The sequence below is a fragment of the Archocentrus centrarchus genome, chromosome 20 (assembly GCF_007364275.1).
Source record: "Archocentrus centrarchus isolate MPI-CPG fArcCen1 chromosome 20, fArcCen1, whole genome shotgun sequence".
In the NCBI taxonomy this organism is placed as follows: Eukaryota; Metazoa; Chordata; class Actinopteri; order Cichliformes; family Cichlidae; genus Archocentrus; species Archocentrus centrarchus.
Window position 1 is genome coordinate 31,763,359 of NC_044365.1, and position 283,277 is coordinate 32,046,635.

At 43.8% G+C, this 283,277-nt stretch overlaps 16 protein-coding genes and 1 long non-coding RNA gene across 33 annotated transcripts in view; 6 read left to right on the forward strand and 11 right to left on the reverse strand.

Annotated features, from left to right (window-relative positions):
- Positions 1-730: 730 nt before the first annotated feature.
- Positions 731-5,356, forward strand: LOC115799296 (zinc finger protein 26-like). Its single transcript, XM_030756383.1, has 2 exons — positions 731-802; positions 2,167-5,356. The coding sequence occupies exon 2, from the start codon at positions 2,230-2,232 to the stop codon at positions 3,274-3,276; it is 1,047 nt and encodes a 348-aa protein (XP_030612243.1). The 5' UTR covers positions 731-802; positions 2,167-2,229; the 3' UTR covers positions 3,277-5,356.
- A 910-nt stretch (positions 5,357-6,266) lies between these two features.
- On the reverse strand, positions 6,267-24,386 carry LOC115799270 (NACHT, LRR and PYD domains-containing protein 5-like). Of its 5 annotated transcripts, none has more exons than XM_030756335.1 (12): positions 24,246-24,386; positions 23,982-24,099; positions 18,064-18,180; positions 16,994-17,098; positions 13,743-13,847; positions 12,153-12,277; positions 10,273-12,055; positions 9,732-9,905; positions 9,147-9,320; positions 8,884-9,060; positions 8,328-8,501; positions 6,267-7,544 (listed from the first exon to the last, which is right to left on the reverse strand). In XM_030756335.1, the coding sequence occupies exons 2-12, from the start codon at positions 24,086-24,088 to the stop codon at positions 7,520-7,522; spliced, it is 3,066 nt and encodes a 1,021-aa protein (XP_030612195.1). In that variant the 5' UTR covers positions 24,089-24,099; positions 24,246-24,386; the 3' UTR covers positions 6,267-7,519. The 5 variants fall into 5 exon arrangements, 4 of the variants coding, with proteins under 4 accessions (XP_030612195.1, XP_030612194.1, XP_030612196.1 ...); XM_030756334.1 differs by having other exon boundaries at positions 18,064-18,183; XM_030756336.1 differs by lacking the exon at positions 13,743-13,847 and having other exon boundaries at positions 12,153-12,298; positions 18,064-18,183.
- A 1,101-nt stretch (positions 24,387-25,487) lies between these two features.
- Positions 25,488-90,085, reverse strand: rps6ka3b (ribosomal protein S6 kinase, polypeptide 3b). Of its 2 annotated transcripts, none has more exons than XM_030756342.1 (22): positions 89,656-90,085; positions 74,138-74,197; positions 45,875-45,991; positions 45,336-45,417; positions 43,783-43,863; positions 43,583-43,662; positions 42,987-43,093; positions 40,227-40,264; positions 39,948-40,090; positions 38,128-38,198; positions 37,574-37,662; positions 36,397-36,461; positions 36,146-36,248; positions 35,916-36,025; positions 35,315-35,440; positions 33,529-33,618; positions 32,237-32,395; positions 31,868-32,029; positions 30,522-30,598; positions 30,175-30,292; positions 29,940-30,080; positions 25,488-29,547 (listed from the first exon to the last, which is right to left on the reverse strand). In XM_030756342.1, the coding sequence occupies exons 1-22, from the start codon at positions 89,716-89,718 to the stop codon at positions 29,425-29,427; spliced, it is 2,205 nt and encodes a 734-aa protein (XP_030612202.1). In that variant the 5' UTR covers positions 89,719-90,085; the 3' UTR covers positions 25,488-29,424. The 2 variants fall into 2 exon arrangements, with proteins under 2 accessions (XP_030612202.1, XP_030612201.1); XM_030756341.1 differs by lacking the exons at positions 74,138-74,197; positions 89,656-90,085 and adding an exon at positions 50,328-50,485 and having other exon boundaries at positions 25,488-29,237; positions 29,436-29,547.
- Positions 90,086-92,496: 2,411 nt separating this feature from the next.
- Positions 92,497-101,259, reverse strand: LOC115799292 (pyruvate dehydrogenase E1 component subunit alpha, mitochondrial-like). Of its 3 annotated transcripts, XM_030756375.1 has the most exons (13): positions 101,130-101,250; positions 99,918-99,938; positions 97,387-97,558; positions 96,157-96,218; positions 95,423-95,596; positions 94,926-95,052; positions 94,744-94,835; positions 94,536-94,628; positions 94,288-94,443; positions 93,908-93,979; positions 93,588-93,655; positions 93,396-93,504; positions 92,497-93,286 (listed from the first exon to the last, which is right to left on the reverse strand). In XM_030756375.1, the coding sequence occupies exons 1-13, from the start codon at positions 101,187-101,189 to the stop codon at positions 93,122-93,124; spliced, it is 1,371 nt and encodes a 456-aa protein (XP_030612235.1). In that variant the 5' UTR covers positions 101,190-101,250; the 3' UTR covers positions 92,497-93,121. The 3 variants fall into 3 exon arrangements, with proteins under 3 accessions (XP_030612235.1, XP_030612233.1, XP_030612234.1); XM_030756373.1 differs by lacking the exon at positions 97,387-97,558 and having other exon boundaries at positions 96,157-96,222; positions 101,130-101,257; XM_030756374.1 differs by lacking the exons at positions 97,387-97,558; positions 99,918-99,938 and having other exon boundaries at positions 96,157-96,222; positions 101,130-101,259.
- Positions 101,260-105,114: 3,855 nt separating this feature from the next.
- On the reverse strand, positions 105,115-114,408 carry acot9.1 (acyl-CoA thioesterase 9, tandem duplicate 1). Of its 2 annotated transcripts, XM_030756365.1 has the most exons (16): positions 114,233-114,408; positions 113,002-113,105; positions 112,323-112,349; positions 111,826-111,871; positions 110,200-110,370; positions 109,812-109,849; positions 109,645-109,728; positions 109,425-109,528; positions 109,225-109,298; positions 108,628-108,695; positions 108,438-108,549; positions 108,254-108,344; positions 106,980-107,065; positions 106,815-106,902; positions 106,206-106,356; positions 105,115-105,674 (listed from the first exon to the last, which is right to left on the reverse strand). In XM_030756365.1, the coding sequence occupies exons 1-16, from the start codon at positions 114,244-114,246 to the stop codon at positions 105,619-105,621; spliced, it is 1,314 nt and encodes a 437-aa protein (XP_030612225.1). In that variant the 5' UTR covers positions 114,247-114,408; the 3' UTR covers positions 105,115-105,618. The 2 variants fall into 2 exon arrangements, with proteins under 2 accessions (XP_030612225.1, XP_030612226.1); XM_030756366.1 differs by lacking the exon at positions 112,323-112,349.
- Positions 114,409-114,995: 587 nt separating this feature from the next.
- LOC115799302 (uncharacterized) lies at positions 114,996-116,529 on the forward strand. Its single transcript, XM_030756397.1, has 3 exons — positions 114,996-115,418; positions 115,912-116,016; positions 116,232-116,529. The coding sequence occupies exons 1-3, from the start codon at positions 115,031-115,033 to the stop codon at positions 116,423-116,425; spliced, it is 687 nt and encodes a 228-aa protein (XP_030612257.1). The 5' UTR covers positions 114,996-115,030; the 3' UTR covers positions 116,426-116,529.
- On the reverse strand, positions 116,432-118,219 carry LOC115799288 (protein ANTAGONIST OF LIKE HETEROCHROMATIN PROTEIN 1). Its single transcript, XM_030756368.1, has 2 exons — positions 118,055-118,219; positions 116,432-117,724 (listed from the first exon to the last, which is right to left on the reverse strand). Exons 1-2 carry the CDS (start codon positions 118,190-118,192, stop codon positions 116,630-116,632), a joined length of 1,233 nt encoding a protein of 410 aa, XP_030612228.1. The 5' UTR covers positions 118,193-118,219; the 3' UTR covers positions 116,432-116,629.
- Positions 118,220-131,123: 12,904 nt separating this feature from the next.
- LOC115799305 (diamine acetyltransferase 1-like) lies at positions 131,124-134,629 on the forward strand. Its single transcript, XM_030756400.1, has 6 exons — positions 131,124-131,380; positions 132,371-132,422; positions 132,505-132,585; positions 133,681-133,782; positions 133,872-133,912; positions 134,227-134,629. Exons 1-6 carry the CDS (start codon positions 131,318-131,320, stop codon positions 134,401-134,403), a joined length of 516 nt encoding a protein of 171 aa, XP_030612260.1. The 5' UTR covers positions 131,124-131,317; the 3' UTR covers positions 134,404-134,629.
- Positions 134,630-139,412: 4,783 nt separating this feature from the next.
- On the reverse strand, positions 139,413-149,646 carry apoob (apolipoprotein O, b). Of its 3 annotated transcripts, none has more exons than XM_030756394.1 (9): positions 149,553-149,646; positions 146,592-146,702; positions 146,286-146,411; positions 145,593-145,625; positions 144,929-144,983; positions 144,660-144,755; positions 143,899-143,990; positions 140,204-140,293; positions 139,413-140,122 (listed from the first exon to the last, which is right to left on the reverse strand). In XM_030756394.1, exons 1-9 carry the CDS (start codon positions 149,643-149,645, stop codon positions 140,078-140,080), a joined length of 741 nt encoding a protein of 246 aa, XP_030612254.1. In that variant the 5' UTR covers position 149,646; the 3' UTR covers positions 139,413-140,077. The 3 variants fall into 3 exon arrangements, with proteins under 3 accessions (XP_030612254.1, XP_030612256.1, XP_030612255.1); XM_030756396.1 differs by lacking the exon at positions 149,553-149,646 and adding an exon at positions 147,061-147,116; XM_030756395.1 differs by lacking the exons at positions 139,413-140,122; positions 140,204-140,293; positions 143,899-143,990; ... (2 more) ...; positions 145,593-145,625; positions 149,553-149,646 and adding an exon at positions 147,061-147,116 and having other exon boundaries at positions 145,742-146,411.
- On the reverse strand, positions 148,048-165,153 carry klhl15 (kelch-like family member 15). Of its 4 annotated transcripts, none has more exons than XM_030756348.1 (10): positions 164,912-164,966; positions 163,325-163,412; positions 160,548-160,714; positions 160,029-160,167; positions 159,550-159,738; positions 159,232-159,456; positions 155,728-155,889; positions 155,293-155,502; positions 153,807-153,997; positions 148,048-153,684 (listed from the first exon to the last, which is right to left on the reverse strand). In XM_030756348.1, exons 3-10 carry the CDS (start codon positions 160,565-160,567, stop codon positions 152,925-152,927), a joined length of 1,896 nt encoding a protein of 631 aa, XP_030612208.1. In that variant the 5' UTR covers positions 160,568-160,714; positions 163,325-163,412; positions 164,912-164,966; the 3' UTR covers positions 148,048-152,924. The 4 variants fall into 4 exon arrangements, with proteins under 4 accessions (XP_030612208.1, XP_030612207.1, XP_030612209.1 ...); XM_030756347.1 differs by having other exon boundaries at positions 160,548-160,656; positions 164,912-164,962; XM_030756349.1 differs by having other exon boundaries at positions 160,548-160,701; positions 164,912-164,941.
- Positions 165,154-169,512: 4,359 nt separating this feature from the next.
- Positions 169,513-175,502, forward strand: eif2s3 (eukaryotic translation initiation factor 2, subunit 3 gamma). The gene is made up of 12 exons (XM_030756358.1): positions 169,513-169,615; positions 170,652-170,715; positions 170,796-170,923; positions 172,360-172,481; positions 172,711-172,805; positions 173,082-173,240; positions 173,496-173,630; positions 173,706-173,800; positions 173,900-174,044; positions 174,465-174,634; positions 174,722-174,894; positions 174,983-175,502. The coding sequence occupies exons 1-12, from the start codon at positions 169,547-169,549 to the stop codon at positions 175,044-175,046; spliced, it is 1,419 nt and encodes a 472-aa protein (XP_030612218.1). The 5' UTR covers positions 169,513-169,546; the 3' UTR covers positions 175,047-175,502.
- A 1,246-nt stretch (positions 175,503-176,748) lies between these two features.
- lrrc31 (leucine rich repeat containing 31) lies at positions 176,749-185,011 on the forward strand. 2 transcript variants are annotated; one of them, XM_030756354.1, is made up of 11 exons: positions 176,752-176,901; positions 177,643-177,703; positions 178,080-178,277; positions 181,052-181,195; positions 181,616-181,783; positions 181,984-182,148; positions 182,537-182,719; positions 182,796-182,963; positions 183,040-183,204; positions 183,868-184,023; positions 184,230-185,011. In XM_030756354.1, the coding sequence occupies exons 2-11, from the start codon at positions 177,679-177,681 to the stop codon at positions 184,586-184,588; spliced, it is 1,731 nt and encodes a 576-aa protein (XP_030612214.1). In that variant the 5' UTR covers positions 176,752-176,901; positions 177,643-177,678; the 3' UTR covers positions 184,589-185,011. The 2 variants fall into 2 exon arrangements, with proteins under 2 accessions (XP_030612215.1, XP_030612214.1); XM_030756355.1 differs by lacking the exon at positions 177,643-177,703 and having other exon boundaries at positions 176,749-176,901.
- Positions 185,012-185,260: 249 nt separating this feature from the next.
- On the reverse strand, positions 185,261-190,579 carry LOC115799298 (zinc finger protein 239-like). The gene is made up of 3 exons (XM_030756384.1): positions 190,460-190,579; positions 188,772-188,845; positions 185,261-187,650 (listed from the first exon to the last, which is right to left on the reverse strand). The coding sequence occupies exons 2-3, from the start codon at positions 188,802-188,804 to the stop codon at positions 186,736-186,738; spliced, it is 948 nt and encodes a 315-aa protein (XP_030612244.1). The 5' UTR covers positions 188,805-188,845; positions 190,460-190,579; the 3' UTR covers positions 185,261-186,735.
- Positions 190,580-196,813: 6,234 nt separating this feature from the next.
- On the reverse strand, positions 196,814-200,607 carry lrrc34 (leucine rich repeat containing 34). Of its 3 annotated transcripts, none has more exons than XM_030756370.1 (10): positions 200,471-200,607; positions 199,984-200,096; positions 199,310-199,374; positions 199,144-199,230; positions 198,493-198,621; positions 198,321-198,416; positions 198,076-198,230; positions 197,833-197,988; positions 197,144-197,270; positions 196,814-197,073 (listed from the first exon to the last, which is right to left on the reverse strand). In XM_030756370.1, the coding sequence occupies exons 1-10, from the start codon at positions 200,581-200,583 to the stop codon at positions 196,897-196,899; spliced, it is 1,218 nt and encodes a 405-aa protein (XP_030612230.1). In that variant the 5' UTR covers positions 200,584-200,607; the 3' UTR covers positions 196,814-196,896. The 3 variants fall into 3 exon arrangements, with proteins under 3 accessions (XP_030612230.1, XP_030612229.1, XP_030612231.1); XM_030756369.1 differs by having other exon boundaries at positions 199,984-200,105; XM_030756371.1 differs by lacking the exon at positions 198,493-198,621 and having other exon boundaries at positions 199,984-200,105.
- A 1,515-nt stretch (positions 200,608-202,122) lies between these two features.
- Positions 202,123-212,791, reverse strand: mynn (myoneurin). The gene is given in 12 exon segments (XM_030756343.1): positions 202,123-204,913; positions 205,909-206,034; positions 206,260-206,352; positions 206,467-206,545; positions 206,547-206,646; positions 206,903-207,062; positions 207,970-208,178; positions 208,180-208,932; positions 209,449-209,603; positions 209,605-209,723; positions 212,073-212,145; positions 212,738-212,791. Coding segments are annotated over 10 exon segments (2,220 nt in total). The 5' UTR covers positions 209,716-209,723; positions 212,073-212,145; positions 212,738-212,791; the 3' UTR covers positions 202,123-204,479.
- A 28,963-nt stretch (positions 212,792-241,754) lies between these two features.
- On the forward strand, positions 241,755-271,449 carry LOC115799268 (phospholipase D1-like). The gene is made up of 26 exons (XM_030756333.1): positions 241,755-241,948; positions 251,732-251,902; positions 251,990-252,153; positions 253,017-253,156; positions 253,314-253,419; positions 253,515-253,580; positions 254,113-254,171; positions 254,417-254,509; positions 254,751-254,903; positions 254,985-255,134; positions 257,215-257,298; positions 257,692-257,773; positions 257,898-258,008; positions 258,098-258,280; positions 258,848-259,067; positions 263,184-263,312; positions 263,393-263,511; positions 263,624-263,737; positions 266,431-266,541; positions 266,800-266,888; positions 267,937-268,050; positions 268,251-268,300; positions 268,696-268,830; positions 269,983-270,136; positions 270,984-271,101; positions 271,225-271,449. The coding sequence occupies exons 2-26, from the start codon at positions 251,764-251,766 to the stop codon at positions 271,447-271,449; spliced, it is 3,108 nt and encodes a 1,035-aa protein (XP_030612193.1). The 5' UTR covers positions 241,755-241,948; positions 251,732-251,763.
- An 11,450-nt stretch (positions 271,450-282,899) lies between these two features.
- The window catches only part of LOC115799309 (uncharacterized), a 5,783-nt gene continuing 5,405 nt past the window's right edge, over positions 282,900-283,277 (reverse strand). The window contains exon 4 of the long non-coding RNA XR_004021548.1: positions 282,900-283,277. This exon is cut by the window's right edge and continues 123 nt beyond it. This is a non-coding gene — a long non-coding RNA (uncharacterized LOC115799309).

The following is a 283,277-nucleotide window of genomic DNA, read 5'->3' on the forward strand; positions in this document are numbered from 1 at the left end:
TTATTATATTTAACTTTTTGAGTTTCTTACTGGATTGCATTCTGCTTTCACTTTTATTATTGTTATATTTACGTTTTTTACTCATTTTTATGTTATTTAATGTTATTTAAGTGTTTGCGTTTTGTTTTTGTATTTTTTTTTTTCAATTTTAAATCTTTTAGTTTTCTAATGCAGCATTTTGGTTAAAAAATACATTTTATTATATATTTTATTTTTGCTTATTTTTACTGTATTGTATTTCACAATTTTTAAGCTTTTTTAGTTTTCTCATACAGTATTTTATGAAAAAAAAATTTGTTGCTTTTTGTTAAATGTGTTTCTTATAATGTTTAAATTTAACTCTCTGAGCTCCTTACTGAATTTCATTCTGCTTTTTACAGCTTTTATTATTTTAAGTATACTTACTTTTGTTTTATTAAGATTTGAACTAACTGAGCTCTTCGCTGTGTTGCATTCAGCTTTTTACATACCTACTGTGCTACTGTATTTTACTTAGCTTTTTAACTTATCAAACTCCTTATTTATTTATTTATTCGTTTGTTTATTTATTCTAATTGAGGTCCTTCTGGGGTAATCCTTATCTTCTCGTGATGTATTTTCCTGAGCTCTTCTGTTCTGTTTCAGCGGTTTTGTTGCAGGTTGTTTTTAATATTTTGGCTGCTGAAAAATTAAAGTACATCCGAGGCTGCAGAGGGCGCTCTGCCCGCCCGACGAGCTGTTTCCATTTCGCTATTTTGTCCTGGAAGAAAACACAGCTCAGCTAGTTTTCTGCACGAAATCTGCCCACCTGCATCGACTAAAGGTGAATGATTACCTGTTTCTGAACACCTGTGCGTGCAGTTCGGCTCTTTGCCTTTACTGTTAAATAGCCAACTGGTGCACAGTGGAAAAACGTTGTCGGCTGGACCTCAGAGTTGCTCCTGTTTGCTGATTAGCTGCTTCGTTGCTAAGCTAACGGTAGCTGTCATGGCTGACTTCGACAGCCGAGTGTTGACTCGATTCTTGCGTTTGTTTGAAGGGATAAAGAGAAAACAGCTGAGCAGAAAAACAGGTAGTGACGGTTTCTTTGTCAGAGAACAAAGTGTTTGTTTAAAAAGTGAAGGATCGCTGCTCACGTCTCACTTCTGCTTAAAACAGAACATTTTGAATGGAAGTCTTGTTAGAGCAGGAATCATCAAAATAAACACTTAAAAAGTGCCTTTAAAAAAATTTAATTCAAATAAATGAATAAATAAAATTAAGAAAAATGTAATTATAGTTATGTAATATCTCTCTCTATGTATTTGTGGAAAATAAAATGTACAAAAATAAAAGATCTTTGTGGTGAATTATGGACAGCAGCTCTGCTGTTATATATAAATAAAAAGTAACATACTTACAGTTACAGCATGCATTACATTCACGAGTTATTATTTGACATAATAAACATTTATAATCAAATATATAATAAAACAATAGTTATTAGACATGTATATAATATATTATTTGCATGTATTATAACTATCGTATGAAAATAACCTTTTTTAATAGTTGCCTGTTTATGTAAAAATGCATAACTGAATGCATAAAGTGCATCAATGATTTCATTAAATATAAACATTTATGGATACAAATTATGACCAAATACAATTACATATTAATGAATCTGAACTAACTCGTTTCCTGTTGCGTCTGAGTGGGACTGTTTTTACTGAGACTTGAACACCATCACAGTGCAGACCTGCAGCCATCAGCTGCTGCTGCTTCAGGGGTCTGCAGAGGATCATCTGCCTCCATCCCTAGCATCCTCTTCTGTCACACCAACCCTCTGCACGTCTCTGTGGGTTGCCTCTTTCCTCCTGTCTGGCAGCTCCATATTGCCTCTCTTTGTGAACACATTTGGTATTTATGCAGTGTTTCTCACATACAGACTTGGTTGGGCTGCCCCGAGGGGTGCACTAAAGCAGGTTTAACACAGCCAGACTTTCTGTGAGCTGCCTCAACAAAATGGAGGTAATGAGTATCAGGACGGTGGTTATCCACCTTTTACATAAAAAGGGGCTTTTGACATATATGACTATTCTTCCACACAAAATAATCCTTAATGAGTGCAGCCTACTCCGAGCTACAACCCTTTGTCTCATCCATTTCAGGGTACTATCACACAGTATATTTTTCTCTTTTCAGACATCTTCCGCAAAGCTGGCGGTTCAAAGCGGAGCTGCAGAAAAAGCGTCGTCATCCTTGGTCATGGCCGGAAACGGAAACTGGGACGGCGCTGGCGGGATGGACCAGATAACGGTGGTGAGAATAGATGACACTCACATTGCGGAAGAGCAGTCGCACGTTGGTGGGAAGGTGTTCTACGAGGTGGAGTACTCGGTGCCTGTGGAGGAGGAGGTTGTGGGAGAGGACGATGATGACGGCGTCTACGTCATCGAGTATTCGAACCCTGAAGAGGAGGGAGAAAGTTACCAGTTCACGATGTCCGTAGACCGGTCGCTTCCAGCAAAAAAGCAGAGTGCTAAAAACACAGCCGTTAGCGAGAACCCCATAGCCCCTCTGCCATCCAGACCGCAGAGGTTGCGACCCCAGGTGAGCCAGAAGAGGAGGGTGGCAGCAGAGGAAGAAGAGGTCAAAAGCGAGGAGTTGGTGGTGAGCAATAAGAGCGTGCTGGCACTGGGGGAGGATTACAGCGATGTGATGAAGATGAACTCAGGCTCAGGTAAAAAACTGGTGTGTACGATGTGCCCGCCACCCGGCAAGTTCTTCAAGAGGGCGTCCGGGCTGGCTGTGCATTTAAAGCAGATGCACCACATGGAGGGGAAGAAGACGTTCTTCTGCACCTCCTGCCAGCAGTCGGTCCGCACTCAGATCGAGCTGGACGCCCACACGAGACGCCACGCCAACCAGGACGCCGTGTTCGTTTGCCGCCTCTGCGCGGCCGAGACGGAAACCGGCACAGAGGAGAAGAAAGGGTTCAAAGGGTCGAGGTGGGGTCTGAAGAAGCACCTGGAGAAGGAGCACCCGGGTGTCATCCCACGCTGCGACATCTGCAACAAAGGATTCAAGTCGCTCGTGTCGTACCTTGCCGACCAGTTCAGGCACGTCGGGGTGTCGCCGTACTACTGCGCCAAGTGTCAGATCTACGAAATGACTGAGCGAGGGCTGAGCGTGCACATCAAAAACCACAACAAGAAGAAGAAGAGTGAGCAGGAGGCGAGCGAAAGCCTCCCGCAGACTTTTGGAGTCTCCGCCGCTGCCGATAACTCGGCCACAGACGACTCCGACTTCTGACCCTCCAGACTCACCGTTTAGCTCCGTGCTCGAGTGAATTGGCACCAGCTCACGGACCTCGTCTGTGTCAGGGTCAGAGCCCACATTTTATGCATCCGAACTGAACTTTGGACAACAAAACAGTTTTAACAGTTTTCGTTGATGTTGTTGTACAGTTTATGACCAAATATGTTATTGCTAAAGTAGAAGTGTATAGGAATTATCTGAATTCCCTCTCACTGGTTCCTTTTTTTCAGTAATTGATGAAATGGGAGAAAAAAATCAGACCAGTCTCAAAGAAAACCGTCTGGTAACGGTCAAAATTGAGCACAAGCCAAACCCCGTCCATATAAATACTGTGTGTGTATTTAAGAGCCATTTTACACTTATAAATGTTGTATTCAGTGACCACATCTTTTTTTTAATGTCACTGAAATGTGTGGCACGCACACCCAAAGTCAGTTTAGTCTTCTTTCCTTGCAGGTTAATCCTGGATGATCACGACTGCGAGTCCATCAGAAGCGTCTTCCAGCTTCAGCTCGCTTGTAATAGCCTCGGGTCTATTTTTCCTTAAAGGAAGTCCTTTTAAGCAGCACAGAGCAGTAAGTCAGACACAGGAAACATATAAACAGCGTAAAGAATATGAATTTTCAAAATAAAATACTGTGCAGACTAAACTCTCTGTTTCTGAACCGCTCCCGGCCCGTGTGTTTCAGAGTTATGTTTACAGGCCTGTGCAGAGAACGGGGTTACACATCGCTGTGGTCAAGTTTACTCTGAAACGTCAGCATAGAAGCTCATTTTCTTCAGTAAAGGTGCTTCCCTGTGCTATTTTAGCCGAGCTGTAGTTCAGCTTACGATGAGGCGCTGCTGCTGCTGCCGTGGCTGGTGGTGTCAACACCTTAGAACTAACAGCTAAATACCACTATGCATTTATAGAATGAGTATATTTAGACTAGAATGCCTCCTGGGTGCCTCCTAACATGACATGATGGAGAAATCGTGTCTCTGGGAAGGCGTGGGAACACTGCAGTGGAAAAGTGAATTTTTGCTGCAGTAGTGCTCAGAGTCCTCGGGGCAGAAGTTTCAGTAATTTGATGGCTTTCTTGTTGTAGCCCCTCCCACAGCCACCTGACATCAGTGTTTCTAATACTGAGGCCAATACTTCTGGCGGCACCCTGACCCCGCCAGGTTTTTGGTACCAGCAGCAGTTTTTCTTTTCTTTTTTTTTTTTTGGGCTGAAAACCCTCAGATCTGATTCTAGATCAGGTTCCAGCACAGATTTGGTGAAAAAGTGGTAAACGTGTCCCAGAAAACATTTTTAAACCTGCATTTTAAACATTTGTTGGTTCCTAAATTTGATGCTTTTCAGTCACATCACCTGTTCTTCCTTTATGGCATTTTAAGGGTCTGAGGAGAAAGCCAGAAAGCTGCTAAATAAAATCCTTATGTTCTGTTGAAGCAGAGCTCAAAACACTAATACTTTAATAAGTGTTCATTAGGAAAAAAACAGGAAACTACATTTCCAGGAAGTTACTGACAGATGACTGATTTTTTTGGTCGTGCTACCTTCTCTGAGGGCATTCACCAAGGTGGAAAAAGTGTCAAATACTCAACAGAAAAAAAAGCCAAAAAATAGAGAAATGTCATAAAAAATACAAATAATTTAGTGTAACAGAAATGCAGATCTCTCTTTATTGTTACACGGCCACTTTAGACTCATCGTAGGACCCTTTTAGTGGTCTCTGGCCACAGATTGGGAACTGCTGAAGTATTACAGTCATGTTTGTCTTTGTGATTTTTTTTTACTGAAATCTGCATCAACACTATGAAACATAAACTCAGTTCAAGGCCAAATTGTGGATTTTAAGGAAACGATCATGTGAGCCGAGTCATTTTATGAGCCGAAACAGTTTATTTTATTTTAAACTCATCGAATCATGACTAATGAACTGAGTTTGGAGCGTAAACACTGAAAATGGAGCATTTTTTTCATGGTTTTCTAATTGAAATGCAGTGTTTGGAGTTTTGCTGTTTTTATGTTCTGGGATGTTTTTATTCTTTGCTGTGGTGCTTCAATTTGTCTCTGCAACATGCATTAAAGGGAAATGCCACTGATTATTGATGCTGCCGTTTCCTGTGTTCAGATTTTTACACCGTCCATTTGATTTTTTTAATACAGTCTGAAGAGTTTTCTAAGACGGGAAAATCATCAAACATTCAACTGAAAAAGCAAAAATATAGAGAAATATCTGAAAAAGAATGCTTGTGTTGCTCCATGTCGTAGATTCAAAGAGTTGCTGGAAATATTCCTCAGAGGTTTTGGTCCGTGTTGACATAACGTCACACAGTTGCTGCAGATTTGTGGGCTGCATCCATGATGTGAACCTCCTGTTTCACCACATCCCAGAGGTGCTGCAGTGGACTGAGATCTGGGGACTGCGGAGGCCGTTTCAGTGCACTGAACTCACCATGTTCAAGAAACCAGCTTTAGATTATTTGAGCTTTGTGATGTGGTGTGTTATTCAAACTGAGGTTCACCCTCTGTGAAGTCCACGTCCTTTACAAAGTTAAAAGAAAAAATAAAACCTTCCCTTTTTTGGATATTAATCCAAATAATTTTTTTTTTAATGCAGGAGTCTCCCCACTCCACCAGCTTAGACCTCCATCACCTTATCAGACGAACATGTCTGGCTGCCTCTGGTACACATTAGGCACTTTTCTGATGCATGACACGTTTCTAAGTTTCTTTGGCTTTCGAGATGTCTCTTTATTTGGTGCATTGAGGCCGAGAGCTGCTGGCAGGCCCGGTCCAGGTGAAGCCGAAGCAGCTGCATGAGTGGGCTGCAGTGTTTAAACAGCAAATGCAGGTCTTAAAACAGTAAATGAATCACTCGTGACTTTTTGTGTTGCAATAATGATGCGTGTCAAAAAAAATCCCACAGCACACCCAGTCAAATAGACTAAAGTAATGGAAACAGAGAAACTCAACTACAGCAAACCAGATGTTCTTTCTTCACTGATAGTGTGTTTATTTTTCTATGATTTGTGATTTTGAACATGGCCGCGCACGCTCGCCTTTCTGCTGTTCTGTAGTCCCGTTGAGAGCGCTGCTAATCTGAAATTGTAGTCTAGAAAAGTTTGTGTCTGGATCAGGATGATTCAGGCTGAGGCTGCATTAAAAATCATGACTTTTTTTTTTATATATAATTTAGTTTTAAAGAAGCAAACAGGCATTAAACAGAAATACCAAACCTGTCGCTGGGGCTCATACAAATAAGTCAGTCAGCAGAGAGAACGGGTATTAGTTAACATTAATCCAAGAAAAAAAAACAAACTTGAATTTAGGGTTAGTTTTAAACTTATTAACTCAAAATACTGAGAAAATACCTCCAAACACATTTTTTCTGTCCAACCCAGAAACGTGTGGACAATCACCAAAATAAAAATAAACCGGAGTCCAAACGAGTCCATCGGGTCCACAGAGGAAGCCGGAGTCCTTGTTAGCATTTAGCACACACACATTAAAATGAACAGTCCCACCAACAGCAGCTTTAAAGGCGTTGGTGCTGACACACAGCGGCAGATATTTGTGTGGACTTTGTGTTGAACCTCATGTTACAACTAACAAAGGTCCAGCAAAGATGTTTCTTCTTCTTCTTTCTGTCACTGTCTCTTTTTTATAGAAGTTTCATGGAATTAGATTTGACCTTTTCCATTACTGCTTCATCCGGGAACATAAATCTGTCCAATAACAAAAAAGGTTCCTTAGACTTTAAGGTCCTGAGTGAAGATGCCTGAAAGACGGTGCCGAAGGGAAGAAGAGGATGAGATTTCCAGGCCTGGAGGGAATAAATTGACCTCTTATCAGTTTTCTTTGCGTCAAAAAGATGGCGCTCTACACCGACGTCTGTCTGCTGAGACCTGCAGCTGCTCATAGATGTGCTTTGAATACTGGAACTGATCAGGAAACGAGTCAATATTCTTCTGAAGAAATGTAAAAAAAGACGGGCTCGTTCCTGGACTGGATTTTTTTTAAAAAGAGCTAAAGGAAGGCCGAGGCAGTTCAGATTCAGGGATGATGCTCAGTCAGATCCAGCAGGCACACACAGAGCTTAAAGGAAACTGGATGATGTTTCTGAAAGTGAAGCAGTCACTCTGCAGTACTGAAAATCATCTGCACTCCTCAATCTTTCAATTTATCTTCCCAGTGATACGGCCGCAGTCAGAGCATCTCTATACACAAAGACGTTCTCCTGTATGCTCACTTGCGCATCGGTGACTCCCATCTGAAAAGAAAAACAATAGAGGTGATAAATTAGTGTTTACAGAGATTCACACAGTCAGCTGTCAGTCAGTGATGCAGCTCATAAAGCACATTATAAATAGGAGCTGTGAGGTGCAGCAGCTTCCTCTCCTCTGCTGAGCTCAGAGACTTTTAGCATCAAAGCTGCAGATTTTACTCAAGTCCACGTTGACTTTATTCTCAAGACAAATTTCAAACACCACATTCATTCATGTCCCCACACTCGTAACACTGACAGATGCCCCTCAACATGCAGAAATACAAAAGAGTCACAGCACTCTGCCCTCAATTCTCCAGCTTTGGAAAAACTGAGGACTCACTTCAGCTGGCGTCACCCTCTCGTCACCTCACGAAGCTCCTAATTCTGCTCTGTAGTGAAATATGTTCTGAAATATCACTTTAATATAGACTGTAAAGATGCTGACACCAATCAACTGACAGAAGGACAAATACACAAATCTGGATCGTAGCAGAGGTTCTGGTTTATATAAAGACCACATGGTTACTAACTGTAATGATGGTTCTCTGAAATGAGAGCCAGCGATTTGCAGGCTTCAGTCAGACTGATCCCAGCACTGCGACACAGATGAAACTGATCAGATGTTCAGATTTGTTGCTCTGCTGCTGAGTGAAGCCCACTTGCTCCATCTTTTAGATCCTGAAGTCTGTCACCCTTCTCCTCTCACAGCTTCCCAGCAGCCACTGAAAACACTGCAGTTCATTGTTTTTATGCTGCATTAAGTAAAACAGAACCAAATTAACAGACCTGAACGTCTCCAGTCTGTAGTTTGGATCCGCCTGAAGACCAATGAGCTGCGTCACAGTTTTCTCCTTCAAGTTGTTGTAGCTTATGTCCAGCTCCCTCAGGTGGGACGGGTTCAACTTCAAAGCTGAGAGCAGATCACGACAGCTGGACCCTGTCAGTCTGCACTCCCACAATCTGAATAAAAAATATAAGAAGTAAGTTTCAAAAACAAAATTCCTGATTGACATAATTTAGTGATTAATAATCCAAAATCTACAAGTTTATACAGGAGACCCGCCGGCCTGCAGAGCACCGCTGTCAGATGTTTTACTCGTACAATATGTGAGATACTAATGTGGCTGCAGGTCGGCCATCTTTGAGCCAATATTTACTTTTCTATTGTTTACAAATGTCGAAAATTTGGTTTGCCAAATGAACAACTAACAAGTTTCAAAGGATTCAGCCAATGAGGTGGAAAATCCATCTCTGTGTTCTGGTGGAGCTAAAACTGACAACTTAAAAAATGCAGCGCTAAGCGGCTGCAGGTTAGGAGGAAAGAAAGGAAATGATGACTGACTTTAGACTCTCCAGTCTACAGTCTGGACTCTCCAGAAAAGCACACAGCTCCTGCACTCCCAAATCTTTCAGCTTGTTGTTTCCAGAAAGGTCCAGCTCCCTCAGGCAGGAGGAGTCAGACATCAGAGCCAAGGCCAGAAAACCACAACCGGTTGACGACAAGCCCCAGGACCGCAATCTGAATGACAAAAAAAAAAAAAAGCATCTAAATAACATAATTAAAACACACGTAAGAGCTGCAGTAGTAACAGATGGTAAGCTGACCTCAGAACCTCCAGTCTGCAAAGTGGACTCTCCAGAAAACCACAAAGCTGCTCCACACCTGAATCCTGCAGCTTGTTGTTACTCAGGTCCAGCTCCCTCAGATGGATGGGGTTGGACTTCAGAGCTGAGACCAGAGAAGCAAAGCTGGCCTCTGAGAGCCTGCACAAACTCAAACTGAAAACAGTTTTAAAGTCAAAGGTCATACCTGAGAATATTTGGTGTTCATAATCTGACAGCTGAAACCTGGTTCCTTGAGAGAAGCACAAAAACCTGTTATTAACAGGTCACAGAGCGAAATTATAGTCCTTCTAACATTTTTTTTTTGGTCTGCTGTGTGTCTACAAAACACTTTATCCCATTAGTTTTAGTAGTATTACACCTCCATTACTGAAAGATCTCTAAAATAAAGCTAAAACAACTGAACTTAAAGGATAAACAATTTAAAATATTCCCCTCTTCCGCTCTGCTGTCCCTCCAGTGCATCTTATCTGCTGGAGCCTCCAAGTAGTTTAATGATCAGCTTAATAAATCATTTAACTAAAAACCAAAAACTTTTAATTGAGTTTTCTTAAACCGTGAACTGACCTCAGAACCTCCAGTCTACAGTTGGGACTTTTGAGTCCACCCGCCAGCAGCTTCATCCCTGAATCCCTCAGGTTGTTTTCACTCAGGTCCAGATGGGTAAGATTGGAGGATCTGGACTTCAGAGCTGAGGCCAGAACTTCACAGTGAGTATCTGAGAGTTCACAGCCGGGAAGTCTGTCGTGCACACAGAAAGATTTTTACTCTTCATATCAGTAAATCTTATCTGGGTTTGACATAAAAGTAGAATTCTGTCTCAGGCCTACAGATTTAAAATCTTGGATTTTCTTTAATCTTGCTGAGAAAGGCAGAAAGGAGATGAATTTAGGCCACCATACAGTCCACAGTCTGTCAGTCTGTTACAATCGGACTACACAAAGCAATCATGAGGACATCTTATTTAGAAACATTTTAATATCCATTGTATTTAATGTGACTTTTGATACTTTTTATGGAGCTGAACTTATTGAACATACTGCTGTCAGCTTCATATCCAGAGCCCTCCAGAATATTCCAGAGACACAACATCTCCACCCGGACTCACCGAGCCTTTCTGAAGTTCCTCACAGCTGGGATCAGTCTCAATCGACCCTCCAACGATGTGTTGTACTTCTTCAAGTCCAGTTCCTCCAGAACCTCCTCCGACATCTGCAGCATGTAGGCCAGACCTGAGCAGTGGATCTCAGAGAGCTCTTTCTTTGATCTGTTCTCTGACTTCAGGAACTCTTGGATCTCCTGATAGACTGAGAGTTCATTCATTTCCATCAGGCAGTGGAAGATGTTGATGCTTCTGTCAGGGGCAGTTTTTGCTTTCTTCTCCTTCAGGTTGTTGATGACTCTCTGGATGATTTCCGGGCTGTTCTCTGCCTGACCCAGCAGACCTCCTAAGAGTCTCTGGTTGGACTCCAGAGTGAGGCCATGAAGGAAGCGGACAAACAGATCCAGGTGGCCATTTTTACTTTTGAGGGACTTATCCATGACTTTGCTCAGAAAAACAGCCAGAGATGTGTCACTGTTTGTCCCCTGGAATTGCTTCAGCACCTCCATCTTCCTGCTGGTGAAACAGTGGAACATGTAGACTGCAGCCAGAAACTCCTGAATGCTCAGATGAACAAAGCAGTAGACTGGTTTCTGGAAGATCACACACTCTCTTCTGAAGATCTCTGTACAAACTCCAGAGTACACCAAGGCGTCAGCGGCATCCAGACCACACTGCTCCAGGTCTTCTTGGTAGAACATGATGTTTCCTTTCTCCAGATGTTCAAACGCCAGCCTCCCCAGCTTCAGAAGAATTTCCCTGTCAGCCTCCGTCAGCTCCTGTGGACTCGTCTCATGTCCCTCATGGTACTTGTTCTTCTTCCTCTTTGTCTGAACCAACAGGAAGTGTGAGTACATGTCAGTCAGGGTCTTGGGCAGCTCTCCTCTCTCCTCTGTGGTCAACATGTGCTCCAGAACTGTAGCAGTGATCCAGCAGAAGACTGGGATTCTGCACATGATGTGGAGGCTCCTGGAGGCCTTGATGTGGGAGATGACTCTGCTGGAAAGCTCTTCCTCACTCAGCCTCCTCCTGAAGTACTCCTCCTTCTGGGCATCAGTGAAGCCTCGTACTTCTGTCAGCCTGTCCACAAATATAGGAGGTATCTGATTGGCTGCTGCAGGTCGGGAAGTCATCCAGACGAGAGCCGAGGGAAGCAGCTCCCCCTCGATGAGGTTTGTCAGCAGCTCGCTGACTGATGACTTCTGTGTGACATCAGACACGAGCTTCCTGTTGGTGAAATCCAATGAAAGTCTGCTTTCATCCAGGCCGTCAAAGATGAACAGAAGCTTCCAGACAGCGAGCTTCTCTGCTGGGACCTTCTGTAATGTTGGATGGAAAACATGGAGCAGCTCCAGAAGACTGTACTGCTGATCTCTGATCAGGTTCAGCTCCCTGAATGAAAGCAGAACCACCGCACTGATGTCTTGGTTCTCCAAGTTCTCTGCCCAGTCCAGACTGAACTTCTGCACTGAGAAGGTTTTTCCAACGCCAGCGATGCCCGTGGTCAGAACCACTCTGATGTGTGTCGGTTGGTCAGGTAAGGCTTTAAAGATATCATGGCACTTGATTGGAGTGTCCTGGAGAGTGATCTTGGAAGGTGTCTCCAGCTGCCTCACCTCATGCTGTGTATTAACATCTTCAGGCTGTCCCTCTGTGATGTAGAGCTCAGTGTAGATGCTGTTGAGGAGGATTTTACTTTCTCTTTCATCACTTCCTTCAGTCACATGTTTGCATTTCTTCCTCAGACTGATCTTATGTTCATCTAAAACCTTCTGCAGACCAGCATCCACTGAAAGGCACGAAAACAAAGTACAAGAAAACCCTCAAATGTCTGAAAGTACAGTTTTCAGAAATGAAACCACCAGCAAATCCATGTTCAGTCTTACTTGGTTCATAGCTGCTCTGATTGGCTGTCTGGACTCCAGCTTTGATTCCTGAGCTTTGTCCATACTGGTGACAGTGGGAGGCCTCTGACGAAGCAGACTGGTCCTCATATGAGGTGACGTGCTGTCTGCAGAAATGCTGTTCAGTTCTGATCAGTACAATATCATGAATTTTAAAGCTTAATACCGTACTAGCTATCTTTTTGTTTTTGCAGAGCCCGATATTAATTTGAAATTCTTGTAAAAAACAAACAAAAAACATGACACCATATCCTCTGAGCCAAAGAGCAGAGGAACCCACTGGCTTTTTATTAGTGCAAAATTCAAAAGCCAGTATCTGCAGGAGTGCATCTGTGCACTTTGCATGGGTAACTTGCACATCTGTGAAGGCACCATTAATGCTGAATGACAGCGCTCAGAGCAACATGCTGCAACCTGTTTTTTAAAAAGGCCAAACTATGTTCAGCATGGGTCTATAGTGAAAGAGTCCAGGTGCTAAACTTTCCTGCCTGCATTCCAAATAAAAATAAAAATATTTGAATTTATAAGGAGACTTTAAGGGAGTTGTATATAAATGAAAGCTGTATATATCTGAATGCCACCAAATGTGCCAAAATTCCTCAACAACAATGTGAGAGACCAGTAAAGTCATAGAGAAAATTTTTATTTCTAGTTATTGCTGCTAAAGGTGGGTCTATGAGCTAAAGGATCAGACTGTAGTTAGCTTGTCAGAGGAATGCATACAGTCCTGTGAAAACTCTGTTTCCCATGGCTGCAGATGTAGCTGGTATCATCTGCATATACACCAATCAAACATAACATTATGACCATCTGCCTAATATTGTGTTGGTCTCCTTCTGCTGCTAGGAGAACCCTGACCCATCGAGGCATGGACTCCATTAGACCCCTGAAGGTGCGCTGTGGTATCTGCATCAAGATCTTAGAAACAGGTCCTTTAATTCCTGGAATCTGTGAGGTGGGGCCTCCATGGATCAGACTTGTTTGTCCTGCACATCCCACAGATGCTCCATTGGATTGAGATCTGGATCTGGATTCAGGAGACAGACACCCTCTCTATTTTTAAGATTAGGCTTAAACCTTTCCTTTATGATCAAGCTTATAGTTAGGGCTGGATCAGGTGACCCTGAACCCTCCCTTAGTTATGCTGCTATAGGCCTAGGCTGCTGGGGGGTTCACATAATGCACTGTTTCTTTTCATTCACCTTATTTACTTTGTTTATACTCCACTCTTCATTTAATCATTAGTTATTATTAATCTCTGTCTCTCTTCCACAGCATGTCCCCTCAGCCCCCCCTCAGCAGATGACCCCCCCTCCCTGAGCCTGGTTCTGATGGAGGTTTCTTCCTGTTAAAGGGAGTTTTTTCTTCCCACTGTCACCAAGTGCTGCTCATAAGGGGTCGTTTTGACTGTTGGGTTTTCTTTACCTTACAACATAAAGCGCCTTGAGATGGCTGTTTGTTGTGATTTGGCGCTATATAAATAATTGAATTGAAATTTCTGGAGTAGACAAATATATGTGAATTGTCATATCTTATAACTTTGTTCCTCCTGCTGACCATCAGGTCTCTTACTTTGTGTCTGAGGGTCTGGGGTCATTGCTGAAGTATGGAGGGTCGTCTCTGGAGAAGTCGCTCTTCATGGACAGACAGCTGGAGACTGGAGGCTCTGCTCTGTGTCTGTGCACAAACATATAATAAATCACACATTATTATTATCCTGTCAGAATCAGGCAAACAGGGCTAAAGTTCAGGATTAATATTTAGTAAAATTTTCCATGCATCACGATACTAAAACCTGATCACCGCTCCATAATGTGTTTTATATGGAATGGAGTCAAAGTGTATTCATTATCAGGAACCTGGGCTCAGTTACACTGACTCTAGAACTGCCTCTGTTGTCCTGTTCTAGTGTTGTAGTCAAGACCACCTAACCCGAGACCGAGACAAGACCAAGACTTTTAGGGTGCAAGACCAGTCGAGACCAAGACCGAGGGGGGGCGAGACCGAGTCAAGACCAAGACCGGTGCCTGACGCTACATGACCCAATAAAATGTGAAACATGATCAAAATCACTTTTCAAATTGATCTGAAAGATCCACATTCCCATAAAATCATCCTGATATTAAAAACTCACAGCTCAAATAAATATAACCATCTTCATTTAATCCTCCTGGGTGACTTCCATCATTTATCACAGAATGTAAAACAATTATTCATAGTTCATCACAATAGTGTTAACTTTTCTCTGCCTTTCATAAACAATGCAATGTTTTTAAACCAACAACCTTTGTAAAAATGGATGCTTTTTCAAAACCACATAGCTAAATGTGTAAAACTGAAAAAATGGCAAACACTCATCCACAGTAAGAACTAAAGCCTTTAATCTTATACAGATTAAAGCTGCAGGATGTAACTTTTATAAAAAATCTGGTTTTTACATATTTGTTAAAACTGTCACCATGTCAGACAGTATGAGACCGATAATCTGCGAAAAAAATGGAGCTCCTCCACCTCCTCCCTGAACCGCTCCCAGTCAAAAACAACCAGTCAGAGCCAGGAGGAGGGTCTTAGCACTGTCAATCACTCCTGGTGTATGCTGCTCAATGTAGTTGTGTGCAATACTTCAAGATTTGGTATCGATCCTATGTAAAGTAAACACAGGGCCATTATCACCGATACTGATACCAATACTTTTTTAATAATTATGAAGAATTTCCATGAAGTTTAACTGGTTTGAGATTTTTTTCCTTTGGATCATTAATTAGTTAAAACCCAGGATAGAACTGCGCAAAGTTTATATGTAAGTAGAAAATACTTTATCAAAATAAAAGTTATTGTTCTGAAACAATAGAACATTAACAAAACAATTTTCCCCACACATTGATGTCTGGAATTTTTTTTTCTTTTTCATAAATTGTCATGATCCTGGGCCGGTGGCCCAGCGTTTTGAGTTATTTTGTGTAGCTTTCTTTTGTTGTACTTTTCAGGTTGTTTTCTTAGTGTTGCTTTTAGTTTCTCTGTTTGTTATTTGAGTGTGCGGTTTGGTTTCCTTTGTTGTTTCGTTTTGTAATGTTGCATTAAGTTTTCTGTGTTTAGGTTAGTATCTGTTATGTTTAGTCAGTTCCTGTTTTATTGTGACAGTCTCGTGTTCCTTGTGCTTTGTGTTTAGTTTTGCTTCCCCTTTGTCATTAGTCTCATTTATTTCACCTGTTGTTCCCAGTTGTTTCCCCTCACCCCTCGTTTCCTTTGTGTATTTAAGTCTCAGTGTTGTTTGGTTCAGTGTTCAGGTCCTCGTCAGTTTTGCCTGTGTGTGTTGTCCTTCGAGTTTTTCCTGCTTTCGAGTTTCAAGTTTCAAGTGTACTGTTTGGTAATTATTTGAGTTTTCAAATAAACTTCCCTCCGAACCTACTCTCGCCGTGTCCTGCACTGGGGTCCTCCCTGCCTTGCCCGCACACAGCTGTGACATAAATGAAGTGTACAAAATCATCACTCAGGAACAAATGCAAACTTTTTTCCAGGTAGATCGTTCAGAAAGTATTATAAAAAATGTTCCTTCATTCACTAATTTTCTACAAATTCAAATTTAAATTTGATTTAAATGTTTCATAGCAAAATCCTTTTTTTTTTCCCAAATAAAATATGTTATGCATCACATGACAGTATAATAAAACACTGTGGGGAGGGGAGGAGCAAAGTGCTCTGTGCTGTGACAGGAGCGACACTTAGACAGTCAGCTCGCATCTTTGATGAAACCGCAGCACTGCATACAGGAGAGAAACTGAAGCCAAAGTATCGATCTCATTACACTGATATTGATCAATACCAATACAACGTTGGCATCCATATTATGGATATTAGGATCCATCTGCCCACCACTAGCTCAATGTACTAATGGCGGAGAAACAACTTACTTACTTCTCTGCCGTTACCATTGGTGGTGGCCATGGTAACTTCAGGGTTCTAGCAAGAAATATTTCTCACGCCAGCGGTAACGCTAATGCTAATTAGTAAGCTAATGCTAACCACTAAATGCTGCTCCCACTTGTTAGTTGAGTGATGGGGCCTAAGATGTAACTGGAAAGCAGTAATCAGTGTTTTTGGATGTGTAGTTACATTTCTCGAGGTGCATGTCAGGTTTGGTTCAGAGAGGATTTTCAGTTATGCACAAACAATCAATGCAGAACTCTAAATCAGGCCTTATTAGATCAATAGAATGATAATTTTTACATATAATACAGAAAAGTTACATTTATATATCAAGCATTTAATGTGTCCCAGAGTGCCGTTTCCTTCCACTGTGTTTGCAGAAATCACATAAAAAAATACACAACAAAAACATAATCCAGATTCCTCAGCTGCTAAAAGCATTTCCTACATTTGAATATCAGCCACCATGTTGTGAGCATAACTATCACGTTTTTAAATGCAACAACAGGAAGTGACATCATCTTGCTGGGAACTATAGTTATTTTATTCTTGAAGGCTCTCACAGCTCTGCTGGTGCTGAAAACTAATGTTTGACTATGGCTTTCTGAATACAAGCAGGGCTGCAACTATCAATTATTTTAGTAATCAAATATTCAATTGATTACTCCGTCAATTAATCAAGTAATTGGATAAGAAATAATTTTTAATTTTAACAATTCATCAGCATATTTTAACTTCCGTACTGCAGATGTTTCTCTGTGTGAAACAAACAGGGTGGATGGAGCAGCTACAAAAGCTACAAAGGTCTGCGCCTTGAAATTTCTGGAGTAGACAAATATATGTGAATTGTCATATCTTATAACTTTGTTCCTCCTGCTGACCATCAGGTCTCTTACTTTGTGTCTGAGGGTCCGGGGTCATTGCTGAAGTATGGAGGGTCGTCTCTGGAGAAGTCGCTCTTCATGGACAGACAGCTGGAGACTGGAGGCTCTGCTCTGTGTCTGTGCACAAACATATAATAAATCACACATTATTATTATCCTGTCAGAATCAGGCAAACAGGGCCAAAGTTCAGGATTAATATTTAGTAAAATTTTCCATGCATCACGATACTAAAACCTGATCACTGCTCCATAATGTGTTTTATATGGAATGGAGTCAAAGTGTATTCATTATCAGGAACCTGGGCTCAGTTACACTGACTCTAGAACTGCCTCTGTTGTCCTGTTCCAGTGTATTCCTAGAGCTTTGTAAATGATAACAAAATGCGTCTTGTCATTAATCACGTAGAACCTATATTTCATTGAAAATAGCACAAGACAACAAAAAGAACCAAAAGAACTCCTCATTTTGAATTTTACGCCAGAGTCTGAGCGCTAACCACGCCTGCATGTATCCCAAATGACAAGAAAAAGAGGAAAAAGTAGTCCCTTATCAAGAGTAAGTATCTGCTTAGACACCATTTTTCTGAGATCTTTATGTTCATGTTTGGTGAATTAGTTTTCTCTGAATTTAAAATCAAAAAATTTAAGCCTGTTAAAATATTGTCTTTGAGACAAAAATGGTTTGTGTTGTCAGGCTTCATAGACGGATACAGCTGATATCCATGGCAAACAGAAATGTAAAAATATGTAATATTTTATAATAATATTGACTAGATGAAGGATTTATATGGTGAAAAGTAGCAGCTCTAGTACAGAACCCTGTGGAGCTCCATGAGTAACGTTCGTGTGAGGAAATTGTAATCTGTCAAACAAATATGACTCGAATGGTTGCATCCTGCTAATTTCTGTAATAAAAGTTATAAATGTGATCATATTTTGATTTAAGAATTTATGAATAATCAATAAACACTTTGCTGGAATGCAGCAACATACGTGGACTAATAGCTTTGTGTCAGAGTAACTTTGTTCCTCCTGCTGAATGCTGACCATCAGGTCTGTGTACACAGGAAACGGTCTCTCACTTTTTGTTTGAGGGTCCGGGGTCATTGCTGAAGTATGGAGGGTCGTCTCTGGAGAAGTCGCTCTTCATGGACAGACAGCTGGAGACTGGAGGCTCTGCTCTGTGTCTGTGCTGCTCACTGCTGAAACACAGAGATAAGAAGTTTAAGGACTCCTGGCACTGATCACAGCTACACAGGAACTCAAGTGTTTTAACTGGAAACGTTATACTGTGATATTTCATATTTAATAATGAACATATTCAGCATTCTAGTGTGTTTTATGTGACGGTCAGTTACACCAGGGGCAATAACAGTCCAAAATCTAAATCTTTATTGCCAAACTTGAGGTCATACAGAGAAGCAAAGAATACAGACGTGAAGCTACAAGCCAAGACTGCATACAAACACAACCATCTTTCTATAAACTGACACAAAAAGTTTCTGTAGACTGAGTTCATCGTACTGCTGCCATCATGGTGACATCATCAGTGAAGATCAATGAGCCCCTCCCAGAAGAAGCCACGACATCACCTCCACCGTGCTTCACAGGTGAGCTCGTATGTTTGGGATCATGAGCAGATCCTTTCTGTCTCCAAACTTTAGCCTTTCCATCACCATGGCAACAGTTCATCTTTGTCTCATCAGTCCATCAAACCTTGTTACAAAGTTTCTGAGGCTCGTTCTTCAGTGTTATCAGTGGTTTGCATCTATCAGGTGAAGCTTCTGTACTTTTGCTCATGAAGTCTTCTGTGAACAGCAGATTGTGATACCTTCACTCCTGCCCTCTGGAGATTTTGCAGCTCTCTGGTTTCATGTTGGTTCCTCCTCTAACTGTAAATGCACAGTCTGCACAGGCAGAACCCCAATCTGAGCCTGAGTGCAGAAATTCACTATTTACTGTTTAAATAATCAGTGTAATAAAACACACCTGTCAGTGACATGTTCCAGTACCTTTGGAGGGGAGTGCACGCTCCTATCGGACGACATGTTTTTAACGGTAGGTGTTGCATATTTCAGAGAGACAATGATAAGCTACTGCAGCTCTCACAGCAGCAGGGCTTCACAGTAGACAAGTGTGGGTGCTGAACTGGCATGCCTGCAGACCTCTGCCGTGTCTGCGCATCAGGAAATGAAAAATTCTAAGATTGTGAGATTTGCCAATCAATGCATTCTCTTTTTTTGTAAATGGTTGTACAACAAACTAGCTCACATTAGTAATTTATGATAAATATATAACCTGGGCGTGAGCAGGTTATTTTGAGAGTTTTGGTGTGTGCCTAAAGTATGATAGCGACTCTGCTGGGAGAAAAAAGTTTTATCTGTGCAAACTGCTGATTTGGTTCTCACCAACATCACCAAAGGAAGCTCAGCTGTAAAGTCACAGCAGCAGAAACTAAACTGCATTTTCATATTTGCTCTTAAACTGGATAATTTACTCTGCTGGAACTGAAGCTGAGCTCTAATGTGCTGCAGCACTGAGCGCACCGAGCTTTCATTTTTACTACGCACTTAATGAATTCAGCAGTAAAAAAAAATACATGTTTTTCTGCAGCATTATTTTGTTGCCTTATTGTTGTGAACAGTTAGAGACAGTTATTAGAGAGAGCACAGCACAGTATAATTAATATATCAACTCATGATTAATGGTTTTTCTGATGATTTCCAGCATCAGTGTTGGTCTGCTGTTATATTTTAATGTTCTTTATCATTCAGCTGCTCCTCTGATGATGTCTCTGACTGATGTAGGCAGGACTCAATCGATCTACTTTGTGTAAAAGAGTCAGATAACAAATGCCTCCTTTTATGCACAGAGAGCCTGAATACAGAGTTGATAACCTGCTCATACCTATGGAGGCTTGTTTCTGCCAACAGAAAAAAAAAAGAGACCTCCACAACTCAAAATTTCAAGTTAACATCAAACACAAGTGGTCAACAATTGGGCCCAGTACTGTAAATGTTATTACGCTGCTATACCACAAAATGGCATGGTGGAAGTACGCTAAGAGCAAAAATGGGGCATAAAAGTGAGGTCCACTAGTCTATCTATGCAACCTGACCACAGTGTGAAAACAACAAAACGTTGTCACCACAGGAACAGTGAGTAAACCAGTGGGATTAAACCACCACAGCTCACAAATGCAGTTATGTCTGAACATGCATTAATAAAGCTAAGATATACAAAGCTAGCATGTCCTGTCCACTGAACCTTGTACAGTAAATTGTGATGGGACTCTGGACACATGCAGAGGGGAACAGGCAGAAGCAGATTATGTTGAGAATTTCACGTCAACTTCCAGCGCTGATTTTTTTGGAATTTTTCAATGTATTTTTCATACTGTTACCTTTGGTGAATATGAGTATATTACACCTTCAATTTCTGTGTAATCCTACAGTAAATTGTGATGAGACTCTGCACACATACAGAGGATGTCAGCTAGATTCATAATCAGCTGGGAATTTCACGTCAACTTCCAGTGCTGATTTTTTAGGAATTTTTCCATGTTTTTCTTTCACATCTACTTAATTTGTCCCTTTATTTCTGTGGAATCCTGCAGTACTTTGTGATGGAACTTCACAGCCAGGGATATTTTTTAATGATTTTTTTTAAATATCATATGAGCATCCTGGATTGAGTTTATTCAATATGTTCTGAACTGTCGATTTATAATTACAATTGTACAGAACTATAACATATGCATGTGTTTATTTATTCTAATTTTCTGCATGCATACCAGCCACATATAAAAAAAAAGGTAATCAGCTAGAATTTATTGCAGGTCATGGTGAAGATCTGCATGAATTTCTAATGCAAGCTGATTACCAGAAAAATTCACACGATTAAAGGAACACATCTTGACTGAGGAAAACGACAGGACAGGTTGTTTTTGGTCTGGTGAATGGAAATCAGCAGCGAAGGAGGCGCACTACCATAAACCCTAGGGTAGATGTGCAAGAAAATTTAAGCGGCGGATGAGCTGCGGCTGGCTTGACTGCGGCTCAGAATTGACAGCTCACTTGTCCGCGGTAAGACGCTGACAGGGGCGCAGCTATATACTTTCTGAGGTGTATGCGGACACATTTTTAGGCGCCCCCCCCCAGGGGCGGTGGTGGTAATGCTAATTAGCAAGCTAATACTAACCGCTAAAAGCTGCTCCCGATTGTTAATTGAGTGAAGGGGCCTACACATGTAACCAGAAAGCACATCTAAAGCCTAATCACAGTCTTCGTGAACCTGTAGTTACATTTCTCGAGGTGCAGGTCATTTTTCTTGAAGGCCTTTCACAGCTCCACTGGTGCTGAAAACTAATGTTTGACTATGGCTTTCTGAATACAGCTATCGATTATTTTCAGAATCGAGTATTGTATCGATTATTCCATCAATTATTCAAGTAATTGGATAAGAAATAATTTTTCGTACTAACAATTCATCTGCCCATTTTAACGTACTGCAGTTTTTCTCTATGTCACATGTGTCAGACTCAAGGTCTAAGGGCCACTTCCGGCCCACGATCTAATTTTATACGGCCAGCAAGATGATTTCATATAGTTATTATTAATAGGCCGCGGGTAAATGTGCTCCCACCACTTATACTACAAATTCCACGCACTGCAGCAGCTGCCGGCAGGCCAAGAACTGTGCGCTAACCCGTTTTCCCTATTGCCGATTGATCAGTGATCAGCGGAGAAAACATCGGTCAGCACTTTTTACAGTGACATTTAAGCTGCCTGACTCCCCCAAAAATGACCAAACGAAAAGTGGAAAACAGGGATTTTCCAAACAGGTGGGAGGCAAAAGACCTGAACGCTGACATCGGAGGTAAACCATCTGTCTCTTTTCCTCACTTGCGCTGCGGGGAAAAGAGCGGATTGGTGGGACAGATACGGAAAAGATGAAGAGGAGACCTGCACAGGTGAGCTGACAGTGCATCACTGCGTCACACAGCAGGAAACGCTGCGCAGCAAAGTCCTGAAGACAGAACGCGTCATAAACACCGAAACACAGACAGGGAACTTTGTAAGAGGCAGTTTCAGTCTTTTCTGGAGTAAATAGTTTCTGAATTTGGTGACGCGCCTTATTACACAGGTGCGATGAGCTGCCTGAGGAAATCTGTCAGTTCATAGAAAGTGAAGGAAAAGCCTCAGCAGGGCTCCGGGATGAAAGGTGGCTGAGAGTCGACTTTTCTCATGAAGCATCATAATGCGTCCCTGCAGCTTTGGGGACTGGACCGCGTGATAACTTGTCTCCACCGCTGTTTGCAGCTGCGCTATTTGCTGATAAACTGGACACACTGCGCAGTTTATGCAGCGTTTTTCCAACTGTGAAGCGCAGAAATTCACATTACAGTTTTTACCTGAAAAATTTGCAACTTTTCATCAGTTTCATTCATTTTTCCTAATGTGATTTTTGAAGGATAATATAATTTTATATTTTATTTAATGTGTTGAGGAAAAAAGCTGCTGTATTCTGGCCATTGAAATTTATTTTACTGATTTAAATAAATCCTGTTTGCTAAATGCAGAGACAGCAGAGCTCCGAAAGTGAAGCGTCTCAGCCTGGCGCGGCGCCTTGCGATCAACCGCTAGCTAGAACACCACACACACACACACACACACACACACACACACACACACACACACACACACACACACACACACACACACTAAACGCACCATCCGCATCCTCTCAACATTTACTGTGTTCATGTGTGCAGATCACTTATTCATGGACTTATAAAATACAAGACTTCTATGACATAATTTACCGACTGTCTTTAAATGGGACAGGAGGAGGGGAGGTGAAGGAGCGCAGGGGCGCCTAATCAGCGCAGCGCCTCTGTTATTGATCATGTCATATGCACAGCTGTTAAATACAGAAAATGCAACTAGAGAAATATTTTCCCACATCGTTTTGGCGCCCCCCTCTTGTGCGGCGCCCCTATGCATTGCATATAGTGCATAGGGGCGCCACTGGACACTGACACAGGCTGACGGGTGGTAGGTAACTACGTGTGGAGCAGGTTACAATCTAAACGTGTTGTAATTGCTCATGGAAACATAACTTTGTCTTTTTTCTTCCTCTAATCTTCTCCTTTCCCCCCTCTCTGCCTCACAGGGACAGCTCCTTTCTGACACATTTCTGTTTCATAGCTTCATCCACAAATGACCGAAACTGACGGACCATCAGGTCACCTGGAGCACTGCCTACGCACATGCCTGCCCAAACTACCTGAATTCACGCAGTCAGTCAGCAAGTGGCCTACTCTTTCTTCTTTCTTTTAGGACGCTGGCATGTTAAAAAAGAACAGTTTCATCACAAATGTAGGTGAGCTTGGGGGCCCCCTGGTGGTCAGGGGTCCCTATGCACCCGCATATGTCGCCTATGCCTTGATATTTGATATTTATTGTGATGGAGACAACAAGGTGACGTTAACAGGTGGGCAGGCTTGAACAGGTGAGGTAAGATTGAAACAATCTTTGAGTAATTGATAAAATAATTAACACATTAGTCAACTACCAAAATAATCTTTAGTTGCAGCAGCAGAAACAAACTTCCACATGTACGGAAGCTTGTTTCATTTTTTTTTTTTTTTACTTTTTGCGTCTATAACTCAAAAATTCAAGTTGTTTTTCAAAGTTTGAATTATTAGCTCGAATTTTTTCAGATACCTAACTTGAAATTTTGAGTTATGGATTATCTTGTTTTAGTGGCGGGAACAAGCTTCCATACTTGGATTCCCGCCATCTCTGCCTGAAGTTTTGGGTTTTGTTGAACTTCATACTGAAACCCCTCTGGTCTCTAACAGGGGATCAAACTGCTCTCCCTCCTCCACTGGTGCACCCTGAACTCACTCACAGCGCATGCGCACAGATGGTGAGTTTAATGCTGCAGCCATAAAGATTTTGCCCTTCCTGATCCAGCTGCAGAAACAGCCTCTTACTTTAAATCCAGGGCTCCGAGTTCATTCCTGAGTGCTGGGGGAGGATGTTTGTGGGGGGCGCTCCTCAGAGGCGTTGTTCCGTCCTCCTCTTCCTCCAAATTCTTCATCTTCTCTCAGTCTGAGAAACACCCACAGAAAGAAAGACGCGTCAGTTTCAAGAGTCGCAGGAAGTAAAACGTCATGAACTGACCCCTGTTTATTCTCCTTGTTCAGTCCGCAGAGTCTCTGAGAGCAGAATAATAGTTATTAATATGCTGAACTCACCTTTTGTCGCTCCTTCTGCTCTGCAGGCTCCAAAATGGAGTCCGACACTTTCAGTTTCATTTCTCGCTGTTCTGCACGGCGGCTCCTCCCCCTCCAACTTCCAGGAAATTACATCTGTCAGTTTAATACCACAAACATGAATATTTAATAAAACACTGGAGCTGATCTCCATTTTCTCGCAGACACGCCGAGAATCCGTCAAACTCCGCCAAACAGTTTGGCGATGCTCGAGGAGCACGCAGGAGACTGGGGGGCGTGGCTGAGCCCGATCCCAGGTGCCACACCTTAGTTCAGGTGTTTTCTAACTGTTAGTCTGCAGAACGATCAGTGCAGTTAGCAGATACAAGCACAGGATTTATGAAGTTATCTAAATTAATGACAACATGATGAGGAGCCATTTGGCAGTTCTGGCTCTGTGAGGAGCTGCTGCGTCCTGCAGGAAGAGGAAAGCAGCATCTCCATAAAGCCTGTGAGCAGAGGGAACCATGAAGGGCTCTAAAGTCTCCTGGTAGATCGTAGCATTGACTCTGGACTTGATAAATCACAGTGGACCAACAGCAGCAGGTGACACGACAGCTCAGATCATCACAGGCTGCAGAGACCTCACACCTCGGCTTCTCTCCCTCCACACTCCGGGACTGAGATTTCCAAACGAAACGCTGGAAACAGGACTTTGGAGCACTGAGCTACAGTCGAGGTCTGTTTCCTGGATCTGGAATGGTTTGATATCAGGACCTGGACAGCTGCAGCTGCTTTCCTCAGGACGTCTGTGGGTGGTGGCTCAGTCCACTCCTGAAGCTCTCCCACGTCCATCCTCTCCAGCTTGCTTTTCCTCCCAGTCTGCTTTGCATTAATTAGCTCTGACACCACCCTCTGCAAACACTTCCAGCAATGACCTTCTGTGTCCACGATCTTCATCTGTCGAGCATGATTGTGGTCATATGTACCATTAAATATGTTTCCATGTTTAATGTGAGCATCCATCACTGGAACAGGAGAAACAGAAAAGCAGAATGTGCCTTAAAATCTGTGTGAATCCACAAAAAATCTTATTTCTGGACAGTTTTAGACTTTTGGAACATTAAAAACACAACATTAGCTTTAAGATCCGGCATTTCTGACACCTTTCATTTATTTCCATTCAAACTATCCATAAAATATACACAATTAAAGAAATATATAATTATCAACAGAAGAGGCGTCTAACTGGAAGATCAGACTGCTGAATAAAAAGCACAAAGCTGGTTTGATTATGGTTTTTATTGTTTTTCATAGAAAGTCCAGCTCTCGCTGCAGGTACAAAAACAGAGAGCTGGAGTAGCAGCAGGGCTGAACGCGTCTCCCACAGGAGCAAAGAAAAGAGGAAGAGGAGGAGGCGTGAGGATGAAGACAGACAGAGAAAGCATACCTCTGGTCACAATTAAAGAAAAAAAAAAATCAGCATTTTCATTATCCCAGAGCTGTACATGGAGAGCTGAGGCAGAGATCAACACTTATATATATATATATATATATATATATTCAATAATTATATATAAAACATAAAGAAAATCTGCATTTCATCCCTTTATTTTGACATTCTACCGACCACAGACAGGAAGCAGTTTCTACTCATTAACCTGCGGGAGGGAGGAGCTCAGTGACGTCATGCTGCGAGGAGGAAGATCATCTCCACCAGGAAGAGAAAAATTAGCCGTGATTTCAAAAATGTGAATGAAACAGTCAAAAGTTCGTCTCACTGAGATCAAAGGATCAGAAATTATGAGATAAAAGTCAAAAACAAGCAAACTAATGACTTTTAAAAATACTTTTTAATCTAAAAAATAAATACATCTAATTTTTCCTCACATCTTACACTTTTGTATTTGAAAATCAGAGTAAATATTAAATAAATAAACGTTTTTTTAATCTTCTTTCTGCCTTTGGCCAAAAATCTGAATTAAATATCCCATAATATTGATTTTTAAACAAAAGAGTTTAATATTTGAAGCTTTAGACTTTTTACATCACTGAAACATCGTCTCAGAATTTCTTCTCCTAATATCACACTTTGTTTTTTCCTCAAAGAAATCTATTTTAATCTAAATTTCTTTATCTTTATCTCAACATGTTTCCATTTTAAAGATTTGACTTTTTGTCTTATATTTTAGTGTTTCTATTTTAAAAAAAATCTGATCTAAGTTTTAAATTTTGATGTGAAAATTTTGACTTTTTAATTCAAAATGTAACTTTGTATTTTAGAAATGTGACTAAAGACTTCAAAACACTTTTAATAACAAATTGACTTAACATTTATTTCATAATTTCCAGTTTTTATTATAAAATTTGACTTTTTCCAGAAATTCAAAATTACAAGCCAAAATAATGTAAAAAATTTTTTTATAGTAATCTCAAAATGGTTACTTTGTATTTCAGAAGTCACATTTTTTGATCTAATAATTTAAACTTGTGCCTGAACATTAAACTTTAACATCATTAAGCTAACAGGATGTTTTTCTTTCTCCTCCTGGGGGAGAAGGAGCTCACACAGTTCACGGGTCCGTGTTTGGCAGCGGAGGCGCGCAGAAGGCCCTCAGTGCTGAACCCGCGGCGGATTTAACCGCGTCGGGCAGCCAGAGTGCGGACCGGATTTTTGCTTTGAGTCTTTTGGAGTCTCTTCCGTTTGTGACCATTTACCAAATGGGTAAAAATCGTTTCGTGCGGAGCGCCCAATCACCCGAAACTCCAGCGCGCGGCTTTAAAGCAGCAGTTCGCCTGTTTTTCTCCATTTTTGGTGAACTAACCCTTTAACGTCTCCAGTGGCGCTCACGCAGCTGGAATGTTTTAAGTGTTTTTTTCTCAGATTTTTAAAGGGTTCGATTTTAAAGGTTCAAACGCAGGAAACACGTCACGCGCGGACTCACCTGGCGGCGCCACAGAGAGAGAGAGAGAGAGAGAGACCTTTAAGACTGGAAATCACAAAGACAAAATCGGGATTTGGTTTTTTGAGCTTGAGCTCTTCTTCGCGTCACGTGTGATAAACACCTGTCTGTGTCCCGCTGGCCTCCCCACACCTGTGCTTTGTGTTAAAAATACGTTTATGTACACCTCCCTCCTCGTGGACGTATAAAAATGCATCGTCTTGATTCGCAGAAACCTGAGTTGCTCGACGTGTTCTGTATTTACAGATCTGCTGCGCATACAGACGTCACGTGACCGTGGGCGGAAGCAGGAAGCGCCTTTTACACCTGTCGGCCTGTTTCCAGGTGGGCGACACGTCCCTTTAGTTTGTTTTTGTGACCGAAAAAGGAGGAAATTTGGCATTAATGCTGCTCCTGTGGCTGCTCAGCCCTGCAGCAGCTGTTCTTACTCTACAATCACCTGGTTTCATTTATCTTTAAATATTAGCAGTAAAGGGTGTGGTCATATTCAGGCACTCAGCACCAATTCTTCTGTTTTTTAAAGCAAAATAAATTAATTTGATACTTTACATTTTTATTTAAGCTTTAAATTTTAAATCCCAGCTGCTGATAAACGTGTAGTTTTGTTTCTAATCTCTCCAGGAGGAGGAGGAGTGAGCACCTCCCTGCTCTTCATCACATGAAGTTTAAACTAAAAAGTAAATTAAGAGTGAAATAGTGTTAAATAAAAGAGGAGAGTATCCAGAAGTTATCCTACTAATAAAAACCATTCTGGGAGGAGTGTTTCAGAAGCCTCCCTGTGGCCACCAGGGGGCGCCACAAGCTCAACGTTTGCAGCTTTAAACTGCTGCTGGACCAAAAGCCAAAGAAAGTCCTGCTAATGAGACAGAATGGCTGCTTTGATTTCCATTGTGATCTCCTGGATTTTTTTGTTTAGCTGTTCAAACCATAAATCTGATGTTTTTCCTGCTGTCAACAGAGCCCAACAAACACTGAGTGCATCCTCCTCAACAAGTGCTGTCACACAACTCAGTGAGTCACACACAGACTATTAGTTTCGAGTCGCACTGAATAAAACACGATGCTTATTAATTATGGTTTGGTGGTTATGGTCTGAGCCAGAAAGAATGGAGGAAGATTAAAAATCATGTACTCATCAGTTATTATATGCAGGGATGTTTGTTATTTTATGTATCTAATGTATTACTTGGACTACAAATGGAAACCAAACATCTTGTGCTTTGCCTACAGACTCTGTATATACTCTGTTTACAGTGATTAAATGTGGATTCATCCGCTGCTGAAAGTAGTTCCCAAGTTGTGCACCGTTTCCTCCTTTTTCTTTCCAAAAACCACAGCTGCACGCAGACCTCAGTGACTGAATTAATTAGTGGACCTATTCAGGGCTCAGCTCAGAGCCGCAGAGGCCGAGGATATGATGTCACACACTGATGGTTTAATCCTTATCACGGGATTGGGCGACAGGAAGAAAACTAGAGAAAATATCGGGACGTGTCCGTCGACTTTATGCCAAATCTTTAGTTTATTCCTAAAATCACGGCGTAGATGTTTGCTTTGTTTTTGCACATTAAAGAGAAAATACTGGATCCCAGGACTCTAAACTAATGCTCAAAATGAAATCAGGCTCATTTTGAGGCTGAGGCTCGTCGGGGTGAACGTTAACGTTGGGCGATTCCCACCATCCGGACTTTTCTGCAGACGCCGCGTCTCTCAGGCTACTTGAGGTTTAAATGCAGGATCTACAGCTACGCAGAACCATGACAACAGCATGATAACAAAGATCCTAGCTCTTTAAATGCATACCTTACATTACTTTGTTCCTATGATTTCCTCCATCTGGAGAAAATAAATACAGTACTTTTATTTTCCTGACACGGACTCGCTCTCAGAGTCTGCGAGCCAGCGCTGATTGTCCAAAGCAAGGAAAAAAAAACAAAACAAAAGGGCTCGCCCTGTAGGTTTCCTTTACAGCGGAGTCCGGCTGTTGAACAGTGATGCTAAAGCTGAGACTCTACGGTAAGACAGCAGACGAGATCCAATCAGAAGAGCCCACAAAGGTGAAGGAGAGCAGGAGGAGGGAGGGGGGTCGGCCTCTGTGCTCCTATTTGGCGTTAGCAGTTCCCAGGTCCATCAGTAGTCTGTCCCGCCGGACGGGACTGGAGGGAAAGGGAGAGGGTGGGTCCGGCGGAGGTCAGATCGAGGTCAGAGTTGAAGGGAGGAGGAAAAAAGGAAGGAGGAGAAGGAGGAGAAAGAGGAGGTCACAGAGCAGTGGAAGTGATCTTCTTTATCCCCCGCCGCTGGGCCAGAGTGGAGCAGCCCACCGGCTCCAGGACTGGCGGGACGTTCCTGTTGAGGGCAGAGTAGGTGGCCGCCATCGCACCCTGTGGGTGGAGCCAGGATACAAATCAATTAATCAATCAGCCACTGTTAAAAAATGATGGATGGATGGATGATTGTTTGGATGGATGGATGGATGATTGTTTGGATGGATGGATGGATGATTGTTTGGATGGATGGATGGATGGTAGTTTGGATGGATGGATGGATGGATGGATGGATGGATGATTGTTTGGATGGATGGATGGATGGATGATTGCATGGATGGATGGATGGATGATTGTTTGGATGGATGGATGGATGGATGATTGTTTGGATGGATGGATGGATGGATGATTGCATGGATGGATGGATGGATGATTGTTTGGATGGATGGATGATTGTTTGGATGGATGGATGGATGATTGGATGGATGGATGATTGTTTGGATGGATACCTTAACCAGGTGTGGTGCGTCCTGTCTGTTGAGGGTGTATTTGGGCAGCTGGTCTCGGTGCGTCACCCATGGGTGTCTGAGGACCTGCCCTGCTGTAAGTCGCTGATGGGGGTCAACATGTAGCATCTTAGACACCAGGTCCTGAGGGGTCAGAGGTCACAAATAAACTCTGGGTCACTGTGAAATCACTGAGAAAAGGTGACTGGTTTACTTCAGTAGGAGCCATTGTCCACACCTTAGCTTCAGGTGAGACAGAGTTCCAGTATCCTCCGCTCAGTGAGAACTTCCCGCTGCCGATTCGAGCCAAGATTTCCTCTGGGGTGTCCTCTGGACCGTTAGCAAATGGAGTGAAACTGGAAGCAGAGAGCGAAGAACATGAGGATATGAAAAAAGTCTTCATAAGTGCATGCAGGACCAAAGATCTGGAAACATCTGTCATCCGGTCCTAAAGGCATCAAAACTATGATGACACCCACTAACACAAAGAGAACTTTCAAGCTTCAAAGTGTCAGCGTCTTTAAATAAAGAAACACCTTTGACAAACCCTCTGCAGGTGTGCTGATGGTGAGCTGCATCTCTTACCCTGTCAGCATGGTGTAGAGCAGGACTCCCAGACTCCAGATGTCACAGGCTGCATCGTAACCCTGCTTCTTTAACACCTGCCGTCAACACAAAAACAGCAGGTTCAGGGTCAGTGTGGCTTCACTTCTCTGCAACAAAAAGAGTGTCAGTACCTTTAAATCATCAAGATTACACCTTTCACACATATTTATACTTCATATACTTGGCAGCTGTATAATTAGGGCTGTCTGAGCATAGTTTGTCTTTGAGGGGGTGTTTGGTTCAGGGTTAGTTACACAGTGATGACACACAGGTGCAAACAGGTGCAGACAGCAAAAAAAAAGAACAACTTCTGAAGGGTTTAGATGGAGACTGATGAAAAAAGCCATGAACATCACTTTGACCTCATGGAAAAGCAAATTTTTGGATCTTGGATACCAAAAAAAAAAAAAGCATCTAGAACCACAACGGAAGTCCAACATTTTGAATTCAATGCCTGATTTTGATACATTTGTTGCCATTTAACAAAATCCTTCTAGAGAATTCGTCAGATTGACTTCGTCTTCAGTCTGTGTGACCCTGAAGACCTTGTTGATGCTAAATTATGATGTTTATGTTTGTGGGTGAGTCAGTGCTGACTTAAAGAGCTTAAACATGACCACAGGAAACACTTCAGCTGCACTTTGACCTCAGCGCGCCTCAATGTGCACCCCCACACTCGCAATTTAAGTGCAATTAATAATTTGGGCCACATTAATGGTGTAGAAAACTCTGATACTGTGACAGCTGTGAGTGAAATATTACTATTTACTTATTATTGTTGAATAAACACATCAGGGTTAGTTTGTGTTTATCAGACACGTTGATACATTTTTAAGTAAACAGAAAACACTGCAGCAGTGAAATGAGGAGATGGACTTCCTCCGATGAGTGTCAGTAGAAACAGTGGCTGTTTCTGAACACTTTGTTGTTCAGTTGTTAAAGCACAGATGCTGCGATGAAGACTCCGCAGCGACAAAACGTTAGTCTGTTCGCACAATCACAAAGCTGTGAATCAATCAGCGGTTCCTTCTGTCCTCGAGCTGATGGCAGTCCTGAACCCAGATTTTATTCACTGCTTTTCTTCAAAGTTGGTATTAAATGCAAACGTAAGCAGTCAAAATATGGAAATTAATTCTGAACCTACCCTTCTTATTTTTGTGTCTGTTTTTTTTTTTTTAAATGGCCAATAAAGGCTGCATCTAAACTCTCCACCACGATCCGTGAATATTCAAGCAAACAGGAGCACCTCCATGATGGCGCACCTCCATGATGGCGCACCTGTGGTGTAACATAATGTGCCACATGTGACCCAAACCCTGACACACCTCGGGGGCGACAAAGTTGGCCGTGTAACACGGCGTCATGAGCAGGCCGTTCTCCGCTCTCAGCTGCTTGGCAAAGCCAAAGTCGCAGATCCGGATGGACTCGGCGTTCCCGCTCTCATCCACATACAGGATGTTACTGGGCTTCAGGTCTCTGTGCACCACCTGCAAACACAACAGGATGACAAAGTCTCAAAAGGTGACTTTTCTTTCTCACATTATTTTAAGACTCTCTGTCTCCAGTGTCCTGGGTCGGCGATATTACAGGTTGTGTAAAGTTTGAGAAAATGTGCTGAAGGCTCGGACAGTTCTGGCTCTGAACACCAGCACATTCTTTGTTTTGCTTTTCTCTCAGAGACCTGGAGCACGTACCCCTTGCACGTGCAGGTACTCCACAGTCTTGGTGATGGTGTAGAGAACGGCGCTGGCTTCCCGCTCGGAGAAAAATTTCTGCCGGAGGATTTTATCCAGCAGCTCGCCTCCCTTCATCAGCTCCGTCACCAGGAACACCGACCGGCCGTCGTCATACACCTACGACAGGAACACCAGCCCACACGTCAGTCAGTGAATCGGCCTGTGACTCCATTTATTCAGGCAGTTTCTACTCTGTCAGACCCAAAATTATGAGCAAAAAATATGAAATTAAAAATCTATAAGTGCTTCTAAAATCTCCTAAAAACAGTCCAGTTTTAACTCAGCTATAATTACCAATATGCAGCTATTTAGTGTGGCCTCTAACATTTTTACCCAGCAGCAGCATCATCATCTTCATCAGGATGATATTTTTAACTCTAATTAGCAGTGAGTCACAGATTAAAATGAAATCATCAGCATCAAAATGAGAAAATTATTTTTATTTGTGGAAAAGCTCGCCAGATATTTAGGTCGAGTCCAGAGGTGGTAAAGTGACGCTGGACGGGTCACAGAGCAGCTCAGCTCCATATTATTGCATCCTGAGGGAGATTTTCAGAATAAGAGTAATGCTTCACTTTAAAAGGAACATTTTGGAATTTACCTGTGCAAATGTAACCAAACCCTTCACCAGCAGGGGGCAGCGTTTTGAGATGTTTTGAACTGTTTAGCATTTTAGCAGCATTTCTTCCACTGTAAATAAAAATACGCTCTTAACGATTTACCTGGTTATGTAAAAGGTTACAGGTGAGTTACAGGTGACTCGCTGCACCTGCGTCTGGTACAAACTGGCATTAAGCTAAATTATAGCCCAGGTCTGAAACTGTCTGGACACACTGAGCACCTTTAAAGCCTTCATGGGATCAAGAGGTCCCTCCTGGTTACACAGTTACGGACGACACCAGAACTGATACTCAGGATACTTCATCCAGATCCACTCAAAGAGGTGAATGAAGTATTTTCTTACGTTATCCTGAAACACACCTGAACTGCTGGAGCAACTTTGTTCTGGCTAAACTAATGTAACTACCATCATCGCTCACAGTAACATTAGCAGGCTCCTCTACAGCCACCCTAACATTTCAGTTCAAATATAATGTTAACATTTTCTGTTTTGCACAGCTTTTAAATAAAGTTTCTCTCATTTTAAACTGAATTAAGACATTTAAACCACATAAACAAGAGAACCAAGACCTTCGTGAACTTTAGGAGCATATTTAGAGCGATTAAAAAGTCTGTTTGGAGTGACTCACGTCTTTGAGGGTGATGATGTTGGGGTGCTGCCCGTATCTCAGCAGGATCTCCACCTCCTCCGTCGGGTCCCTCTTGGCCTTGTTGATAATCTGCAACAGAGACGAGCAGTGCTTTGAATCTGCAGTGTTTCAATTATTTTAGCTTTTCAGACCTTTTTAATTCCTCATACAGTCATATTAAAAAGAAAACCAGGTGCACTCTGACTGCTTCCATGAACATCAGAGGATGAGGAGCAGCCAGGTGCACCTGATTCACTGATCATCAGCGAGTGTGAGCGCCTCTATAAAAGCAGAGTTTTCAGTAGTGCCGCGTGGAGCGTCGAGGTGTGTGTGTTAACACAACAGCGGTCCCAGGAGTGGGTGTCCCTGCAAACTGACTCTGAGGTCAGACTGTGAAACACTCAGAGACACGAGCTCCATCTGAGACTCCACAGGCCTCAGTCGGCATGTTAAAGGTCAAAGTTCAACAGCACAATTAGACAAAGAATGAACAAGTGTGGCTTATTTGGAAGAGTTGGCAGGAGAAAGCCTCTTCTCTCTAAGAAGAACAGCTTAGATTTACAAAGCTGCATCTGAACAAACCACAAGACCAAACTGAGCAGATCAGCACCAACGCCTCAGCTGTCAGCAGGGTGGTGGAGGGGGGCGGCCTGGGCTTGTTTTGCAGCCACAGGACCTGCAAACCATGAACCATGAGATTGCTTACATGTTTTGGGCGCTCTTATTGGCTACCAGTGATGTCATCAATGGTAGCCAATAAGAGCTCATTTTCATTTTGCTCTCCCTTGTTGCTAAGATCCCCTGAACCTGGAAATACAGCGTGCTGATTCAGATGTTTTTGGCCTAAGAGTTAGCCCCACGCCCGACCAGATCAGGTCACACATGTGACCCCTTCACGGGGCACCCTGCAGTCACTGAGTCTCCTCTGCATACCGAAGTATCCCAGAGTCAAATGTGAGGCCGTGTGTCTGACAGCTACAGCTTAGAGCTCTAAACTGAGTCATCAGCAGGACGACGACCTTAAACACATCAGCAAAGCTCCAACAGAGCAGCTGAAAAAGGAAAGAGTCAAAGTCCAGACCTGAACCTGACTGAGACTCTGCCGTGGGACCTTCAGAGATCCACACCTGAAACACGAGTGCGACAAAATCCCACCACAGCCATGTGAGAGTGATGGAGTCAGTGCTTCTACAAACTACTGAGTCACAGGGTGTGCTTAGTTTTCCACAGGAATGCAGAACAATGACTTCTACTTAGATAATATTTTAATAATGTGGCACTGAACCAGATAAACAGTGTAAATTATGATAATTTATTCATGTTTTTGAAAATCACCAGCAGTGACTGTGGTTACTGAATACCCACAGAGAGGCGTTCAAACCAGCAGCACCAAACAAACCAGAGCCCAACTCTGAGCTTGGAGCTGAGCTTCATCATATCCTTTCACAACAAATGAGCATCACTTGTGTAACTACTGCACATTTACAGCTGTGCTTTCAAACAAATTAACACTCAAAGTTACCGACGCAGTAACACAACAAGCTGCCCGACTGCAGGAAAGCTGTGACGTGACGAGGACGTGGCACACGGAGCTCAGTCTGAGCGGCGACACTAACAGGCCGACTGAGCCCAGCGTGACCGGACGCGCTCGCTCCCGATAAACAAGTTTAATGTCTCGTGCTGCAGATCTCTGCCTGTCTGTGGTAGAAATCACATCCAAGAACTTTTCACTACTTTCGGGCAGGTTTCCACACCTGCAGACAGCCTGGACGTGTTCGTGTTTTACCTTGACTGCGTACTCCATGCCGGTTCCTTTGTGTATGCAGCGCTTGCAGATGGAGTAGGAGCCGACACCGATGTCCTCTTTGATCTCGTAGGCTTCGGAGAAAATGGACGTGCTTCTGTGAAGTTGCTGCACACAAAGAAACAAATGTAAAAAGCTGCAACTCATAATCACAAAGAGCTCATGAGGAGGTTTAAAGGACTGTATTTCTGTAGTAATCTGCATAAAAATGTACTGAAAATAAGAATTTCTGTTTCTTACAGATGATTTAATTTAATAATGGACAGAAAGAAAACCACATCATCTGCTTTGGGAAGAAGAAATTAGACTCTGGATGAGTTTCACTTTGTCCTGGGATCAACTTCTCCGCTGTGCAGAAAGGAAGTGCTCTGAAAGCGAGCTGCCTGCTGCAGCTGGAGCCAACATGAGGCAAGTGACTGACTTTTCTTTTATGCCAGAGAGGAGGGCGGTGCACAAGAAACAAATGCGTGAATGAAATTTTCCAGGGTGGAGTGTGAAGAAAGCTCCCCCTGTGCTGCGTCCGCTGAGGGTCAGCCCAGTTAATTGGATCATTTCTGCCTGTGAGGTGCACGTTTGTGCGTACCTGTACAATAGCATTGGGTAGTGGTTGCGTCTCCTCCTCCGTTATGGCCACAAAGCTGAACCCTCTGAACAGCTGATGGGCGTTGGCGCTCGGCGGGACCCCCGGAGAGTCTGGTTCACACACACAAACAGCTGTTAATGCTCAGTGGAGTCAGACTGTGATGGTTCAGTTCTGCACAGTGTGAAGGGCAGGAGGAGGAGGAGGAGGTGAGGCAGAGTGACAGTCTGTACCTCTGGGTGTTTTTGCTGTGAACTCTGGATCAAAATAGAAAGTGTCGTCAGGTCGTCCTGCTGCTGGCTTGAAAGGAGGGTGAATTTCTCTGCGATACAGTTTCTGCAGGGAGAGGAAATATTAGGAATGTCAGCCAGAAACCAACGAAACCCGCTCAAAGACAGAAACATAACAAAGAAGAATCTGTCACTGTTAAAGTAGCTTATTCAATTCTGGGTCTAATATTGTTAATAATAAAGGAGAAACTGACATTCCAGTCAATGGTGCTGAAGAAATGATGCCTCTTAATTTCCTCCACTCCGTCCGGTCCAGCTCCTGCAAAAGCACCAACAGTGAGCACGCTCCTACTGAAGGTCTCTACTGTAATCGCATTTTCCCAGCATGCACGGAGACCTCCTGAGCTGAAGCAATACTTGGTATGTCTTTATTTGGAGATAATCTCCACAGAAACACAATCAGCACAAACACAAAGGTCTGAATGTTGCAAATTACATAACTGTGTTACTCACAGTAAAGGTGGATACACCTGCGGTTTTACAGCTCATGTTTGGCGCCTGCAGCAGTTTAAATTCTGTAACACCTTTAGCGTGGCATGTCGAGAGCCTGTGACCTCAAAGTCTGAACTACATATACGCACACTGGCCACTTCATTAGGTACACTTGTTTGACCGCTCATTAACACATGAAATCAGCAAGTCACGCAGCAACAACAGGTGCATGTGGGCACACAGACATGTTCGAGGACACCTGCTGAAGCTCAAACTGAGCCTCAGAATGAGCCTCTGATGGATGGTTTGGAGACGGTGGCACTAACAAAAACCAGGAGAGCTGAAAATGTTCCGATTTTCACTGGGAGAGAGCAGGATGGACAAGATTAGAAAGGAGGCCACCAGAGGGACAGCTCAGGATTAGACTAGTTTAAAGACAGAGTTAGAGAGGCTGAGGAGGGAGGGCGGATATACTGGACAAAGGATGATGAAGATGGAGCTGCCAGGCAGGAAAAAAGGAGGAAGACCACAGAGAAAAGCCCTGGATATAGTGAAGGAGGACATGAAGAGGGTTGGTGTGACAGAGGAGGATGCTGGGAGAGGGTGAGGTGGAGGCAGATGAGCCACTGTGGCGCAGCCGGAAGCAGAAAGAGAAGAAGAACAGTGACAAAGAAAGGTGATTTAAGTGACTCTGAACATGGAAACTGCTGATCTGCTGGGATTTTCCCACACTGGCATCTCTCAGGTTTACAGAGAACAGTCCGAAACAGAGAAAATATCCACTGAGCTCCTGTTCGTGTCATTTTATCTCACTGACCGTGACTCTGATAAACACAAATATGCCTTCTTTGCATGTCAATCTTTATTTTTTTTCCTTGCGTTGCTTAACTACAAATCCATTTAAACCTTCTCAACATGCCTCATGCGTGCAGGTTTTACCTAATCTGTTGCCGGGGTTTCGTTTGAAAAGGTTCCTGAGGAGACTCTGAGCCTCGGAGCTGAGGAACTGCGGCATTCCCAGTTTGGCCCTGTGGCAGACAAAGAGAAAGGCAGCAGGGAGGATAAAACACTGGGGAAAAACATATCGAATGTTCTGTATTGTGTATCCAGCATCTGAAAGACTAGACAGAAACATGTCGATGTCACACAGGAAGCACGCTCAGCACTCTGCAAAGTCTGCTCAGCAGTTTTTTACAGGCAGATATCGAGAGAGAGAGAGAGGAAGGAGGAGGGGTTAATGTTTCCTTTAATTCTCACTGACTGCACCATGATTGTTTTCTTTCTTTCCTAAATTGCTATCAGCACATTTGGAGCTCCTCTCTCTGCTCTGTCCATCCAGTCTTCATCCTCTTCCTCCTGAGTGCTGCACTTTGTCTCCTCTAATAAAAATCCTCCCCTGGGCTGACTCTGCCCCCCCGTCTCTTCTCAGATGTACAGTGAGCTGGAATAAAAGCTGCAGGGTGGGGAGTGGATAGGAGTGTAGAGTATCTTACTTGAGGATCATGGTCATCGTCTCTTTCCGGTCTTTTCCTTGAAACGGCAGCGTTCCCGTCAGCATCTCAAACTGAGAGAAAGAACAGATCAGAGGAGCATTAAGTCTCAGTGCCTTTCTGTACTGAGTCTTTTACACTCGATAACTCATGTAAGCAACAGAGTCTCAGTATGAAGCAGATCATGTGTTTGTGGACTGTTAATGCTCCATGTTTACTCCTCTGCTGGTAAAATATCCAGCCAAGAAACCACAGACCAGCTGCCCTCAGTAGTGTACTGTGACACGTATTAGAACAGATTCTTCTGGAAAGGCTTCAGAAATATAGAATAACCACAGAATATGAATTTCTGTCTAATCCCCAATCAGCATTCAGTGTATTTAAAATCCCGCCCTTCTCTTTGCCTCATTGTTCCTGTGAATGCAGCTCCTGTGTTATTCCGAGCCTGGTGTGTTTCTGGATATTATACTGTAAATAGTCCGGCCTGTTAAGGTTCAACACACAGGCACATCATGTACATTGTATATAGTGTTATTATTATTATTAGTAGTATTAAGGTTAATATTGTTTGTTGATTTTATATATATTCTTTTCTTAATAGTGTGAATTATTATATCTTTATTTATATTTATAATAACTGCGGCTGCTGTTACACCCAAATTTCCCCTCTGTGGGACAATAAAGGCTGTTTCTTCTTCTTCTTCTTCTTCTATTGTTGTCTCACCTCCGTGGGTTTAATATCAGCAATAAAACTCACTTTCAACGTCCTGCACTCTGGATCCTACCCTACAGCCGACTGATACTTCAGGATCAGCATTTTTAACGGCCGATAAACGAAAAATAAAGACGTAAAGAAGAGATGGGAGAAACACCCTTCAGCCATGGTACGAGTGTTGGTGTTGCATAGTTTGTCCACCAGAGGGCACTCTGCAACTTCACTGCTGGCAATCCATGTTTACAACCAGCTGATCTGAGCAGAGTCGAGCAGACGAGTGATCCACGACTTCTTGTGATAATTAAGTTATAAATGATCTAAGTAAGGACTCACAAATAACTACATGTTAACAGCTATCAGGGAATCAGTTTGTTTTGTGTGTGAAAGCTATTTTTGGTTGCTTGGTACACAGCAGGTAGGTCCCACTTTGATTTGGCAGATTTTCGCCCCGGATGCCCTTCCTGATGCAGGGATCTGTGTCTTCTCCCAGGACTGAACTGGGCTTTCGCTTGTTAGGCAACTGTGTAAAATACCAAATACCGCTATCAGTATCAGTTTTATCAGTCAGGCTTCTGTCCTACACTCCAAATTCACCTTATTTTATACTGAATCTGTGGGCAGTGACCAAACAAATAAGAAAGAAAAGGAGAAGCAGAAATTAGTTTCTGCTGAAGGGCTCAGCTTTAGAGACCAGGTAAAGAAGGCGTGCAGAGGGAGGGAGCTGCTCCTTCATGCCAAAAGGACCCAGTTGATGTGGTCGAGCATCCGATACGATGGCTTCCTTTGGAGGCTTTCAAGCACCCCCAACTGAGAGGAGATCCCAGGACTGACCCAAGACACACCAGAAAGATCACATCCCTCAGTTGGCTTAGAAACACCTCGGTGCCCCCCCCCCCCAGAAGAGCTGGAGAAGGTGGCCAGGCAGAGGGAGGCCTGGGCTTCTCTGCTTAGACTGCTGCTCCACAACTCAGACCCAGATTAAAATCTCAGCAGCTTGTAAACAGATCCAACATTACAGCTCAGCCCCGCAGCTCACCTGAGACCGGAGGACTGCTGATATAACTCAGTGACTTATTGTACTTCATTTTGCACTAATCAGATTATTTACCATGAGCACGCCGTACGACCACCAGTCGGCGCTGTGCGTGTGTCCTCGCCTGTTCACCACCTCAGGAGCCATGTACTCCACCGTGCCGCAGAAGGAATAGGCCTTGTTCTCGTGGTCTATCGACTCCTTGCTGAGGCCGAAGTCTGAGCGCGCACACAGATTAAAAAGATTAGTGTCAGCTTTAAATGTTAAAAACTGCACAGAGCAGCAGGCGTACACACGAGGAAACGCAGGGACGGAAGCACCACAAAAACAGAAAGAAGGTGTGAAGTTACGCACCGGTCAGCTTGATGTGTCCCTCTTCATCGAGCAGGATGCTGAAACAACAGAGAAGATTTCTGTATTCACAGGAAACTGATGAAAATGCTGCGTTACTTCAATCCTTCGTGAGTTTTCACAGTCTGAATCAGTTTGGGGCCAAACAGCAACTCCCCGTAGCAAAATTATAGCATGGAGGCTTGGTGTAAAGCTGGGATTTCAAACATGCAGCCCAGTGAAACTCCCCTTTCTGCCAGTGTAAAGAACTTTAACTACACATTTAATCCCTCGGGTATCTCAATTTAAGACAAATGAGAGCAATTTCAACAGTACATTTCAGTTTTTCTACATGCTACAGAAATGCTGCTGTAGTCTATGAAAGAAAACTGTTTTTTACTGTGGACTCACTGTAAAAAACAGAAACTTCTATAGTAGATGGTGAAAAACGAAATTTCTTGTCATTTGATTGTTTATCTATTAGTTAATTACTGTGGTAGTATGAATGGTGCTGGGGGAGGGCTGTTAAACTCATGAAAATACAGGCACAAGTCCAACATTTATGCCTTCTTTCACATTTTCTAAAGTCGTCCAGTGGGCCGACTTAGAGCTTTTTTTGGGCCGATTCTTGCCCCCCAGGCCTTATGTTTGACACCCCTGGTTTAAAAGATTATTCCTGGTAACTTTGCACTCTCCACCTGGTCTCTGCTGTGCTGCTTCAAGGAAAAAAGGAACCACACAAAACAGGACTTTAACTCTTTGCTTTCACTCCATCAGGCCTTCATCTGTAACTCTGCATTATTAAGACTGTACAGTTACACTGTCTGCTGCAGCTGGGTCAGACCTCAGCTGCTTGACTTCTAACAAATACAAAAAAAAGACAACACATCCTCCTGCTTTAGCTCAGCCGCACTGGCACTTTAAAGCCCTGCATTAAGGATCTCTTAACTCCGTATTTTGCCTCCGTGTCTCTGAGGTCACCATCCCAGCAGCCTCGTCTCACCTGGAGACCATCAGTGACCGGCTTTTCTCTGACATTTTTTTTTTTTAAAGACCTATTTTTCCGCTCGCTTTTAGTCAAATCTGTGAACAAGTTCATCCTGCTGTTTTAATAACAGATTATTTTATTTATTTCTATTTTTTTAACTGTCTCTGCTGAAGGGCTGACTCCAGTTCTTTTAAATGTGCTTTAGAACTAAAACTGACGTGAAGGTAAACACAGAGATTAGCGGCCTGGAAAAGCCATTTTGCTAACTGCATTAGGGATCTCCATGAGGGGAAACCTGGCAGCTGACATAAGCATCCTGCCGGGCTGCACGCTGCTTTGTTTACATGCACAAGGCTCTGTGTGTTTGTGTGTGTGTGTGTTGTTGATGGAGAGGCTATAGCTGTCCAGGTAAAAAATCTGCAAGGTTCCAGTCTGCATGAATAAAAGGTGCAAACAGATCCTCAGCTCTAAAATTTTATCCTAAAACAAGAGTCCAATAAAAAGAATAGAAACTATCAGAGTGAATGTTCAGGACTTTTCTGCTGCTTCATTCTTGATTTTCAAAGCTGAATATGCTAAAAGTTTCAGTTAAGATCTCATCAGGGCACAAGTTACACACCCTGCAGCACTTTTAGGTCACGTATTTACTTTACTGCACAGGTCTGTCGTGGTGAAGAGTGAGCTGAGCATGAAAGCAAAAGCTGTCGATTTACCGGTCGATCTCCGTCCCTGCCCTCACCTATGGTCATGATCTTTGGGCAGTGACCAGAAGAACAAGATCACGGATACAAGCAGCAGAAATGAGCTTCCTCTGAAGGGTGGCTGGCCTCACCCTTAGAGATAGGGTGAGGAGTGCAGCCATTTGGGAGGGGCTCAAAGTAGAGCTGCTGCTCCTCCACATCGAAAGGAGCCAGTTGAGGTGGTTCAGCATCTGACTAGGATGCTTTGGGCGTCTCTTGGGTGAGATGTTCCGGGCATGTCCTACTGGGAGAAGGCCCCAGGGCAGAACCAGGACATGCTGGATTATATCTCTCGACTGGCCTGGGAACACTTTGGGGTCCCCCTGGATGAACTGGTGGAGGTGGCTGGGGAGAGGGAGGTCTTGGCTGCTCTGCTTAGGCTGTTGCCCCTGCAATCTGGCCCCGGATAAGCGGAAGAATGGGTGGATGGATGGATGGATGGATGGGTATTTACTTAAAGGCCTGTACTTTCAGTGTGTCTCCTGTGATGTTTGATACAGTTTGTGTCTTTTGATGCAGCAGCTGCCTGATTCTCATCTATTTATTGGCCTTTTAGACACGTCAATGGACCAGAAGTGCAACAAGAGGTAAGACTCCAATCAACTTCTTTCCTGGGAACTATAAATCACAATACAATTAGACTGACAATCATTATAACTGCCATACTGATATGCTGGAAAAGCTAACAGCAGAAGAAAGAAGTTAATTTTGCTGTAATGTTGGTCTTTGAGTTCTCCTTCTTGATTCTTTTTACTAATTAAATCTAATTACTAAGTAAAGCTGCAGGGTCTTGCTCTAGTTGCTTCCACAGAGGTGGATGAAGCCACAACAGACAGATTAACAGGAAATAGAGGTTTAAATATAGGTTTCGACTGCTGCACAGCCCGGAGGACAGAAACCCTGCAGCAGAACAGGTGATCGGGTCCACGCTATTTCATTTCCCATATTTTATATTGTTATACTATTTTTCATTGTTCACACAACAGTGACAATAAAGATGATAAATAAAGGTGTGTGTGTGTGTGTGTGTGTGTATCTTTGTGCGTGTGTGCATACTTCTCAGGTTTGAGGTCTCTGTAAATGATGCCGAGGCCGTGGAGGTGGTCGAGGGCCAGAGCGAGCTCCGCCAGGTAGAACTTCACGTCTTCCTCTGTGAACATTACCTGAAACACAGGTGTGTTGTTGGATCACTGCAGGTTTACATTTTACATTTACACTGAACACCTGCACCTGTTTAATGATTAGTGCTTTTATATTTATGTAGCTTCCTAATATGGTCATTTCAGGCACAGAATCCCCACCCACATGCTGTTCAAACCTTCTATTTATGGGGGGCAGCCAATCAGAAGGAAGTTGGCTTTAAGAGGGGAGGAGTTAAGGAGCTGCATCGAGGCCCAATATAAGATAAAGAAGGATTATTTTGAACTGTGACTCATGCAAAGCTCCTCCAGTAGAGTCCAAGAATAAAAACAGGGAGCTAGAAATGAGCATGAAGGGTGATTACACACATGGGACAGTGATGAATGTCCTGTAACGAGGTGTCTGTTTTACTGATGTTTTTACACTTCGCTGCACACAGTCTACTTCTTGTAAGAGGCTCAGACTCCTGATAACGCTGGGCCCTTCCTATACCTGCTGATTGCGTTTGTTACCTCCTTAGAGAGACGAGTGAAGAGGTCGCCTCCTCGGAGAAAATCCAGGATCAGGTAGAGCTTCCCCTCCGTCTGAAATGCTGGAAGAAAAAAGAAAGTGAACTGAGCTCAGATCTGAAAAGCTCCGCTGCGGGGCTCAGCGGGGACCACTGATTGGCCGGTGACCGCTCCTCACGGAGCTCTGCTATTGGCTGACTCACCGTAGTGCAGTTTGACGATGAAGGGATGGTTGACCTCCACCAGGATGTCTCTCTCCATCTTTGTCCTGACCCGGTCACGCACTGGAAACGCACAGAGTGGAAAACACATAAATCACCAGATTAATCACAGCTTTCCTCGTTCGGTTTCTATTTTGGCCGCAGATGAGGAACCGGATCACGGAGGAGAGCGGAAGAAAATGAGCAGCAAGAAAGAGAAAAATAAGAGAAGGCAAAAGAGAAATGAGTAAGGAGTAAGAGAAGCTACAAAGAGGACATGAAATAAAGGAGCATGATGTGTTTGGGTCCACCAGCAGGGGGCGTTTGACTTGAGTTAAAGCTCATTTAAGAAACGTATTATTACTCTCCCTGCACATCATCTCTTTAACTATTTCATGTCAAAATTTCTGCTCAATTTGTTCTGCACATGAGAAAAAGGGGTTCTTCCTGTCCTGGACTTTCACAATAAAAGCCATTCACATCGCTGAATTCTTGCAGGAAACTTCAACAGCTGAATAAAATTACTTTAAAAAGTACAACAAAGCAAATTTATGACAGATTAAACTGATTATTTTCTCCTCTGTGAAGCATTAGTTGCATAGAGAAACTTTAGAACTAAATTTGCTTAAAGCTTCTCAGGTTTTGTTGAGTACACATTAAATTTTTCAGTGACGTGTTAATGTAATGAATTGCTGACCAAAGGTCTCAGTCACACAGGCTGAGAGACCAGCTGGTGCACGGTGAGCCACTCCAAAAACCTCCTTGTGATTGCTTTGGTTGCTAGCAGATTGCCCCAGTTGCCTGTAACATGTATGGATACCAACTACTCGCTGAGTGGCAGTGACCCTGCAGGGAACGTTTGCCTTGAAATATCTTAGTTTGAGCAGTAATGGACGACTCTGAGGGTGAGCGTTCTCTGAGTGTTTGCAGACAAGTCTGCATCTTCCATGCAAAACACAGGCGGCCGCATCAATCTGCATACAACCAAAGCACCTCTGTGCAACCAATTCCACGTTAGTGGCTGCCAACAATCTCCAGCAACTGGGGGTTGCCAGGCGGTCACTGACTGGTCTATAGGTCCGTGTAACTTGGACCTAACCTCAGCAATGACTTTACAGTTACCAGAAACTGCAGTTCCTCTAATGACCACTCGAGGCAGACTCCAAAAGTGCGTCAGTCCCCACAGACGCTCACGTTAAAATGTCCAAATTTAGAGCAGAAATAAACGTGTTTACAGTCTGAAACCAAACTTATTCTATGGTTTATATAATCTCCCCCCTTCATAAATCATAAATTAATTAAATTGTATTAATGCTTAAAGTTTTCTTTAAGCATTAATTTAAGATTTCTGATCATGTTTGTGCTGCATTTTTTTAGTCTGCTAATTTACACTAATTAGAACTAACGTCTATGGATGCAGCTCGCTGGGACCAGCTCCTAATAACCCCACATGGCAGTGACCAAAATGTTAACACGAGGACCAGAAACAGGTGAGGCCACGCCCACCTCTTATACAAAGTCTGTGGTGTCTGTGGATCTGCTGTCGAGTTTTCTACCTTTCAGTGTGGCTTTTTTCAGCACCTTCATGGCGTACAGCTGACCAGCGTCCGGTCCTGTGACCTTCCTCACCAGAAACACCTGCACACGCGCACACACACACACCCACACACACACACACACACACACACACACACACACACACACACACACACACAGAGTGGAAAAAAAAATCTTTACTGATTAAAGGTAAGTGCTGCATGTTGTCGTTATGCACACTGTGAGTAATCTGTGCCGTTTCTCTGTGTGTGTGTGAAGAGTTTGTTTGGGTTGCTCCCATTTTTCTAGGTCACACTTATGAAGATTAACATAAACACACATACATGCACACACACACAGCCCAAGCAGGAGGCTAATTGCTCATTCATAAAGACGATGATACTGAGCGCGAGTGTGAAGGGCCCTCAGCCTGCCGTTGCCATAGCAACACGCAGTCAAACGCCGGCACGAGGGAGAAATGAGTGGAAGTGAAACCCACACTTTAGTCCCGCTCACTCACACAGACACACGACAGGGATACACAAACACACACACGCACCTTTCCAAACGAGCCCTGTCCCAGGACTTTGCGCAGCTCGAACTGCCGGGGGTCGGCCTTTTCTGACCCCTCCTTCACGTGGTGAGTGATGCTGATCTCCTTGATCGGCACGTCATCCTGCAACACACAAACGGGATAAAGCTCGTTATCGAGGTGTGAGCGGGACCCCAGTGAGCCTGTTTTATTTTTAATGGCCAGGTAATTGTTGGCTGCAGCTCTAAAAATACTTCGTTAGCAGCCATGAAGCTGCAAAATGAAAACTGCAGTTCCTCCAGTGGCCACTTGAGGCAGATGCCAAAAGCTAGTCAGTCTCCATAGACTCCTGTGTTGAAATGTCCAACTTTCCAGCAGAATTAAGCATGTTTACAGCCTGATACAGAGATTGTTTGGGTCTCTGTGGATAGTTTCATGCTTCATAACAACTATGCAGGGGGGCAATTTATTTATATTCAACCACCTGGACTCTGGATTGGGGATGAGGCTCATCGCAGAGGCAGCTTTAGCTCATGGCTGTCACAGCTGATCTGGGCCTTTCAACTGTTTGGTGCCTTTTGGAGTATTTTTAATGGATCATCTCGTTAATATATGGATTACTGAGCTCTACAGACCATCTGAGAAGTTTGTGCTCCTGTGAGTGAAATTCTGCTATTTTAATAGCCTGTTACTAAGCACCAGAGGTGGGAAGTAACGAAGTACAAATACTTCGTTACTGTACTTAAGTAGATTTTTCAGGTATCTGTACTTTACTTAAGTATTTATTTTTCTGACTACTTTTTACTTTTACTCCCTACATTTTTACACAAGTATCGGTACTTTCTACTTCTTACATTTTCAAACAGACTCGTTACTTTTTAACGTCAGAGAGAAGTTTGCATTTCCGGTCAGTGCGCCGTCAAACATAAAACGATCTGAGCCTAAATGGAGGAATAATAACCCATAAGAGACAATCGTACTGGCCTATCCTCCATGACCGGGGCTTATCTCGTACAAAGGGATTAAATACGCAAACCCATATAATTAATGTATCATTTATAGCGCTATAATCGGGCCGGACCGAGTCCGTAAGTTGCGCTGCGGCACATAAACAGCTTAGCTAGCGCTACTGAAGAGGAGCGAGCATGAAGGGAGTAACGTGTGGCAGGTAAATGCAACGTTTCTAAATGCTCAACAAATATCAGCAAACACACAAAGTGTTTGCAGTTTGTCACACAGTGTATCTGCGAGCTAAAAGAAGAGCTGCTGTATTTCAGGGAGAGCAAAGAGAGAGAAGTTCACTCAGAGATGGAGAAAGAGGACAGGAGAGGAAGAAGAGAGGTTAGAATTAAAGGTAAGGACTGGAAAATAAACTGAAGTATGCTGACTTTGTGTAATTCAAAGATTGTATGAAAATACTGCAGTTTAGTGTTTAATAAATAGGTTAGTTTGTTGTACTGTATTTACAGTAAAGCTCTGTGTTGGACTGGAGCACAGTGTTTGTGTTCATGGTCAGAGTTACAGGTTACATCAGTGCAGCAGAGATGAGTTTGAATCTGCTGATGCTGAGATTCATTCACTGAATCCAACATTTCTACAGCCTGTATGCTGTCAGTGTAGGGGATGGAGATCAGCTCAGAGAGCTGTGAAATACTGGGTTACATCTTTGTGAGTTCAGTTCATCCACACAGAGCAGTAAACCTCAGAGCAGCAGCAGCAGCAGGTCAGCTGATCACAGCCTGCACACCAGCATCATTTACTGCAGCTCACAATAGAAAGTTGTGATTCTTCTCCCCATGCAGAGCCACTACAGCTGATCTTAGGGTTCCTCCACCTTCTGAATCCCACTGTAACCCCTGAGTATCCTCATGTTTGTGTTTAGGTGGAGGCACAGTCACCCTCTACTATGGAGGACACAGAGAATAGAGCTGGGTTTAAATTCCCTTTCACAGTTTGTGTCCTACATAACAGATTCAAGCTGAGAGCATTCATTAGAATTTAAATTTAGATTGGAATAACATTTGTATTCTCATGTACTATTTTATATTATTACAATAATATATAATGAGGTTCGGTTTGTTTTACACAAAAATAGCAGGTAGAAACATCCTCCAAAAAACTACTTTTACTTTCTTACTTTGAGTACATTTCAGAGCGTGTACTTTTTTACTTTTACTTAAGTAGAGGAGTTGAACCAGTACTTCGACTTTTACTAAAGTATTTTTTAACATAAGTACTTGTACTTCTACTTAAGTACAGAATGTCAGTACTTTTGCCACCTCTGCTAAGCACACACTTCAGTTTATGGATTTGCAGGCGGATGTCCGTAAACTTTTTTGACAAGATTAAAAAGTACTAAAGTAAACATCCATTAATACACGGAGGTAACTTTGCATTTATCCTCCACTCAAAATTCAGCCATTATAGAAGGCAGGAGATCAATTTCTGCACTCACTTTAGCTTTAATAGACCATGATGCTTTGCAGCTACTGTTATACAACACAGTGTGCATCCTCAGTAAGTTTGTTCATGTGTGAAAAGGCTGATTCTTGTTTGTAGCTTTCACAATAAAAGCCTCAGGCATGTAAATTGTGTCACAGCTGTGGGTCTTGGAGATAAGGACCTGAATATAAAAGCTTAGCGAAATCTGTGAAAGCACTTTACAACAGATTTTAAGATTTAAATGAAATCTTGGTTTTGTTTTTACTACTAATAGAACAGAAGATTAGTAAGTGAACCTCTCTCAGTTCTAAGGCTTTAATTAGAATATAAAAATCATCTGGTCCTTCACAGGTCCTAAATTAGCTAAATACAACCACATTATATTTTAAACAAAATACAGAAGCACTGTGTGAAAAGCCAAGTCCATCCTGACTGCTTCCACATGAATTAAGAGTCAGTAGCAGCCAGGTGCTACTGCAGGTGTGAGCGCCTCTATGAAAGCAGAGGTTGTGGCAGTTTGCTGCTCTGCAGCGTTCAGGTGTGTTTTAACACAATGCCAAGAAGAAAAGCCATCAGCCAGGATGTTAAAGGAACAAACGCTGCTGCCCGTCAAACCGGGAATGATGAGAAGATCATTTCCAAACAATCTGAAGTCTACACTGGAAAAGATTCTTCAGGGGAAAACATTCAAGACAGCTGGCAATCTTCCCAGGAGGAGAAGGTCAGACCGTGCAGAGAAACTCCAACAAACCCACGAGCTCCATCTGAGACTCCACGGGCCTCAGTTAGCATGTTAAAGGTCAAAGTTCATGACAGCACGATTAGAAAAAGACTCACCAAGTGTAGCTTATTTAGAAGAGTTGGCAGGAGAAAGCCTGAACACAGCAGCTTAACTTTGGTTTGCAAAGTTGCATCTGAACAAACCACAAAAACAAGAGACCAAACTCAGCACAAACACCTCCGACCAGCTGTCATGGAGGGGGGAGACTTTGGCACCTTGCAGTCACTGAGTCGACCATGAAGTCCTCTGCATACCACAGTATCCTAGACTCAAACGTGAGGCCGTCTGTCTGACAGATCCAGCTTGGCTGAAACTGGGTCAACAGAACAGTGATCCGAAGCAAGGCAGCAAAGCTCCAACAGAACAAATGAAGGTGCTGCGAGTCCAGACCTCAGCCCGACTGAAATCTGTGGGAGAGCAGTGCACAAACGCTCGCAAAATGAATGAACTGAAGCAACGCTGTAAAGAGTCAGAGAGGAAATCAGTACTTCAAGCAGCTGAAGGTTTTTCTGCAACCTGCTGAATCCTAGTTTTCCACAGGACAGCATATGCAAAGTCAAACCTCCACAAAAGCCTCTATTAAACGCTCTCTGTGACAATTTTCCACACTTTATTTACTTTCTGATCAAATATTCTGATAGCCCGAGGGCCCCGCTGCCTCGTTCTTGGTATCCTGCATTTAAAAGCACTCCTGTGCGGTCGGGCAGAGACAGATCCCGTGCTTCTCCTGTGCTGCAAGCATCGGTGGAACAAGTCCTGACATGTTTTTCTTTTTAGTTTTATTGTGAAAGGATTTCTGGGAAAAGAATTTGGGGGTGGGGGGTGGGGGGCGGGCACCCAAAAGTAAACAACACAACTGCACCCATCAGCGTGAGCTCGACTCAAAGTGGAGTTTCTTCCTTTCGTCCAGACTCCTTCACATCTCAGTGAGTCACAGAACAGGTTGAGCAGGCTTCCCGAACATTCGTCATCCTCACAGCAGGACATCACAACACACACACACACACACACACACACACACACACACTGAGTTGTCATGGAGCCACCCCCGATACCTGATTCCTGCTGTAGCTGGCTGACTAATGTTGCCACACTGTCTGTTTGGACTCAGCCTTCATCCCTCCGTGACGAGCTAATAAACCGGACAACAGGTAAATAAGCCCACACCACATTCCCAAGCTCTTTCCACTTTCCAATCGTCCTCTCCGCTCTGTACTCCATCCTCTTATATTCATCCACCCCTCCCTCGCCTCATACCTGCAGCTCCCAGGTGGGTGACCTGCTTGCTGCTGGGTGCCCCAGTGCATTATGGGTCCTGTAGTCCCGGCTGCGGATCAGGTTCTGCGGCGCTAACATGCTCCCGAGCATCAAATGTAAGGCGGCAGGACGGAGCCGGCTCCGGCTTCTGCTCGTCCCTGACGCTTCCTCTGTCTCTCCCTCTCTGCGCCTACCTCTCTCTCCCTCTGAGAAATCCTTGCCTCTCCCCCTCCCTCCTTTCCTCCCTTGTTCCCTCCTATTCTCTCGCCTTTTCTATCTTTATTTGAACCGTTCTCACCTCTCCTTCCCAGATCGCGCCTCTCTCTTTCTCTGCCTCTTTCTGTGTGTGTGTGTGTGTGTGTGTGTATAACAGATGTGCCGCGCTGGATGAAGTAATCAGATAGTTTACTCGAGTAAAAATACCAATACCTCATTACAAGGAGAAGTACACAGATGTTATACTCTCTGAGCCTCTGTTTGGATATCTGTATGAATAAAATCTGTTTCCTTCCAAGAGATCAAAGCTTTAATCCTTAAACAGGACAGGACCCTGGACAGCGCACATACAGGTACAGACTGACTCCTTAAATGAAATATAAACTCATAAATTATCTTTGGGTTTTCTCAGCGACCTTCACACTCGCTGTCAGTCGTGAGTCACGTAAACATGGCGCTGCGTGGATAATCCTCGTTACTCAGACGCTCTTGCCGTCTGGTTTTGGACACACGGTTGTGTAAACAGTGGATGTTTTTGTGGACGGCCAGTCAGATTTGTCCTGTACGCAGAAGCTGCTGCAGCCGCTCAGAGCTGCTGCTGCTCTCGGATCCCTTCTTTAAGAACTCAGGAAGTCGTTATAAAAAAGTTGTTTAACTTGGGTTTTGATTTTTCTAAATTTTATTTTTTAATTTCTTTTTTTAAGCATTCAGTTTTAACTTTTACTTTAGTTTTATTCAACTATAAAAACTTTTGACCAGGTTTTATTCTCTGCCCACAGGAAAAATCATCAAGACTGCAATAAAAATATTTTTCCGTAAACTGGGATTTTATTTATTCACACATGAAATATCCTGTGATTTATAAAATGGACAAAAAATATCTTTAACTCTGAGGGTCAGTTGTGCTTATATGAACATAATCGAGCCCCGGAGGTTCATTTCGAACCCAGGAAAAAAAGGGGAACCTGGAGTATAACCACGGTTACCGGAGTCCACAGTAAAATATTATCCAGCTCTACGTGTGAACGTCACAGCGCTGTATGTAAATGAGATTTCCCATCCAGACTGAGCCGGGTGCAGAATGACGCCGCGAGCTGCAAACAGCTGATAAACGCACAAAAACTGACTGATGAAAATAGACGTAGAAATGTTTGCGAAACTGACGAGTTTAGGATTGTTGACATTTCAGATATTAGTGTGTGTGTGTGTGTGTGTGTGTGTGTGTGTGTGTGTGTGTGAGTCAGAACACAGATGGATGGCGGATCAGAGCTGAAGCGACAGGATGCTCATGTAGCACCTCTTAATCACAGGATTAAAACTGCAAACCCTGCACCTGTGCACCGAGCGTGCACACACACACACACACACACACACACACACACACACACACACACACACACACACACACACACACACACTCTAATATAAATAACACAGGTATACACACCTGCATGCCCACACACACACACACACACTTTACACGTCTCTTTTACCTGTTATTATCCTCATTTTCCCATATTTACATCTTTCATATAAAAACACACTGACACAGTTTCCAGCTTCACTCCGCTGACTCCTGCAGCTCATTTCTGTCCACACAGACAAGCAGCTAAACAGAAAACTAATTGAAGCTGACTCTATTTGGACTCTACTAGAGTAGCTTTGCATGATTTCATATTTCAAGTAATCCTTATTTATCTGACAATGAGCCTCTCAGTTCATTCTGTCTGAAACAAGCTCCTCTCCTTTAAGCTAAATTCCTTCTGATTGGCTGCCCTTCACAAACAGAAGGTCTGAACAGCAGGTGGGTGGGTCTTCTGATGACATCTGACCTCCACGGACGTCAAACTGGCACAAAAACCAAGTATTAAAGGTACTTTTTGTAAAGGCCCTCTAAACAATTTAACTGCAACATCCACCACCAGGGGGCAGCGTTTCACCTGTTGGGTGTGTCCTGCTGTATCCCTTCTGGACCTCCCTGAAAGCTCAAACTCATTTGCTGTTTAGTTCAGCTCGAGCCAAGATGACTAAACGGGATCTTCAGTCTACAGGATCCATCCAGAGGAAGAAAAGCTCTCAGTTATCCCACGATCCACTTCCTGTTTGTGCCCATATGACCACCAACTAAAGAAACACCAGGAACTCGTCCCTGAGGACCAGACCATCAGTGCGGACCTCTACTGTAACGTCCTGAGGCGTGTGAGGAAGAAGGTTTAGAGGAAGCGACTTTAACAGCGCCATCTGGTGTTGGAGTGCAGCTACAAACAAAATCAGCACTCACAACCTGGATGACCCAACAGTTTGGGCTCTCTGCGACCCGGAGGGGTCATCAGGGCAGAACGGGACTACCAGCGACAGGAAGTTAAATCAGGTGAGGTTTTTGATTTTTATGGGCTCCTCCTCATCAGCAAATGTGAGTCTCCATTAGGATTCCTTTAAAGTACATTAAAGGGAAAATCTGTGCTTTGCAAAGACAAATAAAAAATAAAAATAAAATGTTAAACCTGGCTGAGCAGAGAGGAGACATCCTGACTTTCTGCCCTGAGTAAATGCCACTCGGTGCAGCTCTGTGATTTACAGCTCTTTCCTCGGCCACAGCAGCCCTTATAAAACCATTTTTACAGGCGTGTTAATTGGCGGTGTGACATTTTAACTTTAAAGTCAACAGACTCACAAGCACAACAAACCAAGTAAGCCACTCTGCTGTTACAGTCAAAAAATCTGAGTCACTTTTGCCACTTTGTCCTTTCTTTATATTCACTGGGAAGCTTTTAAGCTAATGTTGGGTGTCCTTCTTGACCTCTGACCTCCTTTTTGTCTGTTTTTGGGAACACAAACTGTGGAAAACAGCGTGCAATGAACCTCAGCATGAGAACCAGAGCGCCATCTGAAGAAGCCTTTTCTAAAATCTTTTAGAATAAATTCAGAATGAACATATTCTCCTAAAAACGTGGCTGTCTTCCAGAAATATCTGCTGTGATATGTTTACTGACACGCTGGAGTACTGGAAGAAGCAAGCGGAAGCTCCTGTAAGCAGATGTGAGAAGCACAGCTGGGCAGGATGCAGTTTCACATCATCCGCCTGCCGTCAGGTCTCCTGGAGAGGTCGGAGAGTCTGAGTGATGCTGTTACAAACTCCTGCAGCAGCAGACCTCGCCGGAGGACACGTTACAGCCGCCGGATTAGATTAACATAAACTGCACGCACACATTTCCACCTCCACTCCGACTGGGAAATCAACACGAGCCAGACGTGCGTCCGGCTGCAGGGAGATTTCCTCGCTATGCATTATGAATTCCAGCGTGCAACACTCGCCGATGCTCCAGATCATCAGGGTCATGCATGACAGATCCAGGCGGCGTGTTCAGGTTAAATTAAGCAGGTTTGTAATAAACTCACACAGGAGACGTGGACTTTATTGTATGTGTTTCTTTCTCCATGAGAGAAAGATTTTCCAGAGAAGGAAAACTGGGGAGTGCCAGTCCATCCGTCTGTTATTGATCTACACTACACAGACAAAAGCACTGGGCCACACCTCTTATTCTGCTCTGAATATTCTTCTATTCTATGAATTTGTTTGCAGTCCCATTGCCACAGGTGCATAAAGTCAAACATCATCATCCAGTCTGCGTTACAAACACTGGTGAAAGAACGAGTTGTTCGAAAGAGCTCGCTGGATTCGAGCGTGGCACTGTAACAGGATGTCACTGTTGCAGAAAATCAGTTTGTGGCATTTCTTCCTTCCACAATCAACCGAACTGCTGTTACTGAAAGGGGAAGCATTTAGGAGCTGCCGCAACTCAGCCGTGAAAGGAGAAGAGCGGGGACGCCGAGTGCTGAGGCAAAGACAATAAAGGCTTTCTACTCTGTGCATTCATTTTCTGACTTCCTTGCTCATTTACTCACTGAGGCGTTTACCAGCCAAAAACTGCAGTTCCTCTAATGTCCACTTGAGGCAGACTCCAAGAACAAAGGCTAAAATGTCCGACTTCACAGCAGAAATAATGAGCCTCCTACCAAAGCTGTGAGTGAATTTCTACTATTTCTAGGCCTAATTAACATTAGCTGGTAGCAACACGATCCTCTGTGACGGCTGTAAAGCTGAACCTGAAGCTGCAAAACAGGACGCCATCTTTTATATACAGTCTTTGATCATTCCTGCCTCACGTCTGTTTCATTGTTCTTCTTGATTACATAACAGACACAAATGTGACTCCACACCAACGGTCAGCCATGCACGAAACAGAAATACATTAAATTGACAGACTGTATAAAAATAGCACCGTAGTTGACCTTTGCAGGCGCCGCTGAGCGGAGCAAACCTGCTTTATAGGAATATATTCATTGGACTGAGAACAATGACTGACATGTTGTTCTGGAACAAAAGCTCTTTGAAGCTGATGTTAGGACACGTCAGAGTTAGAGAGGATGACGGTGAGGGTAACCCGACTCCCCCTGCAGGCTTAACGCCCCCCAGCACGCACACAGTCAGTGTATTCTTGTCCATATACACCCTGATGACCCTGCAGAGTTTTGATTTTAAACTGATTAAATGAGCACTTTCTTCAGAATAAACAGAAAAAAATGTTAAATTTCTGCCTGTGTGCCATCTGGTTTCTGAATATCACCACCCCATCAGCTGATTGCACAAACACACACACCTACGCCGAGCTGAGATCCAGTCCTCTTTGGTACCTATATGGGCTGATCTCAGAGAAGCAGGAAAACTGGAGCTAAACCATCAGTTTTAGAGCCAAAGCAGAGCTGTCAGGGCTGTGAAAACCCTTCAAAAGTGCAGCCAGCTCCAACTGCAATATTTACTTCCTTATGCCTTAATTATCACCTGCTGATGAGCATCTTTTTACTGCCAAGAGGATGTAAGATGACTGCTTCATGCCTCAAAGTAACTCACAGCCAAACTGAGGAGTGCCGGTCCACAGCAGTCTAAAACCGTCCCCCCAGGTTTCTCCCAGCGGCCAGAGCTGCAGTTCTGGTTCGGCCTCAGGAGGCGTCGGAGCGACTTCAGCCGACTCCTCAGGGCTCTCACGAGGCCGGTGAGGGCACGCACACACGGCGGCTTGGCCTCGGTGGAGCAGCGTGTCATCACGAGCTGCTGCAGCGATAACTCTGGACTCGACGGACAAACTGTGTCTGTGAGTCAGTGTGAGGGGATACCCAGAGGAAGAGGAGGGAAAAGGAGAGGAGGGGGAGACAGATCCAAATTGGGAAGGGAAGGGAACTGGGATCCCCCCCACCCCACCCCACCCCACCCACCTCCCACTCCTCCACCAACGCGCAGCTGTAACCTTCCACCCAGTGTTTCCACCAGGTGTCCCGGAGATCCCCGCTCTCATAACTCTCCTGCTAAATACCACGAGGAAGAAAACTCCCACTTCTATTTTCACACTCTGGCTTTCAGGGAAACATCCCACATGCAGATTTCACTTAAAAACATCAATGAGTCCGAGCTTTAACGTGTCAGACAGATTCACTCATCTATGGATTTATTCCCTCTCACTCCGACTCCTCCAAACCAGGAAGCCTGTTCTAAAAACACAAGAAGAAGAAATCTAGAAAGAAATTATGTTCAGGGGGGTTTCCTGCATTCAGAGCCAGGAAAAACCCTGAAGCTGTTCATGTGCATCCTGGTGATGTTAGTCATGTTAAACGATTAAATCTAATTATAACTGGACTATAATAGAAATGTGCTTAATTTTATTTATCAGCCATTTAATAAGGCAGACTGGTTGCTGAGCACCAGGGCCACGTTTAAGCCTGAAACCTGTGGGGAAAGCGTTTCCATGAAAAGTTGTGTAACTGCCTTTGAGCGATGACATGTCAGGACTGATTCGCTGTCAGCAGCTTTGTAGGCTCAATATTTTTAATGTCTCTGTTTGTATTTAGCATGCCTATACGATCGGCTTCATCTATGACAGATATAAAGTGCTCTAATGTCATTAATTGCGGCTCATCTGTCAGTAAAGATCTGCCTCGAGGCGTCTGCGGCAGTAAATCTTCCCGCTGTGGTTTGCTCCCGAACATCACGAGGAAGTGACTACAAGTGGGAAACTATAATACAATCAGAGTAAAAACCTGCCTGTAAAAAACTGTAAATATAGAAATACGGAGCCACTGTGTGAAGGCTGCACAGCTTAAGCTGCTCCGGTACGCTTCGGTAACACAGCATCAGCGTTTTGTTGCTCCTGCTCTAAATCCTGTGCTGAACTTTGACCTTGGGGCTCATCACTGACGATGAGAGCCGGGTAACGAGCTCCGACTCAGAGAGAGAGAGAGCGATCGGCGGCGTGCTCGTCTCTGCTGTGTGCCATGAATTTTACCCTCCGGGGTCAGGTGAAAGAGGCAGAACACGCAACACAAATGACCTTAACCGCAGTGCTGGTGGTACTTTTTGGTCACAACAACACACCAGTGCTGCCCCTCAGCCTCCAGGTGTCTTTAGGTGGCACGAATCCCCCGGAAGCACAAGACCACATAACTAATGGGTGCATATGAGCCTTAGTGACCTTAAGCAAGAAGAACCAGGAATAAGAAATGTTAATCACAATAAATATAAACCACTTGGATGTTTTCTGACTGACATTATTACAGTCAGAACTGAGTCATCTGAGAGTTTTAGTAGCTGCAGCTATGGCATCAATTTGAACATCATAGGTGACGTTTGTGTTCACAAAGTTACAAGCTGGCCGCCCGGTGGGGTGATGACAAAATCCATTCAATTCAATTTTATTCATATAGCACCAAATAACAACAACAGTCACCTCAAGGTAAAATAATTACAGAGAAAACCACAACAATCAAACGACCCCCTATGAGCAGCATTTGGTGACAGTGGGAAGGAAAAACTCCAGCAGAAGCAGGCTCAGGGAGGGGGGGTCATCTGCTGAGGGGGGAGAGACAGGAGCAAAGACACACTGAGGAAGAGAGACAGAGATTAATAATAACTAATGATTAAATACAGACTGGCGTATAAACAGACTGAAAGAGGTGAATGAAAAGAAACAGTGCATCATGGGAGCCCCCCATCAGCCTAGGCCTATGGCAGCATAACTAAGGGAGGGTTCAGGGTCACCTGATCCAGCCCTAACTATAAGCTTGATCATAAAGGAAAGTTTTCAGCCTAATCTTAAAAATAGAGAGGGTGTCTGTCTCCTGAATCCAAGCTGGGAGCTGGTTCCACAAATCATGGCTCACCACCCTGTGACCTCATCCTCTTCCCAAATATGAAATTTAAGTTGAAGGGCTGCAGTTATGACACACATGCTTGATTTATAGTGCTGCAATTAATCTACACCACAGCCTACACCGTGGCCTGAGGTGCACCCAGAAATGTGACAACATGTAGCAGCAATGCAGACCAGCTGTGAATGTGCTGGAAGGACACACACAAAAAAAAAACAGGCTGTAAATGTGTCCAGCAGGTTCATTATGCTAACGCAACAGCTATTATTGAGCCAGCGTAGACAAACGCTTCTGTCTCATTTCATCGCTCTCAGTCGTTCTGACGTTTTCTCTCTTTAAAAGAAACTCCAGCTCTGAGCTCCGCCTCCGTGTGTGGAGAACACAGAACATAGAAAATACACATTTTAGGAGTTTTCTAAAGTTTTGTCGAGATTAATCAGTCAATCATCACACTCACACTCCATCAGCTGCATCCCAGGTATTCTGCTGCCCAAACAGATAAACAGAGTGCTCCTCCTCTTGCTTCTGAAACCACCACACTGTGACACAGACGTACAGACGCTGACGCACAGGTGACAGTGACGCAAACCCCACAGCCCACCAGGTTCCAGCACAGACACAATGTGGACACGCACACTTCCCACCAAACATCCTCCACCTGTCACAAACACCCCGGCCCCACTCGCACAAACACAATGTGCACAATGTGAGCGGTACCCACTGAAAGGACGGGTGACATTTCTTCGATTACCTCCACCTGTTGTCGCCTCTCAGGGCTGCGCTCCTGTTTCCACACGGATTTAAACGAGCGAGGTAAAATTCGCAGCAGAGCGGGCTGAAGCTAAAGAGTACCTGCACGTTCTAATGAGCACCGAACGCTACGGCAAGGATGCAAAAGCTATTAAATCTGCAGACACAGACACTAATCCTGATTCTGGCAGCAGCAGCAGCAGCAGTGAGGTCTGAGACACCAACCAACCTGAGCTTGAAGGACAGTGAATACGTATCTGTATCAGAAAAAGTAGCAACAAAGCCTTTAAATGAATCAGGTGGAGTAAATGATGTGCACTCCACCCTGCAGGTATCTCTGCAGGGACGGGAGCGGGTGGCTGCTGTCAGCGACGTTTACAAGACGTGTGAAAGATTTAAAGCTGCATGCAGACAGATTTCATCTGTGCCGTCACTGTGGAACTCAAAGCATCACCGGATGGGAAAACATCGCCTTCATTTTATGTAAATGATGGTTTGACGTGTGCATTTAAAGGTGAAAATAGTGCTCATCAGTGATGGCTCATTTCAGCCAATCAATTGCTCGCTGGTCCGAACGGGTCGGCGGCTCGCTGGCTCCAGGCCGTCACGCCATCATTTATGCTGCGTGAGCCACAATAACCAGGAACAACACAACATCCGAGATCTCACTTTTTATGGCACTGGAAGTATTAGAGGAGCTGTAGGTGCTGCTAAAATGTGGCACAGCTTCATTTGATAAAATCAGATGATCCCGAGAAGAAACTTTTCCAGGTTTAGTTGATTTTAAATAGAAAAACTTCACCAATGACCTGTTTATAATTGTTCAGGATTTACCTTAACATCAGTTTCAGACATATGTGGGTTACTTTAGGAGACTTTTAATTTACATGCACGGCAGAGTTTGGCCTGGAAAGGAGCTCTTGGCTGCGTCTGAGTTTACTTTAACAGCAAGTGTCAGACAGCAAGAGGAAATGAGGGGAAACATTTCCAGCGTCACATGCATATCCCTTATTAACTGTGCTAATAAAAATAGATGCAAGTGGGACTCGAGCAATAATGCCAACCAGGCTGTTGTTATGTATTCCTTATGTGCGTGCGTGCGTGTGTGTGTGTGTGTGTGTGTGGCTGCTGGTTGCGTTAAATTCCTGTTGAACTAAAGCTTTTTCCACTGTTGCTCTCAGCGTGAGCAGCAGTGGGTAAAAGCATCAGCTAAATGCCTCAAATGTCAGTGTGTGTGTCTGTGTGTGTGTGTGTGTCTGTGTGTGTCTCTCCATGGTAGCAGCTATCATGGATTCAGCAAGCGGGATTCCATTCCAGACAATCTGCACCCTCTAAGCCCGTTACGCAATCAAATTAACAGGCCGGATGGCCACCGCGCACACACACACACAAACACACAAAGAGACACACATGTTGGGGATTTGTCAGGTTAGAGGCATCAGGCGCATTTCCGCCGGCCTTGCTTCAAATGACACACACAAAGGCTCAGATCTGAGAGGCACCTGTCAGAGAGATCAGAGAGCAGGTTCAGCAGTAAGGCAGAAAAGTTTAATGCAGTCAGCCGCTGCCTTTTAAAGCTCCGTCTCCACCCGAGAGCTGAATATGACAGTTTGAGCTTTGCAGTCAGTTTGGAGGCGGCTGCTCGAGGACAGCGACCCGCAGAAGAAGCAGATCTGAAAGAAAAAGAGCTCCACCTACAGAAACTCACACAGAAACTCCAGAGCAGGAGGAGGCCACGGTGAGGGAATGATGAGCTTCCTGCATGAGCTGCACGATCAGACACTTTGTTAGGCTTTAATCTGTCTGTTTACTTATGAGGGCAATTTATACAGAAAGAATAAGACCTGAAACATCAAAGGACTCAAATCTGTTAGAAGTGAGCAGGATGGACATCATTAGACAGCTCAGGTTAAGCAGTTTGGAGACAAAGTCAGAGAGGGTTTGGACATGTGCAGAGGAGGGAGAGTGGACACTGGATGATGAAGATGGAGCTGCCAGGCAGGAGGAAAAGAGGAAGACCTCAGAGGAGGTTCATGGATGCAGTGAAGGTGGACATGCAGAGGGTTGGTGTGACAGAGGATGCTGGGAGAGGGTTGAGATGGAGGCAGATGATCTGCTGTAGCGCCCCCTAAAGGGAGCAGCTGAAAGAAGAAGAAACTGAGCATTTCTGACTCTAAGTTTACCATCAGTGTAAGATTCATTTCTCCTATTTAAAGAGGGCCTCTTATTCTTGGACTCCACTACAGCAGCTTCGCCTGATTCACAGTTCAAAATAATCCTTATTTATTATCTACCTGCAGCCCCTCACTGCATTCTGCCTGAAACAAGCTGGTTTAGCTCCTCTCCTTAACTCCTGTTCTTACCATGTGAGGACGGAGCTTCTCACCAACACCACATGGAGCCAACAGGCTGAAACCAAACATTTAGAGCTATAGGTGCATGGGAACAGGTTCAACTGCTCATTAACGCAAACATCTAAACAGCCAATCACACGGCAGCAATTCAGTGCAGGTAGACGCGGTTCAGAGCTACTGAAGTTCAAACTGAGCATCAGCAGAAAGGTGACTGAAGTCATTTTGGACCATGGCCTGGTTGTTGGTGCCAGACAAGCTGATCCGAGTATCTCAGAAACTGCTGACCTGCAGCCACCTCTATGGTTTACAGAGCAAATATCCAGTGAGGTCAGAGGTCAGAGGATAATGGGCAGACTGAGCTGATAGGAAGGCAACAGTAACTCAAATATCCACTCGATACAACCGAGGTGTGCAGAGCATCTCTGACTGTGCAACATGTCAGACCCTGATGCAGGTGTTTCAGTTACAGTATTTTCACATATTTACAGTAAAATTATTTGAAGGGCACCTGCTGCATTAAAGGCAAACTGGCTACATCTGCATGTATTAAAACTACAGTAGTCTCATCCATACACACACCCATATGCACCTACATATACACACATACACACACACAAGTTTATTGTTTGTAGTAATGTGTGTGTATGCGCCTTTGTCATGCAATGTATTCGATAATGAGGGCGAGAAACTGCAACCATGCCCCCCGCGATCCAGAGGCAGATAGGGAAGGACCCAGGGGACCCAGGCCATCCACAGCACAGGAGCTCAGAAGTGTGTGTGTGTGTGTGTGTGTGTGTGTGTGTGTGTGTGTGAGTATATCAACCCCTTTTATTTATTTATTTTTTTTTTTTCTCTCTATCTCCTCCCCCCCCCCCCCCCCCCCCCCCTTTTCTCCCCCCCTTTTCTCCCCCCCACCTCTTGTTCTTGCCCCTTCCTTGTTGCCTGTCAGACTTGGCATGAATAACTAAATAAAAGATAAATAAATAAAAATAAAATTGCAAACATTAACAAGAAGAGCCTATAGGAAACATATAGAGCTGTTCTTGTCAAAGCAAATATGTTTGGTACATCAGTGCATTCGGATCATCATTCCGATTGTGAAAGATGCCAGACATGACAGGCTAAAAAAAAAAAAAAAAAGAAAAGAAGAAAAAAAAAAAAAAAAAAAAACTACAGTAGTCTGCTGTAAATATATTTTCTTCATTTACAGTATATATACACCTGTATACAAACAGCGTATCACCAGTAAACACACCGTTTCTAAAGCAGTGTGTCACAGAGCACAGACACAGGGACATCTACTGTGGTTATTTTTCATTTAACTGAAAAAGTTTCACACACATTTATTTCAACAAGAACTGATCTCATTGTTATGGTGCCAGCGTGGGCGGAAAGGGACAAATCTGAATGCAGAGCGAAACAAGAAGAGACATAAATGCTTAATCAGAGAAGGCAGATCAAAAAAAAAAAGATGGAGGAAGAAATGAGATGAAGAGGGTAAAAGATGGAGGAGAGAGGCGGATATGATCTGCAGAGGCTGAACTTTATAGTAGAGCTGCATTAAGAATAGATGAGGAGGAGCTGAGGGAGGACATCATCATTAATTCAAGAGCTGGCAAGACAAGATCCTCAATCAGGGCTCAGCACGTCAGACACTCAGCCTGGGATTTTCGTTCTGTCGGTAACTGATCTGCCGAGAAGCACGCGGAGACGAGCGGGAGGATGTGATTCAGGAGGTGATGCAGGGCAGAGACTCTCCTCATGGTCTCATCAGTCAAAGGTAATGAAAGAGAAAAGTCCAGCACACCTCCCGAGGTGCATGTCTGTTATCACACATGCAGCCCTGCTGGACATTACTCAGAACAGACTACAGGAAGGCTCTGGGTAAAATCCACAGTTGCTTGTTTAATGATTTGTGATGCCACAGTGAGACTAAAACAAACACACAGAGAAATCCGGCCTTCCGTCGTCTCGAGGTGTCTCTGTTTTGTTTTGGTTGTGGTGAGCTTCGTCCTGCAGGAGCTGATTGGAGGGTGATTATCTGGCTGAGCTCAGTCCTTCCTGCAGTCTTTGCCTGTCTGACAGGCCCCGCCCCTTCCTCCTGTTCTCCACGTACGCTGCCAGCTGACCGCCCGCCCGGTAACTGCACGTTCTCTTCACTTAATTATGTTTTTGTAACAAATTCCTGTTTTCTGAGTTGCCTCCACGCGTTCAGTCAGACTCTGACAGAAACTCGGCTGAAGCTAAACTGAATAACAAAAACAAACATTTTAAAAAATAAAACTTTTATAACTCTGACGTGAGGAATGACTGGTTATCTTATCAGACAGATATCGATGCATGAACCTATAAATTCTGACCGCTCGTTAAACAAAAATCAATTAGACGAAACCCTAATGAACAAAACTCATTAGCAGCCGGGCGAGAGGCGTTAACGGACCGTGAGACAGACGGAGAGAGCGAGACGTGGACAGAGGACAGCTCTCAGACAGAAAACTTTGTCACCATGCCAACCATGTTACCATGGTGATATGTCCATAAGAGAGAGACACACACACACACACACACACACACACACACACACACACACACACACACAGAGCTGTGATCTGTTGGACAGTAGACCCACTGTCTGCTCACTCGTCCGTTCTCCTTTCATTCTGTCTGTCGCTCTCCCCTCTCATTAGAGGAAATCAAAGCGCTTCATCTGATGCCAACACACACACACACACACACACACACACACACACACACACACACACACACACACACACACACACACACACACACACACACACACACACGGTCCTGCAGTCAGAGATAAATGTTCATCAATAATCAATCAAAGGAGCGAGGTGAGGGGGGAAAAACCATCAAGGCATCGAACACAAATCTGCTCATAATCCTTCCTTTATGGATGCTGTGGGACTACAGGCCTGAAGAAACAGGTCAAAAGAAGCGGGCGAGCGTCCTGACTCCGTTTCAGCTCAGCCATCCACTCACAGTCACTAATATCAGAAGACTACACCACTCATTGTTGGTGCAGTTGGCCTCACAGTCCAGCATTGTTCAGGTTCTAAAGCTGAGAGTGAGACCATCAGGATGAATATGCGAGAAACCACAACTGCTCAGTTTCTGCTTTTCAGCTCCTGTGTGCATCCTGTACTAGCAGCATCAGGAGGTGGGGGCCTCAGCCTTTTATGCTGGCCTGATACAGCGCCGTTGTGCCGCTCCCCTCCTACATCCACCTGTTCACACTGCCTTTATCTTATGCGCTTTGAGGCGCAGCCTCGAGGAGCCGGGATCAAACCGCAGACCTTCAGATGACAGAGCAACCCGCTCCACCTCCTGAGCCACGTGTGCCTCAAACGGATCACTCAGTTCTCAGTAAGTTTCCTCATATCTGAGTAAAAATATGCAGAGTTCAGATGTGTCATGAAAGGAAACAGCAAAAATAGCTGACGCTTCGTTACAGCGAAAATATTTTATTCTGCTGCCAAAGCAAAGCTGCACGTTAGCTCGCAACCCCCTACTGATACACACACACACACACACACACACACACACACACACACACACACACACACTTCAAAAACAATGCAAACACACAGAGACTACGAGGATGCCAAAGAGTCTGTGTGAATCATGAGAAATGAAACAATTGCAGACAGCCAGCTAACAACAATCTGTACCAACAGTCTGCATCTCTGCATGGAGTGTGTGTGTGTGTGTGTGTGTGTGTGTGTACCTGGTGCTGCTCCCTGCTTCTACTGTTAAATAAAAGTGTCTTCATTGCGCTCGTCTCCTGTGACCACACCGCCTCTCCAACTGACTATCTGAACAAACTTGTTACAGCACACACACACACACACACACACACACACACACACACACACACACACACACACACACACACACACACACACACAGAGTAAGGCCCTCCAGCTGTTCGTCCTGGTGATTAAAGCATGTCCTGTCATTGTTTCCCTGGCAACATCTGTACAGGAAGGCACACATCTGTCCTTGGAGCACCCCGCCCCAACAAACTTTACATCACCGCCGTCACAGTCTCCACTCGTCTGTGATATGATGCACTCTGTGATTCACCACAGGTCACTGAACGCATCATCCGATTAATCAGCACAACACACTTCTAACGTGACAAGGATGAAAACGTCTGCAGAGGAACCAGAATATTAGGAAAGGAAAGGAAAGGAAAGGAAAGGAAAGGAAAGGAAAGGAAAGGAAAGGAAAGGAAAGGAAAGGAAAGGAAAGGAAAGGAAAGGAAAGGAAAGGAAAAGAAGGGGGTGGCATGTGTGAGTATGAGACCAGGAAGCGTCTGACATGAAATTCCACAGGAAGAGGAGGAGGATGAAGACAAGGAGGGGGAGGAAGACGAGGCGGTTAGCTTCGAGTCTCTGTGTCAAATTCCAGCAAGGGTCAGCCAGACATTTGAGAGCATCCTCCACCTCCTCCTCCCCACCTCCTCCTCTCCCTCTCAGTAATATTAATAAAAACCATGAATGAATAAAAACTCCCTCCTCTTCCTCGCTCATCATCCTCAATTCTCAGATATTTCAGGGATGTTTTTACTCATTTAAATGATCCAAATCCAGATTACAAGAGGCGACTGATTTATCTTAGAAATCAGAAACAGTAACTATATAACAGTATTTCTGTAACAGTGCAGACGTGTTTGCTGACTGTATAAATGAAGGTTTTCTGGGTGAAGCCTTTAATCAGGACCCTGCAGACTGAACAGTGATGGCTGCATCCTCGTCACCAACAACAGGAAGCTGAGTTTAAATTAAAGAAAGCAATCAGCACGCGGACCTGTCGCTCCCTCGTCACTCCATCTTCATCATCCTTTGTCCAGGATATCCTCTATCCCTCCTCTTCACACGTCCAAACCCTCTCAGCCTTGCTTCTCCAACTTTGTCTCCAAACTGCTCAGCCTGAGCCGTCCCTCTGATGGACTTCATCCCCCCATGAAGATCTGAGCATCTCCAGCTCAGCCTCCTGTCTTAGAGGACCAACTGAAACAGCTCGTTTCAAGCTGCAGGTCAACGAGATAAAGGAGGATCGTTTTGAACTGTGGGTCATGCAAAGCTACTTTAGTAGAGTCCAAGAATAAAATATCACTTTAGGAGTTTAAAGAGCTCGGACGGACATTTATCACACTTTACCTGTGACTAATTAGTTAATCAATAAACTGACTGAAAGATTAATAAAAATGATCTTTGGCTGCAGCCCTACAGGATTTTTAAAATTATTTATAAGAATAAATTGGAAGCAGAGTAATTTATAAACTGTTACTCTATGCTAAGAGTGAAGGTCAAAGGTCAGGAGGTGTGTGCGTGTGCGCTTTGTTTGTGTGTAGTTGCTCTGTTTGTGTGTAGTTTGTTCTGTTCCTGGAGAGAGCGAGTGAGCGCTGCGATCAGGAAAAGCGGCGCCGGGTTACACAGATTACATCACCACCCCATGACCTCACAATGGCAATACCCACAATGCCTTGTTCACAAAAACAGACACACACACACACACACACACAGTGACCCTGCCTATTGCCACAAAGGAATTCACTGAGTGATCCTGACAGAAACTAAACAGAGAAAAAGCTTCCCCTCTTCTTCCTTATTATCCGCCTCTTCACTCTAATACAGACACACACACACACACACACACACACACAGATTCCCTCCCTCGCTTTATGCCTCTTCCTATCAATCAATAACCGCTCTCTCTCGCACTTTCTGTATCCATCAATATCCACTTTAGCCAGCGTGGGAGGGGTGGAGGTTTCCATTTTAGGTGTTCAGACCCATGCACACACACACACACACACACACACACACACACACACACACACACACACACACACACACACACACACTTACTGCCTCACTCCCAAACACACACACACACACACACACACACACAGACACACACACACACACACACACACTTACTGCCTCACTCCCAAACACACACACACACATTTAAAAATACACACACTTACAGGGATGACCACAGATGTGAACAAATAGCCACTAAGTGCCAAAGACAAACACAAAAATAGATTTCAGAGAAGTAGAACAAAGAATGGCCCAAATCTGCGGACAACTCATTCTGTTTTCCAGTCTAGACACACACACACACACACACACACACACACACACAAACTCAGTGTCTGTTGTTGTGTTGTTGCTTGTTGCAGGTCTAAGTGACCGTCTAAACTATAATTGGATGAGCCATTTCCAAGGAATGTTGTCTATTTCATCCCCCTCACACACACACACACACACACACACACACACACACACACACACACACACACACACACACACACACACACACACACACACACTCACCTGAGCGTGCTCAGTAAGAATGCCTTGTGTTTGTGTATGAGGGGGTGTTTAAAAGACGCCAGAGAAAGTCAGTCCAGATGGCCAGAGAAGATTAAACACCATCTGCCAGCGAGCACACACACACACACACACACACACACACACACACACACACACACACACACACACACACACACACACACACACACACACAGGGTGTTTTATGGAATCTGAAAAATGACTCCTCTAATAAGGAGCTTCATCACATTTTTAACATTTGTGGTAAAGTCCTCGTTCTCGGGGCGTACTGAATAATTTACTCTTCCTTTACTGATCAGTCAGGAGGAAATGAGGGTCCACATGTGTCAGGATTCATTAGCTGCAGCGTTCAGTGACATTAGACTACGTTAGTCTGCACATAAGAAAGCACAGACTGTATACAAAAGATGGACACAGCCAGGGTGCCGTCACCCATCGGCCATCTTTCTGTTTTGAAACTGTGCTTTGGGACTATTATAAGGACCCAGTGGATTTTCTTTATTTCTACTAGGAGTGTTTCTATGACCTTGAAAGCAGCTAATGCAGCTCCGGTTCTGCGAGCGGGAATTCGTGGCATGAATGTCGCCGTGTAAACCAGCCTTTACTTTCCAGCCCGCTTCCCTTCACTTCTAAAATCCCCATTTCATAACAACAAAGTCACTCGACTACACAAACCTCTTTCACATGAGCTAAAACTGGTTATTACGACTATTTTCACATGTAAAATGACCGCAGAAGAAGACAGATGTGGTTAAAGCTTCCTGTACGTAGCTACAATGATGCTTCACAGTCCACTGCTCTTGTACATTGTATATAGTGTTATTATTAGTAGTATTAAGGTTAATCTTGTTTGTTGATTTTATATATATTTATATTCTTTTCTTAATAGTGTGAATTATTATATTTTTACTTATATTTATAATAACTGCGGCTGCTGTTACACCCAAATTTCCCCTCTGTGGGACAATAAAGGCTGTTTCTTCTTCTTCTTCTTCTTCTTCTCTTTATGCCGGTTACAGATTCAACTTATATTGCCTCATGGCTGGACTGTCAACTTCCTAAAAAGCAGAGTTTCACATGGAGGGTGACAGGATGTCAAAAAAACATGCATTTTTCACATTAACTTTTGTGTTGAGTGTCACAGCAGCAGCTCTGACTCATGTTAACAAAGCGGTCAGCAGCACATGTCGCAGAGTAGCATCACCGCTTCAGTTTGCATCATCTACCCTTCAGTATAACTCTAACGTAACATTTGTTACATACATATAAAATCTAAGATTTCCTGCAATGCTGTGGCATCGCCTGCAATAACTTTTGGAAATTAATATCAATATGGGACTCAAATAGGCGGATTCATCGAGCGGCGGTTTACGCATTTGAGTAACAAGCGAAAGATCCCCGGTTTGATCCCGCTTTGTGTTTTTAACCTTGGAAACCTTCAGAGGTGCTCACTAAACATTAAAGATGAACCGGCTATCAAGAGAACAGGCTGAGTAACCAATGAGGTCGCACTGAAAAGAGTGAGACGGAGACCGCCTGGGGATATCCGGGCAGCGTTGCACTCTTGTCTTTCAGTACACGCTGTGCACTACGACCAGGGTGCAGGCGGAAAGGTAGAGCATGCATTAGAAACAGAAGGTGAGTGTATGAGCTGTATGAGCAACCTCAATAAGAAACTGTACAAAAACAACCTTTTTACTCTCCACCAGGAGGTGGTCCACTTAGCTCAGTTACACATTTATTTATTTTGTCAATTAAATCATTACTGAAACTTTCTCACCGTGTTTAATAATCATGATATTGACCAAATTATGGCTCAGTCCCCAAAACTGAGTTTTGCTCATGCAGTAATTGAAAAAGCCAAAAAAAATAAATAAAGGAGCAAGATCCTGATGAACGTTGAACCTGCCCACACCTGAGACCTACACCTGACTGGCCCACACCTGTAAAAACCTGTAAAAATTGTGACTGCCGAGCCCTAACCAGTGTCAGGTGTCAGTGCTCAGCAGGTACCTGACATCTTATTTTGTTGCCTGTACAAACACCTGGTTAAACATCAGCTGACTGCTCAGCTGTTAGCCCCTACACATCCACAGGGGGCGCTCTTTAAGAGGATTTAGCCTTCCCACAGGTGCTACAAATCGGCAAGCTACTTTGAAACCCACCTCCTCGCTCTAGCCTCCCATTTTAAACTAAACGTCTGTAGATTTTAAACAGCTGATCGTATAAAAATTAAGCAACTTAAAGACTTTTTTATTGGACTTTTCTCATAAATAATCACACATTAGTTTTAAAATCAGTTTCAGTTCTAATTTGTCACCAAATGGAGACGATACACCTCATCTGCAACATTAACTTTTACTAGCTGTTCTCTGCTTTGTGTTTTTAACCTCGGAAGCTTCACATGTGCTCAGTAAACCTTATCAGTCCCTCAGCTAATCAGTAACAGAGTGTTCCTCCAGGAAACCTAATATTCCCGTCATTATACTGTGAGTGATAAAAGCTCTCAAAACTCAAGTAATCCCTGAGAAATGAATAACAGCTCAGACGTTTATCGGGCAGAGTTTCACCTCCTGCATTTTAAGGACCTTTGATTGGGCGTCTCTAATATTTATATTTATCTGTGATTCTCTTGTAAAGTATTTGCATTTTTTTGCCATTCTTTTGCACCTATTTGGGGTCAGTTTGTGTCTTATGTTACTCATTTTGCACCTTTCTAATAATCATCTCTTTCTAATCCTTTTGCATGCCTTGCTGGTAGTTTTCCACCTCTTTGTGGTGACTTTGCATCTCTCTGGGGCTTTCTCTGAGTCTCTTTCAGATTAAATCGCAGCTCTCTGCAGATCTTTTGTGTCTTCTAGCTCAGCTGGGATGCCTTGGGCCGTCTAGCGTGGGCCACAGGAAGAAGAAGGTGGAGTCTCCTGAAGAGTTTGGGGGCATTTAGGAACCTGCTGTGTGGCCATTTTTTGTGTTTTTGTGGTGGATTTTTTTGTTGCTCTTTTTTGGGGTGATTTTAAAAAAACAGCTCACAGGTTGGAACATCTGCTCTGCTCTCAACTGATTCTCAGAGGATGATGGAACAAATCTCTGCCAGGCTGCACACTTGTGCATCTAAAATATTAAAAAGTACCATTTAGAGCGACACCGTCAGCCAACAGCAGGTCACACAAACCAAGGAGCTGCTGCGTGTGTGTGTTTGACATAGTGCTCCCATAGCGAACAAATGACCTCATCCTGATGAGACATGATACTGTGTCCAGCACACACACACACACACACACACACACACACACACACACACACACACACACACACACACACACACACACACAGAGCGCAGAGCAGCAGATGGCAGCAGATGTTAGCTGGTCCCTCAGAGAGCAGCGATGTTTCTGCTGCTGTCTGGAAACCATTTTCTGCCTCGCTGGGGGCCTCAGCAAGTGTGTGTGCGTGTGTTTATGTGTGAGTCTGTGTGCGCTACTGACTCAACAATGAGCAATGATGTCAGTGTGTCAAGTGAATGTGTGCTTCTTGCAGTGATCATGTGTGCGTGTTATCGACTCAATGAGTGTAACAGCGCTGTGATGGAGGTGTTTCAGGATCTGCTAATCACAGAGTGAGTGTGTCTGTGAATGAGAGCTGAGCTGTGTGTGTGTGTGTGTGTGTGTGTGTGTGTGTGTGTGTGTCTTTATGAGGACTAGAGAAAGCTGTAAACCTTCAGAGTGGAACATTGTAGGGGTCCAGAGTGCTTCCTTTGAATCTGTTTGTTTGATTGTTGTGAAGCAGGTCTAAACTGGCTCACAGGTGCTAATCTTCAGAGGTGGACAGTAACGAAGTACAAATATTTCGTTACTGTACTTAAGTAGATTTTTCAGGTATCTGTACTTTACTTGAGTATTTATTTTTCTGACAACTTTTTACTTTTACTCCCTACATTTTTACACAAGTATCTGTACTTTCTACTTCTTACATTTTCAAAACAAGCTTGTTACTTTATTTTTAATGCATCTGAGAAACGTTTGCATTTCCGGTCAGTGTGGAGCCGGCTTCTGATTGCGAGCGTTTTTTTTCTTGGAAGTCGCAACAACAGAGTGGGTGGGAGGGACCAGACACCCCACACGGTAGAGGGAGGGGCTCCTGCAACGCTCGCTCGGAGACCGGAAAGAGCCAGAGGAAGTTGCGCTTTACATAGAGGCTGCACGCCGGAACGGTAAGGAAAATAAATGACAGAAAACGTAAAGGACAAAAAAAGTGTGTGCAGTTTGTCACACAGTGTGTCTGCTCGCTAAAAGAACAGCTGCTGTATTTTAAGGGACAGCAAAGAATGAGATAACTTCACTCAGACGGAGAAAGATGGAAGAAAGAGGTAGAAACGTCCTCCAAGGAGATACTTTTACTTTCTTACTTTGAGTAGATTTCAGAGCCTGTACTTTTTTACTTTTACTTGAGTACAGAAGTTGAACCAGTACTTCAACTTTTACCAGAATTGTTTTTAACACAAGTACTTGTACTTCTACTTAAGTACAGAATGTCAGTACTTTGGCCACCACTGCTAATCTTACACACGTGTCACTTTAGTTCAGCAAATAAAGGCATTTCCTGCCGATTGACAAAAATATATTATTTAACTAATATTAGCATTAGCTAAAGGCGTGTGCGGGTCTAATGTCTCAGAGACATGAGTGCTGTGATCCATTCATTCAGAGGCTGCTACACTACAAACACCTTTTGAAGTCAGCTGACTCACAGTCACAAAGACAGCGAAGCCTCAGACAGGTGGCGATGACACATCTGACCACAGTGACAGAGACTCAAACCAAATGCAGTTCGTTATTCTTTTGTGCCTGTTTGAGGCCGTGTTGAGTCTCGCGGTGGTCGTGATCTTTTTTTATGATCATCCATGTGTCTTTCTAATTGTTTTTCACGGTCGTTCTGGGTTATTACATTGTTGCCGTTTTTTCATGATCACTGAGGCCTGGTTTTTAATTATTCTGCTCCTCTTTATGGCGGGTTGACATTGTTTTGTGTCACATTTTGGTCATTTTGTGTCTCGCTGTGGTCGACCTCTTTGAGTTCTCTTCCAAATCATGTCGCTCCTCGTTATGTTGTTTGTGTGTGTGTGTGTGTGTGTGTGTGTGTGTGTGTGTGTGTGTGTGTGTGTGTGTGTGTGTGTGTGTGTGTGTATCTTTTTAAATCATTTTTGGTAATTTGACACATTTTGAGGGCAGTTTTGTGCCCATTTTGGATCATTTTCTGTCACATTTTGGGTCTCTGGTTATTTTGTTTCTTTCTAATCATTTTGCATTTATGGCTGTTTTCTATCATTTTGGCCCTCGTGCTGTAATTTTGTGTCCCATAATCAGATTTCAGTTTCATCTTTTCAGTTACTTCTTTGTCTTTTAAAACTCCAGCTTTCAGTTTTTGCTTTACTACAATCAGCTCGGCTCACACAGCATCAGAGTGACAGTAAAGCAGCTCGTTTTCTTCTCTGTTAGAACATTTACACAATGAGCATCATGTTTTAAAGTTCTCACTGAGAATCGAGCGACTCTCTGAGTTCTTTACAGTTTGGTCTGAAGGTCCTCACAAGTACAGCAGCCTGTGAATGTGTGTCAGCTGCACTCTGAGAGCAACGTGACAGAGAGAGAGCTGCCTCATTACCCTGATTTAACCTCACACACACACACACAGGTTTCACACTGAGCTGATCCAGTGGAACAGTCTAACTCACTCATTAACAGCTTTGTAATATATTCAACCTCACACACACACACACACACACACACACACACACACACACACAAGCTCTGAAGCAAAGGCTGGATGTGAAAACGTCACCAGTGTCACAGTGTGTGTGTGTGTGTGTGTGTGTGTTGCAGACTCTGTGCAGTGAGGTAATGAGTGCTCGGCTCTCCTGAGCCGGTCGATCCATAAGCCATCTCCTCTGCATTTAAAAAGATCAATACGTGCAGCTGCTGCTCACACACTCACAGAGAGGTGGACCACATGGTCCTAAGACCTCTTTCCCACCGACACGCTGAGGAGCCCACATTTCATAAAATAACCATTTTCTACCGCGTTTGTATCATTTTTTGAAGGTTTCTGGATGATTTTCCATCATCCTGCATGTTTTTTGCACCTATCAGGGTCTATTTACGTCTTGTGTTGATAATATTTCTGTGATAACTGGTGTCTTTATGGTTGCTGTTCGTCTCTCTGGTGATTTTCTGTCTCTTTCGGTTTGTTTTGTGTCTCTTTCACACTCAGTCGCACTTCTGTGTGGTCGTTTTGTATCTGTTAACTGAGCTCGGATCCCTCGGGCCCACCAGGCTTGTTCAGTAATCCAAAAATGACCACATGCATTTCAAAACAGCCTGTATTTACAATGTGTTTTTCCAAACCAGGGTCAAACAACGTCAGCATGTGAGTAGAGTTTGAAAGTGGGCCACAGGAAGAAGAAGGTGGAATCGCCTGGAGAGAAAAATATCATCTAATCCCAAAACAACTCCTGGAATGTGAAGAACATCACAAATAAATAATGATAACGATCGGTGCCGGGGATGAGAGGGAGGATTTTTTTGCTTTGAGATGACTCATGATTTTAATAGTGAGCTACATTCTGCTTCACTTTCATACCAGCAATTATCCTACAGGAGTAGGCGTCCGTTTGCTCAAACAGAGGGTAAATCAAAGATCTGCTTTGTGTGAATGTAACTGAAACTCTTGCACACACGTCGAAGTAAAAGTGACCAGAGGAGCTGTTTAAGCATCGGTGCCAGAGGCTGTAAGTCAGGACTGCAGGAGTGCAAACAGAGCGCTCGCTGTGTTTACGAGACGCCAGGAAGGACTAACAGAACAGTCTGCAGCCTCCTCTGTTTGAAGGGGCAGGAGGTGGACTCACCGCGCAGGCAGGCATCGAATCGTCCTCGCCCACCAAGTCCTCGGGGTCGTGGTGCGCATCCTGTAATCAAACACACACAGAGGTCAAGCATGAACACACACACAGACACACAGCAGGTAATTAGCAGCTGCTCTCCGTGGGATCCTGGCAGGCCTACGTCACCTCGTCAGGCTCAGACACGTTCACCTGAAAAACCGGTAACAGCTCGACTTCGAGCAAAACCTGAGACACGCCGATCTGTAAGGAACACACCCAGCATGGTGAGCTCCACCACACTAACAGGAAACGGGCATCAGTGTTTGTTTATAGAAAATTTCTTTATGATTGAATCATTATTCATTTTTTTATCATTTCACCCAGAGTTATATGTTGTATTTCTGTCTTTATCTTGGAATAAACTGTTTTTTTTTTCTTTTTTTTTAATTTTGAGAAATATTTTTGCTTTTTAGTTTTTTCAATTTATTTTATTTTTTTATGTTTTTTAGGAATATTTTTGTTTTATTTTAAACTTTCAGTTTTATTCAGTTTTTATTCTGTTTTTGTCTTTCCCTTTTTGTTTTTTTCCATTTTTTGATTTATTGATTTAAGTTTTATTTATTTAATATTATTTTATCCAGAGTTATATATTCTATTTCTGTCTTTATCTTGGAATAAACTGTTTTTTATTGTTTTTTGGGGGTTTGTTATTGATTTTTTTTTTTTTATTTTGAGAAATATTTTTGCTTTTTAGTTTTTTCAATTTATTTTAATTTTTACGTTTTTTTTTTTTCTTTAGGAATATTTTTGTTTCATTTTTAACTTTGATTACAGTTTTATTTTTATTCTATTTTTTCTGTCTTTCCTTTTCCCTTTTTTATTTTTTATATTTATTGATTTAAGTTTTATTTATTTATTATTATTAATTTATCCAGAATTATAGATTCTATTTTTGTGTTTCTATTAAAATATATTTGCTAAATTTTAGCCACTTATTTTTTCCTTTCATTTTTTTAATGTACATGTTTATAGACGTGCACAATACCAACCTGCTGAGTGAAACCTGTGACAGATGAAGAATACTGATGAACTCATCAGAACCGTGCGTTCTGCTGGGAAACCCCGGGCGGTTCCTGACCTTTATGTGGCCGTTACGTCTCGCCTACCTGAACATTAAAGCAGGAAACCCGACAACCGCTCAATGAGCAAACCTGATCTACAGGGTCCTGACCCGGAAACTCGAAGGACCCAAAGGATCCTGGTCCATGTCCCCGAGGTCAGAGCTCCTTTGGCCACATGAAGCAGAGGGACACACTGCGGGGCCGGTGGTTTTAATCTGGACCTGCTCAGTTCATCTACAGATTTCTATTCTTGGATATTACTACAGTACCTCTGCATGATTGGTGGAACCCCTGAAGCAGGGACTATGTGCAGATTCACTGATTTACTGAAACATTTATCACTGCAGGAGCACATGAAGGACAGAAAATGAGAAAAAGAACAGGTCCCCTTAAATCGGACAGAAGATAAATCATGTGCATAAAGACATTAATAATCTTTTACATCAAGGACGTGTGCTGCCTACGTTCACTTCTTTCCATTCAGAGGTGAAGCAAGCCGCTCACTGAGTAGGCGTCTTTTATTCTGAAAAGCTCTCATCATCGTCACCCCCCTCCTGCTCACTCGCTGTGATGTTGGGATCAAACTAGAGTTCAGATTAAAACAAGACAAAAAGTCCCAGATGGTCCGAACGTGAGATTTATCGGCCACCGGAGCCGGGCCGCTCCCGTACCTCGTCTGCTCGGAAAAACAAAAACAGCAGATCTGAATTAGCATTACGCAACGCAGATTACCAGCCTGTCTGCTTTCCCGCTCGAACAACAGCTGTGATTCAGACACTGATAGCACTGATACTACTGCGTGACACAAAACAGAAAAACAATAAAAGCCATTATTTACTCTGCCGGTGAGAGCAACCCGTGGAGCGATTACCGGCGTGTAATCTGCACAACAGGACGAGAGATAAGGAGGAGGGTGGCAGAGCGGGTGGATTAAGAGAAAACACGGCGGCTGAGAGGACAGCACCGCGGGGGGGTCAGCGGGCCTCTCCGTGTTCTTTGCCACCGTACCACCTGCACGGCTCCGTAAAGAGTGCACAGAATTAATGTTCACCCTGTGAATGTCAATTAGTCAATTTAAAGCCACAATCACAGGAGGAAAAACAGTGACTGGACCAAAATTACTGCCATCATGTGCAGTGACCTTCATGTGCAGTGACCTTCATGTGCAGTGACCTTCATGTGCAGTGACCTTTGAAAGGGTTGCTTTGAAGACGGGGATCAGGTCTGCGACCGATCGCCATCACAGTACCGTGGTCACTGTGGAGTTGGTCTGTGATCAGTCTGTGACTGAACGGGCTCTCCTTCTACGGGACCCTTTCTCGGGCCGGTTGTGGCCCCGGGGCCGACACCCCTGCGGTGGGCTGTTTATGGAGACATTTCTGAGCTTATTTGTTTTAAAGTTGCTAAAAAAAAGTTGTGTATTTAGCTTGAGCAGTGCTCTACAGGATAACAACGTTAAGTTATTTTAAGGAAACACGTTCACATTATTTAAGTACAGCCAACTTACATTATTTGATAGTGCAGCATTTCCTGTTTGCAGCATACTCATCGATTTACAGAAAACCTGTGAATGTGATCCTGAAACGACTCACAAATATGATGTTCTCAGAGAGGTTTTGGATTTATGAGAATCATCTTTTCTTCAGAGTTTCCCCCAGGCTTTATTTTCATGAGAGCTTCAGAAATGAAATGGCACAATCGATCTATAAATATGAACTCTTTCTGCGTGGTTAGATTTGACTGCGTTATGACTCAGAAAAAAACATGAGTCATGATACAAATTGTGGGAAGTGGGTGCAACATATTTGCCTTGTTTTTTAACCTTCATTCATCCAGGAAGTCAAACTCTTGATACTAAGAATCAATTTTGCAAGCGTGTCCCGGGCCGGGATGGGCAGCGTTTTTCCATGCAGGAGAAACTAGAGTTCGGAGAGCAAATCCGTGAGAGCGTGCTGGGAACACGTAACCATGCCCAGGTTTCAGTGCTGAGAAAGCAGCGCTAACTGCTGAAGCCACGGCAGGAAGACTTCCAGAGCCTCACATGTTGCTGCAGTTTTTACACAGCAGTGCAGTGAGGTTGGTTAGTGGTGTTAGAGTCTGCTTAATGCTTCAAATTACACACTAGTGTAAAACCCGAAGACGGGGGGCGCCATTGCAACTATGTTACAAAATAATGTTGCAAATATGTCAGACGTACATAGTAAAAATATAATTATACTTCTCCAACTTTGGGTATAATGTCAGACCTATATAAGTAGCACAGCTTGTATCATTGCACAAAAGTCTCCGTGTGGTTATTCTGTGTCTATGGAGCACTGCTGTCACAGTGTCACCAGTTTGTAACGTACCGAATTATAATCAAATGCAACACTGCAAACTGCCTGATTTATGACAGGACGACCACTCCGAGTGCAGCATGCACCGACAGTCGTCGCACACAGAATCGAGTACAGGAGCTCCGAGATTCCCAGAGCACTGAGACGGAGATGAGATGTTCTGGAGAAAGCACCACGATCGCTTCATTTTCTGCTTCGACTCCTCTTATCCTTTATTAGCAGTTGGCATAAATGAGGCTTATGGAGCAATTTTTAAATCAAAACAGCAACTATGAGGGGATTTTCCTGCATATAAAAAATGCTGGAATCTCCCAAAGAGGCTGTGGACTTCCCCTGAAAGGAAAATCAGCGTACTGTAATAAACTGGTTTTTAGTTAAGTTTTTTTGTACCTATAAGCATTTTTTTAAATCAACTGGCTAATCACACTTTGTATGTGCAGTCACACCCACAAAGGTCCGTTCTGAGCCAGGAAAAACCCTGATTAGTGTGTGGAAAGTGACAGCTCACTGGTTTCATGTGTGAAACCGAGATGACGGATGCTGTAAAACGACACCTCATCCCTAATACTCAAAGAAAGGTTTTTCACTCCAATCTAAGCCTGTAAAACATCAAGAATATGATGCGCATTTCTGCCGTATCAGGATTACTGATGTACCAGGCCTGACTGTTGATCGCTTCTATCAAAAACGGGTCCACGGGGTCCCCATCGCCCCGGGCTATCTTCTGAAACAGGAAGTCCAGATAGTGGCAGTTCCTGATGATAACCAGAAGTTCCTCTGTGATGATTTTCAGAGGGAAACTGATCAAGATGAGCTTTGACCCCTGTGAAAGTTTCAGGTTTAGGAAATTTCCTGGAAATTACAGTTAAAAAAAAAAAGAAGGTGTAAATCAGGTGTAGGATCACTACAGGAGCCCAGTTCCTGTTTTTAGAGTATCAATAAAGAACAGGAAGTAGAAATCAAATGTGGTGGGAAACTTCTGGACTCCAGCGTCTCCCTGTATCGACCTACACAGATCGAGTATCAGGCTGATGACATCTGAGCGCAGACCTCTGCAGGCACACCTGGGATTAATAAGCATTATCGTTAGTTTCAGGCCACCTGCAACGTAACGCGATATCATTATGTAAAAAATATGTAGAGCTGGCAGGTCTGCCAAACGACACAGGGCATCCCAGGTCGAGGGAAGTGATGCTGAGGCGAGGCTCGCCTGTGGTTTGGGGTTTTCTTTGTGAGCCTATATTCAAACAACACCCATAAACCATGTGGACTTTGACCTTTTGCCCGCGCTCCCGCCCTCAGCAGCCTTCTTATCACAGCTGCTGCGTAAGAATCAGGAGGGCAAACGATTTATGGCTGTTAGTCAAATCATATTTTCCTGTGAAACGACCTCTGTGTTGCTGCTAAGCAAGAAAAGGGAGGCAGAGGCATGTGCAGGGAGGGCAGTGTGGTTAAAACCACACACAGATTCACCTGGTTCAAATCAAACCATAACAGCACGGCTTTCATATGTGGGCTGGCTCTCTGAAAAGCTGTCTAACGCGAGCGATGCTTCATGTAGCACCTGCTTCTCTGTCCTGAAGCAGCGCTCAGATGCCACTCGAATCATCTGCAGCCACTGTTCACCTGTCGAAACACACCTGCACGGTGCTGACCTGTGGCAGTCCATTTATTCATCATCCCCCTGTTATCTGCAGTCAGGCCGCAGAGGCAGCAGGGCTAAAGCTCCACTCACACAGGGGTGGATGCAGGAAGACTGAAACCCTGCCTCCACCACGGGACGCTCGCAGGCGCAGACGGGGCAACAAGAGGCTGCAGACGTGTCTGAAAACCCTAAAGGACAAACTGCAATAACAAGGCCTTTGTAGTTCAAACCTTTTCATTAATTTATTAAAAATTCAATTAACTGACCGGTTTTACCATCAATGAACATTTTATTTGACTTATTTGACACGGTGCTTCATCGCACTGGAGGAGACCGTCACCAATTTGCTCCTGGACGGCTGGAAGCAGGTGGTCCTCGGGGGACGGTTTTAGTGCGGTCAATCCTTAAAAAGCAGACTGATCAGCTCGGAGCGCTCATAAGGCAGGAATGGATCTCCACCAATCAGGATTTGGCCCAGAAGCTGAGACCCAGCATGCCACAGCAAAGGGTCAACTTGACTGTTATTCACTGCACCAGAAACAAACACTGTTCCTGACTGTGACTGTAATACAAGTGCAAAAAAATATAACACTTCACTGTTGTGATGAAAATGCAAAGCTGGGGTACTAACTGACCATAAAGAGCTCACTGCCGATACTGTAGCATCCCTTCAACATTACAGCTGTGAGTAATGTTTGGTCAGAAATGTCTTTTTTTTTGCAGGTTTCCGACCCTGGACCGCTGAGGCGGCTGAATCCCATGCCCTTGTCCACTCGGAGAGGTGGGCGCAGTAAGAATGCAGCGACTCCGACTGCCTCCCTTAAAATGGCTGTGAAGCAGTTGATAAATCTGTGGGGTGAGAAGACAGCTCCAAAAACCCCAAACACCAACAGAAGGGTTAAAATCATGACCCTCGTGTTGCTCCCTATGAGTGATTTTTAAAATGTGGGAGGGAGGACTGAAAAGTGTTCAGGGGGACAATACAAGGCAAGTGTACCTCGAGTGAAAACACCCTAAGACAGCATTTCATCCGCCCTGAATCGACTCCACCCTGACCGAGGAAAAGCAGGACTCCAGAAACACCCACCATCGTTTGTCATCTCTCTCACTGAGATCATGAACTCAAAGCTCCGCAAACCAAAGAGCCCGTCATGGAATTTCCTCCAGCGTCACCTGACCTCCACCCCGCTGAACCTTTACGGAGGCTGAAACATTCCTGACGTGACAGCCTGCTCTTTGGAGCGCTGTCAAAACTTGCGGTGGAGTTTGTGGAAAAGGCGTTTATTCAAATGGTTCAGCTGATGTTATCTGGTAACAGCGGTCTGATGAAGTCTACCGTAAACCTCCACCTACAGTAAACCAAATGTAGGCAAATCTTTCCGATTGTGCATGCACTGCATTGTGATGTCGCTTTCTAACAACAGCCGGGTGGGTGAGGCAGGTGGATGAGGGTGGGACCAATCAGAGGGGCTCATTAGGACGATCAGACGCCCCCTCAGATTTCTACCTACACCCAAATTCCCCAGAAACAATGTGTCAGTTACCCACAGACGTCCCTGTGAGCAGCTTTCCATACAAGCTGCTGCTTTACAGCTTTGTTTGGGTTTATTGTGAAGAGCACAGCTTGGGATGCAGAATGTGTAAAACTGGGAAAATCGAGGACCTGAACAGACATAAAAATGTCATTTTCTATTAAAACAAACATTCACTTGGTTCATTTCTGCACCTGTTTGTTTCTTTAAGGCTCACACAGGAGGTCAGGTTCCCTGCAAAACATCAAAGCTGCCCTAAATATCAGCAGCTTTAAATTAATTCCACCTTAAATCTGGCCCTTAACAGATGGAAGAAGCGGGGGTTTCTAATACTGGTATTTATCTGATGCAACCGAAGCTTCAGGAGCTGATCGAATTAAAGTGAAACAGGAGATCAGCGCTAACGTCGAGTCCCATCACAGAGCGCAGCCGAGCCTGCAGGCGTCCAGCAGCACCCGGGATTTTGTTTCTGGTAAGAGGCTCCGTCAAATAATCGATCTGAACGTCTGCGATAATATTAAGACTTATCCCAGAGTCGGAGGAGATGCTGCGTGTACAGTTAGATACCTAAATAAGCACATATGCATCAGCTGAGTGGACAAAATAAGCCTCATTTTTATTTGGAGATGATAAAGCACGACTACCTCGTACTGAAAGTGTTGATACATCCTGATATGTCTCTGGAGCTTGAAAAAGGCGACTGGACTTCTTTTTGTTTCTTGAAGACGTTTCACCTCTCATCCGAAAGGCTTCTTCAGTTCTCAACCAAATGGTGGAGAGACCCAGGTATTTAAACCCCTGTGGGCGTAGTCCCCTGGAGGTGGTTATGACCCTCTATTGATCATGTGCGTGAACACATGTGCCCAGGTGTGAAGGGGAAGTGGGTCATATTTAATCAGTGGTTTCAGTTGAAACCAATTTAGGACTCCGCTCCATTGTTTCCTGTGGCCTATTGAGGTCACTGGAACAAAGGTGTGAATGGGGGTTGAGACGTCTGGGAAGGGAGCTCAGGACAGCACTGTAAGCGGGGGAAAGTTGGTGACGTAATCCACCTCCTCTGTTCAATGATGGTTGTTCACAGTGGACATAGATGGCTTCTTTCACTCCTCTTTCAAACCATCTGTTTTCCCTGTCCAAAATGTGAACATTGGCATCCTCAAAAGAGTGCCCTTTTTCCTTCAGATGCAGATGTACTGCTGAATCTTGTCCTGTCGAGGTGGCTCTTCTATGTTGTGCCATTCGTTTGTGAAGAGGCTGTTTGGTTTCACCAATGTAGAGGTCCGAGCACTCTTCACTGCACTGAACAGCATACACTACATCGCTGATCTTGTGTTTGGCGGGTTTGTCCTTGGGATGAACCAGTTTTTGTCTTAGGGTGTGACTTGGTTTGAAGTATACTGAGATGTCATGCTTGGAGAAAATTCTTCTGAGTTTCTCTGACAAGCCTGACACATATGGGATGACAATGTTGTTCCTCTTGTCCTTCCCATTCTCTGTAGTTTGTGTTTGGCCTTCATTCCTGTGCATCTTAGCTGATTTGATGAAGGCCCAGTTGGGGTAACCGCATGTTTTGAGGGCTTTCTTAATGTGTGTGTGTTCCTTATGCTTCCCTTCTGCCTTAGAGGGAACACTTTCCGCACGGTGTTGTAGGGTCCTGATCACCCCAAGTTTGTGTTCCAGAGGGTGGTGGGAGTCAAAGAGGAGATACTGGTCTGTGTGTGTGGGCTTCCGGTAAACTTCAATGTTGAGGCTTCCATCTTCCTCGATAAGCACCGCACAGTCCAGTATCTCCTCTTTGACTCCCACCACCCTCTGGAACACAAACTTGGGGTGATCAGGACCCTACAACACCGTGCGGAAAGTGTTCCCTCTAAGGCAGAAGGGAAGCATAAGGAACACACACACATTAAGAAAGCCCTCAAAACATGCGGTTACCCCAACTGGGCCTTCATCAAATCAGCTAAGATGCACAGGAATGAAGGCCAAACACAAACTACAGAGAATAGGAAGGACAAGAGGAACAACATTGTCATCCCATATGTGTCAGGCTTGTCAGAGAAACTCAGAAGAATTTTCTCCAAGCATGACATCTCAGTATACTTCAAACCAAGTCACACCCTAAGACAAAAACTGGTTCATCCCAAGGACAAACCCGCCAAACACAAGATCAGCGATGTAGTGTATGCTGTTCAGTGCAGTGAAGAGTGCTCGGACCTCTACATTGGTGAAACCAAACAGCCTCTTCACAAACGAATGGCACAACATAGAAGAGCCACCTCGACAGGACAAGATTCAGCAGTACATCTGCATCTGAAGGAAAAAGGGCACTCTTTTGAGGATGCCAATGTTCACATTTTGGACAGGGAAAACAGATGGTTTGAAAGAGGAGTGAAAGAAGCCATCTATGTCCACTGTGAACAACCATCATTGAACAGAGGAGGTGGATTACGTCACCAACTTTCCCCCGCTTACAGTGCTGTCCTGAGCTCCCTTCCCAGACGTCTCAACCCCCATTCACACCTTTGTTCCAGTGACCTCAATAGGCCACAGGAAACAATGGAGCGGAGTCCTAAATTGGTTTCAACTGAAACCACTGATTAAATATGACCCACTGCCCCTTCACACCTGGGCACATGTGTTCACGCACATGATCAATAGAGGGTCATAACCACCTCCAGGGGACTACGCCCACAGGGGTTTAAATACCTGGGTCTCTCCACCATTTGGTTGAGAACTGAAGAAGCCTTTCGGATGAGAGGTGAAACGTCTTCAAGAAACAAAAAGAAGTCCAGTCGCCTTTTTCAAGCTCCAGAGACTACTATGACCTGGATGACTGAGAATCTACACAGACATCCTGATATGTGAGAGAAAGCAAAGATGACAGTTACTGTCAGGCTGTTTTAAATGCTCGTGAACAGCAGTCTGGCTAACGAAGCGTCACAGTGATGAGTCTTTATGAGACATTTTAAAGGAATGAGGGACACGTTTCTTCTGCTAAATACTGGAGAGCCTCCAGCCTTTGGACCTCGTGGGGGCGCTCTCGAGACATTCCTGAATGAACGAGGCTCTCTGGAGCTGCAGAAGCTTGTGTGATGTTAGGCTCATGAGTTGTCCGCGATGCAGCCACTGGTTGCTTGGGGAAAAGGTGCATTCTCTGAGCAGTTGGCAAGTGGTTGCTGGAGTCCGCCGTTAGTTGCCGAGTGAAATTGATTGCAAAGAGGGTGCTGCACCAAAAACCTCATTATGGTTGCCTTGGTTACCCGCAGTTTGGATGGAAGTTGCCAGCGTGCCTGCTAACTACCTGCTGAGCAGCAGTGAAACTTGAAAAAGTGTGACAGGAACTAACTCGCCTTCAGAGTAAAAAAGGTAAGGCACAACTCTACTTTAAAGGTGAATGCTCTCAGTTTTCAAGTTTCACTCCTGCTTGGAGAGTAAATGGTGAGTGCTTGCAGACAAGTCAGCGTCTTCCACGTAAACGACCTCAGGAATCTGCCTGAGACGAAAGCAGTCGTGAGGTGGTTTTTGGTGCAACACCCTCTTTGTGACCGATTTTACCCGGTAACAGCCAGAAACCTTCAGCACCACTCACCAGCTGATCAGGGAATACACATTTTTCCACAGCAACCAGAGGTGTCAGGTGGTTGGTGACCGGTCTCTAGGACTGTGTGACTGAGGTTTAACTTTAGTTATACTAGATTATTAAAATGGTCAGCTACAACTGTGAGCGCCACCTCAGAATCAGGGCCTCTGGCAGTATGTTAAAAGTTAAAGTTCCTGACAGAGGAACCAGTGTGGCTCGTTTGGAAGGACTGGCTGGAGGAAGCCTCTTCTCTCTGAAAAGAACAGAACACAAGACCAATGGAACAACTTCCTGTTTGGCCATAACGCACAGCACCAAACACCTCAGACCAACTGTGGCGCACGGAGGTGGAGGTGTGAATATCTGGGCTTGTTGTGCAGCCACGGGACCCGGGCATGGACGTCTCTGTAGAGCCAAACGTGAGACTGTCTGACAGCCACAGCTCGGCCCAAAGTCATACAGTAAACCTCTGCTTCAAGGTGCTGAAGGTAAAGGTGGTTCTACAAGATACCCAATCATCTCAGGTTCCTCTGAGCTGGGGGGAACATCAGGTGGGGTCGCATACATTTATTGTTAAAACACTGGATACCACAAAGTGGCACCAGCAGCGCACACAGGGAGGTTAAGGTGACAGACACCACAGCTGTGACGGTGTGTGATTGTTGGTTAGTGTGTGACAGCTTTGTTTTATATCCAGATTTATTTTTTTGAGGCTGAGCAAAAACAAACTGATGCAAATCGGCTGCTGCAAAAGCAGCTTTGCCTCCTGAACCTGAGACACAACTCTGAAGCAAAAACACTTTCTGTGTGTGAGTCTGAGTCTGTGTGTGTGTGAGAATGTGTGTGTGTGTTTTTCCAGTTCTTCCTTCCTACAAGTTTCTGAATCTTGATAAAGAGCAGAAGGCGGTGCCACTGTGGCCGCATGATTCAGGAAGAGGTTACGTCTGTGTGTGTGTATGTGTCCACTTCCTGTATGAGGTGTCACAAGGGCTGCATGGAGAAATGTGTGTGAGTCGATAGCCTCTCTCACACACACAGAAGTGCACTGAGTCACTGCAGCCAGCATCTCTTTTTCTGTCTCGCCACCTAACAAGCTCATACCTGCCCGTGGTATTCCCCCTCTCGGCATCTTTTTAGCCTGACAGGAATGCGCTGCTGTCGCTCTACTCAACAAATCCCGACCTTCGACCCCTGTGTTACACCTCTCAGCCTTCTGGCATGCAGAGATGTGCCTGTGAAAGCTTTTTCTAGGCCACCAAAACAGCAAAAAAACACGCATAAAAGAGTGAGAGGTGAAGCTGAGTGGATGCTTTGCTTGTATTAGTGCCCTGAAGACATCATTCAGTGCGCGCACACACACACACACACACAAAGAGCAGAGAGCGTCATAATGCAGAAACTATCGTGCACGTGTGTGTGTGTGTGTGTGTGCAGCTGCAGTGATGAAACAGCACTCTGCAGCCTCACACGGTTTCTTACAACACGCAGAATTGCTTCAGAGAAGCTGCACGGAAGCAGAAACTATTAATTTAACGTCTCCCGGGGCTGCAGCCAATCATCTCCATTATTGATTAATTGTAATCTCACTAATAAATTAAGGAGTATGTGTGTCTGATTTACTGTACACTGGCTGTTTCTTGAGAAAAATTAAAAAAGAGCAGCATTAAACATCAGTTAGTGTCCATTAATTAAGGACGGGGTGAATCATCGTCATCAATTACAGCAACAGCAGGTTGCAGAGATGGTTGCCTCCTGTCAGCACGGACGGAGCCAGTCTAACAGAGGCCCCAATCACACAGGCCTAGGGCCCCCCACCCCCCACCAATCACAATTCAGAAATGTTACAACCCCAAAAACAGCCGTCTTAATGGTAAACACACACGTTTATCATGAAAACACGGAGAGCCTAGAACAAATTCTATTGGTCGCTGATGGCATTTTCTACTTTACGGGCTGATAAATAGAGTTACATCCGACTCTAATGTGCCAACAAAATGAAACAAAACTTTGTAACCTGCAATAAACTGCAGTAACAGTCACATGTGAACTCCCCGACCAGTTGGTGAGTAGCTGCTTTGCTGGCATCTCCAGGTGAAATGCAAAGAGGCCGCTCCACTGAAAACCTCATTACAATTGCTTTTGTTGCAAAGCAACCAAAGGAGATTATGCGGTCACCTGTAGTTTGCATGGATGCCGCCAACTTGTCTGCAAACACTCGCCATCTGCTCGCTGAGCGATGTGAAACCATGATAACAGGAAACAGAGACCGTTTGCCTTCAAAGTAAGAGGTGTGCCCTTTGTGCTGATTGCAGCTTTTACTTTGAATACTAACAGTCTACGTTTCTGTTTTGCGTTGCACTTTTCATAGTTTCACTACCGATTAGTGAGTGTTTACAGACAAGTCTGCATCTTCCACGCAAACTAATAGCAACTGCACGAATATGCAAGTATATAAAATAAACGCAAGGTTTTTGGTGCAGGTTTCTCAGGTGACGTCATGCACACATTGCTTAAGAGTTCTCCTCCATATTGGACATAATAAAAACACTCAGTGGGGGAAGAATGTACATTGCCCAACTGGTTGCTGAGTGGTTGTTGGCAGCCACCAGGTAAAAGGAGAGCACTGCACCTCCTTGTGATTGCTTTGGTCACTAGCAGATTGCTGCAGTAAGTTTGCACAGAAGACACCATCAGGCTGAGAGGTAGTGAAACTGGAAACGGAGACCATTTGCTTTCAAAGTAAAAGCTGCACCTTTTGAAACATTTTGGTTGCTTTGAAGCTGTAAGGTTTCCACTTCCATCACACTTTCTGAACTTTCACTACAGCTCGTCAAGAAGTTTGAGAGTGTTTGAAGACAAGTTGCTGTCTTCCATGCAAACTCCGAGTGACAACAGCAATCTGACAAATTTATCAGAGGGTCAATATCATTGCAGGATATTAGCTGTTTACCGATCTATCAGTACTGCCAATAAATGAAAGACTTGATAAGTAAAAAAAGACATGGAAGAAACACCCTTCAACCATGTCATGAGTCTTGATGTCACAGTTTGTCCATCAGAGGGCACTCTGCATCTTCCCTGTCAGCAGCACCACAAAGGCAACAACCAGCTGATCCAAGCAGACGCAGGCAGAGCATAGATGAGTGAGTAAATAACTACACATAATAAATGTTAAGCAAATCTGTTTATGTTTCAATATATCTGCAGATATATCTGGTTTTTAAATCACCAAATATCAGCATCAGTCTTAAAATTCCTGTATTGGTTGGACTACAGTGCATTAGTGACCAATGCAATCAGGAGGTTTTGGTGCAATTTCACCTAAAGACTACCAGAAACCTCCAGCAACCACTCTCCAACCAGTTGGAGGTCTCCAACCTGTGTCTGAGCCTGAGGCCTAAAAGTAACGAATGGATCTGTGTTGTATTTATTTTTACTGCTTATCAAATACTTCTTTAATCTTTTAAACTTCTTTAATTAAGTCATAATTTCAGGGTTTTTTTTAGTTAGCTGGGCTCATGTTTACACAAACACCCTTTTTACTGCAGTAATATACCTGGGGTAACTGCAGGTCTACGCCTGGTAGGAAATCAGTAGCACCTTAGTTATTTCTATTCCAGGAAAACTATGTTAAAAACTATGTACATGCTATTGTGTACTTTTTAAATCTAATAATTCCTGCACCTCTCTGGTCACATATACTGACACTGAAGTAGTTTAAGGTGCTGTGCACGGCCTGCAACACTGCTTTAGTATTTAATGTAAAGTCTTCCACGTGCACAGCGTGATCTTAGGACACGGGTGTTTTTCAGTGTGATGGTTTGTTAAAGTAAAGGAGGGTGCTGCTGCTGATCTAACAGAGGCTTGAAGGTGATTTAAAGTGAGCTGGTGACCCTCAGAGGTGACCTGAGATCAGATCATTCATGTCCCCTGTTGCTTTTTTTCCCCTCAGACTGTGCAGAGCGTTTGCTGTAACAGCCTGACTGCCACTTTAAACCTTATACTCAACATTGAATTTTAATCAGATCTGGTGAGTCTGTAGCTGCTTAAATGGTAACAAATCTAATTGTCCTGAAGTGCAGCTTCATATTTTTGTATTTTATGACATTTCCAACCTTAACACTGAAATATGCTCCCAGAGAGCTTCAAACCCTGCTTTGGCAGCGTGTAGAGACACTTTGGTACTGTCTCTGCTCCGCAGTACTAATGTACTAATGTAATACTTGTGCATGAAGCATCACGTCATCTTTGAGTCTTCAGACTGACCTTATGCTACTTTATGTTGTGTTTTAGTGCAACTAATTTAGTCCTGTTGGAGCTTCATGGGGCTTTAAATCCAGTTTAAGTTTAAAATAATGTCTGTGTAATAATAAAATCTGATACCTTTATATTTGTGTATTTTCTTTTTAAACCTCTCAATTAAACACAAGCTTTTATAGCCCTTCTGCGTCCTGCTGTAGTGGTTTAATATTCGTGCACAGAACATTACTTCATGTTTGTGTCTTCAGAGTCGCACAAACTGGTTTCACTTTATTGCTTCCTGGTGTTTAAAATCCAATTTAGTGTCATAATAATGTCCCCGAGTCATCAGCAGCTGCTGCACTAATATAAATCTAATTTCATATTTTTGTCCTTTATATTTTAAACCTCTTGATTGAACACTGGTAACACATCCATGACAAGCCCAACAACACTGCAACACTCGGCAGCTTATAGTGACACTTTAGTCCTTTATAGTACTGCTGTGGCCTGTAGTACTGCTGTAATACTCCTGCATAAGGCATGAATGCATATTTGTGATACTTTGTTGCGTTAGTGTAACTTTACTGGGTCCGTTTAGCTGCTGCTCACACTGGTTTCATAAAGCCTTCAGATCTGAACCTTCTTGCTCTGAGACTGAAACAGCTGTTACTGCGTCCTGCTGCAGTGGTTTAATATTTCTGCACCGAGCATGACTTCACGTTTGTGTCTTCAGTGACATAAACTGGACTTTATGCTGTTTAAAATCTAATTTAGGCTCACAGCGATGGTCCTGCAGTCACTTAGCAGCTGCTGTCATTATTAAAACCATCTATTTTTTTTACATTTTCAGCACTTTAACGTGACTTTGTCAGCCCGAGCACATGTTCGGTGTTTCCTGGTGTGCAGACGTGTTTCTTGTGGTACTTTATGTTGTATTTGCAGCAGCTTTCGGAGCCTCTGCCTGGCGGAGACTTAAAAATGTGTGTTTTCGCATCAGCCTGCATCCTGTGTTTGTTCGAAGCTGCTGCGGTGCCTGCAGCCCGCAGTCAGCTGTCAGTCAGTGCGGGACAAACCAAAGCTGCTCACCTCTCCAGCCGTCCCCCCCAGCGGCATCTTCTGCCAGGGATCCGCCAGCTGAGCCAGAGGCATCTTCTTCTCCTCCTTCTTCTTCTGCCTCTACTTTTTCTTTCTTCTTCTTTCTTCCTCTCTCCTGCTGCTCGTACCTCCCTCAGCCCAGCCGCCTTTCCTCCTCTTTCTTATTCTTAAAAAAAAAAATGTTTCAAGGTAGTAGTCCACTTTCAGCGTCGGCACAAACCGAACCGACCGACCAACCGACCGAGCGGAGCCGAGCGAACAGGGGCTAATTCCGGATCTGCCGCGGCGCTGAGACCGCCCCTTCCTCCGGAGACACGGAGAAGAAGACGAGGAGGAGGAGGAGGAGGAGGACGCCCTTTTTCGGAAACTGATTGACTTTATCTGTTCCTCTCTCTCTACCCCCGCCACGCTCTCTCTCACACTTCCGTTGTTTCCCAATATGGCGGCCGGTGTCGGCTTACCTGTCCGTCAGAGCGCTGCGTCACGGCTGCGTCACGACAACAGGCGGCCTCCGTACTTAGGTAATAAAGGAGTGAACGGACACGTCCCGGAATTTATGAATAAACAGTCTGATTCATCACTAACGCGCGGTTTTTATTTTAATGCGCATGTTGTTACTGCGAGTTCACAGCGGGACGCCGAACTGCCTCCATCAAGCAATCCATCAATCAATCAAGAGACACGTGAACACATCACCTTAAAAAGATCAAAAATGGCCACAAAACACCCAAACAATAAGCCACATGACCAGAAAACGCACAAAATACACAAAAACGTGCAAAGTGGTGACAAACTACCTCAAAAATAAACTGCAAAAACATCACGGAGCAGCACAAAAATAACCCCAAAATACTCCAAATGACCCAAACAGACACAAAGTGACCCACGACTGCAAAAACATCAAAGGCTACGAAAGGAAAAAAGTAGCACAAAATACCCCAAATCACCACAAAAATACTCCAAATGACCAGAAAAAAATCACAAAGTACTCCAAAATAAGCCAAACATACAATAAATGACCATAAAAAAATGCAACATTTGCACAAAAGTACCTCAAAAATACTAATAATAAATGATCCAAAAAAACTACTGTAAAGGATCACAAACATACAAAAAATGAGTGCAAACCGCCAAAAATAAACTGCAGGACTACAAAAACGTGTAAAAATAAGACCCACAAAATGCCAAATTACCAAAAAAAAAAAAAATTAGACAATAAAAAATTTGTGATCAGAAAAAAGCAAAATGAAAGAATACACATTAATGCAAAGATGACAGCTCTGTGTGTGTGTGTGTGTGTGTGTGTGTGTGTGTGAGAGAGAACTCAAACATGAGCTCAGTTTGCAAAAATAAAAGTTTCTTTGTGTGCAGTCTTCACAGTGTGTTGTTACAAAATCCAGAAGATTGTTAATAATTTTCTATCAGAAAATTTTTTGTGTTTTCTCGGTGGTTTAAATTTGTAGCATTCAGTCAAATAAGTCCAGACACGTTTTTATTCATATTATGAATCCGACAACAAACAGAACAAAACTGCTGCAGAAACTCTGATTTTTTTCTGCAATTAAACAAACTGATTTTTCGTTTCACAATTGAATTAAAAAAAGCTTCATTTTCAGCCCGATGGCGCCACCTCGTGGCTGCGGACGGAACAGCTGAACACGGCTCATTATTGCTTTTAATTTGAAGCCTTTTGATTCCATGTATGTGGGGTGGCTGTAGCTCAGGAGGTAGACCAGGTCACGTACTGATTGGAGGGTCAGCGGTTTGATTCCTGGGTACTCAAGGCTGCCTGCCAATGTATCCTTGGGCAAGATACTGAACCCCAAGTTTCTCTCTGAGTGCGAATGTTAGATAATTAAAAGCACTTAGCTCAGTTAATCATGTTAGTGCTTGTGTGCATGGGTAAATGTAAACGTGTTGTATAAGCGCTTTGAGTGCTCAGACTGAGTAGAAAAGCGCTTTATAAGAACTAGTCCATTTACCATATTTGGACATATTGTTACCACACAGATATGTTAAACAAATAAAGAGTAAAGTTGAGCCTCTGATATTTCACTGTTACAAAGAAAAATCAAACCACTTATTTTATTTTAAAGTTTTATTTTATTTCACAGCCTCAGTTCCCACCATTCATACAGGTAAACAGGAAAGCTTCACACCTGTACAAGCTCAGTAACAGCAACCTTTAAGGAACCCAGAGGAAAGATTTTCAGACTCATTCTTCAAACCCCTAAAGTGCCCAGAAAATATCAAGTGTAGTGCATCCATTCACCTGCGTTCAGTTACCTGCACACATCAGCATGTCTGTCTCAGCAGCAGAAGTCGAGCAGGTGAATTTTTATTATTTATTTTAAATTGGTGGTAAAGGTGAAGTCGCCAGTTATTTTTTGTTCCCACAGGTCTGTGCGGTGAAGCAGGATTTGGGGCTAACTGAAGGTTTTAGTGTTACGGCAGTTCACCTGTTAGACCCTGCAGACTTTACCTGCTTCTGCATACGAGATCAACACATTCACATTCTGACCAATCAGATCTCGAGGAAGTAATCATTCCCGGAAGATCCCTCAGACCTCGGTGTGTACGAAGGTCTGAAGCTTTTAGAGACGGTCTAAAGTCTCGTCTTCAGCTCAGCTTCTTTTTAACCTTTAGGTCACAAATCGTTTTAAGCATTAATATAAACTATACCACCAAAAGTATCCACTCACCATCCAGATCACTGAGTTCAGGTGTTCCAGTCACTTCCACAGGTGTATAAACCAGCATGCAGACTGCTTCTACAAACATCAGTGTCTGACCTCACAGATGTGCTTCTGGAAGAATGGTCAGAAATTCCCATAAACACTCCTAAACCTGTGGAAAGACTTCCCAGAAGAGCTGAAGTTGTTACAGCTGCAGAGGGTGGGCCCACATCATATCAAACCCTCTGGATTAAGACTGGATGTTACTCAGGTTCATGTGTGTGAGGGCAGACAGTGGATACTTTTGGTGGTGTAGTGTAGCAACTGTATGCTGGATGCTGAACCTGTTTCAGATAAGGAATTTCTGTGGATTGGAGCTCCGGCCTGTGATTGCTCATTAAAACAAAGGTTAACGTACACATTTATTACCAAACATCACGTTTGCATTTCCCAAGTTTAAAGTCACACTTTGAGGGAACAGCTACACGAACATTAAAATGCTGGATCAACATGGAGGAAGGTTTCTGAGGACATGTGTCAGGTGTTTGTGCGTTTACAGTGCAGCCCTGCAGCATGTTAACATCTGACTCCACCACCAATAATACTTTGTGTGTTTCTACATTAAACTATAAATAAATAAACAAACAAACAAACAAACAAACAAACAACACTGGCATGTTTCAGGTAAACGCCTCAAAGTCCCGTCGAGGAAAAGTCGAGGAAGGAGGTGCTGAATGTGTGGGTCAAAGCTTGGAGTGTATTTGTGTGTGTGTGATTTGAGTCTAGCTGACAGACTTGAGTTTGGACCAGGGGTTTGTCCCGCGCACTTCCAGCGGCGGGTCGCTGGAGAAGATGTGGTTGCACAGCTCCTCCAGCGGGGGCTCCGGGTCCGAGGTGGCGAACTGGGTCGCCTCCTCCACGTGCTTACGGATTTCGATGTCGATTTCCTGCCAGGAGAGAAATCGGGCGCTTTAATCCTGCAGCTTATAAACTTGATTTCCAAGGTTACAGCTACGCAACTCTCCGATTTTATCCGCGTCGTCCGTGCGCGCTCACCTTGAACTCTTCTACAGACGCCATGTTGTGGCTGAGCATGCGCTCCTTCAGCATGGAGATGGGGTCGCTCTTACTCCGGACCTCCTGAATCTCCTCACGAGTACGGTAGCTGCAGGAGGTCAAACCAAACCACAAACATCAGAGATTCCAGACTCACTCAGGGACAGGTAATCCTCTGAAAAGGTAACTCACCTGACACCCGGGTCACTCATGCTGTGTCCATGGTAACGGTAGGTCTGCAGCTCCATTACAACGGGACCCTGAAGAACACAAACTGCTGTGAGACTGCTGCTTCACAGCGACTGAACGCTTCAGACCCTCAGAGTACAACCTACAGGAAGCACTGCACTGTGAGAACCCTTCAAAATTAAAGCATGTGGGTGCATTAGTGCTCAAGTTCATGGTTTTATATTCATTTATATGAACAGAGAAGCTACAAAGTAGCGTTCGATGGTTTACGTCACGTGCTCGTGTTTTTCCAGGGAGCGCAGAGCTGTGAGGTCACCGCTCACCTTTCCAGCTCTGCAGTGATCTGCAGCGAACTTGGTGGCCTCTCTGACGCACAGGACATCCATCCCATCCACCTACAGGAGAGAAGACTTTAAAACTGTGCACCTTCATGTACAGCAAAGTCATACCTGTAACAATCCTGCCGTCTTCCTGTGAGTGTTTGTGTGCAGTATCATACATGAGCATCAAACAGCTGTATGCATGCTCACACCTGCAACTGCCAGGAAGGACTATCAGCCTCCTCCTGTTATAGTCTGGGTCCAAACGGGCCAGCGGCAGTGTACAGCCATCAGACACACTGCAGCCGCTGCCCAGGACCGCCACGTTTACCCGCCGGCCCCTGCAGCTTTCATTTCTCTGCTCTAACTTGTTCATATCTCACTCTGAGTCCGGGTATGAAGTCTCCCCTCTTGTAGTAGTCGGTGCTGGCTGCAGCTCGCTCCACCGACGTCCCCATGCCGTACTTGTTGTTCTCACAGATGAAGATGCACGGCAGCTTCCACAGAGCGGCCATGTTGAAGGACTCGAAGAGTTGGCCCTGATTGGATCAGAGAGGAGAGGAGGTCACATGATCCCTGTTTCTTTATTCTAATTCTAACCTATGAGGACTTTAGATTTTTTAAATCTTACCTGATTGGCTGCTCCGTCTCCATAGAGCGTGATGCACACCTGGTTGTTGCCCTGGTACTGGCATGCCAGAGCGACACCTGCTCCCAAAGGTACCTGCACAGTTCACAGTTGAGTTACTCAAACTGTAACAAGGATGATTAATGATGGAAATGTGCAGCCTGGTCACTGAATGTGCAGGTGTTTAAGCTTTGTTTTTAAACGTGCTTACCTGTGCACCCACGATGCCGTTGCCTCCATAGAAATGTGGAGCGTACATGTGCATCGAGCCCCCTTTCCCTTTGGCCACGCCCCCTCTACGACCTGAGGAGGACAAATAAAAGTGAAGTTGAGGCTACGATCCACTTCAGGTGTGCACACATACCGACTGCAGCGTCTTCCTCTCGCTCTCACCCGTGAGCTCGGCCAGGATCTCTTTCACGGAGATGCCTCGGGTGTACGTGTACCCGTGGGCGCGGTACGCCGTGATCAGGTGGTCAGAGGGGTTGATGGCAGCCTCGATGCCTGCAGCACACGCTTCCTGTGGGAGAAACCAAACTTTCTGCATCTTACTCCACTCACAGACTTGTGTTTGTTTCTGTCTCGTAGTTTGACTGCACTGCTGCATTCACTGAGACCTGGATCTAATACGTCTGAGGCCTGAGTCGTTACAATCAGCAGCTTTGAGTGAAACCTGGTCACCTGAAGAAAGGTGTGAGTGAGGGCTGAGGTGCCTGGGAGGGGAGCTCAGGACTGCTTTGTAAATGGGGGACAGCTGGTGATGTAATCCACCTCCTCTGTTCAGTGATGGCCTGATTGTAATGATTGTAAATACCTGGGTGTCTCTGCCCTTTGGTTTTAGAATTGGATCTAATAAAACAGAGTTCTCCTTCCTGGACTGAAGGTGTTACCTGTCCATCGTACAGGTGACAGAAGCCTCGGATGATCTTCTGCTTGTAGAGCTGGTCGGCTTTGAGCTCCATGCGCCTCACCGTCTGCATGGTGCGGTAATACTGCAGGCCCTGTTCCCTCGTCAGCTCCGCCTTCACCGGGGGGCCCTCCTCCAGGCCGTGCAGGTCACATTTCTAAACAGACAAACATGAACTGAACGCCTGACACTGAAGAGACGGGTCATCTGATTCTGTGCCCACCTGAGGAGAATATTAACATTATTTTGTTTCATTGCTTCTAAAATGAAAGATTGTGTGTTTTGTTCCTCGTGCAAAAGTAAACCAAAGACTTTTACATGTTTGGTCCTTAATTGAGTGAAATTAGGTTTAATAAGCGCTCCTAAATCCAGATTTAGTACTGTGAGCAGGTTTTCCCACAGACTGCTGCATCAGCTGCCGGTGTTTTTAGCCTGAATACGCACCCCTGATAGGACTGATGAGCACTCACGATGGAGCTGCTGCAGAGGTCGTTGTGTTAACAGTTTAACAGCAGAATGAAATAAAAAATGCAGCAGGTGTCGTCTGCTGTTGTATGTAGAGGTCTTTTAATGACCTCAGTCTGTGCTTTAAGACGTTTAACTGGGCTGCTGGCTGCCAGTCTAATCAGAGATTTATGGGGTCAATAAGAAAAACTGATCAATTCCTCCCCTTTCTTTGGTCTGTGGTTGCTATCAGTGATTCTTGTTTCAGCCCACCTTGATGTCAAAGGTCGCCTGAGGGGTGAAGTCAGCGAAGGAGCGGGAGACGACAACTCTGGCTCCCTGAAAGACACAAACACGACCAGCTGAAGATATTTGCATCACTGCAGCATCACAACACGACTTAACGAGAACACAAGTCTTTCCCACTGAGGCTGCCCTCCTCGTCACAGCGGGGGTGGGGGGGGGGGGGTCAGTGGGATCAGACGGGCGGGATCGGGTGGTTCATACACGACTGCTCTCAGTAATCTGTGAAACTGTGGGGGGCGGTAACAGGGAGGAAGGACAAACCCAGTGCAGTATTACACCGTGGTTCATCCAGCCTGACTCTTCTGTGTCCCTCTGAGGAGCTGCAGGACATCAGTGAGCTCTTCCAAATCTCTGCAGGACGCAGTTCAATAATCTGATCTGAACAATTACAGATTAAACATCAGCACTCAAAGCTTTGCTCAGCTGCAGACAGGTCAGGTCTTTACCGCTGAAATGTAACCTGGAGTTCGTGTTTGGAGCGTTTTGCCAGATTTTTCTTGTGCAAAAGTAAATTTCTTTCCTTCAGATTTAAATATTAATCATTAATCTCTGTCAGTCTTTGGAAATGCCGTAACAAATGCTTCAAAAACACTCCCGAGGTTACAGACAGCAAATCCTGGTCTGGCCTGTTTGTTCGAGAGTTTCTTGTCCCAGACTAAAAACAGTCAAACATCGAGAGAAAGAAATACTTCTGATAATCAATCGTTTAAGTCGTGTCTCAAATGTGGGGTCAAACTCAAGATTTGGGAGCTTTTCAGACTTTTAGAGTGAACGATGATCAAAGACAGATGAACTGATCAGGAGGAGGAGTGTTAGTGAAAGCTGACCTGTAAATAACAAACAGGCCTCTCGTGATCTATAAAAGCCCAAAAGAAATGAAATAATTTTGAATGATGATGCACCAATTATGAGATTCTGGGCCAACGACAATGTTTAAACTAAGAATTTGTACAACATGCTGATATTTTGGTTTATTATTTATTGACCCCTTCCTGTGCCAAAGAAATTCCCTCCATTTTAGCCCTTCTTCACACTCCTTTGAGTGCAGGATTAATGTGACAGGCATCCTGTGACCCCAAACAGACTTTGCTACATGAGGTCATTCCTCTGAATTCAGACACATCTGTCCATGCAGCAGCTCGGTTAGGTTCCCCGGCCCTGTTAGTGAGCAGGCAGCAGACACGGAGGAAGCTACACGAGTCCTTACTGGTCCGTCTAGCTGGTCAGCACTGCCGCTAACTAACGGCGCAGCCGCCGCTCTAGTACTGACTGGTGGTGGAGGCGGTTTAGGTGGAAGCCGCTGGGTCTGTGTCGTGGCGGGCGGCGCCGGCGACGTTAGATCGACAAACTCTGACAGGTCACTCAGCAGCTGGGGAACAAAAGGAGCCAACCAATCAGACCAGAGCACAGCAGAGCACGCCCAGTGGAGCTCTACAGGTGAGGACGTGGCTACAGGTGAGAGAGGAGCTGCAGCTAGCTGGAGACAGACATGATGGGCGGAGTCTAAAATGATGAGAGAGACACAGACGGGGACACGGAGACTGAAACCAGCCCAACAGCGTCCACACAGCACTTTGTATGTGGAAGTTATTAATTATTAAACAAAAATCTGCTTAACAATTAAGATCTTCAACAATTAGATGATTTATTAATTTGCACTTCAACTGAAAACTAATCTGAGATTATTAGATTCATCTGCATTGATGCATTTGCTGTTTAATTCATTCAGCTGTGAGGATTTTGATGCACCGTCTTTGCATTAATTGTTATTTTATGTTTAATTTCTAGGATGTTTTTGTTGTTGATGTATTTTATACAGAATTATTTTATTATTGCAGTTATGAGCCAGTTTAAATTAAACTTTAATTTTATGTCATTTTGTTCTTTTAAAATGGATTTTATCCACAATTTTTAACTTTTATTTCTCCATCTATTTTCTACAGTGGCCCAGAGGTGTCAGGTCAAATACAAAAGCCGCAACACGAATACGAAAGCCGCAACGGAAGTGACGCAACATAAGCCCCCCCCAGAACTTTCAATAAATAACTGTAATGAACAACTCGAGGAGTCTATGGAGACGATTTAAACAATTCATGAAGTATAAAACGTCACCAAATTCAGAAACTATTTCCTCCGAAACTGCCGGTGATTTAAACCTTTGCCTCTTATAAAGTTCACTGTCTGTGTTTCGGTGCTTATGACACGTTCTGTCTTCAGGACTTTGCTGCGCGCTTCCTGCTGTGTGACGCAGTGATGCACTGTCAGCTCACCTGTGCAGGTCTCCCTCTGCATCTTCTCCCGTATCCTTTCCCCGAACATAGCAGGCGAGGAAAAGAAACACACGGTTTACCGCCGATGTTAGCGATCAGGTCCTTTGCCTTGCCTGTTTCGAAAGATCCGTTCTCCATTTGTTTTTGTTTTTTGTTTTTTTTTGTTTGTTTGGTTTTTGTTTTGTTTGTTTTTTTTTGGGGGGGGGGGGTCAGGCTAGCTTATATGTCACTGTGTGATGATTGTTGTTTTTATCAGCTGATAACTGATCACTGTGTCATTGGCAATGGAAAATGAGTTAGTGCACAGGTCTTGGCCTGCGCGGCAGCTGTTCAGTACATTGTGAGATTTGTAATATACGGTGGGAGCGCAATTTACCCGCTGGCCATTAATAATAGCGATATGAAATCATCTTGTGGCCGTATAAAATTATATTGGGACCTGGATGTGGCCCGCGGACCTTGAGTCTGACACATGTGCTCCAGCAATTCAGGATCACGGGGGGCCTATCACACCCTGCACAGGTCGGCAGCCTGTCGCAGGGCTAACACAGACACACAGACAACCATTCGCACTCACACTCAGCAGGTAACCTAACCCCGCTAAGAGCATGTCTGTGCACTGTGGGAGGAACCCGGAGAACCCACACAGACATGGGGAGAACATGCAGACTCCACACAGAAAGGCCAGATGGGGGATTCGAACCCAGGACCTTCTTGCTGTGAGGTAACAGTGCTAACCACCATACACCCCCACATTTATTTTATTATTATTTTATTTTTTTAAATGATCTTAACTGATAAACCTTTAGTTTACTTCCAGCTCATTTTAATTTAACTTTTGTTTCTATTAATTTTTGACTTTTTAAATGGACTTTATCCAGGATTTGTTTATTTTATTTATTATCTTTTTTAAATGTTTGCTTATTGATGCTCAGTGTATTTATAGACTGTTTTAAATTCATTTTATTTAATTATTAATTAATTGTTATTATTTAATTGAATTTCTATGATGGTGGACTGCAGCTTCCTTGAGAACTGCTCATCCCAAGAACATGAGCGAGTCATTTATCACAAACAAAATAAATAAAAACTAATTAAAAACATGCAGTTTGAGGGTTTTTTTGTTTGTTTAGGTTTGGGGCCATCGGTGAATCCCCAAAAACATTATTAATCTGAAATGGGACAACACACACACACACAGCATTGCAGGGGTGACAGGCGTCCATTTAGGTGCTGCAAAGCCAGCTTAAAGTGTGGAATAAGAGTGTTTAAATTAAAAAAGGAGCTAAAACACTGAGAAAACAGGCATCTACACACTGCAGCTATGAGGACAATCATAGTACAGTGATTCTTTCAGCTGCACTTCACAGTTAAGCTCCCTGGATATCATCATCATCATCATCATCATCATCATCAGAGCAGGACGGGGCCTGCAGACAAACATCAGCAGCTGCTTACCTCTGACACTGTTTGGGCTCCCTAGGGTTCAGGCGATGGGGAGAGGAGGGAGAGGGGGGAGAGAAGCGAGAAATGAATGGGGAGTCTTTGAGTGATTTGTGTGAATAAAGATAGCAGGAAGGCAGGAGGTAAGAGGTGAAGCCGGCTGAAAGAACAGGGTTCCCACAGGCAACGTTAAGACTGAGGCATTTTCACTCTGGATGACACATTTATGATTACTAAAGCAGTGCCTGTAGGAAGCTTCTGTCACTGATGCACCACAACAAACACTCGACATGCTGCTGGCAGTCCTACTGACCCACAGGGAGGCGCTGATGTGTTTTAAACGGACCCAGCATCTCTTGATGGCCTGATTTTGGACTATGAAGGAAGTCCTGTATCCTGTTTACATCTTATCTGGAACTAAAAGTTTACATTTGGCCTGAGAAACCAGGGGAGTGCACTGCAAAGCCAGATAAGTGGGTTCGTGAGCTTCAGTGAGCTTAAAGTCACAGTATTGAGTGTCAGGAAGGTGGCTAAATCACCGGGCTTTCTAGGCTCAACATACCGAAGCTGCTATCAGAGCAACTGTGTCTCAGACCAGATGTAAACACCTGGAAATAAAAGCTGACATGATTTTTTTTTTGTCTCACATTCATCTTTTGATGTCAAACTCATGTTTTCAGCCTACAGCAAAGAAAGGGTTTGGCCTCACCTGTGTGACTACCTGGCACCAACACGCATGCTCACATAAGGCTTCTAGAGATATATAACAATGCAGGTAGCTCATCTGAGCGCAAAGTTAGAGGTTTACATGGGCAAGATGAACTCAGAAGCCCCTTTATCGCATTTAAAGCGTCCCATGCTGGTCAGTATTGAGCCCATCAGCGCCTGTGTGGCAGTACAAGCTCTTCGTGCTGTGTGAGGAAGGCAGGAAGCGTTCAGGGTTAGAGAAACACCGAATTAGCACCCGGGCTGTGACTGCGTTTGTCACAGCATTAAAGCATGCTGGCATCCAGTCAGCCAATCACACGAGAGCACCAATAACTCATTCTTTCACCGCAACATGCAAACTGCAAATAAAGACTCAAACCAGCCCCCTCTGCTAATGTTAGCGCCTGCTAACAAGGTCAGCGCCCCGAGCCAAACAGAACGAGGCGAGCTAACAGTTAGCACGGCCCGGCCCGGCACAGAAACCGGCCTCCGGCCCCACACCAACCCCCAAAAACTCACCGCATTCCTGCCGGTCATCCTGCACAGAGCGTTAGAGATCATGGCTAACATGGTTTTCATGCTCCACACACGGACGCGACCTGAACCGGGAGAGGATTAATGAAGGATGTGCCGTGTTACTGTCCGAGTTGGAAACGGCGCCGACGTTGCGCCACGGTCCTACACAACATTGGTTCCGCACGGCATGTATCGCCTCCCCATAGACAGATAAATACACTGTGTTCCAAATTATTATGCAAAAAGTGTTTAGGAGTGATAAGGTAAGATTTTTTTTGTTTGTCAGTGAAACCCATTGATGGTGATGTGTATCAGGGCTCTTCATATCACTGAAAGCAATTGCAGACACCTGTGCTAATTAGTTTGGCAGGTGTGTCCAATTAAAGGAAAGACTACTTAAGAAGGCTGTCCCACATTATTAAGCAGCCTACATTTTCAGCCAAAATGGGAAAGAAAAAGGATGTGTCGGCTGCTGAGAAGCAACAAATTGTGGAGTGTTTCATCGTGATCATCGCACAATCAAGAAGTATGTAGCTGATTCAGAGCACACACGTGTGCGCGCTGATAAGGGAAAATTGAGGACTCTTTCCAACAGGCAATTACGTCAGGTTAAAAGAGCAGCTGCAAAAATGCCTTGTCATAGCAGCAGACACGTTTTTGAAGCTGCTGGTGCCTCCAACGTCCCCCGAACCACAAGATGCAGGGTCCTTCAGAGGTTTGCAGCTGTGCGTAAGCCATCCTGTCGACCTCCTCTATCCACTGCAAACAAGCAGAAACGGCTCCAGTGGGCCAAACAATACATGAAGACTGACTTCAAAACTGTTTTGTTCACCGATGAGTGCCGTGCAACGCTCGATGGTCCAGATGGATGGAGTGGAGGATGGCTGGTTGATGGACACCCAATGCAAACAAGGCTACGGTGCCAGCAAGGAGGAGGTGGAGTAATGTTTTGGGCTGGAATCATGGAGAGAGAGATTGTCGGCCCCTTTAGGATCCCTGAAGGGGTAAAGATGACCTCCATAATGTATGTGGAGTCTCTCAAACAGCACTTCCTGCCATGGTTCAAGAAGAAGAACTGTGCATTCCGCAGCAAGATAATTTTCATGCATGATAATGCACCGTCTCATGCTGCAAAGGACACATCTGCATCTCTGGCTGCTATGGGCATAAAAGGGGACAAACTTATGGTGTGGCCCCCATGCTCCCCTGACCTCAATCCCATTGAGAACCTCTGGAGCATCATCAAAAGGAGTGTCTATGATGGCGGGAGGCAGTTCACATCTAAGCAACAGCTCTGGGAGGGTATTCTGTCCTCATGCAAAACAATAGAAGCAGATACCATCCAAAACCTGACAAATTCAATGGAAGAGAGAGTTCAGAAGCTCCTTTCGAACAAGGGGTCCTATGTGCAAATGTAACATCACCTAGAATAAAGTTTTGACTTGAAAACTGTTTGATTTCAGTTTGTAATAACCTGCTAATGCTTATAATTTCACAAATGGCCTTTTTTTTTTTTCTTTATAAAAATGAAAAGGTTGAAAACTCTGCTGTGCATAATAATTTGGAACATGCATTTTGGGCGCATTTTGAGTGTTTTATTTTTTAAAAAATATACTGTTATCATTGGCAGTTTGTTCAAAAACCTTTCAATTGTACTCTAATAGTTGATGACTGGAAAATTACAATGACTGCAATTCATATAGGTAATTTTGAAAAATCAGAGACAATATTACTTGCATAATAATTTGGAACACAGTGTAGATGGTGCCGTAAATTAAACATCTAAATACATATTTTGAAGGTTTTGTAACTACTGGAGTAAAAATAGTTCATAAATATCAACAATCATTGAAAAGTATTTTTACTGTTTTTCATATTAATTCATATTCATAATTAAAGGGTTGAACTTTCATGTTATCTGCACTGAAATGATGGTGAAAAATTACACATTTAGTGTAAAACGAGGTTAAACGTGTGCAGTAACCCTGCTGTCTCCCCACAAGGTGAAACTGCTGTTTTCTAATGTTTATGTGGCAAAATGAAGCAGTGATTGTGCACCAGCCGTTTGGCAGAATCAGAATCAGGTTTATTTTGGCCAAGTATGTTTACACAGGACACGCTGGAGAGATTGTGTATCTCGGCTGGCCTGGGAACGCCTTGGGGTCCCTCCGGATGGGCTGGAGGAGGTGGCTGGGGAGAGGGAAGCTTGGGCTTCTCTGCTTAGGCTTCTGCCCCCGCGACCCGGCCCCGGATAAGCGGAAGAAAATGGATGGATGGATGGATGTTTACACACACAAGGAATTTGGTTCCGGTTGATGGTGTCTCTCTAGTATTATACAGTGTCCTATAATTTAACTTAAATGCTATACAATATACAATACACAATATACAATACAGGTCTGGGAAGGGAAGGTGCAGTGTAATTTAAGAATTACAATATCCAAAATCTAATAAATAATAAAATAAAATAAAGTGTAGTGTGCGTTGTAGTGTGACAACAAAGTTTGTAACATTAGGCAGTTGTGTGGAGATCAATGTTACTGATCAGCTGTTAATGAGTGTGATGGCATGAGGAAAGAAACTGTTTGAGTGTCTGGTGGTTTTTCTGTACAGTGATCTGTATCTCCTGCCTGAGGGAAGGAGCTGAAATAAAGTGTGTCCAGGGTGCGAGGAGTCTGAGATGATTTTCTTTGCCCGTTTCCTGGTTCTAGAAGTGAACAAGTCCTGAAGGTTGGGCAGAGGAGCACCAATGATTTTCTCAGCAGTTCTAATAGTTCTCTGCAGTCTGTTTCTGTCTTGTTTTGTTGCTGCTCCAAACCAGATTGTAATAGAAGAGCACAGGACAGGTTCAATAACCGCGGAGTAAAACTGCCTCAACAGCTCCTGCGGCAGACCGTAATTCCTCAGTTGGCGCAGAAAGTACATCCTCTGTTGGGCCTTTTTGAGGAGTCTACATCTCCCACTCACTCCAGCCAGACAACAACTGCCCTCTTCACACCCTTACTCTCTCTCCCTGATCAAACTATTATCAGTTAATCTACTGGAATGACAATACATGAAAAGGAGGTGAGCCAGCTTTTCAGGAGACAAAAGATGAGGAAGGCACCAGGCCCAGACGGTGTCTCCCCCTCCTGCCTCAAAACCTGTGCTGACCAGTTGGCTCTGGTCTTTACGCAGATCTTCAACAAATCCTTAGAACTGTGTGAAGTCCCCTCCTGCTTCAAAAAATCCACCATCATTCCAGTACCAAAGAACCCCTCCATCACTGGACTAAATGACTACAGGCCTGTCGCACTGATGTCTGTAGTAATGAAGTCCTTTGAACGTCTGGTGTTGGCTCACCTGAAGAATGTCACAGGACTCCTGCTGGACCCCCTGCAGTTTGCCTACTGAGCAAACAGGTCAGTGGATGATGCTGCTAACATGGGACTGCACTACATCCTACAACACCTTGACAGCCCAGGGACATATGCTACGATCCTGTTCGTTGACTTCAGCTCTGCGTTTAACACCATAAAACCTGATATCCTCTCCTCCAAACTCTCTCAGCTCACCGTACCTTCTGCCATCTGTCAGTGGATCACCAGCTTCCTGACAGACAGAACACAGCAAGTGAGGCTGGGGGAAATCACTTCAGATACACTGTCAACCAGCACTGGAGCTCCACAAGGATGTGTCCTGTCCCCACTGCTCTTCTCCCTCTACACCAACGACTGCACATCGACAGACCCGACAGTTAAACTCGTTAAGTTTGCGGATGTCACAACAGTCATCGGACTCATACACGATGGTGACGAGTCTGCATATCGGCGGGAGGTTGAACGGCTGGTGCTCTGGTGCAGTCAGAACAACCTGGAGTTAAACACGCTTAAGACTGTGGAGATGACAGTGGACTTAAGGAGACACCCCTCATTAATGATTCCCCTCACTATAACCAACAGCCCTGTGACGAATGTGAAACAAATGAAAACAAAGACAGAAACACCTGTAAAGTCGAGATAAATAATACTTTTTTTTTTTATTGCATTTGAGTAAATACACAACTTAAGGCAAGAAAAATGATACACTGGTTCTTCTGAAGCTTTGGATTCAATTTAACAGTTTGTGCGTCTAAGCCACAGTGAGCTATAAAACCGTAACATGCTGTACTGTAACACTGAGTCAGGAGTAAATGAGGTTATGAGGCGATGAGAAGTCAAGGGCTGGAGCTTTAACCTCAGTTTCTCCAGTCACACATGACGAGAGGCTGTAAACGCTGATTATTACAACAGAGAGAACTAATAAGAGGACAAAATATAAACAAACAGAAAAAAGTTTCTTTTTGTTCTGCTGCAGTGCAGCAAACATGTAACATGAAACAAAGTGTCTGTGTGGGCTGTTTAAAGATAAGAAACCGTGATATAAAAAGGATGGAAGAACCACATTCATTCATTCCCAGCGACTCGGAGCGTCTGGATGCTGAAAGGCTTCGGCAGGTAATGGATTTGATCTCTCAGGACTCCACAGTTTGGTCAAAGTGTCTCTTCCCGTCCAGGTAGAGCATCGACTCTGTCAGACACACAAAACATCCACATCAGTACATGCAGCTGCTCTCCTTCCTTTGAGTTTGACCTCTGAATGCATATAATCATGTTTTCACCTGTGGGTAGGATGACCAGGTGTGCCAGTTTATGTGAGACTCAGCATTTTTTTTATCCTGTCACACATTCTTACTGGGTCTAAAAGTCAACACTGCAGGACTTTTCTAAGGTTTGGCTTTTATCCAGTGGCTGTGGAAAAGCTGTCATCATTGGTCACCTTTTATTTTATTTATATAGCGCCAAATCACAGCAAAACAGTCGCCTCAAGGTGTTTTATATTGTAGGTAAAGACCCTACAATAATACAGAGAAAACCCAACAGTAAAACGACCCCCTATGAGCAGCACTTGGTGACAGTGGGAAGGAAAAACTCCCTTTAACAGAAGAAACCTCCAGCAGAACCAGGCTCAGGGAGGGGGGGGGGGGGGGGGGGGGGGGGGGGGGGGGGGTCATCTGATGTAGGGGGGTGGGGGGCAGGACAACCACGTGTGCCAGCTCACCTCCGTACGTCTTGGGTATGATGTTGGGGACGTCGCGGTCTGAGGTGAAGGTGAAGTGGAAGATGTTGGTGGTGCTGTGCTGACAGGTCAGCGGGTCGAACACCTCGCTGTGAACTCTGACCTGGATGTACTTCCCCTGTGTGTAACACACCTGAAACGCACAAACACAAACAACTGAAACACAAAAAGACAGACGTGAGGTCGTCCAAACACACTGCACATTGTTTATCCTGTTGTCTTATTACTTTACTCATTTTCTCTTATATTAAATGGTGGCCAAAGTTTGAGTCAGTAATTTTATGCACAGAAGCCACGCCCACCTGTGGATTAAATCTTGTTTAGGAGGGGCAGCCAATTAGAAGAACACTGGTTTAAAGAGGGAGGAGCTAAACCATCCTGTTTAAGGAAGGCCCAGCATGAAAAAATAAGGATTATTTTAAACTTTGAATCATGCAGAGCTGCTCTAGCAAAATAACAGTATGGAGCTGACAGACACATTATGAATTCCTCTTAAATCATAGTTCCTCTCATTTAGCTTCATTTTTGGTCTCCAGCAGCTCCTGAACCTCACAGGAGATCCACCTACGGAGACGCTCATCATCCTCTGACCTGCGATGAGAGCATCAGCAAAGATCCGATCTCCACGGGCTTCTGGAAGAGGATATCATCGACCGCCACCAGACTCGGCCGACATCCCCTGCAACACACCGAGAGATGATTTACCACAGCGTTTTCTTAAAGGTTTTTTAACCCTTTGTGGTCTAAATCTCTCACCCGTAGGAGCAGGCGTTGGCCCAGCCGAGCTCGTAAGCTTTCCTCATCAGAAAACCTCCAAATATCCTGTTGAAGATGTTCCTCTCCTGCTCAGGACACAAACACAGAAACATAATTTCAGCTAAAATATTTACTTTACTTTAAACTGGGAAAATAAACAAAACTGGACTCAAACTGGACAAATTATACACTTTGTAAATGTAGCTGCTGTGGTGTTTCTATTAAGTTTGATAAGCCAAACACAACTCAAAGAAAAGTCTAAGTAAAGCCGAGACAGATTAGAAGGTCATATATGAGGTGTGATTACAAACAGCTCCAGGAATCTCCCCTTTAAGACCATCTTCTCAGGCATGTCTACACAGCTTCCAGCATGGCTGCTGTTGCAGATATCTCCTTCGTCCTGACACTTGCACTATACACTCTTTATTATCTCCACAAACCTCAAACAGTGACTTCAGTTGTTCAAAATGAGCCATTTCTCCACGTGGAGGTTACTGATGGAGTCTCCTGCTATGACGGAGCAGATTTCAGTCCAGAGTTTCCAAGCTAGAAGGTGGTGTATCAGCTGTGGATACCAGGACAATGCTCACAGTTCTGCACCTTTAACTGCCACCAGGCTGAAGCACCTGAGTGACAAAATTCAGAGGAAATGACCTGAACTTTGGTGCGTGACATTTCATGATGGCTGAGAAACCACTGACAGCTCAGGAGCTTTTTGGAAACACGAGCTTCACCTGTTACCTGCCCCACTCCCTGCAGACAGTCCAAGTCCTGAAAATGAGAATCAGGTTGAAAGATCAGTTTTTGTCCTGTGATCGACTGCTGACCTCTCCAGGGTGTACCGCACCCGTCACCCTGGGACAGCTGGGATAGACTCCAGCACCCCCGCGACTCTGATCAGTCTCCAGGAGCTGTTTGGAAGCAGAGTGTTTAGTCTCCACAGGGTTTCGTTTTGATACGGGATCAGATTCTCTCTGGTGTTCCTCTGTGTAACTTTCTGTCTTGCTCTGTGCAGCTTAAATAAAAATCGAGCCACTTCTGAAACGTGCTGCAGCACATCAGGTGGACTCCCATTGTCTTGAGTTGGTACAAACAGCTCCAGAGTCTGATGTATTCACAGGTTAAGTGGTCATAATGGGACCTCGGGGGGACAACTCAAAACAGCAGCCATGCTGAATTTGGTCCAGAGGTGCACGAGAACATGATCTTGAAAGGCAGAGAGACCAGAAATAACTTATTTTTATCCCATGACTTTTATCTGTCCTTCCTCTCACCTGAGGATGGCAGATCTCCAGTCCTTTCAGTTTGGCATCTTCCATCCACACCGAGTTTGGAGGCAGGACTCTGCTGCGGAAGCTGACCGTGCTGCAAAAGCAGAGGACATCCCCCCCAAAATAACAGAGGTTTAAACACGGTGCCACAGCCTGAACATAAACGCTCATAATATTTCAGTCATACTTGGTGTCCAAGGTGTTGAGGAAGATGCTGTGAACGACCTTCCTCTCCTCATCTGTGGGAGCGACCTTCAGCAGCGACGCAGTGCTCAGCTCCACACGGCGGGATTTATTAGCTGCAGAGGAGAGACCGAAAGGATGAGCGTGCAAAAGTAAGAGCTCTCATAATAACTGGGCGTGTCACAGCGTCTTACCTTCTCCTTCCTGGAAGAGTTTTTCTTCCTCGGGCCCTTCAGGCTTCAGCGGGTTTACAAACGCTGCTCTGAAAAGTGACGAGAAGCAGAAACACAGGATTAAATAAACAGGACCACAGCTGTGCAAAATACAACAATATAAAAAGCAAAAACACAGAAACAAAAAGAAGCAGGAGTCAGAAATAAAATGATTCCTGTGCACGAAAGGCAGGAGCAGGAGGAAGAGGAGGAGCAGGAGCAGGAGCGGGAGCAGGAGGAGGAGGAGCAGGAGGAGGCTGGAACTTCACCAGAGGCAACCTTTCTAGTTTACTGTCTGCTGATCTTTTCTCCAAGGTAAACCCAAAGCAAAGGTATGCAGTTATTGTGGTTGGTGTTCTATTAATCTCATCTGCAGAACTTTGAGTCCTTTTGTGCTTATTCTACTCTTCTGGAGACACCAGGGAGCCCACCAGGCCATTTGAGTTATTCAAGTACTTCAAGTGTTAAATAATTCAGGCTCTAAAAGGATTAAAAGAACACCTTTTTATCTGAAATCTGTGGAGAAATTAATGACTGTAGCTTTTAAACAAATGTGTGGAGTAAAAAGGGTAAACGTGCCTCTTGTTTCCCGGGTCTCGGGCCACCATGACAAATGTAGCGTCCAGAACGGAGACGTAAGCGCCGTCTCGGTACTGCAGGAGGAGAGTCGTCCATTTTATTTTTTATTTACAACACCAACCAGCAGAGAGAGAGTTAAAGCTCTCCATTTAATTACTATATATTTCGTGTGTGTGTGTAGGCAGGTTAGGCGCATCTACCTGTGACATGTGCATCTTGGCTTCAATGGATGACTTCCCCACCCACGTCACATGACCTGTGAACTTGATGTCACTGTCGGGGTAGATGACGTGCTGCCTCATGTCTGACCAACAAACACACACACACACACGCACACACACAAGCACAAAAGACAGAAAAGATTTTAGAGGTAATAAAGATAAAGTGATGTATTCATACTTACACCTGAAAGACTCTTACCGATTTTGTCCACCAGGGCGGTGACAATAGAGAGAGGAGACCTCTTTACTTCTGGGTTGTAGGTGTGAGAGTAAGAGATGAGGACTGAGGAGAAAGACGAAGAGGAATTATATTCATTAGTGCTTGAATGAGTGAAGCTCCCCATCTAATCTGTTGTGCTGCAGTACCTGCTAAACTGTCCAAGTCCTCGAGGATTCTGCCAAACCTGGAATGAGACAGAGAAACAGTTAAAAGGCCAGAACTGAAGCACAGACTTACCAGGATACACTTAACCAGACAGCAGGCTGCATTCATTTTCAGATAATTGCATGAAAAATGCTCCAAAATGCACCAAACACACAAACATGGTCAGGAGGTCCAGTTCAGACTGACTCATTTTTGGAGCCTGCCTCAAGTGGCCACAAGGGGAACTGCAGCTATTGGAGGTTCCTCCTTGTTCAGTACGTAGAAAGTAAGTGAACCCATCACCAGTCACATGACAAACACACAGATTTATCAGACTGACATCAAAGACACAAACACCTTTGCTTACTGTCTCAGTTTTTGTGGGTTTACCTGACGGTGTTGTGGTAGGTCAGGTACTTCTCTCTGAGCTGTGGCTCAGAGCCCAGCGGCAGGTGGACCTCCAGGTAGCTGTCCTTCATCCTCTTGGCTGGAAGATCGTTCTGAGACGTGGCCAACATGGAGGACAGAGATGCGCGGTCTGCCATGGCCTGCTGATGGTGGCTGCAGATGAGATTTTAGAATACATCACTAAATATAACATGTTAGAGACAGAACCCCTGGATTTGTTTGTGTAAATATAATTCATTACTATGATTATTTAATGTTGGAACAAAGTGACACAAAATGTTTTTAATATTTTTCCTTCATATTATTTAATAATAAAAAAACAAAGTATTATTATCAGTACAGCAACAGCACTATTATAAGAAATGTCATCTAACTGTTAATAAATGAGACCCAGTCACCTTCAGATTAGAGCGAGAAACAGTGGCGATCTACGAGAAGGCTTCAGGTTGGATTTAGATTTGATTTCGGTTCTGAACTCAAAGCCTTGACAAGTGTGCACTGAAGAGGGAACAGCAGCGGAAATATATTCAAAAAAGTACAGGAGTAATAGTAGACGGGAGGGGACCAAAATAGAAAGTGTGGTCCTGAAATAAATTCAGATCTATTTTAAAAATCTTCTGAGTTAGACCGGTAGATTGTTTAATCGATTGGAGTCATTCTAGTCAAAGTAAAAATATAAGGGAGTGTCATCTGCATAAAATATCTGATGCTGAGGTCTTTCTGTTAATAATTTAAACAAATGTTGGCATGTAAATGGAAAATACAGGGGGTCCAAGATCAGAACCCTGTGGAACTCCATTTTCTAACAGTACTGAAGCTGTCTGATAAAACTGAACGACTTCCATTGAAAAAACGATCCAAGTATTTTAAGAGGGGTCAATTAACACGCTGTGTTCAAAAGTATCTCTGTAGGACCATTCAAAAGGAAAATGATGGGTCTATCAAAAACTGAGCACAGTTTCTTGGTAATATTTTTCCAACAGCTGATTAATTACAATGCCAGATGTAAATGTCTTTTCTTTTTCTTTTTTTTTTTTAAGCAGTTTTTAACATTTCCTGAAAAATTAAGGACATCTGTGATTTTTAAGAAAAGCCTGTGCTACTGATTTTTTACAGACTGAGTGAAAAGCTGAAATATTTCACCAGAAATGGACGAATTATTATTAAGATTTAAAGTGAACCTATTAAATGAACCTATTATGCTTTTCCTCATTTTCTGTCATATGTACTGTTACAATGGCTGACGTTCATATTAAGCAGAAAGTGTGTAATAATGAGATCAGCGTGTATGTTAAAACGTCTAGTTTTAGACAGTTTTTTCTACTGTTAGATCTGCATGATGTCACAGAGAGGGGATGTCTCTAATACGGTCAGGCGCAGGAGCCTGAGGGGCAGCCAATCAGATGAAATGTGGCTTATAGGGGGAGGAGCTAAAACAGCTTGTTTCAGACAGAGGGTCTCCACCATTATGAGATAAATAAGGATTATTTTGAACTGTGAATTATGGAAAGCTGATCTATAAAAGCACTGAGCTGGAAATGAGTACAACAGGTTTGCTTTAAGGACACCATCATGTTACAGTTATCACACAAGCTGATGGTTCAGTACCTCCAGTTTGTGGAAGCTCCCACGATTTCTCTCAGCCTGTTTCGCACTGAAAACAGAAGAAGAATCAGATCTGACTGGAACACGTGAGCATCAGAGAGTCAAGGCTGCATGTTTCATACTGTCTCTGTCAGAGCTGTGTTTCAGAAAAACTATGGCAATAAACATCAGCAGGATTTATTTTGTTTTGGTTTTTTTTTTTACAAAAGTGGAGGGATCTGAAACTCAAAGCTCAGCGAGACAACATAAAACTTAGTGCCACAGAGGGAGGAAGAAGAGAGAAGGTTTGCTGCCACAGGAAGAGTTTATTTCTGTTAGAGGAGACGTCTGAATATAAGATGAAGCTCTACCAAAAGGCCGACCAGCAGAAGCACTTCAGTTAGGAGACGGGGGGGCATGCAGACAGGAGTTCAAATGTAATTACAGTAAATTATAAGAAATTATAAGAGAATTAATGAGTGGTTCAGAAAGCCAGGATTTGTCTTGGTTTACCAACACACCATTTGATACGTGAAACAGTGGATTTCCTGTGGAGAAACAGAAAGGATTAAACCCCTGCAGAGTGAAGGCTCAGAGAGGAGGATGGACTCATGAGGAGACCAACACACAAATCACAACAAACTCAAATGGACAAGCAAACAAACTTTATTCAGGAAATGAAGCCAGTAGATGCCAGTGTGGCACCTAAAAACACGTCTGCTTCTTCTTTCCTGACTTCAACGTTACCATCATTTACAAAGTGAATCACACTTCACATGTTTAAAAATGGGTGTAGATTTAAATATTTTAAAGGATCCTAGATGAGACAAAGTGGCTCTGTGGCAGCCCAGCACTATGCCTCAACAACATGTATGAAACTCGGTACACACATCCAACATCCCAAGATGCACAAAAAAGCCTCTGTGAGCCACACAGGGGTGGGAAATAAATGTTCCCAAAGGGCCACCTGAGATGGGACTGTTGTGGAGGGCCGCACCACTACGCTGAACTCAGTGCTGCTCTGTATTAATTTTATCTCTGCTTCAGCGTAGTGGTGCAGCCCTCCACAACAGTCCCAGCTTCTCGTGTGGCCCCTTGGGAGAATTAATTGCTTAATATTTATTTGTGCACTAGCTGCTCTGCAGTGTTCTTGTTGTTAAATCAGGTGACGTGAAACAGGAAGTGCGCTTGCTTCCTTACCCTCGACCATGTCGGGTGTTCTGCCCGCCTTGTCCTGCCTCAGCGCCCCTCCCGTGCAGAACGACCTCCTTGTGAAGGACGCGGCTGACCGCAGCAACAGAAACCTGCAGTAAAGTTCAGTAAAGTCAGTGAGTCTGTGTTACCTGGTTTAGCAGAAATCTGTGCGTTTCCTTATTCCTCCAGGTGACTGGATAATCAAAAATGTGGCTAAATACTAACTTTATTACAACACTGATGACTTTGGCTCTGATCTAATCCACAAAAATTATTCTGTGTAGAAGAAACCTTTAATGTTGCACTCAGGTTTTGCAACAGACAGTGTACACGAGAGGTGAAGGAGAAGAGAGTGCAGGCAGGGTGGAGCAGATGGATTGTTTTGTAACAGAAGGAGAGCAGCAAGTGTGAAAGAGAAGGTTTACAAGATGGTAGTGAGATGTGTTATGATGGTTTGGATCCAGTGGCACTAATAAAAAGACAGGAGGCTGAGCTGGAGATGCTAAGATCTTCATTGGGAGTGAGCAGCATGGACAGGATTAGAAATGAGACCATCAGAGGGACAGCTGAGCAGTTTGGAGACAAAGTAGGAGAGACGAGGCTGAGATGGTTTGGACACATGCAGAGGAGGGAAGGTGGATGCACTGGACAAAGGAAGATGAAGTTGGAGCTCCCAGGCAGGAGGAAACGAGGAAGACCACAGATGGATGTAGTGACGAAGGACATGCAGATAGGTTGGTGTGACAGAGGAGGTTGCTGGGATAGGGCAAGATGGAGGCCACGAAGCAGTTGCACTCAAGGGTTACAGCAGCTCACCTGCTCTGTCTTAATATATTATTTTTCTAAGAGGAATAAAAACACATCTCAGTCCACACTTACAAATGAACCGGAGTAAAACAGAGAGCTGTGTCTAACTAAAAGCACTTCTGTGAGGCGCTTGTAAACTCCAAAGCATGAATAAGAGTTTAAACGGCCTAAAAGTGTCTGACTGTGCAGTTTATCCTGATTTGCTCCCTCTGGGTGTATTCCCTGCAGGGAAACACTGACTCCCGCCCTCTGTGGGCCTGGTTAAGTCCTCACTCTTCATTTATACACTAATGAAGTCCTAAAAGAAAAAGCACCACCACACATCAGCGCATATCGCTATTTATTTTCCCAGCTTTACTCAGGCTACTTATAAACAGCGTGGATAGCACCAAGAGGGCTGTAAAGGGGCGGGGTTTTCTGAGTCACTAACCTCGGTGAGAGCATTTTGATGTCCGGAATCACAAAGCCGAGACCTCAGGTGCCCAAACGAAGCAGGTGAGCTGGAAAAAAAGAGAGAAAAATCACAGTTTTTCTCTTCAGGAGACGGAGCGAGGCCCTGACGGCTGACAGGGAGAGTACAGGGCGGCTTCCGCGGTGGAACGCAGCTCCGCCCACTGCGTGATGACGCACTGCTCGGGATCGCTGGGCTTTAGCACCCTCAGTCCAGCCTGTCAGGAGCTTTGTCAGGAGTGCTCGGACACGGTGCCGGTGCCAAGTGCGCGAACCTTTCAGCGGTTTTATCCACCTCGAACTCACTCGGTGCTCGGCCGAAAACCGGGTTCAACTCTGTTTTCTACCGCTATTTCACTGCATGGTGTATTAAAAGCGATGTGATTTTCACGGTGAATTAGGTTGGGCCCTAAGGCTGAACTTGCAGTTCATATCACAGATAATACTTGTCGTCTTGCTCTAATCGCCGTCTGTGTTTACCTCTGTGCTGCACACAGATGCTGCAGGAGTTTGGTTTGGACCGTAAAATGTGTTCGCAGCACAAGAAATAAAGTTTGCAAAAGGGAAGCGTGTTCTGCCACGTTTGTGCCATTCGGCTTCCGTTTCCGTACGAGGACCCGCCCACACTCATCCCTAAAGAATCAGCTAGCAAAACGCGGCAGAAACGCGGGCCTGTTTTCAAGCGGTTCGCTCGTTCATCGGAACCGGCACGAGCACCGACACCTCGCCGGTGGAAACGTGGTACGTCGTTGGAAAAGGGGCAGTAGCGAGCATCGAGATGAATCAGCAGTGGTCGGAAGAAGAAACCAACATATTACTTGCGATTTGGTCCTCGCGGGAGATCCAGGATAAACTGGAAAACTCCCAAAGAAAAGCGAAGGTGTACGAAGAGGTGCAAGCGGAGCTTCTTATAGCGGGGTACAACCGAACACCCGAGCAGATCACAAACAAGTTGAAAAAGCTTAAGAAGGACTACAGGGACCACAAAAAGGAAGTCTTTAAAGGCGGAGCTGGACGCAGCAGCAGAGGTAGAAATGCTGTGCATTTTGACGTGCTGGAATCTGTGTTGGGACCCAGACCAGCAAATCAGCGGACCGGGGCTTTGAACTCCACAACCGCTGTTCGCAAGCAAATGAGGGATGCGGCAACGAACACCCCGGATTTAGGTGAGTCTACGCATTACCGTTTGTGATACTAAGTTAGCGGCACCTAGCTGCCTGTTACTGATAAAGGGGTGCGTGTTTGTTTTTGCAGGGAGCACGTTTACGCTTTAGCATTGGTCGCGCTAATAGCAGTAGCCGCACACGCTTCGCATTAGCACAGTGTGGCTAAGTTAGATTGCTAAAAACAACATGCTAGTAACTTATTGAAAACTAGTACATTCAGGCTAAAAGAACACACAGGCCAGCTGGACACGGCAGAAATATTTTTCTGCTGGGGGGGGCTAAGCATTTTACTGAGGGTGCTATGAAGAATCATTTGTTCTCACTTCATAACACACACAGACACAAGCTATTTTCTTGGGGGTGCTACGACTTTTCCAGGGGGAGCGATACCACCCCCTTGCGCCGCCACAGGGACACGGTGTTGTTAACTATGTAATAAATGTGATGTGAAACAGCTGGAGTATCATAACCCAGATGTGCGTATTTCCTTCAGATATTTCAGCGCACTTCAGAGACTCTAAAGCCTCCTGCAGCAGTGTCCACCCCGCAGAATCCACAGCTTCAACCTCTCCAGAGCGCGCATCCAGGATCCGGGCAGGTGAATTAAATATACTTTACATTTGATATTTCGGTGTTATGTTCGTGTGCACTCAGTGTGGAGAAGTTTATATGGGATTTTGAGTAGGCTAAACAAAACCCTAAAGACACTCAAATCTAGGTTAACTTGAGGTTTGGGTACTACATAAATGTCTAATTTGCAATCGCCTCTATTTGGATTAATCCTGATTCCGTGTGTAACTTCTCTTTACACAGGAAAAAGAAAAATGGAGCACCACCAGGAGCTGCTGGACTATCTGGAGAGGGCAGATGAACGATTCCTTGAACACAGCAGGGAGCTGAACATGGCTGTGCTCAAAAAAATGGACGAATCCACCAACGCGCTTCTGGGTCTCATGGGGCGCATGGTGGCTGTAATGGAAGGACAGAAACAAGAAAATACAGCGTGAACACTGTTCGGTTACATGTGGACACATTTTATTTTTTTAAACAGACAGTTTTGAATATGCTCCATTGCACTGGACACACAAGTCACAGTTTTGTAAATAAAATGTACATTGCTAAAACATCATTGGCTGCTTTATTCCACATTCTTTCAGGAAGGTTTTATTGGCAGAGTGAATCATTTCCACTCTGTAAAACTGCTGAACAGATCACTGTTCCTGCCAACTGAAGTAGTCCATTAAGACAGCTCTTACAGTAGCTCCTTCTGGCTGTCCCTGCTCAGGTAGTACCTGTAGAGGTGGCTCCACGTTCACGTGCATGGTTTGAAGGTCTTCCCTGAAGTGATCACCACGTTCCTCACAAATGTTGTGAAGCACACAGCAAGCCAACACCATCTTCTTTGTCAGTTTCAGATTGCAGTTACTCCTTTTTAAGAGACACCTCCATCGGCCCTTTAGCCTACCGAATGCCATCTCTACAACTGACCTCGCACCACTTATGCTGTAGTTGTATATCTGCTGCTGTGTTGTTAGTCTGCCCGTGTCAGAAAATGGCTTCATGAGCCAAGCTTGTAGGGGGTAAGCTGGGTCTCCAAGGAGGTAATGTCCAATGTCACGCCCAGAGATGCTCATTTTGTTTTGGTTTAACAGCTGACCATCACTCAACTTTTCCCATAGCTGGGACTGCTGTAGTACTTGTGTGGCATGTACACTCCCCGGATAGCCCACACACACATCCCAGAAGAGGCCTTTGCCATCCACAACTGCTTGCAATATTACTGAATGCCATCCTTTACGGTTAAAATAATCCCGAGGATACTCCTCTGGTGTTTTTATAGGTATGTGGCTGATGTCAACTGCTCCGACACATTGTGGTACTCCCCAGTGGCTACTGAAATAACTGGCCATCTCCACCAGCTTCCCAGTATCAGGGAATGTTATGTGTTCAGGGAGAAGCACCTCAATTACAGCACTGCAGAAGTCCTGCACACAGTTGAAAACTGTGCTTATGCCTACCCCAAAAAGATGACTGACGGCTCTGTACTCGCTGTTTGTGGCAAGCTTCCAAATGGCAATGGCAACTCGTTTTCGTACCGGCACACACAGTCTGTAGTTGGTGTTCTTCCTTTGAAGTGCATGGCTCAGACGGCTGCAGATGTAGTCGAAAGACTCTGGTGAGACTCTGAAATTATGGATGAACTGCGCGGAGGTGAATCCAGGAACAACCACGTCCCACCAGTGATGTGCACGTGGATGAGCCCATGCAACGGGAGGTCTCCGTCCTCTAATGAGTCGCAGGATTATCTACAACAAACAATTTTACAGCGTTATGGTTGTTAATAAGTGCAAGTTATCTGTTCCAGTAGAAACGCTTAGGCAGGACCCCACGAGATTCACGTGGAATGTGCTTTGTTTCAAGGAGATAATCGTTCACCACCTCGTAATTAAACGTTAACGGACCGTGGACGCTGTGAGAAAGCAACCGTGAACACACCGCATTTCTCTGCGAGCTGCGCGTCACATAGAAAAGCTCATTTGAGGCGATGTTCACGGTCGTGAATTCGGTAAGGCCCCACAGCCGAACTTGTTGCTCAGTGTCGGTTCATAACTCATACAAGGAAGCAAAGCGCGTACCTGTCGTCTTGCTCGTAACCGCCGTCTGTGCCTCTCTCTCTGCGCCGCGCACAGATGCTGCAGCAGTTGCGTTTGGAGGGTAAAATGTGTTCTCAGCGCAAGAGACAAAGTCTGCAAAAGGGAAGCGTGTTCTGCCATGTTTGTGCGCGTCGGCTTCAGTTTCCGGACGAGGAACCGCCCACATCCGCATACGTAAAGCGTCAGCTGGCAAAGCGCAGTGGAAACGCGGGCGCGTTCTGAAAGGGTTCGCCGGTTCCTTGAAACCAGTGTTGTGCCAAAAAATGATGGTCTGTATTTAAACGGCTGTAAATGACTTGTTGACCTATAATCTGTGAAGCAAACATATCCCTCATGAATGATATCAGGTCATTTTGAGTGAGAAACAGCATTTCTATCACAAGGTAGAAGCTGCACTCAGTTTTTGGCAAAGTGACTTTTATATATTTGTTTTATATCAAGGTAAAAACTGTCATTGACATTAAAAATGTCTTTTTAAACAGAAATCTGGCTCATAAGGCTGCAGAAATCACAACAAATACAACATCACAGATCTATAAAGATATTTGAAGTGGCTGAAAAGCACTGGATTGATTATAATGTAGGTACAATAACACAGACTCCTAAAGATTGTTGAAAAACAGGTTATTTCTTCATTTTATATATAAGCCCTTCATAAATCATGCTGACTGCACTCTGTTTACCAATATAACCAAAGACATTACACATAAAAGCACACAGAAACATCAGGATCACTTCGATCACTTTTTGGCACAACACCGGCACCTCGTCGGTGGAAACGTGCAGAGTGTGCGGTTCAGTGAGCCCCTACGTGTTTTCTTCTTCTTATATGAGCTTTATTTAAAAACTCAAATTGTAAAAACTGATATACAAAAACAACATTAAGTTGCCTTAAGAGTACCTGTCATAACCGATAATAATGCAACGAAAGCCACTATCCCGTCCTAGTTGGCCCGCATCTTCCACAATTTTGAAAAATTTGCTGCGCCACTTTGACCCAACCGTTTTGCAGTGTTTTAGCTAGCTTGCTGAGATGCCCTTGCGCTGGGCTGAGGATTTCACCGCTGCACTTTCGGAACTCTGCCGCTCGGGTGTCTCCGTGTAAGCCAGGGGTGTCCAAACTTCCGGCCCCGCCCACTTTAAGTTACTTTTTTGACATTTCGCTTAACCCTCTTAATTGGAGGGGAAGGCAAAATGTCAAAAAAGTAACTTAAAGGGCCAAACTGTATGTTATTTTTGACATCAATTCGCGGACCGGAAGTGGGCAGGGGCGGAAGCGGCCTGGGGGCTGCACGTTTGGACACCCCATCGCTGTGACGATTTCCATTATTTGAAAAAACAACCCTTTAACACGAGTGGATCATCGCTGACAGGTTTTTCCACGCCTCCACTGCTCTGTGCTGTGAGTGTGTGTGCCCGTGTGGTGCTCGCTGTGCAGAGGTCAGCTGTTATTTTTTCTTTACTTCAGCTGTAGCCACAGAGCAGATCGCTATAACCACAGACTCGATAAACACCCAACTCCTCGTCTCCTGCATGGTAGCCAAACAGCATATCATTCGGTGCAGAATGGATAATGGTGCACACAAACTGTATATAAAACGTAAAAATTTTAAACGCAGCAAAAAAAATAAAAAGGTAATGGAAGTGTTAACCTGCTGTTAACATGACCAGCTCACCGTTTAAGTAATGTTGAACTTTTTTTTCTCAGATATCTGTGACAATGCTCTTTAAAGTCCAACATGCAGGAAAGAAACGCTACATCAAACTCAATGGAGCGTCACATTCAACATTTTTGAGACAAGGTAATATTTTTGGTTTATTCAAGTTGACCTGCTTAAAACCATACATTATTTTTTGCCTACGTTTTTTTATTTGTTTCCCTTTTGTCATAGAAGTAAATTTGCAGGAATATTGGTGATATATAAAGAAATGACAATTTGAACAATTTAATAATCTCCAAAAATGTATGTGCAATTACAGCCAAAGAGAATTTTGACATCCCTGAAGAAACAAATGTATATCTTGTGGATGAAACTGGATGAAGACATCTTCAGTGATGTTCTGGAGGAGAAATCAACATTGTCTGGACCGTCACTGATGCCTCTTCTGTTGAGGGTAACAGTAGCACTATAAAATTAGGCCTAGATTATTTAATACAACTAAAATTGTTGAAGTATACAAAGTTCAGAAGGTTTTGTTTTTCTTTTTTTCATACTTCAATTACATCACAGACAAAATCATTCTCTCATTGTAGGCACAGATTATGTAATGGTGGTCCACTATCTCTTTGTATTGCTGGTTTCTCCTTAGACTCTCCAGTGCAGTCTTCATGCACAGACACGCTCTGTGTCGTCACGTTCGTCAGACTGTGAGCTTTCTTTCACGTCCCCTAAACGACGATGCATTGATGACACCTCCATGATGTCCCCAAGAAGAGATTCAAGTGATGACATTTCCTTACAGGCCAAAGAGGTGATATTTTCACTTTATTTATATAAAATTACTTAAAATTAATTATATGGGAAACAGTTTCTGAATGGAGTGGGGCCAATCTAATACCTGTGTGAGACACAGATACTGCATTTCTCCACTGTTTTACCTTTCAAATTAAACTTTACATTCTTATTTTAACACAGTTGTACATATTAGCTGTAAACTGAAAAAATGTGAGTGGGTTGACAAATGTATTTGGATGACTGAATAAACCTGTACTTCAATAACTTTGGATGTTTCACACTTTTAAGCTTGTCAAAACACTCGTGGATGCTCAGCCAGGAGGAGAGAAGATACTCAAAGAATACAGACAAACGGGAGGTTAAAGACCCATTATGATGGAAACTGGTCAACATGGTTGTAGCAGCAATGATGGAGCAGTATGGGTAAGTTGTTTTTGTTACATTAGTAAACACAGGATAATCAGCTACACATAAAAATAAAAATGTCAGGTCATGGGTAAAAAAAAATCCTCATCAAAGTCTAATATTAAAATCTTGTTAAGGACTGCTCTGGATGGATGTGAGGACACGTTATGCATTGGGAATAGTCATCCTGTTCCCTTGTCTGAAAGATGTGAGTATTCCCATTGAGTAAAAAGTTTTAGAGAGATATTGTGATGATTATTTAACGATTAAACACTTTTTGCTGGCAAACAATGTTATTCATTGTAGGAGCACTTCTATGATTCCAAAAGTAATGAAGGCTACATTGTTTGGAAACTAAACAACATGCAGCGCAAACTGAGCAGTGGCAGCAGGAGGAGCAGCACCAGTCGAGATCCATCGAGCAAGAGAGGACCACAGTTAGTAAGGTCTGTGACTGCAGAGCATCAGCTGGAGGGTGACCAGTGCAGAGAGGCCATTTCCCTTCTGAGGCACACCACAGATGAATTGCAGAGCTTCTTGAAAACGGAACAAAGGTTTCAGTACAGACGATTCATGATTCTGAGAAGTGTGAGACCCTCCTCAGCGTGTTCCCAAGATTCCTTGATACAAAAGGCCCTGTAAGTCCACTTTGAACAGAAAATCTGAAGATGAAGGCTTTGCTCTAAAATCTTTTGATTCTTCACAGCTGTTTTGACACATTAATAAATCCAGCAAAGCATCTTTCTTTTCTTAATGCCGACATGTACGCATGTGCACACCCCAGTCAAGTTTGGCAGTTCCTTTAAACTTTAGCTCCTTTAGGTCACATCAGTAATAGTGGCTAGCTGAGTGTTATCATTTCACCGCAACTCAGTGTAGCTCATCATGTTTTCTCCTTTATTGATGTTTCATGTAATTTATAGTTTGATGTAGATTTTTGCTTGTTTTGTATTCTTTAAGGTGCTGCAGGATTTCCAAATGATGTTTGGAGAGGAAATCTCATCAAAACTAATGGAAAAGTGTGGAACCTGTTTGAGGCAGAAAGTCATCAGAGAAGCCAACAACCTCACTGGGACAGCGATGCTGGAGTCTCTCCTTCAGTCTGCTCAGGAGAACCCAGAGGACAACGAAGAATCGTCAGGGTAGTCCTAGCTTTGGCATACTTGTTAAAAATGTGCAGAATATTGGAATCAATTTTTCCATTACATTGACAGCTTACTTGAATGATGCATTTTTTTTTTTATCTTCTCTTTATTGAGAATTTTTTTTCCCATTAAGTGACAATGTAGTAAACCACAAAACAACCAAGCATGCAAACCAACAAGGAGGAAAACAAACACAAAAACAACCTACCTAAAAAAACTTCATATACATCATTATACCAAAGTTAACAATCATATATTTGTATTGAAATAATTTATAAAACTTTGCCAAGTTGAATCAAAAATATTAGATTTCCCCTTCAATTAATATTTAATTTTCTCCAATTTTAAATGGCCCAAAATATCTTCCATTAAACCTGAATGGGAAGGAGGGGTTTTTTTGCTTCCAGCATAGCAAAATCAATCTCTGTGCCATCAAGGTCACAAAACCAATCATTCTATCCTGCGTGTCCGATAGCTGCACAGCAGTCGACCTCACCCCAAATAGAGCCAAAAGTGGGTCCGGTTTGATCTGCTTTTTAAGATTTTAGAAAGGGTCTGAAAAATTATATTCCAATATATCACAATATATGGACAATTCCAGAACATATGTGCTAGTGAGGCCGGTACAATCCTGCACCTGTCACAGGAAGGATCAACAGAGGGAAACCTCTTTGACATTTTCAGTTTTGATAAATGCAACCTGTGTAAAACCATAAATTGCAAAAGGCCATGCCTAATGCACACAGAAGTAGAATGAACATGTTTCTGGGCTTCAGACCATTGATCATCTGTGATAGTCATTCCTAAATCTTCCTGCCAAGCCTTTTTCAGATGGTCTAATGTAGGTGCTTCCTGCGGCAGCCAATTATGGATCTTTGTAATTAAACCTTTTTTGACTGGATCAAACAAAAGGATTGTCTCCATAAAGGGAAGATGGAGGCTGATTGGGGAAGGATGGAAACAGACTTTTTATGCAACTTTGGATCTGTAGGTATATGAAGAAATCTTTACTTTCCAGATTCAATTTATTTTGCAATTGTTGAAATGTGGGAAAAACATTCTGAATAATTAAATCTTTAATACATTGTATTCCTTTATGGCTCCACTGAATAAATGATGTGTTCAAAATTGATGGAGGGATCGCATGATTATTTATCAGTGGGCTAAGAAGTGACATGTCTGTCCACCTATAATACGTTCTTATTTGAGACCAGATCTTAACCGAATGAGAGACTACTGGATTCAAAATCTTTTGATTTGCAATGGGGACAGCAGAGTATAATAATGCTTTTAAAGAGGAAGGATAACAGCTTTCATTTTCCATCCTACACCAATCCTGAATCCAGAACAGCAGTGAGCGAATGTTACACGACCAATAGTAGCGTCGAAAACAGGGCATGATCTTTGCAAGAACGTTTTCTTGATTCTTGGAGTTTTTCTGTTCCAAATAAAATATGTTATAAGTAGGGCTGGGACTTTAACATGTTAATTTCGATTAATTAATTACGGGGAAATTAACGCGTTAAAAATTTTAACGCATTTTAATCGCACGTTGCACCGTGGAACGTTTCTCAGTGCACGAGTTCCAGGCATACAGATTATATCGACGCACAATGTCCCGGACCACGTCTTTCGCAGCCCACGAAGACCGCAAAGGCCGGAAGTGAGCGTCTAGCCTTCATATTAGCGTCACCTGCCATCACCTCTGCGTAGCTCATGTCGCCTAGCAACCGTGAGTGCGAAGCACAGCTGTGTAAAAGCAGCTGTTAAACGGAGAACGAACTTTTTCTCCTTTTTGTGGTTTAATTTTAAGTCTTTAATTCAAAATAAGCTGTTAAAACAAGCATAACACATTTCAACATCAAGGAATACAGCTGAGAGAATGATTAATTTCCAACTATAACAAGTGAGACATTAATGTTGAATAAAACTATCCAGTTATGATGCTTAACTTTAATTTCAGGAATTTATCACAGGAGCACTTCGGCCCTTCATTGGTCTGTGTAGTAGACTGGTGGGAAAATAAACAAAATTTTGAAGTTTAAGCTTATGTATATTGATTCATTCATTAACTAAACTTAAATTAATATTTTTCATGTTAAATATTGAAATGCGATTAAAATGCGATTAATTTCGATTAATTAATTACAAAGCTTGTAATTAATTCGATTAATTTTTTAATCGAGTCCCACCCCTAGTTATAAGATAATCTATTTTATTAAAAAAGGCCTTAGGTATCCAAATTGGGATACACTGGAATAAGAACAGAAATTTAGGCAACGTGTTCATTCTAATGATATTTATTCGGCCTGCTAATGAGATCTAAGTATCTATGTCCTGCTTTGTTTTATGGTATAATTTTAAGAAATTGTGTTTAAAGAGGCCATTATATTCTTGAGTAATATTTATCCCAAGATATTTAAATTGAGTTGAGATTGAAAAAGGGAAAATTTTAAATGCATTAATATTTGTCCGAGCTTTAGAATTGATAGGGAATAACGTAGTTTTTGATAGATTTAATTTGTATCCCGAAATCCTCCCAAATTCCTTTAGGATTTCCATTATTGCTGGAATGGATTTTGTAGGATTTGTTATGTACAGTAAAAGATCGTCAGCATACATTCCTTTGTTTCACGCAGTAGAAGAGCCAAAGCAAAAAGTAGTGGTGAGAGTGGACAGCCCCGTCTAGTTGAGTGACCAAGAGGGAAATAACTTGAATAAACATTATTAGTTTGCACTGAAGCCTGAGGAAAGGTATATCATAATTTTACCAGAGATATGAATCCTGGACCAAAACCAAACTTTGACAGGGTTGAAAAGAGATAATCCCATTCAACCCTGTCAAAGGCCTCTTCAGCATCTAAGGAGAGTAAAATCTCTGAGTGCAAACACTTTTTGTCCCTTGAATAGATTATATTTAGTAATCTTCTAATATTAAAAAACAACTGTCTATTTTTAATAAACCCGGTTTGGTCTTGTGAGATAATTGTTGGTAAGATTATTTCAAGACGTGTGGGTAAGTATTATTAATCTCCTTTAAGTCTCTTGTAACATGACCGGAGTCTCTACGAATTTCAGTAATCATCCTTGATGCTTCTTGCTTTTTTATTTGTTGTGCTGAAATCTGACCCATTCTTTCCCCTTGTTCATAAAATGTATATTTTGCTTTGGTTACATTTTTAACTGTTCTTGTAGTGTACATTAATTCGAGTTCTGTCTGAAGAGCCAGTTTTTTCCCATGCAGAGCTGCTGATGGAGCCAGCGCGTGTTGCTTATCTATTTCTGTTATTTCCCTCCTAAGTCTAGTTTCCTTTTCTCTTCGCTGTTTATTTTCCTGACTTTTCCATGAGATTACTTGTCCTCCAACATATATGCCTTTAGCGCCTCCCAGAGGATGGATCTTTTAATACCTGGGGTGTCGTCGATTATCAAATATAGGTTTATATGCTTTTTAATCTCTTCCGTTCCAGCTTTATTTAACAGTATACTATTATCAAATCTCCACTTCCTTGATATTTGGTTATGTCCAAAGGCTAGATGTAGAGTTAGAGGACTGTGATCTGATAACATTATTGTTTCATAGTTACAATTGTTCACCAGCTGTAGCAGTCTACTGTCTATTAAAAAATAATCAATCCTTGTGTACGTTTGGTGAACTGGGGAATAATAAGAATATTGCCGTGTGTGGGGGTACAGCGATCTCCATGGATCTATTATTTTGTAGCTGTCCATGAATTTCTGAACGCTTTTTGCCACTTTAGAAACAGTTGTTGGTCTACGTGATGATCTATCTAGAACTGGGTCCAATATTAGGTTAAGCTCTCCATCAATTATCAGTTGATGAGAGTCCATATCTGGTCATTTTAATAGTAATGAATTTATAAATTGTTCATCATCCACATTAGGGGCATATATATTCACTAAAGTGCTCAGCTTGTCATATAGTTTACCGATGACTATAATGTATGTGCCTTGGGAGTCTGGTATTATTTTTGAAGCCATAAAGGTTATTGTTTTTTTAATTATGATTGCTGTCCCTCTGCTCCTTGTACCGAAGTTAGAATGAAAAACCTGCCCTATCCAGTTATTGCGTAATCTGTTTTGATCCTGATTTTTCAAATGTGTTTCCTGAAGAAAACCTATATCCATATCTAGTTTTCTCAAATGCCCTAAAATATTACTTCGTTTTGTGGCTCCATTATGGCCTTTGCAGTTCCAGGTCACTAATTTAATCAAATTATTTGACATTGTTTTTACTATCCTGATGTTTTCATTGGCCATGTCAAATTACTGCTTGGTAACCAATTTCTTCCATTGTGATATCCTCTGAAGGACAGAACATTCTGAACACAACAAACACAAACATGCCCTTAAGGCCAAACATTAACTCCCTTCTCATCTAAACTCAAAACCTAAAGTCTTTAGACACTTGACTTGACACTAAGCTCCTTCTAGGTAACCAATATATAGCCCTGGGTCAGATAACTTACCATTATGTTCTAATCTAAACAAGTAAAAGTTAACACGGGCTGAGTTTAGTACTGTGAATAAAATATCAATCTGCTCCCATATTCCTAAGCATGTAAAATAAATCTATTTGTGTTGTTATGTTTCAAGTCAGCCAATTTCGTTTTAAACCTTTCTTCTTCATTGTCCTTTAATTTATTCTGCTCTGATGAAGTTTTCGGCGGCCTGTGGGTCTGTGAATGAATGTTTGTTATTGTTCACCGTTACGATCAGCTTTGCCGGGTCGTACAGGCTGTAAGGTATTCGCAGTTTCGCCTTTATTGGATTGAAAGTGGCTCGTAGTTTACCGATCTCTGGGCTCATATCTGGGAAAATGTGTACAGGAGATCCTCTGTAAAACAGGCGGCCTTTACCTCTGAATAGCTGTAAAATCTTCTCCCGGTCTGTGAAATAATGTAGGCGAACTATCAGTGCCCTCGGGCGCTCTCCTGGCCGTGGTTTGGGAGCGAGGGATCTGTGAGCTCGATCTATCAGCCTGGTGATTCAAAGTTTTCCTTCCCAAGCACTTCTGGAAAGAATTGTGCGATGAAACGGCTCGGCTTCCCTCCTTCTGCCTCCTCCCTGATGCCTACGACCCGTAGATTTTGCCTGCGGCTTCTATTTTCCAGGTCCATGAATTTTTCGTGCAGTTTTTTGTAGTCCTGCAAGGTGTCATGTTTTTTCTCCATGTCAGTTATTTTATCTGAAACTTCATTGAGGCCTTTTTCCACTTCTTTCTGGGCGTCTGCCGTTTCTGTGTAGATCTTCTGCAGCGTTGCTATTTTTTGTTAAAGTTTTTTATTATCTGCTTTGGCTTCTTCTCGTAATGCTGAAATATCTTTACATATTTCCTGATGCAGTGCCTCTATCTCGGTTTTGATATCTTTCCTTAAATATTCACGATATGCACGTAGCTCTTTACGAAGTGTTCCTACCGTGATAGGGGCTTCTTCTCCCGTCCTTCCGTCTTGAATGTGCCCCGAGGCATCGTTGTCCGGTGTGGTGTTGCCCAAAGTTTTGCTGGTTGGGGCTTCGTTGATTACGTTCGCTGCCGTTATGTTAACCGGATCGATACTAGCCGGCAAGGCTTCGGTCTGTAAAGTCTTCTGAGTGCATTTCCGACTGCTTTTCATGGTCTATATTGTTCAAAATTGCTCTACTTGTGAACCAGAATCACTGCTTGTTAACCAGGATACTTTAAATTTTAAAGCTTTATGGAGCTGCCGCGTCCTGCTGCTCACTCCATTCGGCCGGAAGCGGAAGTCCAATAATTCACTTTTTTTGCAAATAACCAACAAACGTCTTTTTTTATAGAGCAGTTATGAATTGCATGTCTGACAGTGTTTCATTTAAACCAGGGGTATTCAACTACATTTTTCTATGGGCCAAATTCTCATGAGGCTATTTGCCAGTGGGCCACATATTTCTCGGGACTCTTACTCTTGTGCATACTTATCGGTCCAGTTGTCGTTAAATTTTCTATTTTTGCTGTCCACCTTATGTCTCTTCTCTTTTGAATGCCACATGTTTTCATCAGAAACTGCTGTCTGGCCTCCCGCCAACTCCTCAGCAAGGAAAGTAGCTATTGGATGTCCTAAAAGTCGCTATATGACATCACCACCTTGTTTGCATAATTGGTTATTTGCATGTAGTTGCAATCGAGGCTGTAGGAGAGAGGAAAAACATCTTTGGAGAGACAAAAAGTGAAGAAAAAAATATGTTTAGAACTACTAGGGCTGGGGAATATGGACCAAAATAATATCTCAATATTTTTTACCTGAATGGTGATATACAAAATATATCTTGATATTTTTTTTCTTCCCAAAGGTATAAACAAAAAGGCACCTCTGAGTCAAAGCTAATGTCCCACTTTTATTAATATTCAGCTGTAGATGTACATGAGAAATTGCTCAAAAATAAACCACTGGCATATTTAAATAATAATGCTCCTCAAATAAATTAATGCTTTTTTCCTCCATAACAAAAGACTCCCAGCTGTGCTGTTAAAATGTAAACAGAAAAGATACAGAGAGAAAAAGTGAAGCAGACTTCACCAAAGTGCTTCCTCCTTCGTAAGATAACAAACATGTAAACAGACTGAATGAACAAACTTCATCCTTCAGTCAGCAGCATACATGCTGACGTATCACAGCAACGCTCTCACCCGCTCAATGTGGGTGAGAGCACCAACAATGTAGTAGTCATTGATGACGTCACACCATCAATGACTACTACATTGTTGTGGATCATCAACTCATTCCCTGCAAGGCTAAGTCTTCAATTTCAGCCTTTGAACTCTTCAAAGCACACTGTGTTTGGCATGTCTTACAGTCAGGCCCTGGACAGTATGTATTCATTTATAATACTGATGTTGGTCTGTGTCATGAAAGCTCCAGGGTGAAGGATCTTGGAGCGAAGCTCTTTCTTGCTGTCGAGCACTTTGAGACACTTGGATATAATGAGCATTATTACTCCTACCATGTGGTTCTTGTGCTGTTGTAGAAAACACTGACAGAGGATTTGTTTTAGAGTAACTCTTTCACATAAACTTGTTTGTTATAGACCTGGATGTTTATGTTGTAGTCAAAATTGCTGCCAAAGTGTAAAACTTTGATGCAACTGATGTTGCATTTCTATTACAGCTTTCACATTTTGTTAATTGGGGTTGTCTTTGTTCACAATTTATAATGACTAAGGTGCAGTCCAGTGTTAAATGTTTAGACAATTCTGGCAATTGTTACAATTGGATTTTTATATGAAGGGGGGGGGGGGGGGGGGGGGGGGGGGTCCTTTGTTTCCTCAAGTTTCTGTATACTTGGAACTCTTTGACAGAATGCTCTTTTAACTCTTTACCTGTTGGTTGCTCGTTCATGTGTAAAATTATCTTTAAATTGAGAGTTAATGTTTCTAATTAATATTAAATTGTATCTTTGTAAGAGTGCATAAATGATAGAGGGAGTTGAATTTTAAAGCTATAGTACGCAATGATACAAGTGTCAAAGATCAACTCAATAAAGCTAGAATTCACTCTGTTTTGGTGATGAATAGACTCTGTTCAATGGTACATTGTACTCCATATCATATAGATTAGACACCCTATCAGAGTTTATTTTTATTCTCTGTCAGTCTAGAAAGAGTCAAATCATTAAGAGTTCATTTATACTCTCAAAGTGTAAGAATTTTATTTATTTAACTCCAATGTCCAGTGTTATTTCAACACTGGGAATTTGAACCCAAATGATCACCGAGTTTGGTGTAAACTTTACTCTTAAAGTGTTAAATATACACTTCACAATTTGCTGTGCAGTATAACAAATAATAATTTGAGTGCAAATCAAATTATGAATGGATATTTGAATATGCTGCTTACTATGTCATAGTCTACAGAGCATTCTCCTTTAAAACTTTCTGTTTTTAGCTACAAGGGCACACTCTCCTCCTGACTTCTGCCACCATGCGGCAGGTTTTCCCACTGAATATTTTTCTGGATGTGCAAATGTTTGGTCCCTCCTGTACAAGTGCATATAAAAAAACTACAAGAAACAGTGCAAAATGACAACAAAGAGGAGCAGACATCCTTAAACAAATAAAGAGTCATAAAGCAGTGACAACGAGACATGAAACCATCCACATGATGCACAGTTGGAGACATTAAATGACTTGTTTTGCACCACTTTCAGTCTCAGTTACAGGCCAGAGGTGGGTGACCTTTCACCTGTGCTCAGGGGAGCATTGTTCCCCCGTCTGTCAATGCTACGACCGCCTGCAAAGGCTGTAACCACACCTAGCATCTGCACACACTCTCTGCCCTGAACATGAACATGTGGCGTCTGCTGGTGGTGGAAAATTCCACTTGTGTAGGCAGACATTAATGAGAGAGCTGTGAACTGAAATCTATATGGAAAATTGTGAGTGGAAATTAAACGTCCACGAGGAAAAAGCCTTATTTAGGAGCAAAATCAGACCGATGGTGATTCCATACACGGCATTTTTTATTTCCAGAGACCTTTAAAATTAATGTTAGTTTAGATAATGCTTCAACATACCCAGATAGGTCCCCAAAGGCATTTCAAGGTGCTGCTCAATGGCCAGACTTCCTTCTAGAAGGACTTCGGTCAGTTATTATATTATTATCTGGTCCTCACAATACCTGGAACTGTCTATAATAACACTTATCTTATCACTGGGGGAAAATTGGTGTTGTTTTGTATACTTGAGTTCATTTGATCAGTTTTACCTACAAAAAGAAGCAAAACTTCCTCTTTAGATTGAGTAGCTTTATATGATAGAGACGCGTCTTTGTTTCATTTAAAAAATAATTACTTTTTATTCAATTAAAGTAGAAAACTCGGTTCCGTTTCTCCGTCAAAAACATCTCGGGACAGAATAAAAACAGACCCTTCGTGCGAGCGTTCTTTGAACCCTGATTGGACAAAAAAAGAGACCGGAGGGTGTCGCCGATTTGTCAGAAATTTGAGATTTCTGTGACCCGACCAATCGCATTGGAGCGCGAGCCGGGTATAAAAGCCCCGACATAAACAAAGGCAGCTCAGTTGAGCGGCAGAGACCCAGCCGAGGGCCAAGCGTACTGAATGTTTAGTCTCGACGAGCGCGTCCGGACCAGAGGCTGACTGTGGGTGAAAAGCCACGGCGAGGCGAATGAAGAAGCACCTAATCTTCCAATTCACATACAGAGGACTTCTGACGAAAGGAAAAAAAAGTAAAAGAAGAAAATGGAGTATAAATTACGAAAAGCTGAACCCCGGGACGTGTCTGATATATTACGACTGGTGAAGGTAGGCCTGTGGCATTAAAAAAACAAACAGCAGATATTTAGGGCTAAAATTCGTTAATGTGATATGAAACGAGGAGGAGTTAAACATAATGTTTGGAAATGAGCTAGCAGTGGGGGGGGGGGGGGTGTTAGGTGTTACACTAGCCGTTAGCCAAGCCGTTAGCCACGGTAGATGGAAAACGCCGTTTACTGGTGACGGAGCGGCAGGTGGGAGATATCCGGAGGACGTCCGAGTATGAGGTCAGAGCCGGAGGCCGCGGCTGACCGTCAGATGACTCAGACCCGCCGGGTGTCCATATATGGTCAGTCTGACGACGTGTTCTTATCACGGGTGACCCCGACGGAGAAATATTACAGTTCAGGAAAAACAAAACAAGATGATGCTTAAAAAAAAGGAGGGTGTAGGTTTGATCGGGAGAGTCCTGGAGACAGCAGGAAGTCTGGAATTCCTCTGGTTTAAAGTTCAGGTCATTTTCATCCTGCAGGTTTCCACAGGATACTGACTTTGACCCCGGGGAGAAAATAACCACTGCTTACATGATGAAATGCCCATTTAATTATCAGCCTCTAATTATATAATTAAAAGTACCATATGTAAATATACATACATGTTGTACTCTGTAATGTTGTGTTCATATTAAATAAAGTTTTTTTTTTTTTTTTTTTTTTTGGCCTAACAATAGTGACCCATTATGTCAATGATTCCTTGGCATTTTTCCTTGAATGACTTCTCACATAATAAGTCATACGTTTGTATGATGATGCATGCTGGAAAATGCCTAATGAGAAACAACCCCAGCTTAGCATTAATAAGCACCATATAAATGACCATAAAACCACAGATTTGCTATTCATTTTTCATAAATATGCTGTCATTCAGTTAATCAAGCTCCAAGCACACAGGATAAATTATGATTATCAGATATTTAGATGTTCAGAGTTTCAGCGTCAGGTGTGCTGGTGAATTACATCATTTCCATTGCTGTTTCAGGAACTTGCGAAATACGAGGAGATGGAGCATCAGGTGACCCTGACTGAGCAAGGTGAGTTTAGAGACCAGCGCATAAACAAAGACAGCCTGTATTTCTTCTTCTGTTTAAATAATTAAAGGTTGTTTGCCTGTAGAACTCCTTGAGGATGGATTCGGTGACACCCCGTTTTACCATTGCATCATCGCCGAGATCCAAGGCGCGAACAGCAGTGATGGTACGAAACCCCACAGATCCTCTTACAGGAGGAAGAAACAGAGCTTCAGTTTCAGCCTCAAACTTAAACAGTTTCGATCAGGAACTTAAAGGTTATCGGGTCACCTGATAAACAGATGAAAATGTTTTCTGTGGACTGTTTCCCACCGTCTGTTCACCTTAAGGCTGTACAGGGTGTGCTTCCTGTTTGTGTAATTACAGGCCAACAGTCGCACTCGCCTGCAGCTTTTTAATCTATCTGTGAGCATAATTATCTAAAGTGTGTTTTCTTTATAGTCACAATAAATAGCAGTAGGAAAAAATCTAACCTGAAGGTGAAGCCACATGTTTGGAGCATAGACTGTAAGTAAAAGATGGACACAGCTAGAACCAGGAGCCTCTGAAGCTTCACAGAAAAGGGAAAGTCTTACTTGGCTATCTGAAGGGGGTCCCAGATCATCACCTGTAAAGCTCACAGTGAGAACTCTATTGATCTCTGCATTTAACAAAAGGCACCCTGTCACACATTGGTTTGGTAGGTGCCATAAATCTTATAGAAATAAGGTAACTGGGATTAAATGTGTCCTGTGGAAAATCTGTTCTAGTGGCCGTTGGAGGAACTGCAGTCTTTGGCCCTTCAGTGTTGGCTTCACTCCGTTTCTTGGTCAGGAGTAGATGTCCCAACAATCCTTTGAATTAAAGGTTAAATTAGAGCTTTTCCTGCACGGAGGCATTTCTGATGCTTCGATAAGTGTTGGAGCCAAAATAATGTCTCAGCACCAGAATGAGTCCACCTTCAGTAACGCTGCCTGCAGATGTTTTTGGGGTAATGGCTTTTTTTTTGCTCTCATCATCTTAAGCTTACATTTGCCTCTAAGTCTGTGTTCTCATTCCTCAAATATTACAGCTCAAAGGTGGGCAGGAAATCTGTCCTCCATACGTTTCTTTAGCTCCTGCTAGCATTGGTTTACATAACAAAGCCTCCAAAAAGTGTGGAGACAGTTGTCTTTATTTGCTCTGTGTAGTCTTAACATATATTATCTCATCCAGATTATCTCCAAGAAAGAGACTGTTGAGTTTCTAAAAATCTGACATGGTGGTCTGTGTCTCCCCACAGAGCCCAAGGTGGTGGGTTTCGCCATGTACTATTTCACATACGACCCCTGGGTGGGCAAGCAGCTCTACCTGGAGGACTTCTATGTGATGAACGAGTGCAGAGGTAAAAGCATCTCCATCCACTCCTGTTCACGTTTCAATCCTAATCTGCAGCGGCTTCATTAATAATCTGCATCTGTCCTCTTCCCACAGGGCTGGGCATCGGTTCGGAGATCCTGCGGCACCTCAGTAACGTGAGTCTGTTTATCTAAGCTTCAGCACAGCTGACCCACCCCTGACCTGTTCCAGCACAGCTGACCCACCCTAAACCTGTAAAGGGTGATCTTATCTGTCTTATCTCAGCCTGTTAAACGCGCCGTGTCAGAGTGATGAAGAAGTTAGCACCTTTAACAGGCAAATGACATCAGGACAAACACTTCTGTCCTTTTAAAGAAATATTTTAAACCAGATAATCTGTTGCATTCTGGGAAATGTAGGATCAAATGCATCCTGAGTTTGATGCTTTCCTTTGAGAGCACCAACCTGAACCCCTCTCCTTCCTCTCCAGCTGGCGATGAAGACGCGCTGCACCGGCATGATGTTCGTGGTGGCGGAGAACAACGAGCCGTCGGTCCAGTTCTACAAGCGCCGCGGTGCCGAGGACCTCTCTCAGGAGGAGGGCTGGAGGCTCTTCAGGTTCGACAAGGACAGTCTCGTCAAGATGGCCACTCCACCTGAGGAATAAGAGGTCCAGCGGAGCGGGGGGGCACCTCAAACGAGTTCAGCTTTGAGACACAGGAAGTGTTTATGACAGTAATCTGATGTATTTGATCTGTATGTAGTTCATAGTCTTAGTGAGCCTTTAGTTTAATGCTCAGCTTCAGTGTTTCTCATCTTTATTGTAACGTCTGCTTAACTGTTTGTGTAAAATCACCTTAACGCTTTAAATAAAATCAGCTGATCACACGTCACTGAACTCTTCAGTTATTCAGAAACAGCAAACTTACCAGTGAATGTAGTTCAGAATGAACTCGTTTATCACACAATTCAATAAACAGCATTTTGATAATCTTATACAAGTCAGTTGTGTCTGCTACAGTGCTGTGCAAAAGTCTTGAGCCACCCCTCAGGAGCCGGACTGGTGTGAGGCTTGTCAGCTCAGAGTTCTCAGGATTGTTTAAGATGTTAAAGTCTGCTTCCTGTGCCTGACCAAACTCACTTAACCCAACTCAAAGGATAAATCAGTCTATAGATGACAGAACCAATTTTAAATAGTTACTTTGTTACCAGCAGCCTGTCACAAAAACATCGTTTCCCCCATTTCTTTCACTCTGTGTATGAAAAATGCCAAATCTAACAGTCTGATGGGCATAAGAATGTGTTTTTACACCAACAACGTTCCCAAAGAGCCATCAGCTGAAGTTTGCATTTCTCAGCATAGACAAACCCACACAAAGACCTGTTGCTGATCCACCTACTGCTCAGGGAAGGCTCATCAGAAACGGCCTCAGTGGGAGGGCGGCGGTCACAGGCTGAGGTCTGCCACGTTACACCAGAACTGCCCTGAGAGTCCGTGTCAGCAGGTCTGATGGAGCCATGGATCTAAATTTGACATTTTTGGTTCAAATCATCATCAGTATGTTTGGAGGAGGTCAGAGCCATCTGTAAAGCACCATGTTTCTGCATACTCTTTAGTTTGCACTTCTGAAGTTTTAGTACTGCATTAATGTGGTTATGTTAATGTTACTGGAGTTTGGGGATTTATTTGCAGGGAAACCTCCAAAATTATAGAATAAATGGAGGTTTTTCTTATTTGTGAAGTTAAACACTGCTGAAAAAGTCAGAATGTGTTGGACCTTTAATGTAAATGGGTGCTCTGCTTTCAACAGAAACCATTTATATTTACAGCCCTGTGCAGTCCTACAGGCTCCACTGTAGGACTGCACAGGGCTGTTCCTCCTTTGGACTCATAAAGCAGAGAGAAGCTGGACTATAAACTGATTTTAATGGCCTGAACTCGTATGGATTAACTGAGCTCTTATCACAGCTGCAGACAGTTCCAGGAGGAAACTCTTAAAAGTGCTGTAAAGTCTAACCTCACAGACGGAAGCAGGTTATAAAACCCATGTACAGAGTGAGGCCTGATGTTCACGTCTCAGCAGAAGTTCAACGTCTCTGCTAATTGCCCTCCTGCAGCCCCCTGGGTGGGTGTGTTTATGTTGAATTATTAAACTGTATGTCTGGCTAAGCATCCGTCATTTTTATCCTGTGAAGCTCGGCAGGCTCCAGGTTTGGGATTTTTGATAAAGTCCAGTTAGAATCGGTGGACTCTGAGAACAGCTCCCACCTGCCCGTCTCTCACATCCACACCAGGACCCTGATGTGGATACAACAAAGTAGACTTTAGCTGCACTAAAGGTGACAAAGAGTTAGGGCTCATCATTAGAGCTTAGAGTCACCTTCTTTTCTCTGAATACACCCTCACTGGACTCCTTGTGCCGATATCAGAAGTCTGGAAATCCCTCCGACATCCTTTAAAACCCACTGACACAGCAGCACGCAGCCTCATTAGTTTCCCACAGAGTGTCTGAGTGCTGAGATCACTGGATCTGACTCTGAGGGCCTGTTTTCTTAAATTCTCAGACTTCGGGCCTTTAAAAGGAGGTTTGTTAGGGAAGCAGTGTGTGAGGAGCATAAAAGGAGAGGAAAAAACTCCCACACATTTTCAAATATCCCCCTCAATAGTTTTGTCTCCTCTCCCCGTCTTAGATTCTCAGATATCTTCACTTCCAGCTGCCCGGCTTCTGTCTGCAGAGGCTCGCACGCCTCCATCAGCACGCGTGCTGTGCACATTAAACCACGCAGCTGTATGTAATTACACTTCATGAGCTGATGTGTGTGATTTAAAACCCAAATCATTAAATTACACCCTGCAGATAAACGCCGACTCCTCCAACAGTGCAGCTTTTGCTGCACTGCTACTGACCTACATCTGCACATAGTTTGAAACACCACAGACCATCTTCTTCTCTCTGGATCCTGACGGTCCTCATAATTAATATAATTTATTAGGGTTATCACAGTGGTGATACTGGGACGTGTTTAGGCATTAAAAACTGCCTGTAATCAAACTTCTCGGTTAGATTCAGTCAGTGAAAACTACTCAACTACCACGAACACAAACACATTGCTTTTTGTGGCTGTTACAGATGTTACAGGTGTTGCCATGAGGCAGAGGAGAGAAACATGTCTGATGCTGAGGCTTGTGGCTCACAGGGAGTACTTGTACACACACTAACCTCATTAAATGAAACTTTGTTCATGTTTAATATGAACGTCCACCACTGGAACTGTGCATACACGGCAGGAAGTAAAGAAAACCGAGCGGGTCCACTTTGAATAGAAGCAGAAACCGATGAATTTATGTTTATGATTCTACTGGAGAATAGAAGTCAGACGTGAGGTAAAACAGACATAGTCAAAGTATAAACATACGGCTAACTGGAACTAATGAGGGCGAGACAGACGAGCACAAAATATGGAAACCCAAAGTCAGGATAAAACAGGATGTGTGATTGTTGCTGGGTCACTGTGACTTTCTGGATTTGCCCTTGGCTGCCCTCTTCTCATAACGCACCTGACTGTAGTAAATGAGACATAAATCCCAAAGCTAAACCAACACACTGATGCTCCAGTTTTTGTTTCTGCTTTGAGCTACAAAGTTTCAAAGTAAGTGGCACAAACACGGCATTAATGAAGGTCGGGTCATAGATGATGTGTGAGGAGGTCACATGTTCTTCTTGTTGGCAAACCACTGAAACACTTCCTGACTCAAAGCCACAGAAAGGTCACAGCTGATGGGACAGGCGTGAACATCCAGGCTGTTCTCAGTCTCTGCACTCTCACTGCATCTCCTCTGAACACGTGATGTTAGAAAGCTTTTAATCAGGAGCCGATGAGACGCGTTCATCAGCTACCAGCAAGTTTTACAGCTGATTTCTAACCATCACAGAGAAACATGGAGCCGACAGGCTGCTGTTCAAGCTTTTTTCCTTCCTCTTCAGATGCTTCAAAGTGTTTCCAATTCCCCGATTCTCTTTCAGACGTGCCGTAAACATCTTCCCCCACTCTGCCACGACAGCACGAGTATCTCAGTGGAGGCTGCATCACAGAGTCAGGCGGGTTTTTACTGTCCATACAGGCTGTGCTGTCACAGGAGCTGCCACGCTGCAGAGGTTTCTGTTATTATCAGCAGCACAGCTCGGTGTAGTGCAGCCGAATCTCATCAGTGATAAATCCAGGCTGCTTGTACTTCAGGGTTCCCATTTTCCCCCCTTTCCGAGGGAAAATTTGGTCATTCCATAAACAAGCAACTAAATGTGTAAAAGGGCCTTCAGGACCTAAATGTGTTTGATCAGTGTGACGAATCCAAACTGTGAATGCTGCTCCTCCATTTCAGAGCCATAAGCTGCAGTTACGAGTGCTAAAATATGACTAACAAAATGATTTTGGCCCTGAAGGAATGAGCCTGGTATCAAACACAGGTACAGAGACGCCTTCTGATGCTCCAACCTGCTAAACGAAACAGATCAGCAGGACAGCAACGTGGTCTCTGTTCCTCCGTGTCAGATATTAATGTGCTTCAGTTCTGCTCTAAAACGACGACACAGACCGTGATGCTGATGGCCTCTAATATATTCATATATATTCATAGCATTAAAGTAAAATTTTGCATATACTAAAGTTAAAATCAGCTTCCTCTCCTCCTGCTTCATATCACATCCGGCTGCTTTTACTCTGAAATCCTCTCAAAAATTGGGGCTGATTTGATATATTGATAAGCAAATAAAGCCCAAAGCACTGCTGCCAGGCCATAAATGGTTCTTTTCTGTATGAACAAATATGGCACCCCTTCAGTTTTATATTTGTCACATTTTACAGACCCACCCAGAGCAGCGGGGGCCCTGAGGATGGTGCCATAAAGGGAATACTGAGCTGATTTTACACTTTGATCTGAGGCCTTTCACTGCTCAGCGTCCCTCCTAAAAATACTGATGGGTTCAGAGCGTCTCTCAAACATCAAAGAGGAGGGTCAGAACCAGACGGCCGGGAAACAGGAAACTCTTCCAGTATTAGTTTCCTTAGTGGTTCAATTTTAGAGTCACAGTCACAGCTGCTCTTTAACCTCCCGGCACAAAATCTGTGTGAGGAACATTAACGCATCCATGTGGTTTAGCTGCAGTTCTGCCGCTCAGGCTGCTGTTTGGCCTCCAGCTTTGAGCGTTACCACTATGCAAACAATTTCTGTAAAGTCACAAAATAGTTACAGATGTGCACAACTAATCAGAAGTTTAAACGATGCTGCTGCTGGCAAATGAATCTGTCATCAGTTAAACTATCCATCCATCCACCCATCCATCCATCCATCCATCCATCCATCCATCCATCCATCCATCCCACCATCCACCTTCTGCAGCTCGGGACACCAAAGCGGTCTGCCCTCGTACACTGAGGTCTTTTTCCTTTTCCTTGACTAATAACTTTACTGCCAGGAGCACAAAAATGTTTCCATGCATATTTTAACATGAGAGTCTGAGGGGCTCGACTCACCCCAGGAGAAAGCCTCTGGTGGACATTAGAGGAGCTGCACAGTGAGACATATCCACATGTAATAAAAAGATAGGTCCCATTTTTATGACTCACCATCAAAAGGCAAAAATATCTGCATAAGTTTTAGTGTTAAATACCAGATTTAATTACACATAATATGTACAGTGCATTATTAGACACGGTCATTATACAGTTCATTATCAGCTTGATGGATGCACATATTATTCTGCCCTTTACTGTATTAAAGCAGGATTACAAGCATCACAATGTGACCTGAACACAACATCAGTTACAGCCGTCCTGTAGAGGAAAGGTTGGATATATGCTCTCTAAATTCATTGATGGTTTGCTCCATAAATGGTAAAAAAAAATTATGGAAAAAGTCCAAAACACCTTCAAATACTGAGTTTCCTTCAGAGCAGGAGAAAGAAGGTATTAATAAACATGTTTCTTAAAGACTGATCGGGCGGAGCTGACTGTTATTTTCGGCAGTATTTCTGAGCAGCAGCGTCTCTGCAGCTGACTGGGAAACTGAGGGAAGTCTCTGACGGTGACACTGTGACCTGTTTGGTTAAACTGGAGGAGCTGAGGTCATCGAAGGAGAAAGAAGTAATGTTTGCAGAGGAGGAAGAGGAGGAGGAGGTATCCAGTGCAGCGAGCCAAAGAGCTTCTTGGAAGAGGCGGAGGTGTTTTGGAAACACTCAGAGTGCAGCTCACATGTCAGGATCTGCAGCTCTGTGAGTCTGTTTGTGTGTAAAGTGTGTGAATAACCTGCAGGTGTACAGAAGTGTGTTGCTGGCTCGTCTTCTTCAGCTGCTCGTGTCGCTGCTGCTCGTTTGCTCCTTCTTTTCGGGCTTCACAAAAACAGACACACAAAAGTCAGAAGATCGAGAGCAGCAAACCAAATACGTGCAAAGCATTCGCCGCAGACTCACCTCCTTCCTGCCGAATGGTGGATCTTTCCACAGAGTCTCCAGAGCGACGCGGCCCTGCTGAGTCCAGGCGTACGCCGAGTCTCGACTCACCTGGAGGAAACACAGCGAGCTGAGAGTGAACTCATGTATATTTAGCTTGGTTTCATTTTTAAAAAGGGTGCAGGGAAAAAGGGCTGATCCTCTGTCACAGATGAATATTGGAAGGAGAAATAAAGAGAGGAAAAACAATTAGAGGAACATAAACCAGACGTCTGACTGAGCAAACCAGAACGCTCCGATCTGCTTTTTACTGAAGCTGGAGGGTGTTTTCCTCCACTGCAACCATAGCTGTAGGTTTTATGGTTTGCAGTCAGGCTACAAAAACCATAATCCTCAATATTTGGTTCAGAACATGCAGACTCCACACAGAATGGTGGATCTGTTTTCTATGAAATGCTGTGTTAGTTTCTGCAGATGTAACGGGACTCAAACACTCGTCAGTCACAGAATATTTTCCCAGAAGTCTCGGGGATCATCCAGATGTTTGCTGGCAGATGTGAGACGAGCCTTTGTGTTCTTGTTGGTCAGCAGTGGGTTTCTCCTTGGAGGCCACCTTTGTCTCTTTCTGACTGTTGAATCATGAACTCTGACCTTAACTGAGGCCTGCAGGTCTTTAGATGTTGTTCTGGGCTCTTCTGTGACCTCCTGATGACTCGTTAATCTCCAGGAAAGGTTCCCCGCTGTTCCCGGTGTTCTCCATGTGTGGATAACGGCTCTCACTGTGGTTCTCTGCAGTCCCAAAGCCTCAGAAAAGGTTCTGTAACCCTTTCAGACTGATGGATGTCACTGACTGTTCCTCAGATGCTTCTTTAGATCGGAGCACGATGCTCTGCTTTCTGAGATCTTTGAGCCTGCTTCACTTTCTCAGACAGCTTCTGTTTAAGTGATTTTTGATGCAGCAGGTCTGGCAGTAATTTTCCCTTCATAAATGAAATCGTGATTTAAAACATACATTTGATATTTCCTCAGGTTAGCTTGGTTTACAATAAGATCTGTTTGATGATCTGAAACATGTAAGTGCGACAGATGAGCAAAAACCTGAGAAGTCACAAAGGGAGCAAATACTCTTTCACAGTACATGCTGCATATATGTACTGCATGTATGTACCATAACTACTCCTGGCTGCTCCCTCATTCACAGCGGGTCACTGCACAGCTCCGTGTCTCCTCCCGGGATCAAACTGGGGATCTTTCACTTGCCATGTGAATGCATAAACCGCTACACTATGGAGCCATTGTACATTTACACAACTTGAAATAAACTATCCTGGAAATGCTGCTTTGACTGGTCTGGACTGGGAGATGCTGCTACAGCTTAAAATAAAAATGTGACTTTCTGGAGAAAACTTTACTTCCTGTTTTGACTTCTTCTAATGTCACACGAGCGCGGACACTGAGACGGTTTCTGAGCCGTAACACGTGTCGCTGAGGAGAAGACGGGTGATAGGGCTGCGGTGTCGCCTGTGACATCAGAGTCGGCCTGTGTGACAGCCGACGTGGCGACCGTGAAGGAGACCGAAGGACGGCGTCTTCGTTATTGCTGGAAGCCGAACTTGTAAATGAAACTATCGTTGGATGAATCCCTCCGCTCTGGTCTCCAGTTACACCACCGCCTGTTAATCCCTCTGTTTTCATTAAACCTTCACAGAAGGCAAAAAAACTGTTCTGAGCTGTAACTTCACTGTTTGATCACATAAATGAACTCTGACCCACTTCTTTTATCTCATGAGATCAGCTGTTCTCACATCCTCATCCCGCCGCTTTCAGTTCTGCCTGCGTGAATCCGTCCGGGCGTGCCTCTCTCTCTCTCTCAGTCCATGCAAAGGAAATGGTGAATAAAACCACCCCAGTGGAAATTAGAAACACAATTCACAGCCCGAGCTTCCTGCACGGAAACACAACCCTTTCCCAACAGGAAACGACTCCCAGATCAAACAGACGTGTTTACGAATGATGCTCGGAAAGTTTGAATCCAGGATTCGTCCGTCAGAGCCGGACTGGTAAAGTTTAAAGGGTCAGGGGGTTAATTTCCTCAGTGGAACAAATCAGGTCCAATTTATCTGCGGCTGAAGATTAAAATAACTCCACAGCAGAGGTGCTGGCAGCTGTTTCCTGTCTGCGTGACTGCGCTGTGGGAAATATTAAAGAAAACTGAACCTGAGTTTTCCCTTAATATCAGATAACACAGTGAAACTCCTGCAGTTATTTTACCAAACAGCTCGATAACAGAACAGCTGTAACAGTGGATATCATGCAGGCCCGGTTCTAGCCCACTGTAGCTGGGTGGGCAGACTGAAAATGTAGGTGGGCAAGTATAAACATAGACACAAAATATTAGGCTATATTTGTTTGTTTTTGGGGGGTTGAATACGGCCCTAGTAGACACAAAGATATACATATAGCCTCTCCATTTATCTGGGCTTGGGACATCACAGAAAGTACACAGATTTGTGACCTTCCGTGACTGGAATATACATATATATATATTTTTAATTCTTTTTTTTTAATTATACAACAGTACAACAGAAAGAGAACAGCAACTGGAAAAAAATGCAAAATGTGAAAAACTACAGAATCAATCTTCTGTTTTTTTGGGCAAACTTTATGACAAATTCATTCGGGAAGCAGAAACATGCGTCCCGAGCCGCAGAGTATTCCAGCCGAGGTCCAGTGCGGTACCACGCCGGCTGAATGAGCAGAACGTATTGGCGAAGGCACGTTTTTGGATAGTTAGCTGGCGCTGGCTGTGTGGGCACAGTGCTATTCAGGTACGCAACGGTAGGACCTGGTGCTGAAACGGCCAGAGGAAGGACCTGCTTTGGGTCTGGGGATGTGGCTAGAGTGGGACTAGCATCAGGGGTGCTTGTGCTGTTACATGCAGAGAAACTGATTGTCTGCTGCTCGGACAGAGGAGGACACGGAGCAGGTAACCCGCTCAGGGGGAGACATTTCAGCACGGGCAGCAGCGGGAGCTGTTGGGGATACTCCAGGGCTAGACTTACTGATAGGGGCGATACATGCTCATGGTAAAAAGAAGTAAAAATATTAACATGGAAACTAGAGTGTGACCCAGATTAAGGAAAAGCACGAAACGAGAGGGCGCAGCCCTGAATCCTAGTGTGAGAAAGTCAAAGTGTGGAAAATAAAAACTATTGTAGGCGGAGCTTGATGGGAGGACCTTTCGCTGCCTGCAGGCAGTATGGGAGGTTTTGATTGGGTGGGCAAGAATCAAATTTGGGTGGGCTGAGCCCACCCTTGTCCTATGCTACCGCCGGCCCCGATATCATGTTATAGCCTCACACAGTGATGTGTTAGAGGCTACAGGTGGAAGGACATTTCAGACAGGTGAAACAGGCGGCTGCAGCTGTTATCCGTCTGCTAAACTTCAGCTCAGCTAACTGAACCTCTGACCTCTGACCTGTGTTTGTGCTGTTGGAGCCTCAGCTGGTTGTCTGCGCCCCAAAGCTGAGCAGGGCTGCTCGACTATGAACCACAGTAACTGAAGCCTGAAGAAAAATGTGAACTTTAAAGTTCAGGCTTCAAAAATGCCCATCAGGGTGGTTGTGTCTATCTTTTAGATACAGTCTGTTGTTTTTAGGACAAACACACACTGAGATGCTGCTCTGCTGTGTGTTTGCATATAAACACACACACACCTTAAAGGCTGTGGCAGCCTGCTGAGGGTAAAACATGGAGGCGCTCAGAGCCATGAGGCCGACTGGAAACAGCAGGCGCCTCACACGGGATCCTGGAAGAGAGAGAGGGAGGGACAGGGTTCAGAGTTCAGGTGTGACCTTTTGTTCTGTTCCTTGTTACCTGTACACACTTTTTATTGGCCCACTGAATGTCTAAGCTCAGAGAGCAGCCCCTAACCCAGTGTTTACACAGCGAATTCGTGACTGCTTCTCTTTCCAGAAATGACTTCATGACCTCTATGAGATTATACACACAGGAGGTAAAGTTTAACTAATGACATAAACTCTGTGATTAGTTTTTAGCCTGTATTTGTTTACATTTAGTCAAACCTGATCCTGTATCAGCCATCAGCAGCTCACTCATGGATGTGAAGACCACCAAGTTAGCTATAATCCCTAAAACACAGTGTTAAATCTCTTAGGAATAAAACTGGGAATTTAAGGGCTTCACTTTAATTTGAGGTTTTCGGTTTTCAGCGTGCAGGATTTCTGCCGGTGCACCGAAAGCTCTGCAGCCCGAATCAGTGGGAACATTTTTATTTTAAGATACTTTAAAGCTACAACAGTTACCATCAGGATAATCATAATCATAATCCCAGAAGCTGCAGGGAGAAAAATGTGAATGTCAGCACTTTGTCAAGGCTGCTTTAGAGACACGTTTGTAAAAGACAAACTGTAACACTCAGCCCCTCTGACAGGACTCAGCAGAGTTCACAGGTTACCTTTGGCCAAATAAAGTCCCAGGAAGCCGGAGAAACCCACCACCGCCACACTGGGGTAGAGGTCAGGAGGAGGGTCACTGAGGAACTGGTACGCATCTAACAGGCAGAGTGAAAACTCTTAGTCTTAGGTCAAATCTGCTCTAAATATTGATTGAAATGGTTAGTGATGGAGTTAATAATGAGATACAAACAATCTTTGGTTTCTGAGACTTTTGGATAATTAAACATGACTGCAGCTCCTGAGCAGGAGGGTTAAAACGGTCGCTCACCTGTGACCGCTGCTGCTGACCTGCTGATGACGGGCTCCACCGTCCGGTACACCTGCTGCGGTCCAAAGATCATCAGACGGACAAAGAAACAAGAGTTCAACTGTTTTTACATTTATTGAAAACATTTGTACTCAGCGCTTCATTTTACAGTTTCTCAGTCAGTTGGGATGAAGCTGCAGCTCTGACACCTGACGCCTCCTGTCTTAATATTTCAGCTGTTTCCTCTTCCTTTACAGTGGATTCATACCTGCACAGCTGGAACACCTGGGCCCAGAGCTAAATTTTATATAGGTGTCTTTTCAAAATTTGGATTCTTTCATCATGTTCTTCTTATGAGGTTCAGTGTCTTTGTGTAATAATATCTGGTTCAGTCAGACTGTAAGATTTAAGAAGCTTGAAGGATCCAAGGAAACGATACAAACACCACAGTCTCAACAAGCACCGAAGCCTCCTCAGGCTGGTGGCATGCTCAGATTTCACATTTTCTATTTAATTTTAATTAGAGTTTTAAGGGCAAAATGTTTAATTTAGGTTAGTTTAGTAGATTTTATTTCTAGTGGTTGCAAATGACTTTATGTTTATCGTGGATACTGTGAAGATTTCAGCTCAGCAACCAATAACTGCTTTTGTTACATCCAGACGTGAAGAAAAAACGTTCACTCACCTCCACTTTCTCCAAAGCAGCCCGGCCAGTTTGCTGCAATAAACCACACACACACACACACACACACACACACACACACACACACACACACACACACACACACACACACACACACACACACACACACACACACACGCGTTATTATTTATCAACAACAGCTTCAGAACAGAGTCGAACTGTTTCTGCCGGCTGGAAGACTTTATTCTTTTCTGTCTAAAAATGAAACCAGAGGAGAAGGAAGGAAGGAGGGAAGGAAGAAAGGAAGGATAAGAATAAGCAAGAATGGAAGTAAGGATGAATGGAAGGGTGGAAGGGAAGAAGGAAGGAAGGATGCACATCTGGAATGAAGCAAAGATGTACGGATGTAAGGAAGGATGGAAAAACAGACAGATGGAAGTAAGACCTCAAGGGAGGAGGGAAGGAAAAATGGATGAATGGATCGCAGGAAGAATAAAAGTATAGAAAAAAGGAGGGATGGATGATAGAAGGAGGGGTGAGGAAGGGTGTAAGGAAGGATAGATTTAGGAAGGAAGAAAGGATTGATGGACAGGTGGTGGATGGCTGGATGTAATGAAAGGAAGGCTGAAAGTAACACCTTACAGAAATGGTTAAATATGATACTTCTGTCAGGTGTATCATGCTCAGGTGTGATGTGTGGCTGAAAGTGGTTCCACCTGAGGCCAGGGGACAGACCTGACACTGGCCCGTGTACGGCTCCGCCCATTTCCTCAGCGAGGCAACGCTCTGCTCCACCGGACCCGCCTCGGGCTCCACGTACTGCGGCGCCGCCGATTCAGGACTGGTGTACAGAGATGGAAGCTGAAATAAACAGAGAGGGTCTGAGGGACCATTTTAAACATGAGACCCTGTGGAGTGGTGGCTGCTTGCGTCACATCTTCAATATGATGTAAACATGTAAACAAAGTCGCGGGGAAACAAAAACAAACTCATGTGGAGAACAGTTTCCACACGGAGCCCTTTCCCCCGGGACGAACCCACCTCCTCGATGCTCAGAGACGGCTGGCTGCTCTTCTTCTTCCCCTCACCTGCGGCCAGCACCGAGCCGCTCAGCAGGCCCGCCAGCCCCGGAGCCGCGGCACACAGCGACACCTGGCGGAACACCGGTACAACACACACACACACACACACACACACACACACACACACACACACACACACACACAGCTTAGAACGAGGCTGTGGCGTCAGATTTAACGCAAATTCAGATATAATACCTAAACAGGAGGCATAATGTCTCCTCCTGATTAGCGGTGGCCTGTGATTAAGCAGGAGCAACATGCTAACGTTAGCTTTTAATTAGCCTAGCATCGTGTAACGGACTTTTCATTGTTTCATTTTCATTGTTTTTCTTAGTGTCCACAGTCATGTCCAACTAAAATACAATCACGGATTAAATTATTAGAAACGCTGAAGGCGACAAAACATCAATATGATGAAGAAAACTCACCAGTCTAACATATGACATAACGGATGCCTTTCGCTTTTCTACGGCAAGCCAGATGACAGATAGGGAAAGAGGCGCATGCGTGAACTGCTTCGGTTATCACAAAGGATGCGACAGTCCCAGCGGAAAATAAACATGAAACCGAAGTTAAAAAGATTTAAACTTGTCTGATTGTAACTTATTTTTACAGCTCATTTGTAACTATTTGAAGCCAATATTGACTAAATAAAATAAAATAAAATCTAATCAAATAAAACGAAACAAAATAAATAAAACTAAACAAAAAATAAATAAATAAAACGTTAGGGTTTATCAGGGACACGTTCCCAATTTTAAACAGTGACTGTAAAAAATAATTACATTTATTTTCATCTCTACATTTTTCTGTCTGACTCTGTTGTAACACTGTAAATAACCTCCTACTGTAGTATAATCCATTTAATACAAATAAACCATTTCAGCACTATGACCCCATAATAAAGGTGGTACATTTCTTACCAAAAATCTTACTGACAGAGGAAAAACATCAGTGAATTCAACGATGCTCGAGGAAACTAATCAAAACACAGCTCCTTTGTCCTCAGATACTTAACTCATAATAATGGAGTAAATATGTGCCTTTTTCATAGTTTCTTAAATAAATAGAATTTAATGTTGGGGGGGATCGTTTCATAGTCCATCTCATAGAGCAGCCTCATCCCCCTTCCTCCAGGTGGTGTCATCACACTGACTAAACAATACAAACATCACTTTATCCTTTTCAAATCACTTCTACCAATAACTCTTATATATAAAAATATCTGATAACTTCAATATGGAATTAATTCATTCAACACCCCCTCCAAAAAATAATCCTGTATTTGTCAGGTTTTAATTCACTTGCGAGTTTCAGTCAGCTTCATTAATCTGATGGGAAAACCTCACTGGTTAATTTCATAAAAAGTCATCATGCAAACGCAGGAAACAGAGTCAGAAAAGCACTCAGGCAGGTGAAAGTCGACCAATATGAACATTTATTTCTGGAAAGAAGTTACAAATCATTTCCAAAGACTTCCTACTCAGATTATAAGATATGTTAATCTGATTTTAATTTCTTTTTCGGATACAGTCGTAGCAAGGTATGTCTTTTTTAAATCCTCTATTCTGTTTTCCTACTGACAGACTGAAGACTGGTGGACTAAAGGATGCTGCGCTATGACTGGATGAGCCTCAAATCGGGACAGTAGTACTTTATTGGTTACAAGTTTCTTCTTCAAACGGCGACATGAGAGGAGGAGGAAGAACAGGAAGCGCAGCGAGGGGACTGCAGAGTGGCACGTGAGGCAGAGAACAGGGACGCAGAGGAGACACAAAGGGCCGAGGATTTAATGAAGAAATTCGTTTCCCCGGCCGGAAATGCTTCAGTTAAGACAGCAGCATCACTGGTGTGTTTAGTGCACGTTCTCGTGGCACGCCCCGGCTTCAGGAGGCCCGTAAATCATCAACAATAGAAGGGATCCAATTTGAATCTTAACCTAATCAGGGGTTTGTGTTTTGTTTTGTTGCTTATTTCTCCTACAAATATTTTATACAGCTTAGATTAACTTAATATTTTTGCCCTACCTGCAATGGCTGTGTGGCCCACCAGTAGGGCCTGCCCCACTGTTTGAGAACCACTGATCTAGAGTAAAGGGAGCAGAAGAGCTTTTAAACCAGATTTGAAGGATTAAACTGTTTTCAAGAGTGTGATTGGGTTAAAATGTCCAATAAATGGTTAAATGACATGCAGAGACAGAGATATGGCTGCAAAGCTTAGCTGATTAGTCAGAGTTGAAAGAAAAGGGGAAAAAAAAAAGAAAAGATTTTCAAGCAAAAATGCCCAAAATTTGCTGGTTCAAAGTTCTCAAAGATGATCACTGAGGTTAATGATCTACTCCTGGGACTTTCACCTGCTGCAGAGGCATGTAGAGGATTGTTATAAACCATTTTGGGGACGATTTGCTCCCCAAAACAAAACTGGCTTTGCAGGGATGCTGTTGAAGCTGCAGCTCAGGACTGGAGGGGTATGTGGACAGCTTGGACACTGCTACAAGAAGGAAGAGGAACGTGAAGTCTGACACTCTGAGAATTTGCATACAGGAAAATGTAAAGGTGCTGCAGACTGTAGGTTTTAACAATACTTAAAGTATGCCTTCAGACTGGAAGAAAAACTCTCAAAGCATCCAATAATGAGCCACATGCAGAGCTGCTGGGGTGGAGAAGACAGACGGACAGGCGGCCCGAGGACGAAACGAGGAAAGACAACGAGGTACGACCTGAAAACAACACGACTCACGATGAAAAGTCTCGTCATAATAAATAATCCTACGACTGTTACTGCATAGCTCGGTGAAAAGCAATACCTGTAGAAAATAAATAAATTAATATACACAGCTAACAGACAGAACTGCATCAGTGTGTGCTCTAGCCCTTTTTCACAGTTGGCTCATGAAAACAAAAGAAAAATAAAAACATACAAGCATGGAGCTGGTCATCGAGCACGGCTTACTGGGCTGCAGGATCAAGGTGCCGGACTGCTGAGATGTGCAAGCTACGAAGACAGTTTGCATCAGCTGAGGAAGGCGAGCCTTCAAGGTCTGAAACGAACACACAGCTGGCACGAGTCATTTAAACACTGGCTGGTAACTTATTTCCTTCTTTCTCAGCTTCATGCTTTGGTTATACTGACCTCCAGTGTTTGCAGCCTAAATTCAAACACACAGAGTTGGGCTGTAGAGATGAAAATATGAAATGTATGAACCAATCTGGAGGCAAAGAAACAATGAATCTCAAGCAAGAACCTCGAATATGACCAGATTTGTACGAGTGAACTCAGAAGAATCTTTGGGGTATGACCAGTTAAAGAGTCTTAATCTGAATAAATTAAATATGCCAATTTCCAATTTACTATTTTTTTTAAACAAATACATATGTAATGAGGTCTTACAGTGTTAACTTCATCTTTTTACAGTGCATATAAAAATGTGTAGTAGAAATGTGTCATTTTATGAAAATAGCTTTTTAAATTTACATTTACAACAATTCACTAGAAAAGTGTATTTTTGCTATAATATACTACAATGCTAAACTCAGGTGAAAGCTAGCTGCCTAAATAGCCATGACTCACCTTCCTAATGCTAAAGCTAAATATTCTTCTCTAGCTAAACTCTTGCTAAAAGGTAGCTAGCTTAGCTGCCATCTAATTTTTCCCTTTTTGGTGGTTGCTACCTTAATTTCATATAAATTACAAACAAAAACCCAGTAACTACATAGCTAGTTATACAGCTATATCAGAAAATGCTAGCAGCTGAGTTAGCCACAGCTACCTTTAGATAAAGATCACTTTCTCTAAATTATAAATATTAATTTTTGAATACAGCAGTGTATGTTATTATTAGCTTGGCTGTTTCAAAGAAAAAGTCAAGGTATGGTCATAGCCTTGGTGTCTGTTATTGACGGCGTCTGTTCCACAAAAACTAACATTGGCCATAACTCGAGAATGAAACGAACCTAAGACATTCAGATTCACACCACAGATGAATACTGTTCAAGATGGGCCCGTCAAACTACACACACCAGTTCACTGACTTCACTATAACAGCGCTTTGAGCCCCTGCCATTACACATCCATAACAGCCGAGCGTTGGCATCCGCTAAGTGGTGCTCTTGCATTTTTGACTTCTTACAATTTGGAGATTTTTTGGTTCATGTTTTTTTAAACCATATTATTTTGCTGTAAGTAATTAACACAAAAACAAAAACAGCTACACAGCCAAAGTCAGATAGCTATGTTCAGATTAGCTAAGGCTAACATTGGCTAATGTTAAAGTTTAGTTATTGGTTTCCTTCCCTGTGTTAGTATATTTTGGTTATTTAGTTTGGTATTCAATATGATAGATTTTAATAAATTTGTAGTAAAGCTAAAAAGGAGCCAAACTCCTTTTTAGCTTTGACTGAGCAGCTCTTATTAGGCGCCGTAGAAAAATAGCTACCTGCACAGCTAAAGTTAGCATGCTACGATACTGGAAACTGCTGGTATAGCAGCATCTAGCCTTAGCTAAAGCTTAAATTGAGTTTAAATATAAATGCCATCCTAGTTATCTGGAATTAAAATCATTTTAATGAACTGACAAACTTCTCTCTATTAAACTTAAACTGGTTTACAACTGAAAGATTAAAGTAGTGAAATTATGGCCAGCACTACCTGTTGTCTTATTTTTGTTACTTTTACGCAAGTTTCTTTAAACAACATTTTATCATTTCAAAACGATTGCTAACCGCACAGCTAACGTCAGCGGGATATCGTGAGAAAAAGCTAGTCGCTGACATAGCAGCTAATATAGTGGCAGCTAGCCTTTGCTAAAGCTGATTTTAGTTATCCCAGTTTTCTTGGTCAGTTTATTAAATAAAGACAGCAACATAACTGGTTCACAGCAGAAACAGATGAAAGCAGTGAAACTATGACTAACGCTTAGCTTAACAGATATTAGCAGCATCAATGAATGTCATGTGATCCAGTGACTAAATTGCCCAATATTAATCTGCTAATCTGTAGGGTAACAAGCTATTGTTTAATTTCTTAAATCAGTTAAAAATTAAAGATTATTCAAAGACAGGGTGCACTGTGTTTAAGTGTTAATGAGTTCAATTAAGACCATTTTCATACTTAAAAAGACAACCTATTTTAGGAGTTTGTTCAGCCTCAAAACCCTTTTTTCTTACCACTAACAGTACCTCTGACAACATAAACCTGAAGTATTAATGGTTTTATTGTGGTTTCTGGCCCTTTACCATTACTATAATGCATGAAAATGTTCTTGCGTGAGGTCCACTGTTTCTCAAATGCTTCAACTCATTTTGTCAGTCTTGACTCGCAGCCGTAACGTTGATTTCAGACAGCTAAACGTCTCCAGCATTACAGCACATTCAGCCGCTGGGAAGGGAAAAACTGTGCATTTACACACAATAACAACCAATAAAGTGCAGGGAATGTAGATGAGAGTGAGTAAAGCTGTATGAGTCTGTCGTCATCATCACTGTCAGGATACATTTACTCTCAAACTGTGAGACAGAGGGAGGAAGAGGAGGAGGACAGTGATGTTATGCTGTATGAACATGAAGAGTTTGATGATATCTGGGAGCAAAGAGCTGAATTAGGACTAAAAGCTGGAACGCACTGGAAGCGAAATTGTAACAGTTTACAGCTGTTAGCAGATTAAAGCATCTACAGTTTTATAGTTGGAGACAGGCTCTAAAATAACTACACTACAGTATATATAGTTGTTTGTGTACCCGATTGTATGCTTGCTGTTATACATTTTAGGGCGTTTTCCAGTGTCTGGTATATTTCACCAACCTGCATCTTTTAATGGAAACAAGCCTAATTCGAGCAGGATTTGTGATGCAGGGGTTTGTTCGACTGGTGGTTTAAATCAGATGCTTCCAGTGCGTTTCTGCGGTAAGCCTGACTGGAGCGCCTAAATACAGGTGAGAAGTAGAACAGGAAGTTGACCACAGTCCAAACATAAACCGGCAGAATGAAATCCTTTTTTTCTTTTTTTTTTCCTCCCCATGATTATTTTTCCTTTATTTTCTGAGAAAGCTATATCTGAAAATGTTCATGGGTGGCGTCTCACGGGCCACACTTTGACAGCTGCTTCCTTCGTTTAGGAAGAGCAACGCTGTGGCCCCGGCCATCTTTTCCTCACCTTAAGGTAAGTGCTGGTCTCCAGTTTAAAAGCCTGTAGAGTCTCCCACCTGTAAACACCTGACCCCGCCCCCCGCCAGTGGGAAACTTCAGTCCATGACAGTGCGTTTCTATAAAAAGGAGGCATGCAGTGGAGCAGACCTCAGCTGCAACGTCTCACGTGCTCTAGCACATACTCTGGGAAGTGCAGACTGCACACCTGCAGACCGTCCAGTTTGCAAGGCATTCTGGGATACTCGTCCTCCTTCCACTTGTTTTCCTCTGGGTCAAAGGTGAGGATGGAGTCACTGTAGTGGCCGTTGTAACACAGGCCACCCAGCACCATGATCTGCCTGTCCAGAACTGCCACCCCGTGGCCACTGCGCCCGATGGGCATGGAGGCGAGAATGGTCCACTCGTCAGTCTCTGGGTTGTATACTTCCGTGGACGGGCAGCCCTGCGACTCGAAGGATGCCCGCAGGATCACGCACACACCTCCGAACACGTACAGCTTCCCGTTGTGGGAGATCATCTTGTGGAAGCAGCGGGCGTAGTTCATTTTGGATTTGTTCTCCCAGCAGCTGCCGTGAGTGCCGGGCGGCAGCGGGCCGCGGCCAGCGCGTGTCCTGTGCGAATCAGACCCGCCCGCACTCCCCCCTCCGCCCCCACCTCCTGCTTCCCTCCCTGGGTCGAACACGCACACCTGTTTGGAGGTGGAGGAGGAGGTGATGCCGCCCGTGATGTACAGCTTCCCGCTTAGGACGGTTCCCTCGTGGCCGTACTTGTTGACAGGGTAGGGGTCCACGAACTCCCAGCGGTCCTCTGTGATGTCATATCGCTCCGTGGAGTAGAAGGTCTCGTCTCGCGTGCGGCCCGCCACGGCATAGATAAATTTTCCAATGACACCTACAGCAAACTCCGACCTGCAAATGAGAAACAAGCAACTCATCAGAAAAAGGTCGGCAAGGAGAATTTCACTCAATTAAAAGACTGGAAGATGAAATCTGCTTTTCAAGCTGCAGCCATGACCTCAGGCTCCTCTAACCTGGGCACAGACATGTCCGCCATCCGGAGCCAGGAGTTCTGTCGAGGGTCGTATCGGTAAACTTTGGAGGAGGCGTGAAATTCGCCGTCGGGCCCCAGCTCTTCACCGCCCAACAGGAAGGCGAAGTTGTTGACGATTGCCAGGCAGTCAGGTCGCAGTGGCACCTGAGGTCCCTCCAGCTCCCACCACACCTGAGACACAGCAGCACGTTAACCAATCTGAACAGACTAACCCTGCACTACAAAGCAGGATTAGAGGCTTAACGAGGTTTGGAAACAGAAATATTTGCCCCCAACAGCCAATGGGACCAAGAGCACTCAAAAAAGGGAGGAGGAGCTTACTGATGTCATTTGAAGATGAATGGTTCAACTTTACACTCATGGGACAAAAAAAAAAAAAAAAAAGAAGAAGTGACAGAAATCCTTGGTAAGTTGCCTAAATATGTTTCTGTAATTTAATTCCACTTATCGTTTGTCCTCCCACTCTTCCAGTTTGCCTGTCAGGGGGCGAATACCTGTGGGTTTCTATGGTGACTATTCACCTGAGTGATGCTTCACTTCACGTTTAGTATGAGTAAAACTCTCTGAAGTTTACATATTTAAACTAGCACATATTTGCCTTTATTGCCGTTGCAAATTTGCATCAGCTTGCCTCATTACAGACATGTATTTAATGGAGCCACACAAATTTGCATTTTGTGCGGACGCACCATCACACCGCACCACGATAAAATCAATCAGCTGGGATTCTCCTGAAGCCACTGACAATCATGGAGGAGATTACTGAATTAACAATAGTAAATATAACAACAGGGCTGCAGCTGAAAGGAGGAAACAACTAAACAATATGATGGTGATGAGGCCAAGGTCAGCTTTACTTCCTGGTTTAAAATCATCTTCAGCAAAGCCCTTACTGGGTACTGATTCACAGTACAGGCCTCAGATCTGCTATTGGTAAAAAACAACTAACAGCAACTTGTTTGAATGACATCGTTGTGTTGCTGCACTGGTTTTGTGCACTCTTTTCCACAGCCTGTCTCCACCCCCTCAGCAGATGACCCCCCCTCCCTGAGCCTGGTTCTGCTGGAGGTTTCTTCCTGTTAAAGGGAGTTTTTCCTTCCCACTGTCACCAAGTGCTGCTCATAGGGGGTTGTTAAGACTGTTGGGGTTTCTCTGTATTATTGTAGGGTCTTTACCTACAATACAAAGCACCTTGAGGCGACTGTTTGTTGTGATTTGGGGCTATATAATTATTATTTGGACAGGCCAAATGAGTAAATTCCTGTTATGTAGACTGAAAGCTAAATAAAAGCAAAACCATCAAATTCTCACATTAAGCTAAAAACAAATAATTAACTTTGATGGAGTAGATTCAGGAGCATTAAATCTGTAAATTAAGCCTTGCTATGTTACATTTAAAAAAAAAAAAAAAAAAACTTGTCTGATCAGGTCTCACGTCCTGTGTAAGTAAACACACAAGCAGCCACCTTAGGACGCTGCAGGAGAAGGATCTTGCTGTTGACCATGCTGTGGCCGATCATTCCCCTGAATACGGCCGTCTGCGGGCGGACGGAGCGGATGCGGTTGGAGCGCGTCTCCACCAAAGGCTGCTGGTTGACATCGTGAAAGTAGCTGAGAGCCTGATCGACCTCCTGCCGCAGCTGCCTGGAGTAACGGTAGAATTCCGACGTCTTCACCTGAGAGAAGGAACGAAGACAGCTGTGTGTTTGTAGCCTTAATGCTGCTGCGCTGGAGTGCTTTCAGTCTGATTATGGTGAGACTCTCAGGATCAGGCAAATCCAGCTTAACTTGTCACCAAAGCTCAAAGGTTAAAAGACACCACAGCAGGACCAGAAATGAGCAACTTAAACTCCTCGTGTGATTTAAAGCTGGTTAGAAACCTGTCAGCAAGACGCACTCACCTTCTCAAAGATGTTGGCAGGAGTCATGAGACAGAAGCGGATGGACTGCACGATGGTGTCCGTGTGCCTCCAGCGCCGCCGGTCGTGCCGCAGCCACGCCTGCACTGCTTCGTACAGCTCGATTTCCGGGAAGCGACTCAGAGCGTCGCTGTTGAGGTACGCCTGAATCAGACAAAGAGGAGCAGAGAAGGTGGAACAACTGATCCAGCAGGTTTCTGTTGCCACCAGTTTGGCAGACAACAGGTCTAAGATAAGCAAAGAAATTCCTCAACACAATTTCTCAAATTTAAACTCTCCATCCAGATAAAAACCTCCACAAACACTACAGTGACCATGAGAGCGCAACACAGAGCCACTAGAGAAAACGCTGGAGATGGAAAATGGAATAAAACATTAAAAATAAAGTGTATCTGGAGTATTTTCCAACAAAATTATTACTCCCACAAAGTATGTCATCAGAGACCCCTGCATGGTGTTTAACCTGCAGCCAATAACTGTGTGCAGACTCAGGTACACCTCTGTCTCTGCAGGTCTAAATCTAACGTAACATGCAAGCTTTAAATTTCCATTTTATCAGATGTCACGTTCTAAAAATAATCTAACTGCCCTCTCTGCCCATCTTTCTCCCTCTCAGAGTGAACTTATCAAAGATTAACTTTTTATTCTCCACCTTCAGCTCACAGACTGATCCGAGCTGCACAGGAACAGTTTGTGTGTTTGCTGATATTTGCAGAGCTGTGTGAAACGTTACATTTGAGATTAACGGCCACTTGAGAAGAATTAATCCACTTCATGCTTCCACCTCTTTAGCAGAGCTGGCTACATGCTCGAGATGGGCAACGTGACTCTGCACACATGAACACACAACAGGAACGAGAAGGAAAAACAGGATGTGTAGAGGATGTGATCAGGACCCCGGGGGTCTTCACTTCTGATTTACAGGGTGTGATTTAACTACCATGAAACAGCTGAGCTCTCTTGCAGGGAAGTTTATGTTTACCAACAACTGCTGCATAAAAATCTATTTTCTGAGTAACAAGAATAACAAATGTGCCCTAAATTTGCTCATCACTTTTTATCGGTCCCCTGGGAGACATTTCTCTTGCAGTCCGGGCTATTTGGAGCTCACTGCTGTACTTGCATTTTCTCCCCCTGCGTCAAACACGCAGCCTGGGAGTCAGAAACAGCCAAAAAAAAGAAAAGAGGGTCCACTTCAGCCAATCAGAGAGCTTTGAAAAGTGTGAAAATTGCATTTCTACTTTGTGTGAGGATGCCTGCACAGGAGTGCAGAAATCTGCAGATCAAAAGGTTGTTTGAATTATAAAGAAGTTCAGTTTTGTTTAGGTTGAAATATGAAGGTTTTGTCGGGTGTGGGAGGAGTTCGGTGAGGCTATGGAAAAAGACTTTCGGACGGCATCGAAGCGATTCTGGCAAACCGTCAGGCGACTCAGGAGGGGAAAGCAGTGCTTCACTCACACTGTTTATAGTGCGGGGGGGGTGCTGCTGACTTCAACTGAGGCTATAGTCGGACGGTGGAAGGAATACTTCGAGGACCTTCTGAATCCCACTGACACGCCTTCTGTAGTGGAAGCAGAGTCTGGGGATGAGGGGGATGACTTGACCATCACTGGGGGTGAGGTCACTGAGGTACTTAAACAACTCCTTGGTGGCAGAGCCCCTGGGGTGGACGAGATTCGCCCTGAGTTCCTGAAGGCTCTGGATGTCGTAGGGCTGTCTTGGTTGACACGCCTCTGCAACATCGCGTGGAGATCTGGGGCAGTGCCATTGGATTGGCAGACCGGGGTGGTGGTCCCCATCTTTAAGAAGGAAGACCAGAGGGTGTGCTCCAACTTTCGGGGGATCACACTCCTCAGCCTCCCCGGTAAGGTCTATGCCAGGGTGCTGGAAAGGAGGGTGCGTCCGTTAGTCGAACCTCGGATTCAGGAGGAACAATGCGGTTTTCGTCCTGGTCGTGGAACGCTGGACCAGCTCTTTATCCTCTCAAGGATATTCGAGTGTGCGTGGGAGTTTGCCCAACCAGTCTACATGTGCTTTGTGGACTTGGAGAAGGCATTCGACCGTGTTCCTCGGGGTGTTCTTTGGGAGGTTCTGCGGGAGTATGGGGTGTCTGGCCCATTGTTGCGGGCCATTCAGTCCTTGTACAACCACAGTGAGAGCTTGGTCCGTATAGCCGGTAATAAGTCGGATTTGTTTCCTGTGGGTGTTGGACTCCGTCAGGGCTGCCCTTTGTCACCGATTCTGTTCATAATTTTTATGGACAGAATTTCTAGGCGTAGCCAGGTGGCGGAAGGCTTCTTCCTTGGTGGCCTCAGAGTCTCATCTCTGCTTTTTGCAGATGATGCGGTTCTGTTGGCTTCATCACGGGGGGGCCTCCAGCTCGCAGTGGAACGGTTCGCAGCCGAGTGTGAAGCGGCTGGCATGAGAATCAGCACCTCTAAGTCTGAGGCCATGGTCCTCAGCCGGAAAAGGGTGGAGTGCCCTCTCCGGCTCAGGAACGAGTTCTTGCCTCAAGTGGAGGAGTTCAAGTATCTCGGGGTCTTGTTCACGAGTGATGGGAGAAGGGAACGGGAGATCGACAGGCGGATCGGGGCTGCTTCTGCAGTGATGCGGACGCTGCACCGGTCCGTCGTGGTGAAGAGGGAGCTTAGCGTAAAAGCGAGGCTCTCGATTTACCGGTCGATCTACGTTCCTACCCTCACCTATGGTCACGAGCTTTGGGTAGTGACCGAAAGAATAAGATCGCGAATACAAGCGGCAGAAATGAGTTTCCTTCGAAGGGTGGCTGGCCTCTCCCTTAGAGATAAGGTGAGGAGTGCGGCCATCCGGGAGGGGCTCAGAGTAGAGCCGCTGCTCCTCCACATCGAAAGGAGCCAGTTGAGGTGGCTCGGGCATCTGATTAGGATGCCTCCTGGCCGCCTCCTGGGTGAGGTGTTCCGGGCATGTCCCACCGGGAGGAGGCCCCGTGGTAGACCCAGGACACGCTGGAGAGATTGTGTATCTCGGCTGGCCTGGGAACGCCTTGGGGTCCCTCCGGATGGGCTGGAGGAGGTGGCTGGGGAGAGGGAAGCTTGGGCTTCTCTGCTTAGGCTTCTGCCCCCGCGACCCGGCCCCGGATAAGCGGAAGAAAATGGATGGATGGATGGATATGAAGGTTTTGTGTCTGTGTTTTATTAAACTGCTTTAAATGCTCTCTTAATCTTACTCAACTTTTGTCTGATGAGCTCTCAGGACAACCTCAGAAAACAAAGCTCTTATATCATCTGTCAGTTTGTTTCCTGAAAACAGCAGCAATGTTTTGTTGGCTCCTCCTAAAAGCAGTCTGACCTCTGGACACTGTGAGGAAGCTATAATCTCTCATCTAAGAGACACACACTGTTTCACATAGGCAGGGTCTCAGTTTGAGGTCAGGCAAATGAACTGATGACATTATACTAAAGTTCTTTGTATTTGGAGCTAAAAGCTGTCTGCCGCCTTTAATCGAACCTGCAGTCTCTCAAGGCTGAGGTAGGACAGGAAGTCGGGTCGGCTCATGAGGGGGACAAAGTTTTCGAGCAGGAAGTTGTCGAGCTGCTCCTGGACGCCCTCCACACCCACGCTGAAGTCCTCCAGGAGGCGCATGACCTCGGCGCAGTTCTCCAGGCAGATCTTGGCCAGCAGAAAGGAGCAGCAGAACTCCACCGCCTCCGTCAGCTGCACGTACATGGCCGCCTGCCGGGACAGGAAGAGACGTTTTTCCATCAGCTGTGAATTAAATTTTGAGGTGCACAAAAACCTCCGTTCACATGTGTGTGCGCGTGTTACCTGCAGGATCTCCTGCACGGTGGGCATGCTGAGCTCCAGCGAGCCGTAGTACATGAAGCGGAGAATGTGGCCGAACCCAGCGGCCGTCAGCCCCTTCATGTGGATCTTGTCCTGGTCCCTCTCCCTCATGTCTGCTGTGAACATGACCCGGAAGTAGTCGCTCTGGGTGGCCAGGAGCGCCTTGTGGGCCTAAAAGTGGGAGGAACATATCAAAGGAGATGAATTTACACAAGATGGTACAGAAATGTTCAAGGTTTTCCAGGTGGGTCTTTTTCCCTGATGGAGCTGTTTTATACCAAAATTTAAGAGGATATGCAGACTTGGCTGATCTGTGAACAGTTTTGAGGGGCCTGCAGCTGCAGCTCACTAAATAAGAGCAGGAGACACTTGGACCCAAACAGGCTGGAAGGACAGGACAGACTAAACCTGAAGTTATCCTTTAAATCAACCTGTGTGTGATATGTGCTTCATTTGCGTACCTGGAAGTGGTGCTCCTCGATCAACAGCGTGACGTCCAGCAGCAGGCGCTCCTCGTACAGCGCCCTAAAGCCCGACGACACGCTCCCATCATGCACCTGAGACAGGTACACCTCCACATCCGCCCCCGACATAACACACCTGAAGGTGTGAAGGAGAGGAAGCAGCGAGAAGAGGAGCGTGAACACGAAGAAGGGATGAACTGTGAGGAATTAACAACCACTCAAAAATAAAGTGAGCACACACAGATGTTAGGTCTCTCCAAGGAGAAAAAGGTGCTGAAAACAGTAAGCGAGGAGCTGGAAGGTCATTTAAAGGGACGTTAAAAAGCTCAGCACTTCAGCTGCTGCATCCAACAAGCTGTTACTCTGCACTGCAACACAGCCAGCTGATGGAAAAAAGAAAAGCCTTCACACGGGACAAAACACACAGCCATGCTCACTCACAACACTCACGAACATCAACACGCAGAAACTCACATGTGCTCACGGAGAACGTAAACACACACGCAGCACACTCACCTCTGATTGGCCACGGGCATGTCAGAGGGGGTTGTCCGAGCCAATCAGAGGACAGTGCCCCTTGTGTCCAGCAGATGCTAACAAAGTCCCTTTTCTGAGCGTCAATCACCTGGACGACAAAGCCGACACAACCGCCACATTAACCCATGAACACCTGCAAACGTTCACTGTGTGAGTATATGGACAAATATTAGTGATCGTTAATCAGAAACAGTCCACATACTTTGGTCACAATGTTGTGTCAACAGCTTAAAGTGTGGTTACTCATCATGAAGTCCAAACTTATGAAATAAATGCTGGTTTTAGCCACAACGATGCCGGGATTAAAAGATAATTCCAGTTTATTACAGCCCCCCCCCCCCCCCCCCCCCCCCCCCCCCCCCAGCCTTAACCCCCGCTGAGCGCCACATGTGGGTAGATTTTCTTTTCGGTGGGAAAATCTTGGAAATGATCTGCCACAGACGGAGGTTAGTTTTAAAATTAGCACTTCTTTGGTACTTCCTGTGTTTGGAGTCATGTGATGTGTAATCTGAGGCTGAATCTACACTTCACAAACATTAAATAACGCTAATCTCCCCCAAATAACATTCATATGAATAACTCAAGTACAACGTCTTCCAGTTGGTATATAATATACTGATACCTCAGCTTTTAGACTCATTATCTTTAAACCTGACTGTTAAAGCTGGGATTATTCTGTTGTGTGTGTGGGTGCCGTGCTGACTTGTCTGTGGAGAGTTTACATTACAAAGCACCGACCACAGATGCTCCTCAGGTGCTGGATGGACCTCAAAAAAGAATAACGGGTCCACAGCGGAGTATCATCAAGGCCTAACGAGGCCACCTCAGACTCAAGAAACCATCATTTCCTTCCTTTGTGATAGAAAAAGTAATACATGCCCATGTCTCCTGCCAGCTCGGTGTGCAGTTTGTTGTTTTATTTTGCTAGTCCTTTAAATGAGAGAAAAGCCTCAGAAAACAAACTGAGCAGCACCTGACGGCTCGGGTTAAAGTCGCTCATATGAATTAAGCATGTGCAGGAATTTTAAACATTGCTGCTCCTGCTTCTCAGCACCAGAAATCCTGGTGAGTTTATTTCTTTCCATTTTATTCGACAGCAGTCACCTGTTGATGAAGATGTTACGCCACCACCACTAGAAGGCAGCACTGCTCTCTCTCTGTGATGGGAAGACGTAAATGAACGATGTGGAAGGTAAACAGGCGACAGCTGCGCCGTCTCCGTTTGGCGGCGCTCTGATGTAGAAAACGAGCGGCTGCACGGCAGCCGTGTCGGAGCAAACCGACACTTAAACATGCAGCTGAAGCACAACCACCTGTTCAGGTGTGTGGGTGCTGACGTGCTGCTGCCAGCACTGAAAACATGATTTGCTTACAGGGAACTGAGCCTGAATTCCTCAGAGCTCTTAAATACAAACAGTATTTGTATTAACTTTGTATCAAGTTTCCTTCTGCTCTGAGAGGGATTCATGCGTCTGCTTTAAATCTGCGCCGCAGGTACGTCATCACCACAAACCCTTCTGAAACCCTACAGTGTAACCAGACATGCACCTGTCTACGGTCGTAACCACGTGTCACCTCACAGTAGTCTGTCTGTCACTTCCTCCTCGTTTATAACTTCCTGTCACGGAGACAGAGAGAGATGTGGAAATCTGCCAGGCTGCAGCTCCAGCTGGTGGCTTCATAACATCTTCAAGCCCACAGGTAACGGCTGCTGTACATCAATCAAACGCTGCTAATTCATTTAACTTGCCCGACGAGCAAGAGCAGCAACCTTTAAACATGTAGTCGACTAGTCGGGCGCATCCTGTTAGTTCCTCCTGTCCCTGCTCTCAGTCTCACTGTGTGTGCACCTCCTCTCACAGAGCAGAAGGGACACGATCGTCGAGCCAACAACAACAGGAGGCCACGCTGCTCTAAGTGTTACAGCGAGCAGGCAGAGCGCCGTCAGCGCTGACAGCTGTTGAATTTGCAAACTTAAAGTAAAGCTGTTGGTGTAGCAGCTGTGAAAACCCTCCAAACTGATGCTGCTTTGCTGTTACCTTCCTCCACGCTGCGTCAGCTCTCCTGAGGATGACGTGCGGCCAAGGAAATACGATATCTGACGCAGCTTTTCGAGTCACGATCAGCCCGATTTCCAATCCAAATATCAGGTTGTGGATCCCGACTTTGTTTTGATGTAAAGTTATTGTTTGAGAACGATATGACCAAAAGACTGTAATAAACTGGAATTTAACAAAGTAAACAAACAAGAGTTAAAATTTAACGGTGAAATTTAAAGAGCAAATGAAAAGAAGAGGTCGAGATTTAAAATATGAGACGGACAATGAAAACTGAAGGTTACATTTCTTGGAGTGAGATAGAAAAATGGATCAAACATTAATAACTGACTCTAGGGAATAATCAACAATTACAATTGTATCTGTTTTAAGTTTGACTTTTCAGTTTCCTACAAGTAGCATTTATCTATTTTTTCTTGATCTGTTCATGAAGAAATTAACTTTATCCACAGAAATTCATTTTATTTATTCTCAGTTACTACATGTCTGATAGAAAGACAAACACCATTTAAAACCTATTCAATAAAATCTCTCAGCACATAGCTGAACTTAAGGATCCAGGACTTTAACCTTTGACCCCTCGCCCTGCCCCCAGTCACATCCTAACTGGCTGAAACAAGGCAGACGGTCTGGAGGAGGGGAGCGTGGAGTAAAAATGGATGTTTATGAGTTCTGTGTGTTTGCCGTGGAGAGTCGTACCTTTTGGAGCCCGGGCGAACAATCACAGGCTTCGACGGCTGAGCGCTAAGGGGCCGCTCGCATTTCCTGTGTTTGTGCTTCCCTGGTTCTGACAGGAGAGACAGAAAAAGAAGGTTCAGGATGAAGGATGAGGAAGAGGAGGACACAAGAGAGCCCATCAAATGGTCCACGGTGCATTCAGAGGCTGGTAAATCAAAGCTCTCGAGCACAGAAGGGCCGTAAAACACACGTCCTCTGCAGTTTACATGAATATTTAATTTAATGGCTCCATGGACATATTTCCACATGTGACAAATTAAAGGAAAAACCAACATTAGCGTGAACAGATTGGTGCAAATACGGACAAAGAGCATGTTTACACACGAGGCACTTTCAGCATGTTGAGGACATATTTAACTTGAATGCTACCTTCCAAACTCGCTCCATAAGTTTAGTCTTTTATTATCCCAACGACTTTTACAAATGTTACCGTTAATATTTAACCAGTGTCCTAGTCTATTTTCTTAAGAACACAGACAATTCCTCCCAGTTTTCATTATTTCAATGTCTTTGTGAGGATGCCAAATATCTTGTATTGATAAAGAATTTTTCCAAGAATTCCTGGATGCAGATCTGGATCAGTTCTGCAAGTTTATCGCTTTTAAACTGATAAAACATTCATGCCAATCCACCCATAACTTTGACTAATCCTGCTATCAGACAGGTGAACTGAACCTGCACAAACACTCGGGTGGAGGTAAACATGAACACAGGATTCAGACTGCTCTGCACAGTTTCGCTCAGTCTTTTCTACGTTTGGCTCCATGTGACGTCACAGAGATGGAGAAGATCCGCTCTAATACGATCGTCCGATAAGGAGCTCCTCAGGAGGTAAAACAGCTTGTTTCAGAGAGAGGGCGAACTGGGCGGGGGGCTGCAGCACAGCCCAGTATGAGATAAAGGAGGCTTATTTTGAGCCGAGGATCATGCAAAGCTGCTCTACTGCAGCTGGGAATTAGTGTAAAAGCTTAATTGTCTAATCAATGCGTCTCCGTAATGATTGATGACTGTTTCCGCCTGTTTGGTGCTATAACTGATGTGAAAGTTACTGAAACTCTCGGTGCCTTCAGCAGGAAGCAGCTCTCTGAAGCAGCGCGTCCACGGTTTAATATCCCTCACCCCGCGGCTGACCTCACCTGGGTCTGCCTCCAGGTGGAGAGGAAAACTCCCGCACGCTTGTCACAAAGCTATCCCTTCCCCCCTCCCCGCTGTGTTAAATCTGCACCGACACGCGGTTTAAGCTCCCCCCTGCCCCCGCTCACTTCTTCAAACTGCAGCGGGGGGACCTTGTGCCCCGAGCCGGGGCTGGAGCTCCAAAACAAAGGCTAACGCTGGCGGATAACGGTCCCCGCACTCGGCTGTGGAGTCGGAACATGGCGGCGGATGTTCGTGGAACATAAAAGAGGAAACTGTCGCAAACTGAGCGAATATTTCGCTCCGTGTTTGCGCAAACTCACTGTCACGACTCCAAGCTGGAGCTACAGGGGCTCCGACCCCTGCTCGAACCGGCGGAGCCGCTTTAGCTTAGCCTAAATCTGGCCGTCTCACCTCGGCGGTGCGAATCTCCACAGCCCCTCTTCGACCAGCCAGCTCTGGCTCCGTCGGACATCAAGTTGCGGGTTCGATTCCGGGATCAAGAAAGCGGGTGGCAGCGGTTCACTGCCGTGTTGGTTTGACCGTCCATCTGATAGGCGAACCGACCCCCCGCACGGAGCTAAATTAAACGGGTAACGAGCCACAGCGGACCACAGGCTCTGCGGACGCCATTTTCTGCACCGGCGTCATTTCCCTTTTGGGCGGAACTGAAGGGCGTAGTGCGGCGGTGCATCCAAGATCGTGTGTTTAACAAGACGAGTCACTCTTACCAGAAGGAAAAAGCTCCAAAACATACCCGAAAATATCTGTGCAGGTTCTCAGTGCTCCGGGTCATGGTGGTCTTAAGAGACGAAGCTGAAGTTGGTTTCCGATTGCAGCTGTTCTCAAGAGCTCGAAAAAAGGGGCGACTGGGCTTCTTTAAGTTTTTGAAGACGTTTCACCTCTAATCTAAAAAACGTCTTCAGTTCTCAAACCAAAAGGTGGAAAGTCCCGGTATTTAACCCCTACTGGGGGCTGTCCCCTTTGGAGGTGGTCTTTGACACACTATTGATCGTGTGCGTCATCACATAAGCCAAGGTGCGAAAAGCCGTGAGTCATTACCGCCAGGGGCTACGGAGAGACCACCACAATGACCACAAAAACAACTCCAAGCAATTTGCAAAGTGTGTGTGTGTCTAGTGTTTTGGTATCTGTAGTGTTTTGATGTATATGTGTATCGATATATTTTTTATGTATATAGTGTTTTCCATCCATCCATCCATTCGCTTCCGCACATCCTGTTAAGGGTCGCGGGGGGGGGCTGGAGCCTATCCCAGCTGTCATAGGGCGAGAGGCAGGGTACACCTTGAACAGGTCGCCAGCCTGTTGCAGGGCCAACACAGAGAGACAGACGACCTTTCACACTCACATTCATGCTCTCATTCACACTTATGGGCAATTTAGATTAGCCAATTAACCTAACCCCAGTAAGTGCATGTCTTTGGAATGTGGGAGGAAACCGGAGTACCCGGAGGAAACTGACGCAAGCACGGGGAGAACATGCAAACTCCACACAGAGAGAGGGAGAGGCCTGAGCAAAGGTGGAATCCAGATGGTATTCTAACTGTGAGGCAGCAGTGCTAACCACTGCGCCGCCGTGCTGCCCTATAGTGTTTTCTATTTTATTTTATTTCAAACTTATCTATACTTGCTGTAATGTGCAAATTTCCCCGAGGTGGGATCATTAAAGTTTTATCTTATCTACCTTTAGGGGTCACCACACCTGTCTGTCTCCATCTCACTCTGTTCTTAGCATCCTTTTCTGCTACACCAACTCTCCTTAACTACATCCGTGAATCTTCTCAGAGGTCTTCTTCTTCTCCTCCTGCCTGGCAGCTCCATCCTTTGTCCAGTACATCCACTCTCCCTCCTCTGCATATGTCCACACCTCCTCAGCCTCGTCTCTCTAACTTTGCCTCCAAAACTTCTCAACCTGAGCAGTCCCTCTGATAATCTTGTCCATGTTGGTCATCTTTTGTCTTTTTGTCAGTGCCACCGTTTCCAAACCATCCATCACAGCAGGTCTCACTACATCTTCTAAACCTTCCTTTTCTCTCTTGCTGCTCTCCTCCTGTCACAAATCACCCCTGACACGCGTCTCTATCCACCTTCATTACCTCAGCTCCTTGCATCTTCACTGTTACGCCTGTCTCCCTCTGATTCACACACATATTCTGCCTTGCTTCTGCTGACTTTCATTCCTCTTCTCTCCAGAGGATACCTCCACCTGCTCCCCACTCTCACCACGGATAATGTCGTCTGCAAACATCACAGTCCATAGAGACTCCTGCCTGACCTCATCTGTCAGCCTGTTCATCATCACTGCAAACAAGTAATCCCACCCCCACCTTGAACCCATCTGTAACTCCTACTGCACACCTCACCACTGTCTCACTGACCTCATATCCTGCACCACCCTCACATACTTCTCTGTCACCCTTGACCTCCTCGTGCAGTACCGCAGCTCCTCTCCTGGCACCGTATCCACAACAAGAACATTCAAAACAAACACAGAGATATGAACGATATCTGCAAGATATGCAACATAACCACAAAAAGGGCTCAAATGTTTACACAGAATCAAAATGACAGAAAGGGACACCGAACCATCATAATGCAGTACAATCCCAAGGTTTTAAAATGATTCATGTTATTGTCCTAGTTGGAACACAGGCATTATTCTCATTAAACATATCTAACAGTGATAAAGATGTGCATTACTAAAAAAAACGCAAAAATGTTACTTTAAACCATCTGTGGATCATTAAGTTAGACAAATGTTTTTCTTCAGTAATCAGACATATCAGAAAATGGAAGAAATGATTATAGATCCCAGAACAGCTGGAGATTATTACTGTACATGGCCATAACATTAGACAGGCTAATACTTGGGGTAATTTCACTAAAACCTCTCAAGTACCTACATTAAATGGACAATGAAGCAGCCAGAGGTTTTTGTGTTTTTATAAAGATAAAAAATATGAAAAAGAAAACTTTAATGTAAGTTTTCACACACACACACACACACACACACACACACACACACACACACACACACACACACACACACACACACACCCATGACTGCGAGGCCACGTCAGAGTCCAACGTCATCATCAAGTTTGCTGACGACACTGCTGTTGTGGGACTAATCTCTCACAATGAGGAGACAGCCTACAGGAGAGAGGTCTCCCGCCTGGAGAACTGGTGCCAGGAGAACCACCTCCTGCTCAACGTCAGCAAAACAAAGGAACTGATCGTGGACTTCAGCAGGAAGCAGCAGAGGGACTACCATCCACTTGTCATCAGTGGTGCAGAGGTGGAAAGAGTGGACCCTTTCAAATACCTGGGAGTGACCATCTCACAGGACCTGTCCTGGACTCATCACATAAACATCACTGTGAAGAAGGCCAGACAGCGTCTCTACCTCCTCAGGCGGCTGAGAGACTTCAAGCTCCCACTCAAGGTGCTCAGGAACTTTTACACCTGCACCATCGAGAGCATCATGCGTGGGAGCATCACCACCTGGATGGGAAACTGCACCAAGCAGGACTTCATGGCCCTAAAAAGGGTGGTTCGTTCAGCTGAACGGACCATCAGAACCACCCTCCCCAACCTGCAGGACATTTACACCAAGCAGTGCAGGCTGAGGGCCATGAAGATCCTAAAACAGCCCAGCCACCCCGGACACTCTCTCTTCTCCCTGCTCCCATCAGGCCAGCGTTACCGCTGCCTGAGGGCTAAGACTGAAAGGCTGAAGAAGAGTTTTTACCCACAAGCCATCCGTCTGCTCAACTCTGAGCCCTAACTGGACCATTATTGCACAATGTAAATATTATAATTTATAAAAGTGTGTATAGTGTATAGTATATAGAGTATAGTGTATAGTGTGAATTACTTTTTTTAATTTTTATTCTTCTTATTTATATGTGTGTGTATATATGGTTGCAGGTACAAAATACATTTCACTGTGCATTGTACTGTGTATAACTGTGCATGTGACAAATAAACACTATCTTAAATCTTAAATCTCTCTTAAATCTTAAAACCTGTTGCTGTCGCCTTCCTCTCTCAGATCTAACATTTAGCAGAATACAATTCTTTAAATTTTTCTTTTCCTCTTGGATTGGCCTCCGACTCTACAGGAGTCCCTGGGCCTGCACCCCAATCACCCACTGGAGAATCTGGTCCAGCTCAAAACATCCACAGAGGAAATGCCAAATGACCACAAAAATATTCTAAACAGCAACAAAGACTCAGTGCGACGGTACAAAGATGCAGAATGAGTCAAAAAAATTGACCACAAAGATGCTCAGAATGACTCACAATGGCCCTTCTGCTTTCATCCCGGACTTCTTACTTAATGAGAGGTGGTGGGGGTTATTAACTGTCCCTGGGTATAATGTTTTCACAGCCTAAATAATGAGTAAATGATTTATTAACCATAATTATTACATCTTTGTCTCATCGGAAATTTGGACCAAATCAAGTTTATTTATCTGTACCAGGAAATATTTTCTTTAATTTGACTTAATTCCTACAAAATGACAGTAAACATTTGGCCAGGTCGTCCAGAACTACAAAAATTAGATGACGTAACTAAACCGCGACGGACCCGACACAAGGAGGCTTATATACTTCCTTATTTCTTTAAAAGAGGAAAGGTAATTTGGGCCGTGTTTCACTGATGAGCGGCTGTCAGTGGGACGCGAAGAGCAGCCGTGTGCGGTTATTAAACGTCTTGTAATTAACAGCAGGAACAGGAACGGAGAGCCGCTCCGGTTAAGCTAAGTTGCATCAGCCGTTGAGAAAGGACCCCTCTACTTTTATTTGGGCGAATCGCGAAAGTTTCAAATTATACCTGAACTTGAGAACCAAAAATTATTTCATGGCACATACCTGGTTCTAAAACTACAATAATTTCTTTCGCTCTTCTGCGAAGCAAAACCTATTTTTTTTTAAACATATTTTCGGCGAGGAGGAGCGGCGGGCTCGTCGGTTGATCAGGCATTCAGCGGAGCGGCCTCATTCATTCCCTCTTCTTTCAAGATGGCGGGCGACGAGTCAGGCACGACGCTCGGGCAACCTCACCTGGCCAAACAGGATCTCAGTACTCTGGTACGTGTTTGTCGTGGTTTGCAGTGGTGTACTTTTACGTCGGTGGCCCGTTGTTTCGGTAAACGGTCACAAAAAACGTGGCGAGTAGTAACGGACCGGTGCTGCGCCACCCGGCACATGACGCGAGGGCCCGGCTGGGCGGAAAGCTCAGAGCCGCTGCGCCTCCAGCAGGAGTTACCGGCTTATTTCAACCACTTTTTAGCATGATTCACATGTTTGAAGCTTCAATGTTAGTTTGCGGTGTCAGATTATTATTTTCAGTGTTACTGAGGCCTCCTTTACCCGGTTTAAGATTTAGCCCAATTTTCTTTGTTAGTCTCTAAAATTGATTCGTAAAATTGTAGTCCGGGATAAAACCAGCTCTGCGGGCATAAACCCTCTTGTTAGACCAAACGATAAAAATAAACTGTACACTCACAGTTATTAGAGGGTTATAGCTCATGTTCTCATCTTTATATCAACCAAAAACTCGTAAATATAAATAAATCGATGCTGGTCAAAGACGCGCGACTTCCAGCCTCGTTTCATGTGGTTTTTCTTAATAAACCTTTATTAACTATAAAACCTTGATACTGCTGGCATACGACACAAGAACATATAAACAAAGTGTAGTGGTGCATGTGTCCTTCGAGGCAAACAAAAGAAAACGTTTGGCTCTGTTTATAGACGCCCCAATATAGCATATTATTAAGTTTATTATTTTGGTATTTTCACCCTTTTCAGTCAAACACGTGGTCTATAAACATACAACAAAATGTGGAAACGTATGAATGTAATCAGGTCCTGTGCCATGAAGGTAAATCGAAGTGATTCGTTCCCATAAAGACCAGACACAGCTGGCACCTGAAACAATTCCCAGTGAATCCTGTTCTAATGTTGGGACAGTAGAGCACATGTGGGAATGTCGCTGTTTGTTTTATGAGAACAATCCAGGATTTTTGTCTTCTGCCTGTGAGCTGCTGGCCCTCTTTGTTCTCCAGGATTAAACCTGCTCCCGGCGGGTGTCGAGTCTAACGCGCGTTGTTCTCTCTTTCAGGATGTGTCGACCTTGACGCCGCTCTCCCCGGAGATCATCAGCAGACAGGCCACCATCAACATCGGTATGGAAAACGGCTGATCGCGTTTAACGTCTCTGCAGAGTTTATAACAAAGCTTTGACCTCTGCCGTCTTCTCTCTTAGGCACCATCGGCCATGTGGCCCACGGGAAGTCCACAGTAGTGAAAGCCATCTCTGGCGTGCACACCGTCAGGTTCAAGAATGAGCTGGAGAGAAATATCACCATCAAGCTCGGATATGCTAACGCTAAGGTAAGGGACTGGATTCTCTCTGAGGGGAATCTGGGCTGCTTCATTCATGCAGGATTCAGATGAGCTGTGTGTCTGAGAGGAAGGAGCAGGGGAAGCTCGAATGCTCAGTTCACTCCTTCAAACATCAGCTGTGCCTTTTACAGGATAGGAGGAATAAAATTGATGATTTATTGTTACCATTTTAGATTCTAACTTTGAGCCAGCCGCATCGCTCATAATGTGGTTATTAGTTTTCATATGTTAATTTATCTTATTTTAATAATACGTAAATGTTTTCTGCAGTAACATCAGTTTAACTTCAGTTTATTTTAAGTGTTTTTTGCTTCTTTGTGTGTTTGGATCATAACATGCAGCGTTCATAACAAGGTCCCACACAGTTAAACAGGATTTAAAGTTTGAGTCATTATTGATGAATATGATTAATGGTTTCAGATGATTCTATTTGAACAGTTTTTAACATTGACCATTAAACAGTCCTCAGGTTTAACTTGATATCTGAGTGTTTTAGAGTATTTGGTTAGTGATAAGAGAGGCTGTGAGGATGCAGACTGTGGGCTTCAGTTTTCTTGAACAGGTCATGTTGGAAGTGAAAACAGTCCAGATACCTTTGAAAGAACCTCTGTGCACTTTATCAGAGTCGTGAGATTTTGTAGAAAGTTGAACTTCTTCGGCCTGTTTGTTAAAGTTAGATTCAGCGTTGGACTCTTCGTTTGAGGGTTAAGCTTGGGGGGCGGGGGGGGGGGGGGGGTGCTTCGTCTACATGTCAGGGCTTTGGTTACTGTACAGTCACACAGGCCTGGAGACCCCTCAGTGACCTCCAGACAACCTAAAACCTTTGACCTCCAGAAATTGCTAAATGACTGGCATTCAGATTTTCTTTCCTCAGGCGGTTTACACTGGGAATACACAATTTTTCCCCAGCAACCACTGCTTGCCGAGGAGTTTCCGACTGGTCTCTAGGCCTGTGTGAATGCTGCACAATAGGAGAAGCACCTGTAATTTCATTCTATGTGACATATAATGACAATAAAGCAAATCTATTCAGGATCAATGATCGGCTCAGTCATCGAGTGTCTGTTACCTCATTCAGTGGGAATCCATGAAGCAGAAATGTTTAATGTGCTTGAGTAAATCACAGCTCGGTGTATGAAACATTTTAATAATAATTTTATTACAGTGTTGTGATTGTACTTTGACCCCTGGCTGAAACCTGTTTGAAAGCCAGAAATGGCTCCACGTGTTGCCACCAGGGGGCAGTGCTGAGCACATGGAAGAACTGATCTGTTGTTTGTTGTTGGTCCTTTAACTTTGTGGTGAAGTGAAACCGAGTGGTTAAAAAGAGTGAAAACTGTCACTGCGCTGACTCGTGCCCTCTGTTCACCCTCCTGAATCAACTCTGACTCACAGAAGCTGATGATCACTTCCACATGTTGCAGGTCTATAAGCTGGATGACCCCAGCTGTCCCAGGCCAGAGTGCTACAGGTCGTGTGGCAGCAGCACTCCAGACGAGTTTCCCACAGACATCTCCGGCACCAAAGGCAACTTCAAACTGGTCAGGTGAGACTGGAAAGAGGCGAAGCACTCTGTCATTCATACAGAGGCTAAAATGCTTAAAGTAAAATTGTATGTCTTTATCTTTATTTCAGTAAACTAAATATTTCAGGGTTCTGTGCTGTTAGATTTTTGAAGACGTGACGCTCATCCCTCAGAGGGAATAAATAAATGAGGAAAAATGAAAGTGATTGTTGGCTGCAGCTTTATTAAAATGTTTTCTTCTGTCTCGCAGACACGTGTCATTCGTGGACTGTCCTGGTCACGACATTTTGATGGCAACCATGTTGAACGGAGCCGCCGTCATGGATGCCGCTCTCCTGCTTATTGGTGGGTCTCTGGAAACTTTGATGAAGCTCAGGTGTTATGAAAGGGTGTTTCATTTTTATTCCAGACTGTCAGCTTTCCCCTTGGTGGGGTTGTTGTGGCTCCAGGGGTCAGAGTAACTTATCGCTCTTCACCTATGTAAGAATTCAGGGAAAGAGGAGGTGGAAATCACAGCCCTGCTTTAACAGGACTGATGACGTTAGCTTAAAAAGCCAGCTTTAAGCTCAGGTCTGACCTGACACATTAAAAATGTCTCACTGTGTCCTCTACGCCTGCCAGCGGGGAACGAGTCGTGTCCTCAGCCCCAGACCTCGGAGCATCTGGCTGCCATTGAGATCATGAAGCTGAAGCACATCCTCATCCTCCAGAACAAGATCGACCTGGTGAAGGAGAGTCAGGCCAAAGAGCAGTACGAGCAGATCCTCGCCTTCGTGCAGGGTGAGTCGAGATGGAGAAAAGGGTTCATCTTTGATTCTCTTACAATAAAAACAAAGTAATCTGTGTGTATTACATCTTCAATATGTTAATATGAAGTTTTACTTCCATTCAAGGTAGTTTTTTAGTCTTGTTACTTGTTTCCAGCTCCCGGGCTAAGAAACATCCTGCAGCATAAAAGCAGTTTTTATTTTAGTGATTTTTACTTCAGGATTTCTTTAACACGGTTAAAAAAATTTGATGAACTCTGATTTGCAGGCACGGTGGCCGAGGGCGCACCCATCATTCCCATCTCTGCTCAGCTGAAGTACAACATCGAGGTGGTTTGTGAGTACATCGTCAAAAAGATCCCCGTGCCCATCAGAGACTTCACGTCTGAGCCCAGACTCATTGGTGAGAGAAGCAAACGTGCGTCTTTTTTATGGAGCATTTTAATGTAAATGGGGTTCTTAAATGTCTCCGTTTCAGTCATCAGATCCTTTGACGTGAACAAACCCGGCTGTGAGGTCGACGACCTGAAAGGGGGGGTGGCCGGAGGAAGTATCCTGAAGGGTGTACTCAAGGTGAGAGATTATTTTCTAACGCATCACTTCCTGGTTTATTGAAGCCGTGTGAAGTCGTAAACGCCTGACTCTGCCCTGCGTTTCTCTGCTGTCCTCCAGGTGGGTCAGGAGATCGAGGTGCGGCCAGGTATTGTGTCCAAAGACCAGGAGGGAAAGCTGATGTGCAAGCCCATCTTCTCAAAGATCGTCTCTCTGTTCGCCGAGCACAACGACCTGCAGTACGCGGCCCCCGGAGGCCTCATCGGTAAGACACGTTTCTGCTCTCATGTTACCCGACCGTGCTGTAAATGAAGACAAAAGCTGGTTGTTGCAGCACAGAGCCAGACGTCCTGATTGGCTGGTTCAGCTTCCTGGTGTCCTGTAGACAGCCTTGGTGTTACATCACCACTCCAGGTCCAGGTGAACCCCCAGGTGTTTGTAGCTCCCCACCACCTTTACCTGTTCTCCCAGCATAGAGAGATTAAGTGGTCTTAATCTGGCCTCAGGATGTATGCTGGTAAAGAACTTAGAAGAAGCTCATTGACGGCCTTTAGCAGGATGTCTGTATCTGGACTCAGAGACGTTGCATTATTTGAATCCTTGTACTGATCAGATAAACATGGTGCAGGTCCATCTCTCACCTGTACCTGAAACTACGAGTAAACGGTGTATTTTTTTTGTGCAGGTGTGGGCACTAAGATCGACCCGACGCTGTGCCGAGCAGATCGAATGGTCGGTCAGGTGCTGGGCGCCGTTGGAGCGCTGCCTGAGATCTTCACCGAGCTCGAGATCTCCTATTTCCTGCTCAGGAGGCTGCTGGGAGTCCGCACGGAGGGAGACAAGAAGGCTGCTAAGGTGAGCGGTGCATCGTGGGAAATGGAGGAGATGTCTGAGCTTCCTGGACTTTGGAATTAACAGTTTCTTCCTCTTCCTGACTTGCAGGTCCAAAAGCTGTCCAAGAACGAAGTGCTGATGGTGAACATCGGCTCGCTGTCGACGGGCGGTCGCGTCAGCGCCGTCAAAGCTGATCTGGCCAAGATCGTCCTCACCAACCCCGTGTGCACAGAGGTCGGAGAGAAGATCGCTCTGAGTCGACGTGTGGAGAAACACTGGCGGTAAGAACCAGGGCGGAGATGTGTGGTGTTCACCGATAAAGAAGCGCACCTCCTCACGAGTAACCGTGTCTCTGTGTCTTCCTCGCAGTCTGATTGGTTGGGGACAGATCAGGAGAGGCGTGACCATCACTCCCACAGTGGACGACGACTGAGACGAGCAGACCCACGGCCATCACACCCTTCTCTGCTTCTTTTCTGTTTTGTCTTTGTTCCCCGCGCGGAGGAGGGAGGGGAGGTGAACCCGGACATGTCGGCGGTTTGAAGGCGCCTCCTCGCTCTGCTCCTCTTCCTCTGCAGCGACACGCGAAGGTCGAGCTCAGAACTTCTGCTTCCTGCTGGAGACGAAGGAGGACCCAGGAGGGGAGGAGGCGCTTCAGACTCTCATAACACAACTCCTCCAGAAAGCAGGAGTCCGTTGAGTATGGAGATGATCCTGTCCTAACCTCAGATTACAGGTGGAATAAAATCAATTTGGAAGGAACGAGGTCGTCTTTGAGCTTTCATTTTTGTTGCTGTTTCTGCTGCAGAGAAACTCAAAGGTGAAATTACCAAATGGATCATTTTTCTTTTTAATTTTGATCAATTTGTAATAAAAAAATAGCAACTTTTTAAAGAGTTTCGTTTGATGTCCAGCTTTTCTTTGTTTTGTGATAATAAAATGAGAAAATATGTCCTTTAATCAAAAATACAGGCGTCCCAGAGGGTTTATTAATTCACACAAAGAGAATTAAAGTAATTATGAAGTGACCATTTATTCACTCATTCCACGAATGGCTGTTAGAGCTCACAATACAGCCTTAATTCAGTTTAAAATAGGAGTAAACTGTAGGTTGATAATTGTGATGTGAATAAAAGTCTTTTTTTTTACAGGTCAGGTGGTTTTAAACACAGGAAGGTGTTGATGCAACTCGAGCTGTTTTTCCCACAAAGATTTATTTACATTTTGAATAATAGAAGACGCAGAATGATCTACGAGTGGTTTCTTATTGCTGTGAGCCGTTAATGTGCCGACTGATGTCCGAATTTTTTGATGCTGGATCCTGAAATCTTAAATGTTCTCAGGCTCAGTACGGCTGCTACTCCGTTTACATTGTTGGGAAAGTGCACCGAATGACCTTTTAACGGGTAACAATCATACATTACCCACAATCACTGATCCTGATGATGTCATTTTTTTAATAGTAAGGAAGTGACGTGTGTAATAAAGTCAGGCGTGGATGGGAACGCTCAGACTGCTGAGGATAATCAGATTTTAAAGATTTCTCAAGTTTCAGAGGAACTTAATTATAGTTTTCTGCACATTTTCAGTCACATCTCAAAAACAGTCTGTTATTGGTTAATTTGGAGCAATGACTCCTCCAAATGTGAACGACCACAGGCAGCAGGGGTCCTGTAGTCGGTACAGGCAGTATTAGCAGGCTATAGCTGCACTATTTTTTCACAGCTTTTAACTGTGATCTATATCCTAAAGTTGCAATTATCATAACCTATAATATAAATTACATCAAAGTCCTGCTGCAAGTTTCCCAAATATAACTAGACTATTTTAAAGTAGTGATAAAACAGATACAAATGTTAGCCTACAAACTGTGAGACCCAATATTAATTTATTTTCAGTAAAGTGCAGCAGTTGTTTTATTCTGACAGCAAAGTCGTTAAAAAAAAACCTTGTTTCATTACATGCTTTTATTTTGAAAGTGTTGCGTAATCGGCCTGTATGGAAGGACTGTCTCCACGTTCTCATTGAAGTATATAAATATTTGCATTTTAACGCCTTCAAATATTGCCAACGTTTACTGAAGGTGGTGTCGGGGCTTCCGGGTCGATCGACCTGACGAGCACGGGACGTGACGTCACGCAGGTGTCCGTCTCGGAGCGGAGAGGAGAAGTGATTGAGAAAAAGCCGAACTGTTGGAGTTTGCGGTGATTTAGGCTGAGTTTAGACTTCATGAAGCGCTGCTTGGATATTTGCTGACCTGTTTTACCTTCAAATGACGGAGTCTGCAGGTAAGGAGACTTCACCTGTTCATTCAAATAAAAACACTGATTTACGTCCTGAAAGTTTCAGGAGGAACTATCTCAACTTTGAATTCTTACATGAGCCTGAAATTAAAGCAACATTTGATCCTTTGAACGGCTTTAATTTTACTGCAGGATTGTTTTTAAAATGCTAAAGTTGTAGGTGGTTCAACAGCTCCTGTAATAGATGCAAGGTAACTAATTACCAAAAGGTTAATATTTAATCTCCATACTCTGTCGACTTGAGGCCATTTGGGACCTTTTCATGGGCAGTATAACAATAACACTGTGTTACAAAGCTATGTGAAGCTGGGTCATATAATAAATACACTCGTGAAAACAGCCCTGTGCTCAGCACAGATGTGTTGCATGAAATCTGGCTGCACAGGAGCTGAGACACAGTTTCTGTCTTAATTATTTGTTTTATAGAAAGTATTTAGACTCAAAGTCTTATTCTTGTTTAAGTTCTAGTGCAAAAGTTTCAGCATCAAATTAAAGTCATATAAATAAAAGCAGCTGTTATGCAGAGCTGCTGAAAACCTACTGAACAGGTTCATATTTAAGCACAGGTGGAGCTGAATATGAGCACAGCTGCATTCATAAACACTGGAAAATACACCTGCACTATGCTGCATACTTTCATTAGCCCAGCTCCAGCTTTGTTTGATTCTTGGACTCTATCAGAGTAGCTTTGCATGACTGACAGCTCAAAATCATCTTTCTATACAGGGCTTTGCTGGAGCATCCCACTGAAACACGATATACATGACAGCAAATAAGGAAACACAGAGTAGGTCTCCTTTAAGCATAAAACAATAAATACCTCATTAATTAAACATTTATAACATGGTAAATATGCACATAGGACTCAAAATGTCTTGAATTATAAAAAACTCCACCATAGTTACCCTTAATTTTTAATGATGGCATCTGAAGTATATTTACAATATTGTAAGAGGAGGTTTAGTATTGTTCTTGAGACATGAACCATAACACCCACCATAACACTTATAGTTTACCCCGTCCAGCCTCCATCATGAAAAAACACAAAGTCTACAGTAAATACTTACACTGAAATTTCCTCTTTAAAATCTGTGTGAAATGATCTCAAAGATCAAATATGAATGTTTAAGACACTAAATTCTCCTCTGCTTCTCATTGATCAGATGGTCAGCGGGGGCGGGACGGCAGCGGCAGCAGGTGGAGAGGTTCCCCTCTCGATGCCATCATGAATCAGATCCGCAGGAAGCGCACGGCCTCAGACAGGAAGCCGTTGGGCCGCTTCCTGTCGTGGACCTCGGACAGGCCGGGCATCCCGGAGGACGGAGAGTCGGAGATGAAAGAGGACAGAGGACCGAGCTCAGGTTTTTATCATTACAAAGCAGCACGAGGTTTTCTTTTTATGGCAGCTGATTTCCAGGTTACACTGAGGACCCCAAAAAGTAAAACCACTAAACCTAAAAGACACTAAAAAAAATCAGACAAAACAACAGCAGAAAGACACAATAACTGCAAAGACGCTTAAAATAACACTTAAGTAGGTTCAGAAAACAAGCAGAGAGGAAACTTTACTGAGCATAAAACAACACAATCTTCTTGCATATTCCTGTATATTTCCGACTGACAGTATTTCCAACTATATCTCTGCTTGTGTGACTATAATGTAAAAAGCGCTACTGGAACTTTAATTTCCCTCCCGGAACCCTCCCAAAGGGATTAATAAATTTAATCTAATTTAATCTAATCTAATCTAACAATCAGAAAGAGATGCTGAACAGGTGCAAACCAACAACAGAAACACAAAGATGAGATACAAAACAGCAACAATAACTGCAAATAGACTCAAAATCACACGCTATAAGAGACAAAAACAGGCAAAAATACAGCACAAAGATGACTTTAAGACACACAATAACTGCAAAGAGAACCAAGCTGACAATATGGAAGAGACGAAATATGAAAACAGAGGAAACACGTCCTCTAAGATACACAAAAACCAGCAAAAGAATCAGAATCAGAAGGTTTTTATTGCCATATGGGTGAACAGGTTCACAGCATTAGGAAATTGCTGCGGTACTTCGTGCTTACATAAAAAACAATAAGTATAAGAACTATAAGACAATGTTACAAATATACAAATTACAAATATACAGAGATATTAGAACTATAACTATAACACAATATTACAAAATATACAGTGCAGAGAATAATTAAAAGATAAAAGAATGTAAACTATATTCCACTAATATGTACATCAGTGCAATCAGACAGGTGCATAGACATAGGGTCATCAGCGTTTGTGGAGGGTGGTGGTAACAGTCTTAGGGTAATTGTTCATGAGTCCAACAGCAGAGGGGAAGAAACTGTTCTTATGGCGGGAGGTTCTGGTCCGTATGGACCGTAGCCTCCTGCCTGAGGGGAGAGGGTCAAAAAGTCTGTGCCCAGGGTGAGAGTGGTCGGCTGTGATCCGACCTGCACGCCCCAGTGTCCTGGAGGTGTACAGGTCCTGGAGAGATGGGAGGTTACAGCCAATCACCTTCTCAGCAGAGTGCACAACGCGCTGTAGTCTCTGTTTGTCCCTAGTGGTGGCTCCAGCGTACCACACAGTGATGGAGGAGGTGAGGATGGACTCAATGATGGCAGTATAGAACTGCACCATGGTCCTTACTGGCAAGTTGAATTTCTTCAGCTGCCGCAGGAAGTACATCCTCTGCTGGGCCTTTTTGATGACAGAGGTGATGGTGGGCTCCCACTTGAGGTCCTGGGTGATGGTAGTTCCCAGGAAGCGAAAAGAGTCCACTATGGTGATGGGGGTGCCAGTCAGGATGATGGAGGGTAGAGGGGCTGTGTGCTTCCTAAAGTCCACTATAATCTCCACTGTCTTCTGGGCGTTCAGCACCAGGTTATTGTGGCTGCACCAGGACACCAGACGTTTGACCTCCATCCTGTAGGCCGACTCGTCCCCATCTGAGATGAGTCCGATGAGAGTCATGTCGTCTGCAAACTTAATAAGCTTGACAGACTGGTGGTCAGAGGTGCAGCAGTTGGTATACAGGGAGAAGAGCAGAGGAGAGAGGACACAGCCCTGAGGAGTGCCAGTGCTGATGGTCCGGGAGTCCAAGACATTCTTCCCCAGCCTCACGTGCTGCTTCCTGTTCATCAGGAAGTCAATGATCCACCTGCAGATGGGATCTGGCACGTTCATCTGGGACAGCTTGTCTTGGAGGAGATCAGGGAGGATGGTGTTGAAGGCAGAGCTGAAGTCCACAAACAGGATCCTGGCGTAGGTTCCCTGGGAGTCCAGATGCTGTAGGATGAAGTGCAGAGCCAGGTTGATGGCATCGTCCACAGACCTGTTGGCTCTGTAGGCAAACTGCAGGGGGTCCAGAAGGGGGGCTGTGAGGGACTTGAGGTGGGACAGCACCAGACGCTCAAATGACTTCATGACCACAGAGGTCAGTGCCACAGGTCTGTAGTCATTTAGTCCAGTGATCCTTGGCTTCTTGGGGACAGGAACAATGGTAGCGGTTTTAAAGCAGACAGGCACGTGGCAAGCCTCCAGTGAGGAGTTGAAGATGTTCGTGAACAATGGGGCAAGCTCGTTAGCACAGTGTCTCAGTGTGGCAGGTGAGACACCATCTGGACCTGGAGCTTTGACGCTCCTGAACTGCTTTAGCACCTGGTCTTCCTGAATACAAAAGACTGTGGGGGGGGGGGAGGAGGGGGACTCTGGGGTAGAAGTCCTTGATGATGTGGGCTTCTCTGAGGTGTGGGGAGTGGGGGAGGTTGGGGGGTGAATATTTGTGCTGACTGTATTGTAGCTGGGACTGGTGGAGGTGTGAAGGCTGCTGAACTGACCATCAAAACGACAATAGAACTCGTTCAGTCTATTTGCAGTTTGTAGGTCGTCTGTGGAGTGGGGGGTTTTAGGCTTGTAGTTGGTAATCTGCCTAAAACTTTTCCATACAGAGGCCGCGTCGTTGTCTGAAAGGACACAAAATGGTCCCTGAGATACAAAATAAGAGCAAAAATGAATAAAAGGACGATGATCACGGAGCTGCAGAAAGAGAAAAAGAGGCTGACATTATAAAAACAGGTCCACAGAATCAGTCCTGTGGGTGTGTGTCGTGTGTTTCAGGCTTTGCAGCGTCGGTGGAGAGCCAGCTGGACGTCGGCTGGGGTCGAGTGTGCGTTTTCCTGCAGAGACTCGGGAAGAAAGCCGACAGCCGGAGCCTCAGTCTGGCTCACTGTGATCTGACAGCTACAGACCTGCTGGAGCTCGGTACAAAAACACACACACACCAGCCACACAGCAAGCAGTCAGCCTCAATCAAAGAGGCCACGCCCATAAAATAAAGCCTAAATAAAGTGTCAGTCAAGTAGGTCAAAAAAATATTCACCTGCATTGTTGTTATAAAGGAGGAAACCGTCCATAGAGACCAAAATATTTATTTCTGCTGTAAATTTTTAACATGGAAGTCTGTGGGGACTGACTCGCTTTTGGAGCCTCTACTGGACATTAGAGGAACTGCAGCTTTTGTCCCAAGAACCACTTTTAAAGCCTCCTCAGAGTACAGGCATGTGTTGGCACATTAATGTTGTATGTTTTACTTTTGTCTTGGTTGTAGATTGCAGGTGTCAGCAGCTCATTTAAGCACCAGCACACAGGTAGACAGATGTTACTGACACCTTCTCTCCTCAGCCACGTTGCTGCAGTTCCTCCCCCAGGTTGAAGAGATGGATGTCTCCTGGAACGAGCTGATTGGAGGATGCCTGGCGGCGCTGACGACTCATCTGCGACACGTCGCCGGGGTGAGGACGCTGAGGCTCTGCAGCTGCAGGCTGAATGCCGACGACATCGCCGCTCTTGGTGGGGACACGCTGCACTTCACTGATTCACTCTTTATGCAATCAAGCATCCGAGCCAGTTTTATTGATTTTCTGCTTCACCTTAACTTAAATAAGTGACTACAGCTCCCATGAGGCTTTGCTGAATGATTCAAACTCGTGTAATCTCTATTTGACGATGTGTGTCGTCTGATTTTTACCTGTTTTCTGTGTCTTGTGCAGGCGAATCTCTCGACTGCATCTCTGCTTTGGAAATCCTCGATTTGTCCTGGAACAGCGGCGTCGGTGGCGGTGCGCTGCATGGCCTGCTGGGTAAACTTCACCCATCGCTGAGGGAGCTCCACTTGGTGGCCTGTCGGCTCAATGTGGCGGATGCTACAGCGCTGGGTACTAACCTATAAGGCAATCCTGTTCTGGTCATTCCAGCTCCATAATTTTATTCTTGGACTCTAGTAGAATAACTTTACATGATTCACAGCTTAAAATAATCCTTATGTATCTTATACATACAGTATAAGATACTTCAGTGCTCTGAAACTGTGTTTAGAGCAGCCTGAAGCCTCACAGGGATTACTTGTACATGCACTGACCTCGTTATTAGAAACACTGCCCAAGTTTAATATGAATATCTATCATTGGTTATTAAATGACAGAACAGGAAATGAGGAACAGCTGAATAGATCCATTTTATAGTGTTTTCTCCTCATGTTGCCGTCTCCTCATTGATGAACTTGTCCCTGCATGTGTGATGTTTTCCTCTCTGTAAATCTCTCAGGAGGAATGGTGGCTGCTCTCCCCAGACTCTGCGTGCTGGACGTCTCTTGTAACGATGAGCTCACGCAGGAAGTGGACAGCGGCGGCTTCAGAGAGTTGGCCGCCTCCCTCTCTCACGCCACTTCCCTCACCTCGCTTCGATTGCAGGCCTGCGGTCTGACAGCAGACAGCCTTGATGCGCTCGGTACAAACATTTATTTTTGCATCTTTTAATTTATGTTTAAGAGTCGTATGCAGTTCTACGCCCTCCTCTCCTGCAGGTGGGTCCCTCCGTTACCTCCCCTCTATGCGAGAGTTGGACCTGTCCTGTAACAAACTGCTAGCTGGTGGCCTTAGCCACCTCACCTTTCACCTGTCTCACGTCACACACCTGGAGTGTCTCGACCTGCACCTGTGCTGCCTCACGCGGGGTGACCTGGAGGCCCTGAGTGAGTTGGTGTGACTCTCACGCTGCACTCTGATCATGTGCACGCTGCAGCAGTCACATTGTCTCATTGTTTCCAGTCCAGGTGCTGCCCTCTCTCACGGCCCTGATGGAGCTCAACGTGTCATCCAACAAGGAGGCGGGAGGCGTGGTCCACCTGCTGGTCTCTGCCCTCCCTCTGATGCAAATGAGGCGACTGCCACTCAACAGCTGCTACCTGAGCAACGAGTCCTTCACTGCTCTGGGTAACACACACACACACACACACACACACACACACACACACACACACACAAGCAAACGTAGGAAGAATTGCCAACTTCAGGATGTGAGACTGCAGCTTACCTGCAGTTTGATACATTGAAATATGAAGCTGCAGATCTCACTAATGTAAATATTTTCATTTTTTTTCTTTTGAGTCTCCTTCACAATCTGATGCTCTGAATTGGGTTCATTCATCTTTTATTTAGTTAACGGTAGTTTTGGGACAGCAGCACCTTTTGCCTGAATGAAAAACAGAATCTGGATCATTCCCCCGACTGCAGACAAAAATCAGAGGAGCTGGATTAAAAAAAGAGGAAACTACCCAGAGAGACCAAAACAGATCGTTTTCAGGAGGCTGTAAACACGTTCACTTCCTGCTGTAGACTTAGACATTTAAGTCTGTGGGGCCGCTGCACTTCAAATGGCCTTCAGAGGAGCTGCAGTTATTTTTTTAGCATGAGAGGTTTCTGCTGGGCTCATCCAGGTAGTTATGAAAATCTTTTTTTTCAAATATAAGATGAAGCCATAGTGCAGAGCCTTGAGGAAGATTGGCACGTCTGAAATCATGGAAAAGTGAAAATGTGATGCTGAGGATGATGCAGCAGTGTGTGTGTGTGTGTGTGTGTGTGTGTGTGTGTGTTCAGCCCTGGCAGTGCCCTATCTGCACAGTGTGGATGTGTCCTGGTGTAAAGCAGTTGGTGGTCGCTTGGCGCTGCTGCTGGACGCTCTGCAGCCGTCAGTCATCACTGAGCTCCGCCTCAGCAGCTGCGAGCTCACCACTGATGATGTGCAACATCTGGGTAACACACAGACACACCGACATCACACATTTTTTTGGTCTGTAGTGGATCATTAACCTAATTTTTGTCACCTCTTGTGGACATTTATTAAAACATGCATGCATAAGCAAAGCTTTAAGGAGATTCATATTTCTCTCATGGCAGAAAATGTGAAGGTAACAGACATGAAGAGATCAATAATCGGTCCTCCATTTTTCTCTGAGCAGCTGCCGTGTGCAGGCGCGGCTGTCTCTCCTCTCTCCGAGCTCTGGACCTGTCCTACAACAGCTCGGTTGGAGACGCCGGTTGGTGCGCTCTGTTTGCAGCGGGAGGTCTCGGCTCACTGGAGGACGTGGACGTCAGCCTGCGACCTTCGGCCTCCGCTCCCTGCTCGGCCTGGCTGCCCGCCCTGCTCAGGGCTCTGCCTCAAACGCCGGCGCTGGCTCGGCTGGCGATGCAGAGGTGGACGGCCGGCTCTCAGGAGAGACAGCAGCTGAGCTACTGCCTGAGGAAGAGGAGCGTCCTGCTGGAGTGGGATCCAGTGTCCAATCAGGAGAGCCCAGAAGAGTCTCAGCCTGAGGAGTAGGGACTGGAAATCCTGGACGTAGCTAATCTGATGTCATGTGCAGCTAATGAAGGACATCAATTCAAAAATCATTACAGATTTCAACAGAAAAATATTTAGATTTCATGTAAATTTGTCAGATGTTTCTAGATGTTTATAACTTTATCTTCATTTATTCTTGAGCGTTTTTAGAGCCTTTAGTTCTTGTTATGATTTAGAGATTAATTTGTTCCCTCAGTGTTTCCTGTTTTTAAGTTTTATCTCTCTCTCCTGTCTCATCATCTTTAATTATCTTGTTCCCCTTCCGTTTCCAGCCCTGATTGCCCGTCTGTGCTTAAATAGTGGTGTTTTCCCCTCAGTGTTGGTTATCCCTGTCTACCTGCCTGTTTATGAAGGACACTGGATTTAATTTCATAGACAACGGCCTAAATAAAAAGTCACCTTTTGTTACATTTGCCTGTGAGTCTGTTTTTGGAGCCAATTCAAGCTGCACCAAGGAAAAATTTTTACTAAGTCTGGCAGTTATTTTCTTTGATGATTAACAGTTTGTTTTGTATATAAAATAGTTATTTTTGACTGAACACAACTGTAGTGCCAATCTAACCATCACGAATGCCACTCGAGGAAACCCAAACACATTTTCGATGTGCTGTGGTGTAAAAACTCAGACATAGAAAATACTTCCAACACTTTATTTTACATTGTTTCCAATTTTCAAAACAATTATCCAACACAAACCTTTTTTTTTTTTTTTTTCCACTTTTGATAACTTACCACTACATTTATGATATAACAATGAAGAGCAGCTGATCAAATTTTGCTGCTTTTTAATTGGACAGTTCGGTTACGAGCAGAAAAGTTGAGACTAAGAGCTCTACATTACTGTAATGGAGGATTTTGAGAGTCCGGCCTCCATAAATCTCCACCTCATTGTAGTGAGGAAGTCAGTGTGTCCTAGTGATCCCAGGAACTTCGTAACTGGGGGCAATTTGCCCTTGGCAGGATCTCCCAAAGAAAACTGGTCCTGGGTGAGGGGTCAGAAGACAGAAAACCCCTACGAGCTACACCAATTATAAATAGTCTGGCTCAATGTATAGGCAACTCTGGGACCAGCTTCCTGGAGAGGGTCTGGACTTTGTTCCACTCTGGAGTGGCCTCCATGGAGTAGCAATGGGCAGGAGTGGGTATACTTGTATCCCTGTGCCTTTGGATCGGGGAACGGGTCCTGACTCTCGTCTGTGCACGAGTGCTGGAAGAAAGGTTTGTAGTACCCGGGCTTCATGGAGTTCCTCAGTGGGGAGTCTGAGTCCTACTGAGTGACTTCAAAGACTGACCTAAACCCAAGTGTTATCAGACTTCTGTGCCAATCAGTTTGTCCATAATGAATACCGTGGCAGCAGGACACCCCAGGTCGTAGATCATCATCAGATATGCAGCTGCATTTCTTGGACACAGGTGAAAAGAGAAGCTGAAGGTGGTTGGTACCCATCATCACTAATCTCCAAATCAGATGGCGGACACCAAACGTGAATAGAATAGAATGCCTTTATTGTCATTATACAGGATGTACAATGAGATTGGAGGGCTACTCCTGTTCAGTGCCATGCAATAGGAAGGAAGCCATCAGGCTGAAGCGTTATCAGGCTGAAGCGTTATCAGGCTGAAGCGTTATCAGGCTGAAGCGTTATCAGGCTAGCTTGTGGGACTGCAGGTCTGGCAGTAAACAAATGTCAGCAGAGTCTAGAGACGAGATGGGAAATTTGGCCGTCCCTGGGGGTGAGGTCAGTGAAGTAAGTAAACAACTCTTCTGTGGCGAGGACCCTGGGTTAGAAAACATTCACCCTGAGTTCTTCAGGCCCTGGATGTTCTGGGACTGCAGCACTGTATGTAGGCCTGGGGCGCCATCTCTAGACTCGGGTAATGGTTCACCTTTTTCATAGGAAGGGGAGTGGAGGGTGTTCTCCAGCTTCAAGGGGATCACACTCCCCAGCCTCCCTGGGAAGGTCTATGGCAGGGCACTGGAGACGAGAATCTGAGAGTTCAATCTTGGATTAATTCCTCTGTTTTTAAAGTACTTTGCAGGCTGAAGGTTTTTCTACAATGATCATGGAGCAATGCTTACTCAAAAGATTCCCTTATGAGCAAAAGACTTTCAGCACTGATCACAGCTAAAAGTCTTCCATGTGGATGAACTGATGTCTTTTTAAATGACCCATTTGAGTGAAAGACTTTCCGCACTGCTCGCAGCTGAAAGGTTTAACTCCAGTGTGGATGCGCTGATGTGTTTTTAGGTTACAAAGGAGAGTAAAAGACTTCCCACACTGATCACAGCTGAACGGTTTAACTCCAGTGTGGATGAGTCGATGTCTATTTAACATATTATTCCGAGTAAAAGACTTCCCACACTGATCACAGCTGAATGGTTTAACTCCAGCGTGGTCGTACTGATGTATTTTTAAGTCACTAATGTCCTTAAAAGACTGTCCACACTCACCACAGATATATGGTTTAACCTCACTGTGGGTTAACTGATGTCTTTTTAAGTGACTGAGGGCTATATAAGCGTTTCCACACTGGCCACAGTTGAACGGTCTCACTCCAGTGTGTATGCGCCGATGTGTTTTTAAGTGACAAATCCGAGTAAATGACTTCCCACACTGATCACAGCTGAACGGTTTGACACCAGTGTGGATGAGCTGATGTGTTTTTAAGTTACTATGGTAAGCAAAAGCCTTTCCACACTGGTTGCAGCTGTACGGTTTAACTCCAGTGTGGATGAGATGATGTGTTTTTAAGTGACTCCTCTGAGTAAAAGACCTTCCACACAGCGTACAGCTAAAGGGTCTATCCCCACTGTGGATGAGCTTGTGTGATTTTAAGTGACTCATCTGAGTAAAAGACTTTCCACACTGGTCACAGCTAATCCGTCCGTCCCCACCGTGGACGTGTTGGCGTCTTCTGGGCCGTCTCCCGGTGTTAAATGTCTTCCCACAGGGGTCATCGCTCTGTAGTTTCTCTGTCTTTGGGTGACCTTTGTCAGTGTCAGAGAGCTGAGGCTCTGGTTCACTTTTTACAGTTTCCTCCTGTAGTGATAAAGAACCAAAGCAATGAGACGCAGTTATGGAACCAGAGGAACACTTTAAGAAGCCTTTAAATCCAATTTAATCTAAATCTGAAGTTAAAAGATCAACAGTGTGTAGATGTGACAGCATGTGTGTAAGACTATGGTTGGAAAAATGGACCATTAAAGTTCTATCAGTATCCATCTTCTGTGTGTTTACTCCCACATTTTAAGTAACCTTATGTTAAATGAAAAAGCTGATAGCTAAATAATTGTCATTTCATAATTATGTAATCAATAGTTGATGACTAATTGACTAATTGACAAAATAGTTGCAGCCGTAGTGGACAAATAAACATTTTATGGATAAGAATAACTTCACTGATCCCAGAGGGACATTCATATGTCTGGCAGAGCTCATCTGCTACTGATGGGTTTTTTGTGCCATAAAGATGCTATAAAGTGGGTGATCAGAGGTTTGAAAAAGCTCCAGTCTCTGTTTCTGTGTAAACAGGTGAAAACACTACTTTTTGAAATCGGGGGCACTGGCACATGCGCACTATGGTTGCAACTCCGACATCCACACCGCAAACTTGTGGATCGACACGGGAACGACAGCGTTTTTAGCGCCTTGTGTTTCTGTGTAAATGCAGAACGTTTTGAAACTGAAAACGGTAAAATGACAGTTTTCACTGGATGGTTCTCGTGTAAACGGGGCCACAGTTGTTCAGGATGGTTCTGATGGTTTCAGTGAGTGTTTCTTCACCCCCTCTCCCAGCGTGTCCAGTCTGGCACCAGTTACAGAGCCAGCTTTCCTCACTACAGTGTCCAGTCTCCTTGTGTCTGTGTTTCTGTTGCAATTGGTATGAAGTTCAGGTAAAGAGCATCTTGGGCTTTTCCCCAGCTGAATGGATTTAAATACAATCTGTTTATCTGTGACGTTACACGGCTGCTGACATACGGCGTCAGAAAACTACGAGTGTTTCAAGGAACGCGCGTCGCCTGCTCAAAGGCTCGTCAGAAAACACATCCATGTATATGGCATCAGTTAATATTTAAATACAGTAATAATCAAACACAGTAAAACATGTATTAGGAAAAGCTTTTTTTTTTTTAAACAGAGCAATATAAGGTGTTACAGACCTGCTTTACATGGATCTCTAACGGAGAAAACATTTTATTCCTGAGCTGCTCCTTCAGACTCTTCTCCCGATCACCTGTGACACCAAACATAATAAATAATAAAGAAAATTAGTTGAGAAAGGAGTTGTTACCATGTTGTCAGTCTCAGAAACCAGTGATTAATAATTAATAACTACAATCAAAGTTACCTATCAGTCAGTCAGGTTACAAAAATCCTGACTGTCTGCTTCCCAGTCATTCATGACCATCCCAAAGTTGAATCGTTTATGGGGGGTGGGGGGGTTATGCCTTTGCAGATGGGTTTTAGAATAGAATAGAATAGAATAGAATGCCTCTATTGTGATTATACAGAGCCACTCCTGTTCAGTGCCATGCTGTAGAAAGTCACACTTCTCTCTGAACGTGTTACTTTTTGACTTTTCAAAAGCAAAAACGACACTAAAAACGTTCTCTTGTAAACAGGACCTAATTCTAACAGCCAAACCGTTACAGTGATCGCAGTAACAACGAAACTGATGAAGTAAAACAAACATTTACATATGCAGGCTTTTCTACACTATCCTGTACCCAGCTGGTTACCAGTTTATTGGTAGAGTTGGGTTCAGTCGGCTGGATCCAAGTTAGGAGGCCTTGCAGTTCAGGCCCAAAGAAAGACTTGGAACTTCTCATATCCAGCAGGTCTTTGAGACACTGCAGTTAGAAGGTCAGTGTGTTTATTTGCAGAGCACTCGGTTCAGAGGACAGCCCGGAGCAGGTCTCAGCCTCTGTGGCCGGAGGTGAGAAGGGAACGAGGAGGAGAACAATGCACAGCTGAGGTTTGGTTGAATCTGGAGTGAGACGGGAGCTGGTAAACCAAGGGTCAGGTTACACATGACAGGAGTGGCTGCCACCTCAGAGGGTAATGACTGTTTTGTGGTTTGTGTCCATTTGCACAGGAATTTGCTGACAGGGGTTTTCAACCTATGCAGAAGCGCTCCCACGCAGTCCTCCAAACCCCACCAGTGCTCAGTGTGGATGACCTGTGCGTGGGTCAAACGCTGACTGTTTGGGAAGCTGACAGGAACAGTGATGGGAGCACAGACGGTGGCTGCAGCAGAAACTTGTCATTGTTTTTAACACTTGGTTTTTCTTCAGCTCTTTATATGTTATAACTTCACTCTTCTACAGGCATTGGTAACAAAGGCCTCCTTAAGAAGGTGAGAGCACTTAAAGGGGAACTGAAGACATCAGTCAGGGAGCAAAACTACAGGAGGAAGCTGGAGCTGAAAAAACTCTAAAATGGCATGAAGACCATCAGTGAAGACCCACAGCTGTTTAGTAACAGCTGGCCTGCTGCAGACCTCCGTCCTCTTTAATGTTGGTGTCCTGATAAAAAACAACATATGCTACTGACCTAATGATTAGCTGCAAATAATAAAAATAGAGACAGTGATTAGGAAGCGCACAGTATCTGATAGTTTTTAACTCTGAATTAACTAAGATTTCCGGGCTGAGCCCCCTCCTCGGTGCACCCCTGATTAGAGTGATGCGGGACATTTTCTGCAGGGAAATCATCGAGCTGCTTCCCTCCGCTTGTTTTCCGTCGGAGCAGAAAACACGGGAACGGCCCTCCCGGAAAACCGGAACAGCTTTCAGGCGACAACGAGCCAGAGTACTCAAAGTCCTTCTAAGTTTAGCTCGGCGGTTACCTTTAGAGGAGTCCGGGCCACAAACCGAGAGAAACTGAAGAAGCTGCAACTTTAAACTCTTCGAAACCCGCGACACCAGCGGAGCAGCTGCTGCTCTCCTCCGGATGAACGGCTCCTTCTTTGGATTGATGAGCGGTGGCTCCGTCCGTTCAGAGCCGCGTTATCGCCACCTGCTGGTCTGGAGGTTCTCCTCTGCGTGAACGCCTTTAAAAAGTAATGCCTGTGCCCCCAGGTGCCCAGGTAGAGCTACTACATCAAACCGGCAACACCACCAACAACGTGGAGTTTCCACTCAGAGGAGCTGGTTCAGTCTGAAATCAGTCACTCCATGATGACCTACAGAGTGAGTTCACCCTTTTGGTAGTGCTGTGTGACTCACTTAAAGTGAACTACAATGTCTCACCAGAAGTAGTGAGAGTACAGCATCAGAAGACCGCACTGGTTTGGCATTGTGCATTCAGAGATGCTCTTCTGCATACCTCGGTTGTAACAAGTGGTTATCTGACCTGTTTGAACAGTCTGGCCATTCTCCTCTGACATCAATGGGAGCGGTGGTTTTTTCCAGAGATCAGCCGTTCGCTGCATATTTTCTTTATAAACCCCTTGAAGGCGACCCACACCAGGTCCACGCCTGCACCGAGGGGTGGAGAGATGGTTGTGTGGGAAAATCCCACCTGGCACCAGCAACCATGCCATGCTCGAAGGCATGTAAATTACCTTTCTTGCCCAATAAGACACCCTGCATTTCAAAAATCTAAATACACTTCTGTGTGTTTGTGTTGCTTTTCATTTTTGATAAATGGCCACTACATTTATGATACAACACCGAGGAGCTGCCGACACAGGTTTGCTGCTTTTTACTGGACAGTTTGATCAAAAAATGAACACAAAAGAAATGAAGAAACAATTTGGTAGCAGGAGGGTTTTTATTTTGGGCCATTATTCAGTGGGGGAGATGCAGAGTTCATGAGCTGAGATGCTCTGACAGGTGGACAGCAAACACACCTCATGGAGAAACCACACACTACAGCAACAATACAACTCTCACACCTCCCACCTCCCATTCAAAAAAGACAAGTGAATTATATTTAAACAGAACTAAGCATTGCTAACACAAATCTTTCACAGTTAACACTTTTTCCCTCTAATATCTAACGGTTCCTCCTGGTTTCTAATGTTTCATTAGTTCAGTATTTAAAGTCGTTTCCCCACATGTTCTGATACATCATGCACCCAACAACACAATAAAAACTGATCTAACAGACCGACACAGCAGCACTGAAGAGTCCAACGTCATCATCAAGTTTGCTGACGACACTGCTGTTGTGGGACTAATCTCTCACAATGAGGAGACAGCCTACAGGAGAGAGGTCTCCCGCCTGGAGAACTGGTGCCAGGAGAACCACCTCCTGCTCAACGTCAGCAAAACGAAGGAACTGATCGTGGACTTCAGCAGGAAGCAGCAGAGGGACTACCATCCACTTGTCATCAGTGGTGCTGAGGTGGAAAGAGTGGACACTTTCACCTGGGAGTGACCATCTCACAGGACCTGTCCTGGACTCATCACATAAACATCACTGTGAAGAAGGCCAGACAGCGTCTCTACCTCCTCAGGCGGCTGAGAGACTTCAAGCTCCCACTCAAGGTGCTCAGGAACTTTTACACCTGCACCATCGAGAGCATCATGCGTGGGAGCATCACCACCTGGATGGGAAACTGCACCAAGCAGGACTTCATGGCCCTAAAAAGGGTGGTTCGTTCAGCTGAACGGACCATCAGAACCACCCTCCCCAACCTGCAGGACATTTACACCAAGCAGTGCAGGCTGAGGGCCATGAAGATCCTAAAACAGCCCAGCCACCCCGGACACTCTCTCTTCTCCCTGCTCCCATCAGGCCGGCGTTACCGCTGCCTGAGGACTAAGACTGAAAGGTTGAAGAAGAGTTTTTACCCACAAGCCATCCGTCTGCTCAACTCTGAGCCCTAACTGGACCATTATTGCACAATGTAAATATTATAATTTATAAAAGTGTGTATAGTGTATAGTATATAGAGTATAGTGTATAGTGTGAATTACTTTTTTTTTTTTTTATTCTTCTTATTTATATGTGTGTGTATATATGGTTGCAGGTACAAAATACATTTCACTGTGCATTGTACTGTGTATAACTGTGCATGTGACAAATAAACACTATCTTAATCTTAATCTTAATCACTGAACAAAGCATTAAAGCTGAGCTTTGTCAAGCCCGATCTCAACTTTCCCAACTTTAACAAAGCCTCCAGGAGAGGCTGTGCTCAGCTGCTCCAAGCTTATCCCTGTGACTGGATGGACTCTGTCAGATTTAAAGTCAGAGTAATGTCCAGATGTTCTGCTGAATCCATCCGAGCAGCACTCGCTGCGTCCAGTGTGTACCCAGCGGTGTGTTTTCAGAGCACTCTGCAGGCTGAAGGTTTCTCCACAGAGGTCACAGGGGTACTGCTTAATCTCAGAGTGGCTTTTTTGATGGTTCAGTAATTTTCCCTTGTAGGTAAAAGACTTTCCACACTGACCACAGTTGAACGGTCTCACTCCGGTGTGGATTTGCCGATGTGCTTTTAAGTTACAAATCTTGGCAAATGACTTTCCACACTGATCACAGCTGAACGGTTTGACACCAGTGTGGATGAGATGATGTGTTTTTAAGTGACTCCTCTGAGTAAAAGACCTTCCACACAGCGTACAGCTAAAGGGTTTCTCCCCACTGTGGATGAGCTTGTGTGATTTTAAGTGACTCATCTGAGTAAAAGACTTTCCACACTGGTCACAGCTAATCCGTCCGTCCCCACCGTGGACGTGTTGGCGTCTTCTGGGCCGTCTCCCGGTGTTAAATGTCTTCCCACAGGGGTCATCGCTCTGTAGTTTCTCTGTCTTTGGGTGACCTTTGTCAGTGTCAGAGAGCTGAGGCTCTGGTTCACTTTTTACAGTTTCCTCCTGTAGTGATAAAGAACCAAAGCAGTGAGACGCAGTTATGGAACCAGAGGAACACTTTAAGAAGCCTTTAAATCCAATTTAATCTAAATCTGAAGTTAAAAGATCAACAGTGTGTAGATGTGACAGCATGTGTGTAAGACTATGGTTGGAAAAATGGACCATTAAAGTTCTATCAGCAGTAAACCGAAGTATCCATCTTCTGTGTGTTTACTCCCACATTTTAAGTAACCTTATGTTAAATGAAAAAGCTGATAGCTAAATAATTGTCATTTCATAATTATGTAATCAATAGTTGATGACTAATTGACTAATTGACAAAATAGTTGCAGCCGTAGTGGACAAATAAACATTTTATGGATAAGAATAACTTCACTGATCCCAGAGGGACATTCATATGTCTGGCAGAGCTCATCTGCTACTGATGGGTTTTTTGTGCCATAAAGATGCTATAAAGTGGGTGATCAGAGGTTTGAAAAAGCTCCAGTCTCTGTTTCTGTGTAAACAGGTGAAAACACTACTTTTTGAAATCGGGGGCACTGGCACATGCGCACTATGGTTGCAACTCCGACATCCACACCGCAAACTTGTGGATCGACACGGGAACGACAGCGTTTTTAGCGCCTTGTGTTTCTGTGTAAATGCAGAACGTTTTGAAACTGAAAACGGTAAAATGACAGTTTTCACTGGATGGTTCTCGTGTAAACGGGGCCACAGTTGTTCAGGATGGTTCTGATGGTTTCAGTGAGTGTTTCTTCACCCCCTCTCCCAGCGTGTCCAGTCTGGCACCAGTTACAGAGCCAGCTTTCCTCACTACAGTGTCCAGTTAATATTTAAATACAGTAATAATCAAACACAGTAAAACATGCATTAGGGAAAGCTTTTTTTTTTTTTAAACAGAGCAATATAAGGTGTTACAGACCTGCTTTACATGGATCTCTAACGGAGAAAACATTTTATTCCTGAGCTGCTCCTTCAGACTCTTCTCCCGATCACCTGTGACACCAAACATAATAAATAATAAAGAAAATTAGTTGAGAAAGAAGTTGTTACCATTTTGGTCTGCTTCTCAGTCATTCATGACCATCCCAAAGTTGAATCGTTTATGGGGAGGGGGGGGGTCTGCACAGAGACAAGAAAAACTATAGATCACAAAATCGACCTGCGACCTAGGGTATCCTGGTATCCTGGTGCCACGGCTCGTGCTCAGATCGTGGCAGATTGTTCCTCCCAGTCACGGCCCTTCACGTCACTGCCGATGAAGTCCCGGTAGGACGACTCTTTTTCACTTAAACTTCGCCTCGCTTTTTTTTTTAAATTTAAACTTTGATTTGTTTGCTAAGTTCGTCTCTCCGGCCTCTCCATCAGACTCCATTCTTTCAGTTTCTCTAGTTTCTCCTTGGCGGTGCAAACTTGATGCGCACGGTGGACACGCACCAGCCGGCGCGCACGCTTCTGAATCCGACGGTAATTTCGAGCACGCAGTTTTTTTTTCCTTCTAACTTAAAAACATTTTCACTAATATTACTGAAGGAGGCTCATTGTTCTAAGGAGCTAATTTCCATCACAGTAGAAGGAACTGAAGAAAGAACATGAAGGAAATAAAGGTTAACTAGCTAACTCTAAGCTTACCTTCAGAGGAGTCCAGGCCGCAAACTGAACTCCGTGAAGAAGCTGGAACACTTTAAACTCCTCCCAGACTGTATGAAGCGCTCCTCCACACGAGCAGCTCCTTCTTCAGCAGGGGGGTAATGAGTGCCTGCTGTGTGGTGCATGTAGCTTTCTGCCATGGTCTGACAGAAGGTCCCCCCCCCCCCCACCATCACAGGCACACTCAGAATTTCTTTTAAATTTTTATTTGAAAAAACATGGAAGAAACTGAAATATTACACAGCTTCTGCTTACCTTCATCTTTGCTTGTTTCTCCTCTTCTTCTTTTCTCTTTTTCCTAAACTGCGCACCTGATGGCTTTGACCTTTTCTTTTCCATCTGCCGTAATACACACTGAAGCAGCATAGGTTATCACCACCGCCCATCCCCAGGGTTGTCAGATCTGACTGACAGTTAACAGCCCAACACAACAAAACCTCCATTGAAACTCATGTTAATAGCACCAGGTGTGATATATATATTTAAATATACACAGCTTTGGCTGAGCTGTTAAAATTTTGGCTGCTTTTAACCATATTTGGTAGGTTTTTAGGAAGTTTTTATTGTAAAATTATATATCTATATAATTTTATAATTATGTAGATATATCTATATAATTTTCCAGCCCAATGTGTTCACAAGCTGTCCAATCTGGCAACACTGCACCATCCACCAACATTTGTCCGAACCATCTAGATTCGTATTTGTTATTTTTTTCATCAGGATTCGGGTTCACACAAATACTGTGAATTAATGACCATATTTACAGTATTATAAATGAAATATGCTTTGTGTTCTATCAGTTGTTTGCGTCTAATTTCATTCTATACAGAACCCCGCAAGGGACATGGGGAAAAAAAAATGAGAGGAGAAAAAAAAAAAAAAGGCAGTTTTGCGAGATCTCGCAAAACTGCCTCCCCCCCCCCTCATGTTTTTTTTGTTCCCCATGTCCCTTGCGGGGTTCCGTAAAAAGCTCAGCAACCGAGACGAGAGGATCCCCCGCCTGCCCCTCTCCTTCTGTTACAACCTGTCAGACCGTGGCAGAAAGCTACATGCACCACACAGCAGGCAGAGGGCGCTCATTACCCCACAAGTGGAGTAGTGTGGTAGGCGCTGCTGCGGAGGGGGGCGGTCATGCCGCCTTAGATGAAAAGCCGCCACTGCCCCCCAAAATAATAAATATGATTATATTAATAATTGTTTTTGGTGTTCAGTCAGTGGGAGAGCAGCACCGTAATGTCAGAGCAGGAGTGAAGACTACAGCCTGCCTCCAGAGTCAAAATTTGAGAGTAGTCATGATGCACCTGTTTTGCTGCTCGCTCCTTTGGTTAATGCGTTTAATGTAACGTAGATCATAGCTGAGGTATGCAGGTGGGTAAAAACTGTGACCTCGGACACAGATTTCCCCTCGTTTCCATCCTTCCTGACTGGCTGCAGGGCGCTGACACTGAACCTCAGAACCTGATGCTGACTTCATGATATTCAAGTTCACCTTCATGGCAGATCTGCACTGAGTCAGCAGCCTGGCATCATCTAAGCAGCACTTTGACTTAGACGTTTCCTCTGAATGCAGAGATTATTTAATGGTGACACATTGAGTAAGCTGGTCCATCTTCTTCCAGTTTGGAAGTTATTGATATATAATATTGGAAATTACTTCTTAAAATCATGTTTGTGATGAACTATCACAATAATTCCCCAAACTTAAATCTTTAAATAAACATTTATTGGACATATTTTCATCATTTTGCAGGTTTTTTTCTTCCACTCTGTTGCACTTCTGCACAGTTACTTTGGATTGTTCTTCGATGTGCGGTTAAAGGGTGGCATCAGTCTTTGCAGGCACATCTGTGCCATCACAATCAGTGCTGTAAACATGTTTCCTCAAACTCTGGAAGACCTCAGCGAGGAACACGTGACCGTCCACCTCGTACGGGGTGACGTCCGTCTGCTCCTGACGCAGGCGGCCGCTGGATATCAGCTCCCTGAAGTCCTGAAGCAGGGAGGGAACGCACATCTGTTAGCGAGGTGATGGGATGCAGAGAGCAACCTGAAGGTGTTACCTGGCACACAGGCTCCTCCAGGTAGTTTCCCCAGATGTAGATGTGAGTTAGACTCGTGTTTGCTTTCACAGCCTGAGCCAAAGACAGCAGCCCCTCGGCTGCGATGCTGTTTCTGCACACAGACAGCCTGCACAGAGTGCAGGTCAAGATTAACGGATTAAAAAAGGATGAAGCTCAAAGTGTTTACATTACAAACCGTTCTCTAACGTTTGCTGCTGTCAGTGATACTTCCACCTCTTCAGCTCGCTAAATTTGTGCCAAATAAATGAAAAACTGGATCATGACTCTAGGCCTCTCATAATCATACTGTCCAGAATATTGGACCCTTTCATCTATTTAGACACACAAAAGATATTTGAAGCTGTCTCTACAAATCATTAAAACAGGGTTCTGATCATGAAAGAAATTAAAATATCTTTAACATTTGCAAAATCACGACTCTTTCTCTGCTACACAACAATAAAATCTAGTAAAACTCCACAACTTCCCTTCAGAAATTGTAATAATGTGGCCACTTCTTCTTCTCTGGTGACCCAACAGTCATTAAAATAAAAATCTGTCAAAGAAAATAATATCCACTTCAACGTCTCTGAGCCCCTAAAGTGAAAAACATCTGTCAAAGATGTTCGACTAATTTAAGGCAGTGGACGATCACACAAACAAGTTTGCAGGGCTGATGTAGGACTCACTCTTTCAGGCTGCAGCCCGGCCAGGAGATGGCTTCGCTCAGGTGTGCCGCTCCATCATCCTCAATCCGATTGGATGACAGATCTACAATCTCCAGGACCCTGTTCTGCTTCAGCATCGAGGCGAGATGACGCGCGCCGTCTCGGGTCACACGGTTGCTGCAGAAATCCAAGAAAGGCAGATAGAGAGTCTGAAGGGGATGAAACGGGCTCTCTGCCGGCTGCTCGGCTCGTTTCCGATCCTACCAGCGCAGGTCCAGGTAGCGCAGGCCGCGGTTCCGCCTCAGGCCTTCGGTGAGCCGCTCCATCCCGGTGTCGGTCATCCCCATCTTCCCCAGGTGGAGCTCCACCAGGGTGCTGTTCACTGCCAACATCGCCGAGCAGTGCACCGCCCACTCCTCCTGAGACACAAAGAGGCGGGTTAGATCGGTCCGCCTCCCGCCGGGTCCATCCGGACTCAGTGTTACTGCACAGACAGTGTGAGTCTGTACCTGGTGGCTGAAGAGCAGCGGCCGGCTGATATCGACAGAACGAAGAGCCTCGTTTCTCCTCAGCGCGCTGATGAGCGCCATCACGCTGACGGTGTCCTGCAGGGAAGAGGAAAACTCTGAGCAGCTGCAGGACGTCAGCGTGAAAGCCTTTTAAAAACTGAACTCTGTTTACCAGGTCGCAGTCGGCCAGCTGCAGCTCCTGTAGCGTGCTGTTCTCCTGCAGCATGCCGGCCACTTCCATACCTCCTCCCCTCCCGATCTTATTACCCGACAGCCTGAGAGAGAGCAGGCTGCTGTTACCCTGCAGGGGGGGGGGGGGGGGGGGGGGGGGGGGGGGTCATTACTTTATAGACATTAATAATGTTAGAGCCCCATTAAAAGGAAATCAAATACAACTGCAAATGTGTTCCAGTGGGGCCGGTGACTTTCTGCAGGAGATGAAGTATTTCAAGATCTGGAGAAGATCGGAGCACAAGTTGAACATTCCCGACCTCACCTATGAGCACGAACTGTGCACAGTGACAGAAAGAACAAGAAAGGAGCTTCCTCTGAAGGGTCTATGAGCTCAGCCTCAGAGGGAGAGTGAGGAGGCACAGACATGATCCAGAAGATGGTGCAGAAGCACTCAGACTTCACTGCTACACTTTAATTACTGCAGTTAGAGCTCAGTTTGATGAATCAGGGTTAAGCACAGAATTACTAAGATTAGGAGAAAATACTGGGTTAGGGTCAAGACGCAGAGTCTCTGGGATTAAAGGGTTAGGCACCAAATTCCTGAGGTTAGAGTGAAACAGTTTATATGAGAAGATATTAAGTATTAAACCTGCAGGCTGCTGGCGAGGACCCGAGCTCCGGCCGCCTGAATGTCGTTAAACATCAGGTCCAAACAGCGCAGGGATGAACGTCCCTCCTGCTCAGTGAAAAAACATGAAACATTTAACTTCCAGAAAATGTTTTATTTTAACATCATATTTAAATTTGCTCCCTACCTGTAAGAGCTCAGCGAGGTGCTCTGCTCCTCCATCTGTTATGCTGTTGTACCTCAGATCGAGACCTGCTCACACACACGAACACTTAAAGACAGCTGAAGACGTCCCCGAAGCTCACCTGAAGCAGGTGTTGTGCCAAAAAGTGATCGTCTGCCAAAAAGTGAGTGCCAGAAAGTGATTGCCCATATTTAAACTGTTGTAAATGACTTGCTGACCTATCATCTGTGAAAAATATGTCAAACATTTCTCTCGTGAATGATATCAAGTCATTTTGAGTGAGAAACAACATTTCTGTCACAAGGTAGAAGCTGCAATCAGTTTTTGGCAGCGACTTTTATATATTCTTTATTTATCAGGGTAAAAACTGTGATTGGTCAGATTTTAAAGAGAAATCTGTCCAAGAGGGCAGCAGAAATCAGAACAAATATAACATTACACTCTATAAAGATATTTTAAGTGACCAAGGAGGACTGGATTTATTATAATGTACGTGCAATAATGCAGAGTTATAAACAAAAACAGGTCATTTCTTCATTTTATATTTAAGCCCTTCATAAATCCTGGTGACTACACTCTATTCACCAATATCAGCAAAGACATTACACATAAAAGCACATAGAAACATCGAAAATCACTTTCTGGCAGACGATCACTTTTTGGCACAACACCCTCACCTGTCACACACTCGCTGTTCTGGAGACATTTACAGAGAGCGAGGACGTCATCATCACCGAGTCTCTGAACCTGCCGCGGCCTCGTGTTTCCTGGAAGTTTCAAGGTGAAATTCCTGCCACACCAACAGGTTTTCCACATCCACAGTCACACATTCAGATGTTTGCAGGAAATACTTAAATTAATCTGAATACATTTAACGCATCAGTGATGAGCCACAAGAATAGATCTCTAAACTCATTAATTTGTATTAAAATAATTCTTTTAGAAAGTTGACACAGATCAGAGGTCATTTTAACGGAGTAACTGTCAGCACTACATGTTTGTGAGCAAAGATTATGTTTATACTGAGTGTGCTTATTGCTCCATAATACCTCTTGGTGGGGTCAGTGCTTATAAAAATGAAGAAAAACTGCAAATTGATTTAATTTACTGTGTGTGAATAAGTGGTGTTAACTTATTAATGCTCCACGTGATTTAAATATTTACCCTGTTTCCGGCGTCTCCTCTAAGGGTCGTGAAATGTCCGGGTTTACTTTAACCTGTCGCTCCGCGCACACAGCTCCATAAAGCTCCGCGAGGCTCCGAGGGGCGGCCATCATTAGGCTGCAGCCACAACACTGTTTGAGTTGCTACGGCAACAGGAGGGACGGCAGCCCGCGAGGGCCCGAAGAGGAGCCGGAGGGACGAAGCGCGCAGGTGTCTCAGGGACCAATGAAATTAAAGTACGTCAGAGGGTTTGTGAGGGTAAAAAAGTAGTGAAAGAATAAAGAGGCTAAGAGGGGGAAAAGTGCCGTAAAAATTTGTAAATTTAATACAAAAAAAAATGTAATTCAAACCACTTAAAGTCAGGAGGACAAGTACGAGAAATCATGTGGCACATTTACACAAAACAAACAGATTTATGTAGAAAAAATCCTGAAAATCTAAAACTGTGGTTCCCAAAGTCAAGAGTGCTGCGGCCCAGAAAATCTCATGGGGCAGTAAATTCAGGTCAGAGTGATGAGTAATTTCACAAACTAGCCACCTGTTGTTACCAGTTTTATACAAATAAATACAATTGTATAAAATATGTAACTGTGAGTAATGTGAGTAATTTCAAACTGAATTTCTGTTATTACTGCGGCCCCACCTGCATTACCTTCACGGCCCACCAGGGGTCCGCAGCCCACACTTTGGGAACCACTGCTGTGAAATGTTGAAATATTTTTCATTTACATCCTTGACATTTCTGAAAAGTTCGGCGAGAGAATTTAGGACCTAAAACTGAATCACAAACTCACACAAAACGATCTAAATATGTACAAGAATAAAAAAAAAAAAAAATTGTAATATGGAAAAAATAAAAAAAATAGAGAAAAATTGAAACACTTCACCTGAGTTTTACTTTGGGATTTTATATTTAAAGTTTCCTTTAAAAAATGTGTCCTTCATTTTCTTTCTTTTTTGTAAATATATAACAAAAAAAAGATGAATTTTTTAAAGGTTTGCTCAGTTTGAAGATATGTGAAGTTTTTTTTAGCTTCACTGTGCTGAAATGTTTTAATGCCTCATAATAAAACTGAGAATCCACTTTAAAGTCAAAATTATTTACACCATTTTCTTGGACATTATTGATATTTTGTAAGCATTTCCTGTGACTGATCATTCTGGAAATGATTGTAGCTGATCCGACATGTATTATTATTATTATGGGCTTTACAGTTTACCAGTTAAACTGTTGCTTTGTCTGTTACCCTGCAGACTGTAAACCTTTCACCAGCCTGCAGACATTGATGCCTGTTAGAGCATACTGAAATATTATAAACATTACAATTACATGTTATAAACAGATATTTTTTTACAGAGGCTGCAGTGGCATAAAGAAACATAAAAAATGTTGACATAATAAACCGACAAACAGCCGTCTGTCCGTTTTTGTTTTCGTCTTTATTTTCCTGCTCCTGTTTACATTTTTATACAGTAGTGAACTTGTATATGTAATTCACAAGTCTTTACAAGTAAAGCAGACATTTTTTTCTAAAACATAAAAAACAAACAGCTACTGTCATGTTAATAGAAATGCTTTTTTCACTCTTTCAACACTGAAACAACTGATTTACTTAAAAAAAAAAAAAAAAAAAAAAAAAAAAAGCCTCTATTACATCAACAAGGCTTTGATTACATCAATAAAGCCACCACTATCACGTCACTGCAGGGTGGAACATTTATTGCTTGATAAATAAAAATGTTACATCTTATGAAGCTCCTACTCACTACGTTAACTATTAAAACAGAGTTGTACTGTCTCAGTCGTTACACGTGTTTCTCCATCAAATAAAAAGGAAGCTGTAACAGAAACAAAACTGCAGCCACACCAATCGTGTCGGAGGAAATGTTAGCGTGAGGTTAGAAGAATTAAAGGTACTTTTTGTAAAAACCCTCTGCAAAATGTAATGCACGCATTCACCACCAGGAGGAGGCATTTAGCGCAGTTGTCCGCCCCAAAAAGCACCACATTCTTCTTTGTGAGTTTAAAATTATTTCGTGTTAGTATCTTAACAGACTTTGAGCTGATCTAATGTTTCTGTTTGCTTTATAAAAACACTACAGTGTTTTAGCGACCAAAACAAGTCAGGTAAGCGTGACATTAATTTGGTGAAAATGTTGAGCAAACATGATATTGAATAATGTTTAAATGTCTCACGTTAGGCAGTCTGGACACTACACTGACTCACTGCACCATCCTGTGGTCCAAAGCGGTATTACAGGAGAGTACAGCTCAGCCTTACTTTCACTTTAGTTGATATCCCTCCCACACAGTGATGCTGACTTCACATCTCCAGGTCAGCAGTCTAAGCAGACCTTCCTCTTTCAGGGGACACCAACACATTCCCAAGCCGGACAAGACACATAATCTCTTCAGGGTGTCCTGAGTCTGCCCTGGGCGTACCTGAAACATCTCAATATGGAAGTCTAAATGCCCTCAGCTGGCTCCTTTCAATGTTTCTACACTGAGCTCCTCACCCTCTCTCTGATCTCATCTTTCCGGCCACTACCCACAGTTTGTGGTCATAGGTGAGGGCAGAAAGCTAGATGGACCAGCACATTGACAGCTTCGCTTTCACACTCAGCTGTTTGCAACAACGGCCCTGAATGCTACAGTTAACTGTAGAACGTTTTAAACCATCCGTCTTCATCTGCACATCCATAAAGTGAGAGGCAGGGTACACCCTGAACAGATAACCATTCACACATGCGGCCAATTCAGAACCACCAGTGAACCCAACACGCACGTCTCTGGACCTATAAACCATCTTCAAACAGGCTGTTTACAAAAAGCACCTTTAAGCGTCCTGAAGCCAATCGAAGCTTCGCTTTCTACCCTGGAAGAAAATGTAGAATCAGTTTCCATTTCACATCCTTCAGCATTAAGCTGGGAAGTGAAACGAGGAACTTGGATCAGATCCTCAAACATCTGAACAACCGTGAAGTTTAGAGATCTGCCGATTTGGCTTTTTCCCTCCTCCTGATTCTGCTGATTGAAGAGACATCGATCAAAATGATTATCTTTGTGTGTATAACTGGTTGTTGCTGGGAGATTACTGTAACATCTGGATTTTGAGAGTGACAAGAACGTAGATCAGCTGTCACTCCGGTGAACAGTTAACAGGTTAGTCAAAAAAGGTCTGAAATCATCGAGGCTGATTATGAACAGATGCTAAAATAGAAACATTAATGGGATTCTGCAGGTTACAGTTTGATTCTGATATTTTCTCAGTTTGTTTACTTTTCATTGTCATTTCTTCATTAGAAAAATAACTTCTGTTTGAGGCTCTTTCAGATCTTCACCACATTTTTCCAGCTGCTCACAGATAAATATCGGCCTCTGACGTGGCTGAACGGCAGCTCGTTTGCTGACGTGCTCTTTGTAAATGATCCTGCTGGATTTTGGTTTCAGTTTAGTTTCATTTCACTTCTAATAAAAATATGGGCGTTTTTAAAAGGCTGATTCTAGTCAGGATTTATTTTTATAGTTTTGACCATTAAACTACCTCATGAAGCAACACAGCTTCAGTCAACGGTTTATTTTCTCTGCCTTTCAGGGTTTCATTTGATGCTTTTCTGCTGACACTGAAGCTACATCAGTACAAACACTGACAGACTACAGCTGCAGAGATTTAGTGAATAATCAAAAATTATAAATTTGTTTGCATTAGTCAAACCTGTTTCATTGGTCAGTCATTAAAGATAACTGGCAGTTATTTGGACAATTAATGATTTTGATGAATGTGTTAAACTGAACAGAGTGGCGTCACATTAAATGTTAAATGTTGCTGCTCGTATTTCCTGATTGTAACGCTGACAGCCAAAACTATGAAAATAAAGCCAGAATTGGATATTTTATTTGACCCTTTACAAAAATTGATTTTAGCCTGAATCTGAGCACTGACTTTATCCTAATCGGTGGAGGAGTGTTTAAAAGTGAAGCTAAGTTCTGATTCATGTTACTCGGGCCTCACTGCTGAGGGGGCATGTTGTCCATGTTGTCCACCGTCTTGATGATGACAATCTGCTCCAGGGTCTGTGCGGGCGAGGGCGGCGGCCGCAGCTGCTCCACCAGAGCGTGGAGGGTGTCCGAGTTGATGGTCTGCTCCTGGTCGGCGTCGAAGGTCACCTGATCTGCGGTGGTGAGAGGGGTGTTTGTGGGCTCCGCCTTGAAGTCCTGGATGACGGTGGTGGTGTCTGTGGTGCCGTCAGTGGTCACGGTGGTGGCGGTTGCAGCAGCGTCAGCGTCAGAAGAAGCGGCGGCAGGGTCGGTAGTTTTGGGGTTGGGGGTGGCCGGTTCAGGGTTGGCCGGCTCGCCTTCGGGGATGGAGCCCAAACCTTTGTTCTCCTGGGAGAGTTTGCTCTGGACAAAGGCCACGGGATGGCTGGTGGACAGGAGGACCACTGCTCAGAGAGACACAAAGCTCAGTCAGACAACCAAGACTGGAAGTATTTATAGCAGGAAGAAGATGATCTGTTCATGGAGGGGAAATTACTGTAAAAGGTACAAAAGCAGAGTTGGGAGTGCTGCTGTGGAGGTGGAAGCAGCACAGCAGACCTGTTACAGGCAGAGCCAACACTCCCATGTTAAGCTGGATTTATAGTCCTGTTTGCCTCTGAACGTGCAGACAGAGTTATGGTAGCAGAATACTGGCTACTGTTCATGTTCAATCAGTGATAGAATAGAACAGAATGCCTTTATTGTCATTATACAGGGTGTACACTGAGATTGGAGATACCATTAAACTCATTTCACTGGGATCACAGCTTGACGCAAAGCTCCGCTCCACTGACTGAACAGTTAGTTTCGGCTGAGCCTCCTTTTGTTTAATGTTGAAATCTGGGAAACATTTTCCTGCATAACCTGAAATATCTGTGAGCTTTACAGACACAACTGATTAATCTGATGTTTCCATCTGTTCCATTATAACATTTTGGGAAACTGGCCTCTTTGACTGGTCAGCACTTCCTCTTTCTTTACCAAAAGCCTGAATTCACTTCCTCTATTAGGTGCTTCCTTTGCTGCCAGAGAGGAAGTTTCTGCTTTTGGTTGAAGCGGTGCCTCTGCAGGCAGCCTGCACACTGCAGACGGCTCAGTGGGATGTTTACATGCTGCAGCATCCTGCTTTATTTCACAGGACACAGATACTTCAAAAACCTAATCCTAACCAGGATACTGATGCACGTGTAAACACACTGATGGGCTTCCAGCCTCAGGACAGAGTCACACAATGTAAGTGAGGTTGCCTGATGCTACAGTAGCAAAAAATGTTAAATCTAATGGGTCCCAAAACATGTTTCAAAGTTCTTATTTAATTAAACTTCCAAATAAAGCACATTTTCTTTGAATATAATTAGAAAGAATAAACAGTAAGAACATCCACAGGCGGACAGCTCACCGGCTCGGGCTCTCTCCTTGTGTTGCCGCACTTCGTCTGCATGAGCCTTGTCCTGGTGTTTGATCATGTTCTTCACGCTGGCAAATCTGTTTCCACACAGCAGGCATTGCACGCCGCTGTTCCCCTCTGCAAACAAAACAACAGATTTAAATGCTACAGTCAGGCTCTCGCTTTATCTTCTCCCTGGTCAGCTGTGTGGAGGTGAGAAGCTCTCTCTTTCTAATTAATCTTTGTGACACTTCTTATTTATTTAGCTCTAAATTTTGGCAGTAGTTTGACCTAAACCGTGGTCCAAAAATTCAAGTTTTAATATGGTGATAAAACAGATTTAAAACAAACCTTTAAGCTCACCTGGGTGAAGTCGGCGCATGTGTTTCTTCAGTTCAGAAGATGTGACAAATTTTGCGTCGCATTTAGGCTGCGAACATTTGTACGGAGTCTCACCTGAAACACAAATACAGAAAAATGGCTGTAAAACCTCTCTGTCCAGTTTGGCAGGAACCCAAACCAGTGTCTCCTTTCATTTGTGCTCCCACAGCGCGCAAACACAAGTCTCACCTGTGTGTTTTCGTGTGTGGGCAATGAGAGAGGAAGACACGGAGAAGGACATGCCACACAGGTCGCACTGGTACGGTTTTCTCCCCCGTGTGCCGTCGCTTGTGGTACGTCAGCGTGCTGGACTGAGCGAACGCCTGCCCGCAGATGTCACAGACGTACGGTTTCTCCCCGCTGTGCAGTCTGCAGGAAACACGTTTTTAAAATTCACTTCAGCTTCATTTCTATAGCTCCATTTCACAACAGTCGCCTCTAAAGTGCTTAAAAAAGTCCAGGTGAGGACGTCTGCAGGTAAATGCTTAAAATAAATAAAACAAGGATGAAAGACACAAAAAAGTCATCACATAATCACCTTCACACACACACACACACACGTTTCTTTAACCAGCTCATCTAAAGGTGAGTTATACCCATATATGCTGCTTTCACACGGACATACCTGATGTGTATTTTGTAATTGGACGAGGTAGCAAACTTGAAGCCGCAGCGCTCACAGGTGTAGGGCTTCTCCTCGCCGTGGTGCATTCGGCGGTGAGCGACCAGCTGGCACTTCTGAGCGAAACACTTGTCACAATCGGAACAGCTGAACGGCTTCTCGCCTGCGACAGAGAAACGAGGAGGACGGTTTCAGCCAAACCAGTGATCACAGAGCCCGAGGTGAGCGGCCTCAGGTGTGGTTAATCTGTCAGCTAAGGTTACTGAGGTTTTCCATATTGATCTGATGACAGAAGCTGACCTTTACATTTACAAACATTAAGCACATGTTTACTTTTAACCCACAGTTTTGCTAACTAGTCTGATGTGTTTCTGCTCTGAATTTAGACTCATGAACTCAGCACATGTTTGTACTCCACATCCTGTGTTTGGCTTCCTGCTTCCGGGGATTGTTTCTGTGTCTCAGGAAACAAAGTAAAGGACAGCACTGTGACGTAGAGGTGTCTGGCTGGTACAGAGGACACACATACAGCGTACTCATAATTGTCACAGAAAAGCACCAGAGAGACACTTTCACACGTTACATGTCCATATGAAACCTTTGTTCTGTGACTATTTATCACTGTCGCTAAAATAATCAATAAAAATGCCACGCAGACATCTACACTGGGCGTTGGGAGACAGGAAGTGACAGGGAAGAGATGAGGAACAATGCGGCTGGGTCACAGACTGTATATAAAAGATGGACAAAGTCCTGTTCCATGAAAACAGACTTGAGAGTAGTACCAGAGCCCTCAAACTCATCAGGAAAATGTTTAGTGATGTTAGAAATCAGAGTAACCGAAGGGCCAACTATACATTTGGATTTCAATGACAGGAGTCACCCCCCCCCGTTGGTCATAATGTACAATATTTCTTGATGATTGCAGTGAACTCTGATGACCACTGTTTTCTCTCTTTATACACTGAATTATAAATTTACATTTTCATTCTTTCTGTGGCTCCATCACACCGTCACTGAGAAAACACAAACCCTGTAACACTGCCGTGAGGCATCAATCCTGAGCTCACCTGTGTGTATGCGCAGGTGTGTTTTCAGCTGCGTGGCCTGTCTGAAGGTTTTGGAGCAGAAGATGCAGGCGAACGGCTTCAGCCCCTTGTGGATTTTCTCGTGGCGACGCAGGCTGCTCACGTCTTTAAACAGTTTGTTGCACTCGGTGCACGACAGCGACATCTCGCCCAGATCCAGTGCATCCATCTCCCCGATCTCGCCCTCTTCCACCCCCCTCCCCTGCCTCCTCCTCTGTGCCTATGCTCTCATCCCCCACCTCCTCCTCCTCCTCCTCCTCCTCCTCAATCTGCTGCCTGCTTCGGCCCCTCCCTCTCCCCCGGCCTCTCCCCCTCCCTCGGCCACGCCCTCTCCTCCCCTCTCCGCTGCTCAGACGAGGTCTTTTGATTCCGGACTCATCATCGTCTTCCTCCCCCTGTGATGGGCTCCAGTCTGCTGAGGTGTCTCCAAAGTCCTTCACACTTGTGTCAGAGTCATCCAGATAGAGTTCTTGAGTTCTGAGGCTTCCTCTTCCTCTCCCCCTGCCTCTCCCTCGCCCTCTTCCCCTCCCTCTATAGCTGTAGATTCTGGGGGTCCCATCAGCTGAGCTGCTCGCCTCCATCTGCTCGCCGCCAAAACTTTTAGGCCTCCTGCCCCTCTTCCTGCCCTGTCCTCTCCCTGCACTCCTCGGCGTGTACTCTTCATCATCTTCCACAAACATATCTCTGCCCCCATCATCCTGCTCTCTGCCGTCCTTCCCTTCCCCCTGCCAGTCCCCTGTAACAGAGATGATGGACAGGGGAACTGGTGAGCTGGGGCTACCAGGGGAGGTGGGGCTGGGAGGCGAGAGACCCGCCTCTTTATCCAGCTCCGACTGTGATGTTTCGCCGAGCTCAGACCAGTGAGTGACCATTTCCTCCAGATATTTCGTGGCCTCGTTCATTCCCAGGAAGACGGCCGCTCGTCGTACGGCTGCCTGTCTGGTGCTGAAAGCAGAAATACAAACATTTTACTCACCACGGCAGTGAGCCATAATTCTGTTTAAATGTGCTCCATACAGTTTGTGTCTGAACAGATGACATCACTTTGACTTTCCTATGCTCTCGGGTGTTTCTAACAGCATATGGACTGATTTCTACTGAAGGAATCAGGATGTGATACACAGTAAGAAATCTGCATGTTTCCCATAGACTTCCATACATGTATAGAAGTCCATGAGAAATGCCAACCTGCGACCAGCTGTCAGGAACAAACTGATGCATGAATGAATGAATCACTTCCTGTGTGGACATCCCTGCCTTAGTGCTTCTCTTCTGCTCCCAGCATCAGCAGTGAGCATCGCCAGCTAGCTCAAGAATGGAGTTTACTAATCACCAGCATCACCAAACGACACAACGCTAACTGCAACGATCAAACTGCACGTCTGACTCACGAGCAACAGAAGGATGGTCATGCAGATCTTTAATTTTAATGCTAAATCCCTGTCCAACCTTCGCCTTTACCTGCTGAGGTTCATGTGTCCCGTGTAGATGAACTCCAGCAGCTTCTCCAGCGAGTACCGGCTGACCTTCTCGGGTCCAAGGTCATGATCTCCTGGCCCTTTTCAGCCTGGGGCGGAGAAGTACTCGCTGAACGCAGCAAGGACGTTGCGGTGAGCCCCTGAACTCCACGTCCTTCACCATTATGGTGATGTCACACAGAAAGTCCATCTCCCGCTGCTGGTGCAGGCGCTGCAGGAGCAGCTTCCCGTGGTTGAAGACATGCGCCATCGCTGCTGCTGGAAATCAGGCGAGAGGATGCTCATCATTAACACGACTGAACGGAAAAATCTGACTTTACACGATAAGAGACGTTTTTTCCTGTGTTTGAGCCGCTGAGCTTTGGGGGCGATGTAAACAAATCCCAGCTGCTATGACACATTTATCTGGGATTTTCCTGCACAGACACATTTCTGGTGTCCATCATAAAGGTTTTAACCAGAGTCCAAGGAAAATACCCCCTTTGTATAATATAAAAGTTTTTTAAACCTCATTTTGGTAGTTGGGGAATTATTTACTCAATTATAATAGAAAATTCTGGTAACCAAACAAACAGAAGTGAATGTAAAGGCACAGATTTCTGTCAAATAAGGTTAAAGACTGTACACGGACTAATCTGATATACATGATAAATCAGTCATGTAAAGGCCCATTTTTGAGCAGGAATAAGCCTGTTATTAATGATAGAGATGACCCTTTATACTCATAACAAGCTCCATGTTTTTATTTTTATAGAAGAGCTTTGCATGAGCTACTGTATTTTACACTGAGCATGGTGCGTAAAGTGGGCGGGGCTTCTGTGCTTTTTTTTGGGGGGGGGGGGGGGGGGGGTATGTTCATCATAGAGATCCAGGAGTAAAAAAAGCTGCATGAAAGTGTTCCAAACTTTAAATTTCTCTCCTTTCTTTTAGCATAAAGCAGTTAAAGCTGCAGAAAATATTTAAACAGACAAATCTCTGTTTTTCCACAGTTAACAGAAAATCTGCTTCAGTAAACCAGAGAAACCATCAGCACGGCTCCTTTTTAAACTGAATACCTACAGAAGGTCTCCTCGCTATGGTGATCAAACAGGAACTTTCCTGTTATTTAACTGAATGCTAACAGTAAAAAAAAAAACAAATCCCCCTATTTTCTGTAATTTATTTATTTTTCATTCATTCTGAACAGTTAAATGTTAAAAACGATTCCCTCCTCTTTTCAGATTTTACAAACCCCATCTGACACACCTGGTCCACGATCTGAGACCACCGGTCAAAGAACATCACGGCCCCGATTTGAGACCTTCTAAGACTTCAGGCGCTTACAGGCTGGTTGAGGCTTTGAATTATTCTCACACACCTGAGAACATCAACGGTTTAATAAGACTAGATTTTATATTTACTTACTCGCAGCCAACAGGAAAGAAGCTACAATACACCGACTCCTAATAATTTCATATTTATGCTCATTGGGAAGCGATACAAAAAAAACTAACTTTTTTCCACAGTCTCTAAAAACGACAGACTCTTTGGCTGCAGAGAGCACGAGCTTTTCCAGCAAGGATCACACCAGAAAACTGCTGGTTTGAAGAAATTTAGGGTTAAACCTGGAGTTAACCTGCTAACTTAATCCACGCAATGGTCCTAAACATTGATTATCAGCTCCTTTGATTAGTTATAGTCAGTATCGGCCCTGAAGTAAATCACACTGATCCAATTCTAATTGAGATAAATATGAATACAGAATATCGCCGTGAATTTTAAAGACTTTTCAAGCTTCTCGTTCCCGACTTATGGTCAGGTATTCGTGTGTGTGATCATGCTTACACTGCTGTGATGCTGCAGTTACTGGCCTAGATACATCATCTCCTTCATGCCTTCGAGATATAAAAAACGCCGCAGCCAGACTAATAAATGAGCTCACATCACTCCTGTTTTATACTCTTTACACTGACTCCCAGACTCCCACTTCAGGGTTCCTTTTTAAATTCTCGAGCACTAAACGGACAGGCTCCGGGCTTTTTTTCCCAGATTTCTTCTGTCTTCGATCGCAGGATCAGAATTTGTTGGTTGATCCTCGTACGAGGTTAAAGACACAGACTGAGTTTCTGTCTGCGGACTCTTTCAGACAGCACGTAAAACTTTCCTGTTTAACCAATAGTTTTAATAAAACTTTTACTGATGTAACCGTTTATTTTTTAAACTAGTATTTTAACTTGATTTAGTTTGCTCTTAATAGAAGTCTAATGTTCGATTCTATTTTACTGTGATTTTTCCTAATTTCTATTATATTCGACTCTTTATTTTTGCTGTATAGTCCTTTGTGACTGCTCGTCTGTGAAAAGCTTTTATAAATAAACTTTATTTACTTATCTGAAGAATATTTACCTGTGGCTGCTACACCTGAATACATAAAAAACAAAACAAAACAGCCCATGAATGAAGTAAACCTTCACTTTAGGTTTATATTAATCACTCACCTGCAGAAATCCAGGGTAATATTTCTAATATTACACAAAATTCAAATCATATCACAAAGAAATAATCAAAGCACATGAAAACACAGCTTGTCGAGGACTTTAAAAACTTGATAACAGAGTAAAAACTTACTGTGAGTAGTGTCAGAGCTGCTGAAGAGCCACAGCTTCGCCTCCTCTTTGCTCTCAGTTTGTAGATTTCTCTGCTGTTAATGACAAAGAGTGTGAGGACGAGCCAACGCTGCATATTAACCGTCTAATTTACAGTTCGGAATCTAAATTCGGGCTTAAGAGCTTCTAACTTGTGAATAAAAGCTTCTGCTCAGGTATAATGCTCTGAATCTGAAGCCTTGGCAGGTGAGATGAAGAAGCAGTTTTGGAAAATAAAAGCTCCCGCCCGCTTCCTGAGCAGGCCTCAGGCTGCGGCTAACGCTAACGGCGGTGTCGCGGGTGGGTTAAATTTACTTCTGCTCGTCGCTCGGGTCTCCAAACAGACTTATCAACAGTTTATACGAAGTACAAGCCTCCAAACTGGCGAGAACAGCCCGCGGGTGTTCGGGCAGAGCGGATCATTCACGAGGCTGAAGCTAACTATTTTCGTAGTGGTAAAAAGCGCGCAAAACATTGTGCTCTTATTTCGAAGGATTTGTACCGGCGGTGCCGACGTAAGCGGCCACAAAACGCTGCATGCACTTATTTTAGCGGCAGCTAATGCGCATACGTCGTGAGATGCAATAAGCAAATTGTGTAAATAAGCGATTTTACTCCACAACAAAGTAAATAAAAGCAGAAAAGTACCTTCTAATATCCGCGATCTCCAGCCATAATCCACGTGAGGTCAAAGTTCTCGCGAGACGACAATGTTGGTCAAAGAGAAGCTGGGTTTGGTCAAGATGAACACCGTCACGTCCCCGACAACGGGAAGACAGTTGGGGAGGTTATTATCGCAGAAATTTGGGATTAATAGCAAAAAAGAAGGGGTTTCCTTGGAATTAGTCTATATAGTTTAACCCTTTAAATGTCTCTAATAATAAAAAACAGACATATGAAGTTAAATAAGTATAAATTTTGCGAACACAAAAGGCGTTTTCAAGCAACACGTTTTAAAATATTCAAAAATGCTGTTTTTCGATGAGATTTATAAATAGCCTAGCTGGCGTTGGTGTTATTAGTATTACCAGTTTGACTAGATCTCCGTATATAATTATACACTTAACATATATATCTTTATTTTATATTATATCATTATCTGTAGTAAGAACAAAATAACCACTCTACTTTTTCCTGGTTTACTTAGAAGAGGAATAATTGATTTTATATGCAACATGTAATATTTGATCATAATTTTTACAACATTGTGCATTCAGCAGTAAAATACTGTTTTGTGTTGCTTTGTGTGAGTTTAAAGTTCAGTTGTGTACAGTCCAAAAAGAGGGTCCTGCATGCTGGACTTGGGTGTAAAAATGTGAATTGAGTATGTTATTTGCATGATAAATATTAATGTAAGCTTTAGTTTTAAAAACGTTTTGACAGATACATACAATTTGGTAAGCACTATATTTTGTATGTTTCTCTTACCCTCTCATTTATTTAATAGGTGAACCATATTTCACTGAATTTGTAGTTTCTGGGTGCCTGCAGGAAACAATGAAACTGACATGCAGCTACAGTCTCGATTCAGATGTCTGTGAACTTCTTCCACATATGTTTTTCCTCTTAATCACACTTGGAGGCCTAAAAACTTGAATTAATTTCATATTTTTCAACTAAAATCTCAAAAATCCAATTAGAAAAAGTTTAATAAATGTATAAACTGTTGTTTTCCTTGTAGTTTTTCCTTTGCTCCTCAGGAGCTCTGTGTTTTTCTCTTTTTCATGAGCATTTATAAGATAAACTGTTTTAAACAAAACCCATTAATTATAATGCACTGCTGCTGTCTGAAGAACCTTCTCAGGGTTTCCTCCACAGTTGCACCACGGAGGACCCTCAGAAGCTTCCTCAAGCCTCCTCTATTTCTTAGAGAGTACAGCTGCAACATTGAAATGCTGCTCACACTCATCATGCATGGAGTGAAAGAGATGATTATTACAGTGAAAAATGCCTTCAGCTCCACGTTAATGTGCACTCCAACAGGCTGCTGTGTGTCATTATCTTGTTTGGGTAATTATAACAACGATTCATGTTTGATGTCTTACTTGCTTTAGCCGATAAAGTGTTCATAATGAGAGCTTCTCTTTCCAGATTAGGCTCTTTAATCTGCACCAGAAGCTTCATTGGTGACGTTTTGCAGGAGAAAACTGCCTCCCTGTGAGCCGTCTGAGTTAATTAGTGAAGTGTTTCCACTCCCTCTGCTTTGAAGAAGAAGGAAAGCATCACAACAAGATCCTGCAGGAGTATTTATTGTTTCTGTTGACAGCTAATTAAAACTTGTAGCTTGAATGGGCTGAAGCACCATCTCCCAAAATTTGGATCCTCAAATTCATCTGTAAAACACCCAGGAGTCTGATCAATGTTATCACCAAATATTTCCAGACTCTTAAAATTATTATTTTTTTAATGATTTTCTTCAGCAGCAGCTAAAGCAGAAAATCCCACAAAACATAAATATCTCTGCAGACCTCTAATATTCAGTCACAGAGTGACAGCTGAGGGCTTTAAATGAAGACGCGTGTGCTATTATTAACAGCATTAAATTCATTCATTTAAATGACAGCAGAGGAGAGTGAATACATTTTTTTGATGCTTTGAACCTACAACAGAAATTAAAATTAAGATTTCATGGTTCCTGTTTTCATGCACAGGGAAACAAAAATGAAAGAAAGTCTGGATTATATTTAATGTTTTATTGATAACAAAGCAACAGCAGCACTCATGAACTTCCTGTCTCACAGGTTTGTAGCCTAAAGGGTTGCTGATAATTTTAACTCCTGCATTTGTATTATCCTGCCTCTACACCAGGAGGCGCTGCAGACTCAACTAAACAGGAGGTTTTAGAGCAGGAAAAAGTTTATTTTTTATATTTATTGTGACATCAGTGCCCCAGACTTTACACATGTGTTTAAGCTGAATGCAGACATCAGTGTAGGAAAGAGAGGAAGACAGAAAAATTGTTTATGGCCTTTAATGCTTTTATATTGGCAACAGTTGCACCAATAAACCGTTTTTAAAGCAGCGTTTGATAACGTTTGAAAATATTTTATTAGCAGTACAGCTGAGTTTTGCTGCATTAGTATTTATCACCTGTTGGCACAGAAACTTCCACCCGAGGGGTGGAGAATCATGTGATGAACATTCATTATAAGTTTGAATTCTGCTCAAACTACCAAAAAAAAAAAAAAAAAGCCTTTCCAGCAAACAGTGTTCAAGGACAGAGAGATGAATCGATGATTCATGGATTATTTTTCTGTACTGTAATCCAAATATATATATAAATATATCAAAAATCATGTGTGCATTATTTTATCCAGTGTGTAGATCCATGCTCTTTGTATTTACATCACTTTCATGTTATAAAACACATGCATAGGACATAAGGCATCTCTCTATATGCTTAGCTGCTTATCCACAGCATCATCAGAGGGAGCTGGAGCCTCTCCCAGCTTCTGAAAGCTAAAGGCAGGGCGCACCCTGCACAAGGTCATGAGTCCATCACACTCCCACAGCCACACCTGATTCACCCTGACATGCATGTCTTTGGACTGTGGGAGGAAACCTGGAGAGAATCCACGCAGGCACAGGGAGAAAGGCCCCAGCTCACCAACACTGTGACCTCCGATATAATGCTGTATTAACCCTGTGAGAGCTAAGACAACCGTCAGCGATGAGCCCATCCTTAAGCTATCAGAATATGCAAAGCTTTTAAAATGTTCTCTGAAGTCAATCAGGGCAGAAAACATAATCATTCTAACTGACACACATCTTCATCATTTCCCCCCAAAAGGCCTTTTTAGGGTCAGGGTTAGGGGCAAAGGTCATCTCTCAGAACTCCCCACAGTTAAATCATAAAGCTATAAAACAACCATAGATCCATTCAGTGATGACAAAAACTCATCATTCAGCTCACGTCCCAGTTCTGAATACACATACATGTGTCACCCAAAGTATATCACTGTCTGCCTTCACTCACATGAACCTGAGTAACATCATTCTTAATCCAGAGGCTTTAATATTCTGTGGGCCCCACCCTTTGCAGTTATAACAGCTTCAGCTCTTCTGGGAAGTCTTTCCACAGATTTAGGAGTGTTTATGGGAATTTCTGACCATTCTTCCAGAAGCACATCTGTGAGGTCAGACACTGATGTTGGAGAGAAGGCCTGGCTCACAGTCCTCCGCTCTAATCCATCCCAAAGGTGTTCTATCAGGCTGAGGTCAGGACTCTGTGCAGGCCAGTCAAGTTCTTCCACACCAAACTGGCTCATCCATGTCTTTATGGATCTGCTTTGTGCACTGGTGTGCAGTCATGTTGGAACAGGAAGGGGCCATCCCCAAACTGTTCCACAGAGTTGGAGCATCAAATTGTCCCAAATGTCTTGGTATGCTGAAGCATTAAGAGTTCCTTTGACTGGAACTAAGAAGTGGAGAACTGTGATTCATCCTTCCAGAGAACACGTCTCCACTGCATCAACACTTTGCATTGAGCTTGGTGATGGAAGGCTTGGATGCAGCTGCCATAGAAAAACCATCCCATGAAGCTCTCTACACACTGTTTCTTGAGCTGATCTGAAGGGCACATGAAGGTTGGAGGTCTGTAGTGATTGACCTCTGCAGAAAGTTGGTGACCTCTGTGCACTATGACCCTCAGCATCCAATGACATTGCCTACCACTTCATGGCTGAGTTGCTGTCATTCCCAATTGCTTCCACTTTGTTATCATCCCACTGACTGTGGAATATCTAGTATTGAGGAAATTTCACAGGACTGTAGAAGCAGTCTGCATGCCTAGGTGCTTGGTTTATACACCTGTGGAAGTGACTGGAACACCTGGATTCAATGATCTGGATGGTGAGTGGATATTTTTGGTAATAGAGTGTAGCAGTAAAAAAGAGACAGAAAAGCTGGTTTTGCAATGAAATAGTTCTGCAGTTAGGTACATGTAGATATATGGGAAATATTTTTTATAATTTGTCTCTGTACAGCACCACAGTGGAGTTAATCATTGTGGTGTTAAATTTTTGTCTCAGGAGGTCCAGCAGGTTGTCTACTAATCGGAAGGTCGGTGGTTTAATCACTGGCTCCTCTGGTCTGTGTGTTGAAGTATCCTTGGGCAAGATGCTCACAAGAAGTTGCTCCTGAGCCATCCATTAAGCGTTAAAGGAAACCTTTGCTGTCCTTGAGGCTGAACTGCACCAGCTGACCAGTCAACAGATTTGCCTTCAATCCACCAGCTGCCCCACATTTCAGGGGGTTGTTGGGAGCAGGAAATTTGCTCTGTAAGAGGCCCACATCTGCTCACAAGCTTTGGGGCACAAACTGTGACTGAGGTGTGACAGCGATGGCGCCACAGCCAGGGCTCAGCACTTTTGGAAATACTTCTTCATACTTTCTCTCCGCAGCCTCCAAGCTAGACAGAAATGATGAACTGAGGCCCAGGACATACAAACTGGAGATGCAGTACTCAGTATTGACTCTCATCTGCTGCAAGCCCATTGGCCCATTGGACATGTGACCCAACGTTTTCCCCAGGTGCAGACAACAGGATTTGTTTATATAGGGCAGGACCTATACTAGACCTGTAGCCAAACTCAGGTGCCTACCTACCCTACCAGAGTAAGCAGATTTAGTCATTGGGCCATATGGCCTTATGAGATGTTCAAACTCGCAGTGATTTTGGGGGTGGATAAAGAAAAGCCCCCTAACGAAGGAGGCGGGATTCTTTATGGTTCGTTGGTCCTGATTGGTTTTTCAGTCGTAGGTAGTGTGTTCCACCAATCAGGGGCGCAGCTATATACTTTCCGAGGTGTATGCAGACACATTTTTAGCGCCCCTCCCGGGGAGGGGGTGGTAATGCTAATTAGCAAGCTAATACTAACTGCTAAAAGCTGCTCCCGCTTGTTAATTGAGTGAAGGGTCCTACACATGTAACCAGAAAGCACACCTAAAGCCTAATCACAGTCTTTGTGAACCTGTAGTTACATTTCTCGAGGTGCATGTCACTTTTCTTGAAGGCCTTTCACAGCTCCACTGGTGCTGAAAACTAATGTTTGACTATGGCTTTCTGAATACAGCTATCGATTATTTTAGGAATCGAGTATTGTATCGATTATTCCATCAATTAATCAAGTAATCGGATAAGAATAATTTTTTGTACTATCAATTCATCTGCACATTTTAACTTCCGTACTGCAGTTTTCTCTATGTCACATGTGTCAGACTCAAGGCCTGCGGGCTACTTCCGGCCCACGATCTAATTTTATACGGCCAGCAAGATGATTTCATAGCTATTATTAATAGCCCGCGGGTAAATGTGCTCCCACCACTTATACTACAAATTACACTCACTGCAACAGCCGCCGGCAGGCCAAGAACTGTGCACCAGTTTTCCGTATTGCCGATTGATCAGTGATCAGCGGATAAAACATCCGCTGATTCACTGACAGATTTCCTATGAAGTGACAGAAATCTGTCACTTCATAGAAAGTGAAGGAACGGCAACCAAACAGTTGCACAAACCAAACCAAACCACAATAGTGTGATTACCACCAGATTGTGGTTTTAGGGATCGTTCTGGTGGCTACAGCTGAAGTAAGGAAAAAATAACAGCTGGCATTCTCTGCACAGTGAGTTAAAAACCACACAGACAGTGGAAGCGTGGAAAAAACTTGTCAGCGATGATCCACTCCTGTTAAAATCATGCCTGAAATTTTCATTTGATCTTCGTTTTTCTTCTTACTTCTCCTCATTCATGCTGGTTGTCATTTCGCTTTCTGTAGCCGTGAAATCAAGTGCGCGCATGACCTTAGGGACATCAAACGTGCACACTGTGAACTTGTCCCTGCTGTGGTAGATTGTAAATTGCAGTGAATAATAAAGGCTGCAAGCAGCGATCAAAGCAGCGATCTAGCCGGTGCGGAGTCCGCGGGGCTCCTGTTTGCTAAATGCAGAGACAGCAGAGCTCCCGAATAAAGGGCGTCTCAGACCAGCGCTAGCTGAACACTGCGCGCGGCGGACCACACACACACACCACACACACGCACACACCACCACACCATCCGCATCCTCTCAACATTTACTGTGTTCATGTGTGCAGATCACTTATTCATGGACTTATAAAAGTACAAGACTTCTATGACATAACTTACGACTGTCTTTGGGACAGGGGGGGGGGGGGGGGGGGGGGGGGTGGAATAAGGAGCGCAGGGGCCGCCTAATCAGCGCCGCGCCTTCTTGTTATTGATCATGTCATATGACACAAGCTTGTTAAATACAGAAAAATGCAAAACTACAGAAATATTTTCTCACATCGTTTTTGGCGGCCCCCCTCTTTTGCGGCGCCCCTATGCATTGCATATAATGCATACCCCCTTTTTGCGCCACTGCCACCAATCAGCTTCAGGTGATTTGTTACAGCTAAGTGGGGAGGATGTTACCAGAGCTGCAGAGACTGAGAGCAGCTGTGCTTTGGGACGGCTTTGCCCTTAATTTCCGGGGTGATGTGGCACTGTGTGTGTAGGATGACATGGAATTAATGAACCACTTCAGGTCTGTAGTGACTAAGTTTGGACTGAATCACGTTGCTGTTAATACAATATTAGGATAGGGCCCATATTTATCTGTTCATTATCCTGTTCTGTATGTACCTTATGTTTGTTACAGAACCTCATTAACCCCTTAATGAGCCAATAAAGAGACAGTGAGAGGAAAGTGAGTCTGTTATCTAAGATAAGTGTCAGTTCATCATCTGAGACTATTTTAAGCCTCTGTGGAACGTAACGTCACCTGCATCTGTGAGCCGTCACATCTGAGACACGCGACACTGAACAGGAAACTGAAGCAGGAAGATGCTGAATGATAAGCTCTGCAAATAACTTTGCTTTCATTCCTTTCATGAAAAGCCAGGTGGAAAAAAGTATTTGCAGTATTTATAGTATTTTATACTTTTTAATCAAGTCACTTTTTAGTTTAATTTTACAAGAAAACATGTAACTAACCCAGAAACACACACAGTGTGTGTCTGTGTGTCAATTTTTGTTTAAAAACTGCTTAAATTCATCTTTTTTTTTTTAATCAGTTCATTTCCATTTTTAAGTATTTAACATGCAGAAAACCTGCTTTTCCACAACAACTCCAACGCTGAAACCTTATCGATACACACCTGTTCAACTGCTCTTTCACACAAATATCTTATCGGCCAATCACATGGCAGCAGTTCAAACATGTAAACATAGTCTGGATGACTTTCTGAAGTCCAAACTGATCATCAGAGTATTTAACAAATATGCAGGACTGTTTCCTTGCAAATATTTGCACAATATGTCTAAAATGAGAAACTTCCTGTGTCGTAGTCGGCAGAGTGACGGGCAGGATGTGGAGCCGGACGCAGGACGCTGACTTAAACTCGAAATTCAGCTTTACTGCTTAGTACTCACAAAACACAAGGAAACATGGAGAGACTCTACAGGAGGAAATAATCAGACCGACTCTAGAACACGACTGCAGAGGGAGGACACAGCAAGGAGCTGAAGACAACTGAGGGCTGAAACACACTGAGGACTAAGAAAACACAATGCAGCGGGGAACCAACAGGTGACCCTAATCCAGGGGTGGGCAACTCCAGGCCTCGAGGGCCGGTGTCCTGCAGGTTTTAGATGTGTCCCTGATCCAACACACCTGAATCAAATGGCTGAATTACCTCCTCAGTATGCAGTCAAGTTCTCCAGAGTCCTGCTAATGACTTCTATATTTGACTCAGGTGTGTTGAAGCAGAGACACATCAAAAACCTGCAGGACACCGGCTCTCGAGGCCTGGAGTTGCCCACCCCTTCCCGAATCACACCGATGAGACGAAGGAGAAGCAAAATGAAACACAACGTACGAGACGCAAGAGCAACAAAATAAAACAGGAACACCAAACAGAGATGGAGACTTGACAAGACCCGGGAATCAATCTGGGAAGGAAAACTGAAACAAGGAAAACAATAAACACAGTAACACAAAACTGAAACACAAAGGAAACGTTCAAAACCTACAAAAGATCTTTGTATCTATTGTAATTCATTATTATCAGGCTGTCCTAAAAGCTCCCTGAAAAGCCTTCAGCTGATCCAAAATGCTGCAGCTAGAGTACTGACAGGGACTAGAAAGAGAGAGCAGATTTCTCCCATATTGGCTTCTCTTCATTGGCTCCCTGTTAGGTCCAGAATTGATTGATTGATTTGGCAGCATTTTTCCAATCTTCTGTTGTCTAAGTGTTGAGGCTCCTGGTGTGGTCTTCTGCTGTCTCTGTGACATCCAGCTCAATCTAGCCCAGTTTAACCTGAGTGCAGCGCTATGAATGATACACCAGTTATATATTTTTACCGCTTTCATCTTTGTACCAACAAACACAGTCAGAGGGGGGATTTTTTTTACAAATATAAATATGAAGACAGAAAGTGTAAACCTAAAATTCAATAAAAAGAACATGCTCAGGTTGTAATGTGCTAAGTTAAACATTATCATACACGATAAATATGAAACAGTCCAGGTGTCACAGGGAGGACGATTGTGTGTTTTTGGTCCCTCAGGTTTAGGTTTGATGTCCTGAAGGTTTGAATATGTAAAAGTAAAAGCTTGTCAGAGTAACTGTACTTCATTACTTCACTTGTGGATTACACTGACTGAACGTGTCAGAGATGTTCAGGTATGTTCGCTCTAACAGGAAGTTCTTTTAAAGAGGACAGGCCTTCTTTCCAGTAACAAGTTCCATTTAGGCTCTCTTTAAGAGGCCGAGATTCATTTTATGTGACTCTTAATGGAGCGAGAAAACGATGTTTGCCGAGCAGGTGAGCTTCCATTTGGTAAAATCAATTTGCCACAAGTGGAAGAATGAATAAGTGATAATTATCGATCGCTACAGGCAGCAGATGCATGAGTGAGCCGGTCTCATTTTCATCTGAACAGAAACAACACACTCAGGTTTGCAGGCATCGTCACTGCGAAGGACTCCAATCATGATACTTATCACCTACATATGCTGCACAGTGCCAGCGAGCGTGCCTAGAATGCACACTTAAATAACTGTATCAGTAGTAAAAGCTCATTTGCATTATTTGATGGGTTATCAGCTCCTGCAGCTGCCATGTTTGAGTTGCAAATGCAAACGAGGAAGTTGGTACAGTATCTAGCAGCTGGTCCAGAAATCATGACACTGTTCAGTCTGCAAACATGCTTGTTATGAAGGAAGAATCCGGTTGGTTTAATTCACTGTGTTTGCATGAGTGCGTGCATAATGTGTTCCAGTGTTTGTACAGCACAGCAAATAAACGCCTTCAGCCCAGTGTGGCTGTTATTAGGCACAGAGACAGAGAGTTTGAATATGAGATAGCGTTGGGGTTGTATTGCAGCAATAACAGTGGCTTTGTATCCGGGTGCCGGCTGCTGAGGTCAGGCCACATGTGGCAGGTCTCTCCACAGACAGAGTGGAACCAGGATTTTAGGAACCGAGAGGCTGAGAGTCCGGAGGAGGAAGCAGTGTGTGAATGAAACACACTCACTGCTTCAAGTGTTTGTTGTTATGGAGATCAGTTTTGGACCTAAAAACAAGGTGCAGTCTCCTAAATAAGGTCCTGAGGAATTTTATTTACAGGAGAATTCAGAACAGGCTCCTCCCAGACCTAACAAACCCTGTGCAGATGCTGACACCAACCACAACCTTCAGGCTGCAGCATGTAGCAGGCCCAGCATCGTTTACAGTCTGGAGCATCAGCTGGATATAAACAACAGATCCAATCCTGCTTCCATTTAACCTGACCCGAGCACAGCCAGTTGCTCACAACAGTTATTAAACACACCCATATACACACCTGAGATGATACCAGTCTACCCCCGTTACCCGATGAACTCACTAAGAAGCACACGGGAACAAAATGGGGGAAAAGTGGGACACAGGTCGGAAAATCATTCCAGAAACTAGTGGAAAAAACTGGATACACAGGGAAAAGCAAAGGGAAGCCAAACATAACCTCATGTGTCTTTCCTGATCAGCTTAATCAATGGAAACATCACGAGGTTCAGGAAAGACTGAGAAGGAAAATTAATGGTTTGTTGTTTCTTTGTTCCCTGATTTGCAAAGAGAACATGTTAAAATAAAAAAGGAAATGTTATAATTCTCCAGAGTTGTTAGAGTTAGGAGTTAGTGAGTCAGACCTCAGGGGGTGGATACTGTGACAGAGGATGATGTGTGTGGGTCTGCTGAGTTAAAGTGGTGCCTTATAAAACCTTTAATAATCCAGTATTTAGTAATCTGGTATTTAAAGCTGTCAGCACAACATGATGATGTTTATTTCTTGTTTTTTCTGAATTGAGCGTGGTGACGTTTTCTTCTTCAGAGCACAGAGGAGGGTTTGAGAGTCAGAAAACAGCGCAGCCTGCCCTTCAAAATAAAGCCAAACTAATTAGAATTATTTATTATTATTTTGAATTATTGAGAGGTTGTTCTTCATGTTTTGGGTACTGTAGCACAGTAATTCCCCAACTGCTGGCATAAATAAAGTACATATCTCACTTCACCCTCTGAGTTCTCGCCATGTTGTTTCATGAAGTTTATAGAAATGAGACCACAGGTGAAAAATGTTTTTATAGCTCCTAATCTTTATTTTTAGAGATGCAGTTTCCTCACACAGAGCAACACCTCAGCAGGAAGCTGATTATATAGCTCACATTCAGCATTTAAGGTTAAAAACGATCATCAAGTTGTGGTAAAAGGAACTGTTGATGAATATTTTAATGATCTCCTGTCCCTTCAAAATGATGATCCAGGGTATCCTCTGCTAGAGGAGGAAGTAAAGGGAGCAGTGACCAGCCTGTTCAGCATCTGAAGAATCCAACCAGCTCTGATGATGACTGCAGACACTGCAGGACATCAGGAACCTCCGAGTGCAGCAGGGACTCACATACTCCAATGAAACTGAGCTCGACATCCTGACAGAACAAAACAGATGGAGTGCAGGGAGGCAAATCTCATGTAGGGCACATTATTCCAGCTGCTTTGGCCTGAATCCCACTGCTGCGAGCTGCTGGAACGCTCCTCTGCTCTCCATCCTTCAGGTTTTTCCCCGTCGTTTCCCGTCTTATTTTGTAATTCCTGCTCTCTTTGCTCTCCCTGTCATCGTCACTTCCTTCCTTTGATGTGTTGCTCTTATTTTCTGATGTTAATCAGTTAATCACTTTCCCTGTTTCTCCCCTGAGACATACCAGACTGCCTTTTACTCACTTTCCAGGCATTTCCTTAAGGTTGGCAATTTTCTTTTTCTCCCTTCTTTGCTGAGTTTGCTCCATGATCAGCCTCCATCCTTGTTTTTGGCTCTTTTGTTTTTTGCCTGCTCTGTGGTGGTTTGCTTGTTGAATTAAAGATTTTGTGGTATCACCTGTAAACAGAGTAAAGCAGGTTAATATATGAAATTGGTGAGTTGGATGTGCAGAAGGATAATCTGGGTTAGGTGTTTATAACACAAAAAATGAACTTTGAATGAAAATGAATGCAAAAGAGTAAAAATTTCATCCTGATTATTCTGATTTTATAAATGTCTGAACCCCAAAGTGTGACTGAAATTAAAGTCTGATGAATCTGAGTCTAATTTGAATCCAGCAGAGTCATCACTGAAAGAATAAATGTCCACCTTTTATTTACAGTCTGCACCTTTGATGCCTCTCCTGTGTCAGATGGGAGCACCTCCAGGTGATGATCTCATGGATCTGACTCACGGTTGAAACAGTGACCACCTAAATATGAAATTCACACTTCTTTGCTTTATTTGAACCTTTTCCCCTACACAACAGGACAGGGCTCATCCACCAAAGTTAAAAAAGTTAAGGCAAACATGATATTGTCATAATGAAGGTGCAGAGTTGGACTCAGTGAGGTCACAGGTTTATTGTGGAGTGGGTCTGGAGCCACAGACTCTAACAGGAACCTCTCCACACTCATCTCTCTGACACGCTCCAGCGTGGGGCGTCTGCACCGAGAAGAAAAGGTTGAGTTCCAGAAGAGCAGAAGGTAATGCAGACTTCAACACAAACACGAGGTGCAGACTCACACTACACTGTTAGTGCAACAATCTGTAATCAAATGGAGGATTTCTTCAGCCTTTCATAGCAGGAGGTGATGAATGACTGCCAGCAGGTACAAAGACTCAATCACCTCCAGGTGTGTGAGCCCAGAGAGCGGCCATTCAAGAGGACTCCCACCTCTGAACCACAGTCAGAGTTATCTGCACACAGACAGAGGAGCGGTGGACATGATGCCTCCTGGGTGCTTCCTATGCACACTGTTTCAGGCATGTCTGCCTTCAGGCAGATCCAGGGCACACAGGTGGGACTGCAGCTCTTGGCTAGCTTGGGGTCCCCCCCCAGAAGAGCCGAAGGTAGTGGCTGGGCCTCTCTGCTCAGACTGTTGTCTCAGTGAGCCAGATCAGGCAGGAAATGGACGGACATGAGTCAGTTTGTGTTAGTTTATAATTTGATACTTTTATTTTGCTTCCACACTGTAGAAAACAGCAAAAATAATAAAGGACTCTTAAATGTGCCCAAACTTTAGACCTCAGCTGTATATAAGTGAAATGAATTTGGCACCACAAAATGATGACATCAGTTTCCTTCTTGACCATCAAATCTGGTTCTCAACTCCTGATTAGGTGCAGCCAGTTCACATCTTTCCATGGGAGGATTTACACATCTGATTACCATCAGAGACTGTACTTCTCACACATCCAGCAAATGAAAGGACAGAACCAAAAAAGGAAAGGAACGAGATGGAGCAACCCCAAAACACGCTCCGTTTCCTCCATCTCCTCCTCCTCTGCTCCCACAGACAGGCCATGTGGCCCTGCCGCAGGGTTCTGCAGGGTTCTGCGGGGTTCTGCAGGGTGCATGTGTTTCAGTCAGGGTGATATAGGCCGTTAATAGTCCGGTATCTTTTCTGTCTTTCAGCCTTTAGGTGACGCTTGTTTGTTGTGTGTTTGTGGGCACTGCTTGCTCTTCATTACTGGTGTGTAACTTTTCTTGTTCAAAGCACAGAGCTGCGGAGGTTTTCAGGCGGGGTTTCGCAGAGGAAACCGCCGGCCCTATCAACTCCATCAAAGTAGAGACAGCATGAGCCGGAAGTAGGGCAGCCTGCCCTTCAAAATAAATTAATTTACAAGTATTCATATATATTGCGCATAAATAGTAGACTTATTAAATAAACATTAATAGCTATTTAACAGTGGCCAACGTGAAGCTGCGGTTTAAATGTATTTTGTACACCCACAAACTTAAAAATAAATAAACAGATTGTATCTCAGGTTTGACCTCGTCCACGGCACAGTTACAGGAAGGTTTCATATTACGAACAACTCTAACTATGAGGGTCAATAATCACTACAGTCTCAGTCATGGTGACATGTTAGTAACCAAGTGGAAACCACACCACCCCTGTATGTGCCTCAGACAATAGACTTTATTGTTCAGAGCTTCCTACTTTGCAGAGGGAAACATTCAGCTGCACCACATTTGGATGCCAGCTACGTTTCCTGTTCAAATTCCACTTGGATAAAAATATGATGAAGATTAAACCGGTTTTTCCACCAGCTTTTTGGCCTTTGGCCCGTTTTTTTCAGACTTCTATGAGCTGTTAGCAGGTCCACCATAGAGGCGGACATCACGGTGTTTATTTAAATGTGTGATTTAGAAAGAGATTAAATTATCGGTTATTTCCAAAAAACTGATAAGTGAAGGAAACATAAATACAACACTGATGTAAAGAGACTTTATTTTTCCTTCTTTCCTGTCTTTTTTATTGTATTACTCCTAAAATAACCATGCTTTGTAATCATTAGTGTTTACATATGTGTATATGATAGACACTGACTGGATAATATCTGGTGTAATAAAACCCGCTCACCTTTTTTAAAAAAATGTGCTTAAACAGGTAAAAAAATGAAGTGTGGGTTTTATTTTGACAGGAAGTCAACAGGAAGTGCTGTTGTCAGTCTTTGCTGGTTGTTTTGGACACGGGGTCGCGGCGCCTCCGCACACTCACACCTCCGGCTGCTGTCACTGCACTTCACACATCAGGAGGTAAGAGAAACACGCAGTCTTCGTTTTGGCGTCCAGCTGTGCCGTTTGAGCCTCGTCCAGCTGTTTGTGTGTGAGAGCAAATCTGTCGGTAAAGTTTACGCGTGCTGTGGCTGCGCAGGTGCGTAAATTGTGGTGCCTGGGCTTTGCGCGTAAAATTTGATGCGGCGGTGATGTGGAGCCGCGGTGTTGGCGTGGGTGGTTGCACTGTTGTTATGTGTTTGTGTTTTAATGCTCGGCATGTGAAGGCATCCGTCCTCCGCTCCGCAGTGACCGCGAACATCATTCTGTGGCCCGGAGGCGGGCTCCGGTTGGGTTTTCTGGGAAGCACAGGAACGGGTCAGACCTGTACCGAGGAGCGAGGCGGCTGCGGCAGCGTGTCGGTGCGTCGCTGCGCTGGCCTGCCGCTGCGCGCTTCTTCCTTTTTCAGCTGTCAAATTCAAAGCGAATCAAACCAAACACTTCCTCGTTATCGGGTAATCTGTCACACGGCTCACCGCCCTCACCCACCACCCTGTCATTAGGGAACCCGACTTTTCTGGTTAATGCGCTAAAGTTTACCCGCTCTGCTGCTTCTTTGCGTCATTGTTCCCTCGGATTGTGCGTCGCTGTAAGACAACCTGAAACACAGACACTCATTTGGCAGTTTATTAGGTACCCTAAGTTGCACACTTTAAACACACATGCTCAAAGAAATAGCCTCTATTTTGTAGACTGACTAAAGTAAGTGAGCTTTCAGAGTGCTGATTTCTATCTGATTGTTGCATTTTAACCGTTACTGAAGCAGTGAAGCCACAGTGTGGCTGTTCATCCAGATGTTTTAACATCCAGGCTTCTGTTAAAGAGATGATCTATGAGGTGGAGCTGGGGTTGACGTTTTAGACCATGCTCTGACTGAAGAACTCACAAAGGGAGAAAACTAAAAATCAGTGATGTTTTGGGGGGGGGGGGGGGGGGGGGGGGGGGGGGGGGCTGGTGAAGCTCTAGATAGGCTGACATAAACACATTAGCACAGGAAAGTTGAAGGATGAGGGTTAAAATCTGTTGAGGACAGAGACGACCGTCCTCATGTTTCAGGAAGAAGAGCCTGAAAAACGACCAAACTTGAATCAAGAGACGCAACATGAGGTCAGTCATTAATATGCTGCTGTGTGGTTTGGATTACTCTCTATGAAAAGTCCTGACCTAAGCTGAATGTCCACACTGAAATCTCAAATATTTGATATCCTGGATACTGTGACCCTGTAGGCAAGAAGACAGAAGGCGAGAGCCTCATCCAGAGCAGGGATACAGGCTCGATACGTCGTCACTTCACGAGCAGATTATCTGTCAGTGTTGTGTCCACAGTGGGCGTGTCAGTATGTCAGCTGAAATCTTCTGCATGTTCTCTGTTATGTGTACGGTTCAGGTGCTCAGACTGTGTTGTATGTTCCTTCATAGGATAATCAAAGCTGTAGCACCGGGAGTGAAGTGACTGTCGCTGTTGGAGTTTTCTGCAAGACAGGAGTTATAAACAACGATTCATGCCCACTCACTGCTAAGTGGAAAAGACAAACAAGATACTCTGAAAACTAAATAGAAAATCAACTGAAAATAGTTGAGTTGACATCCATAGAATAGAATAGAATAGAATGCCTTTATTGTCATTATACAGGATGTACAATGAGTTTGGATATCTATCTATCTCTCTGCTCTCACTCTCTTTCACACACCCACACACACACACACACACACACACACACACACACACACACACACACACACACACACACACACACACACACACACGTTGAGCAGCCCAGACCTCCTTCTTCCCAGCCACCTCCTCCAGCTCATCCGGGGGAACACCGAGGCATTCCCAGGCCAGCCAAGAGCTATAATCCCTCCAGTATGTCCTGGGTTTTTCCCCCGGAGCCTCCTCCTACTAGGACATGCCTGGAGGTGCCCAGGTGGTATCCTAGTCAGATGCTCGAACCAGCTCAACTGGCTCGTTTCAATGTGGAGGAGCGGTGACTCTACTCTGAGCCCCTCATGAATTGCTGCAGTCCTCACCCTATCTCTAAGGGAGAGGCAGCCCCCCCTTGGAGGAAGTCATTTCTGCCGCTTGTATTCACGATCTCGTTCTTTTTGGTCACTACCCAAAGCTCGTGACATAGGTGAGGGTAGGGATGTAGATCAACCAGTAAATTGAGTCCAACACCCACAGGAAACGAGTCCAATAATACAACTTTTCATAGTTTTTTCATAGGAATTGGACCACTGATGTTTCAGGAACGTGGGAAAAACATGTGATGGTTTCTGCATGATTAGGGACGCCAGCCAAGTATCTCTCCTGACAAAGCAGATTTTTTTAAAGTCTCACAAAGGATGCTAAGTTCGGAGACATCGAATCAGACAAACCCAGTATGTTCGGTCAGTAGAATGCACCACAATTAATATATTTAACACAGGAAAAAAACCCCACACAAAACAATCATTTAACACATGTAAATCAGTTTGATTATTCCCACATGTCCCCAGCTCGGCCAAGTCCTTCAGTCCAGCTGGAGGACTTACAACACCGCGGCCTGTAGTAGACTCGTCCAGTCCTGGGTCCTTCCCGTCTCTTAATCCCAGCATTCCCTGCCGACAGGGTCCCGCCCCGAGTCCAAGCCAGTCCGCGGTCACTAAGTGTGGGGCTAAACTTGCCGTGAGCACGGCCGAGATCGCACAGATAAATCGTGACTTTCTTGCTGCTCGCCGTCTTCCTTCAGTGTTCACACTCGGGGGCTCTACTAATCTGAGGTCCTGGGCCAATGAGTAAAGTGGTAGATCTGTGCCGTCCTATTGGTCAGCACCCAGCGGGCGTGTAGGTAAGAAAACAAAACACACAAACACGGGTGGCCATAATATAAGGGACGGCCATCCGGCTGTCACAAACAAAATAAGAAATATGAACTGGATTTTATTGAATTTTTCACGTCTCATCACTGTTGTGATCCTTTGCAGGGAACGAGGATGACAGAGTAGAAGCCTGGAGGCTCATATTTAAAGCCCAAAGTGTCAGCAAATGACGAACCAGCTAAACTGATTAATGAATGACATCAGAATATTTTAGAATACCTGTCATAGATAAAGAAAACAGCAGTAGTTAAACAAACGCAGCCATTAAAGCCATAAATGAGCCAACTTGGTTCTTTTAGTCACTTGAGGGTTAATTTGACTGTCTGTGTAGTTTGTAATTAAAATATTTCATTTAACCTTTAAGTTCATCTTAATTTGTAGTCTTCCTGCTTTTAAGTGTTTACGGTGCAAAATTTTGCAGAAGAGTTCCTCTGAGTTTAGTTGAGTTGCTTCACTGCTGCTGCAAGAGTGCGCTGTGAGGTAACAAGTTTAGGTTCAGGGCCATGAAGAGCTTTGTTGTGACACTGCTGGGCTGTAATGACATGGACAGGAAGCCTAAACAGGAAGTCTGAAAAAAAGAAATAGCAGGAAAAACTGACATGGGATTTTTTCCTCGTGTAAGCATGTGGTTTTACACAGTCCTGCTCATCCAGTGTGCGTGAGGTTGTCATGTTTTTGTTGGCATGAATTAAACGCAACAGAAGTTGACTCGCTCTCTTACTTCCATGGAGACTGTCTGGCTGAGTAATGCCTCTGGCCTGTGGACCAGGTAGGATATTGCGCGGTTAATGGCTCTTCCAGCAAAACGCAGTCCACAGTGTGGGGATAGTGCTTGATTGACTTTGTGGGGTGTGGGTGTGTGCTTTTTCTATCCAACACACACACTGCTGATAGAGGAAGGAGAGCTCAAGGGGCACAGGGAGTGGTGGGTTTGGTCCAGCCTTTAATCAATATTATCAGTAGCTACATGTTATCACTTGCAGGACCAAAGTCAGACTGGGAAGATCCAGCTGCTGAGATTCATCATCCAGCATAAAGAACACCTGCACGTGTGGGTTAGCTGAGTAGTCTGTTAATAATTTTTGTCATTTTTAAGGAATTTTTTCCGTTCATTATAACTCTTTAGCTCAGGGCATGCATGATGTGATTAATTTGTTAAATATTTTTAGTTTATTAAAACAACCTGTAACTATTTAATTTAATTTACTTTAATTTAGCCCCTTTTTTGTCCTGTGTCTCTAATTTTTAGGTTAAAATTATTTCAGTTTAATTTAATTTATTCTTTTCTTTAAATATCTTGGAAATCAAGGATGAAATGTTGAGTGTAATGTAAATATATAAATAATTATCAATGATATCAAAGGTGGTTCTAAAAGGTAACCTGGGTCCTTACTAGTGGCCAGCAGGGGCGACTCTTCTGTTTGCAAAAGAAGTTGGGATGTATAGAAGGTCAATGGAAGATGACCCAAAGTCTCACTTGATTTATGACCCTTTTAAACACTTTCCCTGATGGGGTTATGGACCCAGCTGCTACTTTTGAATCTTATTTTTGGAAATGAAGGTCTCATTAGAGTCAAACAGGAGGATCAAACAGGGAATGATTTGTAGCGGGGCTACCTGTGAGCCCTTTCTTATCATGTGTGCAAATGCAGAAGCACTCTGAGTCTTCACAATATGGTACTGGAGTAATGTGACAGCAGCCACACCCATCCTGTGTGTACAGGTTTGGAAGGACTGAACGAAGAAGGTGAACGCCCTCCTCCGTACTGTTTGAGACTGGGAGCTTCCAAATACCTGCCAGAGGTGTTTTAAACATGGCTGCCAAGTGGGTGAGAGCGGCTCCTAGAAGGAGTTTCCTGAATTATTTTGGATCAAACACGTCGATTCAGCTGAAATATGAGAAAAACAATATTTCTTATTTCTTAGCTAAACATGACGTTTGTGTGTGTGTGTGTGTGTGTGTGTGTGTGTGTGTGTGTGTGTGTCAGAGTTAATGAGATTATCTTATAAAGGTCAAAAGGTTGCGAGAATGAATTCAGTTTAACTGAGTGCCATAAATGAGGGTCTGAAGTCATTTGTGGTGTTCAGGAGAAACTCGAATGGCCTCTAAATGAAATAAGTGTTTTGTTCAGGCGGTCGATTCAGTACGGCGCGCCACCGGCAGCAGATGTGTTAAAAATCAGGGGACTCGCCTGAAGCTGCTGACATTAATCTGCTGCTGAGGTTTTCAGGAGAGCTGCAGTCTGTGATAAACAAGAGGATGAAAAAAAACACGGACACATCTTTGTTATTGTTTAAATTGTATGATTTAAAACATGGAAAAATTACACTGGCATACATTTAACTGGTTGAGGTGCTGATTTAAATTCATCTTCTGGCCTGTAAGTTATGAACATGCAGAAAACCTTCTGACCTGCATTTCAGTTACGCATAACTGTGAGGCTGCAGTAAGAGGATAATACAGGAAGTTATCAGGAAGTAATACCTCAAAAAAACCCCAACTCCTTAATAAGTACTTTTATTTTAAGTAATTACCAAAGATGAAAGATTTGTCACATTTTATGCCTATAGTAGAGTAGCTTTGCAGGATTCACAGTTCAAAATAATCCTTTTCAGTCTTTTTCCCGGGCCCTCGGTGCAGCTCCTCGGTTCATCCTGTGTCTGAAACAAGCTGATTTAGCTCCCTCCTCATTTAAGCCGACTTGCCTCTGATTGGCTGTAAACAGTAAATAGAAGGTTTGAGCAGCAGGTGGGTGGAGCTTGAGTGAGCCTCACCCTCTCAGGTAAGCCTGAGATGACTGCATAAAGGATATCGTCTATTACTGGACATTGTACAGCACTGAGACTAGAAAACAAAAAATAGTGAAAATGAGCTTCTGGCTCACAGGGAGTATTTGTACCTGCACTGACCTCGTTATTGGAACCTGCAGCCGGGGGGGGGGGGCAAACTAGAAGAATATGCTGGGAGTTTGACTCCATCCCAGGCCACTCGTGCATGCAGACCGACAGATCAGCACCATAATGTCAGTTTTTCAGCACAAAATAAAGGAATGTGGCACTGATCAGCAAACATATCGGAGCACTGAGTTTTAAGCATGCTGGAGCTGCACCAGTGGCTGTACACCCATCAAACATAACATTATGACCATCTGTCTGATATTGTGCTGGTCCCATTTTGCTGCCCATGCAGCCCTGACCCATCCAGGCACGGACTCCTCGAGACCCCTGAAGCTGTGTTATCTACACCAAGATGTTACCAACAGATCCTTTAAGTCCTGGAAGCTGTGAGGTGGGGCCTTTGTGGATCGGACCGGTTTGTCCAGCACATCCCACAGATGCTCAGTTGGATTGAGATCTGGAATTGGAGGCCAAGTCAAACACCTCAGACTCATTGTTGTGCTCCTCAAAAACCCTGACCCATGTTTGCTTTGTGGAAGGGAGCATTATCCTGCTGAAGGAGGCCACAGCCATCGGGGAATACGTTCCATAAAAGGGTGTAGATGGTCTGCAGCAGTGCTGAGGTAGGTGGTACGTGCCAAAGTAACATCCACATGGATGGCAGGACCCAAGGATTCCCCAGCAGAGCACTGCCCCAAAGCTTCACTTTGTCAGCTTGCATTCTGTGACAGTTGTTCCCCAGGTAATTGATGCACTCAGCCATCCACCTGATGTTAAAGGAAAACATAATTCCTCAGACCACCTTCTTCCATTGTTTCCGTAGTGCATTTCTGATGCTCATGAGCCCATTGTTAGTGCTTTCAGTGGTGGACAGAGGTCAGCATGGGCATCCTGACTGTCTGTGGCTGTGCAGCCTCATACACAACAACTGTGAGGCTCTGTGTATTCTGACACCTGTTTTGGTAATTTGAGCTGCAGCAACTCGTGTGTTGGATCGGACCACACGGGCCAGCCTTCAATCCCTGTATGCATCACTGAGCCTTGGCTGCCCATGTCCCGGTCGCTGGTCCACCGCTGTTACTTCCTTGGACCGCTTTTGATAGATACTGACCCTCTGCAGACCTGTCAGATGAAGATGGAGACAAACTGTGAGGTGTGATTCATGATGATTTGTAGTCACACAGGCCGGTGTCAGTACATCCTGATGAAGTTCAGACATTTCACTCCATTCCTGAGTGGAGCTTTAACTCCAGCTGCTCATGAGTCATGGCTTGGTTTGCTGTGGGAGTGTCGGCTGAGTGTCTAGCATGTCTTAGTAAACTGAGCAGTACACACCAGTGCAATTGTGCCACTGGTTTGGCTGGTGAGCTCCTGATCTGGGTCAGAAGATTATGATCATGTGATAGATGGCGTGTAGGAAACTAATCACCTAAACAGAAAGAAATGCTGAGCGATCTGATGCTGAAAGGGACGGATACAAATCAGGCATTTCCTTTCTCCACTCATAAGATACATGCAGTCTATGACACACATTCATGCAGGAAGCATGTTGAAACCTGGCAGTCACATGCAGTCTGTTTGCATCTGAGCTGTCTGCTGTTGCTCAATCTGCACACGGCAGCATCGAGGAGGTTATGTTTTGTCTTTTACCCAAAACAAAAGGTGCAGATTAATCTGCTTTAATCTGGCTCTGAATCCTGAAGTTCTTTATCACTGTGAGATATGCACAGTCGCCCATTTACTACCACTTATCAGGGTCCAAGGCCCTGAGGCTGGAATCCAAGCAGAGCTGCCCAGCCTGCTCCTCCTGCTCTTCTGGAAAACACTGAGATATTCCCAAGCTAGCTGAGAGAGACGCAGTCCCTCCAGTCTGTTCTGGGTTTATCCCGGAGAGGCTCCTGGCTGCTAATTTACAAACTAAACATATTTTATTCATGTTTTTAAGATAAGATAAGATAAGATAGTGTTTATTGTCACATGCACAGTTATACACAGTACAATGCACAGTGAAATGTATTTTGTACCTGCAACCATATATACACACACATATAAATAAGAAAGAATAAAAATAAAAAAAAAGTAATTCACACTATACACTATACTCTATATACTATACACACTTTTAAATTATAATATTTACATTGTGCAATAATGGTCCAGTTAGGGCTCAGAGTTGAGCAGACGGATGGCTTGTGGGTAAAAACTCTTCTTCAACCTTTCAGTCTTAGCCCTCAGGCAGCGGTAACGCCGGCCTGATGGGAGCAGGGAGAAGAGAGAGTGTCCGGGGTGGCTGGGCTGTTTTAGGATCTTCATGGCCCTCAGCCTGCACTGCTTGGTGTAAATGTCCTGCAGGTTGGGGAGGGTGGTTCTGATGGTCCGTTCATCTGAACGAACCACCCTTTTAGGGCCATGAAGTCCTGCTTGGTGCAGTTTCCCATCCAGGTGGTGATGCTCTCGATGGTGCAGGTGTAAAAGTTCCTGAGCACCTTGAGTGGGAGCTTGAAGTCTCTCAGCCGCCTGAGGAGGTAGAGACGCTGTCTGGCCTTCTTCACAGTGATGTTTATGTGATGAGTCCAGGACAGGTCCTGTGAGATGGTCACTCCCAGGTATTTGAAAGTGTCCACTCTTTCCCCCTCAGCACCACTGATGACAAGTGGATGGTAGTCCCTCTGCTGCTTCCTGCTGAAGTCCACGATCAGTTCCTTTGTTTTGCTGACGTTGAGCAGGAGGTGGTTCTCCTGGCACCAGTTCTCCAGGCGGGAGACCTCTCTCCTGTAGGCTGTCTCCTCATTGTGAGAGATTAGTCCCACAACAGCAGTGTTGTCAGCAAACTTGATGATGACGTTGGACTCTGACGTGGCCTCGCAGTCATGGGTGTACAGTGAGTACAGCAGAGGGCTGAGCACACAGCCTTGGGGGGATCCAGTGTTGAGGGTGAGGGAGGATGAGGTGAGGTGACCCACTCGTACCACCTGTGGTCTGCTGGTCAGGAAGCTGTGAACCCACCTGCACAGGGATGGGCCCAGGCCCAGGTCCAGCAGCTTAGAGACCAGCCTGGAGGGAACTATGGTGTTGAATGCTGAGCTGTAATCTACAAACAGCACTCTCACATAGTTCCCCTTACCAGTGTCTATGTGTGAAAGGGGTCTTGTGGAGGAGGAAGGGATATGGCGTCATCTTGGATCTGTCTGTGGCCGTATGCAAAACTGTAGTGTGGGTCGAGGGTGGTGGGCAGTGAGCAGGTGATGAATGTCTTGATGAGTCTCTCAAAACACTCATCACCACGAGGGTGAGCGCTATGGGCCTGAAGTCATTGGGGCTGCTGGGGTGTGGTTTCTTTGGGACAGGGGACTAGTGAATGGACTTTTTAAAGCAGGTGGGAATCACACACAGTTTCAGCAGTGAGAGGTTGAATATCAGTGTAAACACAGGTGCCAGCTGGTCAGCGCAGGTCTTAAGGACACGTCCACTAATACCGTCTGGTCCAGCCGCTTTCCTGGTGTTTACACGTCTAAACGCCCTCCTCACGTCGCGCTCCGTCACAGTGAGTGTCTCCGCCCCTTCCGGCCGGGGAGCGCAGCGGGCTGTCGGCTTCCCGACTCAAGCGCGCAAAGAAGATGTTGAGTTCATCAGCCAGAGAAGCGTCGGCACTCTCACCGGGTGTGTGTGTGTGCTTGTAGTCCGTGATGGTGCGTAGTCCCTGCCACAGTCCCTGGGGTCAGACTGTTGTAGTTGCTGTTCCAGTCTGCGGCCGTAGCGATGTTTATAGCCTCTTTCACCCGCTCTGCGGACGTTTTAGCAGGAAAAGAAAACAAGCGCCTGACAAATAAAAGGCTGCACCATGTTAAATATACTTTAGGTGACTACGTGCTTCTATTCAACTTGATTCCAATGAAACTCAACAGTATCCTGCTTTTTATGGGAATGCTCAGCAATTTTCCTCCTTGTCCATTTTGATTGGCTCTGATTTCTAAAAGTTAGCGCTGCAGGACCGACACTTTTCTAAAGTCTGGCTTTTATGCAATGGCTGTGAAGAAATCAGGGAAGGCTGGAGACATGGGTCACACTCAGGTTTACATGTCACCACCTTTTGCTGCTCAAAGAGGGAAAACCAAGTCATCACGAAGTCATAAATTGTGCATATTTATTTGGAAAATGATGAAAACTACACAAATAAGGGAAATGAAATGGTTTTTGAACAGAAAAAAGAGAGACACAAGTGTAAGAAGACTTCATCTTCCTTCACACAGAGAGGGAGTTGGAAAGTTGTCTAACTTTCCTGTTGCGTTCTTTCACCTCCCTGTGGAGCTGTTGATGCCTGGTTAGAGCATGATGACAGCTTGCAGCATTCATGGATCATTCTGATACTTCAGATCCGTTATGTTTGCGGTGGTAGCAGGCTAAGAAGATGTTTTTCTAGTTCCCCTCCCGTAGATCTTGAGGTGTTTCCAGGCCAGAGTTTTGGGTCTACCCCAGAGTCTCCTCCCAGTTGCCGCATGCCTTAAAAAACCTCTAACGGGAGGGGCTCAGAAGGCATCCCGATCAGATGCCTGATCCTCGACTTGCTTCTTAAGGTAGGCCACAAAGAACCCACGAAGAGGAAGCTAATATCCGGGAGAAATGGGATCTCTCCTGCTTCCTGTTGGTACTCTGGCTGCTGCTTTTTTGATCAACTTTTTTGATCATAGCCTGATGATAAGGAGATGTTTTAATGATGTGTGCCGTGGTCAGTGCAGTAACTCACTGTGGTCCTGTGTTGACTTCATCTTTGTCTCTGTGGCCTTATAGAGGGAAATGCTGCCCGGGTTTTGTGTGCAGACTCCTGTCTGATGCAGTTCTCAGAGCTGACCACTAGGTGTCACTGTTGTTTTCATAGTTGTCACATTTAGTAATGAGTCACGTGTTTCTTCTTCTGCCACTTTAAAGGCTTCACTGTGATTCCCCCCATCAGTAAAGCGTGATTAGGGATATATGGTGGGTTCTGTGTGTGTATACACAGTGTGATTTTATGACCTTGTGTGTGTGTTTTGTTGAGTCATAGAGGAGTTGGCTTCCTGGAGCAGTTCGGTAATTACAGGATGATATGATGACATGTTTGCGGTGGGAGGAAATCACTTTGCCAAGCTCATTGTTTTAGACCGCTGTGAAGCTCTGATTCCCAAAAAGAAGTTTCTCCACATGCATGCTGGGAAATCCAATAACAGGAATGCCACTTTTTTTTCCCAACAATATTTTTCTTTAAAACCATTAAAAAGCAATGAAAACAAAAATAAGGGCGGTTGTTAATGTTAATTATTAATTAAAGGAATGACAAACCAGAGCCTGCATGGTTTCACAGCCATCCATCATTAAGGTCCTGCTGGAATCATTAATCCATTGTTTGATATCTCTCCCATTGCAAAGTGGAAGGCCAGACAATATGGTGGCATCGTAGACTCCAGATTTGTGGATATTATTGAGATGTTAGAAGAAATCTTGCTTTTCTGCTAATGCTAAGTAATGGATCATGGTGACAGACTGAATATGCATGCTACCTAAAAACCCGCTTCATTTCATAAAAGAGTCTCCATTCAGTCATGGATCTCTGCGTTTGATTACAAATACAAAAGCCTCTGACTCACCTCTGCATTCTTTAGGATTTGGTGGGTCGGCCATCACTGACCACTGGAAGGAAACAGCACTGGTTCTGTGATCTTCCCAGTCCCACAGTTACCAGCGACGCTCCTGTAACGGTTTCTTTTTTCTGACGGCTCTGCGTCTCTTACTGAGCTCGGAATGATTTACAGACCGGCATGTTTAAATATAGGTCCATCTGCAGGTGAACCTAAAGGTGCTCTAAGTCCACAGATGATTAAAATGGGTCATTTTAGCCTGTTAGTATTTATCATTGCTATAACTACAAATGAATCACAGTTTTTAATATTAAACATATTTGAAAAGGGGGGGAATTTGATTTTATTCTGCGAGTTTTGTGCGTCTGTGGTCCAAAGTGACTCTATAATGCCCCCCCCCCCTGTGTGAAAGCATCTGATAAGGTGATGGAGCAGAGTAGTAGAGTGGTGCTACAGGAGGGGTGACACTCCTGCAGCAGTTAAAGTTGCAGGTGTTAAACAGAGGCCGCCTCTGCCTCTGTACAGGTTGAAGCAGTTTTCCCTCAAAGTGTTTCTGTGAGGAGCCCGAGTGTCTTATGGTCTGTATGATCAGCAGGAACATCATCAACATGTCAGCTAAGAGTAAGAGCAGCTCTGCTGCTGCCTGATGATCATCTTTTACAAGGACAAGCTGTCGCACAGTATTGATCTGAATCAGAAAAATAGGCCTCATGGCCCTGCAGCTAGAGATACACCTTTTATCATACCAGGGCGTTTTCCTTTGATGTAACGTGTTAATTTCCTTTTTAAGAGAAATGGTGTGCAGTCTGTTTTTTTTAGTTTAGGAGCTTCAATCAACATTCAGAACTGCTTCTGTGAGGACTGTAATAACGCTCACATTATCCAGAAAGGAACGGGATTTTTTTCCCAGAAGGAAAAACCCACAGGATGGAAAAAACATTTCACATGATCCTGTGACTTTTCTCTACCTTCCTTCTTCCTTTTATATCCTCTGCAAATTCTGCAGCTGGCACGAACACGATTGTGCCCTGCATTGTTATTACCCATAGCTAATCAATGAAAAGAGAAGATTAGAGTAAATAAAAACAACCTTGTGTGCAGCTGGAGGTGTCCTACTGCTTATCGGGCTGCAGGGGATTCTTGCAGTACCACTTCTACTAGATTTTGTTTCCAGTAGTATTTGTGTTTGACTGTGTAAAACTTGGTAACTGTGTTTCATTTCATTTGCTGTCAGCCTTAATTTATGCAATGCTTGATTCTCTAATTCTTTTAAGGTGATGTTGGACTCAAGTCCATGACTGTAGTTCATGTTTTAAACTAGAGTCCATAGAGGAAGAGCTGCAGTTCAGGCTCAGAGTGTGCTTTGTAACGTCTGGTGTGTGTTTGTTGTGGTGCGCGTGTAGCTCACATGGGGTGAGAGTCTGAATGTTTTTGTCGTTCTGTGGAATGTTTAAAAATGAGTCTCGTTGGCTGTTTGATCCGGATGACAGCTTCGCTTTTCCTTACAGTCGCTTCAAGAAGAAAATTCCCTGCTTGTTTCCAGAAACTGTTGTGTGTGTGTGTGTGTGTGTGTTGTGTGTGTGTGTGTGTGTGTGTGTGTGTGTGTGTGTGTGTGTGTGTGTGTGTTGTGTGTGTGTTGTGTGTGTGTGTGGTGTTTTTTTTTTTTTTTTTTTTTTTTTTTCATTTAGCGATCTTAAAACACACATTTTTATGCAAACCCAATTCCAAAAAGTTGGGCCACTGCAATGATTTGTAAATCTCAAAAAAACCAATATTTCATTTCACAGCAGAACAGAAACGATAATCAAATGTTTAAACTGAGAATTTGATGGACGCATCAAAACGCTGGAAAAGTAGGTGTTACTGAAAAAGAAACAGCTGGAGGAACATTCTGTAAAAAACTAATTAGCTAATTAATTGGAAACAGGGTCAGTAACGTGATTGGGTATAAATCGAGTTTCTCAGAAGTGAATCTGCAGTTTTCTGGGAAAATTTCAGATGAATGTTCCTCATGTAAAATTGTTAAGACTGTGAATATCTCATCATATGCACTGAGTGATATCAAAGAGTCAGAGAATCTGGAGAAATGTCTGTAGGTGACGAGGCTGAACATCAGTGCTGGATAACTGTGACGACGCAGTTATAGCCCCACAGAAAAGAAGAAGAAGCAGCTGGTTGTGGTAGTGGAGGCGTGATGAGGCCCTATACTCATAATATAATTTTACCAGAATAGAAAAACATATATTGTGACCTTTTCTAACAAAACATGAGAACATGTGCTCCATTCATTGTAGTATCTCACAAACAGCCACTATTAAACAGGAAGTTTCTTTAATACCCTCTCATATCTGAGATATTAGCTTAACCGAACTCAAAGCCTGGAGATAAAAACATCCCCAAAAAACCTCCAGGTTGACTTGTTGGCTGGTGTTTGTTAGATAAACAGGTTTCCAGTGTTCAAGTTGAAGGTGGTTAGACCCAGACACGTGCAGGATGCAGCTGCTTTCTTTGCATGTTCATCGTCTTTAATGTGCATTCGTCTCGTTATGACTTTGGCATAAACTGGTTTTTCTCAGTGTTCTGGAAAAAACAGGGTTTGCAGGTCAGAGGGTGAGCTGTGTAGTCACCTGCATATCCCAGGTGTGTCTGCACACTTGTAACAGGCAGATGTAGGTGTGGTGGTTTTAGGGAAGGTGAGACATTCAGAAAATAAACAACAAAAATCGGCAACTCTTCATAATTAAAGAAAATAAATGTGGTCTTCCTGTCTCTGCCATCCAGCATCGGTGCCGCTGACCTGTTGGTATAAGGTTGGTTTTCTTAACTCTGTACTCAGCAAACCAGAGTGGGGAATGATAAGGACGCATCACAGAGAGATGCCCCACGTCAAACTTTGTCTAGATTTTAACCACAAAGGTGGCGAATTACGACTAAAGGGTCAGAAAGTGGCAGCTCAGTTATGTAATTTGGTCCTCATGTTAACGGTTTGGCCCTTTAATGCAGACAAGCGCTTCAAGCAGCACTCTCATTGGCTGCCTTTGGGCTCCCGAGTGTTTCTCTGGCCAATAGCTTCTCCTCCCTTCCTCCCGTGTCCTGCCCTCCTGAATCTCCCCCTTGTCCTTCTGCCTCTCTGCTGCACTCTGCTCTCAGCCTGCAGACTGGCTGTGTGTGTGTGTTGGTGTTTGTGTGTGTGCTGTAGAAAGCAGGCAGCATGTGCATGAACGTGTGAACACATTTAGAAGTGAGGCTGCAGCTTTTTCATTCTGAGAGGAAGTGCGTTTTCTCACTGGGAAGTAAAGACATGATGATGATGATGACGAAGATGATAAAGATGATGATGGGTGTCCCTCCGTCTCTGCGGGCTCAGGTCAGTGGATGCTGAAACTCTGTCGAGCTTACTGCATGTTTTTTTTTTGCATTGTTGCGCTGGATTTGGTTGTGCTGCAGAGGTTTAAAGGGCATCTGTGTGTTTTTTATGTGTGCATCTGTGCTGGAAAACAAGCACCAATCTTTCACAGGGATGCACTGACATGAGCTGAGCATCAGCACTGGCACATACAGGCTCACTATCTTTGATCAGATTAGGTTCAAGTCCTCCTATCGTCAAAGAAAAGGATCCTCTAGTCTGGATGCTGAAGTATCCTTTGGCACGATACTGAACCCGGGATGTCCCCGATGCATTCACTGGAGAGAGAGTGTGTGTGTGTGTGTGTGTGTGTGTGTGTGTGTGTGTGTGTGTGTGTGTGTGTGTGTGTGTGTGTGTGTGTGTGTGTGTGTGTGTGTGTAAAAGGTGTTTAGTTAAAGGATAAAGTGCTGCATGAATGAGGTTTGTAATAAAAAGCACTTTGAGTGCTCAGAGCAGAAAGGTGCTGTATATGTACAGACTCTTATTCTCACCACCGTGTGTATGTTAGCCAATCAGAATCATTCTGAACTAGCGGGCTTGTGCAGTCTGCACACTGCCCCATTTCTCTATATGAACACACATTTACCTCCAGGTGCCTGAGAGGCGTGCACCTCTCAGGCGAGGAAGCAGGAGAAAGTGAGACAGCTGTTTTCCAAGGGTGTTTCCACCGGAGTGATGATGGTTTAAAAGGGAAAAATCTGCAATAATGGTGGTTCTGAACAATTGTTTCCTCCTGAGACACCCACTGTGGCTCAAGCAGTAGTAATATGTTTGATATCAGAGTTTATATGAAAATGGACCAACAGACTAAAAGAAAAAGCAGAAAGCAGGTGGAGGAAAAGGAGGATGTGATCTGTCAGCTGCAGATGGAAAACTCTCCGCCATGGGGAAAAAAATAATCCAGAATTTTATAATCAGCTCGTTCCTCATTTCAGTTTCTTAGTTTCATTTGCAACTGTGAGATCATTTTAAAATGTAATACAATTACAGCAATGATATGGATCAGCTCGTTAAGCTGTTTAAGCTCCAGAGGGAGAACCTTGAGTGGAGTTTCTGGGTGGATGAGGAGATTAATCTGAATGGTGAGAAGAACTGTGGAGGAGCAATCCCAGTTATTTTACTGTGAAGGAGCGTTCCTGTGGGCTGAATGTCGAACTGCTGGCTGCTGGGATGTGTCCATATTGGTCACAGAGAGAAGCTGTTACTCTGCTGTTGGTTTGGATCAACATGTTTGGATTCACAGTGTAGCTGTGGACCAGCCACCCACCACTTCCTGCACCGGCTGTTGAACACTGTCTCTAACTTCTGTTTGAGATCTGCTGCCATGAGGGCAGATACATAAAAATCATCTCGTACCTTCATCGGTTTTTAGATTTAAGCTCCTTATTTCATAGTGTTTAGATTTACTGAATTGTTGAGCGTTCCCTCGTTTCACAGCCAGGTGGTTCGAGTTTTAGCACATTTAAACTCTTTAATCTGATCTTTACTGTAACACAGCAGGACCCTGCTGCTTGTTTCGAGAAGGTCTGACGGCTTCTTTTCATCAGCACTGAACTCACTGTCTGCCTGTCAGAGGTCAGAGGTTCCCTGTGTTCAAACTGCAGTGAAGGCTGTAAGTTCACCATGTTTATCGAACTGTAGCATATCAATCATTACATCAAGTTCATTTAAATGAAGCTTAGTTCTTGAGTGCAGGGATGCCTGGTATCATTTAAAGGGTATTTTGGTGTATTAACTTAAATATTAATGAAATGGTCGAGTTACAGTAAAGAGAAACCAAGAAGTTGTGGCTCCATCTCATCTAAGTGCAAGAATGTAGAATTTGTAAATTGTTTCACTTCTTTCACTTCCTCACATGATGTTTGTACTATAACACTGTGAGCAGTCTGACTTCCTTTTTCTCTGAAATAATCCTCCTCTCATGCTTTCTTTAGCATAAGAGCTCTGAAATACCCCGATATAACTTCTTAAATCCGCACAAGATGTGTGTGTGTGTGTGTGTGAGAGAGAGAGTGGGCTCAGCAGCCCGCCACCTGGTTGGCGAGTGATGCAGTGTGGGGGTAATGGGCCACACTGTACCCAATTAATGTGAGTGCTCAGTGGGGCAGACATCCACACACACTGTGTGCATTAATCATTTTAAAATACTCTTTTGTTATTTCCAAGGTCAACAGTGAACCTTCAAGCTCAGTTTCCTCCCCTGATTTTGAGATTAATTGCAGTTCAGCTCAGGGCATGTCCCCAGAAAATGGCCTTAAATGGAGAGGATTTACTCTGCAGGCACCATTAATCTATAGTCTTATACTAACAAAGGGCTCACATGTAGCTCTGAAGCTACAGGGAGAAAGCTCAGCCATCTGTAGGTGGAGGCAGGTGCAGACAAGCTGGTGCAGAAAGCAGCCGGTCCTGCAGGCTTCTGTGTTTTCAGGAGATGGACGGGACCAAAACTGGAGTAAAAGCAGTGAAGACTGAAAATATATTTTTCAGATGGACATAAATCGGACTTCACATTAAAGATGAGATGCTCTGACTGCTGAATGTGCAGGTGTGGAAGAAAATACTCACAAATGCATCCAGACTGTAAACTGTTGACCTCGTTCAATAAATAAATCCTCACATCCACAAAGCTGCAAATACAAAATGTTTGCCATCTTTATTAAAAAAAAAGAAAATATTTAGGATGTTTTAATGAACTTTTTTCCTAAACAGTCTTCTTTTAACCATTTTTTATTGGTATTTATTGTTTAAATTCTTCTTGTTTTGCTTCCTTCTTTTTAATCTTGTTTCTTTGAGCCCCCCCCCTCCCTGAGCCTGGTTCTGCTGGAGGTTTCTTCCTGTTAAAGGGAGTTTTTCCTTCCCACTGTCACCAAGTGCTGCTCATAGGGGTCGTTTTTGACTGTTGGGTTTTCTCTGTATTACTGAATGAGGTCTTTACCCACAATATAAAGCACCTTGAGGCGACTGTTGGTGCTATATAAATAAAAGATTAAACAGGTCTGTAGTCAGAGGTTGTTTCTTCACAGCTGCAGCAGGAAAAATATAAACCAAAAATTTTTTTATTCTGATGTGGAAAAATGTCGTTTAATCCTAAAATAAGATATTTTAATATTCTTGAAACCAGCGCAGAGAGCTGCTGGTCTTTACTGGATATTTGTGACCCAAAACATGTCAGATCTGCTTTTCAATAGAAACTGAACACGTGTTTCACCTCCTCTTTTATTTTCAGGAGTGGGGATGTCTGTTTTCATTCATGTAAACTGAGTTTTGGCCACATTTCCTCACTTTGGTTAACCTCCGTTATTCCTTCCCCTCTGGTTTAATCCCTGCACAAGCCGGTTCCTCCAGCAGCTATTGTTGTTCTGGCACACCTCAGTCCCAGTACAGGGTTCATGCAGATGTTCTGTGGTCGGTTTACATAATATCTGCAGTGTGCTGTGTTTGTGTGTCATTGTGTGAAGACGTGTTTGTGGTGTTACAGTAAAGGTCACAGTGTTTGCATGAAATTTGTTTTTAGTTTGATGCAGACATGCTGGTGTGGGAATACTGATGCTCTGCCTCTGCAGGCTTTTAAATCATTGAGCTGAGCAGTTATTGTTCTGCAGCTACAGACAAATGATAACAAGGAGACGTTGTCAGTGTTGGTATTCAGATGTTTTGCTTCAGAGATTAGCGACATCACAATGCGTGAATATTTATCTGGAAGTTGGAGAAGTACCTAATCTATCGGCCATATTCAGACCCACAACCACTGATTCACATTATAGTGATGGAGAGGAGGCGTGTGCCAAGTTACAAAAAAAGAAAATTAGTATTATATCATTTTTTTAAAATACAAAAACACATGGGTTTATTTTGGTTTCAAACCAGCGCCTAAGGCCTCAGTCTCACACACCTAGAGACTGGTTGCCAACCTCTGCGAGGGAAAATTGTGTGTTCTTCAACCGGTTGATGAGTGGTTGCTGGAGGCTGTTGGCTGTTGCTGGGTGAAACTGATTGCAAAGCGGGTGCTGCACCAAAAACTTCCATCTGATTGCTTTGGTCACTAGCAGATTTTGTGGTCGCCTGTAGTTTGCATGGAAGTTGTTGTAATTTACTCTCCGCGGCAGCGAAACTTGGAAAAAGTGCAACATGAACCACAAATGAGAAAACGTTCACTTTCAGAGGAACATTTAGGCTTTACTGCTGCAGCCAGCACATTTCAAAAAGCTCAACTTCTACTATAAAAATTAATATTCTTTGTGTCCAGTTTGCAATGCACTTTTTCCAGTTTCATTACTGCTTCACGAGTCTTTACAGAGAAGTGTTTACAGATAGGTCAGCGTTTTACACACAAACTGCCGGCAACCGTGGAACGCCGCTACATCCAAAGCAATCCCAAGGAAGTTGTCGGTGCAGCACCATATACGTCTTTGCAACCCATTTCACCAATCAGTGGGGGAATACACGTTTTTCCCTAGCAACCAGTTGTTGTCAGATGGTTGCTAACCAGTCCCTAGGCCTGCGTGGTGCTAAACGAAGCAATGAAATACTTTTCAGCCTCTGACTCCCGAGAGTCTCATACTGTGGTGTAGGCCCCATTCATGGAGAATACAACCACTACATGTATGTGGACCTAAACTATGCTGAGTGAATAATTTGCTGATGCTATTGAGGGGACCAATAGTTCACCAAATGCGTTAGTACTGTGCCGTATACTATGAACCTTTTTTATTTATATTTCTGCCAAAGTCACTGTATCTCCTTCAATGGGCAGTGTTTATATGTTTACAGCATATTTTTAATATAAAATAAAAACCTTAATAACATAATTTCTATAGATTCCTCAGCAGCGCAGTCTACAGATGCAGATATTGATTCTGCAGTCACTGAATGCATTTCCCTGTTCATAAAGTTACTCTGACTTCTGCTTCCTGCCTCGCTCCATCCTCGGCCGTGCTGGGACGGCCCATTAGACGATGGTAAACCGCGGCCATAAAGAGATTATACGGCGTCAGCAGAAACACTCGTGGTATTCAAACCATGATTCATCGATAAATAAAGTCTACCAAGAAAATATTACCCAGCCTGTCTGTGCTGTTGGCAGCAGCATGGAGTCATCCTTTAAATCCAAATGAGTCTGCCATCTGCAGCTTCAGCTCAAACAGGGTTTCATCAAACCATGTAATGTAACATGTGCCCATCACCACCTTTCTGTTCTTAGCTAACAGCATGGCCGTCTGTCAAAGTACGTCCACCTCAGTGTTCACACTGCTGAAATACTCATTTCTTTACAAATGTAAAGTCAGGAAAGCAGGAAGAGAGAGTGGAGAGACACACAGCAGAGTTCAGAGTTCAGTCTTGCAGCACATGGTCGGCTGCTCACCCTGTGAGATAAAAAATGTCTGTAAAACTATTCTGCTCAGCACAGTTGTAATACGTGACCTCTGACCTCTCTCAGCATTAGGCATTATTGCTGACAACTGGCCACTTTTGATTTAAAGCTCTGGAGATTGTTGTGATGGAAATCCCAGGAGACTCAAACCGCCCCATCAGGCATCAGTGAGCAAAGCTGAGATCAGGGTCTTCTTGTTGGTGTGAGCCTGAACTGAAGCTCTGACCTGAATCTGCACGATTTGATGCTTTGCTCTGCTGCCACATGATTGGCTTATTGCATAACTGCATGAGAAAGCAGAGGTTTGTAATGGAGTGATTGTGAAGCTGGACCTCTCAGTTGTACCTTGAATAAATATAATTTGTTAAAATATTAAGTAACTAATGCTGGAAATAAACTGAGTCTCAGCAACAGAGGAGCATAAACACTCATCAGAGTTCAGTCAGTCTGATTTTGAGAAATGAGCTCCCATCACAGTGAGGAGACACTAATGATCCACGCTGCTCTCAGTGGTGGTAAAAGCTTTGTGGCCTATTGTGAATATCATAAATGCTGCAATAATCGATCGTTATTCACCTCAACTGAGGTAAGCAGAGAGAATCACTAGAAACATGTTGAGATCAGACACAAACAGTATAGTTTGAAATTATTATCAGAGGCTCAGTTTGTGTATCTGTGTTTTCAGACCTGAGTTTATGTTAACACAAAGTTTAACCCTTCAAGCCCAAGCTCACAATTGGTTTATTATGCCGTATTTTATACAGAAATACCTTTTTAGAGACTATTCTTGTGTTCTAATGTCATTAATAATGTTATAATGCCTTTAATAATGGCTCATCTCCATCAGTGGAGCTGTTGGAGAGGCTGGGCTTCATTCAGTGGCATCAGGAATCTCCGGTTTTACATATTCCTGCAGCAGAGAAATTTAGTTCAAATTTGGCACATCTGGATGACTTTAAACCAAAAATGAATGTAACCTGCTGCTGATGTATTCAGCATTTGTTACCATGGTGATCCTGCCAGACTTTCAATATGAAACTTACAGTTTTAGCAGGAAGTGCTGCTAAAACTAAAGCAGCGATTTTCTAACTAAAGATGCAAACTTCCAGGACTGGAGTGATGAGTAATCCCTTTGTACTGATGGGTATTTAAATAGCAAATCATTCTATTACTGTCTCTAATTTTAATGCTGGACTCGTTTGGTGCTGTTCATCATGTATTTATAGATTGATTTTTGTGCTGGACAGCTTCTAGTCTGAATTGATGCTTAAATTTACTTTAAAACTATCATTTGTTTTAAATAAAATAATCTCTCCTGTATAATTTGTGTGTCTTTATAGAAACTTTGTGGCTATTAAGGCTGTGTGGCTGAGGGAAACAGATTAAGGCTATTAAACCACATTTTTATAGATGAATAAACACTTGGAGCAAACACAGACTCACGGGGGCCAGGGGGGTGGAGTCTTCCTGCCTGTGTGGTTGTTGCTGGTGTTTTGGCGGTGGAGGAAGTGAAAGCAGACGGCCATTTCCGCAGAACCCAAACATCATTGATTTTGTGCCTAGAAACGAACCGTTGAAGCTTTTCTGCAGTTGTTTAGCAAGACTTGCATCATTCACTCACAAACCAAACTTGTAGCTTCTGCAGGACGTTTACAGTAAAATGTGATGACAGTTTTACACATTTGCTTCACACTTCAGCCCTTTTACAGACCTTCTGCTGATTGTGTGAATCGTGCACACAGGTCTCATCTATCTGTTGAAATAGAAACGGAGATGACTTGAAAGAAAAAAGTTGCTTTTTTTCCGTTTAAACCTTAAAGAGGAAGTCCATGGCAGAATAATGCACATTATACAGTTGGCATAAATCTTCGTTAAAATTGGTGTTTATGCACAGAGAGAATTATTTGACAAAATTCACTTAGATTATTGTAGAAAAGACGTGTGTTTGTTAGCGAGATATTCTTCACAGCTTCATTCAAGTTTGAATGTTCTGCATGATGTTACTGAACATCTCTGACAATGTGACGTATTTACTTCGTCTCCATATTCTAAAGATGGTCTTAGCTCAGCCCGTATTTCAGGAATCGAACCCATTAGGTAACCAGATGTCCAAACTCATAATCTTTAACCTGCACCCTGATGACTGTGAAGGTGGTCCTCCAAAAATAAGGACAGCAGTGAAACCTGGGTCAGGAAGATATAACAATAAATCAAATCATCCATTTTCTTCCACTTGTCCATTTAACGGTCATGGGAGCCTGTCCCAGCTGTCACAGGGCGGGAGGTGGGTACTGATTACTCTGCTGTTCACTCTTGTTTTGAGCTTCTGGTGCTGACAGGCAGACTCGTCATCATTGGTGTCAATCTCAATGCAGAGAGATATCGAGATCAGTTTCTGCAACCAGTGGCAATCCCATCCCAATCTCGACAGTCTGGGACCCCACAGAGCGGGTTGACCAGAGAATACCTCCACAATTTGTGAGTGGAGAAGGTGGAATGGCCTGCCTGCAGTCCTGACCTCGACCCAGTTCAGCCACGCTGGCTGAACTGTGTGACACATGCTGGTTGAGGAATGGGGTGCTGTCCCACAGCAGTGTGTGACCAAACTGGTGAGCAGCATGAGGAGGAGGAGTCAGGCTGGTTGTGTGAGGTTCTTCTACATGCTGCGGAGGCCCCATTTGTTACATTAATAAACTCTTAAATTGCTGATATGTCTTGTTTCTTCAGATTTCAGTCATCCAATCCAATAAACTACAACAAACAAAAGTGAACAGCAGAATCAGCTGTTTGGTGCTGGCAAGTTTTTCAGGGGCACAGCTCAAATACTCAACTCTGCTGCCCAACCCACACATGTGGCTCCATTTAAGGGGAAGTAAACAAGCTTTCCAACAGTATATCATCTGACTAGGATGCCTTCTGGATGCCTCCCAGGTGATTTATTTTGGGAGGAGGTGCTGCTGCAGACACTGGAGCGATCATATTTCTCAGCTAGCTTGGGAGGTGCCTGGTAAGAGGGAGGTGTTGGGCTCTCTGCTGAGACTGCTGCCTCCACATCTGGATCCGATAAGTGGCAGAAAATGGATGGATACCATATAACTCGTAGTAAACAAAGGTACTGGGAATGCATCTGTTTTTTACGAGCTCCTGTGGTTTGGTTTGGGAATTTACAGCATCTTTCAGCTCAGTGTTTTAATTTCATGGTTATTTTTCACTCTTACCACTGAAATAATCTTGTTTTTGACTCTTGCTCAGCATTAGCAGCTCCAAATGGGCATCATGGTACAGGAAGATGGAACCTGGATGTGATATTCTGTATGTTTATATCAGTGATTCAGTAACCTTTTCTCATGGTATTGGGCTTTATTATAAGTGGTCTTATTCATCTTTCTTTGCCTCTAAATGCATCTTTTCTTTTCCTGGCTTCCCCTTTAATCTGCTTTTCCCCATTACAACCTGCAGCTGGTCTATTCGTGTCCTCCTTTATTCCCTCGCAGCATCAGATAACCTCACATGAGACACTAATCCAAACATCAGGATAAGCAGAGGAGAGGCACAGGAAGTGGGAAGCCTTTTTCTGCCACATTTCTCTGCACAAGTGTATGTGTTGGCACATGGAGCGAGAAGAAAAAGGGCAAAAACAAAAGAAAAAAGCAGCTCAAATGTTCATGTTCGCACTCATGGATGACGAGGATTCACTGGAGAGGATTTTCACCCAAATTGACCCAGAAACATGAATGTGAAGAGTGGTGGGTGTGGGTGAAATGGAAAGCTAACAGTGACAACACAACTGAGCACATCATCTCAGGCTGGATGACTCATCCACAATTTGAAAGCTGGACCTGGAATTTTGCATAATTCCTATTAAAAAGCGCATCATTGACACTGACATGGAATGACCGTCACGTAGGAACCTAAATGGGTTTAGAGGGCATTGATGTTGGTCGCTGTGTTGTAGTTAATGAATATGTGAAACTCTGGCGTTGTTAGTGCACAGGTAGCATGCTGTTGTACATTGAATTTGAGGTGAAATGCATCTCTCTGGATCTAGGCTGGATTCAAGGTTTTCTGATATGGTTTTCTCGCAGCCTGGGTATCAAACCTGAAGTTTGTAATAAACAATGAATGGCAGATAAAAGGTTTTGGTTTCCCAGACATGGATTAAGCCTGGTTCCACACTATTAACTTTGCCCAGTGGAGATCTTCACTGATTTTTCTTTTATTCTGGGACTTTGCTTTTCATGGAGAAAGCTGCTGTTAAAACTCAAGGTTTAAGTGGGGCCTTCTGGTCTGATTTATTCTGTGTGATGAGAGGAACATGTTTGTTCCCTACCTTTGACTTAATCCCCATATTCCCTCATTACCTGTCTGTCCAGGTGAGCCCCGGGCTCCAAACTGAGTGCTAGCCATGCTGCGGCAGACGGACCCAACATCCAGCACCTTGCAGCTGGTTGCCAGTGACATGACCGAGATCATGGACAATTTGGACACCCGTGATCTTGCGTTTAGCGATGGAGATTATGACACGACAGACATCGGTGCACCTGGTACCTGCCACCACTCTGCACGCTGTACAGGTGTTTCTCTGCATGTTGTATAAGCTATTTGTATAACTGTGTTCATTTTTCCCCCAGCGGAGGCTTTGTCTTTTACCGCGACTTACAACACAGTCGGCTTCAAGGAAGCAGAGGCCAAAGTCTTCCTGTCCTCTCCGATCACCGCCAGAATCCTGGAGGTGGAGCGCTTCACCTCGGCTCAGGACCGCTTCAATGTCACCACACAGAGGAGCGTCAGCAAGGTGCCTTTCTTCTTTGTGCACCCCCAGAGTCTCGGATCAGATGCTTCCTCTGACTGCAGAGTGGTTTGTCAGTTTGGAGTACTTTTCGAATTGAAGGCAGCTGGACTTCTTTTTTTAGGTTCTTGAAGAACTAAAGAAGCCTTTCAGAGGAGAGATGAATTAACTTCAGGAACATGGAAAAAAGGTCCAGCTGCCTTCAACTCAAGACCCGACTGCCTGGAATCCTACACTGATATTTTGGAAGACACATTAAATAGTTTTTCTGACAAAAATTAGATGTGAAGAGTACTCTGGGTTGTATATTTGATTTAAAGTCACCTGTAAACCACCCTGTGAAGAAGCAACAACAAAAAAAGAACTGTTTATGGATCACTGTAGGAAACGACTACATTTAACTATAGACTGTACGGGAAACATGGAAGCAGCCACCGTTACGTCACTGTTTGGTTTCTGCCTCAGTGTTTTGGCCTCTGCTGTGTTGGTTGTTTTTGCAGCCAGTAGTGACTATATTTGTACGAGAGGGTGAAGCACTAAGTTGTTGGCTAACACTGGCTACGTTGGTTAGCAAGCTGCATCCATATATTGTATGCATACAACACAGAGACACAGATACCTGCTAGTTTTGCTCACCAACACTGGAGCACTTCTTTGATGTCAGCCACAGTGTTTGTCAGGTCATTTCATTAAAATGCTCTAAAAGGCACCAATCGTAAAAACACAAAGGTCCAGTTTAGTGACTGGAATGTCAAAATTCCAAACTTCTACCCAACCATCAAAACACCAGCCGTGATCCATTTGTTTGATGAGCTTTTGAATTGTTAACCATTGACTGTAAATAACCGGAGCCTCTGCTGTGTGTGCAGTCGATGCCGGCTGTGTATAAGATTGAGATGAGACACGGAGAGTTTACGTGGGTGGTGAAGAAGAAGGAGAAACACTTCATTGATCTCCACAGAGAGCTGAAGACATACAAGGCCTTCATGAAGATCCCGCTGCCACGCAGGTTATTACTTCAGTGCCTCCTCTGCCTTTTCAGGCCTGGAATTCACTTTTTATCTTCTCTGTGTTTTGAAGAGCTCATTTTTGCTGCCTGGATGTTCACCATATGTTCTTGGATTTGAACCCGCAGCCTTCTCACAGAACTTTGTCATTTCTCTCAGTCACACAGTGAAGAGGAACATGCCATTGATGAGCGAAGTGAGGGAGGTTCTGGAACTCCCCAGAGGAGGTGACGGAGAGCTGGACAGAGGAGTTTCCAGCCGCAGGGTAAATTGCTCAATTGTGCTTTCCTTCTGGTCGTTAATATATGTACTACATATATTAAATTATACTGAATATATCTCCTTGTCTCCTTGTTCTAGAAACAACTGGAAGATTACTTGAATAAGGTTCTAAAGATGCAGATGTACAGGAACTACCATGCTACGGTAAGGAGGACTTAACGGTTCCAAAGTGGACTCTACTAGGATCACTTTGCATGATTCACAGTTCGAAATAAGCCTTCTTTATCTTATTTTGGGCCCTCTGTCTAAAATGAGTTGTTAAGCCCCTCCCCCTTTAAGCCAACTTCTGATTGGCTGCTGTGTGTAAACAGAAGGTTTAAGCATCAAGTGGGAGGAGCTTCTTTATCTGAGATGATAACAGTAGAAAAACTCTGAAATTGTGTGTTTAGAGCAGTCTGAAGCCTGAGCTTTAGGCTGACAGAGATTACATGTACATACAGTTTAATATTATAAGATGATAAAATAGACAAGAACGTTGTGCCTGTTTTGTTTTTGTTTTTTTTGCCTAATTTCTTAATAACTGACCATAATCACATGGACATCACAGAAGCAAAGCAAATTGATATTTGTAAATAGATTTATGAAAATGTTGGGCAGTGATTCCACAGTTTTTGTTTTTCATTTAGTGGGAAGAGTTTTTAAGTTCTTAAAAACAAATGTTTTGTTTGTTCTTCAGATGGAGTTCATTGATGTTAGTCAGATGTCCTTCATCCACGACCTGGGACCAAAAGGACTGTAAGAATGACAATATGTCAACCTTTCACTGAACTCTTGCTCTTTAAGAAATGTATTCAGAGAAAATGTGGAATTCCAGCACAGAGATGGTGTAGGCAGGCACTGCAGGTGAAGGTTAAGAGCAAAATATTTAATGCTTATGCTGATATTGTATATTTTGAATAATATAAAGGGTCTCCAAACCAGTCCTCCTCCTCGAGTATTTTTCTGTATGATGACCGTTCTTTTCCGTTTTTGTCTCTCAGAGAAGGAATGGTGCTAAAGAGATCTGGCGGCCATCGGATCCCGGGCATGAACTGCTGCGGTCACAGCAAAATGTGCTACCGTTGGTCCAAACGGTCAGTAAACACGCAGGATTCTGACAGGATGTTTTCGAAGCTAATGTTGTGGTCATTTTGAAACGTAGGTTGTGAAACATAAAGACACGTTAGCTTAGGTAAAACAGGAAATGGCAGGGAAATTTGTGCCATGATCATCTCGGGCACAGAAACCCAAAACTGGTGTGTGATGTTTATGGAAGCATGCAAAAATAAAAGCTTATAGTTAAGATACTACCTGTGTGTGTGCCCGTGTGTGCAGCTGGTTGGTGGTGAAGGACTCGTTCCTGCTGTACATGAAGATGGACTCTGGTGCCATCTCCTTTGTGATGCTGTTCGACAAAGAGTTCGGCATCAAGATGGACTCCAAAGACACGGATACCAAACACGGCGTCCGTGTGGACAGTCTCTCCAGGTCTGTAACGTCCATTTTTGACCATTTTTGTTTAATATTTTAAGATACGTAGAAACTCAGAAACTGAAATTGTTTTTGCAGGTCTTTGGTGCTGAAGTGCAGCAGCTACCGACACGCCCGTTGGTGGGGTCAGTCTATCGAAGGCTTCGTCCACAAGTATGGCTCAGCCTTCCTCAAAGACCACCGCTTTGGATCCTTCGCCAGAGAGGAAGTGAACATCCCTGCCAAATGGTAACCTTTGAAGCTGGCTCACACTTTCCCCTTTAGTTCTGTTCATGCTTGACATTTTAAAGCTTCTGTACATTTAGTTTTATTTTTATTTAGCCCCAACTCACACCTAGAGTTACCCCAAGGTGATTTACAGTTGCAAGGTAAAGACCCTACAAAATTAGAGCAAAAATGCAAAAAAATGATTTGTTGTGAGCAGCACGTGGCAACAGTGGGAAGGAAGAGCTCCATTTTAACAGGAAGAAACTGAACCAGGCTCAGGGAGGGGCAGCTGTCTGCTGCAAACAGCTGGGGATGAGAGGAGGAAAAAGGACAGCACAGAGAAACAAAGACAAACACAAACTATGTGAGAGAGAAGACACAAGCTAATGACATGCAGTAGTTTCCTATAAACACTTGGAAGGAGTGAAGAAGAAGTTCTCCAGCACCCTGAGCCTATAATATCATAAATGAGGGATAGTTCAGAGTCACCTGATCTGCTCTCACTGTAAGCTTCATTAAAAGGAAAGTTTAAGCCAAAGTGAATGCATCACTGTTAGCAGGCCCTTCAGTACAAGTATAATTAAGTCAATTTCAGTTTAACTGATGTATGGATAACAATTGATGTCGTCTTGCATAAAGTGCTGCCACATTGTTTCTCTTTACCTGTTTCTGTCTGCACCTCCACCCATGTGTTCAATAAGGCAATGAATCATAGTTTAAAAGCACTCAGTGTTTAAAATCAGGCAAACAGTATAAGAGAACCTCAGTACTGTTAGCAGCAGCAAATACATCACAGTTCTAAAGGCTGTGATGTACCGCAGTAATTGAACGCATCACCATTCGAAAGCTGTTCAGCGCCTTCAGCAGAAAGTGAATGTGGTGAGCAATCACGCTCTCAAGTATAACAGTGAATGAAGGCCACAAAGTTCAAATGCAAGTGAACACATCATCATTTAAACAAACTTCTGTGAGTAAAACCTGCTGCCATTAAAAGGCGTTACAGAGCAGCATCCACAGCAGCGACCAAACCAACTCTGTCTTTTACTGATGTTATAATGAAGCACAGTTCCTGTGCGAATCTGAGCTGAGCTGGCAGCAGTCTCCAGTCAGGAGCTGCAGTCCTGTGACACTGATTGAATCAGTTTATTGTGAAAATCGGGTCGATCTATACATCTGATTTATTACTGTGAGTTAATGAGCAATAAAAAAAACAGCCTCACATCTTCCTGACGCACGAGTTCAGTCACCAGCACCAGATATCAGTTTAAAAAAAAGTCAAGGTGATACCTGGTCCAGCTGGCACAGAGTACGCCTGCAGGTTAGTGTGTGTTTGTGTGCGTCTGCCTTTGTGGGAAACACTCTGAGTTTTAGACCTCAAACATGATGATATTTCTAGAGAGGACACGTTTTTAGAGCTCGGGTTAGATTTAAGTGCTTTTGGTTATGAGGTTACAGAAAGAGAAAGCATTATGTAAGTGTGGGTCCTCACATGGGTAGATGCACAAATGTGTGTCTCACTGGAGTAACCCGACACAAAGCAAGGGAAAGGGAGACTCACCTGCTCATCACCTGTCCTCTCACTGGGGAACTCTATACCGTCTGTGAGGCACAGTGTGAGGCAGCGTGCGTCTGCTGAGCACGAAGATTCAGCAGACGGACAGATTGAAAAGTGAGAGGGGAAGTGTTTGTTTCAAACGAGAGCAAAAACCATCGAACCACTGAGATGAAACGTGAGGACCGCGAAAACCTCAGAGGCTGAAAACCCAAGCTGGCACTCAATAACAGCAGGTCCTCTAATGGCCACTAAAGTGAGTCAGTCCCTGTAGACTCCCATATTAATCTGTCCAACTTTACAGAAATACATGTTTACAGCATGCTGAAAAAACAGTTTTAGACTCTATGGATAGTTTTAGCTGTCAAAAAGTGGACATGTGGTGAATTCTATCATAACTCAAGTTATAAGAAAAAAAAAAGAAAAAAAAAAAGATTTTCACAACTGGTGTTCACATGTGTCTGTTAAATTTTTACTAACATGTACTGATAATGAATAGACTTTGATTGGAGTATGATAATTTGTGGGTTTGTTTGTGGGTCTTTGAAGGTATGTGAACGGGAGAACTTACATGGAGGATGTTGCCAATGCTCTCGAAGAGGCCAAAGAGGAAATCTTCATCACAGACTGGTGGTGAGTGTTCAGCTCACACAGAGGTGTGTGTGTGTGTGTGTGTGTGTGTGTGTGTGTGTGTGTGTGTGTGTGTGTGTAACAGTAGTCAGGCTGTAACTGATCTATTTGACCAGAAAACCTTGGAGGTGACCACCACGTGCACTCAGCTCTCTCTCTCTCTCTCTCTCTCTCTCTCTCTCTCTCAGCTAAAGAGGAGAAAGGAGGAATAGAAAATGTGAAGAAAGGAAGGAAGGGAAACAAGGAAGGAAGTAAAGCTGGGAAGGGACGATTAGAAAAAAGGAAGGAAAGAAAGGATGAGAAAGATGAATGTGTCGAAAGAAAGGAAGAATAAAGATAAGAGGATAAAGAAATGAGAACTTCTGTGTTGTTTTTTTGTTTTTTTTTGTCCCACAGGTTGAGTCCAGAGATCTTTCTGAAGAGGCCGGTCGTTGAAGGAAATCGATGGCGTCTTGACTGCATATTGAAACGCAAAGCGGTAAGAAGGAAACTTTTTCTGTTTTTATAATGAAAATAAAGCCACTGCATTAATTTCTCCATAGCAGTCCCGGACAGAAGGTAAATTAAAGGCTGAGAGTTTGTCCTGCACCCCCCCTCCACAGCAACAAGGAGTGCGTATCTTTGTGATGCTCTACAAAGAGGTGGAGTTGGCGCTGGGCATCAACTCAGGATACAGCAAGAGAACGCTGCTGCGCCTCCACAGCAACATCAAGGCAAGTACGCAGGAGGAAAGGTTTCCTGCAGGTTAAAAATGGCTGAAATGTTGTTTACTCTCTAAATGTTGGGACGTTTTGTTCACCAGGTGATGCGTCACCCAGACCACGTCTCCTCTGCTGTGTACCTGTGGGCGCATCACGAGAAGATCGTTGTCATCGATCAGTCGGTGGCCTTCGTGGGTGGGATCGATCTGGCGTACGGACGCTGGGATGACAGAGAACACCGGCTCACGGACGTCGGGAGTGTGACGCTCTCTAACTTGGAGCAGGTCAGTTCTTCAAGTTAGTCTCATTTTGGCCTAATTCAAAAAGGTGCTCCACAGGGATTGATTTTGGGGCCACTTGATTTCATTTTATATATGGAGAATATTGGCCATAATGTCACAAATGCTAACTTTCACTTTCATGTTGCTGTGATGTTATGATGTTGGTCTTCTCCTAACCAAGCTCTCAAACACTAAAACCCCTGAACAGAGGTTACAAAGGTTACACTCAATGCTCAGTCGAACTTTATATGGCTTTATACTGTATGTGCAATATGCTTTTTGCTGAGGTGTTTTTTGGAACCTCGTAAGGTGTTCTTTATGAACACAGTATGAGATGATTTTTTGAACCTAACTATCCCAGTGTATCTCTTTCTGTCTCTCTGCTAAAGGTAGCGCCGTTGTGAAACGGTTGCATGACCTCAGACATCTGTCCCCTCTGTCTGTGTTATGTTTATGTTTGGATGGATGTTCTGTTAACTGCAATTTCCCCATTTGTGGGACTAATAAAGGCATTCTTGATTCTTGATTCTTGATTCTTGAACTTAACCGACCTGTGTTTATTACTGTCAGGCTGCAGCTGCCCCTTCCAGCATGGCTGCCCCAGCCAACAGCAGTGGCGCTGTTTCCCCAAACAACGGGAAGGGCATCTTTACGGTGACGGACTCGATGGACCAGCCCAGGCTGAAAAGTCACGGGAGGTTCAGGAGGACCAGGATGAGCATCAAGAGGCACCTGCAGAAACACGGGCTGGCCCACCAGGATAGCGACAGCGACCTGGAGACTGAAGAGAGTGAGTCTTAGAAAAGTCAGCGCACAACCCACCAGATAAACGTGTGGTATCTAGAACCCTCTTATTTCATTATACGTTATAGGAGAGTAACAACACTGTCACCTCCTATTAATTTTTAAGGCATCCTAAAGAAATAAATTTGAAATTAGCATCTTTCCTGACATTTTAACTAAAAAAAAAAAAGACTCCTCGAAGCAAAAAAGACTGATTACTGGTGGAGTTTTACTTAAATACTCAAAACAATCTGTAACACAGGTTTGGTTTTTTTTTGCAGGGTTATGATAAGACACATGTAATGTGTCCTACCTCTATAGGGTTTGTATAAGTGCAGAGATATAAAAGGATCTTCTTCATGTTTTGTGCATTTATGCAGTAATAAAAACGATGACAGAAAAAAACTGAGGTTTTCAGGTGCTGAGCTAAAACATCCATCGTCCCCCAAAAAAGGTGCAAAAATAAAAGAAAGAAAATTAGTTTTAAAAAGAAATGAAGAAAAACAAAATAAAATAAAATTTTTTTTGTTATTAATTTCGGTTCATTTTCAGTTATTTGGCTTTTAGTTTTTACTTTAACTTAATTGAATAATTTCTTGTTTTTTGGGATGGTGGGGTTGATGTTGATGCTTGTCTGCTCTGGTCTTGTCAGTCCTGCACTTTATTGACCAGTTGATCAATAATGCTGTGACCATCAGAATCAATTAACCTTTAATTATCAAAATGTCATTAATTAACAAGAACCCACGTGGCCGTACTAGAAGGAAGGAAAATTTTAAACCAGCAGATTTAGTTTGGAGTTCAGAAACAGGATCTGCTGGTTCAACTTTGCCTCACGCTGGTCCTGACGTGTAATCTGACAGCGGCGGCTTTGATCTGTTTTCTGGGCGCCGTGTTCAGGTTGGTCTGACAGCATCAGCAGCCATCAGGCTCTGATCCCCGGCGGGCTGTCGGAGTCGAGGACGGCCGTCCCGCTCGGCCTGTGCCAGGCTGGTAAGTTTGGAAGCGGGGTGGCCGCCCGCCCGCCTCCTGTTTCCCAGCGTGCTTTGCTGTGGTTCTGAGCGTGACCGACTGGCCTTTGATTCTCTTTCTCAAAGGTCAATCTCAGCTTTTATTTATTTTTAATTAAACTACGTTGTGTGGACATGAGCAGAAACAAACAGCAGAAACGTGAGTGTGTCGATGCCTCCGCTGCAGTTTGAGTTATCAGGAACAGGATGTACGAAGAGCCAGCAGAAGCTCTTCAGGATGCAGGGAGATGTTTACATTTGAATGAGAATAAAGTGTGGTCTTAACCATGTTAAGATGTTGTTCATATGATCACTAACAGCTGCGTTATTGATCATGTTTAAAAGCTTCACACACAGAAACCGTCTGACATGATCCGAGTTCCACCTAACGGCCTCTATAGGAACCCTGCTGGTCACACTGCACTCCAAACCCTGCATCCTGCTGCAGTAAGAACATCAGATGAAAAAGGACAAAAATACCCAGATTTTGATGGATAATTTGGACATGTGGAGAGAAACATCTGGCCATGAACCAATGGGAAAGCTCCAGGAATAATCTACCAAGATGGCAGTTCAGTGTGGATGATCTCATCATCGGAGTGAAGAGAAAACTCATCAAACTTAAAGTGCAACTATAAAAGAAATGCTCAGGCTATGAAAACACCAATTCAGTCATCAAAACTTTAAAGGATTGCGACTCGTTCAAACTTTAAATGATGGTTCTATGATAACGGATGTCAGAGAATGCTGGATGCTGGGCTGTTTACTCTGAGATGATATCCTGTTCATTTTAATGGGTTTTAGGGCACCGATTTAATCCAAAAACAACAACAAATTACCACCAAAAGTTGCAGCACATTGTCCTGATTCAGCGGCACGTTTTGATCGAGCGTTTCTGGGAGTCCTCTTGTAACGGTGGGACGAGATACTTGCCAGAAGTCTTTGGAAGAAGACGAAGAAGCCCGACCAGCAGCATATTCGGTGATTGAGTGCTTCACACCGGCATATTTACAGCTGGTAACATAGTAATTACATGTGTATTTGTGAGTTTAATGAAAAGGAATGAAACAAGCTCCTCTTAAATAACTCTCAGTTCAGTCTGACTGTGGCCTGTTTTCTGATTTTCCCTCTAATGACACACTGCAGCCTGTAATCACGTTCCCTCTGTTTATTTCTTTTTTTGAGCAAACGCATTTCTGAACTGGAACCTGACGTTTCTGCAGTGAAACAGATGCTGCAGGATTTTTAAGGCTGTGGGAGGACTGCTGCGTCTTTGCCAGGCTCAGCTGTGTTTATCCCGCCGCTGTGATAGATGGGAAGTGTCACGGATGAACGTGAGACTGTTGCTTCTTCTCTTTGATTGCACATTTGACGGCGTTCACTGTGTGAAGCTGAACCTCGAGCCCGGCGGGCTGAGCGGGGTGTAAACAGAGTGAGAGCCCTTCAGTCTGTTTCTGTGTACGAGCCGTCCTCCTTCCAGCTGCTGGTTCATATCTTTAAAAGTGCCGTCGAAGCATTTTCCAAACACCAGTGCATCACTGTCAGAGTCACCATGGCTGTTTGAGATAACTGCTGTAAACACCTTTAACTGTCCTCTGGAGCCTCCATCCAGCATTTCCTGCTTCCCAGACACGAGACGATAGATCAGAAATAAAATCCAAAACATTAGTAGCTTAAAAATATAATAAAATATTTAGTCTTGTAACATATTTAATGTGCTTCAGATTTATTCTTTGCTTTGTTAGCCAGCTCAGATGTGCTCTTATCACCCCGAAATATCCAGCTGCCTGCTTAATGGGGGATCAGCAGGGGCAGGTTCAGGCTAGAAAGCGATTGCTGTAATTTGCTGGATGAATGACATGTTTTTTTTAAACATTACGCAACCATAAACTGTGTGTAAGAGATGGGCCTCGCTTCCACGTCTTTGTGTCCTTATGAGGTCTTTAGCGTGCGGTATAAACCACCAATAAGAATAACTTTATTGATCCCAGAGGGAAAGTCATGTCTGACAAAGCTCATCATCATTTAGGTGACTGCTGTGAATTGATGATGCATTAATAAAATTGATCTGAACTGAAAGCTGAAGCTGGGGTGTGTGTGTGTGTGTGTGTGTGTGTGGTGTGGTGGTGGGGTGGGGTGGGGGGGACTGTATGAAAGTCTATTTCTCATTTGCTCTATGACCTCAGTGGTCTCTATTGCTTTATTACTTGTTAAATCGAATATGATGATGATTTGTAAGTTATGACCCCTATTTGTGTCAGTAAGGACAATAAATCATGTGCTTCATGCTTTGTGACTGAGTGTGCCGTGCTCCTCCTCAGCTCAGCTCGAGGCTTCCACATCTTTTATACACAATCTGTGTGTGCTGCATGCTGTGATGTGCATTTTCTTTTGTTTTGGTTGATGTGTGAGAAGTGTTACCCTGTTAGCACCATATTTAAAATGAATGAGCTGCCAGAGGTGTGCAGTCTTGTGAAATAACAAGTATTTCAGCCCACCGCTGTTTCTATGAGTGGGCGGGGCTTAATGCCGACCCAGTCTCGGGTTCTTCCCTTTCATTCAGCAGCACACCTTAGACCAGGGGTGGGCAACTCCAGGCCTCGAGAGCCGGTGTCCTGCAGGTTTTAGATGTGTCCCTGATCCAACACACCTGAGTCAAATGGCTGAATTACCTCCTCAGTATGCAGTCAAGTTCTCCAGAGTCCTGCTAATGACTTCTATATTTGACTCAGGTGTGTTGAAGCAGAGACACATCTAAAAGTTGCAGGACACTGGCTCTCGAGGCCTGGAGTTGCCCACCCCTGCCTTAGACTGTTTAAAATGCTCAAGTGCCTTAAACCTGCATTCTTTCTAATGGCCAGCAGAGGGCGACTCCTCTGGCTGCAAAAATGCATCCAATTGTTTGGAAGTCTATAGGAAAATGATGCTCCTTCATCTGTGAGCTCAGTACACACTTTCCTGATGAGTTCATGGCCTCTGTTGCTTGTTTTGAGTCTTAAGGAGGGTTTGATTTACCTTACTGACAAATCCTTGACCTGTGACTGTCCCTGCAACAAGAGTTCTTGGTCTTCTTTTGATGATAGTTAATATCGATCAATATTGATGTTTTTTAGGCAGTAATCCAGTGCAAAGTCAGGCTTCAGGGGTTGGAGAGTTGTATGGAAACACACGGTTCTGGCACGGGAAAGACTACTGCAACTTTGTGCACAAGGACTGGATTCAGCTAGACAAACCTTTCGATGGTAAGCACACCGCTGGTGGTCGCAGTGTTGATGGAGGTTGTTCTTCTTCATGTCTTACCTTCCTGTTTCTGCTGCTTTAGATTTCATAGACAGGCATAAAACTCCCAGAATGCCTTGGCATGACATTGCCTCAGTGGTTCATGGGAAAGCAGCTCGGGATGTGGCCAGACACTTCATCCAGCGGTGGAATTTCACCAAGGTCAGAGGTCATGCTACTTGGTCAAACTTGCTTGGACTGAACCAATTCTGCTCCTGCGTCCGTGACTATTGAAGGAAATGTTGACGTGAGCTCTTTTCTGCTGCATCACCAGCTCATGAAACCAAAGTACCGCTCGCTGTCGTACCCATATCTGCTGCCCAAGTCTCACACCACTGCCGGAGAACAGCAATACCAAGTTCCCAACTGCATCCCCACCAAAGTACAGGTTAGTACTGTGGTTATTTTTGTTTTTTAAACTACAGGTAGTAGTGTATATATAACATATATTATAGTGTGGTTTGTTGTGTCTGCGTTAGGCTAAAATCCAGATTACTCGATTATCTGTTGCTTTGAGTCAGACTTGATTGGATTGAACTTTGTTTTTCAGCAGCAGTGGGAATGTGGGTGTAAGAAATGGAATCATTATTGACATATTTGCCCTGCAGTATCCCTTTTTTTTCTTGTGTTCCCACAAGCAGTAAAGCCCACCTCATACTTTAGTTTTCTGTGCTGTTGGTTTCTTGATACCGTGAAGGGAAGCATCCATCCCACCCCTTCATTTTTACCCCATCAGCCTTTGGGTACTTTTTTTTTTTTTTTTTTAATAACTTTATTTGTATAATTTCAATTTAAAATACAGAAAAGTAATGAATACAATCAGCATATTTGCAGAACTTGAACAGAGCAACCCCATATTCAAACTCTCAGAGAGAGAATGAAACCCAAGTAGAAAGGAAGAAGCCAGAAGAAACAGAAAGTTAGTGAGATATGTAAATGTGTATATATATGCAGCTATAATTAAAGAGAGAAGAAGGAAAAAAAAAAGGGGGGGTGGGGGGGGGGGGTGGGGGGTGGGGAGGGTGGAAAGGGGAAGGGGCAGGAACCTCCATAGTGCATGCATAGGTATGGGCAACCACTAAATTAATCGAGACTACTAAATTATCTTAGAAAAGTTTCTGTAGCTTTATGAAATGTTTGTATTTTTTACAAAATCAGTAAAAGAAGACCAGGCCTCTGTGAATTTTTCGTGGCATCCCATTTTGCTGTACCTAATTTTTTCTAGCTGCAGCATGGATAGCATCTCTTTAATCCAACTTTCAAAAGTAGGGGGTTTATTGGACTTCCACTGGAGAAGAATGAGTCTGCGAGCCATTAAAGAGGCAAAAGCTATTGCTTTAGTTTGTGTTTTAGGGACTCTAATTTCTGAGGGGAAAATCCCAAAGACCCCCACATGGGGAGAAGGTGTTAGCGTTCTCCCGCACATGTGAGAAATAACCCCGAAGATTCCTGCCCAGAAACTATTTAATAGTTGACAGTTCCAAAACATATGGCCTAAGGTAGCCCGGTCCGCATGGCATCTTGGACACGCCGGGTTCACATTGGAGTATATCCTAGAGAGTTTATCATTAGAATAGTGCAGACGGTGCAGAACCTTGAACTGTATTAGGCACTGTCTAATGCAGATGGAGGAAGTGTGAATACTTTCTAAACAGTGTTGCCAGTAATCTTTCGGTAGGCTCTCATCCAGATCTCGTTCCCAGGCTTGGGTACTTTTTTTTCTGGAAGGATATCACATCAGCTTCTCATACTGATAGCTGAGCTGCATCTGCTGATGATCTTGGACACTTTGGAATTTGCAGCGTTTTTTTTTGCAGGTTTCTCAGTGGCTCAGTTTAATATGCTGCTATAGCAGCACCACTGTTTCAGTCTCTTGACAAAATTACATTCAAATAATGTAATATCCTAGCAATTGGTCTTCATTTTATGGACACCCAGCAGAAATAGTGTCAACGGAGACCTTTTGGAATGGATAAAATTATTGTTATTTTTCGATAATTTAGTGTATTTTTTTTTTTGGCTTATCCAAAGTCAGTTCCCAGCACCAGTAAGCTGAACAGGGTATTCTAAAGTCCCACGTACCCAGCAATGCTTTCCAGTTCCTCCTGGGGGTCCTGAGGTGCTTCCAGGCCAAACGAGTCCAGTAATCTTTCCAGTGGTTTCTGGGTCTACCCTGAGATCTCATCCCAGCTGGTGTACCTGCAAAATCCTGAATTGGAGTCATAGCGAGTAGATGCCTGAGCTACCTCGGTGACTCCAGCTCACTGGAAGTGCCTTGCCCTCTCTGTAAGGCTGAACCCAGATACTCAGTTGAGGAAATTAATTTCAGCCATTAATTTTAGCCACCATGACCTTGTGTTTTGGTCATGACCATAGATGAGGGCTGGAATGTTGATCGACCGGTAACTCGAGAGCTCAGCCAGTAATTGCTTGTGAACAACGTCTGGAACGTCTTTGCTTGTGGCAGCAGCTCTTTCCCAGCCCAGAGGTGCTGCATCCCGGCTGCTTCGTGATCAACCACAAACCGACCCGGTGCCTGCTGAAGGTCATGCTCATGTGAAACCAACAGATCTTCATCATAAAGTGGCGCAGTGGGTAGGTGCTCGCCTTGCAGCTGAAGGGTTGCCGGTTCGAGCCCCTGTCCCTGCGCAGTGTTGTGTCCTTGGGCAAGACACTTAAACCACATTGCTTAACGGTAGGACCGGTTTCTGGCTGCATGACTGCAGATGCTCATCTCTGGATGAGTGATCTGGAACAATCATTTCGTTGTGTGCCTTGTGCGCACAATGACAATGAGTTGAATCTAATCTAATCTAGAAAAAGCAGAGATGCAATTCTAAGGTAAACAGAGAGAAAATAATGGGAAAGTTTTAAAATTTCCCACATGGTTATTTGTTTGTGATTTGTTAACCCACTACAGAAATGAGCAGCGTAACATCAAAATGTCAGAGATGGGAATAAAACTAGCTGATAGTGAAAGGAGCATTTAGCAGGCAGCGAGCTGAAGCTGAAGCTGGAATAAATCCTCTCCCTCCTCCGAGTCCAGTGACTCATTCCTGTCAATAATCTGCATTTCCTCAGATCCTGCGCTCCGCCTCAGACTGGTCCGCTGGCATCAAACACCACGAGGAGTCCATTCACAACGCCTATGTCCACGTCATCAAGAACAGCCAGCACTTCATCTACATAGAGGTGCTCATTTTTACAGATGTAACCATCCTGCAGTGGAAGTACAGCAAAAACATTAGAATTTCTGCTCAAAATTGGAAGATATTTCACAGTTATAGCCTCAAATTAGGACTGTGTACCTGACATGAGGCTATAATATCATGTGAGCATTTCACTGCAGTTTTAAAACTGACCGTTTGTCTCTGACATTTTTATGGCCTGTGTGTAAAATATCTGAAAGTCTTTGCTCGTTAATTAACGAGTGTTTGATTTATCTTCCAGAATCAGTTCTTCATCAGCTGCGCCGACAACAGACACGTTTTCAACAAGATAGGAGACACGATTGCCAAGCGCATCCTTCAAGCGTACAGGTAAAACACATGTGCACGCACGCAACACTAAACGAATGTACACTTTGTAAATTTTTGCGTGGCTGCTGTGTGTGTGTGTTTAGAGTTAGATGGACACACATTGGGCTGATCTGATAAATGTCCAACTTTGAAGTAATATAGAATATTATTCAGTTTTTGTTTCCTTCTTTATCTCGTACAGGGTCTGGGTGCAGCCACTCAGTTCATTCTGTCTGAAACCACCTGTTTTAGCTCCTCCCCCTTTAAGCCAGGTCTGATTGGCTACCCCTCATAAACAGAAGTAGGCAGGGCTTCTGTGATGATCAGGACATCTGCCTTCTGTGACATCATACGGAGCCACATGTAGAAAAAACTGCCTGAAACTGAGTGTTTAGAGCACACAGAAGCAGAACCTGTCCATACACTGAGCTCATTATTAGAAAGTTTGCTTATTGGAATCATTGGAACAGAATAAATATGACAGAAAATAAAGAACAGCACAGTAGATCCACTTTAAAGTAAAGTAAAGAGATGAGCTGCAGAATTAGAAATCACCATGGGGTGGCTGTAGCTCAGTAGGTAGAGCAGGTCACCTACTGATCGGAAGGTCAGCGGTTCGAATCCTGGCTACTCTGGGCTACGTGCCAATGTATCCTTGGGCAAGATACTCTCCGACCGTTCTGTCGGAGTATGAATGCGTGTGAATGTTAGGTAATTAAAAGCACTTAGCTTAGTAAAAATGGAAGTGCTTGTATGAATGGGAGTGCATGGGTGAATGCAAAACAGGTTGTATAAGCGCTTTGAGTGCTCATACTGAGTAGAAAAGCGCTATATAAGAACTGGTCCATTTACCATCAAACCACAGTGCTCGAATGTAACCATGTCAAGATTAGCCAAGTGTGATTGGCTGGAAATCCTTCAGTTCTTTGGCCTTAATGTAAGCATCCACCATGGGGGGGGGTAACTTATTTTCAGTTTTAGATGGTGGCTGTTTGCTCATTTTTGCATCTGTTAAATAAATATTATGTAAACAATTTGCTTCATCATATTAATAATTTTCTGTTTTCAGGGAGGGTAAAAAGTATCGTGTTTACGTGGTGACGCCGCTGCTGCCGGGCTTTGAAGGAGACATCAACACGGGAGGAGGCAGCGCCATCCAGGCGGTCATGCACTTCAACTACAGGTGTGTGTGTGTGTGTGTGTGTGTGTGTGTGTGTGTGTGTGTGTGTGTGTGTGTGTGTGTGTGTGTGTGTGTGTACGTACATGTTTTTTGAGGCCTTCATTGTCTCGTCTGCATTCTTGAGTAAACACACTGCTACACACACACACACACACACACAGAGCCACGTGTTGCTGCTAATCCTCCTCTGTTCTTGCCTGCAGGACCATTAACAGAGGAGACTTCTCCATCATTTCCCAGCTCAAAAGAGAGAGTAAGTGAGAGCAGCCAGCCCCTCGGCTGATGTCACAGAGCAGCTCTGGACAGAAGTATCAGCTCTCTCTGCACTGTTTGAATGGAGAACAGCAGCTTGCAGCTGCATGAAAACTTAAATCTTTGCTGCTCTGGTGTTTTCTCTTCTGTCACATCGTTTACGCAGTAATTTTTCCAGTAAATTGCAGTTGTTTGCCACTTACTTGTCACTCTTACCCGAGTATATTCTGAGACACAGAAAGTTTTATTTTGCTTGTGTTTCCTTGTTAACTTCAGTTTCATTTATACAGCACCAGCTCACAACTTTATACTACAATATTAGTGAGAGAGCCCTAATAAGCACTGAGTGATGGTGAGAAGGAGCTGTGATTGTAACTGTGACCTGTTTGCTTCCAGTGGGCGACAACTGGATGAACTACATCTCCATCGGGGGCCTGAGGACTCACGCTGAGCTGGAGGGGAAGCTGGTCACCGAGCTCATCTATGTCCACAGCAAGATGCTCATCGCGGACGACAACACCGTCATTATTGGTGAGCGCTTTGTACTCGGGGTGATTCAGCAGCCTGAATGTGGAAGGAAACCACAGCAAAGAGCTGCAGAGCGAGAAGGTTTCCGTCTTTCAGTTGGAGGAAGATGTTCACAGAGAGGATTGTGGTCAGGAGAGAGATGGAGATAAAAAAAACAACCAGCGGATACTTTCTCCACATTAGATGGTTTTTGTGTTTCTCTCCTAAAGACAATTTATTTTTCATACAGAGTTTTAAGATTAATATAAATTTCCTCAGTCAAAGTTTCAGGCGCTTGAATTGACCTGGGGTCAGATGGGGTCAGATGGGGTCAGATGGGAGGCACTGATTGAGTTTCACAGGTGGTTTCCCTCAGAGTCCAGTGGATGGATGATTTAAGAGTCGACGTCACCCAGACGGATGTGCAGGTGACAATGTGGCGACATCAAAATTGTGCAAATTGTGTTACTGTGTGGAAAAGTGGAAGTGATGGTTAAAAACACTCAGCCGCAGAGGAAAAAAGATCAAATGTGAGGGAGCAGGACTTCCTCTTTGAACCAGCTTCTTCTCAGCTTCATCATTTTTCTATGAATCATCTCCAAACCGCATTGATGAGAGTTGATAATCCATCAGCATCTTAATACCTGCTGATCTCTGAGCTGATGGAAGGCGTTCAGTTAGTTTCAGACTTCAAGCTATGAAACCTAAAAGAAGAAACGCGTTTGTTATCATGTACGCACACACACTCACACACACAGACACGCACACACCCACACACACACACACACTCACACGCACAGACACACAAAGGGAAGAGAAAAGAAGCCAAAGAAAAGTTTTTAAAGCCTGAATCTGATCTGACCACTAAAATCTTTTGTTTCTGCTTTTTTGCTCTTTAATAAAACTTTGATTAAAAACTGAATTTGTCAAAAGAAAAGAAGAATTAAGACTTTCAGTATTTTGTAGTTTCTTAGTGGAATTTTTGTTTAGCAGCAGGTTTTATGGTTCGGACCTTAAAGTGAAGTGAAAGGAGGAAGAAAGCTCTCGTTCACTCAGACTCCAGAGGGGCTGTGACCTCTAACAGCGATGCCAGCAGTCTGAAACCCAGTGTTGCAGCGCCTCCTGCTGGTGTTTCCTGTCCTCTGACACCTGCTTTGATCCTCTGTGTCGCTGCAGGTTCTGCCAACATCAACGACCGGAGCATGCTGGGAAAGAGGGACAGCGAGGTGGCGGTGATCATGGAGGACTCGGAGACGGTGGACTCTGTGATGGACGGGCAGCCGTACAAGGCGGGAAAATACGCCCTGCAGCTCCGCCTCGAGTGCTTCAAGTAAAATCCTCTGAACAGTCCTCTCCCACTTCATCCAGAGCGTCACATTATAAAACCGATCTGATAGAAATACGGAGAATGAAGTGATGATTTTTCAAGGACCCTCATAGATGTCATGCTCACTTTTACACTGTGTTGGGAAAAGTCAGCACAGCGCAGACGTCTGCCTGCATTAAAATGGGAAACGCTTTGCTCAAAGGGCATATGATAAACTTATCATATGAGCTCAAAATCTAAAAACATAGATGCTTCCCTCCACCACCTCCCCCTGGGGTAAGGTCATGATCTCAGATCTCAAAGTTGAAAGAGGAGCATCTGAGACTCGAGCCTCTGTAAGGATGTCTGAATCCAGATTAGTCTGGAATGTTTCCAGATTCTTCTTATTTTAATCTGATACATATTTGAGAAGCTGTGATGCAGAATTCCAACTTTGGCCTAGACTGGACCCCCCCCCACCTCTCCATGCTAATCCCACCATAACTTGCTGTTTAAGTAATAAAGAGGACAGATGCAAACATCTGTGTGGTCAGGATCTCTCCACTGAGGGTCAGCAGGAGGATTTGCAGTTATGTCCATAAGTTTTCGGGCAGTTCCAGTAACTGAAATCAGAGCCATTTTTAAATGTAGTCTTAATTTTTCCTGTCCAAATACTAATGGAGCTAACTGCTGGTACACTGATGGTGTGACCTCTTCTCTGTTGAAGTTATTCTTAAAGTCAGTTTGTAGATTTCTGTGATTATTTATCGTTTGTTTTCGGTCATGTTTGTGTTTCAGTTGAGTGAGCTGAGTTATTAAAGCAGATTTGTTACTGTTATTGTATTTTTTAGTATTTCTTTGTATCCTTCAGGATGATCCTCGGCGCTCACACGGATCCCTCCATCAACGTTTCCGATCCGATCAGTGATCAGTTCTACAAGGAGGTCTGGATGACCACGAGCGCGGTCAACGCCTCCATCTACCAGAAGGTGAGATGGAGCCCAGACTGCCAGCATCTTTAGCTTCACTACGACAGTAACATGTGGTCTAACCACTGAACATTTTCCTGGTTGAGTTGGCAGAGAATTCTTGACACGGTTTCTCTCGTCCAGGTTTTCCGCTGTCTGCCGTCCAGCGACGTCCATAGCATATTGGAGCTGGAGGGCTACCTGGCCAAATCGGGCCTGGACAAAGAGGACCCGGCTCGGGCTCAGGAGGAGCTGAAGAAGATCCGCGGCTTCCTGGTTCAGTTTCCTCTTCAATTCCTGTGCGACCATAACCTGCTCCCACCCATCGGCTCCAAGGAGGCTATGGTGCCCATGGAGGTCTGGACCTGAGGCAGGGGGGCGCCGGGGGGGTGGGGGGGTGGAAATATTCTGATGCCATCCTGGAGGTCTGACAGGAGAACAGATGAGCTGATGCTGGAGTTTTTTCACATCATAGATTGTAGCTCATGATTGCACGTTAACAAGACTGTGTGTGTGTGTGTGTGTGTGTGTGAGAGAGAGAGAGTGTTTTTGCCCTGAGTTGAGACTTTCAGGAGACATTTAGTCTCAAGCTGTAATCTGATTATGGCTACGGTCACATTTCAGGTACTTGACGGGTACTTGGTGGTAATTAAGTTGATTTAGTCCCCACAACCAGCAGCCAGACCAGTGCCAGGAATACCAGCATGTTAGCAGAGAAAGCAATGAGCAGAGATTGGAAGAAATCAGAGTTAAAATAATAAATAAATGTGTAAACACCAGGATTCTTTGGCAGCTCCAGGAAGCACACCAAAGAAAAACAGTTGTAGTTAAAACTTTCTTAGACCCGTACCCGCTGTGTGACACAGGAAAGTCACAGGCATCAAAAATCATTTAGAAACACCTGAATGTGCATCGTGTGGATGAGCTTTAAGCTGCAGCTTCAGAGGATGATCTGCCTGTGAGGCTGAACTCAGGGCTGAAAAAGTCGATTTGAAAAGACACTTTCTGTAACCTGTGGTTTCTCTAAAGGTTCATAATTAACGCTGTTCTGATGAGACTGCATTTAGTCAGATGGAGTCCTCCATGTGCTCATGAACCGTTTAACCTACATGCAACCAAAGTCTACTCAGATGTGATTGGTCCAGAGAACATATGGGTATTCATATGTAGATATCGGTGAATAGAGATTGCTGTTATTGTAATTAATAACCTAATGACCTGGTCTGAGGTGATATACACGCAGCAGCAGAAACCCACAAAATGTTAAACTTACACTAAAAAGTAGAATAAGCTCTAATTTCTAAGCTTTGAAGCAGTAATCATGTATTGATAACGCCTCTTTGAGAAACCAACGGTTAATAATAACCTGATATAAGAGAGCACACCTGAGCGTACATGAATCAGCCACAACATTGTTGTAGAGCTACTGTGATGCTGTGGCTGATTGCTGTATGAGACCTCTTGTTGTTCGGTAGCTCAGGACAGCAGAGTGGACCCTCTGCTGCAGACCTGATGCACCAGTTCTGTTTACAGCCTCCAGCGTGGCATCAGCTGTGACCTGTGAGCACGAGCAAGCTCACGCTTTCTGAAGTCACTGAGCGACTCCGACCTTCCCAGAGCTCACAGGCTCACACAGGTCGTCCCTGAACAGACATGCGCAGATAAACCGGCAGCAGACGGTGTGTTGAGCTCTACAGTGTCCCCGTGTTTACAGAAAAAGAAAAAATGAAATGCTCCCCTCACCATAAATCGATTACAGCTCGAGCCTCCGTTCTCTAACAACACTATGCAACGTCCAGCTCTGACTCTTTTGCTTTGAAAAGACACTAACGATTAAAACCAGCAGAGCAGAAGTGGGGATGAAGAGCCGGGTCGAGCTGTCGGCATCTGCACATCGTTCTCTTTTGAAACTTGCGTTGCTGCTTTTAGTATTTATGTCAAACCAGAAATCAGAAGTGCCAAAGATGACAGACTGTACGCTCATGTTAATACAGTTCATTCATTTACATTCCTCATACTGTGGATTCTGCATTAATTAAGCCTCAAGTGACCTGTTCTATACCAGCTGTACCGGTGTAGCTTTATACTGCTGGTTTCTAATTTCCTAATAATCATTTTCTGGAAACTACTGTCATTGGTGATCAGGTCATTCAGATGAGAACTAATTAAATATTAGTTTATTACTTGTGTATAATTGGGAACATTTTTCTCCATGTAATAAATTATTTTAATCTGACTCAGAAAAAGACTCCAGTTATTGAGCATTATTAATTTAGCGTGCCGTCATTTCCAGGAAACTATTAGGAAATTATAGACTTGTATAAAGCTCTTTTATGTTGGAGAATCATGCTTGATGAATTTCTTACAATGCTGCGTTGCTTTAAGTGTCAGAAAATGGAAATCCTCACGGCTAACTTTTAACAGCTAACACTGTTTTAGGGGGTTTTGGCCACCAGGGGGCAGCAGAACAGGCTGGAAACATCACATGCAGCCACTTGATTAGGACAAGCAGCAGGGATAAAGCCACATTACTGCCAGTTAGTGTGTTCACCTGATGAATATCCATCAAATCTAATTAGAGAAGTTATGATATGAGTCTGTAACTGAAATTTATTTATGAGCGTCATACATCTCACTGTAAGGACCATGTTTGTTGGAGCAATTTGGAACCCGGTAACATTTCAGCATCCAAACTTCATGTTAACAGAGTCAAAACTCTCCCACCTTAGATCAGGATGGAGCTTCTGCTGCATATCCACATGTTGGTATTGTTAACAGTACCTGAGGGGGGGATCTAGAAGAATAAGGTGTCCAATTTCCACTCTATCAGCTGCACTGTTGGTCTCCACCTACCTCTAAGAAGGGTAGCTTTGGGTTTGTTCACCTTTGTTCCTGCAACATTTAAATTGAACTAAGGTTAATGAGCATTGCACATCACTGAAGTAAAAGTTCCTACCGGTCTTTGGAGAGTTGAAGAGAATAACCTGATAACCTCCAGCATTGGTGGAGTTCCTTTGATATATTAATGTTGGTCCTTGGTGGAACAGGACTGCACTTTGTGTTGTAGAGCACAATGATGAAAGCATCATACATAAGACTTCAATGGTTTCCCATAAACTCTGTGGACTTCATTGTCTTCTGATTTATGTTGCAGTTTGGTTTAGGCCAAGATTTCTTTAAATTTGGGAAAAGTTCAGTTTTCCCAGTTTTCCCAGTGCATTGCACATGCACCGTCTTTTCCCACAAGTTACAAAGCTACGAATCCAAAACTGGATCAGTGTGATCCTGACTCAAAAACCTCCACAGGGTGTTGTTAACATTTCGATCTAGCCAGTTTATATTTGTGCTGATATATGATAACGTGTAATAATTACCTTCAAATATACTTCTGGGGGTAAAGCTAGCTCACATGCTGCTGGTGATACATGGCTTCACCCTGTGGAAAATGTCTGTTTGTTCAGTGTGTAAATAAGACAATAAATCAGCTTTGTGTTTGAAGCTTGTGTCTGCTGCCCTCAAGTGGCCAAAAGAGATTATTGCAGGTTTGGGACGTTTACAGTTGAAGCTGAAAAATGTCACTTCCTGCATCAGAATCTGTATTTTCCTTTTTTAAAATTCTGCAGATTTCAGATTTTCTAACATATCTTGGACGCAGCATCGTTCTTCGTCAGTGTCTTCCTCGATGGTATGTTGATCTGCATGATGCTTTTTTGTGCAGTAAATGTGAAAACTATGATGATCATTACAGACTGCAGCTGACAGCATGACAGCTGCTCATTGCCATTAAACAGTCACAGATAAAAGTGTGAACTCTGTAAGCTGAACACTTTCTTTAAAGCCATTAATGAAGCTGAACGTGTGCCTGTCTGTAACATGGACCTGAAACTTTACTGTTAATCTTGATGGAAATGAGACCTTAAATGTGCTCTTACAGTTCATTCTTCCTCTCTACCTCCCTGTGTTTCTACCTCCTGCCCTGGTGCTTCTCAGCTGCTCCTGTTTTTAGTTTTTCTTATATCAGATGTTTTACATCTAAAGATAAATTTAAATAACTCTGAAATGAGAATAAAGTCCGGCTGCGGCAGCTGAGAAACGCTGATCTGTCCCAGTTTTCCCCCGTCTGCCTTTACTTGCTATTTCTCTATGAAAATGCACTTTTTGCACAGATGGTTGTTTTCTTTCGGCGGCCTCTTAAAATGATCTGCAGCATCACGTCGTGTGTCGCGTTTGTGAAATGATGGATAAATAAATGATATTAACACGTCATTAAAAAGGATCTGATCATTTTGCAATTTTTGTTGTCTTTCCTGATTCCAAACTGTTTGAGATATTATGTGCATTAAAATGGATGCTGAACTGAAGCTCATTTACACAAACACAGGATTTAAAGTTCCATATTTATATCGTGGGGGGGTGGAGCCTATCCCAGTTGTCATAGGGTGAGAGGCAGGGTACACCTGTACAGGTCGCCAGCCTGTTGCAGGGCTAACACAGAGGGACAGACAACCATTCACACCTATGGACAAATTAGAATCACCAGCTGGACTGTGCTGCCCTGAATTGAAACACAACATACAAAACAAAATGGCTTAAAAATTAATGACTTAGAATAGTTTGGTGTATTAGCTTAATGACGTCTTCTAATTGTCCTTGTGTCTATAACCCTCCCTTCATGTTTCCAACCAGTTTTGGATTCTGCTTTATTCTCTCAGCTGACTTATTTAATATTTGTATTCAGTCGCTCTGTCGTGTCTGCATTTGGGTTCACGTTCCATCCTTTACGACAGCTTCTCCACACATGATGTTGCCTCTCACCTACGGGGCAGCTCCAGAGTGGAACAACCTCTCTGCAGGAAACTGATTCTGATCCGGAGCTGTGCGCTGAGGTGAGCCTGACTACATCTAGTTTCTCATTCAAAATGAATTCAAAACACTGGGTAGCACCTAATCCATGCAGTGTCACTTCTTCTCTTGGGTCGAAGTATGCTAGTGCTGGCCCTCGTTCAGCCTAAATGTGGCTGATAGCATAAAACCCTCCTCTTGCTCAATCGATGTTTTACCCACATTTCTACTAAGAAAGTTTTTTGCAGCATTGGGCCATGTGTGTTAACAATAATTAACACCCCAATATTTTAAACAGGCTGTTATTCATCCCCTATTAAAAAACTCTAATGCTGACCTGGCAGCTGTCCGTGATGAAATTTTTGGCATTGAAACGTCAACTGGAAAGTGACATTCCAGATGTCAGCCAATTAAAATCATTACTGGAGGAATGTGATCAACGCAAAGCACGTCTAGTCTCAGAAATTACTGCCATCAAAAAGAAAAAATTTGACAGACACTGCGGACTACCAACAAGGGAAAATTTATCAATGGAGACAATCATCTCCTCATAAAACTTATGGCAAGAACAACAGGCCAACTCATTCTTTGAGGAAGATTCTCAGCATGTTCTGACTCTTACCGATTGATGAAGATTCTGAATCCAGTTACCACAGTAGCGATTCTTCAACTTCATCTGCTGCTTTTTTAACCAAGGATACAAGTTTCCTCTCCACTGACGTAAAAGAAAAGCAGGAGAGGCAAGCACCCTTCCCAGCAGAGAGCCACTTAGAATTCAACAGACATTGAGGAAAAACAGACAGAGGTACAAAATGTGATTAATCTTTCCTAATAAAACTCTCTCTGACGTATCCATCTCAGTGTTGAGCAAAGGTTTATCTTTTGTTCCCCTGACATATGGTAAGGACTTTGATACGTTTGTGGATTTGCATAAATTTTTTTGCACTTTGAGACTTTAAGAATTTTTCAGCATTCATGATAAACGAGGTTGCAACTCTACTATCACTATGTCTGTGACACCTGTCGATACTGATAATATTGAATCTTTTAGCTCTGAATTTAGTCAGTGATATTTCCACACAGGTTAAATCCAGAGTTTGTACTTTTAATCCTCCTGTTTACAGGAGTGGCAATCGATTGGCTACCAATCTTTTTCCTAAGAGCACGGATAGAAACACTATCCTTCATGGTAAGTCTCTTCATCCCTCTTCTCTTAAAAAGAGTTTACCTATATCTCAATTTGATAGAATACGACGTATCTGTAGCTTCGATGAAGGTTTTCAAGCACAGTCGGGTGACCTAGAAAATCGTTTTATACAACAATGTAAACTGGATTGGATCACGCAAGCTTGTGAACGTTTTTCAGGGTTATCGCAAACCGATTGTTTATACTACATGAAACTGAAAAAGAGGGACAACAATATCAATTGTGTTGTCCAATATTCTCCCTTCTCCAGAGATCTACAGACTATTATACAAAAGCATTGGTATATAATTAGCTCAGATCCGACCCTGACTTGTTTTAACACACCACCCCGAATAGTATATAAAAGACCACCCAATTTAAGGAACCTTTTAGTGAGAGCTTGCCTGCCGACTAGTGATGTTCGATACCACAGATTTCCTTTCTGATCCAATACTGAGTAAAATTCAAGCTGGTATCAGCAATACGATCCGATACCAATACCGATACTTTGTGCAAAAATCTTAAATGAAATAAAATCACAGGGGAAAATAAATGATAGGGCAATTCAACACTGATTGCTTAGTCTTATTAGATTGAACTATATGCAGTCTCTCCAAATAGCCTACAATACCGGAATATAAACACTTGATGTGATGACACTGGGTGACTCAAATTAAAATTGCCAGTAAAACATTTTAATAAATAAATGCCACAATAATTGCATGTTTGTAGATATACCTATATTTTAAAATGATCATTTAACAAATAACACAAAGTAGACTGATAATAAATGAGCTATATTTTATTGGTAAAATTTTAATTTTCATTCGTCTTTTCTAGTATACATTTTTATATTTCACCATAGCAGTTTTTTTTTTATCACAATTCTTCTGTATTATTTAATGACACCTATGAAACCACTTTGTTTTTTTTGTACCTCTGTGAGATTATCTCAAGTTGGCATGATACAAATATTACTCCAAGCTGAAAGCATGCATGTGTTGAAGCACGTGTTTATTTCATTACTTACACCATCTTAATTAATCTGTCCAACTCAAACAGCGACCGTGCTTATCGCCCCCTTAAAACTCTACATTTCCTCTCTGTACCTGGACAGTTCCTGCCTGCAACACCAGAGGACTCCGTCTGTCCTGCTCTAACAGCAGCACCTGACGTTTGGCTCTCCTCCTCGGTCCGCGTCATCGTGTATACCTCGTATTCAGTACTGTGGTGTATTCTGAGGTGTTTAATGAGGTTTGTTGTGTTACCACAACGTCTCGCTGTTTTCCCACAAACAGTTTGCATCTTGGCTATTTGTGGAACTTAAATAGCTCCACACGTTCGTCTATGTTTGAGTGAGCGAGCAGCACGCTATGCTTGAGCATTACATCCTTACGCATTACACACTTACCAGGCGGAAGAAAAAGTAGTTCCCATCAAGCCCGTCTCATTTAGGGAAGATCTCAATAATTTAGTTACTTTCTAATGTGTTTTTGATAAGCTACATTATCTCAAATGACTGAAGTATTGAAAGTATCGATACTTGGATTTGAGAATCAAATTTAAAGCATAAAGGTCTGGTATCGGAACTATCGATATTTCTGTATCGATCCGCACATCGCTACTGCCGACTCCTAAATTTTCCCATTTTTTAACCTCGATTCCATCAGGCAATTACCATTGTGGACACTGTACACAGTGCAATTTTACACACAAAACTAAAACGTTGGTCAGGCAAACCTTTTAATATCAGAGGTGTTTTCACTTGCCAGACCAGTAATGTTATTAATCTGCTTAAATGCCCATGTGGCTTAGCATATGTGGGCAAAACCAGAATTTCTGAACATCGTCCCAACATCTGACATCATGATACAGAAAGCTCTGTTGCTATCCATTTCTAACATTGCTAACCTTCTCATAATGTTTTTACTCTCCATTATTGTGTAATTGAAACCATTAAACCGCATCGTTGGGGTGGAGATGTGAATACTCTTCTTCTGAAGAGACAAGCCTATTGGATCTATACTTTACATACACTTGCTCCTCATGGACTTAATGAAGATTTTGATCTGAGACCGTTTTTATAATTCCTATATATTATTCCTATTTATTCTCTCATTGTCCTTGAGTTTTTTGCCACTCCTGTTTTAGTGTATTGTTTCTTATTTACTGGGTGTTTTTCTATTCTATTATATAATTGTTGGCATTCCATTTTGACTGTTTTGCATGTTTACATTTATGATCATTATTATATTGCCTCGTTGACTTGCAGTTCACTCGTTTTGGTTTTATTGGTAGTCTATATTACCTTGGCATTTTTTGTGTATATAATTGTGTATATTTTTTGCCTTGACTACTTTCCCAATTTCTGACATGTGTATGATTAGACACCGTAATTGTCATGCCTTTCCTTATTTAGACAATAGGCACTCTTAACCACATGACCGTACAAGGAGTGGGCGGGTATATAAAACGTTTGTTGCAACCTGTGATTGTTAAGTCTGAAGAAGGGCAGCTGTGCCTGAAACGTTACTTCCTCGAGGCTTTGGCATTAAATTTTCTTCCAGGAGCTTCTCTGGTGTGCGCACTTTTTTGCAAAACAGGAGATTCTCATCACTGATGTTTGGTGGACAAATCTGCAGCAACTGTGTGATGCTATCATTTCAATATGGACCAAAATCTCTGAATAATGTTTCCAGCAGCTTGTTGAATCTTTGCCATGAAGAGTAAAGACAGTTCTGAAGGGAAGAGGGGTCCAACCCCATACTAGCAAGGTTTATCTAACAAAGCGTTGGTAAATCATGCTGTTTTGGAGCTTTTTGGGCATATTATTACATTTGCAGTGATGCACTGAAGATGATCAGAACCCCCTTTATCCTCCTACAATTTCTGCCCACAGCTGTGACAAGATTTTTTGGAGGGTGGTGCCACAATCCCGCTCTCACTTGTCAGTGGGCTGAAAACTCAGATGGTAAAAACACATTCAACTGGAATCCCAACAGATGACCACGTGCTGAATGAGATGTTTACAAAGCAGTCATATCTTTTATGTGCCGCTCTACTTGGATAGTGAAATCACCTCCTGTCATTAAAGAGAGCATTGATATTGACTCTGCTGGGATTTGAACCAACAACAGCCTGTTTACTGGGGAGGAACTTTAAGCAGCTGAGCCACAGTGCCACACAAAAATGACAAAACATCACAGCTTATTGTGACTAAGTGGTAGCAGTGAGTAGGAGTCTTGTGCTTAGAGGTTGCAAGTGGCAAAACACTTGAGATACTAAATTATGATCAACTTAGCTTCAGACTCTGGATCAAACCTTCTGCTGAACTGGCTACTGAGAGCCTCACAGCAACCTGCAGAGATTACTCTGACAAATTATTTAACTAAAATAAAGATTATAATTTGGATTATTTAAAACAATAATGCAGAAACTGAACTGAACATATACATAGTTTTATAAGGTATCTGCTTAATCTTTAATTTTTTTTTTTTTACCCCCATTTTTGGCCACAGCGGCTTTTATAGGCAGTGGAGGGAGACAGGAAATGGGGGAAAGATACAGGGGAAGACACGCAGGCGAACTGGCAACAGGCCGGACTCGAGCCCGCGCCACGGCATATGTATGTGGCTTCCGGTTTCGCCACTAAGCCACCCGGGCGCCAAATCTTTAAATATAATATAAATGTAAAACAAAAAGTAAATGAGGGGAATGGAACATACCGGCAAGCTGATCGTAAATGGACACCCAGCAGCCTGCCACCACTGCAGGAAGGTTGTTGGTGCAGACAGGGAGAAGAGAGGCAGAGAGCATCTGCTGGACAACCAACCATTACACATCCACAAAAACAGACTAGGAGGGATCCAGAGACAAAGGTAACTGCCCACTCTTCTCCAGGTTCACTTACACAAACTGTGAGAGTTAAACTCCTAGGTTTTATTGACCAAAGGCGCTGTTTGAACCTTCTATTTAGAGAGGAGTAAAATCATTTGATGGATTCAGATGGAGATGCAGAAAAGGTGTAAAATCTACTTTGCAGGATTTGCAGCCAGTACAGCTCAGATCAGTTACAGAGTAACGGTACTGGTGTGGAGACGCAGTTTGGCAGGTGCTGTGAATCTACACTGCTAGTGTGTTGCTCATTACACTACCATTGGTAGAAATGTTTCCCTACAATTTGCTTGGAGATTTTTTTTATATATATATAGATAGAGATAGATAGAGATAGATAGATAGAGATAGATAGAGATAGAATTTTGTTTAATTATACAGTAAAAGTGGAACCTACTGATAGCAACCTCTTTAATTTTTTTTTTTTTTTTTAAATGGAGAATTTCATTATTTCTGCCATTACTGGATAAAAATGAGTAATGAGTTTTACAGAAAAACTGCTTTAATGCTTCCATTTTAACCATTTCTAATCTGATCAAAGATCAGCTTCACTGAGATGATGACTGACAGCCCCAGCAGAGATGTTTCCAGTGTTCAAGTTCAGTCATAGTTCCATATTTAGCTGGAAACATGCAGAGCAGCTTTCCAAGACTAATGAACGTAAAGTTTTAGCAATAAAGGCAAAAGCTAATTTACACAGATCAGTGTGATGTAAACAGTGATGCTAAAGCAACTAGTTCACAGGAACTGACTGATAGCTGCACTTTACAAATCTGACACTGTCTCCATCCTTACAGCCGGTAGACGAGCGAACGACACAGCTTCACATTACATAAAAAAACAAAACAAAAACAAACCTAACTGGGATTTTAGTGCTCATCAAAACATCCACAAATGAATTGACTTTGACAGCAACTTTATGAAGGAGGAAATGAACTGGAATGTCAGACTGGCAGTTCAGATGCAGTAGGAGGGGCGAGTCAGAGAGACACTCAGTTTGTTGGATAAAACCTGCCAGGTTAGGGTCACAGAGTGTTACTCCAGTAACTGACTCAGAGTTGGAGTTAGCTCTTTCTGGAACTGAAAACCAGAGTTTCCCTCATTTTAGGGTTAAAGCCAGAGTTGTACGTAGCTAAACCCGCTTCATGGAATAGGCCCATGAATTCAAACATGTTTCCATTTGTAGCTTCAGTCTTTACTGAAATACAGACATGAAATCATGGCTCAAACTATTTGTTTTGAAACCATTTCTTTATTTTTCCACACCAAACTGTTTAAGACAAACAGAGTTCAAATACAATCATTTCACACTTACAGGATTTGATAACAAAGCAGCTGCAGAACATGTGGCTCAAAATGCATCAATTAAAACTAACATGTGGATTTCAAGATTATAGAAATCTAACTGAAGGTAAATTAAAAGCTAAAACTAGAGATTTAAAAGCATTTTTTAAAAGATGTCTTGTTTAAACTGATCATTTCTTTGCTGCTTTACCCTCATTTCCTCAAGAGGCTTTGCCATCTGCAGGCTGCCACTGTAAGAAAGTACTTTGCCTGATTAAATGTTACGTTGACTCACGGCTTCACATTGTGATATCAATTGGCATTACATGGAAATACAGCACTCTTGGATGCATTTAGTTTACATCTTTTTTGGGCAGACTCAGCAGTTCATATTCAAAAGTTATGAGAAACCGGTGTGAAGCCAGAGTTTTGGGGGAACCAAATTTAGGCATCAGAAGATATCAAATGTTACTGGGCTATGACTTAAAGAGGAACACATTAAAAGTTAAAACTTCCTTAAAAAAAATTAATAAACTTGATTTATACATCTTTACTTGCAGCTTCCAAAATTTAATTTATTATTAACATTATTAAGTTAAAGTCCTGAAATCAGAGCTACTTCAGATCCAAGTGATAATTAGCTGACACTGAAACAGTTCATTTGCAGCATGGGATTGTTTGTCTTGGAGTATGAACTGAAGTTCTTCAAGCTCTGTCACAGCTGTTCTCTTTGGTGAGTACCTTCATGAGCGTTACGACTATCTGATCGTGAGAAGCTTTTCCCACAGTGTCTGCATTTGTATGGTTTCTCTCCTGTGTGGCCTCGTTTATGCTTTTTAAGGTTACCTGCAGTGGTAAAGAATGACCCACACTGGTCACAGAGGTGGGTTTTAATTCCACTGTGGATGACTTCATGCTGTTTCAGTTTACTTGGTGTGGGGAAGCCTCTCCCACAATCTTTGCAGTACTTCATTTTGTGTCCAGTGTGTTT

Coding starts and splice junctions, on each gene's coding strand:
- apoob (XM_030756394.1), bottom strand. CDS start 149,645: ATGCAAACTGTCTTCGTAGCTTGCACATCTCAGCAGTCCGGCACCTTG. Junction 146,412..146,591: donor CGTCTCTGAGCATCGAGGAG/GTGGGTTCGTCC, acceptor TGTTTATTTCAG/CTTCCATCTCTGTACACCAG. Junction 144,984..145,592: donor CTGCTTTGGAGAAAGTGGAG/GTGAGTGAACGT, acceptor TTTGGACCGCAG/CAGGTGTACCGGACGGTGGA.
- LOC115799305 (XM_030756400.1), top strand. CDS start 131,318: ATGGAGTATAAATTACGAAAAGCTGAACCCCGGGACGTGTCTGATATA. Junction 131,381..132,370: donor ATATATTACGACTGGTGAAG/GTAGGCCTGTGG, acceptor TTGCTGTTTCAG/GAACTTGCGAAATACGAGGA. Junction 132,586..133,680: donor AGGCGCGAACAGCAGTGATG/GTACGAAACCCC, acceptor GTCTCCCCACAG/AGCCCAAGGTGGTGGGTTTC.
- lrrc31 (XM_030756354.1), top strand. CDS start 177,679: ATGACAGCAAATAAGGAAACACAGA. Junction 177,704..178,079: donor AGCAAATAAGGAAACACAGA/GTAGGTCTCCTT, acceptor CTCATTGATCAG/ATGGTCAGCGGGGGCGGGAC. Junction 182,964..183,039: donor GGGTGACCTGGAGGCCCTGA/GTGAGTTGGTGT, acceptor CATTGTTTCCAG/TCCAGGTGCTGCCCTCTCTC.
- lrrc34 (XM_030756369.1), bottom strand. CDS start 200,583: ATGATGGCCGCCCCTCGGAGCCTCGCGGAGCTTTATGGAGCTGTGTGC. Junction 199,231..199,309: donor ACCTCGCTGAGCTCTTACAG/GTAGGGAGCAAA, acceptor TTCACTGAGCAG/GAGGGACGTTCATCCCTGCG. Junction 197,074..197,143: donor TGGAGGAGCCTGTGTGCCAG/GTAACACCTTCA, acceptor TCCCTGCTTCAG/GACTTCAGGGAGCTGATATC.
- LOC115799268 (XM_030756333.1), top strand. CDS start 251,764: ATGCTGCGGCAGACGGACCCAACATCCAGCACCTTGCAGCTGGTTGCC. Junction 257,299..257,691: donor ATCTTCATCACAGACTGGTG/GTGAGTGTTCAG, acceptor TTTGTCCCACAG/GTTGAGTCCAGAGATCTTTC. Junction 263,738..266,430: donor GCATCCCCACCAAAGTACAG/GTTAGTACTGTG, acceptor GCATTTCCTCAG/ATCCTGCGCTCCGCCTCAGA.
- eif2s3 (XM_030756358.1), top strand. CDS start 169,547: ATGGCGGGCGACGAGTCAGGCACGACGCTCGGGCAACCTCACCTGGCC. Junction 170,716..170,795: donor ACAGGCCACCATCAACATCG/GTATGGAAAACG, acceptor CTTCTCTCTTAG/GCACCATCGGCCATGTGGCC. Junction 173,801..173,899: donor TCCTGAAGGGTGTACTCAAG/GTGAGAGATTAT, acceptor GCTGTCCTCCAG/GTGGGTCAGGAGATCGAGGT.
- LOC115799292 (XM_030756375.1), bottom strand. CDS start 101,189: ATGAAAACCATGTTAGCCATGATCTCTAACGCTCTGTGCAGGATGACC. Junction 94,836..94,925: donor GATCCTGGCCGAGCTCACGG/GTGAGAGCGAGA, acceptor TGTCCTCCTCAG/GTCGTAGAGGGGGCGTGGCC. Junction 93,980..94,287: donor ACTTCATACCCGGACTCAGA/GTGAGATATGAA, acceptor TCTCTCCTGTAG/GTGGATGGGATGGATGTCCT.
- LOC115799302 (XM_030756397.1), top strand. CDS start 115,031: ATGAATCAGCAGTGGTCGGAAGAAGAAACCAACATATTACTTGCGATT. Junction 115,419..115,911: donor AACGAACACCCCGGATTTAG/GTGAGTCTACGC, acceptor TATTTCCTTCAG/ATATTTCAGCGCACTTCAGA. Junction 116,017..116,231: donor CGCATCCAGGATCCGGGCAG/GTGAATTAAATA, acceptor CTCTTTACACAG/GAAAAAGAAAAATGGAGCAC.
- LOC115799270 (XM_030756334.1), bottom strand. CDS start 24,088: ATGAAGAATTTGGAGGAAGAGGAGGACGGAACAACGCCTCTGAGGAGC. Junction 12,278..13,742: donor CCCAGACCCTCAGACACAAA/GTAAGAGACCTG, acceptor GCATTTCTGCAG/ACAGCACGTCACCTCATATG. Junction 9,906..10,272: donor AGGAACTTCAGAAAGGCTCG/GTGAGTCCGGGT, acceptor TGTGCACGACAG/ACTTCCCGGCTGTGAACTCT.
- rps6ka3b (XM_030756341.1), bottom strand. CDS start 50,438: ATGCTCGGGAGCATGTTAGCGCCGCAGAACCTGATCCGCAGCCGGGAC. Junction 43,864..45,335: donor GAAAAAAGCCACACTGAAAG/GTAGAAAACTCG, acceptor GTGCGTTTCCAG/TGCGTGACCGGGTCAGGACA. Junction 43,663..43,782: donor CATCGTCAAACTGCACTACG/GTGAGTCAGCCA, acceptor TTTTTCTTCCAG/CATTTCAGACGGAGGGGAAG.
- LOC115799288 (XM_030756368.1), bottom strand. CDS start 118,192: ATGGCAGAACACGCTTCCCTTTTGCAGACTTTGTCTCTTGCGCTGAGA. Junction 117,725..118,054: donor GGTTACGAGCAAGACGACAG/GTACGCGCTTTG, acceptor TGTTTGTTGTAG/ATAATCCTGCGACTCATTAG.
- LOC115799296 (XM_030756383.1), top strand. CDS start 2,230: ATGGCCGGAAACGGAAACTGGGACGGCGCTGGCGGGATGGACCAGATA.
- LOC115799298 (XM_030756384.1), bottom strand. CDS start 188,804: ATGTTTTCTCCGTTAGAGATCCATGTAAAGCAG. Junction 187,651..188,771: donor TAGAGATCCATGTAAAGCAG/GTCTGTAACACC, acceptor TTATCACTACAG/GAGGAAACTGTAAAAAGTGA.
- acot9.1 (XM_030756365.1), bottom strand. Junction 110,371..111,825: donor GGAGCTTCCACAAACTGGAG/GTACTGAACCAT, acceptor TCTCATCTGCAG/CCACCATCAGCAGGCCATGG. Junction 109,850..110,199: donor ACCTACCACAACACCGTCAG/GTAAACCCACAA, acceptor GTCTCATTCCAG/GTTTGGCAGAATCCTCGAGG.
- klhl15 (XM_030756346.1), bottom strand. CDS start 164,972: ATGTCCGACGGAGCCAGAGCTGGCTGGTCGAAGAGGGGCTGTGGAGAT. Junction 163,413..164,911: donor TGGAGATTCGCACCGCCGAG/GTGAGACGGCCA, acceptor CTCTCCTGTCAG/AACCAGGGAAGCACAAACAC. Junction 160,168..163,324: donor GTTCGCCCGGGCTCCAAAAG/GTACGACTCTCC, acceptor TCACACCTTCAG/GTGTGTTATGTCGGGGGCGG.